The 218,694-nt window shown below is 41.7% G+C and overlaps 7 protein-coding genes and 1 non-coding gene across 42 annotated transcripts; 2 read left to right on the top strand and 6 right to left on the bottom strand.

Annotated features, from left to right (window-relative positions):
- Positions 1 to 17,532: 17,532 nt before the first annotated feature.
- LOC147821411 (uncharacterized) lies at positions 17,533 to 26,519 on the bottom strand. Of its 3 annotated transcripts, none has more exons than XM_087200401.1 (3): positions 26,363 to 26,519; positions 21,393 to 23,485; positions 17,533 to 20,781 (listed from the first exon to the last, which is right to left on the bottom strand). In XM_087200401.1, the coding sequence occupies exon 3, from the start codon at positions 19,969 to 19,971 to the stop codon at positions 18,292 to 18,294; it is 1,680 nt and encodes a 559-aa protein (XP_087056527.1). In that variant the 5' UTR covers positions 19,972 to 20,781; positions 21,393 to 23,485; positions 26,363 to 26,519; the 3' UTR covers positions 17,533 to 18,291. The 3 variants fall into 3 exon arrangements, with proteins under 3 accessions (XP_087056527.1, XP_087056529.1, XP_087056528.1); XM_087200403.1 differs by having other exon boundaries at positions 17,533 to 20,607; XM_087200402.1 differs by lacking the exon at positions 26,363 to 26,519 and adding an exon at positions 25,216 to 25,971 and having other exon boundaries at positions 17,533 to 23,485.
- On the top strand, positions 25,672 to 80,093 carry Flacc1 (flagellum associated containing coiled-coil domains 1). The gene is given in 16 exon segments (XM_021250244.2): positions 25,672 to 25,676; positions 25,967 to 26,068; positions 41,660 to 41,708; positions 42,946 to 43,079; positions 43,233 to 43,310; positions 45,001 to 45,094; positions 46,618 to 46,679; positions 55,682 to 55,822; positions 59,127 to 59,224; positions 60,022 to 60,074; positions 61,589 to 61,688; positions 63,665 to 63,768; positions 66,666 to 66,728; positions 69,644 to 69,753; positions 79,254 to 79,324; positions 79,327 to 80,093. Coding segments are annotated over 13 exon segments (1,218 nt in total). The 5' UTR covers positions 25,672 to 25,676; positions 25,967 to 26,068; positions 41,660 to 41,708; positions 42,946 to 43,020; the 3' UTR covers positions 79,512 to 80,093.
- LOC147821410 (U4 spliceosomal RNA) lies at positions 75,112 to 75,246 on the bottom strand. Its single transcript, XR_015447094.1, has one exon. It is a non-coding gene; the product is annotated as a U4 spliceosomal RNA (small nuclear RNA).
- A 129-nt stretch (positions 80,094 to 80,222) lies between the features above and the next one.
- Positions 80,223 to 103,741, bottom strand: Casp8 (caspase 8). Of its 16 annotated transcripts, none has more exons than XM_087200410.1 (10): positions 103,558 to 103,741; positions 93,820 to 94,155; positions 89,664 to 89,769; positions 88,766 to 88,904; positions 88,626 to 88,670; positions 87,642 to 87,703; positions 86,218 to 86,359; positions 82,352 to 82,539; positions 82,038 to 82,267; positions 80,223 to 80,816 (listed from the first exon to the last, which is right to left on the bottom strand). In XM_087200410.1, the coding sequence occupies exons 2-10, from the start codon at positions 94,122 to 94,124 to the stop codon at positions 80,681 to 80,683; spliced, it is 1,353 nt and encodes a 450-aa protein (XP_087056536.1). In that variant the 5' UTR covers positions 94,125 to 94,155; positions 103,558 to 103,741; the 3' UTR covers positions 80,223 to 80,680. The 16 variants fall into 16 exon arrangements, with proteins under 16 accessions (XP_087056536.1, XP_087056534.1, XP_021105898.2 ...); XM_087200408.1 differs by having other exon boundaries at positions 93,820 to 94,548; positions 103,558 to 103,731; XM_021250239.2 differs by adding an exon at positions 101,525 to 101,653 and having other exon boundaries at positions 82,038 to 82,539; positions 93,820 to 94,150; positions 103,558 to 103,696.
- LOC110347176 (tRNA N6-adenosine threonylcarbamoyltransferase, mitochondrial-like) lies at positions 103,649 to 176,639 on the top strand. 18 transcript variants are annotated; one of them, XR_015447081.1, is made up of 9 exons: positions 103,649 to 103,773; positions 107,880 to 107,922; positions 142,502 to 143,255; positions 143,447 to 150,270; positions 150,957 to 151,087; positions 152,834 to 152,937; positions 155,439 to 159,760; positions 160,886 to 161,034; positions 163,194 to 163,432. XR_015447081.1 is itself a non-coding variant. In XM_087200416.1 (7 exons), the coding sequence occupies exons 3-6, from the start codon at positions 142,703 to 142,705 to the stop codon at positions 152,910 to 152,912; spliced, it is 357 nt and encodes a 118-aa protein (XP_087056542.1). In that variant the 5' UTR covers positions 103,649 to 103,773; positions 107,880 to 107,922; positions 142,502 to 142,702; the 3' UTR covers positions 152,913 to 152,937; positions 155,439 to 160,359. The 18 variants fall into 18 exon arrangements, 1 of the variants encoding a protein (XP_087056542.1); XR_015447076.1 differs by lacking the exon at positions 163,194 to 163,432 and adding an exon at positions 172,330 to 176,639 and having other exon boundaries at positions 155,439 to 161,034; XR_015447083.1 differs by having other exon boundaries at positions 155,439 to 155,641; positions 160,886 to 163,432.
- Ankar (ankyrin and armadillo repeat containing) lies at positions 154,853 to 210,667 on the bottom strand. The gene is given in 24 exon segments (XM_087200398.1): positions 154,853 to 156,429; positions 157,841 to 157,887; positions 160,752 to 160,948; positions 170,416 to 170,522; positions 172,362 to 172,523; positions 172,607 to 172,760; positions 172,906 to 173,147; positions 178,516 to 178,551; positions 178,554 to 178,683; positions 184,154 to 184,284; positions 184,287 to 184,394; positions 185,833 to 185,937; positions 189,002 to 189,086; positions 189,089 to 189,212; positions 190,574 to 190,775; positions 192,206 to 192,241; positions 193,767 to 193,986; positions 195,035 to 195,215; positions 197,563 to 197,666; positions 198,622 to 198,785; positions 200,365 to 200,452; positions 200,454 to 200,518; positions 200,521 to 200,802; positions 206,533 to 210,667. Coding segments are annotated over 24 exon segments (3,819 nt in total). The 5' UTR covers positions 207,134 to 210,667; the 3' UTR covers positions 154,853 to 156,181.
- Positions 210,666 to 214,940, bottom strand: Asnsd1 (asparagine synthetase domain containing 1). The gene is made up of 3 exons (XM_087200400.1): positions 213,486 to 214,940; positions 213,032 to 213,213; positions 210,666 to 211,051 (listed from the first exon to the last, which is right to left on the bottom strand). Exons 1-3 carry the CDS (start codon positions 214,938 to 214,940, stop codon positions 210,688 to 210,690), a joined length of 2,001 nt encoding a protein of 666 aa, XP_087056526.1. The 3' UTR covers positions 210,666 to 210,687.
- Asdurf (ASNSD1 upstream open reading frame) lies at positions 214,845 to 218,489 on the bottom strand. The gene is made up of 4 exons (XM_087200417.1): positions 218,340 to 218,489; positions 216,881 to 216,934; positions 215,560 to 215,635; positions 214,845 to 215,032 (listed from the first exon to the last, which is right to left on the bottom strand). Exons 1-4 carry the CDS (start codon positions 218,487 to 218,489, stop codon positions 214,962 to 214,964), a joined length of 351 nt encoding a protein of 116 aa, XP_087056543.1. The 3' UTR covers positions 214,845 to 214,961.
- Between the last annotated feature and the right edge of the window lie 205 nt (positions 218,490 to 218,694).

Here is a 218,694-nt window from a genome sequence, read left to right as displayed (position 1 = left end):
AATTTCACAAAATTTCATTTTGTCTTCTCAGAAAAATACGTCCTTAAACTGCACGGTTTCCACATCACATTCAAACAGTAATATGGGCTAGGAGTTTTTACTCAGTTTCATGTAGTCCACTGCTGCACACATGGCTGTATTTGTCTTCTCCCACAGCCTGCAGATCTGTCCAGGGCTGTAACAACTCGAGGCCATGTCCCATCTAAGTTTAGTCAGGACTGGTATTACAGAATGCTCTTCCTGTTGATGCAGATGCTACTCCAATGCATGGGTGCCTGTGTAATTGCAAATTAAGAACGGAGCCAGGCGTGGTGGTGCACACCTGTAATCCCAGCACTCAGGAGGCTAAGGTACGATTGCCACAAGTTCAAGGCCAGGCTGAACTACATAGCGAGACCCTGTCTTAAATTAACAGGGATGCTCAGCACCCAGAAATCTCACATCCGTGACTGCCCTCACATGCACCCAGCTCAGCACACAGCTCAGACCTCGTGGCATCTGCACACAGCCCTCTCATTTTGAATGTCAGGGGTGAGGTGTGGAGAAGCGTTCCCGAGGCCTGAGAGCATGTTCAGCGGTGTGGGTCTGCTGGCCAGAGCCGAGCTCTAGGACAAGTGCCCGTGTCTGTGTGGCTCCTGCCAGGGAGTGAGCAGAGCACCCTGAAACCAGATCCCAGCATCCACCAGTGGTCAAAGGGATCGAGCAGGATGAAGACAGTCTCCATCTCTTCAGGAGAATGGTCTTCTCCACAGTGGGACTGGGCAGCACGGTGAATCGGGCTGCGTGTCCAGCTGCTCCTGGCCAACCATGGGCAGCGCCTCAGGAGGCTGCAGCCCCACGCAGTATGATGTCCCTCCCCAGGTGCAGGCTGATTTTGATAGTGTGGCTGTCTGGAAGGAGTCACAGCTCCTCATTTTCTCAGTCTGTGCTGTGTTACACCTTGGGTACTCTGGTCTTCTCCACCTGTGTGCAGATGCTGAGGCATGGTACTTCATGGGAAGAGTCAGCGTGCCAGGGTTACCCTAAATTTAGTGAGAGAAAAGAACAGCTCACCCTGCCCCCTCAAAAGCCTTCATTTCTGTCCTCTTTGCTTCTTTGAAGCTGACAAAGCTGTAGTCATGTCCAAGAGGAGGAAAGAAGGAAAAATTCCAAAGTAATGGAAATCAGTGGCCAAGGCATGTGGCTGGGGTTTTTCATCAGCACCTACTCCTTTCTTTGTTTTCAACTCTTCACTCAACACCCAAATCCTACTTTTTGCAAATCATAAGAAAACAGAAAAAAAAAAATTTTTTTTTAGGGTCTCGCTATGTAGCTTCCTTAGGCTGGCCTTGAATTTGCTATGCAACTCAGGAAGGTCTCAAAGTCACGACTGTCCTCTTGCCTCAGCCTCCTGAGTGCTGGGGTTACAGGTGTGTGTCACCAAGCCCAGCGTAAAAACACTTCTGTTTTTGGTTTGTTTTTGTTGTTTTTTGAGACAGGGTCTTGCTATGAAGTTCAGGCCAGTATTGAACTCACTACATACCCCAGGCTGGCCTTGAACCTGCAGTGATGGGCTTACAGGCATGCGCCACCACGCCTGGCAAGAACACTCTTGTGATGAACTAATGCAAATGTCCAGTCCCAAGATGGAGATGAATTTGGCTAGATGACTGGTCAAATCTACCAGCTCTTTTCTCTGTAATTTCTTTCTTCTTTCTAAGCTTTGAAAGTCTCTCTCCACCTGTCTGTGGTACTTGGTGTCGTGGTAGCCACAATGCAACCAGGAAGCTTTCCTCCGTCCAGCTGAGGTCAGCATCATAAGGACATCTGCCCAACTCTGATTACATTGCCTCCAGACTTTGTACTTCATGAAGTTAATAAACCTCTGACTTAAGCCACTAGTGATCAAGTTTCAGCTCTAAGAACTTTAACCCATGGCACATGTTTTCAGAAATACAAGGGACCCTTGAGTTACCACCTGCCTCACATACAAACAACTTGGGTTATGACCAGAATTTCAATTTTAACTTATGACCAAAGTCTTGAGTTATGACCTGAATGCCAGTCTTTCCTGTGTGGGTTTATTGAGAAATCTTGGATCAGTGTCTAAGTACACTGAGATGTGCGTGGATCAAAGTGTGGCCTAAAATTATACAGGAGAGAGACTTTGAAGACCATGTAGAGGAGCCTGAGCCTTCAACTGACCCTGTGGTTGATGACACTGTCATATAGCAGAGTCCATGGCTTGCAGGTAGACAGTGGTGATGTTGAGGAACTGGTGGAGGAGCACTCAGAGGAATTGTCCACCGAGGAACTTCAGCAGCTTCTGGCTGAGGAGCAGAGAATGGCAGCTGAGGAGCTTTCTGAAGAAGAGGGGGAGCATCAACAATCAGTGCAGCAAAGCTCTTCTTCTGCAATAAAGGAAATCCAGAAAAAATGGACAGAGCTACAAACATTTGTAGAGAAGACCCATCCAGACAGAGAAAAAGCCAATCGTTGCATTCACTTGGTTAATGACAATGTCATGTCATACTGCAGAACAGTGTTAAAGAAAAGATAGAAACAGACCTTAGACCAGTTTTTAAATCTGAAAAGGTTGAGACATAGTGAGGTAGAAGCAGGTCTTAGTGGGCTACAGACTCCCCCAAGGAGAGAAAGGACACAGAGAGCCAGATTCCTAATGTTCGTATGGAAGGGGCTCTCCCTCCAAACAGTAACCAGCTCCCATTACACCCTTCCTGCAGGCCAAAGACATCAGTTTGAGTGCTGAGTACAGTATGAAATTGTTGTTTCTGATAAACCAGGCATACTGTATAACTTTTTGTGAATACACTAGGAAGATTATTGGTGTTTCAGATAAATTATGCACATTATACAACCCTTTTCAGCGTGAAAGGGTTAGTTAAGGGGTGCTTTGGGAGGTTCGGAACACATGGGTATTTCCATTATTTCTTATGGGAAAAACACTTGAGTTACAACTAAACGAATTGAGTTTGTAAGTCAAGGGTCCACTGTATAAACACGTGTTCCCGGGCACAGCTTGTTCTAGGTGCTCTTCTGACACAACACCCTCCCCTGTGTGATCTCACTGCCTTCATTTCCAATATTTTCTGCCCTGAACACAACTACATCTATGTCTAGCCCAGACTCTTCTTTTGAACTTTAGGAGACATCACTACCTGGGTCTCTCCCTGGCACCTCAACTTGTCCAAAACTGAGCTCATGATCTTCCCTTGAGCTTGTCTATGCCCCCAGACTTTCCTGTCTTAGTAAATGGCACCACCACTGACTGAGCCACTGAGCTAGAGACCCAGTGATGCCAGTTGCCTTCACCCTGACACCCCACTGGTCCTGCTGTGTCTTCTCCTGTCCACCCTGGTGCTGCTCTGCAGCTGGGGCCACTGTGAGAGCTAATCTGAGCTCTGCCACAGGCGCCAACCGGCTCCCCTGCACCTTGGCAGGGGCCCTCCAACTGTTCTCTGCCCTCCATCAGAAAGATCCCTGATATACAGATCCTGTCAGCTACCTATCTTTAGATAGGTATTAGATAGGTATTGCTTGACTCCATAGAGGTGCAGCCCTCACTGCAAGCAAGTGAGACTCAACAGGATTCACTGTGCTTTCCTTGGATGAACTCATTGTCTGTTTCCCATCGTCTCAGGCTCTGCTGAGCACAGGAGCTGAGCACCCTCCCTTGCACCTCCCCACAGCTCCTGGTAAGCAGGTTTGTAAAATGGGTTGTGATCCCTGAATCATGAAATTAATCAGTGGATTAGAATTAGCTTTCATTTAGAAAAACAAATACAATATTAACAACAGGGGTATTATACCATGAAACTTAATTAAAAACATATCTTAATCAGTTGCAGTAATAACAAGCAAGCAAGCAACTTTCCTATGGTGAGAAAAAGCAGTTTTATTCAGAAAAAGAAGTTTTGAAACTGTTAGTAACTGCAAAAGCTCCCTACCCTGGGAGACATGTACTTTACTGATTACAAAGCTTTAGATTCAGGAAGTGCCTGCTTCCGAGTTCCTTCACAGCTTCTGCCTGGCAACTGTGGCCATGCGCCAGTTCAACCTAGTAGTGCCGCCTAATTCTATTTGCTCTGAAAATAGATCTGAAACTAATTTTGTCTCACTGCTGCTGATGAAAGTGGAAACCCACTGTGAATCAGTCCCCTGCTGTTGAGGATGCTCACTTGATCTGTGTCTTAGAGAACTTAACTCGCTGTTTCTCCAACTTTCTCTTTTTAAGAATGGAGTCCCTGAGTTTGGCCTTGTGGTCAGAGGTGGGTGGCTGCACCCTGCTCCATCCGGGCCCCGGCCACTTGCATCTAGGAGACCATGAGGACATCCCCCCCACCGCAGGTCCACCAGCCCCCAGCTTGTAACAACAGGCCCCCCACTCCTGCTCCTGCCTCTTGGCTGTGCAGCTACCTAGTTCCACACTACAGAGGCACAGGGAGACATAAAGGCCATGGTCCTGAGCTGCAGAAGTGAATAACAGAGAGAGGGCCTCTCTCAGGCTCCTTGATGAAAACTGAAGCCCACTGGAAAAGTGAAGAGATTCTCTGCAATAAAGGCACACCAGACCACCATACTTGGTAAGTTGGAGGGATTATCACCTCCCATTTGAACCTGGACTGTTTTCGGGGGAGGGCAGCTGGAACCTGTAGTGGAAACTTGCAGAGTTCAGCCCTGCAGGAGGACAGGGAGCTCAGTTTGGGACTTGCAGCCAGAGGTCTGTCTGGGACTCTCAGGTCTGTGGCTGGCTTACTGAGACTCATTGACTTATAACTGACAGTACCAAAAACAAAAATGAGAAGACATTTAAGCAAGTCACGAACTCAGACCTCTACCCCACAAAGGGCAATTTCTAGGGAAAATAAGGTGGAAAAGTCTGATAATCAACCACCTGGACACCCTGAACTGATAACACAGGAAGTAACAAAACAGATGAATGAGGCTCTAGAAAAATTCAAAGCAGAAATAATCTCCCAGATAACTACAGAGATGGTGAGCAGAGTGAAACACATAATTAGAGGCTCTAGAACAGAAACAGATAAAAAAATAGATGAGCTTAGAAACATGCTGGAAGCCATGAATGTCCAGCATAAGAAAGAAATAGAAACCATGATCACCCAACAAAAGAAAGAAATGGAATCCATGAAACAGATTCAAACAGATATTCAGGAGATTAAAAACTCCATTGAAAGCATGCATACCAGATTAAGGGAATCTGAAGATAGAATATCAGATATAGAAGACAGGATTGTGGTTAGTGACCGTGAAAACAGAGATTTCTTAAAAATAGTAAGGGACCACAAGAAATCAATCCAGCAGCTGCTGGATGATGCAAGGAGGAATAACATAAGACTGACTGATAGGAGTCCACCAAAAATCAGGAGAAAACACAATTGACATAAAAAAAAAAACTGTTCAGAGAAGTAATAGTAGAAAACTTCCCAGACAGAGGTGGAGAATTGGACATACAGATAAGTGAGGCATATAGAACTCCAACTAGCCATGATCAAAAATAAATCTACAGCTAGACACATAATATAATCAAGATCCCAGAAACCCAACAGAAGAACAAACTTCTACAGGCAGTTAGAGAAAAGAAACAAATCACCTACAAAGGAAAGCCCATCAGAATCACAGCAGATTTTTCAACACAAACCCTTAAGTCAAGGAGAGCCTGGAGTAAAGTATTTTAAGCCCTAAGAGAAATTAACTTCCAACCTAAACTGTTGTATCCTGCAAAATTATCTTTCAAAATCAGTGGGGAAATTAGATACTTTCACAACAAAGAACACCTGAGAAATTTCATGAACACCAAACCAGCACTTCAAACAATCCTAAGCAATATCCTAGAAAAAGACAATGAAGGTCACAACTCCATGAGGCCCAACAGAGGGAAGCCACCAGGCAAGGCAAGAAACTAAAGGGAAAAGGGGAAAAATAAAAAATAAATGAGCCAACAACAGTAAAACATCATGACAAGGATGAGTCAATATCTATCAATTATAACTCTCAATGTTAATGGTCTCAATTCACCAATCAAAAGAAATAGACTGACAGAATGGATTAAGAAGCAAAATCCAGCAATATGCTGTAAACAAGAAACACACCTAACTCAAAAAGAAACTCATAGACTGAAAGTAAAAGGATAGAAAACAGTTCTCCATGCCACAGGAACCCAGAAAAAAGCAGGGGTAGCAATTTTTATTTGCAGACAAAGTAGATTTCAAACCAAAACTAATGAAGAGAGACAAAGATGGTTACTGCATCCTTGTGAGGGGAACAGTCCAAGAGGAAGAGATGACAATTATAAATATATATGCTATGAATGCCCCCAACTATACAAAACAAATATTAATGGACATGAAAAACCAAATAAGCAAATACAATTGTAGTGGGGGATCTCAATACCCCATTATCACAATTAGACAGATCATCTAGACAAAAATTTAGCAATGAAATTCTAGAACTGAACCAAGCTATCGAACAAATGGACTTAATAGATGTTTACAGTGTTCCACCCCACAAAATCAGAATATACATTCTTTTCAGCTGCACATGGGCCATTCTCCAAAATAGTCCACATGGTAGCTCACAGAACATGTCTAAGTAAATGTAAAAGAATTAAAGTTACCCCTGTATATTATCAGACCATAGTGCAATAAAATTGGACATCAATGACATAAGAAGATGCAAAACTCCCACAAACACGTGGAAATTAAATAACACCCTCCTGAACAACCAATGGGTCACAGAGAAAATTAAAGAAGAAATAGTTTCTACAAGTAAATGATAATGCCAGTACAACATACAGGAATCTATGAGACCCAATGAAAGCAGTTCTACATGGGAAATTCATAGCAGTGAATGCCCATATTAGGAAAACAGAGAAAACTCAAATAAATAACCTAATGCAGAACCTCAAGCTCCTAGAAAAAGAAGAGCATAACAACCCAAAGCTCATGCAAGAAAGGAAATTTTATGAAGATCAGAACAGAAATCAACGCAATGGAGAATAAGAGAATGATACAAAAAATTAATGAATCAGAGTTGACTTTTCAAAAGAATAAATAAAATCAATAAACCTTTAGCCAAACTTATCCAAAAAAGGAAAGAAAAGGCTCAAATCCATGCAATTAAGAACGAGAAAGGTAGGCTGGGGATTTAGCTCAGTGGTTTTGCTGCCTGCTGTGCAAGTGCAAGGACCCGAGTTCAATCCCCAGTACCAAAAAAAAAAAAAAAAAAAAAAAAAATGAATGAAAAAGGTGAAGTCACAACAGATCCAGCAGAAATCCAGAGGATCATCAATACCTATTTTTGAGAACCTGTACTCTAATAAAATGGAAAACACAGAAGAAATGGACAGATTCCTAGATACACTGAAAACTATAGCACTCTGAAAAAGGACATTGAGGATGATATAAGAAAATGGAAAGACATCCATTGTTCCTGTAGGAAGAACCAATATAGTGAAAATGGCCATACTTCCAAAACTGCTACACAGATTCAATGCAATGCCAATTGAAATTCCAATAGTATATTTCACAGATCTAGAGAAAACAATCCAAAAATTCATTTGGAGCCAGAAGAGACCTAGAATAGCAAAAGAAATTTTAGGCAACAGAGATACGACTGGGGGTATCACAACCCCCAACTTGAAACTATACTACAAAGCTACTGTGATAAAATCAACATGGTACTGGCAAAGAAACAGACCTGAGGATCAGTGGAATAGATTAGAAGATGCAGAAACAACTCCAGACATGCTCAGGCACCTCATCTTTGACAAAGGAGCCAACTACCATCATTGGAGGAAAGATAGCCTATTTAATAAATGATATTGGAAAAACTGGATTTCAACCTGCCAAAGATTAAAACTAGACCCATACCTCTCACCATGTACTAAACTAAGATCGAAGTGGATTAAACATTTAAAAATTAAGACAGAAACACTGAATTTGCTGGAAGATAAGTGAGGTAGAACTCTTAAAGACATTGGTATAGGAAACAATTTTATGAGCAAAACCTCAGAGGCATGGGAACTTGCACAAAGAATCAACAACTGGGGTCTCATCTTATTAAAAAGCTTCTGCACTGCAAGAGAAACCACCAACAGAGCTAAGAGACAACCTACAATGTGGGAAGAAAATTTTAGCAGCTGTACCTCAGACAAAGGTCTACTATCTAGAATATATAAAGAACTGAAAAAAATCAGACCCCCCAAATTCAAAGACCCAGTACAAAAATGGGCATCTGAAATGAACAGACATTTCTCAGAAAAAGAAGTAAAAGCAGCAAATAAATATATGAAAATATGTTCAACATCACTGGTCATTCAAGAGATATAGATGAAGACAGTGCTGAGATTCCACCTCAGCCCAGAAAGAATAGCTGCTATTAAGAAATCAATCAATAATAAATGTTGGCGGGGGTGTATGGAGAAAGGAACCCTCCTCCATTGTTGGTGGGAGTGTAGACTGGTGCAACCACTGTGGAAATCAGTATGGAGATACCTCAAAGAACTAGGACTAGAAGTCCCATTCCAACCAGCTATCCCCCTGCTGGGGATCTTCCCAAAAGAATTAAGACTCATACCACAGTGATATATGTGCACCCATGTTTATAGTGGCACAGTTTGTAATAGCTAAAGCTTGGAAACAGCCCAAATGCCCATCAACTGGAAACTGGATAAAGAAGATGTGGTTTTTTTATAAAATGGAGTACTACTCAGCCATAAAGAATGAGAAACTAGAGACGTTTATAGCTAAATGGATGCATATTGAGGCCATCCTCTTAAGTGAAATAAATAGGACACACATGTGTAAATACTGAATAGTTTCTCTAGTGTGAGAAACTGAAAGTGTAATTAAGGATACACATGGATGAAATTGCCTAATAACATATTTCTCACATTGTGTTTCCATGGAGTGTATATGACTGCATTGAAATTTAAATTAGGGAGAAGCTTGGCTTATGTGGAGTCTTCTAGCTAACTGGAGTTTTTTTCCAGACCACTATTTGTTCAGTGTTGGTTTGGGGGACCTTTCTGAAGCAAATCACATCCTCTGGTGTCTTGTTGGTGCTTGTGATGCTTTTTTAAGTTATATAGAAAAATGTTTAAGTGCTTTTCAGTTTTGTTTTGTTTGAGTTCTACTGTATTTGAATATTATTGTAGTTTTTTTCCCTTGCATTTTTCTTCTCTGAATGGTTTTAATTTTTGTATGTGTGTGTGTTTGATAATAAAATTATTTTAAAAATTTAAAAAAAGAATGGAATCCCCTGAGCCAATGAGGTGCTACCATTCTGTTTCCATAGTGATATAAGAAACAAACCTTCACCCCTGTCTCCCAAGGAGGAACCTTGCAAGTCAGGCTCTACTCTAGGTGAGGGTGAAATTCTCCTCTTGTTTGACTTTCATTGCAACACCAGGAGATGTATTGGATTGTCCTCAGAAGTCCTGTTCACGCCAATTCAGCCTTTGTGGAAGCCTTAGATTAGATTCCATGGAAGTCTGTCTGCACTACTCATAGTGTGGATTTCTGATTTGGTTTCTCCAACACTTAGAATAACTGCTGAAGTTCTGAATTCTGGAACCTCTGAATTTGACCTAAAATGAATTCAGATTTTGTGTTGGTAGGAAATAGTTTCTCTATAACATTTTGGTTTCTTTAAGACACTTGATTTGAGAAGGAACCACATGAGAAAAAGAAGTCTTTGAGCTATCCAAGGTAAGTTCTTTTGAAAAGATGTTTTATTTCTTTTTTTTCTGGTTGTTTATACTAACTAGTGTGTCACCAACTGGCATGTCCAGTCCAGCCCTCTTCAGGCAAATCATCAGGGGAAAATGCAGAAAAGGAAAAGAGGGAGAGAGAATCCTTACACACACACACACACACACACACACACACACACACACACACACACACCCCTATATCCTCCCAGCTATACAATATAACATCAAACCAGCCCAAGTTCAGAAGATCAACCTGTGCTGATATGGAATAGCTATTAGATATCTTGTTACAGAAAAACAGTGTGCAAATTATGCTCTCATTGATGTGAAAATTAAATATGCGCACACACAAATACACAGAACATTTCTGGAATGATGCCTAAAAATACTGTTAACCGGTTTCCTCTTGGCAGGTCCTGGAAGTCAAGGGCTGATGTTTAGCTAGCATGCACAGTTGCTGACAGCCATTGACCATTGTCCCAAACCCCAGATGTTCTTCTTGTCACCTTGGCTGTCCTAAGAACTCATGATTCAGTAATAGGGTGGGCTGGGAGGGAGTGAGGTCCTCCAGTTCCTTGCCAACACCCTGTAGCTCATGTCCATTCCAGTTGTTCAAAAGCCTTGTGTTTCTGGGTGTTCAATGTTTTAAATGTCACCCCCATGGGTATATGAAGGGAGAGAACTTTATAACAGCAAAATTAATAAATACCAGAGTGTTTATTAATAGTGAGAAAAAAAGAAACAATCAAACATTCATCAATAGAAATCTGGTCAAAATATAAATGAAGCCAGGTATGTTGGTGCATGCCTATAAACCCAACACTCTAGGAAGCTGAGGCAGGAGAATCAAAAGTTAAGCCCAGCCTGGACAACTTAGCTAAGTAGCAAGACCTTGTCTCAAAAGAGAGGTGGAGAGGGCTGGGGATTTAGCTCAGTGGCACTGCACCTGCCTCAAAAGCGCAAAATCCTCAGTTCCATCCCTGGTACCAAAAAAAGAGAAAAAGGCAGTGATGTAGCTCAGTGTGAAGGCTTCAATCCTCAGTACTATAAACTATCTGAGTACATTCATAGAATAGGAATTCCCAGACATGGTAACAAATCTCAGTCTAGTTTCAAAGATTTCCTTTAAACTTGATTTATAATAACCCACTTTTGGAGGAGGAGGGTTAGTTAGTTGAATGAGATTATCCACATGTTGATAATTGTTGAAGCTATGGGATGAGTGAGCTCATGGCACTCTGTTCTATTTTGGTACACTTAAATAACTTCTCCATTGTGAAAAAGTTGAAAAAATGATGATATACATAAAAGTAGCTCGTGATATTGTGAAAAAGTTAGTTTTTTCCCATTTTTGGAAACTATATAAATATATTTTTTTAGAGTAATGAATTCCAGAAAGTATTAGCCAAAATATCTTCAGTGGTCATCTCTCAGTGTTGGTATTTTGGGTGTGTTTTTTTTCACTTCCCCAGGCTTTTCTGGTGTGATTTTCTTCACAATGAGCCTTTTAAAAGTGTAGCACACAGCTGGGCATGGGGGCGCAGGCCTGTAATCCCAGCACTTGGGAGGCTGAGGCAGAAGGATTGCTGGGAGTTCAAGGCCAATCTGGGCTACATAGTGAGTTCAAGGCCATCCTGAATTACAGAGCAAGACCCTGTCTCAAAAAACCTTAAAAAAAAATGTAATATACAAATAACCGATCTTCCTAAAGATGTAGAAATAGAAGTTTCTATCTACAATTTCATTGATAGTGCTATCCTTTGCACTGGCTTTTGAGGTTTTACTGTGTGTGAAGTGGTGTCTCAAGAGCTATCCTGATACGGCTTTATTCAACATGCACAGCAACACAATCCAGTGTGGGCCACAGTGTCCTATTTTGCAGATGAGGAAACTGAGACTCAGAAAATAGTAAGTCCTTTTGCAGACTACCCTTGAAGTAAGAAGCCTCTGCACAAAGGCAGGCCCACTTGATTTCAAAGCTCACAAGAAATGCTGCTATGGAACACTTTGGAGAGAAAACTCATAATACTGACATTCTGGGCCAATTTTTATTTTGTAACGTATTGTTTTCTAATTCTTAGCCACATAGGTACATAACTTTACACAATTGTGTCATTGCATACATACCATCATACTATTGTATCTTTTTTTTCTTAAGTACCTCATATTTCAACAGACTTTATTGGGGTTTTCTTGTTGTTGTTTTGTTCATTGGGCTTTTTTTTTCAGTTAGTCACACTCCCACCCTTCCACAGGTCTTAAATGATCTTTTTAAATCTATGGAAATCACCACTGAGTGATTATATCACACATGCAGTTTACTTATGCATTCTGGCTTTTGAACTCTTGTTGCTGGGACAAAATACCCAACACCCACAAGTTAAAGGAGGAAATGTTTATGTTAGCTCATAGCTTGTAAAAGTTTCAGTAAATAGTCACAGGCTCCAAGAGAAGGTGACATGGCAGAGGGCCATAGCAGAGGAGAAACAGTCCATGGCAAGGTAGGCAGGAGGCAGCAATAACAAGCTTCCCTTCCCCTTTTATACCATCCAGGCTATAAGGCTATTGGTTAGTGTCACCCAAACCCAGCGTGGGGCTTCCCATTAACCACACCCTGAACTATGCTAAGCCAATCAGTAGACTAATTTAGTTATCACACACCCTAGTCCATATTCATACACCCTAGATCCAGCCACCTCTGAAAACCCTACCTATCAGGGAATGAGACTTTGGGAGGACATCTAGATAGAAACCATGACAGTTGGAATGATAATCACAACATTTTGGCACTTTTGCCTGTGGATCTCTTTCCTCCTTGTTGAGCTGGTTACTGTGAGATGTGATTGTAAAAATATGGTGAATGTTTAAATAAAAATTTTAAAAATTACAATAAAAGACATAATCACTAGTCCCCCCAAAATACCACCCCTCACTTTGAACACACTTATCCTATTGTTCTGGCTACTTTCTGAAGCAATTCTGGAAGTCCTCTTTCATGAATGTCTCTTCATGACTCCCTTTATGTCCTAAATCAATTCAAAATGTTTACAGCAGCTTCTGTCAAACAAAAAAATTACACTGTGTCCTCATCCACCTTATTCACTGTATCTGGCACTATGTGACCTCTGGCTCTTCCTTAAAGTCAAAGTGACTGAGAGGTAAATGTTTTGAATGAGTTCAGGACAGCCACAACAGTGCACCTAAATGAGAAATGTCTGTATTGAAAACCAGTCACTGACTTAGAAACTGAAATCTGTATGTGTTTGTTTGCTTGAGACAGGGTCTCAAGTTCAGGGTGGCCCTGAACTCACTATCTAGCCTAGACTGGCCTCAAACATGGAGCAATCCTCCTGCCTCAACCTCCTGAGTGCTGGGATTATAGGCATGCCCACCACACTGGGCTAGAAACTAAAGTTAAATCTCTTGTCATGGCTCTTGTTGTGCCCAGATTACGAAGTCCCAAAGACCACCAGGAGGCCGTTTCCGATGTAAGCACACGAGGGTCATTTATTCAAGCTTAAGCAGGGACTCTCAATTGTCACCGACACAGCGGATCAAGATTGAGAGCCCCGAGTTCCAAATTAGCAGGGTTTTTATTGAGATTACAGCAAGCTTCAGTCATTAGCAGCCGTATGATTGGTTAACATTTAGCAAGTATGAAGTGTAGAATTTTGATTGGCTAGGCTCATTGGGGGTTGAAGGGGATTATGTATAGGTTTTTACAAGAAAAATGGGGACAAAGGTTAGTAGTCTACTGTCACTTACTGATGGTCAGCAGACATCTTGACTCATGGTCATGACCACCTTGTGTGGATAGTCAGCAAGTTAACAGATTGTCCTATAGATAGTGGGCCCGGAACACTTGTTTCTAGGGCAAACAGATGGCTGAGTAATGAGTTTAGGAATCTTGAGTTACAGATCATGTCTTTTGTCCCAGATTAAGCACATTTAATCATTAATTTGAAAGAACAAAGGAGACTGCTCCATTTTGGACAAAATGGAGTCATTCTGGTCTCACATTCACAAAATGGAGTCACTTTTGGTCTCACACTCTGTTGGACAATTAATTGACTCTCGTACTATTTTTTGGTGTTTTTATTTTGTATGAATAATCCATTGGTATTTAAATATCAGATAGTGCTAAAATTCACTAAGGAACGGTCACCATTTCGCTCCCACCCTGCATACTTACAGGCTCTCTGTGGGACTATGTGATTCAAAAGTTAATTACTCCCCTAGATTCTGTTGTAAATTTGATGGTTGGAGTGTGTTTGCCTTGGGACAATGGACAATCAGTAATAGGGCGAGGTTACTCAGCCATCTGTTTGCCCTAAATCCAAATGTCCCGGGTCCCAGTATCTATAGGACAATCTGTAAACAGGGTGGTTGTAACTGTCAGTCAGGATGTCTGCTGAACATCAGCATGTGACAATGAGCCACTAACCTTTGTTCTTTTTTTTTCTCTGTGAATCCACATGTTAACCGCCCCCCCCCCCCTTAACCCCTTATAAAACAACCTTGGACTCTGAGCCAGGTGCCTCTCTGAGCTATTTTGCTTCGGGAGTGCCGTCTGGCCAGACTAATAAAGGTCTGTTTCCCAACATGGCCGGTGTGTTCCTTCCCGGGTGTGCTCCACTCCAGCTCCTTGGAGCGTTTGGTAAGGCCTTTGGTCTTACATTCTGGAGGCACCACTGGGATCCCCGGGTGTGCTCCACTTCAGCTCCTCGGAGCGTTTGGTAAGGCCTTTGGTCTTACATTCTGGAGGCACCACTGGGATCCCCGGGTGTGCTCCACTTCAGCTCCTCGGAGCGTTTGGTAAGGCCCTCGGTCTTGCACTCTCCTCTTCAGAATGCTCCTTATGGGAGTGATTTCAACTCCTTTAGCTATTTCTTTCAGACTTTAACCTCCTACTTCTAAATAATTTGCCTTTACTCTGTTAATGTTTTTTGGATGGGTTTGGTTTTTGCAGTGCTCTACCCCTAAGCTGCACTCCCAACCCACTTTGCTAGTTTTTCCATTTTAAACTGCACTGTTGGCCCCTGGAACAGTGGAGGGGATTTAGCTCTTACATACCTCCCTCTGTTTGTCCAGTTCTATCAGTGCAATAGCTTACTATTTGGTTGTATCAACACGAGTGTCTATATTGATACAGAAGCGTGTGTACCTTCATATAATTATACTTTTTCTTGAATAATTTTTCAACCAGAGTAATTACACATTTTATTTCTTAGGTTTCAGTACTCTTATTGCCGATTTTCTCCCTACATTCTCTGACTCATAATTCTCTGTAACAACTGATCACAAATTTAGAAACTTCAAACAGCATCAACTTGTTTTCTTACAGTTCTTAAGGTCAAAGTCGAAAACAACACGGCGCCTCCAGGGCTGGAATGCGGTTGGAGGACCGCGCCCCTCCCAGGGCCCTGGCTCCTTCCAGCTTCTGCAGGCTGCCTGAGGGCCGCGGCCGGCCTTCTTCATCACTGTCCTCAACACCACAGCTGACTGTCCCCCCCCCCCCGCCCCCGCAGTCTCTTCAATCGCAGCTGCGTAAGGTCACAGCTCTGCAGCTCCAGGGTCAGGACAGGGACCAGTTTGAGGTGGGGCTGCCCCAGCATACCTGCCCATGCCAGTGTTGTGCCCAGATTGTGAAGTCTCAGAGACCACCAGGAGGCCGTTTCGGATGTAAGCACACGAGGGTCGTTTATTCAAGCTTAAGCAGGGACTCTCAATTGTCACCGACACAGCGGATCGAGATTGAGAGCCCTGAGTCCCAAACTAGCAGGGTTTTTATTGAGAATACAACAAGCTTTGGTTATTAGTAGCCAGGTGATTGGTTAATACTTAATACATATGAAGTGTAGGGTTTTGGTTGGCTAGGCTTTGGGGGTCGAAGGGGATTACGTATTGGTTTTTGTGAGGGAGAAAGGGGCAAAGATTAACGGCCGATTGTCACATACTGATCGTTAGCAGACCCACTGACTAATGGCCGCATCTATCTTGTGTGGATAGTTAGCTCATTAACTGCTTATCCTATAGATAGTGTGCCTGGAACGCTCTTTCCCCGGGTACACAGGTGGTTGGGTAATAAACTCAGGAATTTCAAGTGGTGAATTCCTAGTTTAAGCACAAATTTGAGAGAACAAAGGAGACGGCTCCAAGATGGAGTCATTTTGGTCCCACATTCCCCCCTTCTCATGATGCTATAGAGGGCCAATCATGGGCCTCTGGGGGTTAATTCTATCAAGTCAGTAGGAATTGGCTGGTATTGGGACCTGAGCACCATTAACTGAACAGCGTTAATTCGTTTTTTGATGAACGAAACTAGTCTATTGAGTATACAAGGTCCAAAGGTCAACAGTAGTAACACGATAAGCAAGGGGCCTAGCAGGGTAGAGATTAGGGTAGTTAGCCAAGGGGAAGAATTAAACCAAGATTCGAACCAGTTTTGAGATAGTTCTCTTTCTCGCTTACGTTTGGCGATGCCCTCCCTAACTTTAGCCATGGACTCTTTGACCACTCCTGAATGATCTACATAGAAGCAACATTCTTCACCTAAGGCAACGCAGAGTTCTCCCTGTTGAAGGAAAATTAAATCTAGCCCCCTTCGGTTTTGGAGGACTACTTCTGCCAGTGAGGTTAAAGACTCTTGGAGGTGGGAGATGGAGCTTTCTAGTCTTTCAATATCTATATCTATGGCTGCCCTTAAGTCATTGTAATGTTTATTGTGTAGTATTAGCAATGAAACTCCCGTTCCTGCCCCAGTTAGCCCCAAACCTAGGAGAACGGTCAGAGTAACGGCCGTTACAGGTTCTCGTTTAACTCTGATTTGGGTTTCAGCCAGGCGGCTGGAGATGTCCCTTTCTGAGTGATATAACAGCCGGGGGACCAATTGTACAAGTACACAGAAATCTCTAGTCTGTTTTAGCACTAGTCCATGTACACAAGGGGTGAGTCCAGAGGAGCAGGCCCACCACCCGTCATAAGGGGGAATGAGATATTTAGGTCTAGGCCGAAGAATGGTTTTGTTACAAAGGTGTTGGTGGGAGGCCAGGACACTGCCAACACAAGTTCCTTGTCCAGTTACCGACTGTAGGGTCAGCCTAGCTGTCCCTTTTTGTTGCCATCTACACTGAGTCGGACTGTCTGATTTAGTGAAATTGTCTAGATAAGCTATTGCCTCGTAGTATGGGGGCTTGGTATCATAACATAGCCAGCAGGACTGAGTGAGGTCTGGCCTAGATGCATTTAGGGCCTTAAAGGTGTGGACCATCAGTTCCCAAAGGGGGTCTTGGTCCTGGCTATGATCGACTTTTTCTGTCTGGGTGATCATTTGAACCAAGGGCAGGAATGTGGAAGCGGAGGTTAAGTTTGATGGCTGTATGGAGGTATTTGTTTTTGGTGGCATGGGTGAGCTCTTCGGGGGAGGGGGCTTAGTAGGTCTGAAAGGGGCTATTGGGGCTAGTGCCAAATTTGGCCCTATCAATTGGGGAGGCCCTATTGCGAGCGGGTCCATTTTTAGTTTTATAGTAAAAAGTAATCCATTATCATATCCACTTTCATATAATTGCAACCCCCAACTGTGGCCTGTTTCCCAATTTGTGAACTGTTTGCCTGGGTCCGTAAAAGTAATACGGATGGGGTTACACAGAAATTGGGCACAGCGGCCAAAGAGAGGATTGTGTGCCAACTTCTGTTGGGGAATCTTGTCGACCGAAATAAAATCAGTTGTAATGGAGGGTTTCCAAGCTATGGCCCCCGTTGACTCACAACCCAATTTTTGCAAAAGAACTGTTCAGCACCCCCACAAGTTACAATTTGACTTCTAGTACGCCCCCCCCCCCGGACAGACGTAGAAGGGGGTGTCTCGTAATATTGCCCTGCGAATTACATGGTTGCAACCCGGTGTTCGTGAATCGACCGGGGGGAGGGTACACCCTTTTTTTTTGTTTCCCCACATTCAGGCCTTCCCCGTGACTCTAGGCTCCAGTGTCCGATATCCCAGCTGCCAGTGGCTAGCCAACAGAGATCAAACTCTAGAGCAGGCCACCAGGTTAATGGTGGGCTCATTTTGGACGAGCTGTTAATAATGTCACCTGTGGCGGTACTGATGATCATCCAAGTTAAATTTAGGGGAGCATGTGGGTTCTGTCCTCCTAATATCGGTGTCAAAAGTACAGTTACCACAATCATGACCGTCGACGACGCAGCTTGAGTTTGAGGGGATTGTCTTGGTCTTTGGACACCTGCCATGATGGAACGAAGTCCTCTAGGACAGCGTGAGGATCTGTAGGGCGAACGTGGGTGTAGTGCACCCATGAGGCAACCCCGTCAACCTTGAGAGCAGTGGGCGTGGTCAGGACTGTGACGTAGGGTCCTTTCCAACGGGGCTCAAGGTCCTTTTGTCGGTGTCTCCGGACAAAGACCCAGTCTCCTGGTCGATAGCTATGGGGCTCAGGAGGTGGTCCAGTTTGGTATAAGGCTTCTAATTTAGGCCAGATGTCCTCGTGCACACTTTGGAGGCTTGGCAGGATGTCTTCTAGCAGTTTCTTAGTCACACTTCACGCTGTTTCATGTTTGGTAGGAAATGCTTCTGTCCATCCTGAAAAAGTGTCTACAAAAACTAACAGGTACTTGTAACCATACCTTCCAGGTTTTACCTTGGTGAAGTCCAATTCCCAATAGGCTCCAGGTCGGCTTTCCCTCAGCCTATTTCCTGGGTTGGCCCTATGGTGGGTGGCATTTGTCAATTGACAGGCTTTGCAAGTAGCAACAATATGTTCAATGTTAGAATTAGCATCACGGATCTTAATTTCAGCATGTCTCAGGAGATCTTGCATTTTTCGAGTGCCCATGTGGGTGGTCCGGTGCATCTTGGAGAGAACTTGTTCTCCCAGCGCTTTAGGCAGGATGACTTTACAATCAGAAGATTTCCACCACCCGTTGAGGCACTGAGGCATAGGTAATTGTTTTATCCAATTTAAATCTTCTTCAGTGTACTGGGGTTTTTCTGGTAGGGCTGCACTTCCCGGATCGGGCAGCTGAGTGGCCAGTGTCAGATTAATCTTTAAGGCTATTTTTCGGGCTGTCTGGTCAGCTAAATTATTTCCTCTGGCAATTGGAGTGTCGCCTTTTTGGTGTCCTGGGCAATGGATAATGGCTAATTTTTTAGGTAGCCAGAGGGCTGTTAAGAGGGCAAGGATCTCCTCTTTGTTTTTAATAGTCTTTCCTTCAGCTGCCAGGAGTCCCCTTTCTTTGTAGATGGCCCCATGGACGTGTGCAGTGGCAAAGGCATACCGGCTATCTGTGTATATATTTAACTTTTGGCCCTGTCCTAGAGTCAATGCCTTGGTCAGAGCTATGGGCTCCGCCCATTGTGCTGAGGTCCCGGTGGGCAATGGTTCTGCCCAAATGACCTCAGTCTCTGTCACCACTGCTGCTCCTGCATACCTGCGGCCATCACGAACAAAGCTGCTCCCATCAGTGTACCAGGTATCATCTGCATCTGGCCATGGTTGGTCGCTCAGATCTGCTCGAATTCCATGTACCTGGGCTAGGATGTCTGTGCAGTCGTGAAGCGGAGCCTCCAAGCTCGGGTCTGGCAACAGTGTGGCTGGGTTTAAAGCAGCCGGGGCCTGAAAGACAACTCGGGTTGGATTTAGGAGTAAGCTCTGGTAGTGGGTCAGGCGAGCATTACTGAGCCATCGATCCGGAGGCTGTTTTAGGACTCCCTCAATAGTGTGAGGGGTGATCACGCACAGTTCTTGGCCTAATGTCAACTTGTCAGCATCTTTGACCATTAGAGCCACTGCTGCAATCATTCTTAGACACGGGGGCCATCCTGATGCAACTGGATCAAGTCTTTTTGATAGGTACGCCACTGGGCGGCGCCATGGCCCTAGATGCTGGACCAGGACGCCCTTAGCGACTCCTTTGTTTTCATCAATGTAAAGGTGGAATGGCTTAGTAATATCGGGCAAGCCCAAGGCTGGTGCCGTCAGCAAGGCTGTTTTAATTTGATCGAAAGATTTTTGTAGCTTTTCTGTCCATTGAAAAGCCTGATTGTCTTTGGTTGCCTCGTAAAGGGGCCTTGCGAACTCTGCGAACCCCGGTATCCATAGGCGGCAGAAGCCCGCCGATCCCAAGAACTCTCTGACTTTCCGAGGAGAATCTGGTGTGGGTATCTTAAGAACTGTCTCTTTTCTAGCATCCGACAGCCATCTCTGCCCTTCCCTAAGCATGTACCCCAAGTAGCTTACCTCAGGTTTGCAGATCTGGGCCTTTTTGGCGGACGCCCGGTACCCCAGTTCTCCTATGACTATCAAGAGTCTCTTGGTTCCACTTAGGCAGTCTTCCCGCGTTTCAGCTGCTATGAGGAGGTCATCTTCCGCCGTGTTGAAGTCCCAGTTGGGTCGGGACAGAGGAAAAGAAGTGTTGATAGTGTCAGCATTGGTGGTGGGTTGACCATTGTCACCAGGAACCAATTTCCTGGCCTCATTCTGGATCCTCTCTCGTTCCTCAGTGGTGAACAGGACCTGCAGAAGCTGTTGACAGTCATCCCAAGTGGGCTGATGGGTAAACAAAACAGTTTCTAACAGGTTAATCAAATCTCTAGGGTTATCAGAGAAATTGGCATGTTGTCAGCGCCAATTATAAAGATCACTTGTAGCAAAGGGCCAGTAATGGTGAGGCTGGTTCCCATGCTCATCAGGGGGCCCTATCACTCGCAGCGGACAAACAGTAGAGTCTGCTGGTCCTGCCGGCGAGGCGGTGCGCCGGTGACGAGTATTTTGGGTGGGACCATCACGGTTGCCAGCACCCGGGGCGGGCTCTTGCTCCCTAGCCCTGGCTGGGACTGGGTCATTTCTTTCAGCCTGCTGTTGCGGAAGAGAGGGGAGAGAGTAAGGGGGAGGGAAAATAAGATCTTCTTCGGTCCCTCCCTGGAGGACAGGGTAGAGTGGCGCGGTCGGCTTGGTTTCGGTCTGCTTCTCGTCATCGCGCCCTCTAGGAGTCTTCTTACTTGCTGTCAGGATTAACTCTGGCTGCTGTTGCTGTGAAGGCAAAAAAAGCTTAACCCATGGGGGTGGGTTAGAGATCAGAAATTCCCAAATGGCAATGTAGGGTACCTGGTCGGGATGAAGGATGGCTTTACGAACTCTGCATATAATTTGCAAATCAAAAGTTCCCTCGGGGGGCCATCCTACCCCAAGGGTGGGCCACTCCGAGCTACAGAGGGTGATGAACTTAGCCTTTTTAATTTTTAAACTTAGGTTACGAGCGCTCTCCCTAACTTCCTTGAAATGATCTTTCATGAGGGAAAGAGGGGTAGTCACAGTCTGTCCCATCGTCTCAGTCCAAGTCAGCACAACAAACAGACAAATAAACGCAACAGAAAAACACAAGGTGAGACAAAACCGTCCTCCGCCCGATCGGAGGCAATGCAAATGGGACGACGGCCTCGTGCCGTGCCGCAGGAGCAACCCGCACCGTCCCTCCAGGAGTCTCACTGACTCGTACTCTTGGGGCACTCCGTCCCCACCAGCGGAATCCGGAACGTCTTCCAGGATCCCGGGTCGGCGGCCCTTGCAGCGCGTCCACCTAGACCGTCTGCCGACCTTCCCAGAAAATAGGCCCAGACTTTACAAACACAAAAAACACTCACCAGCCGGCGTTGACCCTCTGGTACGGGAGTCCTGAAGGTCTTGGGATCCCGGACGAGCCCCCAAATGTTGTGCCCAGATTGTGAAGTCCCAGAGACCACCAGGAGGCCGTTTCCGATGTAAGCACACGAGGGTCGTTTATTCAAGCTTAAGCAGGGACTCTCAATTGTCACCGACACAGCGGATCGAGATTGAGAGCCCTGAGTCCCAAACTAGCAGGGTTTTTATTGAGAATACAACAAGCTTTGGTTATTAGTAGCCAGGTGATTGGTTAATACTTAATACATATGAAGTGTAGGGTTTTGGTTGGCTAGGCTTTGGGGGTCGAAGGGGATTACGTATTGGTTTTTGTGAGGGAGAAAGGGGCAAAGATTAACGGCCGATTGTCACATACTGATCGTTAGCAGACCCACTGACTAATGGCCGCATCTATCTTGTGTGGATAGTTAGCTCATTAACTGCTTATCCTATAGATAGTGTGCCTGGAACGCTCTTTTCCCGGGTACACAGGTGGTTGGGTAATAAACTCAGGAATTTCAAGTGGTGAATTCCTAGTTTAAGCACAAATTTGAGAGAACAAAGGAGATGGCTCCAAGATGGAGTCATTTTGGTCCCACACCAGCAGCTCACCAGATACCCACAGGCTCGAGTCTGGGGCCTTTGCCAGCACAGAGGCCATGTGCACCACATGAGGCCCTGGTGCTGTGAGACCAAAGTGACTCCATTTTGCTAAAATCTACCATTCTCCTAGCCTCTCAAATTAATGGTTAAAATGTGTTTGCTCTGGGACAGAAGATACAATCTGTAACAAACCAAAGTTCTTAAGTTAATTGCTCAACCATCTGTTTGCCCAGGAAATAAACGTTCCAGGACCCCTATTTGTAAAACAATCTGTTAATGTACCGACCATCAGTACATAGTGGTTGTGACCATTAGCCATTGTGTCTACTGACTGCCAGTACTTGACAGTGGGCCACTAACCTTTGTCCCTCTTTTCCCTCATAAAACCTATATGTAATCACCCCTCAACCCCCAATGGGCCTAGCCAATCAGAAGTATACACTTCATGCTTGCTAAATGCCAACCAATCATGTGATTGCTAAATGGAAAATCCCCAAACCTTGCTGTAACTTTAGTAAAAACCCCGCTAACTTGAAATGCGGGGCTCTCAATCTTGACCCGCTGTGTCGGTGACAGTTGAGAGTCCCTGCTCGAGCTTGAATAAACAACCCTCGTTTGCTTGCATCGAAAACGGCTTCCTGGTGGTCTTTGGGACTTCGCAATCTAGGCACAACAGTGCCAGCTGTGCTCCCATTTCTTGTGTGGTGGAGAGAGCTCTCTCGGTCCTGCACCCTCATTTCAGTGGAGTTCTGGAAGAGGGCAAATATAAACAGTGTGGGCAGGCCTTCCCACCTCCATCTGGCACTGACTTTCATGCCAGCCTTCACCACAGGCCTGGTGTGCAGAGAGCTGGGAAGCCTCTTCCTGTAACCTGGGCAGGAGACCAGGATGTTTGCTTGGGCTGCATTGTGAGCCACAGAGCTAATGTTCCGGGAGCTGTGTGCAGAGCTGGCTCGGCTTCAGGGAGTGCCCATGTGGCCCGAAGGAAGGGGAGGGTGCAGGAGCCAGGGAGGCTGTGCGTTCCTCTCTGCAGCTCTGCCCTGTGAACTTTCCAAGATTCCTTGTCTGTGAAATGGAGACACCAACAACTGAGCACTCAGCACCGAATCTCTGATGAAAGGAGACAAGGTCTCACATTCATTTTTTCTCCAAAAGATGCAGTAGGGCTTATCTTCAGGGGACTTTTTTATGTACAACAATCTACACTTATTCAATTAATAGTCATGTCATTTTCTTCTGGAGCATTGTCAGACTCTCCAAACTCCAAATTCCGGCCTGAATTTCTTGCGACTCCATTTCCTGCAGAACCATTGGCTGCAGTCTCTCGTGGCCAGCAACAGGGCTCCCCTTAGATGTGCACTGCTAGTCCATGTAGGCTGTTTGACGTGCATTGGCAACACAGCTGTCAGCGACTTTACCCCATGAATTCTTCACCCAAGTCTCCACCTCTTCCCGGCTGGGCTTCACAGAGTTTCTGTTAAATCAAGTGTTAATTGAAGAATTACGGGACAGGCGTGGCAAAAAAAATGATGACAGTTAAGAATGATGGTCCACACAAGAGCAACAAAAAATTGTCCACCCCGAAATTCAGAAAACGTTTCTTTATTTTACACAGATAAGTTAAGTACATTCGTTACAACATCCGACTTACTGAACTATGAAGAATCATATTAGACACAGCCATGTCCACCTCCAAGTGTGCGTGTTATTCGGGCATTGTGTCTGTCTGTACTTCAATTGGTTATTCAGCCATAAGTCTCAAGTTCGTCTGTTTGCACAGAGGCCAGGGAGAGCAAAACTTTTAGAGCTTTCAGTGATACAAGTAGCCTGCTGTGGCACAGAAACATAGGATCACCACCACTGACGTAGGTGTTACCTCTCGTCCAAAGGCACCCATTTGGGTATTTATAAATACTTAATTATAACTTATATTATCATTTATTTTAAGTATTAATATCATAATATTTATTTGTATTTAACTATATATTAATATTATTTTATAATTCAATACATCTGTCCTGTGTTGCAATGGACATATTAAATGTGTCCATCTGGCTGATGATCTTAAATGTGGCTTATTTCGGGGGTAGGGTTTATATTACAAGCATCCTGAAAAATCGTGGTAGGGCTTATTTTCCCTTTAGGTCTTACTTTCAGGGAAATACAGTACATACCTGTCTCACAGTAGGAATTCAGTTTGGAAATTTTTTAACTGGTTCTGTGAGACCAAAGTGACTCCATTTTGCTTATGTGAAACCAGAATGACTCCACTTTTGCCCAAAATGGAGTAGTCTCCTTTGTCCTCTCACATTAATGATTAAAATGTGCTTGATCTAGGACAAAAGATACAATCTGTAACAAACCAAAGTCCCTAAGTTAATTACTCAGCCATCTGTTTACCCAGGAAATGAACATCCTGGGCCCACTATCTGTAGGAACAATCTGTTAATGTGCTGACCGTCAATGCTGGGTGGTCGTGACCATTAGTCACCGTGTCTGCTGACCATCAATACGTGACAGTTGCCCACTAACCTTTGTCCTTCTTTTCTTTTGTAAAACCTATACGTAATCACCCCTTACCCCTGATGAGTTCACCCAATCAAAAATGTACACTTCATGCATGTTAAATGCTGACCAATCATTGTAACTGATAGGTCTCCCACCACCTCAGCAGCTATTATGTATCATAGCTGCCCTCTTCCTATGGTGCCTTGCCCCCTCCCCTGTGTGACATCATGCCAAGATGGTTGCTCCCACCAAAGAACAAACCCTTCTTCCCAGCATGCCCCTGTTCCCACCTAGAGAGTAACCTAATACTCGCTCACCTCCTACCACCTAGTGACATCACCGGCTCCTCCATTCCCTAGTCACTACCTCACTCAACCCCACCTCAGCCCCTACAAGCCCCACCCCAGTCTCTATAAAAGACTCTCCCTGCCCCAGCCATATTGCTTTTGTCTCTCCTTTGTTCAGAGACAGCCCGGCAGATCTATTCCCCTAATAAAGGCTTGCTGTGGCCTGGTCTGGTCTTGGTCTTCGGCCCTTTTACCTGACAGTAACTAAGTAGAAAATCTCCAAACCTTGCTGTAACCTCTATAAAAACCCCGCTAATTTGGAACTCGGGGCTCTCAATCTCGATCCGCTGTGTTGGTGACAATTGAGAGTTCCTGCTTAAGCTTGAATAAATGACCCTCGTGCGCTTACATCGGAAACGGCCTCCTGGTGGTCTTTGGGACCTCACAATCTGGGCACAACAGTTCCAAGTGCAGTCCGCTGGGTATCAATGAGTGGGGTTTTCTTCTGTCGCCAAGGCCCTACCCCAGGTCCACAGCTGCCACTGGTCCTGGGGCCTTGCCTTGGCCCTCCCCAGCTTCTTGCTGAACATTCTTGCCTTGGTTCTAGGTGAGCCGTAACTCTCTGCTGCTGTTTTCCTGTTTCAGTGAGAGCCAAGTCGTGCCCGACCTGGCCATGTACCACAACCCTCTTGTCTACTGCACCTGCTGGGACCCCCGGGGCCTGGGGCCGAGGAAGCTTATCAAAACCCCTCAGCCACTGAGCAAGGCCTCCTGGAGGAGGGCCAAGTAAGGACCTGGGCCCGGCTGGGCGGGACCAGAGCCCGCGGGCCTGGGCCTCACCGGTTGCCTTCTCCGTCTCTCGAGAGCAAGGTGGGTGGTGCTCGTGCACCTTCCCCGCCCGCCTGGGCTGTCCCAGCCTGGCTCTCCTGCCGAGCTCGTGTTTAAACGAGGGATTCTCAGCCCGCAGAGCTTCCAACAAAGTGCTGCTGTGGCCGCCGTCCGCTCCTGTGGGATGAGAGCCAGTGCCCCGGCCTGAGGTCTTAAAGCCTCGGACCTCCAAGGCCCAGTTGTCCAACATAGACTTCAATTCGGGGTCCCCTTGGGGGTGCTCTTGGTAGGGAGTGTGGAAATGGCTTTTTAATTTCGTGTTCTCTTTTTAGTTACATATTTTTCACTTTCGGGCTAACTCCTCTGCTACCAGTTTCAAAAGAACACAATTACCTGCAGCCCCCACCAGCAACAAAGCCTACTCTTGCCCCAGAGTAAGTATTGAGGTCCAGAGGCAGGAATGGTTGGAGCATGTGGGTGAAATGATCTCCCCCTCGACCTTCTCACCCTGCCTGAGGTAAGTTAGTCTGCTGCCAGGGAGCCTGGGCATTGCCAGGACCTCCAGGTCCCTGACCTCAGGCCTGGCACACAGATCCCGGGTCCTCTGTGCCTGCGGCTCTCAGCCCTGGAGACCCTCGGCATTCACAGCAGCCCCTCCCCTCCCACGGTCACCTTCCTGTGTCAGATTGGAAAGGCGAGGTTTCAGTTTCGTTGATAAAGTTCCTTACCGCTAGTCCGAGAGGGTGGAAGGCACACCAGGAGCCTCAGAGACAAAGAAAAGCTTTATTTCCGCCAGCGGGCCCGCCTGCGTTCACACGCGGGAGACTGGCCCTGTCCAACGCTTGAACAAAGTAGGTACACACTTGGGGAGGGGGCCTTACAAGGGAGGTACTCTCGTGTACGTTCATTGGTTACAGAATTTGGTTATGCATTAACAGGCAGAATCAAACATGGCATTGGCTCACATGTAATACTGGCAGCAGGTTCATTGGGTAATTCAAAACATGGGGCTTAATACCTCATCTGTATCTGGGCAGAAAGACAAAACTACTTTAGAGACGAAGACATCCCTGAGACGTGGAAGTTGGCTCGGGCATGTCCAGGCATGTGAGGTGGGACAGGCCTGGACCTTTTGAACAAAGAAAATTTAAAGTAGGGAATTTCCCATAGTAAGTCTTGCTTGAACTAGGGAGGCAAAATTCCCCTTTCAAAACATTTTCCACAGGTTACATTGGTTTTCATCACAAATGACAAGTTTTACTCACATTTGCCAAGCTTAGAAGTATAATTAGGCTTTAGGTCTCTGCAAGAGTCTTTGTATTCGATTTATTTGGAAACTATTTATTGAGCATCAGTTGCTTGTCAGGCTCTGTGTCATGGCTGGGGAAACAGCAGTGAGGATAACAAGGCCAGGAAAGCATCTGCTGCCCTGGAGTCTGCTCCTAACGGGGCTGTGACACATGACTGCAGCATAGTGACACCCACTCTGGCCTCAGCCTTGGAGGGCTCAGGCAGGGGTTCCCCGCTGCCCCAGGGCTCTCCAAGAAGGTAGAGCGACTGAGCTAGAGAGCAGGGTTCAGGTGATGGTGATGTCAAGGCTCCTCAGCTTTGGAGGGAAGTCCCAGACAGGGTCCCTAAAGGCCCCCACAGCAAGAGGGGACCCTGGACTCACCCCACCATGGGCAGGTTGCAGGATTGCTGACTCCCATCACCAAAGAGAGGCCAGGATGTGCCTGAAGAGGTGTGAAGAGGATCATCAGGCAGAATTCGAGTACGCTCAAAGAGACAGCATGGCCTGAGGAGAGGGCAGGAGACAGCAGCAGCTTGGGGCGGCTGTGTCTGTGGGACTCAGGAGTGGAAATCTGCAGAGCTGAGAGTCTGTGGGCAGAGGGGTCGCTTACAGATGGAAGGCGGCAGCTCACCTGCAGGAGTGTACATCCGGAAGGAGTGCACACCATGCCGCGCTAGGCCACACTGTAACGTCCAGGCATGCACAGCAAGCCACTCTGCTGGCACACTCAGCGATGCCCTAAACCCAGCGACAGTACAGAACTAAAGAAGCAGTTTAAAATAAGAGAAGACAATTTATTTGAAGATGGGTAAGGATGAAAAGATGACAGAAAGCTACTCTGGACGAGTAGGGAGAATTCGATGCTCATGGATCTCTTGTCTGAAGCTCCTTTTATTGAGATCTTTGTCCCATGAAGGCTCCAGGAATCTGCTTGGCTACTTACCTTGTCTTTCATCCTAACTTGGATTTCTTCCCCCATGTGATCTTTCCCTGACCTGTGCTGGAGGTTAGGGTTATGGGTAGAGACCTTAAGAACAGGTAGTTTAGGCTAAAGGATTAAGTGAAGGGGAAGTTTGCAGATTTTTTTTTTGTACCTGGGATCGAACTCAGGACCTTGTGCTTGCGAGGCAGGTGCCAGAACCACTGAGCTAAATCCCCGGCCCTGCAGATTTTTTTTGAAGCAAAACCTTTATTGGTACATTTTAGATATACATAATGATAGCATTCATGATAGGCCTTTTGTACCTGTACCTGATATATCTTGCTTCTTTTTTTCCCATCCAGCCCTTCTTCCTCTCCTTATTTACAAAAGCTTTGTTTCCATTTTTACCTTCTACTCTCTTTGTTGTTGTCCCTTCTCCCCCTCCTCCCTCCGTTGTTCCCCTTCTCATCTGAACATTTTCTTCCCATTTCCCAGTCTCTGTTATACATTTTGGTCTGTATTTACACTTTTGGTTTCTCACACCAGAAAAACAATGCGGTATTTAAACATGTGTGTCCTATTTATTTCACTTAAGAGTGTGGTCTCAAGGGCCAGGGATTTAGCTCAGTGGTTCTGGTGCCTGCCTCACAAGCGCAAGGTCCCAAATTCAATCCCTGGTACCAAAAAAAAAGAGTATGGTCTCAAGGTCCTTCCATTTAGTTAGAAAGTTTGTTCTTCTTTATGACAGAGTAGTACTCCATTGCATTAAAAAATACATCTTTATTCATTTGTCAGTTGATGGGCATTTGGGCAGTTTCCAAGATTTAGCTATTTCAAACTATGCCGCTATAAATATGAGTGTGCATATGTTGCTGTGGTATGATGCTTTTAATTGTTTCAGGAAGATACAAGGAAGGGGAATAGCTGGGTCGAATGGAACTTTAGTTTATTGAGAAATCTCCACACTGATTTCCACAGTGGTTGCACCAGTCTACACTCCCACCAACAATGGAGGAGGGTTCCTCCCCTCCGCCAGCATTTGTTATTGGTTGATTTCTTGATAGCAGCCATTCTTTCTGGGGTGAGGTGGAATCTCAGCATTGTTTTCATCTGCATCTCTCCAATGACCAGTGATGTTGAACATGTTTTCATATGTTTATTTGCTGCTTTTACTTCTTTGTCTGAGAAGTGTCTGTTCATTTCAGATGCCCATTTTTTAAATAGGTCTTTGAATTTGAGGGGTCTGACTTTTTTCAATTCTTTATATATTCTAGATAGTAGTCCTTTTTCTGAGGTACAGCTGGTAAAATTTTTTTCCCACATTGTAGGTTGCCTCTTAGCTCTGTTGGTAGTTTCTCTTGCAGTGCAGAAGCTTTTTAATAAGATGAGATCCCAGTTGTTGATTCTTTGTGCTAGTTCCCATGCTACTGAGGTTTTGTTCATAAAGTCTTTTCCTATGCCAATGTCTTCAAGAGTTCTACCTAATTTATCTTCCAGCAAGTTTAGTGTTTCTATCTTACTATTTAGATCTTTAATCCACTTCAATCTTAGTTTCTTGCATGGTGATAGATAGGGGTCTAGTTTTAATCTTTGGCAGGTTGAAATCCAGTTTTTCCAACATCATTTATTAAATAGGCTATCTTTCCTCCAATGAGGGTGGTTGGCTCCTTTGTCAAAGATGAGGTGGCTGAGTATGTCTGGAGTTGTTTCCCCATCTTCTAATCTATTCCACTCATCCTTGGGTCTGTTTCTTTGCCAGTACCATGCTGTTTTCATCACAGTAGCTTTGTAGTATAATTTCAAGTTGGGGATTGTGATACCCCCAGCCATGTCTCTGTTGTCTAGAATTGCTTTTGCTATTCTAGGTCTCTTCTGATTCCAAATGAATTTTTGGATTGCTTTCTCTAGTTCTGTGAAGTACATTGTTGGAATTTCAATTGGCATTGCATTAAATCTGTATAGTAGTTTTGGAAGTATGGCCATTTTCACTATATTGGTTCTTCCTACAGGAACAATGGTTGTCTTTCCATTTTCTTATATCCTCCTTGATCTCCTTTTTCAGAGTGCTGTAGTTTTCAGTGTAGAGGTCTTTTGCTTCCTTTATTAGGTTGATTCCTAGATATTTCATTTTTTTGGATGCTATTGTAAAAGGAATTGTTTCCCGAATTTCTCTCTCAGTGAGTCTGCTATTTGTGTATAAGAAGGCTATTGTTTTCTGAGTGTTGACCTTATATCCAGCTACTCTACTAAAACTGTCAATTAGGTCTAGAAGTCTTTTGGCAGAGTATTTTGGGTCTTTTATCATCAGCAAATAATGACAGTTTAACTTCTTCCTTTCCTATCTTTATTCCTGTTATTTCTTTCTCTTTTCTAATTGCTGTGCCTAATGTTTCCAGAACTATATTGAACAGGAGTGGTGATAGTGGGTATCCTTGTCTTGTTCCTCATTTTATAAATGCGTGAAAGTTTTCAGTTTTTGATCATTTAGTATGATGTTGGCTGTTGGTTTTTCATAGATAGTCTTAATCAGGTTAAGATAAAGACCTTCTATTCCAATTTTCTGTAGCGTTTTTATCATGAATGGGTGTTGGATTTTGTCATCAAATGCCTTTTCTGTATCTATTGAGATGATTATATGGTTTTTGTCCTTGACCCTGTTAATATAGTGTATTACATTTATTGATTTACGAATGTTGAATCATCCTTGCATCCCTAGGATAAATCTGACTTGGTTAGGGTGTGTGATCTTCTTGATGACCCTCTGTATTCTGTTTGGCAATATCTTGTTGAGGATTTTTGCTTCTGTGTTCATTAGGGAGACTGGTCTGTAGTTCTCTTTTTGGGTTGTGTCTTTCCCTGGTTTTGGAATCAAAGTAATACTTGCTTCCAGAGTGAATATGGAAGCTTTGCTTCCCTTTCAATTTCCTTGATGAGTTTAAAGAGATATGGTGACAGTTCTTCTTTAAATGTCTTGTAGAATTCAGCAGCAAAGCCATCAGGACCTGTCTTTTCTTTGTTGGTAAATATTTTATTATGTTTTCAATTTCACTCATTGTAATTGGGGTGTTAAGAATTTATATATCTTCTTCATTTAACTTTGTTAATTTGTAGGTATCTAGGAATCTGTCTGTTTCTTCTGTGTTTCCATTTCATTAGAGTACAGGTTCTCAAAGTGGTATTGATGATCCTCTGGATTTCTGCCGGATCTGTCATGACTTCACCTTTTTCATTCTTAATTGCATGGATTTGAGCCTTTTCTTTGCTTTTTTTTTGATAAGGTTGGCTAAAGGTTTATCAATTTTATTTATTCTTTCATAAAACCAACTCTTTAATTCATTAATTTTTTTGTACCATTCTCTTAGTCTCCATTACATTGATTTCTGCCCTAATCTTTATAATTTCCTTTCTTGTACAAGCTTTAGGTTTGTTATGCTCCTCTTTTTCCAGGAGCTTGAGGTTCTGCATTAGGTTATTTATCTGAGTTCTCTCTGTTTTCCTAATATGGGCATTCACTGCTATGAATTTCCCATGTAGAACTGCTTTCATTGGGTCTCATAGATTCCTGTATGTTGTACTGGGATTATCATTTACTTGTAGAAACTGTCTAATTTCTTCTTTAATTTCCTCTGTGACCCATTGGTTGTTCAAGACGGTGTTATTCAATTTCCATGTGTTTGTGTGAGTTTTGCATTTTCTTATGTTATTGACCTCCAATTTTATTGCACTATGGTCTGATAATATACAGGGAGTAAAATCAATTATTTTACATTTACTTAGACATGTCCTGTGAGCTAGCATGTGGTCTATTTTGGAGAATAACCCGTGTGCAGCCGAAATGAATGTGTATTCCAATTTTGTGGGGTGGAACACTCTGTAAACATCTATTAAGTCCATTTGTTCAATAGCTTGGTTCAGTTCTAAAATTTCCTTGTTAACTTTTTGTCTAGATGTTCTATTTGTGACAGTGGGGTATTGAGTTCCCCCACTACAATTGTATTAGTGCTTATTTGGTTTTTCATGTCCATTAATATTTGTTTTGTATAGTTGGGGACATTTGTTTTTGGTGCATATATATTTAGGATTGTCATCTCTTCCTCTTGGATTGTTCCCTTCACAAGGATGTAGTGACCATCTTTGTCTCTCTTAATTAGTTTTGGTTTGAAATGTACTTTGTCTGCAAATAAGATTGCTACCCCTGCTTTTTTCTGGGTTCCTGTGGCATGGAGAACTGTTTTCTATCCTTTTACTTTCAGTCTATGAATTTCTTTTTGAGTTAGGTGTGTTTCTTGTTTACAGCATATTGTTGGATTTTGTTTCTTAATCCATTCTGTGAGTCTGTTTCTTTTGATTGGTGAATTGAGGCCATTAACATTGAGAGTTAAAATTGATAGATATTGACTCATCCTTGTCATGATGTTTTGCTATTGTTGGCTCTTTTATTTCTTATTTTTCCCCCCTTTCCCTTTAGTCTCTTACCTTGCCTGGTGGCTTCCCTCTGTTGGGTCTCATGGAGTTGTGACCTTCATTGTCTTTTTCTAGGATATTGCTTAGAATTGTTTGAAGTGCTGGTTTGGTGTTCATGAAATTTCTCAGGTGTTCTTTGTTGTGAAAGTATCTAATTTCCCCACTGATTTTGAAAGATAATTTTGCAGGATACAACAGTCTAGGTTCTTTAAGGGCTTGAAATACTTCACTCCAGGTTCTCCTTGATTTGAGGGTTTGTGTTGAGAAGTCTTCTGTGATTCTGATGGGCTTTCCTTTGTAGGTGATTTGTTTCTTTTCTCTAACTGCCTGTAGAAGTTTGTTCTTCTGTTGGGTTTCTGGGATCTTGACTATTATATGTCTATATAGTGTAGTTTTTTTTTTATCATGGCCAGTTAGAGTTCTATATGCCTCACTTATCTGTGTGTCAAATTCTCGACCTATGTCTGGGAAGTTTTCCACTATTACTTCTGTGAACAGATTTTTTAATGTCAATTTTACTTTCTCCTGTTTTTTTGTGGACTCTTATCAGTCTTATGTTATTCTTCTTTGCGTCATCTAGCAGCTGCTGGATTGATTTCTTGTGGTCCCTTACTATTTTGAAGAGATCTCTGTTTTCATGGTCACTAACCACAATCCTGTCTTCTATATCTGATATTCTATCTTCACATTCACTCAATCTGCTGTGAATACTTTCAGTGGAGTTTTTAATCTCCTAGATATCTGTTTGAATCTGTTTCATGGATTCCATTTCTTTCCTATGTTGGGTGATCATGGTTTCCATTTCTTTCTTATGCTGAACATTCATGGCTTCCTGCATGATTCTGAGCTCATATTTTTTTTAATCTGTTTCTGTTCTAGAGCCTCTAATCATGTCTTTCACTCTACTCACCATCTCTGTAGTTATCTGGGAAATTATTTCTGTTTTGAATTTTTCTAGAGCTTCATTCATCTGTTTTGTTACTTCCTGTGCTATCAGTTCAGGGTGTCCAGGTGGTTGATATCAGACTTTTCCACCTCATTTTCCCCAGAATTTCCCTTTTGTGGGGTGGAAACCTGAGTTTGTGCCTTACTTAAATAAATGTCTTCTCATTTTTGTTTTTGGTACTGTCCTTGGTTTAATCCCTGGGTTGATATTTTGAATTTGTTCATTGTAAATATCTTTGTTGATATATTTAGAACACTCATGGAATGATTGCTTCTTAGAGGTGTGTTCCAGATATAGCTGGTCATTAGGTTTTGAGTCTCTAATGGCTCTGAGCTGTCTCATTTTCATTATACCGGGAAGGACAACTGATTCGATCAGTCACAACACCTTAGCCCATGTGATACAATCAGCAACACGATAGCATCAAATACCTCCTAGACAATGACAGTTTGTGGTAGTTATTAATCTATCACCTTTAACTGTGTGAATTAAATCAAAATTGAGGACCAACCGAACATATGTTTATAGTGAATAAACTCTTCAATAGAGCAACTTTACCCTTCAGGATATGGAATTAGGAGGAGTTGGGGAGGGAGGGATAAGTAGGTAGAAGGATAGGGGAAGGTTAGCAGCAAGGCCTGAAGGCATAGGCAAGAGAAGAAAAGAAAGATAAAGAAGAAATATGAATTCAGGCCAGAACAGGAACACAAAGGGAGATGAAGAACAATGTGGGACAGCAAGGGAGCAAGGCAGAGAGAGAAAGAAAGAAAAGAGAAAAGAAAGAAAAAAGAAAAATAAAAATTTTTAAAGAGTAGCAAAGAAGAAAAAAATTAAAAATAAGAGCAAAAAAGGTGGTAATTTAAAAAATAACAAATAAAAGATAAAAATGAAGGGCCTCCTTCAGGGTATGTCTCTGCTGTCACAATAGACAACATGGTCAGCAGTGTGCAGATATAAGTCAATGAGTCTCAGTAAGCCAGTCACAGACTCATGAGATTCAGGCAGATTTCTAGCTGCAAGTCCCAAGTTGAGCTCCCTGTCCTCCTGCAGGGTTGAACTCTGCAAGTTTCTGCTGCAGGTTCCAGCTGCCTTTCCCCTGAAGATAGTCCAGGTTCCGATGGGAGGTGGTGATCCCTCCAACTTACCAAGCACGGTAGTCTGGTGTGCCTTTATTGCAGAGATTCTCTTCACTTTTCCAGTGGGCTTCAGTCTTCATCATGGAGCCTGAGAGAGGCCCTCTCTCTGTTGTTCACTTTTGCAGCTCAGGGCAATGCCCTTTGTGCTCCCCTGTGCCTCTGTAGTGTGGATCCAAGTAGCTGTACAGCCAAGAGGCCCGGTGTGTGTGGGGGACTGTTGTTGCAGGCGCCCGTGCGGCCAAGCTGGAGGCTGGTTGGCGAGCCCAGGGGTCCTCACCAGCTAGGTCTCTGGCTAGGTCTCCTGGTCAAAAGTCCTTTGATCTATTTTGATTTTAGTTTAGCACATTGTGAAAGAATGGGTCTAGTTTTAATCTTCAGAATGTGGCAGAATGTGTTTAGAGTTGTTTCTGCATCTTCTAATCTGTTCCATTGATCCTTGGGTCAGTTTGTTTTCCCCAGTACTATGTTATTTTTATCACAGTAACTTTGTAGTGTAATTTCAAGTCAGGGATCGTGGTTCCTACTGCCTTGTCCTTATTGCCCAAAATTGCTTTTGCTATTCTGGGTCTCTTCTGGTTCCAAATGAATTTTAGGATTGTTTTTTCTAATTCTGTGAGATATGCTGTTGGAATTTTGATTGGGATTGCATTAAATCTGTATAATAATTTTGGAAGTTTGGCCATTTTCACTGTACTGGTTCTTCCTACCCAAGAACAAGGGATATCTTTCCATTTTCTGATAATTGTCTTCGATCTCCTTTTTCAGAGTACTGTAGCCTTCCATGTAAAGGTCTTTTACTTCCTTTGTTAGATTGATTCCTAAGTATTTCATTTTTTTGGATGCTATTGTGGAAGGTGCTATTTCTCTAATTTCTCTCTCACTGAATTTGTTATTTGTGTATAGGAAGGCTATTGATTTTTGAGTATTGACTTTGTTTCCAGTTATGCTACTGAATTTGTTTATTAAATCTAGAAGTCTTTTGGTAGAGTTTTTGGGGTCTTCTATATAGAGTATCATTTCATCCACAAATAAAGATAATTTACCTTCTTCCTTTACTATCCTTATTCCTTTTATTTTTCTTTTGTTTGAATGCTCTGGCCAATGTTTCCAGAACTATATTGAATAAGAGTGGTGACAGTGGACATCCTTGTCTTGTCCCTGACTTTAGAGTGAAAGCTTGCAGTTTTTGTCCATTTAGTAGGATGTTAGCTGTTGGTTTGTCATGGATGGCACTTATCAGATTGAAATAAAGACTATCTATTCCAATTTTCTGTAGGGTTTTTATCATGAATGGGTGTTGGACTTTGTCAAGTGCTTTTTCTGGATCTATTGAGATGATCATGTGGTTTTTGTCTTTGGCTCTATTAATATAGTGTATTATATTCATTAGTTTGTGTATGTTGAACCATCCCTGCATTCTTGAAATGAATCCTGCTTGGTCATGGTGTATAATCTTTTTGATCATTTGCTGGATTCTGTTGGCCAGTAACTTATTGAGAATTTTTGTGTTTATATTCATTAGGAAGATGGTCTGTAGTTTTGTTTGTTCGTTTTTGTTTGGTCTTTCTCTGTTTTTGATATCAGGGTAATGCTTGCTTCCAGGAATGAATTTGGAAGTATTGCATCCCTTTCAATTTCATTAAAAAGTTTGAGAATAGTGGCATTAGGTCTTCTCTAAATTTCTTTTAGAATTCAGCAGTGAATCCCTGAGGGCCTGGGTTTTTCTTTGTTGGTAGGTTTTTAATTACATCCTCAATTTCATTGAGTGATATTGGTTTATTTAGAATTTTTATATCATCTTGATTCAGCTTTGGTAATTCGCATGTAAACAGGAATCTATCCATTTCTTCTATGTTTTCCATCTTATTAGAATAAATGTTTTTGAAGTAGGTACTGATGATCTTCTGGATTTCTGTAGAATCTGTTGCAATTTTACCCTTTTCGTTCCTAATTTCATGGATTAGTGTCTTTTCTTTCCTTTTTTTGATAAGGTTGGCTAAGGGTCTGTCAGTTTTATTTAATCTTTCAAAGAACCAACTCTTCAATTCATTGATTCCTGGTATTGTTCTCTATGTCTCTATTACATTAATCTCTTCCCTTATCTTTATAATTTCCTCCCTCATATGAGTTTTGGGCTTGACTTGCTCTTCTTTTTCTAGAAGTTTGAGTTTCAACATTAAGTTGTTTATTTTAGCTGGCTCTGTTTTTTCTGATATGGCAATTCATCACTATAAATTTCTTATAGGACTGCTTTCATTGTGTCCCATAAGTTTTGGTATGCTGTATTGGCATTATAGTTTAATCCTAGAAACTATCTAATTTCTTCTTTAATTTCATCTGTGACCCATTGGCTGTTCAGGAGGGTGTTAATTTCTCTTGTTTATGAAATTCTTGTGGTTTCTTTTCATGTTGATTTCCAATTTCATTGCACTATGGTCTGATAATATGTGTGGGATAATTTCAATTCCTTTGCATTTACTTAAGCATGTTCTATGAGCTAGTTTGTGGTCTATTTTGGAAAATGTCCCATGTGCACCTGAGAAAAATGTGCGTTCTGATGTTGTTGGGTAGACAGCTACTAAGTCCATTTGTTCAGAATTTTGGTTCAGTTCTGATATTTCTTTGTTCATTTTTTAAACTAGTAGATCTGTCTATTTGTGAAAGTAGGGTATGGAGTTCCCCCATTACAATTGTATTAGGGCTTAATTGATTTTTCATCTCCCTTAATATTTCTTTTATATAGTTTGGTGTGCTGGTATTTGTTACATATATTTATGATTCTTATCTCCTCCTCTTGGATTGTTCCCTTTACAAGGATGTAGTGACCTTCTTTGACTCTTCTATTTAGTCTTGGCTTGAAATTCACTTTGTCTGCAAATAGAATTGTTACCCCTGCTTTTTTCTGGCTTCTGTCAAATGGAGTATTATTTTCTGTCCTTTGACTTTCAGTATATGAATTTCTTTTTTAATTAAATGTGTTTCTTGTATGCCACATATTGTTGGATCTTGCTTCTTGATCCATTCTGACAATCTGTTTCTTTTGATTGGTGAATTGAGACCATGTACACTGATGGTTATAACTGATATGTATTGGCTTATCCTTGTCATATTGTCCTGTTGTCGCTTCACTGTCTTTCCCATCTATTTAACTGCTTGCCTTGCCCGGTGGCTTCTTTCTACTGGTATTATTGGAATGATGGTCTTTGTTATCTCTTTCTAAAATATTCTTCAGAGCATTTTGTAGAGCTGGTTTGGTGGTCATGAATTTCTTCTGGTGTTCTTTGTCATAGAAGTACCTTATTTCTCCATGATTTTGAAAGATTGTTTTGCAAGGTACATCAATCTGGGTTGGAGGCTGTTTTCTTTTAGGATTTGAAATACTTCACTCCAAGCTTGCTTTGCCTTAAGGGTTTGCATTGAGAAGCCTGCTATGATTCTGATGAAGTTCCCTTTATAGGTGATTTGTTTCTTTTCTCTAACAGCTTTTAATATTCTCTTCTTGTGTTGAATTTCTGGAATCTTGACTATAATATGTCTATTATATGCCTTGGTGTAAATTTATTTTTAATCATGGCTAATTGAAGTTTTCTGTGACTCACTTACCTGTATGTCAAATTCTTTTTCCCTGCTTGGGAATTTTTCTGCCATTACTTCTGTGAACAGGTTTTAAAAAATGTCATTTGCACTATTTCCTGCTTTTTCACTGACTATGCTCAATTCCCGCCCCCCCCCCCATACTGGGAACTGAACTCAGGACCTTGTGCTTGCCAGGCAGGTGCAGTGCCACTGAGCCACACCCCTGGCCCTCAATTTTATGTTATTCTTCTTTGCATCATCTAGCAGCTATTGGATTGATTTTTCATGGTCCCTTGCCATTTTTAAGAAATCTTTCTTTTCATGACTGCTAACCACAATCCTGTCTTCTATATCTGATATTCTGTCCTCACATGGGCTCATTCTGTTAGGTATATTTTGGATGGAATTTTTAATCTCCTGGATATCTGTTTGAATCTGTTTCATGGATTCCATTTCTTTCCTATGTTGGGCATTCATGGTTTCCATTATTTTCCTAAGTTCCTCTATTTTTTAAAAAATCTGTATCTGCTCTAGAGTCACTAATTATGTCTTTCTTTATGGTCACCATCTCTGTAGTTATCTGTGAAAATTGAGAAACTATTTTTGATTTGATTTTTTCTAGAAACTCATTCATCTGCTTTGTACTTCCTTGGGTGGGTTTCAAATTGTTCCACTTCATTGCCCCTTGGGTTTGCCTTTGGTGAGCTGGAAATTTGAGAATGCATCATGCTTAAGTGTCCTGTCATTTTTTTTTTTAGTTTAATTCCTGGGATGATGCTTATAAATTGCCTATGGCAAGTGGTTTTATTACTGGTATTTAGAAGCCTTAGAAAATGACTATTACTCAGAGATGTCTTTCAGGTATAACTGGATTTGGGGTTTTGAGTCTGTTGCAAGATCCTACCTCTTCAATTTATTGGGGATAAGAGGTTGCTACCTATTTGGGCTATCACCTGGTTCTTTGGCACTGGCCTGTAGAATTGTTTATAATCCTTAGGCAATCTCAGTCTTGGCATACAGGAAGAACAACTGATTAGAACAATTATACCACCTTGGCCAAAGTAGTACAATCAGCAATAACAATAGCATCAAATGTAGCCTAGAAAATGACAAACCATGGTAACTATTAATTTGCCACCTTTAACTGTATGAACTATATTTGTGGTTATGTAACAAAATCTAAAACAAACCAGGAAATTGTATTCAGTAAATATCCCCTTAGTATGGTGATTTTACCCACAGAGGAGAAAATTTAAAGGGGGCTTGAGGGGAAAAAAATAGAGAAATAGAAGAAGAGAAAGAGATTAGAAGCAAGGCTGGAGGACAAAGGAAGATTATACAAACTTTTGGAAACTGGTAAAAACGAGGGAAAGAGAGAAGGAAGAAATAAAACCAACAGAATAGAACAACAATAACAAAAAACTAGAAACAATGCTCACACATATAAGAACAAGAAAAAACAATTGAGAAAAAACAAAACAAAAATAAAAGAAAAAATTTAAAAGTCCATTCAAGGTGTGTCTCTGCACTCACTGGTAGACAAGTTGGACACACAGAGCCCAGATCCATGTTGATTAATCCCAGCAAGCCAGCCATAGATTTACAGGGGTGTGGTGGATAATACCAGCAAGACTGCACCTTTAGTTCTGAAGCTCAGGCTGATTTCTGGCTATGAGGCTAAAACTCAATTTTTTCAGCCTGCAACACCCCATGTGCCTCCTGCTGGCTTGAATTTGGCTCCCTGCTGGCTTGAACTTGGCTTCTTGATCTCCTGCCAATTTGAACTTTGTTCTGCCTCACCTGAACAATGGAAGCCACTAGATGGAGCCTGCCCAACACTGCTCTGAGTTCCAAGCTCAGTTGGCCCCTCTCCAAGATAGCTATGAGCAAATCACCCTCTCCTGGGGACATCTGAACCCAAATAACTCAACAGGCACTGCAGTCCACTGCGTCCACTGCTCCATTCCACTGGTACATTTCCCCATGGAGGTCTCTGAGGTCACCAGTAGTCACCATGTGTCTGCAGGTTCAAGTCACCCTTCCCACATAGTGAGTCAGTCCTTGCTACCTCTTTCTTCTTCATTAGAGTCTCTCTTCACTCTCCCTGTGCACTTCAATTCTTGCTGTGTCCTGGGAACCCACTTCCCTCCTTTTCTTCTCCACATTGCTATATTCCAGCATCTGGACACCAAACTTGCTGTTCATCACTCTGCCATCTTCCCAGAAGTGCAATTCTTATGTTAATCGAGCTACCTAGGAACTTTCTGGCCCTGAGTTCTGACTTTGTCTTCCTAATTGCTTAAGTTTAGCTGCCTTTGTCTTTTTGTTTTGTTTTTTTTTTGGTACCAGAGATCGAACTCGGGTCCTTGCGCTTGCAAGGCAGGCGGCAGAACCACTGAGCTAAATCCCTAGCCCCTGCCTTTGTCTTTTTAATTCCTCAGAGTCTAGCTGCCTTTGCCCTTCTAATTGCTGTAGTCTGACTGCAGCAGTCAAAACTGCCTTATTTTTAATAAAGCTCAATGAAGCCTTCATACTATCTTTTCCCTACCTATAGTGCTTCCTGTCCCTACAACAGGAGGATAATGGCCCACAAATAGGTGACAGGGCTGAGCTCAGCCCATGTAGAGGAAAGGTCAAAAGGTTCCGTCTGTCAGGCATGGTGGCACATGCCTGTAATCCCAGCACTCTGGAGGCTGAGGCAGGAGAATAGCGGTGAGTTCGAGGCCAGCCTGGGCTACATAGTGAGTTCAAGGCCAGCCTGGACTACATAGCAAGACCTTGGCTCAAAAAACAACAAACAAACAAAGAGGTCCTTTCTAGTCACAGGTGGAAAAGGCCCATTCACAGGAAAGTGAGTGGTCTGGGAGGGACCTTAGGGTTTTTGGACTGGGTTTGTGTCCTAAACCTGCAGTTTTGCTGCAAGTACAATTTTGCAGTTGAGCCTTTCCTTGTCTCCTTTCCCTCTCCCATTGTCCTGTCCTGCCTCATCCTGCCGCTCTGGGTGCTCTTGGTACGGGGAAGAGATGCAACTCCCAAACCTGTTAGGTATCCAAAGTGAGAGTTCACGCTCTCTAATATCGAAGAATGAATTCTAGGAACAACGGAGGTTAATGGAAAAATTTGAGAGAAAGATAGCCTCTGTCTAAGAGAGATAGAAGGGGGACTGGAAAGTGGGTTGCCCACTCAACCAACTTCTCAAAGGTGGTTTATGGACAAAGTCACGAAGTGAGGCGGGTTTGAGGTGGGACAAAACTATAGCCAACTAGTAAGATCACAAGTACAGTCGCTTAGGTAATATTGATCCAATGAGAAATCACAAGGTGGGCAAAACTATGAACGACCAATAAGATTATGACAAGTATAGTTGCTTAGACAATATTGATTAAATGGGGAGCCAGTGAGGAAATGAGTCATGTAGGAAGCGTACAAGGAATGAGCAAGGAATTTTGGTGATAAGGAGTGGGTCAGGGGTCTTCCTTGGAAGATCTTGGTCCCCCACCCAAGTGGTTGATACCTTTTAGAATATCAATCACTGCTATTTATCCTACTCTCCTTTTACAATGCTGGCCTTCTGTGAATGTGTCTTCACTCTCCTCCACATTGGCTCCTTGAGAACCAGCCCTGTCTAACTGCCTACAAGATATCTAATTAACTTACCTACAATACTCTGAGCTTGTCCTTGTCTTGCAGAGTGAGCATCCATCCCGGGAGGCTGGAAGACTGCCATAAGTCACCTCAAGTGAGTAAACTGGGCGGGGTGGAGGGAAAATGTCTGCCCCGCACCTGCCCATGGCCCGGGTCCTGGCCACAGGTGGTGCAACCACCACTGACCCCGCAGGGGCTTTAGCCATGCTCTGCCTGTGTGGAGTGTGAATCTGGGACTGCCAGGCACTGAGGGATCTGGAGAAATGGGGACCAGCCCAGGGCTTTGGTGCTGCTGGGGAGGCCGGATCTGACATGGCATAGGACCAGGTTGAGTTTTACATAGTAGAGATGCATCCTCTGGAAGGAATCATGGGAACTGTGGACCAGGGACAAAACAGTGGGCAGCCTTAAGGACTCCTAGGAAGGGGACAATGAACCTAGAGAGCCAGGCTTAGGTAGGGCAGCCAGCTGGGGCTCAGGGGAGCCCAGGGTGAGCTGACTGTGACCTTGTGACTGTGACCTGTCCTTGGGTGGAGAGGGAGGGTGAGGCAGAGTTCACGTAAGAGGAAAAGCTGCCCACACCTGGCCACCCTGCTGGGATTCTGACTTGAAGCCCAGTGAGAGAAGAAGGGGAAACAGATCAGTAAGCACCTCATGTTATTTTGTTTATTCCTCACAAAAGCCCTTTACACCGAGGCATGGTGGCCCACATCTGTAATCCCAGCAGTCTGAGAGGCTGAGGCAGAAGGATCACCACAAGTTTGAGGCCTGCCCAGGCAACTTAGTGACTCAGCAAGACCCAGTCTCCAAATAAGTGTTGAAAGAAGGGCTGGAGATGCAGCTCAGTGAGAAGCCCTAGGTTTCAGCCCCACTACCAAGTGGGGAAAGTCTTTGCAGAAGAGTTGCTATCCCTGTTTTCTTTCTTTTGTACTGGGGATCAAACTCAGTCCTTTCTCTTGCGAGGCAGGCAGCAGAACCACTGAGCTAAATCCCCGGCCCTATCCCCATTTTCTGATGAGGAAACTGAGACACTAAGTAGCTGTGGGTTGGTGGCAATGCCAAGATTTGGACTCAGGCCAGCGGTTCCAGCTCCTGAGCAGTTTCTGCATGGCCACTGCCTCCTGTCTCTGGTGAGTGGAGGAGGAGCTGTCCTGCAGAGCGGGTGCAGGCAGGGACTGGACCTCAGAGAAGTTCAGCTCGAACCGCTGAGGGTGCAGAAGGGGCCAGGCTGGGAGCCCCACTCCATGGCTCTGTTCCTCAGGTGAGCCGGGCCATGGCAGAGTCCAGCACGCCATACCTGCAGCTCCACTTTACTTTCACTTGGTGCCCAGGAGGTGATCCGGGTGTCACCTGGCTACCAACTGGCTCGGAATCGGGAGCAAATTTCTGTCACCGTGAGGGATGAGATGTTCAGTGGGGAAAAGCAGTTGGAACTTGAGATCGCAGACAGAGCCAACATTTCCAGGTAATGTGTTTGGACCCGCACCCAGCTCCTGCTGGTCTGGCCTGGGTGGCCTCAGGCTTTTCATGCAAGACTGGGTCCCCTGCCCAGAACGTGCTTTAAGTTCACTCCTGCCCCCTCCCAAAGCCGAGCCTGCTTTGCTCTGATCCTGCTCAGGAGCTGTTCTCGGGGGCAGGATGGAGAAGAGGTCATGCAATGCAAACTGAGGAGCACGTGCCCCTGGGTGAGGAGAAGGTGAGGCCATCACAAAATCACCTCAGTTTGGTGCGCAGACAGTGTCCAGTGGGGCCTCTGGGAAGCTGGAACCTTGCAGAAGCCCAAAATGCTGCTCGATTCCTACCCTGGAGATCCAGTGTGGAAAGCTCTGGCCCACCCTTCCCTGTGGAGCGCACAGCCACCCTCCCAGCACTGAGCTCAACCCGTCTCTGTCCTCCGAGCCATGCCAAGGATGACCCTGTGCCCTTTACTCTGCTTCCTAAATTCCATGTTCCTATCTTCTCCTCTCCCACCTTCTACCCAAATTCAGGCATCGCACCCCTCACCTGCTCTGTGGGATGGTTCTCAGCGTCTCCTCCTTCAGGCTCTAATTCACTATGAGAACTGTTTTTCCAAGACAGCAATCTATAGGCCAACAGTAACAGAAAACGTACGTGAACACACACATGCCACCGCCACCACCACCACAGGCCCATCTATTGGTGTCTAGAAAGGATACAACCAACTACAAGCAGTGGTGACCTCTGAGGAGGGATTCAGATTGGGGACCAGGCCATGCCTTAGGGCTGCCCTGATCCCACCTGGCCCAGGGAAGCAAGACCCAAGTCCCTCCTTCCACCTGCTGGGGACACTCGGCCCATTTCTCTTTTCCTGTTCATCTTCTGCAGGAAGAGAAGAGGTTGTGTGCTTACAATCAGGCTGGCATCCACAGCCACCTGTTGGCCTCATAAGAAAGTTGTCAGTGGGTGTGGTGGTGCTCACCTGTAATCCCAGCACGCTGGGCACTCTGGGGGGCTGAGGCAGGAGAACACCAAGTTCAAGCCCAGCCTGGACAAATTAGTGACCTAGCAGGACCCTGTCTTGGAATAAAATATTAAAAGGTGGGGGACAGACATGTTGGGGAAATAACTCAGCATGAAGGCCCTGGATTAAATCCCGAGTAGCTCCAAGAAAAGAAAGAAAGTTGTCACCAGTTACCACATAGTAGAACATGATAGCCCATACCTGTTCATTCCGCCAAGCTATGAATGTTGTTTGTACTACAGGTCATGTTCCAAAGACATTATTAGGCTTTCTCACACCTTGGCAACCTCTCTCCCATATCGTCTTGCTCCTCTCCTAGCCACTCCATGTCCAATCGGATGTGGAACACGATTGGCCAAGGGGCCAAAGCTTTTTGAATCGAGGGTGTCCCCTCAGCTTCACTACACATATGTACCTGCCACCGTCTGTACTGCAGCATAGTCAGACAAGGCTGATGACCTACAGCTATCGTGGTGGCCCCAGACCAGAAACAGAAAACTGTTACTGCTCTGAAACACTCTCTCCGACTGCAGCCCGTTCCCTGCCACCATCAATCCAGTTGCCACCTTCTCACTTCCCAGTCCTCTGCTTCTACTACTCCCATTTTGACTCATTACTAAGCCAAGGTCGAACTCTAATAAATGTCGATATCTTCCCACTTCTCCTTAGTAGCACTCCAAACTACCCTGCTCTCTTCTGGCTAATGCTGGGTTGAGTTTTCATCACCCTGTTGCAAAACACATCCTCCAAGACCACCCGTCCATCCTGTCACCCCATGCTGTAATGGTGGAGCTGGTGCAGAACATGGCTGAGTTCCCACCAGACCAGAATCATTTGTCTTAGGGACCTGACTGGCATCGCATGGTAAACTCTGTGAATGACAGAAGAATTGCTTATGCTACAGGGCCAATATCATTTGTGACCTTGAAGAGCAGATCTCAGAACTGACCATAATAATAGAACAAATGAACAGAGACCACCAGGCTGCCCGGAAATTGGTGAGTGATCCTTGTGTTGGTGAACATCTTTACTGGCAGGATAAGATTCATGTGTGCTAGGCAAGAGGCCAATCTCCTTCTGTGAACCATGCTGTCCAGGTGGCAGGACCATGCACCCAGGGGTATTTTATGACTCCGTTCTCATTCATGACTGCAGTTCTCATAACTTGGCATTCTCCAGATGTCTTGGGGTGGGGAGTAACACTGTCTTCTCCACACTAGGGGGTGCCAGTCACTCCCTGTTGGGCCCTTGTGATGAGATAACCCTCAGAGGTTGCCTGGCTCTTACTAATTTCTCCAGTGTGGAGTTTGCTTCCAGTGTGGCTCAAAATCTTCCTTTTACTGTTAAGTGTCAACACCTTCTTCAGAAGGTTCTGAATGTCATTGACACTGTGTGCTTTCAAGGGATACTTCTTGCGATTTTATCGTGTGTTCCAGCAGGGTTCCTCCTTCCCCACTCAAGCAGATCCACCTGGTGGCTGGGTTGGAGCCATACTCAGAATCACCCTCTCTGGTGCTACTGAAACCCAGCAGGTGGCCCGTTGCCCTCTGGTATGGCTCAGGAATATCTGACTCCTATGGGGACCCAGCTTAGAACTCAGGCTAAATCTTCTCCCACTCCTGATTAATTATCTTACTTACCTGAAAGCCTTGCAAAGTTGAGTTCTATTGAAAGGAAATCACACCAGTGCATTAGATCACTCGGCTCAATAGAATGGGTCATTAGGCAAAATACACATTTTGACTCAGGAACATGGGCCCTATGGAAGATATATTTAGAGACTGTTTCCATGGAGAGACCCTAGATGTGGTCTTCAAAACCCTCCCACATGTGCACACCTCACTTATGGTGTGACCTGTAGAATGGAAGGATACTGGCTACCAATGCCTGTAGGGCTGGTGCTGAGCCTTTGGTTGTGTCAGGAGTCCCTTGCTCCTCCCCCGTTGTCAGAGAGGGACAAGGACAAGCCCTGATCCTTTGTCTTAGCTGACAGTTGGCAGTGACTGGCTTTGAGGAGTTGGTTCCTCCTGAGACAGTGGCCAGGGGACCCACTGTGTTAGAATGAAGGGTTACCAAAGGCAAGCAAGTCCTGTCTGCTAGAACCAACATGCTGTCCACAGGGGTTGGTTAACACTGGGCTCTAAGTTTCTTGAAGGTAAATTTGAGTGTTAGTCCTCTTTGACTCTCCCAGGTCAAGCCTTTTATCCAATAAAAGATTGGTTAATGGGATTGTGTATCCAAGTACCCAAAGTTCACAATCTCACAGAGATGGCAGTCTAGCACCGGAGACCAGACCAGCCACAAAAACCAAAAAGATGGTTTCTATGCTCCAGCATTATGAACTGATTAAGTTCAAAACCACAAAGAGCGAGGTAAGACTTGTTCCACTCCCTTAGTAATAACATCTCTCTGACACTCAGAACCCAGATGGGAGAGGTGTAGGGAGGGAGCCTGTGATGAAGAGGCTCCTTGGGATGAGCAGCACCAAGGCCCTCAATCCTGAGTTTTGCCTCATTTCCAGCTCTGCAATGAAATGGAACGCCGCTGTGATGAGATGAAGCAGAACTTTGAAGACAAGACAAGGTATGTGCTCTGACTTGCACACCATGTGCTGAGGACCCTGAGGTGGTGCTTCTCAGGGATGGGGGTTAAGGGAGGTGACACCAGAGTCCTTGTGAACAGGATGGCTTCCCTGGAGGCCACTAAAATGGAGCCGAGGAAAGGTTACTCCTGCTTTTGTATTCTACCACCCATTTTTTTTTCATTTCAATATAATCTTCTTTTGTTGTTGTTGGTTCCTGAGAAGAGCCTGGTCTGGGTAAAATTTCTTTCACCTTTTTTTTTTTTCTTTCCAGTCCTGGGGATCAAACTCAGGACCTTGTGCTTGCCAGGCAGGCACCGTGCCTGAGCTAAATCCCCGGCCCCTAAAATTTCAAGTACTATATTAAATAGGAGTGATGAGAGTAGACACCCTTGTTGTTGTTTTTTTTCACACCCATGTTTTTTTCCTGATTTTAGGGGTGGATGCTTTCAGTTTTTCCCTTTTAGTATCATGCTGTCAGTGGGTTTGCCATAAATGGCTTTCATTCATTTAAATTTCTTTTTAAAATCATAAATGGATGTTGGATTTTGTCAAAGGCTTTTTCTGTATCTGTTGAAATGATCATGTGATTTTTATCCTTACTTCTGGTTGTGTGGTGTATTGCATTTATTGATTGATGTATGTTGAACCATCCTTGCATTCCTGGGATACAGCCAACTTTGTCTTTCAAATGATTTGTTGCATTCTGTTTGCAAGTACAGCCAACCCTTGACTTATGAACTCAATTCATTCCTGAGAGTTTATTGTAACTCAGCTTGGTCAATTGCCTTCAATATCTCTTTCCTGTATAATTTTAGGCCACATTTTCATCCAGGCAGATCTCAGTGACTTACAGAAACATTGGCCCAGGATTTCAATTAACCCCACATAGGAAAGGATGTTGTAATGTTCCTTCCAGAAATCTTTAAGGGTTAAATCTGTATCAGAGACCACCTGGAAGCCCAAGTGGCTGGCATTTCAGAGGTAACTTAACTTTAGTCATAAGTTAAAACTAAAATTCTGGTTGTAACACAAGTTGTTTGTATGTCAGGCCAGTTGTAATTTGAAGATCCACTGCATCTTGTTGAGGAGTTTTGCATCTGTATTCATTAAGAAGAATCCCTGTAGTTTTCTTTTTCTTGTCCTTTCTTTTCTTTCATTCCTGCTGAGTCCTTGTCCAGTTTTGGTATCAGGGTAATGTCTGCTTCAAGGAATGAGTCTTGCAGTGTTTCTTCTCTTTCAATTTTATGGAAGGGCTTGAAGAGTATTGACATTAGCTCTTCCCTGAGGTTCTGGTAAAATTCTGCAGTAAGCCAGTTATGGTGGTGCACACCTGTAACCCCAGATAGAAGTGTCACCACAAGTGTGAGGACAGCCTGGGCTACATAGTGAGACCTTGTCTCAAAAAAACAAGTGAACAAAAATTAGTGGTGAATCCATTGAGTCTTGGGATTTTATTAGTTGATAGAGTTTTTCTTATTGACTCTGTTTCATTGCCTATTATTAAGGGTTTTAACATCTCTTTTGTTCAGTTTTGAGAATTAAATATGTCTGGGAATTTATCCATTTCTTCTAGATTCTCCTGTTTACTGGAATAGAAGTTTTCAAAATAGTCCCTTATAATCCTCTGGATTTCAGCAGCATCTATTGTGATTTTATCTTTTTAATTTCCAATTACATTGATATGAGTCTTCTCTTTCCTTTTTTCATAAGTTTGGCTGGGTTTATCAATCTTGTTTATCCTTTCAAAAAACCAACTCTGGTTCCCTTAATGTTTTTCTCTAACAGCTTCTGGTATTCTCTCTTTGTGGTGAATTTGTGAGATTTTTTTACTATGATGTGTCATGAAGAAGTATTTTGTAGCTATGGTATTTAGGGTTCCATATGCATAATTTACCTGAAAGTTGAATTGTTTCCCTAGATTTGGAAATTTTTCTGCTATGGTTTTGGTGAATAAATTCTTATACTTTTTGTGTCATCTTCTAATCTTGCCTTAACTCCTATAATTCTTTTTTTTTTTTTGTACCAGGGATTGAACTCAGGTCCTGCTTATGTTTACTTCTATAATTCTTAAGGTTGGGTTTTTCTGTGAACAGTTTTTTTTATGTCATCTGCACTCTCTCTTGTTTCTTCATTGACTCCAGTCAGTCTTATATTATTCTTCTTTGCATTGTCTAGCAGCTTCTGGATTGATTTCTTGTGGTCCCTTACTATTTTAAAGAAATTTTTCTTTTCTTGGTCACTGATTGCAACCTTATCTTCTATATCTGAAATTCTGTCCTCACATTGTCTCATTCTGCTGCATAAACTTTCAGTGGAGTTTTTAATCTCTTGGAAATCTTTTTGCACATGTTTTATGGATTCCATTTGTTTCCTATGTTGGGATTCCATCATGTTCCTCAGCTCCTCTATTTTTTTATCTGTGTCTGCTCTAGATTTATTAATCATGTCTTGCACTATGGGCACAATCTCTGCTGTTATCTGAGAAATTATTTCTGATTTCATTTTTTCCAGATCTTTTGTTGCCAGTTCAGGGAGTCCAGGTAGTTGAGTATAAGGTTTTCCCATCTTGTTTCCCTTTGGGGTTGCTTTAGGTGATCTGGGAGTCTGGTTTTGAGACTTGTTTATGTTTCTTCTCATTTCAATGGGAGGGGATGCTGCTGGTGCCCACATGGCTCACCTCCTTGGCATTGCAGGGGACTCTGCTCCTTGGCACTCAGGGCAGTAGTATGGTGGCCCAGAAGGCTCAGCTCCTCGGCCTTGGCGGGGTGTGGCGGCCCTGCTCCTCTACCTCTATCTTGGGCTTTGGGGTTCCTTGGGCAACCTGGATTTTTCTTTTTTTTTTTCTTTTCTTTCTTTTTGATTATTTTGTCATCTAGCAGCTGTTTGGTCCAGTTTCCATGATGTCTTGTTCTTTTTTTTAAGGTTTCACTAAGTACATGATCTATTACATCAACTTTGTCATAGTTTTGAAACCCTGTTCTCACATTGGTCATTTCTGCTGCCCATACTTTCAGTATAATTTTTATAGCCTGGATTTCTACTTGATTTCTTTTCATATTTTCTAATATGTTACTAAAATAGTCATTCATATCTTGTATGGTCTTGTTTAATTCATCAATGTTTTGTTTTTGTCTTAAGCTTATTGAACATTTTATTAATTAAATCCTTCATTTGTTTGTTTATTTATATCCTTTTATCTCATTGGATATCTTGTGGATTTGTTTCTTCTTTGATCTCTTCAAACATTTTAACTATTTGGTTTTTGAATTCTTTACCTGTGACTTGCTTCACTTCACTGTCCATAAGGTCAGTTTTGGGGGAGTTGAGAGTTTGGGGAAGAATCTGATGAGGATTGGGGATCAGTTAGAGTAGAAAAACCCTGTGGAGATCTCATTAGTTGGTGTATGTTTCCCTGTGATGTGACCTTGGCTTTGGTTATAGTCTGTTATTTATACACTTCTTCAGCCTACTCAATATAAGAAGTAAACCATTATTGGTTATATCAGCATCTACAGAGCCAATCACATATCAATCAATTAACTTCAAATTTTTAACACTTTCACCCTCTGTCAATAACCAAAAAAGATTGTGATTGTAGTACTGATGACAAGTAGCTTGGGACATAGAAGATGAGGGAAAGAAAAAAATGAAGAGAATAGTTCAGAAAGAAGGGGTGGAGACAAAATAACAAATGAAAGAAAAGAGATATGACTGTTGATCATTGACTGTTGATACTATTTTTATATCTGGAGTGGAGGCCTTGTGGAGAGGGATTTGAGAGGTTAATTATAAGGGTGAGAAAAAGGAAAAAGAGGGAGGAAAGTACAGTTGGAGATTGAAGGAAGCTGTGAGAAGGTCAAAACCAATTAATATGCTGATAGGAAGCTGTGTTTGAATCCCTACATGAAATATTTGGTGAGGGCTAACCTGACATGTTAACCATGAAAGATACTAAAGCACAAATTAATTCATATTCTTCTTTTCACATTATAAACACCTCCCATATGTATATCAATGAAAGGAGAAAAAGAAAGAAACAACCACACACATACAAAAACACAAAAGTAGAGTCCTTTTGGTCCTATTGTACTGCAGTCAGAATTCAACCAATGTGCTCTTTCTTCCTTTTGTTTTCACAAATGAAGAAACTCTGACACATAGCAGTTTGGGAACGGGGAGAAGCTGAAGTCCAGGAAGTTTTGTCCAGGGGAATGTGATGAGTTCAGGTGTTGGGTGAGTCTACTCATGCTCGAGCTGGTTCTCCTCCTATGATCTGTTCTCTTGCCTGCCAGTGACTGAAGGAGCTTGGGAGTCCAGATGGCCCAGAGAGCCTGCTCCTTGTTCCTTCTTCAGACTGTTCTCCACTTAGTTTTATTGTGCTCCTATGGGTATGGCTTACTGAAGGTTTTTTGCTCTGTCTTATGATTGGATACCTTCATTTGTGTCAGGGTGTCAGTGTGGCTGGTCAAGTGTAGCCTTCCACTGATTTTCAAGGGGCCTCTTGTTCTCTGCCCCCCCATAATAATCCCTGCAGCTGCTTCTGTCTGCTCTTTTTATACTATCCTAGGTCAGTGCACCATGCAACTCCCTCTGGCTATGCTGTTCCTCTCTGGCTTTCCACCTGCCCTAAACTCTGCCCACTTCACAGAGTCACTCCCCAGCCCTTGAACTCAGTGATGCCTGAGGCTCACAGCTCAGCAGCTCTGGTCTGGTGGTGGCAGCACTAAGTCCTGCTGCATCTGTGTGGTGTCTGTGAGCAGATATCTCTTAGACACTGAACTCACCAGAGCTTGAGGGAGCAGGGGGAGTCTGGCACTACTTGAGTGTCTTTTCTCCTCCCCCATCATGCTGGTTGCAACCCCTGCCCACCCATGCAACTCCCTGAGCTATGGCCCTCTCTAGGACCCAACTAGAGCCTAACTGGGCCCTGGGTCCCAAGCTAGCCCATGCTCTTGTTTCTTTCTTTCCAGGGAGCCCACCAGTCCTAACTCAGTCACTGCCCTCCAAATGATTCTCTGGCTTTCAGTTTCTGTGGTGCCCTGATCTGCATATGTCGCACTTGGTGGACTCCCTGTCCTAGGAAGCCTCTCCCAGTACAGAATGGTCACTGGAAGTGGATATAAGCAGAGCCAGGATCAAGGGGCAGCCCACTGTCCCTCTCACACACCCTGAGTACTGGACTGCATCTGGTGGGCTTCTTCAGATTGTCTTCCTGTGTTTGGGTCTTTGTTCGCCTTCCCCCATTTCTGAATACCTGCATTTCCAGCATGTCTTCCAAGCATCCTGTGAGCAGAACTGCCCCTACTCAGCCGTGATGGATTCCCATACTTTATCATTTAGAGCAGTTTTAATTTTATAGCAAAACTGACATGCAAATTCTGAAAGTTCCCATGTATCTGCTCTGCCTTCACCCCCAAAGAGTTCCTTTTGTCCAATCTCACCAGAGTGGCACATTGTCACAGTTGATGAACCTACATTGACACAACAGTGTCATGCACCATCCTTAGTTTAAGGTACAATTTTGGTATTGAACATTCTCTCGGATTTTTAATGTATGAACTCATGGATCTACTACCATAATTCCATCCACTGTGCTCTGCCTGCTCATCCCCTAACTGCTGGCAACCACTGACCTGCCACTCTCTCATTTGTGTCTTTTCCAGACCATCACATGGTTGGAATCATCCAGGAGCTCGACATTGCATATTGGCTCTTTTTTGCTTAGCAATCAGCATCTGACTTCTTTTCATCCTTTCCTGTGGCTTGATGGCTCAGCTAGACTTTCACTTTAATACTCATCTTAATCCTTGCAACATTAGCCTCCTAGATGGAGGTAGAGAGAACCTGGGTTCTGAAAGTTATCCTGGGTGCTACTGTAGCTCAGTTTCTCTAGAGAGCTCTAAGCAAAGGCTGTGCTAGTGATACTGGAGATGAAATATGAAAATATATCACCCAACCTGTTAGATATCTGATGTGCTGAGCTCTCATTCTTTCAAAAATCAAAGAATGAATTCTAGGAACAACAGAGGTTAAGAGTAGGAAGATATTTATTGATAGGATAGTTCCTGAGAGGCAGGAGGAATCCTGAATGGGTAGCCAGGGACCCCACTTTACAGTGCAGTTTTATAGGGGAAAACCCACATGGGTACAACATGGGCCACAACCATGATCAACAATAAGGTTACAAGTACAGTTAATAGTGGTCCAATTGGGAAATAAGTCACATAACAAGTGTAGATGGAAAGAACAAAGACTTCTAGGAAATTATGGGTCCAGAGGTCTCTAGTCACTCACTGGGGTGACTGATGTCTGTCTAGACTTCATTAGGCCCAGTGTTTGTCCTTTCAAGAAGTATGCAGGCCTGGTCATCTTGTCTTTATCATGAGGCCTGATCTCCAGCATATGTGTCTTTAGCCACAGTTGTGATATGTTTCACCTTTTTCCTGTCTCTCTTGAGGGCCTAACTCTATCTGCCTGCCTGCAATATTTCTATCTGACTTAGCTATGTATAATACTCCTCCTTCTGAAGAGGTCTTCCAAAGTACCATGAGAGGGCAAGGAGCAATGACCATTCTGGCTACTTCAGGCTGAAGGGGGTTATGGGTGTGATCAGCAGTCAGAGATACCCTCCAGAGGGTCTATCTAAAGACCCTCAGTAGGCATCAGGCATTCTAGTTGTGGACAGGTTTATAGCTTTAAGTCTGGAAGAAACAAGGCCAAAGAGACAGTTAAATATACATAGGCTGAACAGTAAGATCAACAAGACTATTATGAATATACCCAACAAATTTTCCATCAGGAAGGGCCAGTAATAGCCTTCCATAAAAAGGGTATTTTCCATAAAGAGGTCCAGGGATTTTCAGAATCTGACATAGCCTTAACTTGTTGTTTAATATCTTGAACTGCCAACAGCCATCGAGATATTAGCAGAAGTATCAGAAATGTATACACAATATTCAGCTTTTACAATTGCACAAGTACCTCCTTGTGCTGCTGTAGTCTAATGCCATCCAACTTTGGAGGGTGGCTTGCCTTGTTAACTTTACTTCTTCATTTAGGAGAAAGAGGCCAATTGAGATGTTAAGGCCCATTGAGCATAGTTAATTAAGGCCTTGATGTGTTGCACGACATCCTCTAATCCTAGGGAAGGGACAAAGATAGAAGCCAAATAATCATACCAGTGAAATACAGGGATGTTACTAATGCCTGTAGAGAGGCTTCAGTGGGATTTTTAGAAAATATTCAATTATGTCCAGGATCATTAAGGGTGAAATGTATAGGCCACTCAGTTAACTTGTAATGGTGGGCTAAGCTATGAACCATGGAATTTTTTTTGTGTCTCATCAATGTAGTCTTGTAGCTTATTCTAATAATTCCTTGAAGTGGGGATACCCATCAAGGAAGTCCTGATATACTTGACAAGGGGAGCAGGCCACATATCCAGCAAGATGTTTGTTGTAATGACTGTACATATCCCTGTGCCCATACTAGGAAAGAATTGCACTCTCCTTTAAGTGGTAAAATAATTAGTAGAAGTGCCAAGAATAACATCTTAGGTTACTTATCTAAAGACAGCCTTTTTCTTGAATAAGAACTTTAAGTCTTCTGGGTTCACAGGAGTATTTGGATGGTTGCTCACACTCAGTGACAGTCTCTGGTTCCCAGGGCTTGAGTCGGGTGTGATGTATCCAGGAGTCCAGGCCTGCTACCTTTGATAGCTGATGGAGTTGACAGAATCATGGTGTATGGTCCTTCCCAAGTTGGTCCTAGGGAAGGAGGTCATGAGGGAAGAAACTTTACCAGTACTAAATCTCTGGGTTGTAATAGGAGATTTCTTTTTTTTTAGGCTGAGCTTCCATTAGTTGTTGAGTCTGTTGGAATTTAGCCAGTGAAGTGACATCTTTTAGTAAGGCATCTGTTTCTCTGTCAAAGAGAAAATCTCTAGTGAGAAAAAGACATCCATAAAGCATCTCAAATAGACTGAGACCTAGAAGTTGAAGTGTATTTCTTATTTTGATAAGAGATAAAGGTAATAAGTGAGGCCATTGTAGGTGAGTTTCTTGAGTCATTTTGCAAAGATGTCTCTTTAGGATCGCATTCATTTTTTTCTACCTTTCCCTATGATTGTAGTCTCCAGGCACAATGGAGGTGATAGAGAATGCCCAGTGTCTGAGAGACACCCTGTGTGACTGTTGCTTTAAAAGGCCCATTATCACCCTCTAAGCTATTAGGAAGTCCAAATCTGGGGGTGATTTCTGACTACTTTTTCTTTTTTTTTGGTACCAGGGATCAAACTTGGGTCTTGTTTGATCTGCTTGAGATCACTAAGAGGAAGGGACACATGGACATGAGCATGTCTGAACGTGCTGTTTACTTCTTGGAAGGGATATTGTCCTTGAGGGGCTTCAACAAAGTTAGCTACAAGTGGATATAGTCCCACAGAGGCTCTAATTATAGCTGGTTTAGAAGCCTCACTCTTTGACTCTAAAGGTAAGGGGGAAGGACCTCAGACTCCAAAGGGCAAGTAAGAGTGGATGGGGCTTTGATTAGGGTTACCTTGGAAACCTTATCCTCAGGGTCCAAAGGATAGGGTGGGAAACCTCAGACTCAATAAGGACCAGAGGTGTCTGGTTTTTCTGTGGTTTACATTTACATTTCAAACACAAATCAGGATTATCTCTTAATGCAAAGAATATTTGAACATAAGGCATTTGTGACCATTTTCCCTCTTTTTTTAACAGTACAATTCTAGTTATGAAACAGCATCATAATCAATACTTGCCTCTGTATTCCATTTTGGCTCTAGAGGATAGGCATGCCATGCATGGGTGTACAAGAATATTATGCTGTTTTTCCTCAAAATGTGGGGTTTGAAACTGCACCAGTGTTTTAAAAATGCATTCCAAAGGAGTAAGGGATTTTGGCATTGAGGACCCTATTTGTGAAACAAGAGAAAGAATTGGCATTCCTTTAATTTGTACTTGATTTCTATATTCTCAAGGCATCCCCCAAGTTCATTCAGCTCCAGGGCAGGTGCCCGCCATATGGAGAGAACCCAGAAGATAAACCGGACTGGACTAGCCATCCTTTCACTTTACATCACACAATCTTATCTTCCCAGGGAACTCGTGTTCTTACTCCCGTAAGTATTTTTTAAAGTACAAGTTACAATTGATTTCAGCCATAAGGATCATGTTCTAAAGAAGGAAGCATTGCTAGCCAAACTGATAATCAAGGATCTAACTATTGCTTTCTAATTCTTTGAGAAAGAATAGGGCAGATAGATCAAAGGACCGCACCTTTCATCTGCAGAAGAGATCACATCTACAGATAGGCAGAGACAAACAAATGGCTCAGAGGAATTGTCCCATGAAGAAGCCTCCAGGGCACCTGTTATCTACCCAGTCACCTAGGCAACCTTCCTCAGTAGCAAGACAAGGCTACACATCGTTCAAAGTCCATTCTAAGACTCTGAAGGCCACAAGTTAAACTTATACCTGTCACCTAGCAACCACAGGCACACTTACCAGGTTTCTACGTGTGCATGGAGGAGGAGAAAGGCTGGTTGAAGCTCTTTCTACTCTTAGTTAGCAAAGCACAAATGCAAGTCACTTCTCTGCTATCTGTTCTGTGAAAGACAAGCAATTTGTTACAGGCTCTTTCTGCCTGAGGCCTTCTAGAAGGGTGCAATCTAAGGTAAGGTATCAGAGGAGTTCTAAAGTTAACTCCCAACAAGTTGGAGAAAAGCTTAGAGGGACTTTATAGCCTCCCACAGATTTATTAAAACTTCTAGAGAGCTGCTGTTTTTATTTGTGCCTGGCTCCATAGGGGTCTACCTTACTAGCAGAGAGAGAACAGTTCAAACCTGTAGCTCAGTTCTTAAAGGAGGCTTGAGAATGGGTCTTATCAGCATTCTTTTGGGTCATTCTGAGATAGAGAATACCTGATGATCATTGAAAGAGTAACCTTTCGATTCATTGAGGAATGCAGGCAAGAACAATAGATATCTCGAGATTTTTTTTGCTGATTACCAGTCAGGACCTAGCTTCCACTGGGGGACTTTTGGGTATCTGCCAGAAAGTAGCCCTGGCCATAACTCCTCAGTTGTCACCTCGGTTTTCACAGCTTCCATGCAATCGAGACCTGGAAAGAGATCCAGTTGCCCATCTGATCAACATTCCATTAGCCATTGGCTTCATTGGGGATGAGGATTCACTAGAGGGTATTTGAAAAACACTCTCCTCTGCTTTCAAGAAAGGGGTAGCAGCCCTAAAGGTGATTACTAGCTGGCAGAGTAACCACTGTTTGTCTTAGCGTTCTGTAAGAGACAGATAAAAGCCTGAGCTGTCTTTATCCAAGATGATTTCATAAAAGACCCATTTTACAGCATTTTAAAAATTTACTTATAGCTACTGTTAAAGTCCAGTAGGTGGTGCTCTAATGTTACTTTTCCTTAGTGCTGGCTAAAGTAACAAATTAGTCAAGCAATTAATATAAAACAGAAACATAAGGGCTGGGGATGAGCTCAGTGGTGCCACACCTGCCTGGCAAGTGCTAGGTCTTGAGTTCAATCCCTGGTACAGAAAAAAAAGTAAAAACATAAGATCTTGTCTGCAAAAGTAAAATATCCCTTTGAAGAAACTTCGTAATCATTTTAACAAAAGGCAGTGTATAAGAAGTCAAGGAATAAAGCAGTTTGAAAAGGCAGGACATAAAATTCAAGGACAACAATTTCAATTACCTTAGCCGGATACAATCCAGAATATATTAAACAAAAGCAAACTCTTACCTCTTGTTAATTATTTATCTCAGTGAGCCTCCAATAATGATACAGGAAATGATACTGGAGATGAAATGTGAAAATACTGTATCTCCCAACCTGTTAGATATCTGATGCACCAAGCCCGTGCTCTCTACAAGATGAAGAATGAATTCTAGGAACAACGGAGGTTAAGAGTCGGAAGATATTTATTGATAGTGTGGGACTGCATAACCTTTGCCCCTTTTTCTCCAGCCCCATTGTGATTAAAATGTGAGTTAATGGATGGAGATGTTTGTTAGTCTAGAGATGCTAGATAGGGATCTGTAACCGACCTAGGGTCCCAGAGTAAACTACTCAACTCTTTGTTTATCTGGAACTGATATTCCAGGCACCACAATTGTTAGAACAAGCTGCAGATGTCTGCTAACCATCAATATGTGACAGTCCACCGCTAACCTTTGTCCCCTTTTCTTTGATATGTTAACTTCCCCCTCAACCCCCTATAAAAACAGCCTCGGATTCTGAGCCAGTTGCCTCTCTAAGCTGTTTTGCTTCGGGAGTGGAGTGCCGTCTGGCCAGACTAATAAAGGTCTGTTTCCCAACTTGGCCGGTGTGTTCCTTCCCAGGTGGTCTTCACCTTCCCGGGTGGTCTTCGCTGTAGTCAGCTCCTTGGAGCGTTTGGTAAGGCTCTTGGTCTTACATTCTGAAGGCACCGCTGGGATTCCTGGGTATGCTTCACTAGTCAGCTCCTCGGAGCATTTGGTAAGGCTCTCAGTCTTACATTCTGAAGGCACCACTGGGATTCCTGGGTGTGCTTCACTATAGTCAGCTCCTCGGAGCGTTTGGTAAGGCCCTCGGTCTTACAATAGGATGGCTCCTGGGAGGCAGGAGGGGTCCCAAATGGGTATCTGGTGACTCCAGTTTACAACGGAGTTATACAGAGCAAAACCCCCTGGGTACAACGTGGGCCACAGCCACAATCAACCAGTAAGGTGACAAGAACAGTCGCTTCATTAATAGTGATCCAGCGGGGAAACAAGTGTGGGGGTGGAAGAACAAAGACTTCTTCTAGGTCTAAGGCCGAGTTGTGAGGAGCCCAAGGGGAACTAGGCACTTCGGTACAGAGGGCATGGGGTGAGGGTGTTGCCAGGGTAGGTTCAGGGAGCCCCTGGCTGTGGGTGGGGGCAGAGCTGTGGTAGGGACAGTGATGGAGGGGAAGACTGGAAGAGGAAGGGCCGCACCCCTGGGGCCTGCTATCTTCCCAGGATGACAGATAACGGGTCCAGAGGACTCTGGTCACCCACCGGGGTGACTGATGGCTGTCCAGACTTCATTAGGCTCGGTGTTTGTCCTCTGAGGAAGTATGCAGGTCTGGTCTCCAACAGATGTGTCTCTAGCCGCGGTTATGATGTGTTTCACCTTTGTCCTGATTCTCTTGAGGGCCTAACTATCAGACTGCCTGCAGTGTTTCTATCTTAGCTGTCTATAATCCTAGTAGAGAGGGGGTCCATATTCCTGCCAGCTCCATTCAAAACAGTGCTCTAGAAAATCAGGGTCCTCCCACCCTGTCTGGAGAGAAGCCAGGATAGTGCTCAGTAAGGAGGGCCCAAGGAGGGAACAGGCCGGACACCAGCTCAGCCCCGGGCTTCCTTCCACTGATGGCTGTGGCTTCTGGGTCCCACAGGGCACTCACAATGGCTCACAAGGCGGAGCTCACTGAGTTAGAGAACAACTACAGAGAAGCCCTGAAGGCTGAGAAGTCAGCAGCCCACGGGAAGCTAGGTACTTCGGGGCCATGGAGCAGTGGTGGGAACGGGTGGCTGTGGGTGGCTGGGGCAGGCTGTGCTTTCCTCCTGGAGCTGGGGTGGGGCTGTGATGGAGGAGGAAGCTGAAGGGGGAGGACTCTCTCCTCCCAGGAGCCTGAGCAAGCCCCTCAGTTTGAGCTCCTCTCCCCATCTGCAAGTCTGCCCTCTCCCGTGTTCTACAGTATATTTTAAAGTTTACAAATAATCACAACTCTTAATTAGACTTTGATAATTTTTCACTTTCTAAAGAGAAAATGTGTTGTTTACACAGTCACTGTAAACCAGGAAATGTACTAGAAAGAGAAGTCAATGCCCAGAGGGTTGGCTCTGGAGGGAGCTTTATGCCCCCTGGCCTGCGCTGTGCAGGTTTGGGGTGCAGCACAGGCATTTGGGTGTTTGCAGGGTGTTGTTTATTGCTTTAGTCTTCTGCTCCTGGGGTTGCATTGTGGGTTTGGACACAAGTTCTTACCAAGTAGCTGGGCTGGACTTGAACCTGTGCTTGTCCTGCCTCAGCCTCCTAAGAGCTGGGACTGATGACTGCCACGTCTGAGAGCACACGGTTCCAATAAGCCTTCAGAGTGATTTCTGGGGCAGCCAGAGGTTCCACAGCCTAGGCAGCGATGACGTACCTTTCAGAGCTGTCAATGACGCAAATAGCCCGCCGCTGGCCTAGGGAAAGGTTGGCGTGGGAGGCGAGTGGGCAGCTCACATTTAAATTTAAAAGTGCAGGTCAGATGAATGAGGATGACCCCATTGTCATTTTCTTTTTTCCAGAGGAGATGCAGAAGGAATATAAGTATTTGAAGAACATGTTTCATCTGTACCAGGTGAGTCAGAGCAGTGCAGTGGCTCCGAGAGTGAGAGGCAGGCTCACTCCTGGCCAGGGGCAGAGGTGGCCAGAGCTCCTGCCCGTCCAGTGGCATGCGGGACCCAGTGTCTCTGGAGTCAATGGCCATGAGGCACTAATGCACACAGGGAGAAGCTGGACCTCAGGGGCCACTAGCCCTAAGAGGCCAGCTGAAGAATATACCTGTGCTGATGAAAGCAATAGAAGCTCATTGACTTTCATAGACAGAAATAACCAACAACAAGAAGAAAGGAATTCTTTGCCCCAAGACAACCTCTGTGAATGTTTGTACTTTGTGAAAATGAGCTGAGATCCTGTGCAGTGGACTCTGTGGTTGGTTTTGTGGTTGTTCTGCAGTCCTGAGGATTGAATTTAGGGCCTTTGGATGGAGCTATAGCCCCAGCTATTTTTATTTTTGATTTTGAGGCAAGTTCTCACTAAGCTGCAGCACCCAGACCTGGGCCTTCCCTTCTTGGGTTCAGGACATCTGAGACACCAACGGGAGTGGCACTGGCTTCATGTTATTTAACCTCAACCACAAAAAAGTCACATTCCTGTGATCTCAACACTCTGGGAGGCTGAGGCAGGAGGATTACAAATTTGAGTTCAGCCTGGGCAACTGAGTGAGACCTTGCCTCAAATCTAAAAAAAATAAAAAGTAAAAAAAGAGCTGGGAGTATAGCTCAGTACAAAGTCAATGGATTCAACCTGAATATGAAGAGAAAGAAAAAAAAGAGGGAAAGGGAGAGGGAAGAGAAAGATTTGGTGAGAAAAAAATGGTCCCTCTACAAAATGTGTCATTGTTGTCTGAGAGTTGTAGACTGTGCCCATCAATCTACTCATTAAAATAGGCTTTTTGTTGTAAGGAAAAGTTTATTCCAGTTAAGAGGGACTAAAATCAGGGGATTCTAGCAGTGAGCGGGGAAAAGCCGAGTTTATCACATCTGTGTGTGGATGGGCTGACATTGGGAGAGAGAAAGCAGCAGCTGGCTGGGAGAGATTTCATCTGTGAGTTGGATGGGCTAACACCAGGAGAGAATGGTATTGGCAACTGGCGGGAAAGGAATTAGGCTTCTATAGGTATTGAAGGGCTAAGGAATCTGGGCTGAAATGTTTACGAGTTGGATGCCCAAGGATGGTTTGCTCAGGTATGTAGACAATCACTGGACTTCTCAGCGCCAGGGAGTTTATACTTCATTTTGAGTCCATTTGCCTTATTTACTGAGAAGCAGCTGTTGTTTGTTGAAAGCAGCCTGTTTGCTTTGTCCTGTTGGTTTAGGGCACTGAGTGTGGACGGTTAGCTCCAGGGATTTTCCTCCTTCCCTCAGTGCTGTGGAAGAGGATCTGCAATGGGGAGCTGTGGGTGGCCCTCAGCCCCAGCTGGGAGCTTCCCTCAGGAGTTACTGGAGGGGCCTCATGGGGCAGCTGCTGTGTGGGAGGGGAGCTGCCAGCCCCCAGCCCCTTTCTGACCCTTTCCATATGGCTGCTCTGCAGGACACCATTCACGAGGAGATGGAAGACAAGTGGTCCAAGCGAAAGGCAGAGTGGGAGGAGGGCGAGAAGATGGAGCGGGAGAAGATCCTGCTGCAACAGAGTAGGTACTGGAGACTCCCAGCTTTCCATAACCAGGGCTCCAGGCTCCTCAGGGAAGCTGAGCAGCGCCTTGAAATCGCCAGGGTAGAGGTCCCTGTGCTGGATCTAGGATGGGAGGTGCCTGGAGTTATCCCAAAACAAGTGATGGCTGTGGGGCAGGGGTTGGGTTTTGTTTCTTGATTTTTGTTTTTTTGAGACAGGGTTTCACTATGTAGTTTAGGCTGGCCTTGGACTTAATATGTAGCCCAGGTTAACCTCGAACTCACAATGATCCTCCTGCCTCAGCCTCTGAGTGCTGAGATTACAGGCATGTGTCACCAGGCCTGGCCAAGGGGTTGGGTTGTTTTGAAATCCAGGGCTGGAGATTTAGCTCAGTGGTTCTGGCCCCTGCCTTGCAAGCACAAGGTCCCAAGTTCAATCCCATGTACCAAAACAAAAAAGAAAAGAATTAAGGAGAACGACACCTGCAGCAAGGGATCTAAGCCTGAGCCTTCCAAACCCCCCAGTTCCAAGTTTGCCTGTCATGGGCTAGACCAAGAGTTATTAAATTAGATTTTGTCATATTTACTGGTGGGGTGGGGGATCGCAAACCTTTGTACTTGGAGCCTCTGCTCCCCTACACTCCCCAAAGGGAGCCATGTTGATGCATATTTTAATATTTCCCATGCATGACTCAGAGCTTGGATTATCCAAAGGGCCCACAGGTGCCTCCCCTCCTGGGTGAGTGGAGGGAGGGGAATGGTCTTGGTGCCAGCAAGCAGCTGAGGCGGGAGTGGAGCAGCTGAGGCGGGAGTGGCCCTTCGCAGACCCACTCCGCCTCCCACAGCACCTCATCCCTCTTATGTTTAGTTGGTTAAAACCAAGTTACTCATTTGACAGCAGGGACATCTGGGAAAGTCAGGGACTCTCAGCCCTAGGATTAAGGAGGTGGAGCTCCTTGAACTAACAGCCTCACCTAGAGTCTTGGTGTCCCAGAACTGTCAGGTAAAAGGGCTGAAGACCAAGACCAGACCAGGCCACAACAAGCCTTTATTAGGGGAATAGATCTGCCGGGCTGTCTCTGAACAAAGGAGAGACAAAAGCAATATGGCTGGGGCAGGGAGAGTCTTTTATAGAGACTGGGGTGGGGTTTGTAGGGGCTGAGGCGGGGTTGAGTGAGGTAGTGACTAGGGAATGGAGGAGCCGGTGATGTCACTAGGTGGTAGGAGGTGAGCGAGTATTAGGTTACTCTCTAGGTGGGAACAGGGGCATGCTGGGAAGAAGGGTTTGTTCTTTGGTGGGAGCAACCATCTTGGCATGACGTCACACAGGGGAAGGGGCAAGGCACCATAGGAAGAGGGCAGCAACTATACATAATAGCTGCTGAGGTGGTGGGAGACCTATCAAGAACCAGGTCACCTCCTGACTGCTAGCTGTGCATACACTGTGTCTCCTGTCGCCAAAGTCTAAGTCAGGATGCAGCCTCTGGTGCTGAAAGGCAGAGCTTAGCTGCTTGCCAGGAGGAGTTCTGTGGGCCCTCCTGCTCGCTGGCCCCTCTGCTGCCTGCTCAGCAGGACTTGCTTGCTTCCGGGCTCCGTCTTGGGAGTTCAGTGTTAGCCGACCTACACTCCAGCCCTGGGGCCAGAATGCATTTTATCCCTGGAAGAATTGGGTAGGTGAGAGCTTCATTTTAAGAAAAAAGTGTCCAAGAAAGCACAGTGTTTACTTCAGGAGAGGGAACAGGTAAAATAATAAGCAACAGATCCAAAAGAGACTAGAGCCAAAGGGACAAGAGTGTTGTCAGCAAGTCCCCCGTGGCAGGGGTGGGAGGACTGCACCACCCTGCCCTGCTGAGCTTCTCAGGGCAACTGTCCCCACCCCAGGCTGCCAGGACCTTGGGATCCCTTGGGAGTGGCTTTTCCTCAGATATTTGAGTTTCTCTCCACTCCAGCTTCCCCACGTTTACACACAGATATGCTTTTCTTATCCCCTCCACAGAATACAAGATGACAAAAAAGTTTGAGTTAGAGTCTGAAGAGGAGAAGAGGGGAATGAGTGAATCCTACAGTGTTACCTTCGAGAGCTTCATGCATGAGAAGGAGGTAACAGCACACGAATAGCTGAGGATGTCATGCAGAACCCAGCTGTGCCCACAATGAGGGGCTCTTTGGGCTTTGGGGGGCATTGGCTCCGTCCCCAGTTTCCCTGGAATATATGCAAGCAGGTTGACCATCTCGCTGCCCTCGAGCCAGACCATCTCACCACTGTATTCACAGAGTGGGAACTGTAAAGAACAGGAAGTGACAGAATGCTTAGCATCCAGAGCCTGCAGCTCCCTGCTTTGCCAGCACCCCATCTCTGAATGTCAGCCTCATCCCTGGCTGTAGGTGAGGTGTTGATGCAAACTAAACTGAGAACATTTGGTCATGTGCAGCTCTTAGTAAATAAGAGTAGCTCACTGAGAAGTCGGGTCGGCTGATGGCTAGCACGTCTTCCTGCCAGTCCCCAAACCTTTCTCCTGAGACTAGGTGGTAAGAAAGTAGGTCGCAGACCAAACTTCACCAAACATATGGACATTTACAAAGCAGAGATGCATTAGCAAGTAGGTTTCAAACTTTCATACTGCCACATCTCTGAGCTTCTAGGCATGCAGAAGGCTGGCTGGCGGCAGGTAGGATGGTGCTACAGAGGCAGGACTCTGCCGTCATCCTAGCAGACGGGCAGCCAGTGCCGCTGAGATCAGGTCTGCCCCACCACCCCTCAGGGCACAGGGAACAGGCTCTGTTGGATTCTTGTGCTCCTCGCAAAAAATGGAGAATGACTTTACAATGTTTTCTATAATCTGAATATTTCATCTATGTGCCCATTTGTAACCACCATGCTAATTTAAAAGCCACTAATTTCACCAATGAAAGTCTACTTCTGATATTCACTTATAACTTACTGCGCAAAATAATAATGTAGAATTGGAGCGTGTTATGCAGCAGGGTCCAGAGAGCTTGGTTGTGTGGTGAGAAGTAGCAGCTCTTTCATAGGAGACAGGGTCTGCATGTACCCCTTCCTTCCTCCTTCCTCTTATGTTCTTGGTGACTCTGAACACAGGGTCCCTCTCAATGAGGTATAATATACTTAGCAAAGTCTTATGTGTGGAGTTTGAACAGGTTGACACATGCATACACCTGTGTAACCAGCACTCAGCCCCAGAGCTTCTTACAACCCAGAGAACCCTTGGGTTGTTTTCCGGTTGAGCTGCATCTCCCCAGCCTCCCTCAGATGGTTCTACCGCCATAGATTGGCTCTGCCCGTTTCTACACTTCATATAAATGGAGTCTTATTGTTACGCTCTTTTGTGTATAGCTTTTTCCTATCAACAAAATGTCTATAAAATGTATCCACTTGTTTTTCATATCTGTAATTTCTTCGTTTGTTATTGCTCAGTAGTTTTTTTTGTAGAAATGTTTTTACCATTTTTCTGGTTTTGGAGATTTTGGTTGTCTCCATTTATTGGCTTTTATAAATAAAGCTTCTATAAACATTATTGTACAACCATTTTTGTAAAAATATATGATTTCTTTTGGGTTTGTACCTAGGGATGGTATTACTAGACTCTAGAGTAGCTACAGGTTTCACTTTATAAGAAATTGATGAACTATTTTCCAAAATAGTTACATAATTTTACTCTTGCACCTTAAATATGTAAAGTCTGGTTGTCCCACATCCTCCAAAACAATTACTATTGCCAATCTTCTAATTTTGGTCATCCCAGTGGATATGAAGTGTACTTTGTTATGGTTTTAGTTTTCATGATGACTAATTACACTGGATAATTTTTCATATGCTTGTATGTCTTTTCTGTGAAGTGTCTGCTCAAGTCTTTTATAATTAGAAAACTGTAAGATGCGACATAGAAGAGTACGTCATACCCTGTGGGTACAGAGTCTTTGATATGCATGTTACAGAGTGGCTTCCAGCCCGTGGCTGGCCTTTTCACTTTGCTAATAGTATCTTTCAAAGTGCAGAAGGTTTTAGTTTTGATGAAAGGCAAATTATCAATCTTCTCTTTTTACGGTTAAAGTTTTTTGTACTTTCTTTGCCTATTTCAAGGCCATGAAGGTATTTTATTTTTTAGAAGCTTTATAATTTTACTTTTTCTGGTTCTGTAATCCATTTGAATCATTTTTATGTGTGGAGAGAGACAGAGCTCATGAATCACCTTTCCGCATATGAATATCCTGTGTTCTGGCACCATTTTTTGAAAACCTTTCCTTTCCCCCACTGCGGTGCCTAGGCATCTTTAGAAGTGAGAACAAGACTCTCCCTTCTGGTCCATTGCGCTATTTGTCCACACTTTGTCCAAGAACACATTGCCTTAACTACTGTAACTTGAAACAGAGTAGTGAAGATCATCTAACTTTGCTATTGTTCCTCAAGATTATTTTACCACTCCTATATCCTTTGTATTGTCATATAAACTTTAGAACTAGTTTATCAAGTTTGAAGTACTTGTCAAGAAAGTCCTGGTACTCCTGGCGTGAGGTGCACATTGGTAATCCCAGCACTTGGGAGCCTGAGGCAGGAGGATCACCGTGAATTTGAGGCCAGCCTGGGCTACATAGTGAGTTCAAGGCCAGCCTCAATTAGAGAGTGAGACCTTGTAAAAAAAATAGTACTGATATTTTGACGTGGATTACATGGCAAAAAAGATCAATCTGTGCAGAATTGAATTCTTCGCAGTATTGAATCTGTACAATGGTTTAAGAAAAGCTTTTGATGAAAATATAATTTCTTTTAACATTTGTCAGTGTGATAAGTTTGAAAATGGGATTTTCATTATTTAACTTCAAAATGTCATATATTTGTTGATAATATGTGTGTTATAATACCAATGTCTAAGCTTTTGTAAATATTATATTTGTGAATCCTCTACTAGTTTTCTTAATTCTCTCAAAGAAAATCCAGAACCACAGTGCTGACTTTGTCCAAATAAAAATGTTTTTAGGAGCTATTGAAATAACATGAAAGGGACACAATGCAATTACAAGAGATGAGGAAGACCAAAGAGGTAAGTTGTTCATCCTTCCCTGTGAAAAAGGTATTTTACAAAGATCAGTAAAATGATACACTCTCAGAAAAGTGGAATCTATGATAATTTTCCCAAACCCAACTTAAAAATGGAAGACCTAAGGCTAAATATGCTAGATTTAACAACTTGGAGAGGATTTTAGAACTGTCTGTAAAGCAAAAACAATACTGCCTTTCTGAGAGCCGGCTTTGAACTCTGTATCACCAATATACTGCATCATCATCAATGTTGGATAACTTGTATTCCAGCCACACTTAAACCACAGAAGCATCTTAGATTAGAAAATGCTCGCCCTTCCCTTTAAAGCTTCCCTTGCCTGTCTCCAGTCTCTGATGAACCTCACACATGACAACTTCTGCACGGGACTCTGTTCTGCTGCAACACACGGGGCACTTTGCGAGGACATCTAAAGAGAAGCAGTTCAAACCTACAGAGTGTTCTGTGGTCCTTTCTTCACTGAGAATTTAATCTGGATCCAAAATGGATGTGTTTGGGAAGGAAGTACCCATTGTGAAGGGTGATGAGGAAGGACATCTTAGAGCCAGTGTGGGGCAGCGTTATTGAGAGGCAAATGGACCACAGTGTCCTACAAGGTAAAGGAGCTGGCTTTGGAGTTAGGTAGACCCATCCTAGTAACTGCTTTAATGAGCTTGTCATGTTTTAATGAGTATGATACTAATTCTATCACTTGTATCATTTTAGGGTCTATGAGTTGATTTTTTGCCCTCATTTATGGTCATATTTTCTTATTTGTAATTTTTATTGGATACCAGCCATTGTGGACTTTTCCTTGCTAGGTGCTGAATATTTTTATATTTCTTTAAATATTCCTGAGCTTTGTTCTGGAATACAGTTAAGTTACTTGGGAACAGATTGATCCTTTCCAGCCTTACTTTTAAGCTTTACTAGTCAGAATTAAAGCTTCCTACTGTAGTGCTAGGTTTTCCCGACAGCTTCATTCAGCTTCATTCCCACAACTTCCCACATCCTCCTCTCAGGGGCTCCTTGCTTTCCTTTGAAATCTGGGTGGAAGCCTCCCTGACCCTATAACTCTTGTATTCTGTATGTCTGAACGGCCAGCATCACGTGGATGCCACAATGGTTGGCTGCCATGGCCTGGGAGTGCCTGGATGGCTGAGGACAATAAATCCTGGGAACCAATTTCCTGGTAGACATTTCTTGAGGAAGTGACTCAGGAGCTCTTCTTAAATGAAAGGTTTATATTTTTTACACCCTTGAACCAGCAAAGGTTGGGATCTTGCTGATTCTTGAGAGGCCCTAAAGGCACCTTTCTTCTTGTTCCAATTCAATGTCTTTGGTTTTTTTCTTGTTGGTACCAGGGATAGTGCTCAGGACCTTGCACTTGCAAGGCAGGTGTGGCACCACTGAGCTAAATCCCCAGCCCTCCTTGGTTTCTTTTTAAATAGTGTTAATCTCTTCAGCAACCACACCTCCTTTGTCCAACTTGACAGGTGGTTCTTTCTGGACCGAAATTTAAGTTTTTAAAAATACTTCTGCTAGCCGGGGATTTAGCTCAGTGGGTTTGCCTCCTGCTGCACAAGCTCAAGGACCAGAGTTCAATTCCTGCTACCAAAAAAAAAAAAACTTCTGCTCTGCTTTTTGCTCCCAATTCTTACTATATATCTGGCTAAAAACAGGCAGCAGTCCCCAAGCCACAACCTGAACATTGGGGTGCCTTGGAATTTCTCCTATCAGATGGTTACAATATGGCATTTGGGTTTGCTCAGAAGATATGGGACAGGGAACCCAGCCTTCCAAGAATCTCAGAACAGTTCTCACAGTGGCTCTGGCCCAGTCCCCCACAGTCCCACAAGAAGCAGTTTAGGTAAAGGAAATGAGACTGTCTTCTGAAACACATCCACGGGAGACTTCTACACCATGCCCAAGAGTGTGTTTATTTCCTCCTAGGCCAGAGGCAGCACATGGATCTGGAAGCAGTGCACTCCAACCCATGTTGCCCTGTCATGTGATTGGTGTCCCACTGTTGTCATAGTTCATAGGGCAGGAAGAATAGAGAGTTCTCATATCTCCCCCTCACACATTCACCTGCCCCATAGTTTCCCCTGTTATTAACATCTTACATAGGGTTAAGTTATATAACCCTTAGAGTGATACATTGGTACAGTTAACAGCCAATACTGATGCATATTATTGACTACAGTCCAGAATTTACATTCATTTTCACTGTTGTGCACTGTGTACAATGGGCTCTGCCTAATACACCATCTTACCCGCCACTCTGTGTCACGGGAATTTCACTGCCCTAAAAGTGCCCTATGCTCCATCCACCTGTCATCCCTCACTTCCCCTCTTAACTTCTGGAAATCACTTATTTATTTATTTATTTATTGGTCCCAGGAAATTCACCTTTTCTGGGGTGTCAGATAGTTGGAATGAGTAGTAGGCACTTAGTAAAGACATTCAGTGAAGGGATGGCCATTGTGACGTCTGCTGCAGCTCTGAGGAGAGGTGGCTTTGCAGCGATGACAGTGAGCTGAAGGGAAGGGACAGGCAGGAGAGATGGAGAGGGCTGGTGCCTGGGTGCCTGGGCATGGTACAGGAGAAGGAGGAGCTAAGTTGGCGAGCTGCATTCTCATCCAGGTGTCCAGGAAAAGAGAATAAACAGGCAGATGTCTGCATGATGTCCTGAAGATTTTCTTTTGTGCAGATCATAGAGGAAGAGTTGCATGCACAAGCCCTTATTCTGGAGTCACTCAACACAAACCTTTACCAAACCCAGCTGGAACTCCAGAGAGAGGTGACTCCTGGTGGGGTGAGGCAGGGCTGGAGGATGCAAAGTATCTTGCTCTGCTGTCTGGTGACTACCCTGGGTGTCCCTGGGGAAGGCAGCTACCAAAACATATGTCTTTCAGAAAGCTGCAGTGGGAAACTTAGAGAAAACGTTGCAGAGCAAGCTTGCTGAGCTTGAAGACAAGTACAAGTGCACCATACAGAATCTTACGGAAGAGAACATTCACCTAAGGTGCGGATGCTGCTGCCTGGATGGCTGAGCCATCCCAGGAGTGGGAGGTGTTTGAGAGAGGAGTGGGTGGGGAAGGTAAACCAGGTGCTCTTCGGGGAGGTCCACCTCACTGAGCGGGCCACGTGTCTCCTGCAGAGCTCATGCTGCTCACTGGGGATGGGCTGGGCTTCTCCCCCTTACTGTGCCTCTTTTTGTCTTCAAAATGACACAGGAAGCTCACCTGTAATTTCTGAGATTATTTATTCTCTGTCTGAGTGTTGCTTTTTAGGTCTACCTTTCCTGAGGGTTTGGTGGTTTCCAAGTTAGTGATTTACCCTTAGATGCAGCTGCTTCTGGCTCCTATGAGCCAACTTCCGATGTACTGTTACCTGAAGATACATCTGAAATCAAAGAAATTTTGGCCAATACTTTACTATAGGAAGCTTATTCATTGATTCAGTAGAAAATTTTTCACAGGGGAATGTAGAGTAATATAGTCACTATGTAAATCAGTATTGCAGTTCTTCAGAAAACTAAAAAAAGAGGTACTGTCTCATTCAGTTATACCGCTCCTTGGAATATTCTCAAAAGAAGTCAAATCAGAATACTGTAGAAATACCTGCACACTCATGTTTACTGTGGCTTACTTCACAATCACTAAGCTATGGAATCAGCCTAGTGCCTGTCAATAGATGAATGGGTAAAGAAGAATGTGTTATAAACATATACTATGGACTATTACACTGCCATAAAGAAGAATAAGAGGCTCAAGATGGCAGATTAGAAACGAGCAGTAGACCAAGCCTCTCTGGGACCTGGAACCAAAACATCTGGAGAATTACTTAGTGAGGAGAAAGAACTCCAGAAATCAAGAAAAAGCCAAGAGGAAAGCTAAACATCATAGAGAAGAGGAGAAGCAGTTTGGAATGCTAACCCCCGCTCCCAGGGTGGGGAGACCACGCTGCAGAAATAGGTGAGTGGGGACAGGGCCGGCAGCCCCAGAAATAATGGATTGGCAGCACTGGGCCCAGGAAAAGCTCGTGGTTACCTCAGGCTGCAAGTTCAGCCTGGGTCTTACTGTACCGACAGTGCGGTCGCCGTCGCAGACATCGGAGAGGGGTCTGCGGTCCAAGACTGAGCTACCTGGAATGGAAGCCACAGACCAGCCGCTCCCAGGGCCTGCGGCTCGCAGGGAGCAGCGGCATCGGCCTCTTGCTGCTCGGCCAGTGCAGGACCCAGCGAGCTCTTGCTTCCCCACCCACCCCGGGCCTCTGTGTGGACGCCTGCCGCACCGGGGGTTCGGACAGGGCGTCCGAGCAAGGGGGAACCTCTTGAGCCCACAGGAGAGAGCTCGGGTGCGCAGCAGGACGCGAACCCCGAGACCCTGGGGCCAGGCCTGGAGCCGGCAGCGGGGCGGTCGGGACTCAGTGTCCCTGGGCACAGCGGGTGGACGCACACCTTTGGGTCTCGTTTCTCGTGGGACTTTCTTCTTATTTTTCTCGTGTGTTCGTTTTTTTGTCACTTTCACCTAATTCTAGTTATTTTTTATTCTTTCATTGGATTTTTAATTTTTACATTTTCTCTTCTTTCTCATCTTTTACAAAAATTTACTTCTTCCATTTTTTTCTTTTCCCCGCCTCTCCATTTATTATTGTTACTACTTTTAATCTTTATTAATTTTTAGCCTGGTTTATTTTTTTCTATTACAAATCGTGACATAATTGTTGCTTTTATTTGTTTCTGCTCTGTGTCAATACCTGGTGTGTCCTTGTGTCACCATCACTGCTGTGGGTTTTTTCTTTTCTCTGAGTGGTGCTGAAGATCAAGCATGTAAAAGAAGGCTGAACACTAAGCAGACTCTCAATAAAAGTGTAGGAGATATCCGTCCCAACAGAAGCACAAATCTCAATATAGAAGCACAAGAAGTATGAAAAACAAGACAACAGGACTCCACCAATGTCCAAAATTCATCAGTAATTGAATACAAAGATATCAACATGGATAAAATTCTAGACAAGGAATTAAAAAAGGTGATTGATAAATGATTAATGACTTCAAAGAGGATACAAAAAAAATCCAGCTGAATGAATTAAGAAAGACAATGAAGGATAGGAAAGAGCAATTCAATAAAGGGCGAGATTTTGAAGAAGAGCTAAACAGACTTGGAAGTGCAAAGCACAATAGGTCAAATGAAAAACACAATGGAAAAAACCTCTCCAATAGACAAAATCAAGCAGAATACAGAATTTCAAGGGTCAAAGATAAGGTTGAGGAATTATTACATTCAGACACTAATAAAAAAAGCAAGAAATTATAAACAAAACACTCAAGAATTCTGGACCATAGTTAAAACACCAAACTTATGAATTTTGAGTGTAGAAAAAGAGTACTGAGGTTCAGAGTAAGGGCATAGAAATTTCATTTAATAAAATAATAACAGAAAACTTCCAAGTCTTGTAAAATATATAGATATCTGGATACAGGAGGCACTTAGAACCCCAAATAGTCATGACCAGAAAAGAACCTCCCCATGTCACCTTACAATTAAAATGCCAAGAGTACAGAACAAGAAGAGAATATTGAAAGCTGCAAGAGGAAAGCACAAAGGCCCTTATAGAGGCAGATCCATCCAAGTAACTGCAGACTCCTCTGCAGAAACCCTAAAGACCATGAGAGGATGGAATGATGTATTTCCAGTTCTGAAAGAAAATAACTGCCAACCTTGATTACTGTATCCAGCAAAGCTATTCTTCAAAACTGAAGGAGAAACGTTCCAGGATAAGCATGCACCACAGAAATTGATGACGAGTGAGCCAACATTGCAGAAGCTATAGAAAGGAATCCTACATGCAGAAGGAGAGTAAATAAAGTATTGAGAATTAGGAAAGAATCAAATATTAAGAAAAAAACCCCCCAAATGACAGGGATTAGTACATATGCTTCTATAATAACCCTAAATGTAAATAAGTTTTCCAATTAAGACAGCTAATTTTCCAATTAAGACAAAGACTGGCAGAATGGAGTAAAAAACAAGACCCCACTCTGCTGCTCGCTGGAAAGAAAAACAAAGAAACTGAAAAGAAAAGAAAACTAGCATTTCACTAGCAAAGAAAAACAGAAACTGAAAGTGAAATGATGGAAAACAATATTTCATACAAGTGGAATCCAAAAGCGTGCACTCACAAGGCAGACTATAAGACATGACAAACAAGGCCACTACATAGTGGTAAAGGGAACAATCCAGCAAGCAGTGTAACAATTGTAAATATATATGCACCAAATATTGGTGCCCTAATTTCATAAAGCAAATACTACTTGACAGAAAAGACACATAAATCTCAATACAATAATAGTGGGTGGCTTTGATACTCCACTCTCACTTATAAGTTATCCAGATTAAAAATCAACAAAGCAACATCAGAAGTAAACTATCTTGTAGACCAAATGGACTTAACAGATGTCTACAGAACATTACATCCAACTCCACAATACACAGTCTTCTCAGTGGTTCATGGAATGTTCTCCAAAATAGGTATTTTAGGCCATAAAACAAACTTTAACAAATACAAAAAATTGAAATAATTTATTCCACTTATCTGATCATAATGGAATGAAACTAGAAATCAGCAAGAGAAACTAGACAGACACATACAGATTGAACAATTCACTTCTTTTGGTACCAGGAATCAAACTTGGGACCTTGCACCTGCGAGGCAGGCAGCGGAACCACTGAGCTAAATCCCTGGCCCTGAACAATTCACTTTTAAATGAACAGTGAGTCACTGATGAAATCAGGGAAGAAATTTAAGAATTTCTAGAATCAAATGAAAATTAAAATATAATACACAGTAGTGCCTCAGTTCATGATCACTTTTGTTTGCAAACAGTTTGGTTCACAAACAAGTGTTTGGTAAAGTTTTGTTTTTGTTTGCAAAACATGCATCCGGTGACAAACACCACCACAACCATCTTTCTAACTTGAACACAAACAAGGCCACATTAGCCCAGAACTGTGGAATGAATTAAGTTCATGAACCGAGATACCACTGTACCAGCAACTGGGATACAGAAAAGGCACTTCTAAGAAGAAAATTTAATAGCTATAACTATCTACATTTAAAAAATCAGAGAGATCTTAAACAACCTAATGATATACCTCAAGATCTTAGAAAAACAAGAACAAACCAAAATAAAAACCAACAGAAGGAAAGAAATAACACTTATCAGAGTTGAAATTAATGAGATAGAGACTAAAAGAACAATACAATAAAATAAAGAATTGGTTCTTCAAAAAGGTAAAACAAGATTGATTAAACCCTTAGCCAAACTAACCAAAAGAGCAAGAACACCCAAATCATACAATTAGGGATGAAAAAGAAGATGTTATAACAGACACCACTATTTTGAAAACCTATCTTCTAATAAATTGGAGAATCTGGAAAACATTACTAAATTTCTAGACGTATATAACCTACCAACACTGATCCAAGAAGATATGAAAAACCTAATCAGATCAATTTTAAGCAATGAAATTGAAGATGTAACAAGAAGTCTCTGAATAAAGAAAAGCCCAGAGCCAGAAGGTTCACTACTCAATCTTACCAGAGCTCTAAGAACCTTGTGCCAATGCTCCTCAGACTATTCTGTGAAACAGACAGGGAAGGGATGCTTCCAAACTCGTTCTGCAAGGGCAATATAACCCTAACACCAAATGCAAAATATTATAGGCCAATATCCTTGATGAACATAGATGCAAAAATCCTTAATACTCACAAACCAAATTCAACAACACATTCAAAAAATCATGTACCATGACTAAGTTGCTTTTATTCCAGAGTTGCAAGGATAGGCCAACGTACACAAATCAACAAACCTAACACACCACATAAATAGAATCAAGGATAAAAAAAATTATCTCAATTGATGTAGAAAAGGTCTTAGACAAAATTCGACCTCCCTTCATGATAAAAGTCCTGAAGAAACTAGGTATTAAAAGATCATATTTCAATATAGTACAGGCCAAAACCCACAGCCAGCATTTTCTGAATGGGGAAAAACTGAAAGCATTTTCTCTAAATCAAGAATAAGGCAAGGATGAACACTCTCACGACTCCTAGCCAATATAGCACTTGAAATTTTAGCTAAAACAATTAGACAAGAGAAATAAATAAATGGATGCATATAGGAAAGGAAGCAGTCAAATTACCCTTGTCTGCAGACAGTATGATCTTCCTACTTAGAAGACTCCATCAAAAGACTTTTACAGGGGCCAGGGATTTAGCTCAGTGGTTCCACCGCCTGCCTCTCAACCACAAGGGCTTGAGTTCCATCCCCGGTACCAAAAAAAAAAAAAAAAAAGACTTTTACAGTTAATAAATTCAGCAAAGTAGCAGGATACAAAATCAACATTAAAAAAATCAGTTGCTTTTTCTATACACCAATAATGTTTTCAATTAGCAATAATTATACCTTAGATAAACTTCATTGGCTATAATACTGCCCCTGAGCAAAACTTCTATACACCAATAATGGACCAGCCAAGAAAAAAAATCAAGAAAACAATTACATTCACAATAGCTTCAAAAAATGAAAGACCTAGGGATCAATATAATCGAGTAGGTAAAAGACCACTCTACAATGAAAGTTTCAGAACACTAAAGAAATAAAGAAGACAATAGGAGATGGAGCGCCAGGGATGTGGCTCAGTGGTGCTGCGCCTGCCTCGCAAGCACGAGGTCCTGAGTTCGATCCCCAGTACCAAAAAAAAAAAAAAAAAAAGATAGGAAAGACCTCCTATGTTCATGCATTAGAAGAATTAATACTGTTAAAATGGCCACATTACCAAAAATGATCCACAGATTCAATCCAATCCCAATCAGAATACCAATGACATTCTTCACAGGCCAGAAAAAATAAATCCTAGAATTCACATAGAAACAATAAAGACCCAGAATAGTCAAAGCAATCCTTAGTATAAAGAATGGATGGCCAGCACAATACTTCAAATGAGAGCTGGGCCCAGTGGTACACACCTGTAATCCCAGCACTTGGGAGGCTGAGGCAGGAGGATCACTGTGAGTTCAAGGCCAGCCTGGGCTACATATTGAGACCCTTTCTCAAACAAAAAACCCCCAGTAAAACAAGTTATAGTACAAAGCCATCATAATAAAAACAGCATGGTGCTGGCACAAAAATAGACCCATAGACCAGTGGAGCAGAGTAGCTATTAGAGAACCACAGCCTTGAAACTAGCCATCTGACTCTGCTCAAGGGTGCCGAAAATGTATGCTGGAGAAAAGACTGCATCCTTAACAAATGCTGCTGGGAAACTGGATAGCCACTGGTGGAAGGCTAACAGATCCTATCTCCTACCCTGTAAAAAATCAATTAAAAATGGATAAAAGACTTAGACATAAGACCTGAAACTTTGAAACTGCTAAAAGAAAAGACAGGGGAAACACTTGAAGCCACAGACACAGGCAAAGACTTCCTGAATAAGACTGCAACAGCACGGGAAATATCAAGAATCAACAAATGGGACTACATGGAATTAAAAACTTTCTGTACAGCAAGGCAAACAACTAATAGAGTGAAGAGGCAGTCTACAGAATGGGAGAAAATCTTTGCCGGCTATTCTTCTGACAAAGGATTAATACCTAGAATATATGAAGAACTCAAATGCTTAACACCAAAAAACCAAATACTCCAATAAATAAATGGGCACATGGACTGAATAGAACCATCTCAAAAGAAGTACAAATGGCCAAAAAGTCTATGAAAAAATATGCAACATCTTTAGACATTAGGGAAATGCAAATCAAACTACTTGAGAGTCCCTCCCACCCCCATCAGTATGGCTATCATCAAGAATATAAAAAGGCATTAAATCCTGATAGGAATGTAAACTAGTATATAGCCACTGTGGAAATCCGAATAGATGTTCCTCAAAAAACTAAACAGAGCTACCATTTGATTCAACTATACCACTCCTCGGTATGCATTAGAGAGAATTAAAGTCAATGTACCATAGGGACACCTCCATGTCCACGTTTATTGTAGCACAATTTGTAATAAATACCCAAGACAGGGAACCATCCTGGGTGCCCATGAACAGATGAATGGATAAAGAAAATGTGTATATATACAATGGTATATTATTTCACCATAAAGAAGAATGAAACTTCGACATTTTAAAGGAAATGGATGGATCCGCAGACCATCATGTTGAGCGAAATAAGCCAGACTCAGAAAGACAAATGTTGCACATTCTCCCTGTCGTGGATTCTAAGGATGACATGAAAGCATAAGACAAACTATTAATAGATAAGAGGAAGGGAGCAAGGTGGAAGGAAAGAGGTGTGGAGCAAGGAATAGGGAAACTCATTGAAACCCAATATTTTGTAAAATTAATAGACACTAATAATAAAATGAAAAATGCTAACAATCATATTAAACACAAAAGACAAGAAGAATGGAATCATCATATGCACAAACATGGATGGAATTGGAGATCATCGTGTTAAGCAAAATCAGCCCAGCTCAGAAAGACACGTGTGGCATGTTTTCCATTGCATGTTTTCTCTAAGGGGGGCATGAAGGCAGAGGGGTGCCCAGTAGAGAGGGGGAGGAACCAAGAAGGAAGGGGAGGCACAGACAGGTGTTACAGGGGCAGAAATGATCAAAGTCTGTTACTTGCATGTCCAAATCTGCCAAAATAAAATCCATTCATCTGTGTAACTAATATTCACCAATGCAAATTTTTTTTAATTAAATTCTTTTATTGGTACATTTTAGGTAAACAACACAATTACATTTCTCATTGGGATTGTACCTTTACATAATGCATCTTGGTTCTTATTTTTTCCCCATTCCTAGCCCTCCCTTCACCCCCTCCACCCTTCCCTATTTACAAAGACTTTATTTCCATTTTTTCCATTTCTCAGCATTTTTCCTTTCCCTTCTTTCCTTTCCCCTGCCCCTCCCACTACCCCTACCCCTTTGAGATTAAAAGTAGACCTGTATCTCTCACCATGCACTAAACTGAAATCAAAATGGATTAAAGATCTAAATATTAAAATAGAAACTCTGAATCAGTTGGAACAGAGGTTAGGTAGAACCCTTGAAGACATCAGTGTAGGAAAAGATTTTATGAACAAAACCTCAGTTGCCCGTGAACTAGCACAAACAATCAACAAGTGGGATCTCTTCTTATTAAAAGGCTTCTGCACAGCAAGAGAAACCACCAGCAGTGTGAAGAGACAACCCACAATGTGGGGAAAAAATCTTCACTTGCTCTTCCTCAGACAAAGGTCTACTATCTCAAATCTATAAAGAACTTAAAAAGCTCAGACCTCCCAAATTTAAAGACCCAATCCGAAAATGGGCATCTGAAATGAACAGACATTTCTCAGACAAAGAAGTAGAAATAGCAAATAAATACATGAAAAAATGTTCAACAGCACTGGTCATTCGAGAGATGCAAATGAAAACAATGCTGAGATTCCACCTCACTCCAGAAAGAATGGCTGCTATCATGAAATCAACCAATAAGAAATGCTGGCGGGGCTGTGGGGAAAGAGGAACCCTGCTCCACTACTGGTGGGAGTGTAGACTGGTGCAACCACTGTGGAAACGAGTATGGAGATACCTCAAAGAACTAGGACTGGAAGTCCCATTTGACCCCGCTATTCCACTGCTGGGGATCTTCCCCAAAGAATTAAAAGAATCATACCACAGTGATATATGTGCACCCATGTTCATAGCAGCACAGTTTGTGATAGCTAAAACTTGGAAACAGCCCAAATGCCCATCAACTGGAGAATGGATAAAGAAAATTGGGTTTTTAAAAAATAAAATGGAGTACTACTCAGCCATCAAAAATGAGAAATTAGAGACATTTATAGCTAAGTGGATGCACATTGAGGCGATACTCTTAAGTTAAATAAATAGGACACACATGTATAAATACCAAATAGTTTCTCTGGTGTGAGAAACTGAAAGTGTTAATAAGGACTAAATGTATAATAGGGAATGTGAAATAGGAAGAAAAGGGGCAAAGGCGAAGGAAGTGGGAGGGCTAGGGGAAAGGATAGAAGGGAATGGGATTAATATGAGAAAAGGGAAAAATAGGAACAAAATCTTTGTAAATAGGGAGGACTGGAGGGGTTGAAGGGAGGGCTGGGCAAGGGTGAAAAATAAGAACCAAGAGAGACTATGTAAAGGTGCAAATTTCCAATGATGAATGTCATTATATTGTATACCTAAAATGTACCAATGATTAGAATGAATAATCGATAACTCAAAATAGGAAGAAAAGGTGCAAATTCTTATTTGAAAAGAAAATTCCTTAAATGGGAGTTTGGTCGTCCAACTGGCACCGCTCAGCAGATCTGAAACCATTACAAGTAATGAGTGCGATGCGCCCTCCGGAAGGAAGGAAGCCACACTCTTCTCCCCTGCCAGGTACCCCATGCCCTCCTCACCCTGCTCCATCGTGATACATCTTTCTGCTCTGTTTGCAGCCAAAAGATAATTGCCAAGAATGAAGAGAGTTATGAGAGAACATCTGAGAAGTCCACCTCTGTTACTGTTCGTGTGACTCAGGCGTGTTAGAAGACGGTAGTGACAAAAGAGGAGAATCTTTAAAAAAGCTTTGTTCTCCACAGCCAAGGAAGTGGGAGCCAGCCCTGCAGGCCGGCTCAGGGAATGCCCGGGGGGCTTTCTTGAGAAAAGCTCTTGATGAGTTGAGTTCTCCGTGGCTCAATATTTGTCACAGTTAGCTTTCTTCCGAGAGGCTGGCAGTGTTTGAACTCTCATCTCGATTGCATGTCTTCTGTCACTCTTTGGAAAGTGATGCTCTCTCTCTCTGCCTGGAAGCTTTCTCTGGGCTGGGTACTATTTTCTCTTCCACTTTTGCCTATTTGACTAGAAAGAGACTATAGTAATTTGAGAACCTTCTTCCTCCTGAACACTGACTTTATTGCAGGTTATAATTTGTCCTCCTGGAGTATTTTGCTAACAAGACAGACAGTGGATTGATATAATCCCAGAACTTTTCCCTGGAAACTGTGCCCACACCCTACCTCCCTCGTGTCCTTGTGCCTGTGATTCAGGAGGAGGAATCTGATGATCCTAGCTATGTTTCCTGAGCCATCATGAGAATCCCAGTGCCCACACAGTGGGGCAGACGTAAGGAAGGAAGACAATCGCAGAACACAGGGATGGGTGGCCACCAACAGCAGCCTGACCAGTCAGACGTTGCCATTCTGCTGCATAAGGTCACTGTTGTCAAGCCGTCTGATTTGTCAGAAGAAAACATTCTGGTTTTAATGTAATATCTTTAAATTTTGTGAGTGTTCACACAGATGTTAAAAACACAACAGTAGAAGCCAGTGTTGGGTGGCTCAAGTAGAACAGGTCAGGGGCCCAAGTGTTTTCCACTTGTAAAATGCATTGGAAAGAAGAAAACAGACAAAAGAATCTATGAGAAACAGGATTTTAGGTGGGATTTTATTCTGTTTTTCTAAAAAGCTTTTGGCACCCGCAGATAGCTGCGCAAAGCTTAGCGAGAGGACGAACGTGCACCGAGGGCAGCAGGCAGAGGGCGCGGGGCTGAGGACGGTGCCGCCTGTGGAACAGCTTGGTTTTGAAAGCTTTTATGTGAAGAATCAGTGCCTTCAAACCTAACACTCTCAAATGTCCTAACAGCAGTGCGGGGTTCCACTTGGCACACAGGAAGCTCTGGTTCAGCTCCAGCGAAGTAGGAAAAAAAGTAGTGTAGAGGATGGCTTGGAAGGAGCAGCATGCTGATGTTCTGCAGGAGTTAGCTACTGATGTGCACTTCTTCGCCATATCACAGCACGCAACTCCGTTCTCCTTTGCCACCATCCAAAATAAGTGCACACAGCACTCTTTAGAGAAACCCAGCGTTCCACACTGGCCCTCAGCATCAGTCAATGGGGAAGAACAGCTTTTTCCTTAGGCTGAAGGTCGGCTGGGGCATCTGTTTCCCCATGTTCTTCGGGTTAATCTTTTTGCCCACTTCAAAGTTCACTTCTGTCAGGATGGTGAGGACATCATCACCTCTGCAAAACAGAGAGTAACGTGTGATCATCGCGGGGAAGAAAGCTGCCCGCTGTCATGGCCTTGGGGTTCCTCCTCTCAAGCACCATGCACTGGACGCCGCAGCTGCCTATCTGAGACCTACCTGCCTTTGCTTCATTCAGAACCTTTCCCGACCATCAGAAACCCCATCACCGTGCTAGATCCGATTCTTTCCCTCCCATCCTCTGGAACCTCACTCTGCCCCGTCTGCTATGTCACTTGGCCCCCCAAGCACCTCCTTACTCCCCAATACTCTGTGTCACACCAACACTGCTCTGTGCGTGCATCTGCAGTGCAATCCAACTTTAGGCAAGTGAAGGCCATGTACCATCTGCAGCCACCTCCACCCCGCAGCATCAGGCTGTCTTAACAACTTTGTCAAGCACTCTCGTCCTCTATACAGCTCACCCCAGAAGGGTGCGGGATCCATGCCCAAGTTACAAGATGAACATTCACACTGCCATTAGGGTTCACTCTTTACAAGTCGTGCGAAATTCCTCCTCTTCACACACTCAAAACATAAGGGGCAATCCAGCTAGAAGGAACCAGCTGGAAGGATTCCTGCCATTTATCTGTTGGCTGTGTGTGCCTGTTAATGCACTGTGACATTTAAATCCCAACTTAACTAAAGGAAGCCTGTGATTTGGAAATCAGAGAGGGACGTTTCCCACATTCCGAGCCTTCCAAGCTGTCTGCTTAGGGTAAGCATCAGGGGTTGCTACTCCTTGCTCCCCAGGCCTCACAGTGCACCAAGGTGATCTGAAATTGGCAGCCCGGCACAGGGCGGCTGGCAGAGGGGAGGTGTGAGGCACTAACATGGGCTCCTGCCTTCCCGGAGATCCTACGCCTCTGCCTGAGGCCCCAAGCGGGGCTCCAGCAGGCGTATCCTCCCCTCCCCGGCTGTGCTGGCCGCTGTCCTTGGAGGTGCTGAATAAAGGAAGGGCCCTCAGTAAGTGTGTCTGCTTTCCATCCAAGGCCTAAACCCACGAACACGTCCACATCCCCCACTTCACACCCAACCTGGGGAGCGACACAGCCAGACGCTGAGACAAGTGGAAACCACTGCCCTCGGGCTGTCTCTGATCGGGTGAGTGGCCTCGGCCAGGAGACAATTCCCAGCGGGCTCAGAACATGATGCCTGGCAGAGGTGACAGGGAAGGGAGGAGAGAGTCTGCACTGAGAGGGCGGGAGGCAGAACTCACTGCGGACATCTTCTTCGCAGGCTTTTGCACAGCGTCTGGATGTACCAGGTCCCCTTCGTAGGGTCTCGGTAGGAAACACAGCTGTCCACAGTGGCCATTCCCAGCAGAAAGTCAGCCTCATCCGGGATGGCCTTACACGGAAACGCCAAGTCCTCGTGTAGATAGGCTTCGTTCTCGTCTGAGTCACTCTCCACACATACAGCTTTCTGGCACTTCTCCCCTTGACAAGCCTGAATAAAAAACACTTTGGGTTTCCCCGCAAGGGAAGGGCATTTGGAACCAGTGAAGTAAGAGGTTAACTCAGAGATGGGCACCTCCTGGCCATCCGTGCCATAGACGATGCCGCTGTTTCCGTGGGAGAGGACACAGCAGATGAAGCAGTCTCTGTCCCCGTGGTCCACGCCTTGGTAGTGCTGCAGCATGTCACAGATCGTCTGTGCTGTGAAGTTCCGGCAAGGAACCGTCTCAAAGTGAAGCTCAGTGAAGGTCCCCTCCAAAGTCTCTGAAAAGCGAAAGAAATAAGAAAGGTCCTATTGCACCACCGTAATTCCCACACCACCGTGGACAGCTGGAGAGAACAGGATGGACAGTGGCAGATGAGAACGCAGACCAGAGCTTGAAGAAGGAGACGTTCTAAGTCAGGAGCTGGATTGTGGACACACCTGCTGTTTATTGTTACCAGCTGAAAACATTCTCCAGCCCTGATTCAAATGGGAAAGGGGAGGGCCGGGGGTTTAGTTCAGTGGTTCCACCGCCTGCCTTGCAAACGCAAGGTGGTCCCGAGTTCAAGCCCCAGTACCAAAAACCAAAACAAAACAGCAAAAAAAACAAATGGGAAAGGAGAGCATGTTATTGTTGCCCTGGGCCTTGTCTGGACTTCTCACAAGATGCATGAGCTATTATTTAGGGTTAATACCCAGCCAATTCAAAAGTTGGCTGTATTTCTTATATAATCAGAAAAAACCAAGTAATTTTTGAATACAATTCTATGTTTATGATGAAACCTTTCAAATTAGCTGTATTTATCAAAATAAAAGATACCAATAAAAATTAAAACTAAAAGACCTATTAGAAAACCTCTTCTCTCTGTGTGCCTCTATTACCCAGTCATGTCCCATAACAGAAACCGCTTGCAGCTTAACTGCTCTTTTTCTTGGTTCCATTTTGTAGCAAAGCTGGGTACACTGCTACTTACTCATTTACAAATTTGAGACTTTTGGCTTGAGTTTTTATGGAGGCTGAGCACTTACTCCTTCCACACTATTATTTATAATTTTGAGTTGAATCCAGGATAAAACTTATGTTACTGGAACTATGTAAATATAGTATTCTTTATATTTCCTTTCTTGTTAAGCTTTGTGTCTTTCTTGGAATTTGCAATTATATGTGTTCAAAGTTTGCTTCACATTGTTTTCTCTTCAAATGTTCAAATAGATCTGGTCAAAGTCTTCCAACCCCTTTGGGCTGCTTGTCCTGCTCATTTTTGCTCTTCCTGGAGAACCTCCCATGAGAGAACCACTCCTGTGCACACACCCACCCTGACAGATTCCCCCTCCCGGGACACCTCTCATCCTTTCCTAGCAGGGCCCCTGTTTCCCAAAGGACGACTTCCTTCTTTCCTGGGTCACTGGCTTGTTTTGCTAGACCCCACCCAGTTGTGCAGGGGGAGTAAACCTTTGAGCCCATGCTTGAGTTTTTACTTCTACTTTCTTTTTCATTTGGTAGCGGGGATTGAACTCCGGAACCTTGTGCTTGTGAGGCAGATGGTGGTGCCACTGAGCTACATCCCTGGCCCCTTTACTTCTACTTTCGTACTTGGAATGCTATTTCCAAAAGTACTTCTTCCTCGGAAATTTGAAGGTGGCCAGGCACGGTGGTGCACACCTGTAATCCCAGCTTGGGGGAGGCTGAGGCAGGAAGATCGCCAAGAGTTAGAGGCCAGCCTGGGCTCCATAGTAAGTTCAATACTGGTCTGATTTACATAGTGAGATGCTATCTCAAAAAACAAAACAAAACAAAATAAATAAAAGAAATTTGGAGGTATTACCGAGTCTTTTAGATTCCAGTGTTGTTACTGAGGCCAGTGACTTTTTGATTCCTGATACTTGATATATTTGACATATTTTAAATATTCAAGTATCCTTTCTTGTTCTATCTTGTTTTCATAACATCCTGTTCTTTTATGAGTCTTTTACTATCTTTCTAAAAATACTAAATACAGTTTCCTTCCCCTCGACATTGCTCTGTTTTGTGCATATCCCACTTCATTCTCTCCGTGCTGTATTGCTGCTTCTCTGGGAGACAAGCTCTTCCTGTGCCTATGACCCGGCTGTCCATCCACAGTGTGACTAATGCACCTCCTGAAGAGTTGACTGAAAACCCTGTGTGACTTGTCCACCGGTAGACTCATGGTGGAATGGTTAGTAGGGACCTGGCCCTTTTATGAAGAGGCCCTCAGATGTCATTATCTGTAGAAGGAAAATTCATCTCTGCTGCTCTGTTCTTGGACAAAAGTTGGGTTAGGTATCTGACTCCATGCCACCAGAGCTTGGGTCTTCTTTAACTGCCGTCGTTGGCAAGATGCTTGCGTTGCCTGGCCAGGCGTCCTCAGGCCCAGCCGTCTGCTCAGTATGAGGAGAGAATATGCTTCCTGCACCTCTTCATGTTGGAAGAGGAAGAGCTGCTGGCTCTGTGGGGTGAGTCAGGAGGCCACTGTGTGTTACACAGACTTTCAGAGAATCTTCCTGTTTTCCGCTCATTGCCTCAACAATAATTTGGACTGCCAATTACTGAAATTTTCCAGGGTGCTGTAGGGTAAACAGGTTTGTCTCTTTTCTGGGTTTCTTTCTGTAATCACTTAGGTTGCAGCTCTGTTGTATTGCATCTATTACCTCTCCTCCTTTATTTCATATTCCAAAATGTGTTTGAAACCTTACATTAGCTGCCGTCTCCATTCCTGCTCTCTCAGCCCTTGTTAGAGTATCCATGCTAATTCCTCTCTAGCATTTTGTGTCCCTGTTAGTACATCAGACCAAAATATAAATCATCGGCCAAGAGCCAGTCTAGCACTAGGAGTGGAGAAAGAGAGCTTTGAAAGGCAATGGACCCGCATGGGTTTAGAAGAACTCTGGGGAAACTAACAGTGCCTGGTTCTGGGGGACATTCTGACTCTTGGAATTGGACGTGATGAAGAAAACGACCGCAGAGCAGAGGGAACTGCTCAGGAGACAAGGCCCACGAGGCAGGGCCTCCGACTTCCTCTGCATGTGGAGCAGACAGCGGGATGTGCAGACTCGAACCCCGACTGACAGACTCTCCTCGTGGGCTGGATATGAGAAGAATGGACTCTAGAAATCAAGTCAACTTTACAGGAATTTCAAAATATTAACTGAAGGCATAAAAGCCCTGCCAAGTGCATGGTAACAACTGCTGTAGTCAGTGCCCTCAATTCTGGGGCTAGAGCCTTAGACTGGCTTTGCTCAAATGAGTACATCAAATGGTACAGGGACCACTGCAATGTCCTGATGGTTATAATCCGTTTACATTGATTTTCTAGCATCATTCAGTTCTTTAAATACCATTTGAAAAAGTTCTTTTATCTAACCAAAACTGTTAGCACCTCGAAGGCTGGGTTGGGTGACTTCTGTTATTACTTTAGTTCCTGTCACTTTTACATTCCCACACCACAGTTACTTTCTCATCTGCTCTGTAATTCCTGGTCTTATTTTAGATAGGCTGAATGGAAGATCTTGATTGGTTAACACTTGAAAATGCCACTTTTGTTAAGAGGCCACAATCTGCGTGACATGCAAGCACAACTTCACACACACAACCTGCAATGCCTGTGCGCATGACACCAGCACCCGATACCAAGGCACTTCCTCCTCATGGCCCTGCTGGTCGCTGTGCATTGGCAGAGTTAAGATTAAAGTTCACTGCCACTCTTCCTGTAAGCCTTTTAGTACAATTTGATATTCTATCACTACATTGTTTTGATTTTAAAATTAATTTGAAACAAAAACAGAACACTAACAAATATGTAAGAAGGTTCTGCACCTCCACAAGGAAATACATTCAAATCCATTTTCTTGAAACATGCACCCTTTTGATACAGCTTTTTTCTCCTCCTTTTGATAAAACAGATATAAGAAATATTTCACTTCTCTGGGATCTACTATACCTGCGTCGAAATCTGTTCCTTTCCTGTCCTTCATTTTGCCAAGCTGGGGGATATTCTTCCGTGCCTCACTAAAATCATAATTATTGAAGATCAAACAGTACCCCCGAGGCTTGTTTTTCATTTGGTAAACTTGGTCCAAGGTCTGGAAAATAAAAACCACATCAGGAGCTAACTCTGCCGGTGCAGCACTATGGGTGTGGACAGAACTCTCCCCGGAAGGGGCTGGCATTGCTGCAGAGATGCTGCCCACGCTGTGTCATCGTCACACTGCAGGCCATTGTCCCCAGTCTGCTTCCCTCACTCACAAAGGGTCTTCGAGCCAGATGAGGGCTCAGCCAGAAACGACCCCACAATACAGCCCGGTCCCAGGCCAGGTAAAGTTCCTGACTTCGTGCCATTCCCTGGCCCACGGTGGGTCACAGGATGCAGACTGCAGGACTGACAGCACATGTGTCCTGCTGGTTTTCCAGGCGCTGCCTCATTGCCGGACCCAGCATTTGGCTGGAAGCTTGTGTAGCCCCGTGAAACGGAGAAACGGACTCCAGGACAGGAAGCCAGGTCCTGCTTCTGTGCCCTCCTCACCTGAAGACTGGGCAGATTACCGAAGCCTTCGCGTCTCGCTATGCCTACTAAGGCATCAAGCGCTTCAGTAAGAACTGGGAATATACCCGCTCCTAACTGCGCCTTGGAGTTATTTACCAGGACCCTGCAGTACTGAGGTTGGCTGAGAGGTCAAGACCGGTCTTTAGCCAATGGTGGGACAGCGCTGATACAACAGCGCTATTGCCTCAGGTGCTGTGTCACTCTGGTTCACCGGGATTTGAGAGGAAGGGAGGCCTGGCGATTTTCTCAGGTGTCTAAATCAGCAAATGGCATCTCAAGCCTAATTCAGATGCCCCGGCCCTTCACTCCCTGCCACCACAGGGAGGGGATTGACTGATGACCAGACTGTCCCTGCTGAGTTCCGGAGGGTGCGTCTGGAAAGGAAGTGTTTCCACTGACTCATGAGACAAGAGCAGCAACGACTAGATTACGTTTATTGCTTACAGCCCATCTCAAAGGAGAAGGAATTTTAAACATCAAGCTAAGAGGGCAAAAGGCCCTGCCTGTCCATGCCACTGGACTCTCCCTGGGGTCCTCACCACTGTGGGTGACACAGGAGGCTCCCCTGCTGTTGTCTCTGGCTTCACAATAAAAACGTAACACACAGAAGCCCAGAGAGTCACATTTTAAAAATGAAGTCATCTTTTTAGCTTGCCCTTTTGTAGGTTTTTTTTCTACAGTTTTTTTCTACAGTTCTCAAATTTCTGCTGTTTATTGGCTTTTCTGGAAGCTAAAAAAAGAAAAGAAAAGAAAAATCTAACAAATACAAGAAGCAGAATCTACACTGCACAAGGAGGGAGGACTTGGAGGCATTTCTGTACCTGTGACTTCTCCTGTCCTCCCAGGAAGTCCAGCATGCCTGGCGTCGGGAAGGACTCCTCCTCTGCAAGCAAGAAGTCAGCTATAGTGAGGCACAGCAGCAGCGACACTGGGGAGGCGGCATGACTCGGGCTTCCGGAGACCCAGGGCCAGTCTCAGCACCAGGGCCAGGAAAGGTCCTGACTTTGTATTCGTCCACGTTGCCAAGTCAAGTTTTGCGGCATTTGTGAGGTACTCATAGTGGACCCTAGTGCAGGGTGAATTACTGATTCAAAAGCGCCAAAATGCCCTTTCATCCTTGAAAGGACTCGGTCCGCAACGTGTTGCACACAGCCAGGTGAAGCTAACACATTAACAATGTAATATTTCCTGGGTGATGACATTGGTGGGATTTTAAATTTCTCTCTGACTTTGTAATCATTCTCATGAGTATGTATAATTTTATAACCAGAAAGAAGTGATTAATCAAAGTTTTCCAGGAGGTCTTCAGAGCTCCTTCCACAGGGACCCCAGGGGGACAGGGACAGGGACAGGGACTGGCCCAATTCCACTCTGGGATAAGAAGAATACTTTGGCTGCAGTATACGAAGGCTGAGGCAGGCAGGTCCTGGGGCTGGGCGGGGACAGAGGGACTTCTCGAACTCAGCAAGGGGCCTCTGACCAGGAGAAGGGAGAACTTTGTTTTTGAAAGAGAAAGCGACTTAATCATGGAAGTTCTGAAAAATGATTCGAATGTGGCAGCACACCTCAAAGGGAGGGGAAGAAACCACAAGAGAAAAGACTTATTACCGACCAGCTCTGCACTTATTTCTAATGTGCCTGTCCAGGGCCGCAGGGCTGAAACTCGGCAACTTTTTCGTCCTTCTAGAGAAGGGCAACTACAAGTCCCCAGTGACTCTCATCCTGCTACTGGGCTGCTACTGAAGGTTGCAGGAAGGACGCGGAGGGTGTCAGAGCAGGGTGTATCTTGAGAATCCAAGCATTACCATTTGAAGATGCATCTGGACTTTGTCCGAGCCTCATTCTTTCTTCTGAATTAAAAAGAGAAAAATCCAACCCGTGAGGAGAACAGCGTGGCCCTGCCAGCTGAATTCCATGCTGCCGGGGCCTGGCCGCGCAACCCCACCTCCATGCAGTGTCTCGTAGTCGCTGATCTTCAGCAGCAGGCTCCTGTTGACTTGCTCACAGATGCTTTTCAGGGTGTCCAACTTCTCCTTCCCAAGGATGACCCTCTTCTCCATCTCTATGAAGATGTCCAGCAGGCTCTGGGGAGGAGACACAGTGGGAAGCCCGGGTTGGGCCACATTTGCTTTTAGGGGAGATGTTTTCACTTCCTTTCCCCACCCAAGGCCCCACTTTATTTCCCAAGAGACCCCAGCCTCAGTGGCTTCTTGGGGCAGAGGAAGTGGGGGAGGCAACTGGGTGCCTCCCGGCCCCAAAGAAGTGCTTGGATGGAGAAGCCACCTCAGGAGTCACCGTCGGTCCCCAAGCCCGCACTCAGGCTATCTGCGAACACCTCACACATGCACCGGCCTGCGTGCATGACGGAGTCATCGTGGAAACTCCCCAGGACTGCCTTACACCCCAACACGGCCTCTGACACCCAGTCCACTTCCAGACCTGAATTCACTCACACACAGAAACACTGACACACAGGTGCAGATACCTATACCACACAGACTCTACCACACATACACACAAGACACACAGACAACACCTCACACAGACAGACACACAAACCACACACAAGCTGACCCAGAAACGCACACAGAGACACATACTGCATGGACACAGAGCTGCCTCCCAGGCCACCTCCCAGTGCCCAAGTCCCACACAGCTGAGCTGCTGTCACTTCCTGCCGAGCCTCATCCGCCCTCCCTTGGGCGAGGGCCTGGCCTGCAGCACTGCTGCCCCTGAAGATGTGAGCACCCAGGGGCTTTCTCCAGAACACCCCTCCCTTTGGTCTCAAGAGCCCCGAGCTGACCAGCCCTCAGGGCCCCATCATGAGTGATGAAGGGCCTCACCATGCTGTCATCCAGCTTACACTTGGGGATCTCCCTGTGCAGCAGAAACTTAAAATTCTTCAGCTCTTGGCTGGTTACATCTTCTGCAATCTGAAGCAGCATGACCCTGTGTGGAGAAGGAGGGGCTCTAGGACACTCGGGTCGGCTCCCGTCGGCTGCCTGAGCGCAGTGGTGCTAGTCCCGGCCTCCCTTCTCGGCAGAGCCAGTTAGAGGGGAGACTGAGGCAGGGGGCTCCTGGAAAGAGACCAGCAGAGAGGTGCTGAAGGCCACAGCCTCGTACCCAAGGGGCCCACCTTGAACAAGTTAAATTCCACCCAGTTTTTCAGTTAATTTCAGTGTAAAATCAAGATCTTACAGCAACAAAAAAGCTCTGGCTTTTGGAAATTGTGCTTTCCACAGTGCAGGCTGGATCATCACCTCCCTCAGCAAACTGGCCGGTGCTCTCCGAGGAAGGCGGGACACGCTCAGCCTCGGCACCAAGCCCCAATGCTCCTCACGTACCTGGCCTCGGCGGTCACTCAGCGTCCCCTGGGCCGCCGGGCCGCATCCCCACAGTGCCTTCTCTGTGTCTCTCTGCAAAGACAGCTCCCGGGCTGTAATCATCTGTGCATGAAGCTGTCCAGGTCTCCTGCTGGCCGGGACCGGGCCCTGCCTGCCCTCCTGAGCCCCGAGGGCTGAGGTGTGCAGGAGCACAGGGGACCAAGGCCACTGGTGCTGGGCTTTGTCCCAACACCTCTGAGATGTGTGGCCTTAGCCCTGTTATGCCTTTCCCCTCATCTGTTGATGGGAGGTAATTACATGGCTCCCTCACAGGAGGCAGGTGTCAAGCATTCCATGGAGAAGTTTCTATGAAGTAGTTACTTAATGGTGGCGATACATTCTGAGAATGTGTTGTGAGGCCATTTCTTCTTTTTGCAAACATAACATGTCCTTGCACAAACCAAGACTGCTCTCATGGTGGCACATGGAATTCCAGCACTTGGGAGGCTGAGACAGGATTGCCATGAGTTTGAGGCCAGTGTAGGCTACACAGTGAGTTCAAGGCCAGCATGAATTACAGTGCGAAACTCTGTCTGAAAAAAAAAAAGTCTGCTCTGGGCCAGGGATTTAGCTCAGTGGCACCATACCTACCTTGCAAGTGCAAGGTCCCAAGTTTGATCCCAGATACCAAAAAAAAAAAGTCTGCTCTGATGTCACCAGACAATATGTCTATGGGACCACACCCTAAACTGACTGACTCATGAAGAAGCACCCAACTGTACCTAATCTAATCCCAGGCAACACACTCAGTGTTTTATAAGTAATAGGTGTTATTACTTACTGCCCTATTCCTGGCATATTTAGGCTCTTGGAATATGCTTGCTGAGTGGATGAACAAAGTAATGGTTTATAAGTCAGCAAACATTTTAATACTATGGTATAAAGGAAGATAACTTTGATACAAAAACACACTGACTTTAAAATTAAATTTAAAAATTAAAATTCTGGACCAGGCGTGGTGGCACATGCCTGTAATCCCAGCACTCGGGAGGCTGAGGCAGGAGAATTCCCATGAGTTCAAGGCCAGCCTGGGGCTACATAGTGAGTTCAAGGCCAGCCTAAACAATAAAGCGAGACCCTGTATCAAAACAAATTCTGAAAATAAAAATAGATAGAAACAGAAGGTATTCAATATAATCATCTGCCACGTCTGTCTCCTCAAAAATGTCTATCCTAGAATATTTCTCTAAAACTTCCTCAGTTTGGCACAAGGTTAAATCCAACCAAATGCTATTATAACTCTTAACTTTATTAAGGTATTCTACTTTCTTCATTATGAAAGCCTACAGGCTTTCTTGTCCCATAATAAACCTGGGTAGTCTATAAAATATTTATTTTATAAGCAGCAATTATCATTTGAAAGTAAAATATCTAATGTTTTCTTATACTGGTAAGTGGACACCCTAGCATATTTTTTGTCACCTGGCTAACATTCAACAACAGTGATCAAGCAGTAGATGGTGACTGTGCTGATCCTTTTAAACATTTTTACTAGTCCATGCTTGCAGCACATAATGCCTGCGCCCCTTGGAGCTGGTGCACGCACATGACACTTCTTCATTCTTTTCATGTCCCCTTCCCTCTCTTCTCTCCCCCTCCCTCCATCTTTAGGTCCACTTCCCATTTGCAAAAGATTTATGTCTCTGTTTCCTATCATCTATCTTTTATTTTGCTCTTTAATTTATTTATACTTCGAGTTTCCCATATAAGAGAAACCATGCAGTATTTAAGTTTGTGTGCCTGATTTATTTCACTCAACATTATGATTTCAAGGTGCATCCATTTTCCTACGAATGACTCGAGTTTATCCTGTTTAGCAGAGCAGTGCTCCATTGTATGTAAGGACCACACTTTCTTTACTCATTCATCTGTTGAAGGGCATGTGTGCTGCTTCCAAGATTTAGCTTTTATGAGTTGGGCTGCTCATGGGTGTGCATGAATCACTGTAATGGGATGTCTTCAACTCTCAGGAAAATACGTCTGAGGGGAACACCTGGGTCAAATGGGATGTCTAGTTTTTTGGGTTTGGGGGGGGGTACTGGGGATTGAACTCAGGACCTTGCACCTGCAAGGCAGGCGGTGGAACCACTGAGCTAAATCCCTGGCCCAGGATGTCTAGTTTAGCTTCTTGATCTCCATGCTGGTTTCCACAGTGATTGTCCTAGTTTTCAGTCCCACTGACAGTGTAGCAGGGGTCCTTTCCCCCCACAGCCTCACCTGTGCCTATCCTTTTGTCTCCAGGCCAAGTGGTGAGTTTAGCAAATAGGCCTGGTCCTGCTAGGGGACCCTGTCCCTGCCAGCATGGTAGTTTACCTCAGCCCAGCTCACACAGAAGGAGTGGAGTCTTTGTGATGAGAGTCCCCATCTCCAAGCTTTCCTACTTCTGGGGCTATTGTTTTTCAGGATGAAGTGGGGTCTTAATGAATAAGCACCTCTTAATGACTTCATACTTCTCGGAAGCCAAAGCCCAAAGCTCTCCAGAACCTGGTCGGCTGGTGTCCTCTCTCACAAGGAGTCAAGCCTACCCTGAACCTGTGGTTGTGATGTATTTGGGAAAAGTCTTTGCAGATAAAATTTCATCAAGCCACTCTTTTATTTTATTTTTTTTGGTACTGGGGATCAAACCACTGAGCCAAATCCCCAGCCCCTACATCAAGCCACTCTTGAATAGGGTGGGCCCCAGGCCAATGCCTGGCCTCACAGGAGAGGGTCATTCAGACAGACGTGGAAGGGAAGCCGAGGCTGGAGGACGGGTCCAGGAGCACCACAGCCTGCAGCCAGGAGTGAGCATGAGCGGACCCCTCCCAAGCTTCCCCAGAGTGCTGGTACCGCCTGTCTGAACTTAAACCCCAGAGCTCTGGGAGAATGAACTTCCTCTACTGCTTCAGGCCACTCAGTGTGTAGCAGCCCTAGGAAACCAACGCCCCAGGATACTCGTCATGTAAGTCCACACACAGCGAGGCCATGCCAGAGCCTCGGTTTCACTGGGACAGGAGCCTGTAAGTGGGGGTCAGAGGACAGCAGCTGTCCATCCTGTGGTGAGGCCCCTCGTGGCACTGCCACCGTGACCATGATGAGGCCAGGGCTGAGGCTGAGGAAAGCTCTTCTGAAACGTAAAAATAAAAATTTCTTTGAGCAGAGTCTGAAAATGGGATGTTAAAGAGAGAAGTAACTGGCTTGTCACAGACCATGAACTCGTCACTGCCGTGGCTTCTTATCACATCCCACCATGCCCACAGTGCCCACGCTGCCAGGGCGGGGAGAAGCTGAGTTCTGCAGCCCTTGGAGGGTGGCTAAGCACTGCTATCCTCTGGAGGCAGCCCGAGGCCTCCCTGGGGAGCTAAGCAGGCCCTGTGCATCCCCTCTGCAGAAACAGCAGCATCTGAGGCTCTAAGCGAGGACCAAGATTTCCAAGGCTTCTACAGTGGGTTGGGGCTCTGGGTAAGTAATGTTCCACTTTGAAAAATAAATTTTATCTTATGGGTCTAGCATTTTTCTCTGGATTATACATAAAGCCCTACATTTCCTCACCTGGCCCACAGACAGCCCTGCTGGGCCAGGCTGCAAGCTGTGTCCATCCGGCCTGCAGCTCTGGCCCCGAGGAGCCATTACTCACCTGTAGGTGGAGATCTGGGCCTTGCCAGGGGTCCCGAGCTGCTGCTCCATCTCCTCCCTGCTAGTGCTCAGACAGGCAGCCAGCAGGTCCAGCCTGCTGATCCGGAAAAGCAGCTCCTTGAGGAAGGACAGGTTGCCTTCCTCCAGCACCCTGTTCTCCTGGAGCCTCTGGAACAACATCCAGGCGTCTGTGATGGACTCCTGCTTCCGCTGTGGGATGTGCTCCAGGCTCAGGAACTTGAGGGAGGCCAGCTCGTCACTGTCCAGTTGCTCCCCGATATTGTAAAGGCATGTGCTGAAATCCATGCTTCTCAAGAGGTAGTGGAACAGTTCTGATCTAGGCCAAAACACAGTGCTGTGTTCAGGTGAGGAAGGTGAGTACCGTCCACTGGCTTGTCCTTTAGCAAATGGGCCTGGCTCTGCCATGTGCTGTGGACACAGGAAGGAGAGGAGCAGACAAAGCCGGGCGATCTCCTGCTCACAAAAGAGACATTCAGGGAGGCAGGCATGCAAAGACCACCGTCAGAGTCAGCACCAGGGACAGAGAGCCAGGGCGGTGGCTCAGCCAGGACAGGGCAGGGTCCTGGGCCAGGAGACAGTGCTCCAAGGAAAAACTTCTGCAGAAGATGCAGGCATGGTGATACATGCTTGTAATCCCAGCACTCAGGAGGCTGAGGCAGGAGGAGTTCGAGGAGAAGTTTGAGGCCAGCTTGAGCTACATAGTGAGACCCTGTCTCCGAAAACCAAAAAAATTAAAAAGATGGAGGTGAGAACTTTGTGGACAATTCAGACAGACACCAGGCATTCAGAGCACTAAGCACAAAGGGTCTGGGTTGGAGAGTGGGGACCAATCACAGGGCCTCATGGTGTGGGGCGGGGCTCCAGCTCTCTCCCAGAGGCGGTGGGGAACAGAGAGAGGATGTACAAGTGCAAACCATGCTGTGGCTTTGGGACTAACATTTAAAGTTGGAGGACAGCTCAGAAGAGCTGCAGGCAGGGAACCTCCAGGACTTACACGCGAGTGGCGTGCAGTGGTGGAGTCAGACTGGAGCCACGGTGCTGGGAGGCCCAGCCGTGCCTTCCACGAAGGCCTCAGGACCTCTGCTGGTCAGGAAGCCCAGGCGGAAAATGAACCAGAAACCCTGACGGCCCTCCCGGCCTCCTGGTCTCTAAGGCAGGACAGGGGTGCTTTATATGCACCCATGTTTAAATAGGAGAGAGTCATGTGGCAGGAACCCCGACTTCAAGCATCAGCCCTGATCCTGAGCCCTCAGGCTTCTCTTCCACCCTCCCGTGCTGCCCGCCGTGCCCACAGTGGATGGAGCTGAGTTTGTACGGCACCCTAGAGGACAGGAGGCTGGCTCCATGCCTGGGCAGCTCGTGACCCCAGACCCTCAGCTTCCCCTCTGTAAAGTGAGTCAGAAGAACACCCGTCTCTCAGTTGCTGTGGGTCCACAAAATGCCTGTTGTGCTGAATCTAGAATAACTTCCCCAGCTGCTGAGTGCCTGCTGAGGCCAGAGCATTGGCCCAGCACACCTCTCCCGCTCCCACCATCCCAGGGCCCTGCCTGTCCTCAAGAGGTGACCCAGGGACTGCGCCCATGGGAGGACTTTGAACCAGAAAACCTCCCAACTCCACCATTTCTGAAGGACCCAGCACCTGCCTCCTTGTTCAGACTTGCTTTCTGGGCAGGGGAAACTGGTCAGCACACATCGTCTTTGGCCCCCGGCTTAGTCCTAAACAATCTTAGCCTTGGGCCTGCTTCTAGTCTGCACCATGGTGGGTGGTGCCCACATCTTCAAGCCCCTGCGTTCTCAAACATTCAGGGATGAAAACACCAACCGTGACCCTATTGCTCAGGCCGTGACAAAGTGATCCAGGATCCACGTGCTTTCTACATCGGTGGTAAAAAAAATACCTTTCATTTGCACCTTAGAATAAGCGTTAATATTTTTAAGTGGCCCCAAACAGTTTGAAAATTTTATTTTTCCCTTTCAAAAATACCTTTTCTCGGCACCTGCCTCACAAGCGCAAGGATCCGAGTTCAATCCCCGGTACCAAAAAACCCCAAAGAACCAAAAAACAAAAAATGCCTTTTCTCCTTCTTGGTTACAGTAGCAGTTATTTTTGTGTAAAAATTGAAAACACCATGCCCTGGAAAACGGACACAGTTAACCATTATCACATACACAGCCAGTAACCCTAACTGATACCAAGCTGGAATACAGCTGCCTGTACACCTGTTGGGATTTTCCACTTAGTATTGATAATGAACATTTAACCCCACCAGGAAATATTGTTCCGTGGCACATCTTTAAGTTTCTTGATTTATACATGCAAATATCAAAGCTTATTGAAACCAATCTTCTATGATTTTACCATTAAAAATAATATTGCAGACAGGGATTTACCTCAGTGGTTCTGCCACCTGCCTCAGAAGTGCAAGGACCTGAGTTCAATCTCTGGTACCAAAAATAATAATAATAATAATAATAATAATAATATTAATAATACAGGGCCAAGGATTTAGCTCAGTGGCACCATGCCTGCCTCGAAAATAAATAAATACATAATAATAATAATAATTAATAATATTGCAGTGCACATAGCCCAAATTATTTTCTTAAAGTAAATTGCTAGGATTGGGATCATGAGGCAAAACTCTTTCACTCTGAGCTTACGTTATTGTTTAGACAAGCTTTCTTATTTAGGAAGCTGAGAGGAACAACGTTTTGGAGGCTACACATCTCCCTAGGTGCACAAAGTCTGCAGGACCTACACCCTCCTCGGCAGAAGCAATTGATTATTTGAAAACTGGCATTTGAAATACATGGCCAGCGCGTGTTCGAAGTACAACGACAAAGGCAGCCCACAAGGGAGCAGCTGGTCATCTGGCGCCTGAAGTGCTCGGTGCATCTGTGGAGCCTCAGAGTGAAGCGCGTGGCTCGGAACAGCCAGCTGCACCCGGAAAGGAGTGGCCAGATGCAGACCCCTGAGAGGAGAAACCGCTCCGTTTCTCACACAGAAGTGGGTGGACATCCAAGACCAACCAACGTTGAGAGAAACAGCTTACCTCGTAACAAAACTCACACACCCACCTTAAAAAAATTCAAAACGATACAAAGACTACCAGAGGCCACAGATACACATGCACATGCAGAAAATAAAAATTACAGAGGCACTGCCAGTCTCGATGTCGCCCTGGGGCATGGAAGAGACCCGGACTTGGGGTGAAGGAGCGGAGCCTGCCTTTCCTGTCCAGGTCGGAGGGAGAGCACCGAAGGTCCCGGCTAGCAGAGCAAAGTGCTGGCCAGGCGTGTAGTCACGTGGGGCGGACGTGGACTCCCGGCGGGCACGGGAGCCCCAGCCAGGTGAGGAGGCAGAGGGCAGGGGAGGCACCATCGCCTGTGTTCTCATTAAAGCCTATGTCCTTAAGAACTGAAAATTGTTCTTCCCAAAAATACCAGAAACTTTCACACCTCCCTCAAACACCCGAACCTCTAGTAGCCTGAACAGAAGGAAGGGCAACGGGACTGTGAGCGTCGCTGTCAACAGATCCGACCCAGCACAGGGGCTCTCGCGAGAGCACGCACAGGCTTCGCAAGCTCGCGTGAACTAACCACAGATCAACCGCAAAGAAAACCTGCACGGATTTCCCAAAGGCAGAAATTACACGACCCACGTTCTGCGCCTAGAAGGCAATGACTTTAGTCATTAACTGTGAAGAGCGGGCCCAAACAAGCAGGCTACAGAAACAGCTCGCCCTGAGGAGACTCCTCCACACAAGTGCTGGAACAACCGGCCAACTCTTCCAACAAACTCAAACCGCTCCTAACAGCATCTACATCAAGAGACTGCGGACGGAGCAAAGATCTGAACCTTTAAGAAGTACCAAGAAAAAACATAAGACAGTTTTTCAGGTACTCTAGCAGTGGTGAAAACTGTAAATACAACAAAGTCCGAAAGGCATTAAAATATTGACAATGTCCTTACACCTCAAGTAAGATTTTCTGCAAAAATATCCCAGACAGTTTTAAAAATAAATGAGATTTGTAGTGGGAAAAAACCAGCGATATATATGATTTTTAAAGGGGAAGGGGTTATTTTTCTTAAAATAAACTTCCCATAGTCAGTTAAAAAAAGAGTAGAGAAAGACTAGCAACCCAATGTATAAACAGGGGAGACCACAAGCAGACAGTTCAGAGAAAAGTATCTCTGGCTTTGTGTTTGCAGAACAATCATTTTAAACATTTGAAAAGACCCTTAATTTCATTTACAAGAAGAAAAAAAGAAAACTAGAATTATAACAAAGGACCATTATTAACTGCCAAATTGGTAAAGTACAAAAATTAAAATACAGTGTTGTGAGGTAGTGGACATAAAGACAGGTCGGCTGGTAGTTTGGCCATCTCTCTCCTCGAAATATAAGATGAACTTGGACTCCACATTCCAATTTCCAGGGGTTTTTCCTACATTCACTTAAAAGGAAGTATAATCAAAATATGTAGAAAAACATTCATGGCACACTGCTTGGAATGGAAAAAGAGCAGAAACACCTGTTTATCAGGACAAGGAGAGCTAATGAGCTGTCCATCGCATTTGCTGGAGCCCATCAGCTCTGAGAAAGGACTGGGAGGTGCCTGTGACTGGCGTGAGTGTGTCCTGTGCAATGAACTGACTGGAGTCGTCACGATATTTGTGGATCTCTGTATTCGTGACTCACAGGAAGCTGCCAAGGTGGGACCCAGGATGGCAGCACTGTGGGCCTGGCTAGATTTGAGGAGGTGGGGAAGTGAAAGTGGCCTGCTGCACATTCTCAACCTTTGCACACTTCTGTCTAGCTGCCATTTTGACCATGTGGCTGTATTACTTGTTCTAAATGCACATATACCTAAATTAAAATCTCTAAGATTAATTTTCATTTATATGCAGTACAGAGAAGGATCTAAACTAGTTCCAGTCCTGTTTGGTTGCATTAGGTCAACCACTCTTAAAATTTTAGATCAGTTTTAGCCTCTGTTAGTCTTGTTTCACAAAATAAAATCCACCAAAGAATTGAATGAAAGCAAAACCTCCTTTATTCCCTCCATGATTATTTCCTCATGGTAGCAAGTAACATATTCATTTTAGAACATAACAGAAATAATATAAAGGAAAGTAGATTTACGTATGATTCTATCATCCAAAGACAAACACCTAGTAATATTTTAATCTTTCCTATCAAATATTTTATGGGTATATATTTTCCCCTGTATTTGAACACATCATATTTCTGTAGTATAAGTGGATTTTCCACTAATATTGTAAGTACATCTTGATGCCTTTAGTTTTTCTCCTACAGCCTGGATTTTAATACCTAGAAATCATTCACTATATGAATAAACCATAATCTACATAGGAAGTTTCTTATCACACTTAGGATGATCCTAAAATGCAAATCTCTAAGTTTATCTCTGATTATTTTCTTAGAATAATTTCCCGGAAGTAACAGTACAACTTCGTTTCGGACAGAACACACCAGTTCCACATCAGGCCAGGACGCCTGCGCTTGAGCTGTTGGTGGCAGCTCAAGGTGTTACCTTGCAATAATGTGAGGTGCTTCTGAAGTGATTTCCCATGAAATCACAGCCACCCTTAGAAGGGAAGATATGAGTGTGGCTTCTTTTCTAGCCCAGAGAGGAAGCTGGTTCTTCAGGCCACGCCACAAGTGTGATAGTCTGTCTTTTGGTTTTCATTTTTTGTCTAGGTCACACATCTCTCAAGTCACAGCACCCAGGGAACAGTCACTTGCACGGGATTTCTGACACTGCGAAAAGCAGGCACACTGTAGGCCACCGGGCCAGCAGGGACGCCACCAAGTCCTCGTTTGATGGGACCTAGATTCAGTGCTCGAACTCATAGGGTACAAGTTTTGGTGGTGCACACCTGTAATCCCAGATATTCAGGCGGCTGGGGCAGGAGTATCACGAGCTTTAGGTCAGTCTGGGTCACTTGGAGAGACCTGCTCTCAAAATAGTTTTTAAAGGGCTGGGGATGTAGCTCAGGGGTAATGTGCTTACCCATGTGTGTGAGGCCCTAGGTTTAATTCCCTAGTACCCAAAAATAATAAATTTTTTGAAATAACATCTGTTGTTATATTTTATTGCTCCTAAAAATAGTAAAAGTAACATTTGTTCTACAAAGAAAGTGCAAAAAAGTATGAAAGGAAAAAGAAAAATCACTCCTAAATCTTGTTGTTCAGAAGTAATTCTCGGTCATATTTGGTGTTTTATCCCCAAATTTATTCACACCCACATAGAAAAATGAAAGCAGAAAACAAAGAATTAAATATTTTGACACATGATGCATACATATTCTATAACATCTAGGTAAATATATTTGCATTACATAATGTACATTTGATATTTTTATGCACCAAATATTTAGATACACATAAATGAAGGCTGATGCGCACGCCTGGTTATCCGCATAAACATAAGACAGTTCTTCCTCATTTTACTTACGAGCCTGGGGGAACTGCTGCAAGAACTGCCCGCAGGCCGTGACCGCGCTGCCTCCAGCCGGAGCTCAGCCCAGAGACTGCCCGGCGGGGTTTGGACTCAAGTCCGACGACAGTGGGACAGTGGGACAGGGCGAGAAAAATCGACGAAGAAGGAATCCCAGTGCGTTTACTGGTTAAAGTTACAGAAAAAGGAAACCCACCCGAACCAGGAGCTCTGAGCTCTGCAGCAGGGGCCGGGCCGGCGTGGGGCGGGGGCGGGGACGGGCTGGGTCTGGATCCCGCCCGGAGCCATCTAGACCTCCGGGCCGCAGCTGGCCCCGCAGCTGGCCCTCGCCTCGCCCTCCAGGCGGGAGCCCCGGGGCTTGAGCGTGGCCGCCCCATGGCTTCTCCCAGGGCCGTGAAGGGAGCCCCCAGCCCGGGCACCGCCGGTGCAGCGGCCGCGGAAGAGCGGCCCACAGGTCCCCCGAAGGACGCACAGCGGGGGGAACCCGGGCGCTGCACCCCACGAGTGGACCTCTGTGCTCTCCTTACACCATCCTCTGCACTGTTTCCTGTCTTCTAACCCTAAAGGAAATAACTAGACCGAGCTGTTAAGACTGTGCATGTGCTGGTGTGTGTACAGGGGAGCTGTAGCAGCCAATCTGTTGAGATTTACTGTTGCCCTCTACTCTGACCAGTAGGGCAGAGACAGGGAGAGGCCTTGGGCAGAGCTGAAAGGCTGCACAGCCCCTCCTAGTTGTGTGGGGGTGGCTCGTCCTGAGGGATGTGAACCTCACAACTCGGCTGGCAGCCTCCTCACCACACCCAGGCACAGGGCCGTCCAGGCCATGCGGCTTCCAGACCTCTGGGCTCCTGGAGCGTTCTAGAACCAGAGGCCCAGCAGACCTTACCAGAGACAAATCCCAGAGCCCTCACCCGCCGACTCCCTTCTTTCTCTTGGGGGGGGGGAGGGGGGGAGGAGGGGGAGGGGGAGGAAGAAGAAGAAGAAAAGGAAAAGCAGCACAAAAAACTGAGAGCCTCATATACTTCCTGCTTTCGAAACTCCTGAGTCTCACACAGGAAGAGGAGGGCTGGCCTCAAAAGGCTGGGGGAGCACTGGCTCCTTCCCGGCGCCAAAAAGACGTCGGGCAGGAGGAGTGAGGCCCAAGGGGCGCAGCTTGGCGCCGGGTGCAGGGCGGGGTCCTGGCCCCTGGCTCTGCCTACCTGACTTTGGATGAATCATTTTTCCTTGCAGGCCTCACTTCCTCCTCCAAGTGAGAATTCTGGACTGGACGACAACCAAGAATGCTTTCTTCTTGGGCCGGGGATTTAGCTCAGTGGTTCCCGCCGCTGCTGCACAAGCGCAAGGACGGGAGTTCGATCCCCAGTACCAAAAAAAAAAAAAAAGAAAAAAAGAATGCTTTCTTCTCATATTCCAGGGTTGCAAAGATCTGGGGTGTTAACCAGCACGGGGACTGAGTTTTCCTTCAGGGGCTGCTGCCTGAGCTCTCCAAGAGGTCCTCCTGCTGCCAGGGCGTCTGCCCCGGCACGGATCTCATCCTCACCCTTCACACCCACAGCACCGACGTCAAAGGCCTCCCCCGCCATCTGTCCTGGCCCTCGCCAGGTGGGCCGTGGAGCACAACTGAGAGCACACTCACACGCACGCGTGCACGTGCACGATGTTAACAGTAGGGAAAGGAAATCAAGCCCCCCTGGCTCTTTGAAGCTGCCTTTCCTGTTTCCCTGTACAGGATGTCAGCTTTCAGAGGCCAGGGCCCACCTCAGAGTGAGGGGCTGATGAGCTGTGAGAAGGCCCCTTACCCAGGAGGGCACGGCAGAGGCCACCGCACAGCACCAGGCCTTCGCTAGCACTTGCCTCCACCCGGAGTGTTGGACCAGCACCACAGAGCAGAATGAAATCCAGTTCGTGCTAAGCCCGCCTCAGGAAGTGTTTTCTGACTTCCTGCCGCCTCCACTCCACTTGGCCGTTTGCTTTGTGACAACTTCCTGTCCCAGGCCGTGAGCTTCCTGTGGGCAGTGATGCAGTTTTCACGGCTGCATCCACGGGCCCACCTGTGACAGGTAACGTCAGACTGCAAAGACTGCCTGCCAGTGTCTCGGAAAGGGGCTCTGCAGAGGGCTGGGCATGTCACAGAGTTCCCTGACTGGATTCTCAAATAGCATAGTCCACTCAAGCGTGTCTGTGCCCTGGAACTGCAAAATAAACTCGAGATACTCACTTTAGCCCTACTGGGTTCTCAAAGACTTTCAAGTTGGACCAGGCAGGCTCAGGAAGATCCATACGAGCCATGACCAGCAACCCTTGGGCTCCACGCACAGCCAAGACCTTCACTGTCTGTCCTGAGAAGGATTTGTCAGAGACGAAGCACCTGGGACCTGATGTGATCATTACACACACACATTCCTGGAATCCTCACACTGTACCTAGAATGACACCCAGTGACTACATATCCATCAAAAGTAAATCTAAAAGAATAAACCATGCATCATGTACCATGATGTCCTGGTTTGAAACTAGGACCTGACCAGGTAAATCAAATTTAAAGAGTCGAGTGTTTATAATTTTTAAAAGTGAGAAACCTAATGAGCAACATATAATAAAACTGGAGTTACCAAGTGAGAATAATTGCTAACAACTATTATCCTGGTTACTCAGCAGGGCCAGTCGCTGTTGAGAGTAGTTTCCAGGATTATCTCCACGGTCCTCAGCAGGCCTGAGGAGGAATCATTAATCCCACCGAACAAGGGGAACAGAGGTGCAGAGAACCACTTCCCTGGGTCACAGGCTTCAAAATAGTGTAGGCACAACACTCAGAGCCGTTTACAGACACACAAGCCCCGGGGCAGCTGTCCTTGAGGAGGGTTCGGTGGGGCAGAGGGACAGAAGGGCAGAAGCCTGTTCGGGGCAGTGGGCGACACCGGGCTGAGGACTGCCGAGGAGACCTCACGGAATAATTAACTCAGCCCTTGCCCAGGGCCAAAAGAAAAAGGCACCAAACAAATGCGGGCAGACAAATGAAGCTTCCTGACTCCGGAGTCCGTCCCGGCCCAGAGCCAATCTGAGCCGGGACCTAGCGGATAAGAGACCCAGGGTGCAGCCTGACCGTGCGGCCAGGGCTGGTGGGGTTCAGAGAGGCCAAGGCAGAGTCCCCGCTGCTTCGGGCGACCGGGAAGGAGGGCGTCTGGGTGTCCCAAGGTCCCGGCAGAGGCTTCTGTCGGCGCCAGCCACTCACCTTCAGCAGCCTCTCCCGGCGCCCCGGCAGGAGCTGCTCCGCTGCCTCAGGTGATCAGGTGTCAGGCCGGTCGATCCGGGAGAAAATCTCCGACCAGGGAGGCTGGAGGCTGCAGAAGGCGCTGCCTTTCACTTTTCACCCCAGGCGGTCAGGGCTCTTCTGCGTCCCTCAGCGCCTCACTTCCTGGTTCTAGGCTCTCCACCCGAGGATCTCCTGGTGAGTCCCGCAGGGCTACTAGGGTCTCGGGAGGGAGCCTGGGAAAACATTTCCCACCACGGAGAAGAAAGAACCAGTCTTTCCTGGATCGGAGGGCAGAGCTGACTCACTCCAAGAAATCCCACGTTTAAAGGAACTCAGGCCTGCTTTCCAGCGGCTAGGAGGGGGCAGGTGAAGGATGATTCACCAGGATGCAAAAAGCAGTTAGTGTGGACTGTGTCCTGGCCCAGTTATCAGCTCTGAGGTCCCGGGCCAGCCCTTCTCCGAGATCACGCTCTGGCTCTTCCTCCAGGAAGAGCCTGCCCCTCAAATGTGGGAAAATTGCACCCCGAAAGGTAGCAAGGGGTCTTCCCCGCCCTGCGCAGAGTCTACACCCCCACCTTCCCCCGGAAAGCAGTAGCCACAACTGCTCAGGAAAGTGGCTACGGGTACAGCTCCACAGAGCCGAGCAACAGTGCTGGGCGAGCTGTGACCCGGGGACACCGCAGGCCTGGCCGAGCTCGATCCCCAGGCTCCGCGAGGCTGAGCCTAGACTGGCCCGGCGCGAACCCTTGACACCCCCCTCCCCTCCCCCCGCCAGCCTGTGTCCTGTTTGAATTTTTCAAAGCTTTTCTGCCCTACTGTTTTGCACCAGTGGGCAGCTGTGTGCTGTGTCCCTTCGTGCAGCACTTGTCATTCTCTGCACTGCAGGGTTTGTCCTCTCAGGTCACCAGCAGGCACAGGCTCAGATCATGGACTCTAGCTCCACCCAAGGCTGGATTTTCCCACTTTGGCCTCCCCAGCACTTAGGGTTTGGGATGAACCTGGTGGATGGAAGAGCAGAAATTTAAACTAAGACAGAGTGGTCTATGCACGAAGGCACTGGCCAGTGGTGGTCCAGACCCCTCATCAAGCCGCTGGTATGTGTCACACACAGTCGCTTGAGCTCATTAAGTAACTCATCTCAGGCTTTGGACCATTCCCAGGGTGGAGGCCACTTTTGCCCCACACTGAGGCTTGGAGAGGTTGGGGACTTGGTCAAGCGGGTTCTGCCTGCCCAGAATGAGGTGAGTGCATTTCTGAGATCCTGCATGATCCATCAATGCCTCAACCTTAACGCACAGCCGTGACTCTCCCCCTGACGGACCCCAATTAACACGCGGTCCCTGGGGTCCAGCTTTAGGCTTCCTGCAAGGGCAAAGCATGGGAGATGAGGCAGACTGAGCACTGCGGACAGTGCCCGGCCTTGGTTGTTTCGGTGTTTACTGCCATCCTTCTTTATGCTCACAATGTCTGTGAGAAGTCTGCAAATTCTCAGGCAATGCACAAATGAGAGCGCTCAGCTCAGCTGATGAGCAGCGGGGCAGTGCACAAGCCCAGGGGTGTTGGCAGTCACTACCCCACTCCCCACTTATATGACACCAACTGTTTTTTACTTTTTAAAATTTTATTCTTTTATTGGCACATTTTAGGTATACAATACGTTTACATTTATCACTGGGTGCTTGTACCTGTACATGATATATCTTGGTTCTTATTTTTTCTCCATTTCCTGTGTGCCTTTCACCCCCTCCACTCTTCCTTATTTACATAAATTTTATTTCCATTTCTTTTTTCGTTTCTCATAATTTTTCCTTTCCCTTCTTCCCTTTTCCCTTCCCCTCCTGCCACCCCTACCCCTTTGAACATTTGCCTATTTCAAATTATCAATTATTCATTTTCAACCTTATTTACACTTTCAGTTTCTCACACTAGAGAAACTATTCAGTATTTGCACATGTGTGTCCTATTTATTTCACTTAAGAGTATGGCCTCAATGTGCATCCATTTAGCTATAAATGACTCCAGTTTCTCATTCTTTATGGCTGCGTAATACTCCATTTTATAGAAAAACCCATCTTCTTTATCCAGTTTCCAGTTGATGGGCACTTGTGCTGTTTCCAAGCTTTAGCTGTTACAAACTGTACCGCTATAAACATGGGTACACATATGTCGCTGTGGTATGATTCTTTTAATTCATTGGGGAAGATACCCAGCAGGGGAATAGCTGGGTCAAATGGGACCTCTAGTCCTAGTTCTTTGAGGTATCTCCATACTGATTTCCACAGTGGTTGCACCAGTCTGCACTCCCACCAACAATGGAGAAGGGTTCCTTTCTCCTGACACCCCCGCCAGCATTTGTTATTGGTTGATTTCTTGATAGCAGCCATTCTTTGTGGGGTGAAGTGGAATCTCAGTGTTGTTTTCATCGGCATCTCTCAAATGACCAGTGATGTTGAACATTTTTTCATATATTTATTTGCTGCTTTTACTTCTTTATCTGAGAAATGTCTATTCATTTCAGATGCCCATTTTTGAACTGGGTCTTTGAATTTGGGCAGTCTGATTTTTATAAATTCCTTATATATTCTAGATAGTAGACCTTTGTCTGAAGTATAGCTGCTAAAAATTTTTTTTCCCACATTGTAGGTTGTCTCTTAGCTATGTTGGTGGTTTCTCTTGCTGTGCAGAAGCTTTTTAATAACATGAGATCCCAGTTGTTGATTCTTTGTGCTAGTTTACCAGCAACTGAGGTTTTGTTCATGAAGTCTTTTCCTATGCCAATGTCTTCAAGAGTTCTACCTAACTTACTTCCAGCAAGTTTAGTGTTTCTGTCTTAATATATAGATCTTTAATCCACTTTGATCTTAGTTTAGTGCATGGTGATAGGTATGGGTCTAGTTTTAATCTTTGGCAGGTTGAAATCCAATTTTTCCAGCACCATTTATTAAAGAGACTATCTTTCCTCCAGTGAGGGTGATTGGCTCCTTTATCAAAGATGAGGTGGCTGAGCATGTCTGGGGTTGATTCTGCATCTTCTAATCTATTCCACTGATCCTCAGGTCTGTTCCTTTGTCAGTACCATGCTGATTTTATCACAGTAGCTTTGTAGTATAGTTTCAAGTTGGGGATTGTGATACCCCCAGCCATGTCTCTGTTGCCTAGAATTGCTTTTGGTATTCTAGGTCTCTTCTGTTTCCAAATGAATTTTCGGATTGTTTTCTCTAGTTCTGGGAAGTATATTGTTGGAATTTTAATTGGCATTGCATTGAATCTATATAGTGGTTTTGGAAGTATGGCCATTTTCACTATATTGGTTCTTCCTACCCAGGAGCAAGGGATGTCTTTCCATTTTCTTACATCCTCCTCAATCTCCTTTTTCAGAGTGCTGTAGTTTTCAGCGTAGAGGTCTCTTGCATCCTTTGTTAGGTTGATTCCTAGACATTTCATTTTTTTGGATGCTATTGCAAAAGGAACTGTTTCTTGAATTTCTCTCTCAATGAGTCTGCTATTTGTGTATAAGAAGGCTATTGTTTTTTGAGTGTTGACCTTATATCCAGCTACTCTACTGAATCTGTCAATTAGGTCTAGAAGACTTTTGACCAAGTCTTTTGAGTCTTCTATGTAAAGTATCATATCATCAGCAAATAATGACAGTTTAACTTCTTCCTTTCCTCTCTTTATTCCTTTTATTTCTTTCTCTTTTCTAATTGCTCTGCCTAATGTTCCCAGAACTGTATTGAACAGGAGTGGTAATGGAGGGCATCCTTGTGTTGCTCCTGATTTTAGCATGAAAGTTTTCAGTTTTTGACCATTTAATATGATGTTGGCTGTTGGTTTTTCATAGATAGCCTTAATCAGGTTGAGATAAAGACCTTCTATTCCAATTTTCTGTAGCGTTTTTATCATGAATGGCTGTTGGATTTTGTCAAATGCCTTTTCTGCCTTCTATTGAGATGATCATATGGCTTTTGTCCTTGACTCTGTTAATATGGTGTATTACATTTATTGATTTACAAGTGTTGAACCATCCTTGCATCCCTGAGATAAATCTGACTTGGTCAGGGTGTATGATCTTCTTGATGACCCTTTGTATTCTGTTTGCCAGTATCTTTTTGAGGATTTTCACATCTATGTTCATTAGGGAGACTGGTCTGTAGTTCTCTTTTTTGGTTGGGTCTTTCCCTGGTTTTGGAATCAAAGTGACACTTGTTTCCAGGAATGAATTTGGAAGCCTTGCTTCCCTTTCAATTTCCTTGATGAGTTTAAAGAGTAATGACGATAGTTCTTCTTTAAATGTCTTGTAGAATTCAGCAGTGAAGCCATCAGGACCTGGGCTTTTCTTTGTTGGTAAGTTTTTTATTACATTTTCAATTTCACTCACTGCAATTGGAATGTTTAGAATTTCTATATCTTCTTCATTTAACTTTGGTAATTCATATGTATCTAGGAATCTGTCCATTTCTTCTGTGTTTTCCATTTTATTAGAGTACAGGTTCTCAAAGTAGGTATTGATGATCCTCTGGATTTCTGTTGGATCTGTTGTGACTTCACCTTTTTCATTCTTAATTGCATTCATTTGTGCCTTTTCTTTCCTTTTTTTGATAAGGTTGGCTAAAGGTTTATCAATTTTATTTATTCTTTCAAAAAACCAACTCTTTGATTCATTGATTTTTTTTGTATCGTTCTCTTAGTCTCTATTGCATTGATTTCTGCTCTGATGTTTATAATTTCCTTTCTTGTATGAGCTTTGGGTTTGTTATGCTCTTTTTTCCCTAGGAGCTTGAGGTTCTGCATTAGGTTATTTAACTGAGTTCTCTCTGTTTTCCTAATATGGGCATTCACTGCTATAGAACTGCTTTCATTGTGTCCCATAGATTCCTGTATGTTGTACTGGCATTATCATTTTTGTGTAGAAACTGTCTAATTTCTTCTTTAATTTCCTCTGTGACCCATTGGTTGTTCAGGACGGTGTTATTCAATTTTCATGTGTTTGTGGGAGTTTTGCAGTTTCTTATGTTATTGACCTCCAATTTTATTGCACTATGGTCTGATAATATACAGGGGATAACTTCAGTTCTTTTACATTTACTTAGACATGTCCTCTGAGCTAGCATGTGGTCTATTTTGGAGAATGACCCGTGTATAGCTGAAAAGAATGTGTATTCCAATTTTGTGGGGTGGAACACTCTGTAAACATCTATTAAGTCTATTTGTTCAATAGCTTGGTTCAGTTCTAGAATTTTATTGTTAATTTTTTGTCTAGATGATCTGTCTATTTGTGATAGTGGAGTATTGAGGTCCCTGACTATAATTGTATTTGTGCTTATTAGGTTTTTCATGTCTATTAATATTTGTTTTGTATTGTTGGGGGCATTTGTGTTTGGTGCATATATATTTAGGATTGTCATCTCTTCCTCTTGGATTGTTCCCTTCACAAGGATGTAGTGACCATCTTTGTCTCTCTTAATTAGTTTTGGTTTGAAATCTACTTTGTCTGCGAGTAAGATTGCTACCCCTGCTTTCTTCTGGGTTCCTGTGGCATGGAGAACTGTTTTCCATCCTTTTACTTTCAGTCTATGGATTTTCTTTTGAGTTAGGTGTGTTTCTTGTATATAGCATATTGCTGGATTTTGCTTCTTAATCCATTCTGTCAGTCTATTTCTTTTGATTGGTGAATTGAGATCATTAACATTGAGAGTTATAATTGATAGATATTGATTTATCCTTGCCATGATCTTTTACTATTGTTGGCTCTTTTATTTCATATTTCTCCCGTTTCCCTTTAGTGTCTTACCTTGCCTGATGGCTTCCCTCTGTTGGGCCTCATAGAGTTGTGACCTTCATTGTCTTTTTCTAGGATATTGCTTAGAATTGTTTGGAGTGCTGGTTTGGTTTGGTGTTCGTGAAATTTCTCAGGTATTCTTTGTCATGGAAATATCTAATTTCCCCATCAATTTTGAAAGATAATTTTGCAGGATACAACAGTCTAGGTTGGAAGTTATTTTCTCTTAAGGCTTGAAATACTTCACACCAGGCTCTCCTTGACTTGAGGGTTTGTGTTGAGAAGTCTGCTGTGATTCTGATGGGCTTCCCTTTGTAGGTGATTTGTTTCTTTTCTCTAACTGCCTGTAGCATTTTGTCCTTCTGTTGGGTTTCTGGGATCTTGACTATTATATGTCTAGGTGTAGTTTTTTTTTTTTATAATGGCTAGTTGGAGTTCTATATCCCTCACTTATCTGTTTGTCCAGTTCTCCACCTCTGTCTGGGACGTTTTCTATTATTACTTCTGAGAACAGGGTTTTTTGAATGTCATTTGTACTTTCTCCTGCTTTTTCGTGGACTCCTATCAGTCTTATGTTATTATTCTTTACATCATCTAGCAGCTGCTGGATTGATTGCTAACCCTAACCCCAACCCTAACCCTAACCCTAACTCTAACTCTGCAAGTTTCATCTGCAGGTTCCAGCTGCCTTTCCCCTGAAGATAGTCAAGGTTCTGATGGGAGGTGGTGATCCCTCCAACTTACCAAGTACTATGGTCTGGTGAGCCTTTATTGCAGAGATTCTCTTCACTTTTCCATTGGGCTTCAGTTTTCATCAAGGAGCCTGAGAGAGGCCCTCTTTCTGTTGTTCACTTCTGCACTATCTTCTGGAGCTCAGGACAATGGCCATTATGCACCCCCATACCTCTGTAGTGTGGAACCAGGTACTGGCACAGCTAGAAGGCCCAAGGTGGGGGTGGGGGTGTTCAGCTAAGCTGGTCACTGTGGGGTGGGGCATGAGTGGGACAGAGCCCCACTCCAAAAAACTATGTTCATTGGTTTAAGGTGGTGGGAAGAGACATTGATCCTGGAGCTCAGGGCAGAGAGGTTTCACAAACTCATCCAATGGATGCCGACTCCTGAGATGCCTCCATCCTGCCACTAGCTCCCTCCTTCTTCCTCTGGCTGTGTGTGGGTCACTGAGAGGGCTGGCAGCATGCATCCTGCCCTGCCCCCACTACCAAAAGGGTGTTAATTTTGCCCCATGTCTTTTCTGCCTCTACTGAAGATAATCATGTGATTTTCATTCTTCCTTCCATTATTGTGGTGTTTAAAAATCACTGACTGTGTATGCTGAACTATCTTTGCATCCAGTGGATAAACTCTATTTGATTATGTTGCATGACCCATCAGTGTGCTATTGAATTTGGTTTGTTAGCATTTCGTAGCTTTTGCATTTGTATTTTTCAGGGTTACTGGCCTGAGATTTGCTTGTGGTGTTTTTCTTTGGCTTTGGTGTCAGTGTAATGCTGGCCACATAAAACAAAATGCAGTGTTCCCTCCTCTTCAGTTTCTTAAAAGAGCTTGAGAAGAACATTAATTCTTTAAATGTTGGAAGAACTTATCAATGAACCCATTTGGTCCAGACTTTTCTTTGTTGGGAGGTTTTCGAGTATTGCTTCCATATCACCTACAGCTCTGCTCAGACTTCCTGTTTCTTCTTGATTCAGGCTCGGTGGTGGGCTGTTTCTAAGAATTTATCCACTTCTTCTAGGCATACAGTTTTTTGGTGTATAACTATTTAAAGTAGTCTCGTGATCATTCTGTTTTCTGTGCATCAACTGTAATGTCTCTCTTTGTCACTGATTTTATGTTTGCTTCTCTTTTCTCTCTCATAGGTAATTTAGCTAAAAGTTTTTTCAGTTTTGGTTATATTTTCAAAAACCAACTCAGTTTTATCAATTTTGTCTATCGTTTTTTATTTTCTGTTTCATTTATGTGTGCTCTGATCTTTAGTATTTCCTTCCCTCAACTAACTCTGTGCTTACTTTTCTCTTCTTTCTCCTCTTCTTCCTCGTTATTCTCTTCTTTCTCCTCATTTTCTTCCTTCCTCTTTCCTTTCTCTTCCTCCTCCTCTCCTCTTTCTCTTCTCTTCTCCTTGAGGTGTAAAGTTAGGTTGCTTATTTGAGCTTTTTTTTTCCAGTACCAGGGATCGAACTCAGGACCTTGCACCTATAAGGCAGGTGTGGTGCCACTGAGCTAAATCCTCAGCCCTGAGCTTTTTTTTAAGATATGGAAGTTTATCACAAACTTTCCTCTTATTATTATTTCTGCTACATTCTTTTTTTTTTTTTGTACCAGGGATTGAACTCCGGACCTTGTGCTTGTGAGGCAGGCAGCTACATTCTATGTTTCTGTATATTGTGTTTTTACTTTTGTTTATCTCAGGAGTTTTCTAATTTTCTTCTTAATTTTACTTTTTTTGTACAGGGATCTAACTCAGGACCTTGCACTTTTGAGGCAAGTGGCAGAACCACTAAGCTAAATCCCTGGCCCCCTAATTTTCTTCTTTATTTTTCTTGGATCTAATTGTTGTTGTTCAAGAGTGTGTTCTTTAGCCAGGCGTGGTGGCACATGCCTGTAATCCTAGCACTTGGGAAGCTGAGGCAGGAGGATCACCTTGAGTTTGAGGCCAGGCTAGGCTACATAGTGAGTTCAGGGCCAGCCTGAACTACAAAGGAAGATTCTGCCTCAAAAAGAAAAAAAGAAAAGAGTGTGTTCTTCAATTCCCACATATTTGTGAATGTTATGGCTTATATCTAGATGTACCTTCAAAGCCTCATGTGGTCATAGGTGAGGCTTTTCAGAGGTGGTTGGTTCTAGGGTATGTGATGCTGGGATTAATAGTGCAATACTAGGATTAAGGGTACCCTACCCTGGGTGTGAGTGCTACTCATCTTAAGGGCATGTAGCCTGGATAGAATATAAGAGACAGAAAGAGGGCTGCTGCCATTGCTTGCTGCTTCTTGCTTTGCTGCCTCCTGCCCACCATGGACTGTTTCTCCTCTGCCTTGACCCCTGCCTTGGCACTAGCCAACTATGGACTGAAACCTCTACAGAATATGAGCTGGAATAAACTTTTCCTCTTTTAACTTTAGTTGCTGGGTACTTTGTCTCAGCAACAAGAAAAGTAACTAAGATAGTAAATTTTACAGTTTTCTTCTATTGATTTCTAGTTTCATTCCAATGTACCCAAAAAAGATATTTGGCATGGTTTCAGTGTCTTAAATGTGTTACAATTTGTTCTGTGATCTATCTTGGAGAAGTTCCACATTCACTTGAGAAGAATTTGTTTTCTGCTGCTGTTGTGTGGGATGTATTGAATATTTTTGTTAGGTTTGTTTTGTCTAGAGTGTTGTTGAAGTCTTCCATTTTGTTATTGATCTTCTGTTTAAATGTTCTATCTGTTATTTAAAGCAGAGCTTAAATCGAAGTGGCCTGCTATTATTGTACTATCTTTTTCTGCACTTTTGTCAATACCTGTCATGTGTTTAGGTGCTCTGATGTTAGTGCATATATATTTATAATTTTTATATCTTCATGGTAGATTAATTCTTTTATCATTATGTAATAACCTTGTATTAGTCAGTTTTCCTGTTGCTGTACAAAATATGAAACACTTACAACTTAAAAGAGATGTTCATGTGGATCATGGTTTCAGTCCATATTTGATTGGCTCCAAGACAGGAATATCGTGGTAGAAAAGCAAAGCCACTTGCTTCATGGTATCGAGGAAGCAGAACACAGGGGAAGAGCACCAGAGAGTGTACCCTGCAGAGGCAGCCCGTAGTGACCACCTCCAGAGGAGCCCCACCTGCTAACACAGCACATCACCTGTGAATCACCAGTGGACTAATCCACTAGTGAGAAGAACACCCCATGATCCAAGAACCTCCTAGGAGTTTCTCAAGCCAATCAAGTTGCCAATCAGGATTAAATGATGTAAGCCCCGCCTTGTCAACTTGACACCTAATCACATCTCCTTAAATCATATTTAATCGGCCATACCAAGGTTGCGAGTAGCACAGAACATGCCAAATCAGCCTGGGCCCCAGCAATAAATCCACTGGACCCCCCCCCCCACTCCTCTGGCCTCTTCTCTGTACAGCCACCTGATTCCACACTACAAAGACACAGAAGATACTGGACCACCAGGCCACTGTACTGGGTAAGTTGGAGTCATCTTCACCTCTCATCAGGACCGGGACTATCTTCTGGGGAAGGGCAGCTGGAACTTGCAATACAACTCTGCAGAGTTCAACCCTACAGGAGGACAGGGTTCTTAACTTGGGACTTGCAGCCAGAAATCTGTCTGAGTCTCATGGGTCTGAGACTGGCTTGCTGAGACTCACTGACTTATATCTGCACACTGCTACCCACATTGTCTATTGTGACAGCAGAAACATACCCTGAAAGAGGCCCTTCATCTTCATTGTTATTTTTTATTCCCAAAATTAGTATTATTAGTTTGGTTTTTTTTCTCTTTTCTTTTCTTTTTCTCCTCTTATCTTTAATTTTTTTTCCTACTCTTTGCAAATATTTCTTTTTCTCTCCTTTTTTTTCTTTTCTTTTCTTATTTCTTTTCTCTTTCCTTTCTCTCTCTCTTACACTCACTCTGTTGCTCTCCCACATTGTTCATCTTCCCTTTTTGTCCCTGTTTTGGTTCTCATTCAGAGTTCTTTATTTTCCTATTATTCTCTTTTTCCTTCTCACCTGTGTCCTCTGGCCACACTTCTAACCTTCCCCTATCCATCTTCCTATCTGTCCCTCCCTCCCCAGCCCCATCTAACTCCTCATCCCAAAGGGTAAAGTTGTCATATTGAAGAGTTTATCCACTATATGTTGGGTTGGTCCTCGATCTTGATTTAATTCACTCAGCTAAAGGTGATAGATTAATAACTACTACAAAATGTCATTTTTGAAGATGTACTTGATGCAGTGGTGTTGCTGATTGTATCACTTGGGCTAAGGTGTTGTTATTGATCTAGTCAATGAACCTTCCTAGTATAAGGAAAATGAGATAGCCTTAGAGTCATTAGAGACTCAAAACTTAGAGACCAGCTATATCTGGAAGACACTTCTGAGAGGCAATCATTCCATAAGGGTTCTAATTACAAGCAACAAAGATACCTACAATAAGCAATTTCAAACTATCAACCCAGGAGTTAAACCAAGGACAGTACCAAAAACAAAAATGAGAAGACATTTAAGCAAGGCACAAACTCAGACTTCCACCCCACCAAGGGTAAATCCTGAGGGAAATGAGATGGAAAAGTCCCATAACCAACCATCTGGATACCCTGAACTGATAGCACAGGAAGTAACAAAACAGATGAATGAGGCTCTAGAAAAATTTAAAGCAGAAATAATCTCCCAGATATCTACAGAGATGGTGAGCCAAGTGAAAGACATGATTAGAGGATCTAGAACAGAAACAGATAAAAAAAATAGATGAGCTCAGAAACATACTGGAAGCCATGAATACCCAGCATAAGAAAGAAATGGAAACTATGATCATCCAACATAAGAATGAAATGGAATCCATGAAACAGATTCAAACAGATATTCAGGAGACCAAAACTCCTTTGAAACTATCCACAGCAGATTAAGAGAATTTGAAGATAGAATATCAGATATAGAAGACAGGATCATGGTTAGAGACCATGAAAATCAAGATTTCTTAAAAATAGTAAGGGACCATGAGAAATCAATCCAACAACTGCTAGGTGAGGCAAAGAAGAATAACATAAGACTGATAGGAGTCCATGAGAAAACAGGAGAAAGCACAATTGACATAAAAAAACTGTTCACAGAAATAATAGTGGAAAACTTCCCAGACAGAGGTAAAGAATTGGACATACAGATAAGTGAGGCATAGAGAACTCCAACTAGCCATGATCAAAAAAAAATCTACATCTAGACATATAATAGTCAAGATCCCAGAAACCCAACAGAAAAACAAAATCCTACAAAGCAGTTAGAGAAAAGAAACAAATCACCTACAAAGGAAAGCCCATCAGAATCACAGCAGACTTCTCAACACAAACCCTCAAGTCAAGGAGAGCCTGGAGTGAAGTATTTCAAGCCCTAAAAGAAAGTAGCTTCCAACCTAGACTGTTGTATCCTACAAAATTATCTTTCAAAATTGATGGGGAAATTAGATACTTCCACGACAAAGAACACCTAAGAAATTTCATGAACACCAAACCAGCACTACAAGCAATTCTAAACAATATCCTAGAAAAAAACAATGAAGGTCACAACTCCATGAGGCCCAACAGAGGGAAGCCACCAGGCAAGGTAAGACACTAAAGAGAAAGGGGGGAAAAATAAGAAATAAAGAGCCAACAAAAGTAAAACATCACGGCAAGGATAAGTCGATATCTATCAATTATAACTCTCAATGTTAATGGTCTCAATTCACCAATCAAAAGAAATAAACTGGCAGAATGGATTCAAAAGGAAAATGCAACAATATGCTGTATACAAGAAACACACCTAACTCAAAAAGAAACTCATAGATTGAAAGTAAAAGGATGGAAAACAGTTCTCCATGCCACAGGAACCCAGAAGAAAGCAGGGGTAGCAATCTTACTCGCAGACAAAGTAGATTTCAAACCAAAACTAATTAAGAGAGACAAAGATGGTCACTACATCCTTGTGAAGGGAACAATCCAAGAGGAAGAGATGACAATCCTAAATATATATGCACCAAATGCAAATTCCCTCAACTATACAAAACAAATATTAATAGACATGAAAAACCAAATAAACACTAACACAATTGTAGTAGGGGACCTCAGTACCCCACTATCACAAATAGACAGATCATCTAGACAAAAAATTAACAATGAAATTCTAGAACTGAACCAAGCTATTGAACAAATAGACTTAATAGATGTTTACAGAGTGTTCCACCCCACAAAATTGGAATACACATTCTTTTCAGCTACACATAGGTCATTCTCCAAAATAGACCACATGCTAGCTCAGAGGACATGTCTAAGTAAATGTAAAGGAATTGAAGTTATCCCCTCTATATTATCAGACCATAGTGCAGTAAAATTGGAGGTCAATAACATAAGAAACTGCAAAACTCCCACAAACACATGGAAATTGAATAATACCATCCTGAACAACCAATGGGTCACAGAGGAAATTAAAGAAGAAATTAGACAGTTTCTACACAAAAATGTTAATGCCAGTACAACATACAGGAATCTATGGGACACAATGAAAGCAGTTCTATGAGGGAAATTCATAGCAGTGAATGCCCATATTAGGAAAACAGAGATAGCTCAAATAAACAACTTAATGCAAAACCTCAAGCTCCTAGAAAAAGAAGAGCATAACGAATCCAAAGCTCATACAAGAGAGGAAATTATAAAGATCAGGGCAGAAATCAATGCAATGGAGACTAAGAACAATACAAAAAAAAAAATCAATGAATCAAAGAGTTGGTTTTTTGAAAGAATAAATAAAATTGATAAACCTTTAGCCAACCTTATCAAAAAAAGGAAAGAAAAGGCACAAATGCATGCAATTAAGAATGAAAAAGGTGAAGTCACAACAGGTCCAACAGAAATCCAGAGGATCATCAATACCTACTTCGAGAACCTCTACTCCAATAAAATGGAATACACAGAAGAAATGGGCAAATTCCTTGATACATATGAATTACCAAAGTTAAATGAAGAAGATATAGAAATTCTAAACACCCCAATTACAATGAGTGAAATTGAAAATGTAATAAAATATTTACCAGCAAAGAAAAGCCCAGGTCCAGATGGCTTCACTGCTGAATTTTACAAGACATTTAAAGAAGAACTAATGTCATTACTCTTTAAATTCATCAAGGAAATTGAAAGGGAAGCAATACTTCCAAATTCATTCCTGGAAACAAGTGTCACTTTGATTCCAAAACCAGGGAAAGACCCAACCCAAGAAGAGAACTACAGACCAGTTTCCCTAATGAACATAGATGTGAAAATCCTCAACAAGATACTGGTAAACAGAATACAGAGGGTCATCAAGAAGATCATACACCCTGACCAAGTCGGATTTATCCCAGGGATGCAAGGATGGTTCAACATCTGTAAACCAATAAATGTAATACACCATATTAACAGAGTCAAGGACAAAAACCATATAATCATCTCAATAGATGCAGAAAAAGCATGTGACAAAATCCAACAGCCATTCATGATAAAAACGCTACAGAAAATTGGAATAGAAGGTCTTTATCTCAACCTGATTAAGGCTATCTATGAAAGACCAACAGCCAACATCATACTAAATGGTCAAAACCTGAAAACTTTCATGCTAAAATCAGGAACAAGACAAGGATGCCCACTATCACCACTCCTGTTCAGTATAGTTCTGGAAACATAAGGCACAGCAATTAGACAAGAGAAAGAAATAAAAGGAATAAAGATAGGAAAAGAAGAAGTTAAACTGTCATTATTTGCTGACAATATGATACGTTACATTGAAGACCTAAAAAACTCCACCAGAAGACTTCTAGACCTAATTGACAGATTCAGTAGAGTAGCTGGATACAAGGTCAACACTCAAAAAACAATAGCCTTCTTGTACACAAATAGACTCACTGAGAGAGAAATTAGGGAAACAATTTCTTTTACAATAGCATCCAAAAAAATGAAATATCTAGGAATCAATCTAACAAAGGAAGCAAAAGACCTCTACACTGAAAACTACAGCACTCTGAAAAAAGAGATCAAAGAGGATACAAGAAAATGGAAAGACATCCCTTGTTCCTGGGTAGGAAGAACCAATATAGTGAAAATGGCCATACTTCCAAAACCACTATATAGATTCAATGCAATGCCAATTAAAATTCCAACAATATACTTCCCAGAACTAGAGAAAACAATCCAAAAATTCATTTGGAAACAGAAGAGACCTAGAATAGCTAAAGCAATTCTAGGCAACAGAGACATGGCTGGGGGTATCACAATCCCCAACTTGAAATTATACTACAAAGCTACTGTGATAAAATCAGCATGGTACTGGCAAAGGAACAGACCTGAGGATCAGTGGAATAGATTAAAAGACACAGAAACAACAACAGACATGCTCAGCCACCTCATCTTTGACAAAGGAGCCAACCACCATCATTGGAGGAAAGATAGCCTATTCAATAAATGGTGTTGGAAAAACTGGATTTCAACCTGCCAAAGATTAAAACTAGACCCATACCTATCACCATGCACTAAACTAAGATTGAAGTGGATTAAAGATAGAAATATTAAGACAGAAACACTAAACTTGCTGGAAGATAAATTAGGTAGAACTCTTGAAGACATTGGCATAGGAAAAGACTTCATGAACAAAACCTCAGTAGCACAGGAACTAGCAGAAAGAATCAACAACTGGGATCTCATCTTATTAAAAAGCTTCTGCACTGCAAAAAAAAACCACCAACAGAGCTAACAGACAACCTACAATATGGGAAAAATTTTTTAGCAGCTGTACCTCAGACAAAGGACTACTATCTAGAATATATAAAGAATTGAAAAAAATCAGACCCCCCCAAATTCAAAGACCCAACTCAAAAATGGGCATCTGAAGTGAACAGACATTTCTCAGACAAAGAAGTAAAAGCAGCAAACAAATATATGAAAAAACGTTCAACATCACCGGTCATTCGAGAGATGCAGCTGAAAACAACGCTGAGATCCCACCTCACCCCAGAAAGAATGGCTGCTATCAAGAAATCAACCAATAACAAATGTTGGCGGGGTTGTGGGGAGAAAGGAACCCTTCTCCATTGTTGGTGGGAGTGCAGACTGGTGCAACCATTGTGGAAATCAGTATGGAGATACCTCAAAGAACTAGGACTAGAGGTCCCATTTGACCCAGCTATTCCCCTGCTGGGTGTCTTCCCAAAAGAATTAAAAGAATCATACTACAATGATATATGTGCATCCATGTTCATAGCGGCACAGTTTGTAATAGCTAAAGCTTGGAAGCAGCCCAAGTGCCCATCAACTGGAAACTGAATAAAGAAAATGTGGTTTTTTTAAATAAAATGGAGTACTACTCAGCCATAAAGAATGAAAAACTAGAGTCATTTATAGCTAAATGGATGCATATTGAGGCTAACCCTAAGTGAAATAAATAGGACACACATGTGTAAATACTGAATAGTTTCTCTAGTGTGAGAAACTGATAGTGTAAACAAGGGTTAAAATGATTAAAATGAATAGTTGATAATTTGAAATAGGAAAAAAGGTCCAAAGACAAAGGAGTGAAGGGAGGGGAAGGGGAAAGAAAAAGAGGGAAAGGAAAAATTATGAGAAAAGTAAAAAAATGGAAATGAAATCTATGTAAATGGGGAAGGGCAGAGGGGGTGAAGGGCGCACAGGTAATGGGGAAAAAAATAAGAATGAAGATATATCATGTACAGGTACAAACACTCAATGATAAATGTAAACGAATTGTATTCCTAAAATGTACCAATAAAAGAACTAAAAAAAATCATATTTAATCTCCAAATAAAGACAAGTTTATAATTCTGCCTTACATGAATACAACTATTCTGCATCAAACTGGAAAAGAAATAATCCCTTCCTGAAAGTCTCAATAGCTCTGTCATTTCTCAAAAGTCCAAGCTAAGAATCTTCTCAAACTCAAGGCAAACTCATAGCTGCAAACCTCTGTAAAACTTAAAAGGCGAGTTACTTAATTTTGAAATACAATGGAACAGGATAAACATTCCCATTCTGAAAGAGAGAAATAAGGGATAGGAAAGAATAGGATCAAAGCAAAAGTGAAACCCAACAGGGCAAACACTAAGTCCTGGAGCTCAGGCATACAGTGGTACAATGTGAGCTCCAAAGGGCTTGGACAACAGTGTCTCTGTATCCTTGCTAGTTGCAGCCCACGTGCCCTCCCTTGGGCTGGCTGCACTCACTGCTTGCAGCTTTCCTCAATAGGTATTCCATGTTCCTGGCATCTTCAACTTCCTTGGGTCTCAACTGCACCTTCAGCTTTATTCTCATAGTTTCACACACTGCCCAGTCAGGGGCACAGTGCCTAGCCTCCAGGCCTTCCTTTAAAATCTAGGAGGAAGCCTCTTTGACCCCATCATTCTTGCATTCTTCATGCCTGTAAAACCATCATCAGATGGCAAGACCAAAGTTGACTACTAGCTCAAGTGAGAGCCCGCCCCCTTGGATCATGACTGCAGAAGCCTCTGAGCACTTTAATAGCTGAGCACAGTGAAATGAATGCCAGGGAACCAATTCCCTAGATGCCTCTTCTCTTACAGAGATCCCAGGAATTCTCTTATCAAACCAAAAGTTTACACTTTTGCACTTTTGAGCCTGCAATGGGTGGGGTCTTGATTTCTGAGATGCTTTGAAGTCATCTTTCTTCTTGTCCCATTTCAGTATTTCCCTTGAATAGTGGTAATTTCATTTTAATGCTGCTAATCTCTTTAGCAGCCATATTTCCTTTTCCCCAACTTTACACTTGGTTCCTTTCAGGTCAAAATTTAAATTTCTCAAATACTTCTGCTCTTATTTTTGCTCCTTGTCATTACAGGATGCTGGGGCTAAAGCTTTATCTTACCCCATCCATCCATTGTAATTTTATTTTTTTAATATTGTATTAGTACATATTTTCAGTACATAATGCTTACATTCATCTTAGAGGGTAGGTACATGTAGTTAAGATATCTTCATTCTTTTTATTTCCCTTCCTCTCCCTTCCTTACCCCCTCCCTCCATCTCTGGATCCTCTTCCATTCGCAAAAGATCTATTTCTCTCTTTCCTGTTGCCTATCTTTTATTTTTAAAATTATTTATATTTTGAGCATTTCATACAAAAGAAGCGATGTAATATTTAAGGTTGTGTGTCTCATTTATTTCAGGTAGCATTATGGTCTAAAGGTGCATGTATTTCCTACAAAAGACTCAAATTTATCCTTTATGGCAGACTAATACTCTATTATATATAAATATCACATTTTTAATCCATTTATGTTGATGGACATACAGACCACTTCCAAGATTTAGCAATTATGAGTTTTGCTGCTATAAATATGGATATGTATGGATCATTGTAACTCTATATCTTTAAATCTTTTGGGAAGATTCCAAGAAGGGAAATAGCTGAGTTGAATGGAATTTCTAGTTTTAGTTTTCTGAGGACTCTTCATACTGCTTTCCATACTGGTTGTACTTTATAGTCCCATCAACAATAATAAAAGCTGTCTTTTTCCCTGCAGTCTTTTGATTTCTTGGTGATTGCCATTCTTTCTGGAGTAAGATAGAATCTTGATGTTGTTTTAATCTACTTTTCTTTGATGGCCAGAGATATTGAACATTTTTCATGTATTTATTGAACATTTGTACTTCTGAGAAGTGTCTATTCATTTCAGTTGTCCATTTTTTGATTAAGTCTTTCACTTTTGGGGAGGTCTGATTTTTTAAAATTCTTTGTAGATTCTAGATATTATACCTCTGCAAGAGGCATAGCTGGAAAAATTCTTTTTTCCATTTGTAGGTCATCTCTTCCTTCTCTTGGTTGTTTTGTTTGCTGTGCAGAAGATTTTTCACTTAATGTTATCCCATTTGTTCATTTTTATGCTATTTCTTTGCAATTGGGGTTGGATTCTATTTAGAAACTTCTTTCCTATCCCTATGTCTTCAAGAGTTTGTCTATTTTATCTTCCACAAATTAATTGTATCTATTTTAATATCTATGTCTTTGATCTATAGTGTTTCTTCAGTTCACAAGCTTGATGCTTTCCATGATTCTGGTCACAAACCAAACTGGATGAGAACCAAATTAAATTTCCCTATAAGGTCAACATTGAACCCAACCACTGAATTTGATTCAGTTCTCGTCCAACTTGGTTTGTGACCAGAATCATGGAAAGAATCAAGTCTGTCAACCAAATACGACTATAAATATGGGCCTAGATTCAATCTTCTCCATGTGCGTAACCAATTTTTTTTTTTTTTTGGTACCTGGGATTGAACTCAGGTCCTCGCGCTTGTGTAGCAGGTGGTGAAACCACTGAATTAAATCTCCGGTCCCTGTAACCAATTTTTATCGGGAGCAATGCTACATAATTTTAGGGAAAAATCATTTGATTAGGCCTAGTTCTCCTGCCTACAGGCCAGCTATGGAATTCCGAGACATAATTCCGTTTTGGCCTTCAGTCACAACTGAGACCTCAATGATCCCTTGATGCTGTGATGCTCCAGGGCAAGACCACACCTGTGGGAGACATTCTGGGAGGAACCAAATCTTCATTTGCATAGTTCCTCATTGATCTAGGAATTCTGCCACTCCCCAAACATCTGTTACATTTGTTTCTCCCCATGTACTGAATAAAAGGTGCAGTAAGCTGGGGGCTTTTGTCTTTGCTGCTCAGAGCAGCACTGATCAGACTCAAGGCTCAGCTTCTTCTCAGTCTCATTTTTTCTACCTTTTCTGTATAATAAGTTAATTCGCCTTGTGCTGTCATGGCTCACAGGAGACTAGGACTTACTGCAGAGATTCTAGTAACGTTCCCTACAAATTTTTCCAGCACCATTTGTGAAAGAGGCTGTTTTTCCTCCAGCATATGTTTTGTGTCCCTTTGCCAAAGATCAGATGGTTTAATGTACCTAGGGTTGTTTCTTTGTCTTCTATTTTGTTTCATTGATCCACATATCCATTTTTGTACCAGTACCATGCTGTTTTTATCACTGTAGCTTTGTATATAACTTGAAATATAGAATGTGACCCCTCTGGCTTTGTTTTTTTTGCCCAGGATTGCTTTTGCTATTCTGGGTCTCTTCTGGTTCCATATAAATCTTAAGATAGTTCTGCGAAGAATGCTGTTGATATTTTGATTGAGATTGCATTACATGTGCATAACAGTTTTGGAAGTGTGGCTATTTTGACACTATTTGTTCTGCCTAGTTAGGAACAGGGGATATATTTCCTTTTTCTGATGCCCTCTTTGATCTCCTTTTTCAGAGTACAGTGGCACCTCAGTTTACAAGCTTAATTTGTTTTACAATTTGGGGGAAGATGGCTGCATTTGTGTTTGTGTGTGGAAGATGGCTGTGGTCATGTTTGTCACCTGCTGCAGAATTTGTGAATGGAAGCAAAATTTTGCCAAATACTTTGGTTTGCAAACCAAATTGTTTGCAAATAGAAGCATTCATGAACCAAGGTATTACTGTACTATAGTTTTTATTGTAGAAGTCTTTCACTTTCTTGGTTAGATTAATTCCTAAGTACTTAACTTTTCTTGATGCTATTTTGAATGGTATATTTTTCCTAATTTTTTTCTTGGTGAGTTAATTATTGGTATACAGGAATGCTATTGATTTTTTTGTGTTGATTTTGTATCCTACTACATTGCTGAATTTGATTATTAGTTCTAGCCTTCTTTGATGGAATTTTTTTGTGTCTTCTGTGTAAAGCATCATGTCATCTGAAAATAAGGATAATTTTACTTCTTCTGTTCTTGTGTGTATCTCTTTTATTTCTTTCTCTTTCCTGATTGCTCTAGCTAATGTTTCAAGTACTACACTGAATAGCAGTGGTGAGAGTGCACATTCTTATCTTGTGCCTGATTTTAGAGGAAAAGCTTTCAACTTTTCCTCTATTAATATGGTGTTGCCTAAGAGTTTGTCATAAATGGCTTTTACCAGTGTCTGTGTGATTTTGCATTTTTCATTTCTAATTGCATTGATATGAATCTTTTCTTTCCTTCTTTTGGTAAGTTTGGCTAAGTGTTTGTCTATTTTATTTTTTCAAAGAAACAACTCTTCAATTCTTTGCATCAGTTTTTTTAGTCTCAATTTCATTATTTTTGCTCTGGTTTTTAGATTTCCTTCTTTCTACAGGTTTGGTTTTAGGCTGTTCTTGTTTTTCTGGGATCTTGAGGTGCATCATAAGGTTGTTAAATTGAGCTTGTTCTGTTTTTCTTTCTTTTTTTTTTTCTTTTCAGTACCAGGGATCAAACTCAGGACCTTGTGCTTGCAAGGCAAGTGTGGCACCACTGAGCTAAATCCCTGGCCCCTTGTTCTGTTTTTCTAATGTGAGCATTCACAGCAATAAACTTCTCTTAGGACTGCTCTCATTGTGTCCCGTAGGTTCTGGTGTGTTGTACTGGCATTATCCTTTGATTCTAGGAATTGTTTAATTTCTTCCTGAATTTTTTTGTGAGCCATCGAGTATTCAGAAATGTGTTATTTAATGTCTAGATGTTTGTGAAATGTCTGTGGGTTTTTTTTGTGATTGATATCTAGTTTCATTGCACTATGGTCTGATAGTATATATGGAATGATTTTGATACCTTTATATTTATTTGAGCAAACATTATGAACTATAAGTGGTTTATTTTGAAAAAAGTTTCACAGGCTGCTGAGAAGAATGTATATTCTGTTGTAGTAGGTAGAATACTCTGTACATATCCATTAAGACATTTGTTCAAATGTGTGGTTCAGCTCTGATTTTCATTTTTAATGTTTTGATTAGTTTATCTGTCTATTTGTGAAAGTGGAGTTTTGAGGTTTCCCACTATAATTATGTTTGTGCTTATTTGATATTTTATGTCTAGTAGTGTTTGTTTTATGAAGTTGAGTGCACTAGTATTTGATGTGTATATATTTATAATTCTTATCTCTTCCAATTGAATTGTTCCCCAAAATAATATGTAGTGACCTTCTTTGCCTCTTTTTATTAGTTTTAACTTAAAGTCCACTTTGACTGAGAATAAAATTATTACTTTTGTTTGCTTTCAGGGTCCTGGTGCATGGAATATTGTTTTCCATCTTTTAATTTTTAGTCTATGAATTTCTTTTTAATTAAATGAGTCTCTTATATGCATCAAGAGTTTGGTTTTTGTTTTACGATCCAGTCTAACAATCTGTGTCTTTTAATTGGGGATTGAGGCTATTTGCATTCAAAGTTTTTACTATGCATGCATTATTTTTCTGATGTTGACTTCTTGCTTTCCCTCTTTTTGTTTAGCTTTTGATGTATACATTGCATTAGACTTTTTGGCTTTTTGGATTTCTAGGTATCATTGTCTCTATTTAGAATATTCTTGAGTAATTTTTGGTGTGCTGATTTGGTATTCATGAATTTCTTAATCACTTAACAGTTTACCTCAAGCATCACTTGGGCAGCTCATTTGTTTATGTACTGACTGTCCTGAGCATTGCTCGGGCAGGTGTCATTTCAACTAGTCGATTCTTCTTTGTACAAGATAACACTTATATGTCTGTTTGTTTTATACTGACTATTTTTTACGTAATTTTTTTTGGAATGTTGTATTCACCTTTGATGTTTGTTTCTAGTGAAATCTAGTAATAAGTTCTGGTTATTTCCTTTTATTAATTTGTGTTTATTTCATTTGTGAAAAATAACATAATTTTGTGCTACAATCTATAAAAACTTATCATAAGTGCATTAGATATAATTTTTATACTTCTTCAGAACTCAGTGATACTCTTTTACAATACAAAATGGACATATTTGAGACACTGAGACTGAATAGGAAGGAAGTACCAAAACAAAAAACTGAGAAAAGGAGACAAGTTAGCATATCAGAGAGAAAAAGTCTGTGTTGTGAAATGGAAAGAAAAAAAAAAAAATGTCTCTTTATTGTTAACTATTCATAATCCAGAAATTGAAATAAGAAATGAAACTAAAATATTTCCAATGTGGTCAGTGATTATAATTCTATGAGTGGTGTCAACAGAATTGATCAACATCTAACAAGCTATCATGTAATCAAAAAGCAAGGAAAAAAATATTAGTATAAAATATTCATACACCTTTTGGACCAAACAATATGGAACTTGTTTGTTATTTATTCAAAACAAAGGACTCAAAAACATTTACAATTTAGATTAGGTCTAACAGACCAAGTAATTGAAAAATACGGGATAGTAAAATGCCAACCAGGACATCCATCATCACCATCTTCACCATTACGTTTAGTGGGTAGATTATTGAAATTATACCACTCACAGAAAGAAAGGAAACGCCAACACCTGTCCGGGACCCCACCTCCAGTCTGAGATTGTCAGTTAGAGCCCGGTGGTAGACACCACTTGCACTCACACCCTTCTGTGGTCCAGAAGAATGGAGTGAGGAGCTCCCTGAGCTGGGTCCAGAGTTTTCCTCGGGGCCCTCTGGAACTACTGAAGACCTCTGAAGTTAGGCTCCAGTGCTCTGCCCAGTATACGACACAGGTCTGAGAAAAAAATACACTTAAAGACAGAACTAGGAGAGAAAGCGGGGGCCAGGACAACCAATGCTGGTGCAACTGACAAAGGCCCTGGCCAGGCCCAGGCATGGACTTTTATTGGCAATTGGGATAAAAGCGACATGTCATTTCTCTGGAAATTAATGTAAACAAGGCACATAGAGGACAAGACAAAGCATTCTCGAATCAGGAACAGAATAAACAAAATATATGGTTGCAATTAGAACACTGTCCTTCTAGTCTGAAGGTTTTAGTTGTGGGAACGGAACTTGGGTGCAAGTCACTCTGACCCCGGCACGTAGGCTTCAGCTGGACTCACTGCTATAAACAAGCCAATCGTGGGGTTAACGCTTCACAGCCTGCCCTGGGCATAATCAATATTACAGTCCTCTCCATGGAACCACTATTGGTTCTATAGGGGCTATAGCCAGCTGGGGAACTCTACTTGGGGCAGTAAAGAGCTCATCTTCAGTGAGGTCTGATTCTGTTCTCCTTGGTTCTAAGGGCACATGGACGTAACAGATTTTACAAGATCCACATGATTTGGGATCTTGATACCAGGTCATAGAAAACTGGAATATGGAACTTCTATTTTTCTTTCTTCCTTCAAAATAAATCAAGTTAGAGTATTGTATTAAAATTTAAAGCCCCATTTGGAGGCCATGTCCATCCACTTTTTATAGAGTCCAAGCTGAGTTGCAAAAGTTTTTTAGGCATGCAGAACACAAGAGTTGTGAGGTCAGGGAGGCGTCCACTCAGATTCAGAGGAAGGCCTAGGAGGCCAGGAATGTGCCTCTGAGTGAGGCACGGAGCTGTGAGAGTGAAACTGAAGGTGCAGTGGCGACACCATGAAGTTGGAGAGGCCTGAAACACAGATCATCTGCTGAGGGAGGCCACAGGCAGTAAGCAGAGCCTGCCCAGGAGAAGTGAGGTTGGAGCGGCCAGCACAGCATGGTGCAGGAGCACCCAGGCACTTTGGAGCTCACATCTCACCACGACCTGCTCTGACAGGAAAGTGACTAATATTCCTGAGAAAAGCCCTTGAGAAACCCTTGAAGTGAAACCCTTGGTGTGGAGAAGAAAAGGAAGTGAAAAATGGTGTTTAAAATTCCAAATGATTCATCATGCTAGAGGTTCTTGACAGTGCATTATTCATGTCACCAACATTTAGAGAGCCGACATCAGCCATCTTCTGGCTTTCTATTTTTACTCCTGGAACTTGCCAGATTTTGTAATAAAAATCAGGAAGAAAAAAAAAAGAACATACTGGAGAAAAGAAACTGAGACACCAGAAAGACCCTAAATGGCTATGAATGCAATGGAAAAAGTCAGACTATGAAGATGCAACAGGGAAGGGGTAGAAATGACCTGACATTGTTTCCAGCTAAATTTATTCTTCAACTGAAAAATTACATCACACACTGTTGTTTGTTCATTGTTGATTCATTTTGCACCGTTTTCCTATTTTAGCTCAGAGGGAAGGGTGCACCTCCCATGTCCCTCACTTCTGCCCCACACTTCTCCCTTCACTTCCTGGTGGACAGAGCTCTTTCTCATTCCTTTGCTGTGTGAAGAAAAGTGTAGAGTTTTGAAAAGTGTTAAAAAAAAGTCAAGACTACAGAGTGCTTGAGGCTATTTGTTTCCATTTGTCAAACAAGTATATAATTCAAAAGTGTCTGGGTTGACTACAATCTTAAGTGAAATAAATCAGACATAGATGTTTAAATATCTCATTGTTTCCCTGGTGAGAGAAACTGAAAGTGGAAATAAGGACCAAAATGTATAACAGAGATTGGGAAATGGAAGAAAATGTTCAAGTGAGAAGGGGAACAAGGAAGGGGGAGGGAGAAAGGAAAGAAGGGACACAAAAAGACAAGGAAAAACTGGAAACAAAGCTTTTGTAAATAAGAGGGGAAGAGGGATTGAAGAGAGGTGAGGGGAATGGGAAAAAGAAGAAACAAGATATATCATGTACAGGTACAAATTCTCTATGATGAATGTGATCATTATGTATATCTAAAATGTATCAATAAATGTTTTGCTTTAAAAAATATTTTAGTGAGTTACATATAAATTATCAAGTTGAACGAAGAAGATATAAAAATTATAAACACCCCAATTTCAATCAGTGAAATTGAAAACATAATTAAAAATTTACCAACAAAGAAAAGCCCAGTTCCTGATGGCTTCATTGCTGAATTATACAAAAAATTTAGGGAAGAGCTAATGCAACTGCTTCTCAAACTCTTTAATGAAATTGAAAGGGGAAGCAATACTCCCAAATTCATTCCTGGAGGGCCAGGGATTTAGCTCAGTGGTACCGCTGCCTGTCCCACAAGCGCAAGGACCCAAGTTCGATCCCTGGTACCAAAAAAAAAAACAACCAAATTCATTCCTGGAAGCAAGCATTACTTTGATTCCAAAAGCAGAAAAAGACCCAGCCAAAAAAGAGAACTACAGGCCAATCTCCCTAATGAACATAGATGCAAAAATAAAATACTGGCAAACAGAATACAGAGGATCATCAAGAAGATCATACACCCTGACCAACTGGGATTCATCCCAGGGATGCAAGGATGGTTCAACATACGTAAATCAATAAATGTAATACACTGTATTAACAGAGTCAAGGACAAAAACCACATGATCACCTCAGTAGATGCAGAAAAAGTGTTTAACAAAATCCAACACCCATTCATGATAAAACCCTACTGAAAATTGGAATAAATGGTCTTTATCTCAACCTGATTAAGTTATCTATGAAAAACCAACAGCCAACATCATACTAAATGGTCAAAAACTGAAATTTTTCATGCTAAAATCAGGAAAAAGACAAGGATGCCGACTATCTCCACTCCTGTTCAATATATTTCTAGAAGCATTAGTCACGGTAGTCAGAAAAGAGAAAGAAATAAAAGGAATAAAGATAGGAAAAGAAGAAGTTAAATTGTCATTTGCTAATGACATGATACTCTACATAGAACACCCAAAAAACTCTGCTAAGAGACTTCTAGACTTAATTGACAGATACAGTAGAGTAGCTGGATACAAGGTCAACATTCAAAAATCAGTAGCCTTCTTGTACACAAATAACAAACTGAGAGAGAAATTGGGAAAACAATCCCTTTCACAATAGCATCCCCCCAAAAAAGAAATATCTAAGAATCAATCTAATGAAAGCCAAAGACCTCTACCTTGAGAACTAAAGCACTCTGAAAAAAGGGGTTGAAGAAGATATAAGAAAATGCAAAGACATCCCTTGTTCCTGAATAGGAAGAACCAATATAGTGAAAATGGCCACACTCCCAAAATTGCTATATAGATTCAATGCAATCCTGATTGAAATCCCAACAGTATATATCACAGAACAGAGAAAACAATCCAAAAATTCATTTGGAACCAGAAGAGACCCAGAATAGCAAAGGCAATTCTAGGCAATAAAGACATGATAGGGGGTATCATGGTCTCCATCTTGAAACTATACTACAAAGCTACTGTGATAAAAACAGCATGGTACTGGCAAAGAAACAGACCCAAGGATCAATGGAATAGATTACAAGATGCAGACACAACTACAGACATACTCAGCCACCTCATCTTTGATCAAGGAGCCAACCACTCTCACTGGAGGAAAGGTAGCCTGTTCAATAAATGGTGTTGGAAAAACTGGATTTCAACCTGCCAAAGATTAAAACTTGACCCATATCTTTCACCATGGACTAAACTAAAATCAAAGTGGATCAAAGACCTAAATATTAAAACAGAAAAACTAAACTTGCTGGAAGATAATTTAGGTAGAACTCTCAAAGATATTGGCATAAGAAAAGACTTTATGAACAAATCCTCAGTAACATGAAAACTAGCACAAAGAATCAACAACTGGGATCTCATCTTATTAAAAAGCTTCTGCACTGCAAGAGAAACCACCCACAGAGCTAAGAGACAACCTACAATGTGGGAAAAAAATTTTACCAGCTGCTCCTCGGACAAAGGACTACTACCTAGAATATATAAAGAACCAAAAAAAAAAAAATCAGATCACCCAAATTCAAAGACCCAACTCAAAAATGGGCATCTGAAATGAACAGACATTTCTCAGACAAAGAAGTAAAAGCAGCAAATAAACATATGAAAAAATGTTCAACATCACCGGTCATTCGAGAGATGCAAATGAAAACAACACTGAGATCCCACCTCACTCCAGAAAGAATGGCTGTTATCAAGAAATCAACCAAAAAATGCTGATGGGGTTGTGGGGAGAAAGGAACCCTTCTCCATTGCTGGTGGGAGTGCAGACTGGTGCAACCACTGTGGAAATCAGTATGGAGATACCTCAAAAAACTAGGATTAGAGGTCCCATTTGACCCAGCTATTCCCCTGCTGGGTATCTTCCCAAAAGAATTAAAAGCATCATACCACAATGATATATGTGCACCCTTGTTTATAGTGGCACAGTTTGTAATAGCTAAAGCTTGGAAACAGCCCAAGTGCCCATCAACTGGAAACTGGATAAAGAAGATGTGGTTTTCTTAATAAAATGGAGTACTACTCAGCCATAAAGAACGAGAAACTAGAGACATTTATAGCTAAGTGGATGCACATCGAGGCGATACTCTTAAGTGAAATAAATAGGACACGCGTGTATAAATACCAAATAATTTCTTTGGTATGAGAAACTGAAAGTGTAAATAAGGATCAAAATGTATAATAGATAATGTGAAATAGGAAGAAAAGGTCTAAAGGAGTAGGGGAAGTGGGAGGGGTGGGGAAAGGAATAAGTATGAGAAAAGGAAAAAATGGAAAAGTCTTTGTAAATAGGGAGGGGTGGAGGGAGTGAAGGGAGGGTAGGGGAAGAGGGAAAAATAAGAACCAATATTGCCACTGCCCAGGTGGCTAAAGGGTTCACTAAGTGAGAAATGATGGTGAGAGATTAAGAAACTTAAAGAATAAGACAAAGAAGACAAATTCACAGTTAAATTTACAAAGCTGAGCCCAGGTGGAAACGCCTGGTCCTGATGAGACAAAAAGCTTGGCCCTTGTCCTCAGCACCTTTATTTATAGTGTAGATAAGGAAACCGGAAGAGGAGGCCTGATTGGAGCAGGGAGAGTGGCTCTGGCCTGCAGGAGACAGTGCTTGATGTTTCTCTGGCTTCTGTGGCCACGCCCTCTTCCCCCCATGCCCTCCGAGGGAGGAGGCCAGTCCGTAGTGATCTACAGCACATCGCTCCCAGCACGAGACATTTCTTGTAAAGGTACAGATTCCCAATGATGAATGTCATTGTATTGTATACCTAAAATGTACACACACAAAGAACCAAAAGGGGCACTTTTCTGATTGGCCCGAGTCTAGGAACTGCAGAGTCACCCTGGAGTGCGTGTTCTGCGCGTGCGTCTTGGGTCTCCATGGCTGGCAGGCGCTTACCAGATTTGCCCCGCTCGGATCTCCTGCCTCACCTGGACACTCCTGGCCGCGGTGTCTACACTTCTGTCCTCCCAGGCTCGCCTTGCCTTCCCAAGGTTTCCGTGCAGGCTCGCAGCCGCTCCGGGGGGCAGGGAAGGGCGTTGAGTGGGAGTGGAAGCCCTAGTCTGCACCCTGGGGCCTCCCTCACCTGTCTGGAGAAGAGACCGAGGCTGTCAGCAGCCACCGGCTCCGCCTGCCCCAAGCAGCGGGGTGGAAACGGGACTGAGTACCGGCTTTGCCTCCAGAGCCTCCATCTGACAGGGTTGCTCTGGGCAGAGGGCGGCGGGGGGGGGGGGGGGGCTCTCATGCTGACGTCCCTCACCTTACAGGGAGCAGGAGCTCCAGAAACGCCTGCCCCCAGCCACCTTCTGAAGCTGCTGGGACGGGGCAGGCAGGCGAGAAGCTCAGCCCAGGCGCAGAAAGGACTGGAAACCAGCAGCTCAGGGCTGGTGACTCACGCTCCTCCAGCCCTGCCCCACCCTCTGACGCCCCTTGCCTCAGCCTCCACACGCGCATCCGTCACTTAGCCAGCAGCCTTTCCTTCTGCCTGGCACTGTGCTGGCATTTGTTAATTATTTCAGTTTATTCTCTGAAAAGTACCTCCCAAAGCCTACCTGCAAATATTAAAATAAAATAAAATGAGCAGCGGTTTAGAACTGAGTTTGTTTGTTGAGGTTACGGTTTTAAAAAGTGAAGCCTCTCCCTGGGTCTCCCCAGTGCTTCCCTGGGGTGACAACTGCTAACATTTTGATTCTCTCAGGCTTTTTTCTATGGCTCCCAGGTCTTAATTCTTGCTCTGCCACTTACTAGCTGTGTGATTGCTACTTAGCACCTCACCGATTTTGTTTTCCTGTTCATAGAGATAATACTGATTTGAGAGTAATTAGGAGAATCAAATCTGTTAGTGTATACAAAATCCCTAAAACAGTCCCTCCCTCAGCATAAAGGATTAAACATAATAAGTGTGAATAAACTTTGTTGAAACAGATGTGCAGTGTAGGCTTGGTGGTTCACGCCTGTAATCCCAGCCCTCAGGAGGCTGAGTCAGGGGGTGGAGTTAGAGGCCAACCTGGGCTGCACAGTGCGACCTTGACTCCTAAAATCCAAATAAATGGTACATGGAATATATGTGGGCAGGGGTGTTCTAGTCGTTTTCTCATCACTGGAACAAAATATCCAACACAAGAACTGAAAGAAAGAGGTTTATTTGGGCCCATGGCTGCAGTCCCTGGTCGGCCAGCTCCGAGGCAGGAAGGGCATGCTGGAAGGGCCTGCTGGAGGACAGCTGCTCTTGGCCCACAGCAGCCAAGAAGCAGAGAGTGCAGGGCAGAGCTGGGAGGGAGCTGCCCCATTCCAGGCCAGGCCCCATGGTCCCTCTAACTAGACACTGTCCCAGCAATGCACTCAGGCTGAACTCATGCGTGGATGAAGCCACTGATACGTGCAGCCTCTGGGATCCAACCAATTTCCAAAAGTCCCACCTCCCAGGACCGGAAAGTTTTGGGAGACGTTTAGATCTAAACCATAATGTTCTGCCCCAAAGACTCTGCCAGTCCAAGCAGTGGCCAGGTCTCAGAACTGCAAAGGATTCTGAGTGTCTGCGAGCTGAGCCCTGAAAGAAGCCAAGGAAGCCAATGTCCTAGGCAGCCCTTCTCCCAAAGGGGGCCTTGGGGCTCTCTGCTCAAATGAAAGCTTTAGGGTCTTGCTGCTTCTTGAGTTCCCTTAAGGTGTCGGTGTCTTTCCTATGACCCCAGGTAAAGTACTCGGTGTCCTTTTAATGCCAATCTTTTCAGCACCTGTGTTCCCCTTTGCCCCAGTTTTGAAGGCACTTTCCTTGTGGGGAAACTCCAGACTTTTCAAATGGGCTTCTTGCTCCTGATTCTCATGATAGACACAGATAGACATGGCTAAAAGCACCCAACAGTACCCATGCCACAGCCTGAACGTTACACTGCCTCGAAATTTCCTCTGCCAGATTAATTGATCTGCCACTCTTAATCTCAGCACCCTCACATCTCAGGACATCGGAAAAATTTCTGCCAGAGTGCGACACACATGGGCTCCAGTCCAGCTGCCAGTGGAGTCCTTGCTCCCTACTGAAACCTCCTGAGCCTGACCTTTACCATCTGCATTTCTATCAGCACTCTGGTCTTCCGAGCTCTCATGAGCCTTGTCCTGTAGCGTTCCAGGGCTTCTCTAGCCGACATCTCCAAACCTCTCCAAACTCCTCCCACAAGCCAGGTCCAGAGACTCCTGACCCACATGGTCAGGTACAATCAAGACAATGACCCCACTCCTGGTTTGTTAGGAAAAAGGAAAGCAACAGAGGTATGAGCTCAACAGGACAAGCTTATTTCAGAACAAACCTGAGAGGGAATGCTCTGGCACTGAGACCTGGCTAGGGGCTGCTGTACAGGCTGTGAGGTCTTTTACAGGATCCTGAGCACAAAAAGGGGGAGGAGGGCTGTGCCGGGAAAAGCCCGAGAGAAGGGGTTGTGGCTCTCGGCTAGAGATAAGGCTTGAGAAATGCAGGGTGTGGTGGTTCTCTGCCAGGAAGAGGGCTGAAGGATGTGACGGAGTTATGGGCGTAGCCATGGTTACAGAGCCTTATTAACTCGTGATTATACATCTTAGCAGATGCGAAAGCACAGTGGGGTGGAAGAGGCTTAAAGTGGCCTCTGGTCAGGCTAGAGGGGGAGGTTGGATTCCTTCAGTGTCAAAATCTGTCCTAGGTTTCTCCAGAGAAACAGAATCAATATAAAATATATATGTATATATATATAATTGTACAAAGGGATTTATTAGGTAAGGTTGCAAGATCAGATACAGAAGAGGCTGTAGCTGTCTGCAAGAATCCAACAAGCCGTCTGCATGCTGCAGAGCTGGAGGACTTGGTAGCAGTCACAACTCAAGGCCTGGGAGCTCAGTGCAATCACAAGTGCAAGTCTGCACCACAAGGCTGAAGGGACTGGCGACCGATGTCCACGAGCAACGGCAAAGACTTGAGCTCCTCCAGAAAAGGGAAGCATTTCCTTCTTTCCCTTTTTACTCCAACCAAATAACAAGCCTATTGGTTGGTGCCACTGGTGCCCAGAGTGGATCTTCCCACCCCCAATTTGCTGGGCTACATGTCAATCATCCACAGACACACCCAGCACTTACTGCTCTGTTAGGCTGTTCTTACTCAAGTTAAATTGACATATCACAATTAATGATCACAGCAAGTGTGTGTGTGTGTGTGTGTGTGTGTGTGTGTTCATATCACATATATTTTGGTTATTAAAAACAAGGTCAGTATACCTTGCCAGTATCCATCAATACATTGCCTCTCAGCTACAAATCCACTGTTCTTTGTCCTGTTTGGTGACCCTGTAGCTATATCACATAAAGGGATCCCCTTTGCCAACTGACACAATTTTGCGCTGCCCATAGATGCTGTGGGTGCTGCTGTGCACAGCATGGCTGCAGGTGGAGTTTCTCTCCCTTTCTTCCTGCTCCTCTGGCGTGACAGCTAATGGCTTGAAGAAGACCCAGTGCTCCACATGCTGAGAAGATGTGAGCATCTTTCTGCTCAGCCCCACTTGTCAACTGCAGAGAAGCTCTGGCCATGATTCCCAGTCAGCTCCCCCATGGTCAATGAGCCAGCCATATCCTCTTCCTCCAGTTCTGACTCCAGTTGGGGTAACCAGGGGAGTCTTCCCAACCTGAGCCTTCCTTGGGTACTCGGCTGTGCAATTAAATATACGAAAGATGTGAAGGGTCTTTTCCTCCCTAACAAGTCATGTTAGTTTATACTTCCAACAACATTAGATAAAAGTGCCGACTATGCCCAGCCTTGATCCATCTGTTTTCCTTCTTTCCTTTTCTTTCTTTCTTTCTTTCTTTCTTTCTTTCTTTCTTTCTTTCTTTCTTTCTTTCTTTCTTTCTTTCTTTCTCTCTCTCTTCCTTCCTTCCTTCCTTTCTTCCTTCCTTCCTTTCTTTCTTTCTTTCTTTCTTTCTTTCTTTCTTTCTTTCTTTCTTTCTTTCTTTCTTTCTTTCTTTCTTTCTTTCTTTTTCTTTTTCTCTTTTTCTTCTGGTACTAGTGATTGAACCCAGGGCTTTCACATTGAGCTACCTCCTCACCCCTTTTTTTTGTTTTTTTATTTTGAGACAGGGTCTTCCTAAGTCCCTACATTTGGGGTTTAACTTGCAGTCCTCCTGCCTCAGCATCCCACAGAACTGAGATTACAGGTATGCACCACCATACCCAAATTTTGATCTGTTCTTCTTTAACACTTACTAAACTTTGGGGTATTACCTTGTTATAGCTTGTATCTAGATGTACCCCCAAAGCCTCATGCAGTAATAGGTGGAGCTTTTTAGAGATGGCTGGATCTAGGGTGTATGATGTTAGGAGTAAGTGTATGATTAGTAAATTAGTCCACTGATTTGTTTGGCATATAGTTCTAGGTGTGGATAATGAGAAAGCCCATCCTAGGTGTGTGTGCTACCCACCCTAAGGGCATGTCACCTGGATAGGATATAAGGGACAGAAAGAGGGTTGCTCCTCAGTTGCTGCTTGCTGCTTTTCTGCCTTCTGCCTGCCATGTACTGTTTCTCCTCTGTGATGTCCCTCTGCTGTGCCACCCTGACTTGGAGCCAGCCAACTAAGGACTGAAACCTCTACACACTGTGATCTACAATAAACCTTTCCTCCTTTAACTTTGGATGTTGGGTATTTTGTCTCTGCAACAAGAAAAGTAACTAAGACATACCTCATCATTTTAGTTTGTTATGTGCAGTTACTAAGGAAATTGAACATCTTTCCATAAAACGTCATTGTCCATTTGTATTTTACTCTGTGAAATACACATTTGTATCATTTAATTCACTTTTCAGATGAACTTTCATTAGTGCATGTTTGTAATACAGAAGTGATGCATAAAGTATACCTTGACCAATTCAATTTTTCTTTTGATAACAGGGATAGAACTCAGGACCTTGTGCTTGCGAGGCGAGTGGTGGAACCACTGAGCCAAAGCCCGGCCCTCATTTTCAATTCTTTTACTCACCTCTCCCTTTCCTTCTCCTCTCCTAGCCCCTTTACTATCTCCAAAATTCTGCCTTCCAGTATCCCTCTCATTAATTTCATTCATTTATTTATTTATATTTTAGGTTTCTCATATATCAGAAAATTTCTCCAATATTTAACTTTCCAAGTCCGCTTATAAGATATGATTAAAATATACAGTGAATATTTAAATTAAAAAATGTATTACAGTAAAAGACACATTGTCATTAATTGTAGCAGACACCCCTGTCCAGTACTAGTGAGCTATGAGTGGCAAATGCTTCTTGCCTTCCCTAATTTGACTAATTATTTTATATCAGGAGTCAGATCAAAGCCCTACATGACTCAAATGGCCATGTCAGATAACAGAGTTGGGCTAGCATTGCTCCTTTGCTATGGCTGTCACCAAGGCCTAAGTTCTGGTCTGAGAAGTGTTAGGGCTCTGCTGAGTTAAGCGCAGCTGAGGTCAGCAAGTTCCCAATTAAAATGCTTTTCCCTGACATGGCTTCTCACTGACCCAATGGGTTGCTTGCTAATTGTTCCTGGTCCCAGTGCCAGTTTGTTTCTTCCAAGAAAGATAAGCAGTGCTTACACCTTAACAGCCCTGCCTGGCACCATCATGTCAGGTGTTCAGCAGTATTTCTTTTCTTTTCTTTTCTTTTGTACCGGGATCGAATGTCAGGACCTTGCGCTTGCGAGGCAGGCACCAGAACCACTGAGCTAAATCCCTGGACCCATTCAGCAGTATTTCACTAGATGTCTTCAAAGCATACCTTGCTTCCTATTCCTTCCTATGATTGTATTCAATAATACTGCATGCTCTTGGGGGTCTTTGTCTTTGTTGCCCAGATCAGCATTACTCAGATCCCAAGACCCAGCTTCTCTCTAAGTTTCATTTCCTGTCTCTATTCTTTAGCCTTGTGCTGTAGTGGCTCACAAGAGGCCAAGACCCTCTGCAGAGGCTCTGACAACATCCCTTTCCCCATTTCCTATAATTAATCTCCCTCAAAATCTTCCCCCTCACTTTCAACACTCTTCGCCCATTACTTTTGCCACTTTCTGAAGCAGTTCCAGATATCTGTTTTCATGAGTGTCTTTATTTGCACTAGCATGGCTGCCTCACTGTCCTTACCTGATTCAAAATGTTTATTTTTATGGTCTTTTTTTTTTTGGTACCAGGGATCAAACTCAAGACCTTGTGCTTGCCAGACAAGTGTGGTGCCACTGAGCTAAATCCCCAGCCCTATGGTCATTTTGACTTTGGAGAAGAGCCAGAAATGGCACAGCACCAGACCAGTGACTAAAGTGGATGAGGACACATCAGTTTTCTTGAGCCTGCCTTTCCATTGAGTGGCACTTGGCAGCAGCATTCAGTATTTTTTTAAATCACAACCTGTACATACACTCATGAAAAAGTGTTACCAGAAGGACAGTCCAATAGGGCTACTTTCCAGTTTCTTTGTGACCCAAATAAGGAATTGGACAAGATACACAGAAAAGCCAAGAATGTGCACAGTAATTGAAGGTAGAAAAGAGTTGTATTCTGCAGCCCCAAAGTTATGAGAAAAAGGGTTCTTCGTATCCAAAATTCCAGGTTATCTCCTTCTCATGCAAATAAGGCATTGGGACAGTTGTCTTATCAAACACACTCTTGTTAAGCCAGTATAAACTGTCCTATCAGAAAGCTCACTTGGCTTCTGTCATATGTAAACAAAAGATCAGGAACAGTGTCTTTTTTTTTCTTTTTGGTACCGGGGATCGAACTCAGGACCTTGTGCTTGCAAGGCAGGCAGTGGAACCACTGAGGTAAATCTCCAGCCCAGGATCAGTGTCTTTTCATTGGCTGTTCCTATATGCAAATTAAAGAGTGAAAAGAGCAGGCCGGGGATTTAACTCAGTGGTGCCATTGCCTGCCTTGCAAGTGCAAGGTCCTGAGTTCAATCCCCAGTACAAAAAAAAAAAAGATTGAAAAAAGCATCTTCTCATTGCTCCTGCAAACAGTGCCAGACTCGAATGAAGGACTGAAAGTTGAAAATAGCACTTTCCTGATTGATTCTATGTACAGTGATGATGGCATCACCATATCGAGAGTATCTCTTTCCATCTTAGGATCTGCTTAAGATCTCTCTCCATCTGCCCCATCTTAAGAGGACTTCCAGAACTGCCTCACAAAGTGGCAAGGATGATGGCAAAAGTGTGTTTGAAGTATGCTGGGGAGGTGTATTTCAAGGGGATTAATGGCAATACATCTTTTGCTGCAATATTTTTAAAAATTTAAACATTGATCACATATTTATATCACAGCTCACCTCATATTTCAATTAGGATAATGGTTTCAACTTCTGTTTTCCTACAAATGACATGATTTCATTCTTTTTATGGCTGAATAATAATACACTGTGTATATATACTACATTTTCTTTATCCATTCATATGTTAAAGGGCATCTAGGCTGTTTCCACAGCTTAGCTATTTTGAAGTGAGCTGCTATAAATGTAGGCATGCATGTATCACTATAGTATGATGTCTTTCATTCTTTCTGGAATGTACCCAAGACAGGCATACCTGAGTGTGGTGGTTAAGCTTGATTGGGCCAATCTGATTGGCTTGGGAACTTCTCAGAGATTAAAGCACGCTTCCAGGTGTGTCTTTCTGGGTCATGGAGGCATGACCTTGGGATCCATATCGGTACCCTTGCCCTTTCTTCTCTGGCACTATTCCCCTGCTCTGCTTCCCTGATGCCATGAGCTAAGCATCTTTGTTCTTGTCTGCCCGTCCACCAGGATGTTTCTGCCTTGGAGCCAGCTAACCATGGACTGAATCCCCTGAAACTGTGAGCCAAATTAAACCTCTGCTCCTTTAAGTTGTGGCCATCAGGTATAGTGTCTCAGTAGGAAGAAAACTGACTGACATTCTGGGCCAAATGGCATTTCTATTTATAGTTCTGTGAGGAATTTCCATAGTGATTTCCATAGTTCCTGTACTAGTTTACATTCCCACCAACAATATAAGAGTGTTCCTTTTCCCCTGCTTTCTCACCAGCATTTATTGTTGTTTGTGTTCTTGATAATAGTCATTCTGATTGGGATAAGATGGAATCTCAAAGATGTTTTGATTTGCATTTCCCTAATTGCTAAAACAAACATTTTTTTCTTATACTTACCATTTTTACTTCTTTAAAAAAATTTTTTTTTTCTGTACTGGGGATCAAACTCAGGACCTTGCACCTTCAAGACAGGTGCAGCTCCATTGAGCTAAATCCCTAGCCCTACTTCTTCTTTTGAGAAGTTTCTATTCCATTTATTTTTGCTCATTTTTTGATTGGGTCACTTGTTTGGGGGCAGTTAATTTTTTGAATCCTTTATATATTCTAGATATTAGTCCTCTATCAGAAGAATACCTAGCAAAGATTTTCTCCCATTATGTAGGTTTTCTCTTGAAGCTTTTCAATTTGATATAGTCCCATTTGTTGAATATTGAAATTATTTCCTGTGTTATTGGGTTCTGTTCAGGAAGTCCCTGCCCTACAGCTGCATATGTTTTCCCTATGTTATCTTCCAGCAACTTCAAAGTCTGTTTTTATATTTAAGTCTCTGATCCATTTTGATTTGGTCTTAGCACAGGATGAGATTCCCAGAACCATTTGCTAAAGAGACTGTCTTTTCTACAGCATATATTTTTGGCCATTTTGTCAAAAATCAGATAGCGGTAGGTACATGTTGATTGTTTCTATGTCTTCTATCTTGACCCATTGAACTATATGTTTGTTTTTGTACCAGTATCGTGCTGTTTTTGTTACCATAGCTTTGTCATATAACTTGAAATCCAATGTTGTGACCCCTCCAGCTTTGTTCCTTTTGTCCAGGGTTGCTTTGGCTAATTTGGGTCTTTTCAGATTCCATGTGAATTTGAGGATTGCTTTTTCTAGTTCTGCCAATAGTTTTATTAGTATTTTAATAGAGATTGCATTAAGTCTGTATGTCACCTTTGGTAATATTGCCATTTTTATATTGGTTCTTCTGACCCAAGAATAAGGGATATCCATTTTCTAATTCCATTTTCTAATGTCCCCTTCAACTCCTTTCTTCAGAGAGCTGTAATTTTTATTACTGAACTCTTTAACCTCCTTGGTTATGTTGACTCCTAGCTATTTAAAGTTTTTGGAGCCATTCTGAATAGAACTACTTTTTTGATTTCTTTCTTGGTGGGTTCCTTATTGGTGTACAGGAATGCAGATAAACTTTCTGTCACTTTTTCCTGATTCATACAAACTCTTTGTTGGTTCATTCCTAAAAGTATGTTTAGCTTTACAGATGTATTAGAGACATTCGTTCTTAGTTTTATATATTACATATTTCCTTCTGAATCCTTGTGTGTCTTTTTTTATTACTGTAGAATTTACACAACAGAAAACATACGTTTGCACCAAGGTATGGTTCAGTGGTGTCAATGCAGTGACACCGTTGTGCCACCACTGCCAGGATCCAGCTCCAAGACAGCTCCTCTTCCCAGCATCGCTGCACACTTTGTGTCACAGAGCATCAGAAGTTTTGTCATGCTGGTGACTGAACCCAGGGCCTTTGCACTGAGCTACATCCCCAGCCCTCTTCCCTTTTTTTTTAACTTTTGAGATAGGGTCTCACTAAGTTGCTGAGTTCCCAGGTTGGACTCAACCTTGTGATTCTCCTGCCTCAGCCTTCCAGACTGCTGAGATTACACGCATGTGCCACCAGGCCTAGCTAGAAGTTTTATATTTTTACATAGTCAAATTTTCCAAGCTTTTTCTTTATGACTTCTGAATTTTACGTCTTGGTCAGGGAAATTTTTGGACTTTTGTTTCGTATATTTGCTTTTAATACCTTCCCAGTTTTAACATATATACTTTTAAACCATTTGGTATTTTCTATGTGTGTGCATGATCTGGAATAATCATCTAAGTACTTTCTTGTAGGTAGAAAGCCAATTGTCCTAATACCTCTTTTAAAAACCCATCCTTGGGCCACGGATTTAGCTCAGTGGTTCTGCCACCTGCCTCACAAGCGCCAGGTCTCCAGTTCGATCCCCGGTACAAAAAAAAAAAAAATCCATCCTTTACTGATTATTTTGTCCTGTTACCTTTGCCAAAAATTATCTATCTCTTCTCCTTAATCTGATTATAATTTCCTAGAGGAGAGGGACATTTCTTGCATTCATATGAACTGTGATTTAAAAAAAAAACACCACGGAGGATATTTAAAACTTTTTTTTAAGTAAAAGACAAACTGTCATTAACTGTCATTAATTTTCCTCAAAATCCTTCCCCTCACTTCTAAAACACTTATTCCATTGTTCTTGCACTTTCCAAAGCAGTTCTCAGTTGCGCTGTCCTGGCTGCCTGGATGTCCTGAATTGATTCAAAACGTTTCCCTTTCGTGGCCGTTTTGACTGGGGAAGAGAGGGAAGTCGCACGGTGCCAGTTCCGGTGAATAAGATGAAAACTGACACGCGCTGGTGTTTTTATGAGCCCGCCTTTCTGCTGGACGGCAGTCGACAGCAGCATACGTCAGAATGTTTATCCCAACTCACGAACACTCACCGAAGAGGATTTCCAGAACGGCTTCGGAAAGTGACGAAAACAATGGGGTAAGTGGCGGGGAACTGGGGCCGTAATGGCCATGTGTCTTTTACTTTCATGATTGTTTCAATCTAAAGGTTTACATGTTTTTGGTGAAGCAAAGAAGCAGGTTTCAGAAGTCAGAATAAAGCAAAGCTCCCTTCAGGTCACGGAGCGACGTCAGTGTTTTCGGCACTGAGCGATGCCGCCCACCCCACTGTGCAGACCACGGGGTCGGAGCAGGGCACAGGCGCCTCGGCCCCAGAGGCTGCGGTCCATCCGTGACTGGTTTCTGCACCGTGGAGCTCTGCTGGGCCCGTGGGGCAGGCAATGTGTGGTTCTGGAGTGGAGCAGTCTCCAAGATGCACCAAGTGAGCCAACAGGGGCACAGCCTGTTGCTGGCGGCCGTGGGGTGGCCAGGCAGAGGACGAGGACACACGTGCACGCACAAGCAGCAGCGTCTCTGGAAGGACAGCACTGGAAGCACCTCTCGGTGGGGAACTGAAGGTCAGGGGGTGGCGGCGAATTTTCCCTGTGAGTCCCCTCTCTCTCTCTCCCTCCCTCCCTCCCTCCCTCCCTCCCTCCCTCCCTCCCTCCCTCCCTCTCTCTCACCCCAGGAGAGCACCACAAGGGTGAACAGCGGTGAGAGGCTGGATGCATGCTGAGTGCAGAAGTCTCAGCTCCAGCTTCCAATGCAGGGCAGTGTGGTAGCAGCCAGGTTTCCGTCACTTCCGGCTGCTGTGAGGGTCCACGTGGATGAAGAGCAGAAGCTGGGAAGCGCTGTCCTGTGCAGGAGGACGGATGTGAGCAGAGGCGGCTGTGCCCAGGGAGCTGTGGGGAATCTGAGATCCGCTCAGAGTCTGCTCAGAGCTTGGTGCGTTCTCTCCTTGCCCTGAATTAGTCTCATTGTCCTCCCTAGAGACCACCAACTCCTGCCGGACACAAGAACAAAAGCGGAAGTTGGTCGAGTGGATTTGTCCTGAGCAGGGACCCCAACCCCAGGCCCAGCCTAGTCCATGCCCAGCCCCTGGCATGATGACTCGCTGTGCTCTGCAACCTCAGTCGGTTTCTTGCAGGCCTCAAAGTACAGCTGCACCGGCCACTCTCTGGCCCTCAGGAAATATTCACACCCGAGCACGGGGTGCAGAAAGACAGGTCCTGGACTTACAGGTCAGCCTTGCAGAGGTCAGGCCTGGTTCTTCCTGTTTCCAGCAGCAGGGCTTGAGTATTCCTGAGTCCCACCAAGCCTTGGTTTCCTGGCCTGTAGGATGGGAACAGTAACAGCTCTCAGTCGCTCTCGCTGTCAGGGACTTAGCAGCAAAGGGTGGCTCTTCTGACTGCAGCAAGGAGCCCCAGGCCAAAACTGGCTCGTCCCCTTGGTGCGGCCAGAGGACTCGGGCGGGCCCAGGAGCAGGGGAGGTTTCCCACTCGGCCAAACCCGAGTCCTCGGAGTTTTCAGGGTCTTCAGGATTTTTCAAACGATGGGGTAGCGGGGCGGCCGCGTGCTCTGGGATGGGGCGCGGGTGTCTGGGGTGAGGAGGCGGAGCCACGGCGAGACCTGGGCTCCCTGACCGACCCGGAAGAGTTAGGGCCTTCAGGGCCAGCACTCGGGAGAAATGGATTCTGCCCCACACACGAGGGTCAAACCCCGGCACATTCAACCCACCTGGCTGAGCAACCAGCCTATCTGGTGGCAAATTAGGCCAACCAGGCGCAACACACAGAGTGAGAAAGAAAACCCCACAGCCGGCGCTCAGCTGAAGAAACACCACCCCTGCATCTGCGGCCCCATAACCACTCCGCACCGCGTGGCAGACTCCCCAGATCCCAGGCCTTCGCAGGCAGCGGCCACTGAATCCTCATTCCCCGCCCATGGCCTGGGCACCTATAACGTCCTCATGAGCTCACAGGCACCAGCAGGACTCATGTGCGTGCTCTTGACATTGTATAACTCATACTTCACACGTACGTCTTCTTTTATTTGATCAGCTTTGTGTTCCTGAACCAGATGGAACTTCTAATTTTAGAATATATAGCTCTAGAATGGCAATTTCGTGTGGTTCATCCCAATAATTCTAGTTTATTTTCTCTAGTAGGATTCTTTTACATGAATATACCACAATTTATCTAAAGTTGCTTCCCTTTTTTAAAAAAACAGTGCTGCTCTGAAAACTCTCCTCCGTGTCTTGCACGTACAATTGCAAGAGATTGTTTAGGAATGTAGGTATAAAGCTAGAATGGCTAGACAAACTATGCGAATGTTCGAAGTTTATAGACATTGCCAGCTGCTCTCTAAGTAGTTGCGCCAGCTTACACTTCTCTCAGCAGTGTAACGGAGCCCTCCGTCCACCAGTCCTCACCTGTGCATGGTGCTGACTTTTTCAGTGTTGTCAGTATGAGCAATATTGTGAGACCAAAGTGACTCCATTTTGCTAAAATGCACTAGTCTCTATTGTCCTCTCAAATTAATGGTTAAAATGTGTTTGCTCTGGGACAGAAGATACAATCTGTAACTAACCAAAGTTCCTAAGTTAATTACTCAGCCATCTGTTTGCCTGGAACTGATGTTCCGGGCACCACAATTTTTAGAACAAGCTGCAAATGTCTGCTGACCATCAGACCTTTGTCCCTCTTTTCCCTGGTAAAACCTACATATAGCCACCCCTCAACCCCCGATGTACCTAGCCAATCAGAAATGTACACTTCATGCTTGCTAATTGTCAACCAATCATGTAACTGCTAAGTAGAAAATCTCCAAACCTTGCTGTAACGTCTATAAAAACCCTGCTAATTTGAAATTCGGGGCTCTCAGTTCTGATCCGCTGCGTCGGTGCGGTGACGGTTGAGAGCCCCTGCTCGAGCTTGAATAAACGACCATCATGTGCTTGCATCGGGAACAGCTTCCTGGTGGTCTTTGGGACTTCGCAATCTAGGCACAACAAATATGAAGGGACAGTTCACTCCGGCTTTGCTTCTGCCTCGCTGTTCACTGAAGAGATGTTTTCATGTGTCTGTTGGTCATTTGTATTTTCTTTTCTTTCAATTATTGGTTCATATTTTTTGCCCAGCTAACTTGATTGATTTTTATGGGTTTATAGATGATACTTGCATCTGTTGTGTGTGGCTATAGATACGGATATGGGTACAAATACAGAGATATGGACAGAAAGAGACAGAGTTAGAGATGTCCTTTGTCAGTTATATGGTATAGCAGGCACCATTTCCCAGTTTGTGTTTTTCAGTTTTTAATGTTGTTTTTTATGTTTTAAAGTAGATGAGAAGAGAAAGTGAGTACTGAAATAAATTCACAAATGGCAGGCCCATAGTGGGTCACCGAGGGGCAGGCTGTGGGCAGGAACCTGCTCTCCACACCACAGAAATGCCAGCTCTGTCCGGGCAGCAGCTGGAGGGCAGAACACATCGCATGTAACAGTGACTTCATATTTGCTTCTACGTATGTGGTTTATGGGCCTCAGCGGGGGACACTGTCAGCGCTGATGCAACCCCTCTCCTCCACCCATCCTGCCGGCCAGGAGTTGCTGCTCCTGAAACTCAGCTGGGTCTCTGTGTGAGCAGCTGAGAGGCGCTGCTGCAGACACAGAAAGGTCCCTCCGAAGGGTGGGAGTGTGTGCGCTGTGACAGCAGCAGAGTGGGGACTTCTCACTGCAGGGTGCAGGTCCCCCCTGCCGCACAAGAATCCCCCCTGGGGGGCTGCTTTGAGCACGGGGCAGGGGACAGGCATGGGGGTTCTGTTCTGAAGAGAGAAGTCACAGTCGGCTTTTACGGCATGGGAGGGGCTGCAGGCAGGGGACGGGCTGCCAGGGGCTTCCTGTGACCTCCTGTGTGGCGGCTGCTGGGGAGGTACCCTTAGTGAGGAGCGAGGCCAGTAGAGGAAAGTGAGCAGAGCAGACAGTGCCGTCCCGGAAGACGAGAGAAGGTGGAGTGAGGACAGAACCAGGGACCTGGCACGGGGTGCCTGGGCCATGGAGGTCTATTTGGGGTTCGAAGGGGCCCAGTCTGAATGAGCGTTTGGGCACAGCCACCTCCAGGAACGGCCACGCAGGCCAAGGGGTCTCCGCCCGCCAGGGCTGAGGGAGGCCGGCAGTTTGCTGGAGACTTGAGCCCCCGAGGCCGGGTGGAAAGGTGACCTCCAGAGGCCCGGAAGATCGCTGGAGAAGGGACAGTAGAAGGGAAGTGAGACCCTGGGGCTGGCGACCCAGAGGCCTGGCGGTGCTTCCTGGGTGCACGAGGGAGGGAGACTGGAGAATTAGACTGGTCGGGGCAGGCGCAGAGTGCACGATGGGAAACACTTTGCCAAACTGGACTTGTAAAGAACACAGCTCCTCGTGTGCTCCTGGGTTTCCCAAATATTCCTCTTGACCACACACAGCTATGTGCTCAGGGGAAAGTCACTAAATAAAATCAAGGACATTACTTGAAGGTAAAAAGGAAAAAATCTTTATTTACTAATAAATCAATTTCCACCATTTGCAATACCCAGACCACAAAGCTCAAAAAGCTGCCCCATCTGAATTGTGCCAGTATTTCCCAAACATCTTCCAGGATCACATAAAATGAGATGGAGTAGGAAATACGAACTTCACAGCATACATGTTTTTTCTTAATAAATACTTGTTTTAAACACACACTTGCATTTCTATTTGCTGTCTTTGCATTTCAAAACCCTGGCATGATCTATAGCATGAGCAAGTGGGAGGACCAGGTCAGTAGAGACAGCATTTTCAATACCTTTCCACATCTTCTTATCTTGTAACAATGTAAAGACATCCTTACTCAAAATTCATTTTAAAAAGAAAAAGTTATACAATTTAAATTTTTCAATAGAAAATCTTTCAAATTTTTGGGCCCGGGATTTAGCCCAGCAGCACAGTGCCTGCCTGGCAAGCGTGAGATCCTGAGTTTGATCCCCGATTCAAAAAAAAAAAATTCAAATTTTCAAAAGCTATGGTAAGAAATGCCAAATCTCCCCCCTCCTGGACCTGGGGATTTGGGATGAGGCTGCCCTTCAGCGCTGAGCTACATCGGCGGTCCTTTTTTAAATTTTACTTTGAGATAGGGTTCCAATAAGTTGCCAAAGAGACTCAGATCTGCAATCTGCCAGCCTCACCGAGTTACTCTAAACAGAGAAATTCCTCTGTTACTTTTTAAAAGGGTTCCGTTATTTTTTTTAAAGTTTTAAATTAAATTCAAAAGTTTAGCTTCTGCAAATAGAAAGAAGACCTAAAAAACTCGGCCAAAAGACTTCTAGACTTGATTGACAGATTCAGTAGAGTAGCTGGATACAAGGTCAACATACATAAATCAATAGCCTTCTTGTACACAAATAACAAACTCACTGAGAGAGAAATTGGGGAAACAATCCCTTTCACAATAGCATCCCCGAAAAGAGAAATATCTAAGAATCAATCTAATGAAGAAAGCAAAAGACCTCTACATTGAGAACTACAGTACTCTGAAAATAGAGATTGAAGAGGATACAAGAAAATGCAAAGACATCCCTTGTTCCTGGATAGGATGAACCAATATAGTGAAAATGGCCATACTTCCAAAACTACTATATAGGTTTAATGCAATCCTGATTGAAATCCCAACAGTATATTTCACAGAACAGAGAAAACAATCCAAAAATTCATTTGGAAACAGAAGAGACCTAGAATAGCAAAAGCAATTCTAAGCAACAGAGACATAGCTGGGGGTATCACAATCCCCAACTTGAAACTATACTACAAAGCTACTGTGATAAAAACAGCATGGTACTGGCAAAGAAACAGACCCGAGGATCAGTGGACTAGATTAGAAGATGCAGAAACAACTCCAGACATGCTCAGCCACCTCATCTTTGACAAAGGAGTGAACCACCCTCACTGGAGGAAAGATAGCCTATTTAATAAATAGTGTTGGAAAAACTGGATTTCAATCTGCCAAAGATTAAAACTAGACCCCTATATTTCACCATGCACTAAACTAAGATGGAAGTGGATTAAAGATCTAAATATTAAAGCAGAAACACTAAAATTGCTGGAAGAGAGGTTAGGTAGAGCTCTTGAAGACACTGGCATAGGAAAAGACTTTATGAACAAAACCTCAGTAGCACAGGAACTAGCAGAAAGAATCAACAACTGGGATCTCATCTTATTAAAAAGCTTCTGCTCTGCAAGAGAAACCACCAACAGAGCTAAGAGACAACCTACAATGTGGGAAAAATATTTTTACCAGCTATTCTTCAAAAATATACCATCTAGATTATATAAAGAACTCAAAAAAATCAGACCCCCCGAATTTAAGACCCAGTTCAGAAATGGGCATCTGAAATGAACAGACATTTCTCAGACAAGAAAGTAAAAGCAGCAAATAAACATATGAAAAAATGTTCAACATCACTGGTGATACGAGAAATGCAGATGAAAACAATGCTGAGATTCTACCTCACCCCAGAAAGAATGGCTGTTACCAAGAAATCAACCAATAACAAATGCTGGCAGGGTGTGGGGAACCCTTCTTCATTGTTAGTGAGAGTGCAGACTCATGCAACCACTGTGGAAATCAGTATGGAGATTCCTCAAAGAACTAGGACTAGAGGTCCCATTTGACCCAGCTATTCCCCTGCTGGGGATCATCCCAAAAGAATTAAAAGAATCATACCGCAGTGATATATGCTCACCCATGTTCACAGCAGCACAGTTTGTAATAGTTAAAGCTTGGAAACAGCCCAAGTGCCCATCAACTGGAGATTGGATAAAGAAGATGTGGGTTTTTTTTTTTAATAAAATGGAGTACTACTCAGCCATAAAGAACGAGAAACTAGAGACATTTATAGCTAAATGGATGCATATTGAGGCCATACTCTTAAGTGAAGTAAATAGGCCACACATGTGTAAATACCGAATAGTTTCTCTGGTGTGAGAAACTGAAAGTGTAAATAAGGATCAAAATGTATAATAGATAATGTGAAATAGGAAGAAAAAGTCTAAAGGAATAGGGGAAGTAGGGGGTAGGGGAAAGGAAAGAAGGGAAAAGAAAAATATGAGAAAAAGAAAAAATGGAAACAAAGTCTTTCTAAATAGGGAGGGATGGAGGGGGTGAAGGGAGGGCAGGGGAAGGGGAAAAATAAGAACCAAGATGCATCATGTGCAGGTACAAGATCCCAATGATGAATGTCACTGTACTGTATACCTAAAATGTACCAATAAACTTAATGGGGAAAAAAAAGTTTAGCTTCTGCTCAAAGACACAAATGTGTTGTTATACTCTTACCTCATCCATAAGAGCAATCCACTTGCTTTCAACAAACCCCAGACCCTACCAGAGAAAGTTAAATGATTTGATACACGACTTTCCTCACCAGAGAACCTGCCAAACAGTTGCACCTGCTTGGTCTGCTCCAGAGTCTGGGAGAGAACACGAGGCTCCAAATGGGCTCTGGGGAGCCAGGCTGTAACCCAGCAGGGAGAAGAACCATTAAAGCCGTCTGAAAGTGAAACCAGCGGGGAGGCACAGGAGAGTAAGTCCTGGGACAGCGGCAAATCCTCCCCCAAGGGCCGCAGCTCCCTGGGGAGGCGCCTGACACCCGGGCTGGACCTTAGCATCGCCAAGTCCTTTCAAGCCCAAACCCACTTATGGTGTGAGTCCTTCTATGGGAGAGCAGAGATCAGGGAGGGTAAAGCAGGAGTCGCTTGTGGAAATGAGGGCAGACTGAAGCAGGCTGACAAGACAACCTGAGCCCTGTAGTCAGGACCTCCAACCTTGCTGCAGTAAAAAGGTCAAGGCCAAATCCATTCCTTCCTTTGAGCACCAGAAAGAGTGTCAGTGCTCAGAGCTAAAGCAGTCATCCAGAAGAACCAAGATACATATCTATTAACCTTAGAGATTATTCTCAAAAAAGGATTCCAAGCGTTTGGAAAGGAAGAAAGACAGAGAAGTACCATAATGGCAGTTATATTTCAGAAATATTTAGAAAAAGGTTAGAAAAATATAAAATGATAGTAATGATTATATGGTGACAGTAAAATTATTAGTGATTTTTCTCATCTCTAAATTTTATGATACAGGGATATCTCTTCCCCATCACCTACCCCAAAATGTGGTAGTTTTCAATTCTATAAGGCTGATAGGTTCCTTGGGCTTAATTAACAGCTTAGTTTGTACAGGTGTGATAGTTGTTAATTTTTACCTTCTCAATTCTTTCAGGTCGTGTCTGGAGGTGTTGCAAATAACTTTTATATCCAGAGAGTTCTGGAAATTGTCACAAATGCTACGCAGTGCACTTTGTTGTGTCCCCCTCCCAGGCTGTGCACTGATAACGGCATTATGATTGCATGGTAAGCCACAGGATATGTGTTTTGTTCATAGTCATGTAACTAGTAATTACCATTTCATCATTCTAAATCCTTTTCTCTTAAATCTCTGGGCTGTTTGTTTTATTCTGATGACTTTTATTTAGGAATGGCATTGAAAGATTACGTGCTGGCTTGGGCATTTTACACGACGTAGAAGGCATCCGCTATGAACCAAAGTATGTGGTACCATTTATAAACTTTGTGCCAGTTACCTGGTATAAGCCAAAGGCTGAATTTTGCTTTTATAATGTGAGATTTTCATTGACATTCTGATGGTACTCGAAGGAAAGTTGCATGAATTTTTTTCAGGAACTTACTTGAGGTTGACATGTTATAAGAAATATTTTTGCTACAGAACCAAACTATAAAATTTTTGACAAGTCACAAGTGAGTTAGGAACCAGCTCTGGGTAGGAGTGATACATTTCCTTTTTTGGGGGACCAGAATAGAAACTATCTCCATAGCCTGGATTTGTGCAGTGTCAAAAGGCTCTTAGAACTAGCTGGTATGCTGGGGAACTTAAGGAAAACATGCAGAAAGCATTCAGGTATGAGATTGAGTTGTGACTATGGTCTTATAGGGGCAGCTGAGAAGTGCTCAAGCTGCTTCCTGCAATCCTTATTTCCTTTCCCAAATCAAAATTCCAGTAACCTACTTTATTATCAAGTTCTAGTCAGTTAATTCTGGAATACTAAAGGACAATTATGTTTCATAATAACATAATTCTCTTTTGGACTCTTTCATCTGATGTAAAATTTGTCAGCATGGAGCTGGGGATTTAGCTCAGTGGTACCTCCGCCGGCCTCGCAAGTGCAAGGTCCTGAGTTGGATCCCCGGTAACAACAACAAAAAAAATTGTCAGCATGATAGTCTATAATGTGCCAGTTGTTCTATGTGTATTACACACTAATGATGTGATGGTGGATGAGCAGATTTGAGCTAGTGTGACAGAGGCCCTTATGTGGATGGGCCAGCCTGGGCCAGTTGATCTTGTGCCCTCTTGTGGCAGTCTTGAGGTTGGAGATGATGGCTTTTTCTGGGCTGGGGTCAGGTCAAAGTCTTATCTTGAGCAATAAAGAAAAGCAGAAATTTGAGGCTAAAATCACTTATTGAGAAAGAATTTTAAGCAGAGAGTAGGAGGTGAGACTTGTCCTGCCACTAGTGCCAGAGGAAGGTTGTAAAGGGATAAGTCAGCCTTTGGAACCTCAGAGAAGAATACATACACCTAGGGAATTTCTAGAATGTGAGTGTGGGTTTGACTTTATGTGATAGAATGTCTTTAGCATTTTATTTTTTTTAGGTTTTTCTTTTTAGCATTTTAATTTTGTAAAACATTATAAAGCATCTTGTTATTTTTATATTTCATTTTAAAATTTTAAACTTACTAATTTACTGTATTTGAGAGCAGTAAAAATCTTACTCAAAAACATCTCAAAGTGGGGCCAGGGATTTAGCTCAGTGGTTTTGCTGCCTACTGGGTGTGCAAGCACAAGGACCCAAGTTCGATCCCCGGTACCAAAAAAAAAAAATCTCAAAGTTTCTATTTCTTATTAATGAAGTGGTTTTTATTCTAGCTTGAGATTCCACTATGCTTGTATGTATGTAGTACTCATCACCACATACTATGAACTATACGTTAGATACTGCTCATCAGAATTCTGAAACATAGTTTGCAGAACTAGTGATGAAACAAGTATTTGAAATAATATGATTTGCCTCATGATGCAGATGTCCTCTTGGAGTAGATATATCAAAAGAAGTTGGAGAAGCTTCCATAAAAGTACCACAATTGAAAATGAACATTTGATTTTTACTTTTTCAAGTCTCTAAAGGTAATATTTCAACATTAAAGTTAAGTTTTCATGTTTTTGTGTATCAAATTGTAGAAATATATTAATTAGTTATCAAGTGTTTTGTTATTCCCTTCCTTGTATCCTTATTATTGAAATACAATGTCATAGTCTTACAAGAGAGCATAGCTTTTTTATTTACAAAAGCCAATATAAAGTATTTTGTGCAGAAAGGATGTACTGATGTTGGCAGTGGAAAGAAAAGCACTGGAAGAAATTCAGTGATTCTGTTGAAAACCGGCCCCATGTTATACTGCCTAGATCTTTTCTCCCCTTTACCAAATCAGCATATAGAAGCTATTTTTTGGCCTTTACTGAAACATCAGCCTGACTTCTACAGTGAGAAAGTAATTTTAAAAGGCAGTGGCAGCCTGGTCAAAGTTTTTTCTTTTGTTTTGGTTTGATTTTGGTTTTGGTTTTTGTGGTACTAGGGAATTAAACCAAGGGCCTCCACACTGAGCTACATCTCCAGCCCTAGTTGTGTTGTTTTGTTTTGTTTTTTTAGAGACAGGATGTTGCTACATTGCCCAGGGAGGATTCAAACCTGCAGTCCTCCCAAAGTGCTGGGATTACAGGCATGTGTCACTGTGCCTGGGTTTAAAGTTGTTTCTAATCAGAGAATTCCAAATCAAGACAAAAAGCAGATTAACACAATGTGTTATTAGATGTAAAAAGTGCATGTTATTAGATATCCTCTCTGGAATAAGTAAGTTTACTATATGTTTTTTAAAAACCCATCTAAGTGGAGATTTTAAAAATTCAACATGCATGTTCTCTATTAAGTATGTATTGTACTCTAGTTGATCACATATATTTACACCTATTATTTTACAAATTGTATAAATTCAGATGAAAGTAAGTCAGGTGAAAAAGATTTGTTTGGGGGGAATTTCTGTTGAATTTGAAACTTTGTACTGCAGATATCATAAGTTTATTGCATTTTTCCTGCCTAAACTAACTGATTTTACTGTCTTGACTATGAGGACAATATGACTGACTATGTAATGCTCCTTGAGAGATCTGACCAGATTATCCATACTGACTCAAGTTTTTAACTTTCTAATCAGTGACTTGGTTTATTAGGTAATTGTTAAGGACCAAAATCTAGAAACAAATATTTCTTATTTTAACTTTGCTTTAAGTGACTGTACTTTTGGGATATTCCATAAGTAATTCTTTTGTTAGAAAGATGGGTATGACTTTATGATCATCTGTTTTATCCTACAAATAGAAAATTATAAATGAAGGAACATATAGAAATAGTCAATGTTTATAAAGCTTTGCATTTGTTGATACTAAATTGTTATATAAGTATGGTAGAATTGTTTAAGAAATACCTTTTAAAAGTGGGTATTAGTTTGTGAATTCACATTTTACATTTGGATTTGCATTCTGTATCAATGAATCTGAATTCATAGACAAGTGTGATTATTTCTGGCCCGGATGTAGCTCAGTGGTTCTGCCACCTGTCTTGCAAGCACAAGGTCCTGAGTTTGATCCCCAGTACCAAAAAAACCCACACAAACAAAACAAGTATAATTATTTCCTGTGGCTATTACAATCAGAGTTCCTGTATAAATTATGGAAGATTTATCCACATTTCTTCCTACTATCATAAAAAGGGATACCCATAATCTGTGTTTTTAAATTTTCGAAGTTTGAAAATTGTTCCAGGTGCTATAATCCTGCATGTAAAAATTGAGTTTGTGATATGAAAAAAGGTAACTGCTGATAAAGAAAATGAACAAACTCTGGAAGCCTTCTGTAGCTTTAGGCTTTTCAGTACTTAGCTATAAGAAAGGAGAAAGGAAGGAAGAAGAGGAAGAGAGAGGGACACTGAGATAATTTTTATGGGAGTTGGCTGGTTTTTAGGAGAAATTTTTAAAAAATTAAAAAAAAATTTTTTGGTACCGGAGATCGAACTCGGGTCCTTGTGGTTTCAAGGTGGGGGCCAGAACCACTGAGCTAAATCCCCGGCCCTAGGAGAAATATTTTAAGTTGTCAGGTTGGTGGGATTGTCTGGCTAAGCTAAGATACTGAGGAATTACCTGTGGTTATAAAGAAATCTTGCTCTTCAACCTGAAAATGCTCTTAAAATATAGTTTCAAACTGATGATAGTTTCAAAACTCAAAAGGCTCTCTCTAGAGTTTTTTAACATCTAGCATAGCTTAATAGTTCCATTGATATGAATTCTTATCTTTAATTTTGCTGAATAAATAGTTCCTTATTATTTGATTTATTTATTCATTTCTAGTAATAAAACATACCATTTCCCACTTGCATTTCCTGTATTTGTCCATCCATCAGAGAGTTACAACTAATCAACATTATTTGGAATTTAATTTGAAAAGTTAGAGGTCTCTTGGTTTGCAGTGGTTCAGAACCCAGGCTTTGGATTCTGAGAAACTGTCATCGTTGTTATGGTAAGGCCTATGGGGGAAAATAACTACTAATTAATACATACATTTGATGCTTCCTGCAGCCCAGATAAAGAATGGATTATAGCCAGACCATCAGACTGGAGGCAGTGAAGCAAAGTGGACGGAGAAAAGGAGGGGCAGTAAAGAACACAGTGAAGCCCTGCTTGTTGTATCATGTCTGTCTGCTGCTATGAAATGGAAGCAGGCACACACCAAATTGCACCTGTTGGAAGCAGTGCTTCTTGAGTAAAGACAACATGTGGTTGTAAGCCATAAAGAATATAATTCTTTCCAGTTCCAAATCAAAGGCACTGTGTATACCTGGAATATGGTCAACGCTGGTAGCCACATTTTGTAACCATACTTGTGTACCTGATGAACAACCATGTCAGATTTTATTTTTAAGAAAATATTTTTAAAACAGCATATATTTCAGGTCTTAGAAGTCTCATGGGTTTGTAATATTTATCATTAAGGTATTTAAAATGAGTGCTAATGTATGGGATACATTGACTCAAACCTCTAAATCAGTTTAACTTTTGAGAGATATATGTATCAGTTAAAAAACAGTAATAGGTTTATATGCAGGCATTCTATTACAGAAACTCTATTTACTTTTGAAACCATAACTCTGACCTTGTGTGAAATTCCAGTAGAAATGCTAAGGAAAATCTAGTATCAGTATCAACTTCCATTCAAAAAGATTGCTCCATTATGTTATATGTATTTTACTGTAATTTAAAAATTTTTAAAACACTTTTTAAGAAGATTGCTCAGAATCTTTTCATGCTAAGATCCTTTTTTATTAGCCTTCTCCAGGCTCTGGGTTGCCTTTCTGTTCCTGTTTCCCAAGTTGGTTTAAATACACTATTCTTGGTCTTGATACATTTATGATGTCTGATGAAATTGCAGATGAAAAAGAAAAAACATTACGGGAAACTTTGTTCTTTTTTGCCATTTTGAAGAGTCCCATGAAGTTAGTTATAGGCGGTATTAAAGTCAGAGAATCTCTTGGTTGAATTTTAGGTTTTGTTTTTCTTCGATGCTCTTTCCCTAAAAGGAAGAGGACCACAGTTAATTATCTCTTAAACCTAAGGGTCCTAGGTATAGTCTCACTACTTACAGTTTTACATACTTCTGTTTTTCACATAACTGAAACATACTCAGAAAACAGTTCAGTAGTTCCCAGGCCTTTAGGTGTTAGAGACCAAAAATTTGTAGGGATTAGTGTATGATTTGCCAGCTTTTTTATTATGTCAGATTATCCCTAATGAAAAAACAAGGCCAACTACTTTGAACATAATTTAGTAAAATAATGAATGTTTTAACACCAACAGAAAGTGTAAAAGACATTATCTTAAAATGACAGACTTGACATTTTATGAAATTAATTTTATCAGAAATTTCCTATTATTGTCCTTAATTTTTCTTATATTTCTACAAACATATAAGAACTTCACGAGACAATTACTGCTTAATACTGTTGTTAGAAACCAGTATTAATGTGAAGAAAGAGTAGGACTGATTTTATCCTTTTGCATAAATTATTCTTTTATTAAAAAGCTATAGAAAAAATACTCTTCTACCCATGATACTCACAAATACAGCATAGCCACACCTAGCTTCCTGCAAATATTCCCTGAATAAATAAAGTCCCTCCTCCTCTTTACTGTCTCTCCCTAACTGATTTTGACTGAATAGGTCTATCCTTGTGATTGTAGGACAACATAACCAAGTAAAATTGAGTTTGATCCTTTATTTAGCACAGATGAACAAGCATATACATGAACAATATTAATAAGTAATTTATATTTCCTATTAAAAGTCTAATAGGAAGGGATGAGTAATAGGATCTAAACTCTTACTTCCTCAGATGTAGGTCATGCAGCTTTTAACTATACACTAAACTCTATAGAGTATCAGTGGAAAACATGGTCTCTGCTCTTAAGAATTTATAGACAGTTGTACATGAAATAGAACAATAGCAAGATCATTAAGGCATCCACGTTCTTTAATGACATTTCTATGATTGCCTTAAGAAAAAGCAAGGAAAGAGTGGTCTCTGGCAAGTGATAGTAGGGAAGCCCTTATAAGAAATTGTTAATGTGGGCTTAAATATGGAAGGCAAAAGAAAAATTTATAGATAAAAAGGGTTTTTTGGGTTGCCTCTGCATTTCCAATTTTTAGAAATGAAACAAAATTATAAAATGCCACAGCTAGCCAGGCATAATCCCAGCACTTGGAAAACTGAGGAAGGAGGATTGCTGGGAGTGCAAGGCCAGCCTGGGCTACATAGTGAGACCCTGTTGCGAAAAGCAAAACAAAGGCCCAGGGATTTAGCTCAGTGGTTTTGTTGCGGGCTGCGCAAGCGCAAGGACCCGAGTTCAATCCCTGGAACCTACCAAAAAAAAAAAAAAGCAAAACAAAGCCAGGGCTACCTCAAAAATAAAAAAAGAAAAATTACCTTTTTTAAAGACAGGATTTATGGAAGGACCTCCATTCTTCTCCAGACTAAAAGGAAAACATTTTAAATAATAAGATAAATGAAGACATAGTGAAGAAACATATGAAGACTTTTTCCAGGTACCATCTTCTATGCCTAACGGCCTATTTCATACATTTTAGGTAACATGTATGAAATGATATGCATTTGGGTATTTTATCTTCAGGCATTCACTCCTAACAATTGGAACATTAAATGTGCTTGAAGTTATAGGAAGAAGAGACACTTCAGCTTGTGTAACAGTTAAACTGGAAGGTCAGCTGGATTAATTAGTTTGAGAGCCTTCTAGGCAATTAGTAAAGCACACTTCTAGGTGTGTCTGGGTGGGTCATGGAGGCATGACCTTAGGCAGTATATCTGGCCCTCGACCCTTTTTCTCTGACACAGTTTCCCTGCTGTTTCCCGGCTGTCATGGGATAAGCACCTTTCCTCTCCCAGTCCCTTCCGTCATGTTGTTTCTGCCCTGGAGCCAGCAAACCATGGACTGAACCTATTAAAACCATGAGCCAAAATAAACCGCTTGGTCCTTTAAATTGTGTACGTTGGGTACACTGTCTCAGCAATGAAAAAGTCACAAATATAGCTGGGTTTTGAAGAAAACATCTGAGAAAGCAGTACATCTTTGCAATTCCCACAAATTTGCTATTTAGACTAACTGTGGGAATGATTGAAAGTACTACTTATTTATCCTAAAGTAATCTTTTGAACCAAAAAATATTTAACATTGTCAGTTATAGCAATTAAAGTTTACATTTATATTTTGTGGCTTATGTAAAATTTAGCAATCAATACCATGGTTTCTCTTCAGATCGTATAAATCTTTCACCTTTTACTAAAATTTAGCTGTCAATTTTTTATTTTCAGCTTTTCCAAGAATTAAAGTGACTCTGAAGATGTTCTGTAGGTCACTTTCCCATCACTGGGACAAAATACCTGACACCCATAACTTAAAGGGAAAAGGTTTATTTTTGCTCACATTTTTAGAGGGCTCAGTTCATCATTAGCTGGCTCCAAAGCAGAAGCAGCGTGGTGGAATAAAGTTGTGCGACCCATGGCAGCCAGGAAGCAGAAAGAGAAGGAAGAAACTAGGGACAAGAATATACCCCTCCAGGTCACACCCCAATGACCTGCCCCCTCCAAGGCACTGCCTCCTAGCAGCACACATTCAGCTATGAACTCAACAGTGGATTAACGCACTGGTGAGTATAATGCCTCCATGATCCAATCGCCTTCTAGACCCTCCACCTCTGAACATGTGAGACTTTTGGGAGCCATCCTAGATCTAAACCATAACAGATGCACTCCTCTTTCTCTATACTTAAAGTTAATATATATAATCATAATACACTGTTAGAGTCTATTATCATGGTGCTCATAGTATATAAATGATCAAAAATATGGTAAATATTTCACTGAAAAATTTATTATGGTAAAAGACATATGGCCATTAATTCCCCAGAATATCCCCCCTCCCTTTAAACACATCCCATCATTCTTGCCACTTTTTGAAGCAGTTCTAGAAGGCTTTCCTGTCTTTTGAATGCTCTGCTGAGTGCCGTCCAATGGAAAAGCAGGGCCAAAAAAAAATTTCCTTGTGTTTTGTTTTGTTTTTTTTTTGGTACCTGGGATTGAACTCAGATCCTTGCACTTGCCAGGCAGGCAGCAGAACCACTGAGCTAAATCCCCAGCCCTCCTTTGTGTTTTCATCCACTTTATTCACTGAATCTGGCACCATGTGATTTCTGGCTTTTCTCCAAAGTCAAAAGTGACCACGGAAGCTAAAGGTTTTTGAACTGACTCGGCACATCAAGACAGCATGATTAAACAGCATGATTAAAGAAGACTTCCAGAACTGCTTGGAGAAGTGTCAGAAACAAAGGGGTAAGTGTGTCTGAAGTGAGGGAGAGTATTTTGAGGGGAATTAATAGCATGTGTCTTCTACTGTAAAAATTTTAACCACTCACCATATTTTTGATTATACCTCACATCTTACATAGTCCTATTTCTTATATGAATAGCACTACTTGCAGAGAAGACTGATAATTCAGCTACATCTACAGAAGAAGAGAAAATATCCCATAGTAAGGAGATTGGTCTCCCCTCTTCTGCTTTTTCAGGGACTTGAGTTTTCAGAGAAACTACATTGAAGCAAATCCTCTGAGTGAATGCCTGGAAAACTTCACTGTAATTCCAAACATGGGTCTGTTTGAGCTGTTTTTCCAGCTTGGGGATTTGCTTAGCTTTGGATCAAATCCAGAAGATACATATGAGGCTAAAGTCATGGCCGTGCTCCTACTTAACTCAGAATCCTCAAATATATTTCTAGTTTTAATGAAAAACGGAGTCTTGGATCAGACATGGATTCAGTCAGCCTCGCAAGAACTATAAAATGGTCTGGCCAAACAGGGTCCCCAAGATATGGTATTCTTATCTGTACCCACAATTGTGATGCTGAGTTGGAATTAAAGCAGGTTTTGAGATGTGTGTAGTGTGTTGTATCTCGAGTCCCAGCCACTGGGAAGGCTGAGGCAGGAAGATCGCTTCAGCCCAGGAGTTCCAGGTCAATTTGGGAAACACAGCAAGACCTCCTTATAAATAAACAAACAGGCTTTGGCACTGGATATTGATTAACATTTTTGTGTTTTTTTTTGATACCAGGGATCAAACTCGGGTCCTTGTGCTTGCGAGGCAGGCAACGGAACCACTGGGCTAAATCCCCGGCTGGCACTGGATATTGAGAATCAAGTTTATCCTTCAGTATACAAAGGCTATCCTTTGTTCAGTACCTCCCCATATGTGATCTTCCTTGAATTTTCATAAATTCTCCTGTATCAGTAATTCACTATTACAACTTCAGATATAGGCACAATACCTTAAAGAAGGAAGTCCAATCATTTGTTGCATTTGAAATTCCTTTAAAAATGCTGGATTAATACTTGCATCTCTGCTGATATTATTTCTTATACGAAGGAACTGATTAGGTTTATTCCTACATTCTTTTAACAGAATGAGGAAACCATTTGCATTGTAAGTTAAGTATCCAAGAGCACAGGAGCACGCTGTGCAAACCTAAGTGAAGAAGAAACAATTCTTTCTTAACCAGTGAGCTTTATTCTTAAAACACCTAACCAGTTCTCCAATTAACTACTTCATAGGTGAGTTCATAAGTAGGTACAACATGTGTATGTAAACTGATGGCGATTTTTAGTTGGGAGCATAACCACCACATCTTTAGAGAAGACCGTCCGCTGCTATTGATGTGTAATAGTTGGCAATCTTGACTGCATTCTAGAATCATCAAAAGGATTAAACAGGTGTCCACCAGTTAAATCTGAATCAATGCCACAGGTTATTTTTAATGTACAACCAAAGTAAGAACCTTTGAAATTGAAACTAAGAGGCTTTGAGATTTAACCTTTGAAATTTCAGCGTTGGCTGTGCATTAGAGTCACCTGAATAGCTTTGACCATTATGCCTTGGTTCCACCTCTAGAAATTCACTTAATTATTCTGGGGTGCAGCCTGGGCTTCAGGGTTTTTCAAAACTGCTCAGGTGATCACACCAGGCCAAGTCCACTCCCCTCCCTTAGCTTTTCATGGTGGGCTGATCTTGCCAGGGAAACACTCCCCAGAATTGACTGGTTTTCACTAAGCTTTCTGTTGGTTACCACTTTCAGGAAAGCGTTTCTTCTGTAATTACACAGAAACATTGCAAAAGAATAAATAAGTGGGCCAAAATGACCTTAATCACGCTGTTCCAAAGAACAAATCCAAATTTTCCTCCTACACTGGGTACAAAAGGTCATCTGACTTCCAATGGTGAAATGTTAAATTAATGTGTGCCTTTCAACACTGTTTGCTGTCTTATCTACCCCAGATGCTGCGATCTACATTTTTTATTTTACATGACTTTTTGAATTAAAAGATTTATATGGATGTGAAAAAAAAAAAACTGCTCAGGTGATTGTCAAAGGAAACTTAAAGAGATAAAAGGCCCAAAGTAGGCCAAAGCGAGAAAGCACTGTTTTATGCTGAGAAGAACAGAGAAGCTCAAATGTTAGGCCACAGGACTCTAGGAAAAGTATTCATTCTTTAAAAGAAGTACGCTTTCCCTGTGACTTAAGTAATTAGGTTGTTTATATAATGTATACTTCTGGGCAGCTGATAGAGATTTGGATAGCTGGTAGCATAAAAAATTTAATAAAATGAACAAAAATCCAGGCTCATGCATGATACCAGAGTTGACATATTAGCCTAATTGGCATCCAGCTGCTCTATATGCCCATGTATCTTCCACACCTTGAACTTGTGGCTCTGTTTTCATTGTATGGTTCCTGGATCAACACCTTCAGCTGCTGGGAGCTCGTTAGAAATACAATGTCTGGGGTCCACCTCAGATGTATTGAGCCAGGAATTCTGGGAATGGGCCCCAGAAGTCAATGACATAACAGTCTTTCAGGTAATTCTGGTTCACCCTAAAGTTGGAGAAATAACTGCTATAGCCCTTAAGAGAAGAAGGGGGAACACTCAGAAGCAAACCATTGCCATGGCCAACATGGCCTCTTCCACATATCCTCACCTCTAACCCTGCTCAGCGGGTCAAGAAAACTGTCCTGTGGATTCTACTTTCATTAGTTCCAGATCACAGAAAAATATCTTAGTGGGATCACAAAGTAACTAGTTTTTGTGAGATACTTCATAAACACTTCAGTTATAAATTTCTACATCATCAATGTATTTATTCATGGGATGAATCAATTCCAGCATTAAGATGACTCATTTCACAGGGTTTTCCCTGTTTTTTTTGTTTTTTAATTTGGAGACTAATTTCAACAGGTATTTTTAAAAAATCTTTAATTATAGTCATACTGCTTTTATAACTAAAGTCGTATTTAAGTCTTGGAGTTAAAATAAAGGTGCACTATTTGTAGGAATCAGAATGGTGGATGGCCAGTATGACTACTTGGTTCTAGAAAGTCCATCTAATTTTGAGATAACAACATGAACTATATTATATAACAGCCAACCTGAGGAGAAATTTCATAGTGAGAGATGTGAGAAGTCATGGTTATTTTCCCATTGTTTCTTTAAAGGCTACATTGCCGCTGAGTGATTAATGTGAAGTAGAACATTAACTTTCCACCTTGTAAACTATGCACAAAAACTACACATACATCACCTGATAGCTAATCACTTGCCATATCTTAAAGAATACCATTTCTTCCCCCATCTGAATATAATGTCAAAAGTCCCTTTAAAATACAAACATATATAGTTTATTCTGATTCCATGATTTGTTCATTAATTTTACCCAGAAGGACTGTTTCTAACAAAGCCCAGGGCACTGGATCCTGTTGAACAAAACATTACTCGGTCTTCAAACAACACCTGGCTATCCTGACCACCAAGCGACCACGACCTGACTGAAGCGTCCCTGGAATGACGTGAAAATCAAACATAAAGATCTCAGCCTTTCTCCCTGACAGCACCATCCTCTCTCGGTCTTGCCCACTGCTCTCTTGCAGTGGATCAATAAACACTTCACTTTTCTATATTACTAGACTATTGGTAAATTCTTTTTACCACCTGCAACACCAGCCTGTCACATGCTATGCCTTGCCTGGGACAAGAGCCACAATTTTAGTATACTCAGTTTTAAAATTTTGTTTTGACCTCTTCTCTTCCTGAGTACAAGTGGCAGCAGAGTCGTTGGATTGTTCCTAATGTAATAAACGCTTCTGGAATACCAGCTGTAGAGTGAGCCAGGCTAGCTATTAAATTCTCTATGAATTAAACAAGAAAACATGATTGTGTCATTTAAATGATAAGTTGATAATGCTGTACTTTTGTTAATTTGTATATAGCTTTGACCTCTCTGGTAAATGAAGAAATGAGAAAAAGAATACATATGTAAATGAATAAATGTTTCCAAAAATTATGGTTTGGTTTTCTGACACAAACAATAAAAATTAAACAGGCTTTTTTAAGAGTGGGAATTTTTTTAAACCAGAGGCTTTCTTCTTTTAGTGCCTTTAAATATATTTTGTTTGGGGGCTTTAAAAAAATGACAATGAAAGTGATGATTGAATGTCATAAGAAAATTTAGTATGTTCTTCCAGTTCAAATGACTTTAAAACTTTAATAATATTATAGAGTAAAGGAATGTATTGCTTATTTAAATTTAAGATCACTGATGTTTTGACCATAAAAGTGTTTTGGGACTGAAAATGACAAAGTGACTCAGTGATTAAAATAATTGTGTAGCCATCAACAACACAAGTCCATTCATATTTTAAGATATAGATGTGTTTCTACATTTGTGGGTGGGTACTATATTTAGATGCGAACTGAGTTTTTGTTCTCCTGTACTTTTTCCTGGCCTCTAATATAAGGCGAAGAATTCTCCTTTAGTTGGAAAAGGCGGGGATGTATGGAAAGCAAAAGTTGCCAAAAGGTAACCTCTTTGTGAAGTTAGAAAAGATGCCTTTAAAGTTGGGAAGTAGGAGCTGGAAGACACATGAGAGGGGTAGGGAAAGTAGGAAGGACTTAGTTTTATAGTACTCGAAAGAGTAGGAGCAGGAACTTTGGAGAGAAGCCAAAAGATAACACAGGAAAACTCGACACTTGGCAACAGAAATCCCAGTCCCTGCAAAACTTCTGTGTCTTTGGAGCCTCTTCAGGGAATCGTGTCAGCTCGGACACCGAGCACTCAGTTGTCTTACACTGTTCCCGAAGCCTGATTGTCCTGGCCAGCCTGAGATGCCCGGATGTGCTGTGACTGGACATGCATAAGACTGTGGTACCAGAGAGCAGAGAAGGTCCAGAGACTTGAGAGTCAATTCTGCCCAGACAGTGAAGTTAACATCCAAAAGCAGGTGCATATAATACGGCATTTCATGCGCAAAAGGTAAACCCACTGCAGTTGTTTCTCAGAGTCACAGAATTACTATGACACTGAATTAATAATGTTATTTAGATGAAAATCTAATAATTTCTTTTATATGTATTTTCTCTAGCTATTTTCCATCAGAATCTTTTCATTTGCTTAACTTTTTTCCTTGCCATGCAAATACACTCCATAATAATGTAATTTTATGGTACAGGTGGAGTTTCTTTTATTCTCATCAGTGGCCTATTTCAGTTTAGAAAAAAAAAATTTGCTTATTTATTGTTATCAACTGTCATTCTGACACTGTTTTATATTGCTTTGGGAATGATATGTCAAGTCACGTAACCATTATTGATCACCTATTTTGTGTGAGCTGGCCTGGCACAGATAAATTACAGAATTAATATTGTGTCAGGAACTCTGTTGGACCGTTTTGCTTTGCTATGTTGCATGGAACACAGAGAACATTTAAATACTAGCAAAATGTGCACAATTTGTCAAAAGTAAACCAGACAAAAATAATCAGTGCCAGTCTTCTACTACTGGTATAAACCAGTGTGTACATCTTGTTTTTAGTTCATAGTGGAATTCTCACTTTATATCCTGGAAAAAACAATTAGGGGTTTGAAAAGTAATTAGAAAAGCTAAAAAGTCCAGGTTCAGAGTTAACTCTGCTCCTTTTCAGGGAGCAGCGTGGATGTCCACTGTTAGATGTAGACTGGCGCTGGAGTTCCACATCGATTCACATGAGTTCATTTCTCAACTTGTGTGACACAGGACCAGGCTTATTATTTTACTATTGCTCAAATTATAAAAACATTTTGGAAATAGTTTTGTGTGTATACAGTCTGCCCTATTCATGTCTTACCTGCCAGGATAATAGTAGTTTGCTGGTCTGAGTACAGACTATTAACTAAAATAGCCACACCCCTTGCAGACAAAGTAATATGGTTCACATCTGTGATGACTTTAGCTAATACAATAATCTAAAACAAAAAGATGCATAGAGTCATTAGACATTTTCTCCTCAGCTTCTCTAAACTTTTGTCATTTGGTGGGAATTTTTTTTTTTCTCTAGTACCAAGGATCAAACTCAGGACCTTGTGCTTGCCATTCAGGGACAGTGCTGCTGAGCTACATACCTGGCCCGTAATGGGATCCAATAAAAGGAGCAAGTAGTAGCAGGGAGGAGTTAGAGTACTTGCCCCTAACGAGTAAGAGCAATGACCATAATAGGCTTCCTACAGTGTTGTAGATTTTGCATCCTTGAGGTATATTTTCTTAGAAACTACTTCTAAAAGTTATAGGATAGAAAATAAAGAGAAAGAATAAAACTAAGACCCCAAATACATACAGTCATTATAGAGTTGTAGAAAGAATGTGATCAGCTAACAATCTGCCGTTAGAAAACCTGTCTTGGACACTACCGTGTTTCTCTAGTTATTTCCTTACAATACGGGCGATGAGAATAATATCATCTGCTTATCAACCTCACGGGGTTGTTGTAAGCATTAGATGAGGAATAAAGGCAAAAGTGCCCTGTAACTTATAGAATTCCACACGAATGAAGAAATTCTCATAGTGGAGTTTTATGAGGTAGAGGGGGCTAATGTACAAAGTACTAAATTTTTCAAATCAGAAAATATTTTGCTGGTTAATTTTTAATTTTTCACTAAAAATATACTTATGAAATTGATGTGTTAACTTCTTCTTTTATACCTGAAATGCTGCCATTGCCTTCTCTCTTTCAACTGTTGATTCAAGAAAAGGTTCAAAAATAGATATGGTGATTTTTCCACTTTTCAGTATTAAGTATTGTTGAAATCAATTATTGAAGGCAAAAAGGGTTAATGCATAGCCAGCTCTTAAGCAAATATCCTAGAAATAGAAATGTGTATTTTGTTTAACTTATGTCATTTGTCATGTTAATCAAAATAATAGGTTTTTAATTTTTGCCCGTTAAAATATATTTCATTCTTATTCTTGGGAGTAAAATATATTTTTGGGGAAAACAAATAACAGAGTTACCCCAAAGTGTTATGGAACAGATAAAATGAAGTGAACCAGGTTGTAGCAGGAAGAAGAGAAAGCATGTTACTTTTCAAAGAAAATATTAGCCTACTGATTATGCAAATTAATAATCATTTAGTTGAAAAGGAAACAATTTCATCAACCTTCAACTTATTGTTGCAACATACTTTTATTTTCATTTGAAGATTTCAAAATAGTTAATAAAACTTCCCTTGTATAGCATGCTACTATTGCATCTCATGCAATGAGGGATTATGTGGTCTCTTTAAACAAATTCATTTGTAAAATTTTAACATTCTGTATTCTACAGAGGAAGAGGAGAAAAACTATTTACTTTTAAGAACCTCATTTTAACACTTGCAGGATGAGCAAATGGCAATTTCTCCCTTACAGGCACCCTGCTTGCCTGAACTGTACAAGTATCTTATTTTAACATTAAAAATAATTCATATTATAGTAACATTTTGTTTTAATGGTATAGTATAGGACAGAGATGGCTCATCAATTTTAGTGAATTTTTCTTTTGCCACTATCAATCATTATAGTAAGATGCTATTATGTGTATACTGAAATAGAAGTAGGTAGATGCATAGATGAAATAAGGTTGGCTATGACTTGATAATGGCTGACACTGGGTCATGGAATATTTCAGTTTGTTGTAGTATTTTCTCTTTGTATAAAAGAAATATGCTTAGTAATAATTACACACTCACACACACAAAGTAGTGTTGGAGCCACAGGCAAGAGGGAAGGTGTTAGGTGCCAGCAAAGAAATAAGGAACTAGTCTCTGTCATGGACAAAGGATAGGCTAACTGACTGCAGAATAGAACCTTGAGCCAAGTAGGAAAAAATGGGGTAATAAGAAATGAGCCCCAGGCCAGTGATTTAGCTTAGTGGCTCTGGCACCTGCCTTGAAAGTGCAAGGTCCCGAGTTCAATCCCCAGTACCAAAAAAACAAAAATCAATAAAAAAAGAAATGAGCCCAGGGGCCACGCCTTGGTCAGGTACAGGGAGGAGACAGAAGTATTCTAGGACTTGACCCATTTTCACTTCTTTTCCATGTGGGTTTTGCCGCCTTATTCCTGGAAGTCTACAGTAAACAAGGTAGTTTAGTTTATGAGGTGTCTGGTCAGTTATGTTCCAAAGTAAATCCCACAGCTTGGCAGCTCCCACCCTGCCAACCAGTATCAGACATAAGACAGAAAAGAATTGGCTACTGCCAGTCGGGAGGGCTAAAGATTAATCCTCTAGGACATATTTTTCCATACTTTCTTCCTGAATGTCAGCCATCACCACCTTCAACTTCATAAAATTCTTTCATTTACCCGCCTTCCATAGGTGGTTATACCAACTAGTTGCTTATTTTTCCTTTATATCCACTATGATTTCTGAATGGGAGAAGAGTGCCTGTTATTTATGCTTACATCTTTTCAAAATTATATGTATAATTACTTGAGCTATATCTTATAATGAGGAAAATAAGTAACAATAGGACTAATTTTATGTGTCTTGTGAGAATTATTCTCACTTCTTTAACAATTTATTTTAGTTTTATAGTATAAAAATATACTTTAAACCTACAAAATCAGGCTGAGGGTGTAACTCAGTGGTAGAGCACTCGCCTAGCATATGAGGCCCTGGGTCCAATCCCCTACACTGAAAAACAAAACAAAACAAAACAAAAGTTACAAAATCTATTGCATTTCCCTTATAGACAGGGTCAATGTCGCTAGCAGTTTCCGGAATCTGGGATGATTTAATTTTTGTTGCATTCTTAGTCATTGGCCATATAATAACTATTTACTCAGTGGCATATTTAGTTACTGAACATTCCTTCCTCCCCTCTCAATTCCTACAATGTGTCTGTGTAAGTCTCTCACTGTAATTAAGGACCACACTAAGCACTAAGAATACTAATGTGCCCCTATGGGAAGCACTTTGACAGAAATTTACTACAGAGTATAGAATGTACCCTAGAAGATTCTTAGACCTAAACATTTTGACCAAGACCAGATAAATCCTTTGGTTTATCCTTAAATCTTCTAATTTTCTAGGATTCTCTACATCTATAGAACTGAAGTATCTATTAAGACCCAAACAGTGGGTGTCCAGAGAGTGGAGCAGGCAGCTGCAGGCTGGGAGGGAAGGGATCACACTTATGAGTAGCATATATAGTAGAAGAAAGTGGAGAAGACACATGTGCATGAGGAACAGAATAAAACATTAGGAAGAGAGGAGGCCGAAAGGTGGCTTAGAGAATCAGACATGAATTCAGTCTCCTCACCCTATTCCCACATTTTTAGCATTTCTCTAACTTTTTATGTGCTATAGTAGAGTAAAATTTTGTTTTTAGAAAATAACTTCATCTGCTCTACCCTCCTACGTCCTTCTAAAATTTCACGGAACTGAGAGAAAGTGCAACTTTCTTCCTCATTGCAAAATATACTAGACAACAATGGTTCCCAATTCTTCAGAAGAGTGCTATTCAAGCCGTGGGCCCACGACAGTCCACAAAACTGTTGGCAACAGGATAACAGAAACTGAGAATAAATGTTTAAGGGAACAACTCTTCCTTACACTTGAATACCGCTTAGTAAATGTAAGGGAAGAAGAAAAGTTTTTGTTCTTTAAATCACCTTTAGGCGAATGTCACATTAATTTTTGTTGTATCAATGGATGCTGAAATTGGTGAGCAAAAGTGTGATAGAGAACAACATTTGCATAGTTTCAAAGTCTCTCGCCTAAGACACTTGTTAATTACAAAAGGGGAAACAGTAACTTTACAGTGACGTATGAGTGTGGCAGATGACCGCTTTAAGTAATCAAGGTTGTCATTGTCAGTAATAAGACATGTCAGCATCATACACCCTGAGATAGGATGCACTGCGAAGGTGAGTGAACTTCCACGTCATTCTGTGGTATCCTTTCCAAAATGCATAACCTCAACTTAATCGTGAGGAAACATAGAATGAAGTCAAACTGAAGGACAATCTAATAACTGGCTTGGATTGCTCAAAAACTGTCAAAAATACAAAAGACGTGAAATCATGAAAGACACAAAACGAGTAAGGTCACACAAACTGGACACTAAAGAGATGTGACAGCTGGATGGAAAGTGAGAGCCTAGACTGGACCCTGGGTATTGATGAAAAAACTGGCAAAATTTAAGTAAATCTGCAGATTAGTTAATAGTTTTGTATCACTGTTAATTTTTGCTTAATATTAGAATAACTAGATGGAGGGTATACTACTCTGAACTACTTTTGCAAATATTGGAAAGTCTAAAATTGTTTTAAATGTTTAAGTTTTTTTTCTTCTAAAATCATCTTCCCTTAACAGATTGTTAGGAATAATTTATTTCTTCATCACAAATAGTTTGAGAACCATCACTTCAGAGTATTGTGGAAGAGGTAGATAACAGGCTCGAAAGGGCATAAAATTAGGTTTAAGATTTATGGTGGGTAGCAACCTTTTTTGTTTAAAACAAAAGGTTTTAGGTAAACCTTAAAAGATGAAATTTCTATGTTGTGAACTTGCATTAAGATACCAATTATTTTTTAAAATGATATGTATATTACTTTGACTATATTAAAAAAACTTAACCCTTGATATATACCTTAATGGTAGGTGAAGGGTGATCCCTCAGTAGCTGGATAAGTACTGGAAAGGCATTTTCATCCACAATAAATTGTTGACTAATGGGATTGCTTGTGTGGGCTACACCTATAAAAATCTACATGTCAATGAGTTAATTTTTAAAATCTTATAAATGGTGAAGTCAAACACAGTTTTGATACTTGGATTTTCTTAAGGTGATATCATTAATAAATCACAAAAGTAAATGCTACATTGGCACTATTTTGATAGTTCTATATTAATTTTTTAAGAAGCACAGTGACTGAACATGGAGATTTTATTATTAGAATTGTGAATGGCTTTCTAATACAGCAAATAAATGAGAAAAATCCTATATTATCAAGGAATGGTACCATTTATTGAGGTATTTAGAGTTGTTATGTCCCTCAAGAAAGCTTATGGAGGGCCAGGGATTTAGCTCAGTGGTTTCACCGCGTGCTGCACAAGCACAAGGACCCGAGTTCGATCCTGGTACCAAAAAAAAAGCTTATGGACCTCAAAAACTCTGGTTATCTCTTCTTAGTAGATATACTCAAACAATTTTAATTCGGTGTGGGGTTTTTTGCCAGTGAATGTCATAATAAATGTCAAGGTTTATATACTTGAATATAAATATGCCTTGTACCTCGGAGAAGCCGTCCACATACTGTTTTCTGGGGAGGCGTGATGGGACTGGGGAAGAAGGGGAGGTAGAGAACATGTTTATTTCCTTGCTTTCCTCCACCTCCCCCCATAGGGACAGATCTGAAGTGAGCTAATGAGGAGAACTGTGTTTGGGCGTGGGCGTGGGCGTGGGTGAGTGCAAGCATACATGTGTGAGGCAAATTTGTATATATATGTGCATATGTACATGTGTATATACATGTATATAATCAATTTCTAAAATGTTATAAATGCCTATATTTTATACCACAGTCTCTGGCAAAACAAAAAACAAAAAGAGTAAAGGAACACTATCTTATATGGCTGATTGCCTTAGATCAGTGAACATCTAAAAGTCATTTCACAAGCAAGGAGAAGGAAAATGTTAGAGTCGATTCCTATGTTCTTCATTCATCTGGATTATTTGTAAGGAAACATCATTACTTAGAATCAAGAATCTTCTTGTTTGTAAGAAACAGTCTACAATTAGTCCTCTGCATTCATAAAGATTAGAAAAGAACCCAAATATTTATTTTTCATAGGTCAATTTCTGACACTTCCACATTTTTCAGGCACTGAAAAAAATGTCAACTCCTTTCCAAGAAAAATCACTTTATTTTTATTTGGGGGATTCTTCGAGACAGGGGCTCACTCTGTAATTCAGGCTGGCCTTAGACTCACTATATACCTCAGGCTGGCCTGAATCTCTGCTGCAATCCTCCTGCCTCAGCCTCCTGAGTGCTGGGATCACACGTGTGGCAGCCCTGGCCGAAAGCCCACTTTAAAACAAAGAATTATTGGCCTGGGGATTTAGCTCAGTGGTTCTGCCGCCTGCCTCACAAGCGAAAGGACCTGAGTTCGATCCCCAGTACCAAAAAACAAACAAATAAAACAAAGAATTATTATGGAAAGAGATTGGAATTGAAAAATATGCCCCAGTACTGAAACTTTGAGCTCTATAGTCACATATAGTTCTTGAAATCCAAAAGAAAAATATTTTTCTCTTAAAGTTAAAAAAATGAGATTTGTTAAAGTCAATAATGAAGGTGCTTGTCTTCATTTTCCATTCTATCCAGAGTTCAAGAGTAAGACTGATATAAAATCCTTAATTACACTGCTTTTCCTCCCCAAGGTCTTAGAGAAGCTTTTTACACATTTTTTAGAGATTAAATATGGTTAAGTGCTCTGATAGCGGGGATAGAGAAGAGATTAATTTCTATCTCTCTTCCTACGTCCTTTCTTTTTCTTACAGATTTTTGAGAAGTTGAGAATGGGTGCACGAACCGATGCAAATGGACCCCACAGCTCTGATGACGCTGAGAAGTGTGCCTTCCGCGATCTTATTAATTCTCAGTAAGCGAACCAACGGCGCGATTCCATTGCCCTCACATATCTGATTTTGATGCATCCTGCTGTCCTTACTTAGGGCTATGACTGCCTCACCTCCTGGTAAAGAAAAGGAAGAGACAGACGGGATGCCCCTGCGTCCTGATACACTGTGCAGATTTGCGTTTCGAAGAAAAACTCACCAACATACTGCATTTTGGCAGAGGGTGACAAAAGCATGTTTATTATAAAGTTGTATCCGATCTGCTCCGCCATGTACTTCTGCTGTTTCAGAGTTTGTCCTGCCAAAGCCCACAGCGCCGCAGCTCCTTGCTCCTTAATATCTATCTGAAATGCCTGTTCAAAACATTCAATTCACTCAGTGAACATTTATTGGACACTTTAGGGATGCACGTTTCATAAAAGGTTTATCCCATTGCTATTCTAGTCTACTAAGAATTCGAAGTGGAGTACGTCATCTGAGCAATGATAAAACGCATACCTTTAGGAGTTTTAAAAGATATTTAGTTAATGTATTTTCCAGAAACGCCTTCTGTATTGGAGGGTTGTAACTTGCCAGTGATTCCACAGCCACTGCACCTTTCATTTGGACACTAAGATGTTTTCCTTTGAACAGAGCCACCAGGTGGGGAATCGCTCCTTCCTGCGCAATAGCGTCCTGCACTTCCCTATTGCCACGGGCAACCTCAGCAATTGCGGCGGAAGACACAGCCTGCAACACATCTTCCAACGGATTAAAAAAATCACCATTGAAGTTGTTTACCATTAAAACATTTTCCCAATCTTCGGGAGTACCAGTGTTTTCTAAATAGCCATGAATGGATGTACCATATTTCCTTAGCCATTTACATTGTTAAAGTAAATGTTATTTCAGACTTAAGGAGCAATCTTAGCACATGAGATATTTCCTTCCTGTGTATTTTTTTCCCATTAGCATAGTCCTAGGAATTACTCAAATAACTCAGTACATTTTGGCACATTGCTTTTCAAAAATAATAGTAGCATTTTACCCTTCTAGAATCAGAGCTTAAGAATATCAATGTTGGCTGGGGATTTAGCTCAGTGGTTCCACCGCCTGCTCTGCAAGCACAAGGACCCGAATTCAATCCCCGGTACCAAAAAAAAAAAAAAAAATCAATGTTGCTGTGTCTTTTTTAAAGTATGAATATTATCATTAAAAATAAATACATAAATAAACTGCCAGCTTGATAGGCAAAAAATAATAATTCATTTTATTTTGTGTTTTTGGTTGCTGGTAAGTGTAAACATCTTCCTCTATACTTATTAACTGATGCATTTTTTTCTTTTTAAAACTAAAAGACAAGGTTTTTGTTTGTTTTTTGGTTTTTTTGGTACCAGGGATCGAACTCGAGACCTTGCGCTTGCAAGGCAGGCGCTGGAACCACTGAGCTAAATCCCTGGCCCTAAAAGACAAGTTTTTAGAATAAGTCACAGAATTATATACTTTTACCTGTATTTATAAATTTAATATATGCCATATGAATTCTTGTCTGTTTTTACAAGTTAGCTTTCTAAATTTGAGATACACTGTGTCCTTTATCTCTTTAATATTCCAGTTCGTATTTTCTAAGAACAAGATTAATCTGTTATGTAACTACAGAATAAATAACACATGCAGTACTTTTATCTAGTGATATTGTGTCCATTGTCCCAATAATGCCCTTTATCACATTTTTTTTCATCCAGTACAGGATCAAGACCAGGATTGTGTATTGCCTTCAGTTATGTCATTTTCTTTTTTAGTCTTCCTTTATCTTTTATGCCTTAGACTTTTCAATGAATATAGGCCATTTATTTTAGAAAATGTTTATCGGTTTGAGTTTATGTTTCCTCACTATTCAGGCTCTGTATTTCCATGCAAAATATTTTTTAAATGACATTTTGTGTTTCTTGGGGGGCATCTCCCATGTAGCTACATGATATATATGTTTCCTCATTGGTGATGTTGATTTTGACCACCCAGTTTCTCTATGTGTAGTTGCTATTTTCCCTTTGCAACTAATAAGAAGCAGAGCACTTTCAGAAATTAAGAAATTGAGAATAAGCTTATAAACTAATACGAATAGATCCCACAGTTCTGAAAGATCAAATGATGGATTATATATATTTTACTCCTTAACAAATTCACCCCCAATAGCTAGCAACCATTTATTATTTTTGCCTAACCAATCTTTACTATGGTGTTTGCAAAATATTTTCTAAATCTTTCACTCCATTCTCATTTATTAGTTGAGTCTTACTATGAGGAAGAGCCCTCCCTAACTCCCTATTTATTTCTTTGTTTATCCAACTCTTATTAGGATGAGGTCATGGATTTCTATTTTATTCAGTGAATTATAATCCATTAATTTCATTATTTATGTTAATGCTCAAGTTGTCCAAGATTTGGACAGTGGGAGCCCCTTCAAATTGTCCATGTATCCTTAAGACACACTCCCCGCCCTCCTTTTTAAAGCATTTTCTTACTCTACCACAAAATGATGCTCCTGACTCTGCTCCTACCTGGGAATCAACCATCTTTTTCTGAAAGAAGCTGTGGTTCCTTTTTTAAAATTATTATTCATTAAGTTTATTGGTACATTTTATGTATACAATATGATGACATTCATCACTGGGAATTTGTACCTTTACATTATCCATCTTGGTTCTTATTTTTTTCCCCATTCCCACAATACTTATAAACTCAGCTTCAGAATTGTTTTGCCCATTTCAGTATGAAATATAAACCCACTAGGAATTAAAGATGACCTTGAAGTATTACATTCTGTAACACTTAAATAAAGGGTACATATTTAAAGCACTGTGTTTAAAAGTTACTTGTATTCCTTTTTTCTTTCTCAGTCTAGTTATGCAATTTATGTAAAATATAGTTGAGTTTGTTTTCCCCCAGCCTTGTAGATTTATTTTTTAATATATGGAATATCAATCAATATACAATATTTCCAAAAGCAAAATTTTTAAATGGGGCTGGGGATTTAGCTCAGTGATTTCGCTGCCTGCTGCACAAACGCAAGGATCCGAGTTCGATCCCCAGTACCAAAAGAAACAAACAAAAACTTTTAAATGTTGTTTGAATTTGTGCATCCAACAATATCTGCCAGTCACTCTATAACTCATCATTTGTTCATTCATATACAATTTGTATACTTGCTTTGCTTTTTTCTTTCCTCACTGCTGGGGAATGAGCTCAGGGCCTCCGTGCATGGCAGGCAAGGGCTCTACCACTCTGCTACTCTCCCAGCTCTGCATATTCATTTACTATAAATTTATATCAATTATATTCATGCTTTTATTGTGAATATTTTCTTAACTTAATCATTCAATTATTTATTAAGCAAATATTTACTGAGTGGCTGCTATGTGCCAAACACTGTCCTAGGCACTGGGGGCACAGTGACAAACCAACACAACAAGATTCTTAACTTTGTGGAGCAAGATGAAAGATCAGAGTATGAAATAACAATACATTTAATATTACTTGAAAGTAACATAAGGAGGGACAGTGAAAGGAAATGAAGCGAAGGCCATTTGCATTTGAATAGGAAATTTAAGAGGACATATAGGCCATGCTAGAAATCTTAAAGAGTCAGTGAATAATTTAAAGAATGTTAAAACAATAAATTCACAAAATTCACAGAGAATGGGGAAAACCATTCTTTTTTTTACCCAGTATCCATGCATCAGTACAAAAAGTAGAAATTCTGGGCCAGGGATTTAGCTCAGTGGTTCTGGCACCTGCCTCACAAGCGCAAGGTCCTGAGTTCGATCGCCAGTACCAAAAACAAAACAAAACAAAAAGTAGAAATTCTTCTCCTACTTCCACCTCAGAAATATTAAAAATAAAAATTTACCCCTTACTCATTCCTCCCTGAAAAGAATGAATTCCAGTTTCTTAGTTTGAAGAAGGAACCATGGCAAGTGCATGGCTTAGGTTCTTTATAACGCTCTTGCTGTTTTCTCAAAGCAAGTTTTCTAGCATATAAGGTTGATGTTTTTGATCTGATTCCTGGGTCTATTTCTCAGTTGGATCTAAATTCTAAAAGAAGATGGGGAGGTCATTACTTAACTCTTTGATAATCAAAAGTAGTCCTAAAGGTCAGAGGAGAAGCTAGGGATGTGGACAGAGAACTGGGAAGAGCAGATTATAACTAAAGACTTTAGGAATAAGGAGAATATGGTGCATGAATGAAACAACAGGACAAAAAAGAAAGCTTGAGGAATTCAAGTTTAAGAGCTCAGTAGAGGAAGACTAATGGTGAAGGTAGGCTTTATCTAAAATTCTAGGGATCATAATTCCAAAGTTTTCAGATTTTAGAAGGTAATAGTACATATTACATTACCTGCAGTGGGGTGAGAGAGCTGGAGAAAACATATTTCTGCAGTGAAAGGTGTGGAAGAAAGGAAACAGGATCATTTAAAAGTGTTTCTCAGGTGGTTTGGAGTTGAAAAGGGATTTCATGTGCTTCTTTACATACGTTAGTTGTGGTGGTGTTGTCACAGGAACTTTTGTTAATGACACAAGATGAGACAGTTGTGGGCCGTGTGAGATCAGGAGCACTTAGGGGAATGAGGGTGTGTGTGTGTGTGCACAAGTGGTGTGGAACAAACAGCTAAAGATGGGCAAAGCAAAGGCCTAAAACAAAACAATCCTTAGCAAAGATAGACTTGACAAATCCGGAGTTAAAGGTTCAGTTAAGATATTGCCAAGTTCATAGTCTCAATAGAATGCATGTGAGTCTACCGTGGGGCCGTTTTACCTTACTCAGTGCACGAAATTTTAGAATACTTCAGAATAGCTAAGAAGACATGAGAATTAAGAAGTTTCTTTGTGATCCCCTACAATGTAACCCAGTGAATGCCCAAAGGAACATTTGTTACAATGCTGAAGTTAAATAGAAAAAAATGTTTAAAATTTATTTTGAAATTAAGTTCTTCATTTTCCTTGAAGTGAGGGGTGATATAGATTACAGTGCAAGGAAGATTATTTTTACTTGGGTTTTAGATAAAGCAAGAGCCTAAAAAATTATTTCAGTAATTTATTTCCAGAACTTCGTTTTATAAATTCATTTCTCATTTATTCAAATTGCTGCTTTAATTTATGTTTTGTTTCAGCATCTGGGACAGACAGAAAGAAAAAGGAAAGGGAAGATCTACTCCCTTACGACAGAGATCTTAAGGAATTTGTTATGAAGGGAGAGGATTTTCAAATGCTTTCACTACATAATATAGGTTCTTTTCTTTCTTTTTTTTTTTTTTGGTACCGGGAATCAAACTCAGAGCCTTACCCTTACTAGGCAGGCGCTGCACCACTGACCTAATGATATAGGTTCTTTGATATAGGTTCTTAAAAGATGATAGTCACTTAAATTTGAAGCCCTTAAGTAAAGGAAAGACCTCTATAATCTTGATTTATACTTAACTGATGTATTTATTCTATGTTTATTTCTGATGAACTGGAACAGAAAGACAAGTGACAAACTAAAGAGGAAGAAAAAGGGACAAACTTTTATGCCACTTTTTTCCTCCTAGATTTGAAATGTATGCTGCTCTGTGTGATTACCGGAATGTGATTATTCTTACAGAACCTAATAGACCATTTGCAATGGCTGCAGAAACTGCCTCTGCCTGTTGATGATTTTGGTGCGACTGTGCACTTTGGAAACTGATAATCAGACTAAAGCCCCTTGATTACCTTGAATTTTGATACCAGACATATAACAGCAAGTCTGATGTTCTTGTAACTCACACAATAATAGCTACCAGGGATCAATATGTTTATTATTCACACAGTAGACATCTACTCCCCTGAGCATATTATCTGCTTGATTTTCATTATTCATGCCAATATTTCTATTTATAAACATGTTTAATTAAATATTTTAAAAACTACACTTTGGAGAGTCAAATCCTTTTATAAACTCAGTAGTTTAAATGTAAGGGTTCCAGATATTTGAGTTATACCGTGTATTTCTAGATCCATTTAAAGGCAAATCCAAGACAAGCACAGGTCCATGCTTATTTCACTTAATAAATCTAATTCCTTGAAAACAGCACAGATGTAGAGGCTCACCGGAATCAGTACTCAGAAACCTAATAAGGTGTTGGATCCATTGTGGTCTTTCACTGCTCTTTGATTATCTTCATTTCCTATACACAATACCCGTATACAGTTCATTACATTTACTAGCATGTTTTCTATGTCTAACGCCAAGAGATTTATCAGAGCTGGGATTCCATTCTAAAAATAAACAAAGAAATTACTTCAATTTATTCAATATACATACAATGTTTGCTTAGAAACACAAATCTATAATCTTTCTTGCTGTAAATATCTGTTTATATAAGAGAGAAAAGCTGGGTTTGGTGGTACACACCTGTAATCCCAACACTCAGGAGGCTGAAGCAGGAGGATTGCTGCGAATTTGAGGCCAGACTAGACTACATAGTGAGTTCAAGACCAGCCTGAACTACAAAGTGAAACTGTCTCAAAAAACCAAAGAACCAAGAGACCACAATGGTCTGTAAACAAATATGTCTACTGTTATAACATATTAAATAGTAGTTAATAGCATTTTAAACAAATCTTAAGTTTTCATAAAAGGTAAATATTCAATGAATACGCCTGAAAATGGCAACTAAAATATTTTGAGCCTGCAAGTTCATTGTAACATTTAATAAATGTCTAAGAAGTGAAGCAACTGGGTGAGAGAAATTGAATATACTTGTCAATTACTCCATTTGGAAACATTCACCACGTGGACACTGCAATGGTAATTAGTAATTATGTTTGTGCCACACCAAATATTATTTTTAAATGTGAATATAATTTGTTAATTTTTAATGGGATAAAGATGGCATTTGTCCCTACCAACAGAAATAATGCAAGGATATCAAGAATGACTGACAGAAATATGACTCCTTTCTTAATAAAGCTAGAAAATATTGGCAATGTTGAAATATAATGAATGTGTATGAGTTGCCAACAGGCATGAGAGCAATCTCTTATGGCCAATGACCACAGGAACAACTGGTAGAGCACAGTTTTCCAAATATCAGTGACTTGACCTTGAGGGGCAGAAAAAGAAACTCAATTCCCTGTTTGTAATATTTAGGATGGCAGCAGGCTCTTTCCTGGGCCTGTTGAGCATAAAGCTTCAAACTCAGAAAGGAAAGATGAACAAGGAATCATGCTGACAAGATATGTTTGGAAGAAACAGTTTACTGGAGAGGTTAGAAAGGAAGAGACAGACTTTTTACATTGTGGAGGAGATATAATCTATGTTATAATAGATTTTTGCACTACTAATATCTATGGCTAGGAAAAAGTAAAGATGCAAGGATCCATGCATACAACCCTGTGGCATAAGAAATAATTTTGCTAGCCTAGAACTTTGGTTTATGCCCTTTCCCTCATATGCTTCCTGCAAATAGCTGAACCAGAAAGAACTCACCTATAGAAGGCAAGTAATGATCTAAAAAGAATCAGCACAGAATCTGTCCAAATATAGTATAAGAAAAAATAGGGAAAACATACAACGAATGAAGAAGAGTATTATGGTTTGAATGTATGTGTCCCTCCAAACTTCACACATAGGAATTTAAACCCCATTGTGACACTTTTAAGAGGTGGAGGCCTTTAGGTAATTAGAGATCTTATAAAAGGGCAGAAAAGAAGTAGCTAGGTGCTTTTGCCCTTCTTCCTTCTGCCATGTGAGGACACAACAAAGTGCCACCTTGGAAGCAGACAGCTACCCTCACCAGACTCTGAATATGCTGGCACCATGGTCTTAGACTTCCCAGCTTCCAGAATTATCATAAATAAATTTTGTTGTTTATATGTTATCCAGTCTGTGGTGTTTTCTTATAGTGGTAGGTACAGACTAAAACAAATGCTTATCAGAAAAATGTTGCCATGAAGGAGATAAAAATTGTAACAAAATGTATCAGATTGTTATCAATGAAAAATGAAGCAATCGCCATTATAAAATAAGAGTACATAGGAGAGACACCAGAGCTCAGGAAGGAATATATTAGACAAAGGTGGAGAACTGATCAACAAATTTAGTGATTTAATGATCAGCTTTTCAATAGTGGATGTTTGATTTTTCATATTACAACAGTATTTATCATTATTGAGTATACCCTCTTCCTTGAAATACTTTTTTTGCATTGACGGATAGGTCAACAGATTCTTCAGGTTTTCTCCTACCTCACCGGCCATTTCTTCCTAGTCTTCTTTGTTAGTTCCCTGCAACTTTTCTACAAATCCAAGTGGCTCAATTTTTTAAAGATAATACAAAATATCACCACTTCTCATCATTTTCACTGTTACTGTCATGCTCAATATACCATTTTATTTCAACTAAATCACTGCAATTGCTTCTCCTTCTCCTCCTCCTCCCCCACTCCCCTTTCCCCTCCCCCCTCCTCCTCATTCTTCTCTTGCAATTGCTTCTTAATTAGTCTTACTGCACCATCTTTACCTACCTATTTTAACAAACAAAGTAGAGTGATATAAATCTCTTCATGAAACTTTTCAGACCAAAGCCATTCAATGGCTTCCTAACATATTTAGGACATATGCCTATGTGGCCCTACGTGATAATGGCCCACCATTGCCTAACTGAGTGTCTCCTTGTTGTCTTCCCTCATCTACCTTGGCTTTCTTGCTACTCTTTCAAGATGCCAGGGACACTCCTACTTCATTTACTTTGCATTTGTTTCCTCAGCCTAGAATGTCCTTATCAACAGAGAAATGTATGAACAACATTCTGTTCTACTTAGGTCAAAGTCCAGCCTCTTAGTCAGCCCTCTGTGTACCTGGATTCTACATCTGTGGATTCAACCAACCATGAATCAAAAATACTTGGAAAAAAACTTGAACTTGTACTGAAAAGATTGTTGTTATTTCCTACAGCATAGAGCACAACTACTATTTACATTGCATTTAAATTATATCAGGTATTACAAATAATCTAGAGCTTATTTAAATTACACATAAGGATATGCATAAATTATATGAAGATACACATTTTTATATATGAGGGTCTTGAGGATCTGCAGATTTTGATATCTGAGGGTCCTGGAACCAATCCTCCACCAATACAGTCTATATATTTCACCAAGCTTCCTCTCTCCCCTTTCTCTTTTTATTATCCTCCTTATCACTTTTATTATACCATATATTTAACTTATTCATTTATTGTCTTGTTACCCTCAACTAGAATAAAAGTTTCATATAGAAGTTGAGACTACATTTGTTTTTTTCCTTGCCATAACCCTAGGATCTATGATACTATCTACCACATGATAACCTCTCAATAAATATTTGTTCCATGAGTGAGTTGAAGTAATACTAAGATATTTAAAGATATGGATTCAAGAAAACATCTCCCAGATAAAATTATACAAATGGATCAGTTGAAAAGATACACCAAGTACCAGGAAGAATGGTTAATCAACATAGATATGTAAGTCCTGCACTTCAAAGATAAAGAAAACACTGATCAGAACTAAGATAAATATGCATATCAATAAATGTATGTTGAGATAATAAAGAGAGACAAAAGCGAAACCTGCATGAACTGCATAGAAAGGACTCATTTACCGTAACTCTGACTAATTACCAGAACCACTGAACATTATAAGGTGTAAATGGATAAGACTGACTAGCTCTGAGGTAGGCCTGGAGGCTCTATTTCTAATAGATTTTCCAAGCAAATGATAACAAATACAACTTAAATGACTCAGAGAAGTGCAGGAGGATGATAAAATGCAAGCTAAATATAAGATCACAAAGGAAATAGCATAAACACAGTTTTAGATGAGGTGGAATTCAAGACAAAAGTATCAAACTTGATGAAAGTGTAAATTTTATAATGCAAAAGACCCAATCCTCAAGGAAGTAACTGTGCAAAACTGAGGAGAGTCATGTAAAGGAGCTTCACTTGTAAGTGATTCTCAGAAGATCTTAAAACACTACAGATATAATTTTATGGCAGATTGTATAGGAGGAAATACACCATGGCAAAGATTACTTGATGTTCACTAAAATAATTTTCTTGTAAATCCTCCTGGTACACAATTAGACGGCATTTATCAGTCAGAATGGAAATGGCTAGAATGGTACTATTTCTTTCTTCTCTCTTTCTTTTTTCTGTTCTGGTGACTGAACCCAGGGCCTCCACCCTAAGCCACATACCATCCTTTTTAATTTTTATTTTGAGACAGTGTCTCACTAAGTTGCCAAGTGGCCCACATGGGGGTTGAGCTTTCATTCCTCCTGCCTCAGCCTCCAAGAGTGCTGGGATTACAGGAGTGTGCCACCATACCAGCTTGGTGTTATTTCTTGTAATGTCATCTTATAAACAGCAAGAAACAATCAGTATATACTAATATATGAAAAACACTCCCTTTTCTACTTCAGGGATGTACTCCAATGCCTTTTTTTTTCCGGTGGTGGTGGTGCTATGGATAGAACCCAGGGACTATATGTCCATCAACAGATGAATGGATAAAGAAAATGTGGTGTTGACACAGAATGGAGTACTGTTCTGCCATAAAGATAAATTTGAGTCATTTGTAGGAAAATGGCTGCACCTCGAGTCCACAATGTTAAGTGGAATAAATCAGACACACAAGCTTAAATATTACATGGTTTTTCTTATATGAGAAATTCAAATTATAAATCAAGAGCAAAATAAAGGATGGATAATAGAAAGTAGGGAGAGAGATCCTTCTCAAGGGTGTGAGACCAAAAGTGACTCCATTTTGTGAATGTGAGACCAGAATGACTCCATTTTGTCCAAAATGGAGCAGTCTCCTTTGTTCTTTCAAATTAATGATTAAATGTGCTTAATCTGGGACAAAAGACATGATCTGTAACTCAAGATTCCTAAACTCATTACTCAGCCATCTGTTTGCCCTAGAAACAAGTGTCCCGGGCCCACTATCTATAGGACAATCGGTTAACGTGCTGACTATCCACACAGGGTGGTCATGACCATCAGTCAAGATGTCTGCTGACCATCAGTACGTGACAGTAGACCACTAACCTTTGTCCCCATTTTTCTTGTAAAAACCTATACGTAATCCCCTTCAACCCCCAATGAGCCTAGCCAATCAAAATTCTACACTTCATACTTGCTAAATGTTAACCAATCATATGGCTGCTAATGACTGAAGCTTGCTGTAATCTCAATAAAAACCCTGCTAATTTGGAACTCGGGGCTCTCAATCTCGATCCGCTGTGTCGGTGACAATTGAGAGTCCCTGCTTAAGCTTGAATAAATGACCCTCGTGTGCTTACATCGGAAACGGCCTCCTGGTGGTCTTTGGGACTTCGTAATCTGGGCACAACAAGGGGAAGAGGACCAAGGGATGGAGGGAAGGGGCAGGGAAGGAAAGGACTAGGGATGTAAAAAGGAACGAAGATGTGCCATGTGCATGTACCAACTGCACACAAGGAATGTAAACACTATGTGCTGCACACATGTACTAATAAAAAGTAAAAAAGTAAATAAAAAGAACCCAAGGCCTCCGAATACTAGGGCAGTCTCCACCACTACCCAAATGCAGCTTCTTTGTCAATTAATTTTCAGCAGGCTCCCTCTCTCTCCCTTCCTAGTTGATCCTTAAGAGTTTTGGCTCTGGATAATAATACGGGCCTCTTTCCAACTCCTATGTGGGTTTCTGTGAGCAGGACTTACGTATTTGGAGATAATATCCTTGTTTCCATATTGAGCGATGTTGTACAGAATGACAGCGCAGCGAGAGAGCAGTTCAGGTTCGTCAGAAACCAGGAGATTGATCAACGCTGGAATAGCTCCCGCCTCTACCAGGCATGCACAACACTTACGTGGGTTGAGATAGTGCTCAATAGCCCGACAGTTTTGCCCTGCAATTTTATTTTGGGACTTTTTAATAGATTGATTAAGGCAGGAATGGTGCCTGTGTAGACAGGACAAAAATATCATGAATTATTGCAATCATTTGCAGTCAATTCATCATGCCAAGACTTAAATAATGTTTATGGGCATTGTAATATAAATGACTAGCAAGTCATCCTATAAGGTATAAAAATAATCACCAGAAATTATATAAGTATATTTCTTTGTCTAGTCTACACTATAAGCTCTCATTGTTCACACATTTGATTTCACAGCACACAAGCATACACTGTGGCTTGGTAACCTGAAGCCATTTTTAAAACATTGAATTTTGGCTTAACATCTATGATAAATTCTTTGAGTTACCGTGTGGTAGATTTTAGCTTTGGTTATCGCATCTACCTTGGGGCAGTGTTTGTGTAATTATTTAAATATTTTTATTATATTTTTTTTCCTTCTGTTATACCAGCAAGTGAAAAGACAAAGAGCTGAATCTAATAAAATGCACATTACCCTCATTAGTTACAATTGTTTTAAAGACTGAAATCACTGAGCGTATTGAAAACAGAAAATTTGGCTTCAGCTGCATGCTTCTTATACTTACATCAACTCAGTGTGAAATAAAGAGATTGGCATACAACACACAAACTGATAGGAAAGATAATCATATAACTAGGGCTTTATTCATTTATTTGTGTAGCTGGCCGCAATGAAACATCCTTCACGATTTGAATCTTCGGTTCACTCTTTTGACATAATGCTTTCTGTACATGCTTTTCGGGATACATTAGAGGGATGTCTATAATTGATTAAATTTACTTAATCTATTTATTTAACATTATTTATAGAGTATCTCATGTGCCTTTAGTGTCCATATTACAGGAGTATGGACAGAATATTTTCCTCATTTCAGAAAGTTACATTGACGGGTATTGTTCTCAAAACAATCCTCTGAAGTTGAACTATTTATTAAGGAGGAAATTAGGGCGGAGAGGCTAAGTAATTAATTTAACTTGCAAATGAAGGTCTAGCTACAAGTCTGGCCTGCCACTTACTCGCTATTTTTAATTTAGAAAATGAAATTGTGCAAATACAGAATAGGGATGATTTCTAAGTGAAAGTAAATATAAGCGGTGTGTTAAAATAATTTAATAGCAGTGTTTACATTTGTAAGCTTTTAGAGAAATAGAATTTCTCTAAAATTTATTCAGATTTTTGATCCTATACAGCTTCCACATAGAAAATAAGTGATTGACAGAAAAAGGAGGTGATCTTAGAAAAAAGGGAAAGAAACTTAAAATGGACTAAAAAGATTTTTTTACAGTCACAAATGTATCTTAGGGCTGGTTGTAGCGTGCACAGTGTGCATACACAAAGCCCTGAATTCAGTCCCTAGCACCAAACACACACACACACACACACGTAACTGGCCTGAAAAAAATATAGCTCTCTTTAAAATAGCATAGGAAAAATATAGTTAATACATAGATTTGCATTACCTGCATCCAAAATATATTTCCAGTATCGATCATTTGCTAAGCAAATTACTTCTAAGGACATGACAGCCATCATCCTTCTTTTAAAGTTTTCACACTGCAACATTTCTGTTAGCATTCAATAGAAAAATACAAGCTGTAGTTGCCATAACAGGTAATAGAGTGGTTCATTTCGTTTCTGTGCAGGCAAAGTGAAACCAAGGATTGGGATTACTACCATGACCACTGGTTGCATATGTTAAACTCCCCTTTATGGATGCCCCTTGTCTGGCACATGCTGAGCGGACTGTGTATGTGCCATAGCACAGGTCTGGAAGGTCCTCCAAAGGGGCCCATGGTTGATAGGCTTAGTCTCCACATTGATGTCATCAGGAGGTGGCAGAACCCTTAAGAGGTGAGGCCTACCGGGAGGCTGTAGGGCCTGGGGGCATGCCCCTGGAGACTGTGGGACCCTGCTCCTATCCCCAGATTTCTCTTTCCTTCCCACACTCAGTCATGAGGTAAGGGAGTTCCTCTGCCATGGATTCCTGTCACGATGTTGTACCTTGCCACAGGCCAAAAGGCAATGGGAGTACCCAACATGGAATGAAACCTCCAAAACTAGGAGCCAAAACTAAACCCTTCTTCTTCATAAGGAAATAAACCTTCCTCCATATATCTCAGGCATTTGTTACAGTAATGAAATGTTAACCAACACAATATATGCCTGTGATCTTTGAGGCTTATAATGTATATAACTAGTGAAACAAAAGCCTCAAATTCTTTGGTCTAAGTGGCTTTAACAGGCTGGAAACATAGTTGGAATTCACTTGCAAATAACATGTCTCTTGTGTCTGAAATCAGTTTTGAATCAAGTATGAGTATGAGTTTTAAAAGATGGCAAAGTAAACTATATTATTGTTTATAAAGTTTTAGTATTCATTAAATTAGTTAAGAGGCTTATATATTTTCTGGGTATAAAAAATATATTTTTAAAAAATCTCACATGAATTTATACTCCAGACCACAGATAACAAATATGCATGCCTGTAAACAATGACCAGAGTGTAAAAAAAGTCCATGGATTTATCTTTTCTTCATCTCTTCATCAATCCACTCTATTAGCAAATTCATCCTGATCCTACCTTGGCTAAGTTACTCCATGGTGTGCTCTTAAAATTCAGCTTCCACTCCAAGGGCTAATCCTGGAGATGTCTAGTAAACTAATTCTTCTTTTGCCCATAGTGGAAATGGGCACGATGAGGAGGGAGGGCTATTCCAGGGTAAAAGCAAAGAAGTGGGCAGACCTGTTCAAATCATTGTCAGGACTTCCCAACAATGGCTGTAAGAAGCATTGGCTATTGGGTGTTTTTGTGTCATTAAGCTATTATTAGGCTAGACTTTCTATTCTTAAAGTAGGTGTTTACAATGGTTTAAATCTATTAAAAGTAGCACAATGATCCTCTCAGTCACTCCTAAAAAGTCTAAAATATAATGATATATAAGTGAACATTGCAAATATTTTCCTATATCTCTTGAGGCTGATTTACTCAGAATACATTCCCAGCACTCAGCAAGTTCCAAGATTGATACTGAGTCTGTCTTGAAGCCAAATATTTAGACTTCTTGGACCAGTAACATGTGACTGAAAATCTTAAATATATCTTGTCCCATCCTAAATTGAGCAGTTCTCACTCTCCAACTCTTTTCTTCTCTGTTTGCTTTAATTTTTATTTCATTCTCATGGTTCAAGGTTAAATAATAACACAAAGGCCATAGCAACATGTTATGGTTTGTGACCCCACCCTCCTCACTTTTCTGGGTTCATCTCTCCAGACAGAACCACTTTGGATGCCTTTCCCAATATCTTTTGTGATTTATATATTTCTACATATTTATATATGCTGGGGTTTTTTTTTGGTACCGAGGATCGAACTTGGGACCTTGCACTTGTGAGGCAGGCAGTGGAGCCACTGAGCTAAATTCCTGGCCCCCATGCTGTTATATTTTCTTATATTGATCTTAGATGTCATTTATAGATGTATTAAATTTGCTCTTTCATTATCACACTGCCATTTTCTTTTGCTTTCCATTGACCATATTTGGGATTGTTAATTAAATTAATATTCAGTGCTTAATTATGGTACTATTCATGGTGAAGTATTATTATGTAGTGTAACTATATCTCACTTCTCCCTTTTTTCTTTCCTATAGGCAATAATTTCCTTCTTTTATTCCATCTCCTTGAATTGCTTTGTAGTTGCTGACAATTCTTCCTGCCTTTTTCCTCTAGGTTAGGTGCACAGTTACATTCTGGAACTTTCCTTTCTTGTTCTTCTTGAAGTTCCCCCTTGCTTTTCTCTTGGTGAGACTTCTAGTTTCCTAGGTCCCTTTCTCTTCTGTTGGTGAGGGAGGATTCCATCCTCAGTGCCCTTAGATCTTTCTTGGCGAGGCTGAATAGAGCACTCCTGACTGGCCCAGCCATTTCTCAAGCTTTCTGAGGGCTTTATGATGTGAGTCTGAGAATTTCTTTGCTTTTCCATTGTTGGCTTGGAAGGACTTTTCTCTGGACAGCTAAGTCCTAACATTTGCCTATCTGAATCCATTGTGTAAGATTTTGTTGTTACTATATTTTCTCTCATTTTTTCTTTGTATATGGTTGTCTACTGCTACTGGTGTAATTATTATTTAATCTTTATGCAGTTTTAGTGGGGTCTCAGGAAGGAATAAAACTAGATGGATACATTCAGTTACCCAAATAACCTTTACCCTCAAATTTCTAGCTAGATTGAACACAAAATTGGAGTGGGGGGGTCAAACAGAATTTGTCACAAAATATTTATCAGAATATGAAGAATTATTTTGCCAAATTTGTCTCTAAAATTAGGAGATAATAAGTAAGTTAGAGGGAATCTTTTCCACCTAAAATAATGTCCTCCCTTTCCTTTTTTTAAAGTTACTTTTTGATAGTAGAGAGAATGACTTCACTTCTGAGAAAGTTTGAAAAACAAAAATAAGCATACTTGTGTAAAATTATCATAGATTCTTTATTGTAACTCAGAAAAAGCTACTTTTGTACACAAAATATAGTTCTTTATCATTTGTATTTTGGTTTCTGATTTTAACGCACATTTATTTATTTTATGATAATAAAAACATTTATTTACAAAGAAATTGTATGTTCTATACTCACCTACCAAAGTTTTCCAAACTGGGAGTTCAGGAATGTTTAATTCTATTATATGCTTAAGTACCTCTGTACGAAAGGTTGGCACTGACACAAATGAATTATATTGTTTCCTTTAGTGTCTGTTTTTCTCCAGTTAGCCCCAAGAGAAAATAGGTATTGAATAGTGCCCAGAGCTCCTGAAGTGGCCGCAAGTAACAGTGGAGTACACTGGTTCCTAAAAATCAAGGAATGCATTATAATACCACTTGAGTACACACAGAGTGTCAACTTGACTTTTTGTTAAGCCATTCGAAGTACTGTTGTAGGAACTGTGATTGATACCATCACCGCCTCTTCCTTAGGATCACCCTCTGTATTTCACATGTAACACATTCGCCTCCCTTGCCTGGCTGTGTAAGTCCCTCTGCTCCTTTTTGACTTGGTTGTCAAGCCTTTTAATTTCTTTGGAAGTTGATAATGTACAAAACTCTTAGAATATACTGTCCCGACGAATCCTTATCACCACTCTGAATCAAGTAAAAAGCAAGGCAAGTATGAACCCATTTCACAAATGGTGAAACTGGGGCTCAGGTAGCGGTCAAACCTATCCCCTCATACTTCATTTCCAATTTTCAAATCCCAGATTCCTCACTGTTGTAGAAACTAAGAGTTTTTTGAGATACTGAAGATCTTTTGGCATCCAGCCCAATGTTACATTTCCCAATCTCTCTCATAGACAGGTATGGCCACACAACCAAACTTGGCCAGTATGTTAGTGGACATTACATGGGCAACTGCCTAAAGAGAATGGAGAGTTTCAATACTTTCTTTTGCAATCTCCAGTCATGATAATAAAAGGAGGAGTTGCTTTTGTACCATGGTATGGAAGCCATGTTAAGGACTAGCTAGAGAAAGTCAGCATACTGGAACTGTCAAACAATTATACTAGCCCTAGACCACTGAATAATATTTGAAGACATAGAAAAACCTGCAAGAAACTCCACCACAATCAGATTCAGATGTTCAAAAGACTAACATGTGTGCTTTAGATTCCTAGACAAGAATGTACCTTTAAAAGAAGTTATACCTCTACCCCAAAGGTTGGTCCTCACTTAAATTGTGCAATAAAAGATGTTGAGGGAGACTTTCTTATTTCAAAATTTTCTCTTTTTGCATTTCTCTTTCAGATACCATTAGATATTTATTCTGTGATACAAGCCCCATCCACTCTGGACCCCTAGAGCTAACTCATGGCTGTATAGGGTTCAGAGTAGAGCAACTTTCTGTTCCCTAATCTTAGGCTTCTTCCTAGGCACTAAGTAGTTAACCTGACCAACTATCCTGTGGAACCATATTACTGGGACAAGTTTAGGAAAAACTCCCAACAGCTCACTGCTGATTCTTCTAGAAAACAGGCATAGATTGATGGAAGCTTTTGTTTTGATAAGTTCTAAAGTTACGTGGTAGGAAAAGTCAGTAATGAGAAAGGACATCAAGTCACCCATATCAAAAGCTTGTCTGTGTCTTTCAGTGTGAATGTGTAGGGAAAGCCATGAATGTAGAAACTTGTATCCTTATAAATGCCTAATAACTTACTCAGCGGTTGCCTTCGCTTCTAGCAAACTAGGATCCTTCCTGTAGAGAGCAATGATGATGCAGATATTATCCTAGAAAGCAGCAAAGTGGATCGGCATCCAGCCTCTTTTTTCAGAAAGTGTGTAATCAGCTTTGAAAGAAAGTAGGCAGATGGTGCTCTCCAACGAGCAAGCCGGTGTGGCCAGGTGGAGAGGTGTTGGACCTGGGATGGATGGATGATACTTCAGTGGTCAAAGAATTAATGCTCCTAAAAAACCGTACCTTTTTGGCATCCAACCATAGAGCTTAGTGTTATACAATATAAAATCTCTAAGATAAGCACTAAAGTAATGAATTAGGTAATCCTGTATGTCTTGAACTCAGGATGTCTAACCACGAAAATATCATACTTCTTTTAAGTGAATAAATATACATGGAAAATGTTAAATATTTGGAAATTTAAGTGAATACATAAAATAGCTTTGTGATAAAATAAGCTATTCCATATTGAAATTATTTTCCATTTTATTCAAATATTTTGTGGTAGGAGATAAGATTGCTTAAAATTGATAAAAAATATATGTTCACAAAAGGCTTCTCTATCACTAAGTCCAGTGGGCATTTGAGAATTCTCATCTTACTTCTGAACAGTATCTTTATACTGTTGACCACTTGTTCCTATTTCAAATTGTTACTTCTCTTGACTTTTGTCATCTTACGCTCCCTATTTTTCTCCTTTGCAGTCTCCTTAGGGATCTTGTCCTGATGTCTAAATGAACCTTAAAGCTGTCTTAGGCCTTTATCTCTTCTCAGTGGCTTCACTTACCATCTATAAATTGATGACTCCTAGATGACATCTGTTGTCTTCTCTGAGCTCCAGATTTATATCACCCAGAGCTAAGTACCTCCACGCATCACCTCACACTTAATACATTCACAACTGAACTCCTATCTTTCCTTTCAGAGCTGGTTCTCTATCTTTGCTCTCTAAATCAGTGAAAGACATTATGATCCAAGCCAGTTCTACAAAATCAAAACCTGGAATACTCCTTAGCACTCGTCTTCATTTTATCTCTATAATCAATCCATCCCCAAGGTTTAATAATCTCAGAAACCTATCTTTAGGGCCAGAAGCACCCTGATCCAATCATCCCCCAGCTGCTATCTCTACCTTTTTTTTAATGGTCCTTTCCCTACTCATCTTTTTCATAATGTAAATCTGATCTTTTCATTTCCTTGCTTAAAACTCTTCAGTAGTGTCTCACAGCCTTTGGATTCTGAGGAAGAGTGGCAGGATCCACTGGATGACCCTGTCTCGGATCTCACAAACTGATACAGCCTCTAGAAGCCCGAGGATCTACGTTACACCAATTGCTTATTTTTAAAGGTGTAAAAACCATTTGGGGGGGGGTCTGAATTTATAAAAACAAAGGTGGCAGCAAGTTTCAGAGTTTAAAAAAGGAAAAAAAAAAAAACCTCAAGAAGAAAATCATATAACCATGATTGAAAAAAATATACTTCAAACGGAATAGGAAACACCACTATGGGACATCCTCATGTGACAGAACATTTCGCAGACTGTGTGCTCTAAGGAGAGTTGCAATACATGTCACAGCCTTTGGAAACACACCGGATATTTTACTTGCGTCTTACCATTTCTTTCTTTTTTTGTGTCCATTTTGGATGACTCTGTTTTAAAAGGGAACACACATAGAAGCATGATTATTAATATACAGCAGTTTCCTGCATTAATCAGAAGACTCCTATGACTAGAACAAAATGACTGTGTGTAGATACGGATAGCGGGATTACACCTAATAGGCCTGAGTGTGACTTTTGGCCAAGCCATGTGGGCATGCTGTTGTGCCCAGTGCTACAATCAAAGCAGACCTAGAAACTGCCTCTCCAGTGGCTCCTGAAACTCACAGCTGCTATAATTTCATGCTGAGGAAGCAATAATATTACTAGTAGATAGTACTATTAGATACTACTAGATACTAGTAGATACTACTAATAATACTTCAAAATCTACCCAATTATCACCAAGTGGAAAGCCAAGAAGTTAGGATAAACAAGCAATTTTAATTTACCAAAAGTCTTTTCACACTAAAAAAAAAGTTTAAAGATAACACATCTTTAAATAACAGGGTAGCTATTGTATGTGGATTTGACTGAATCATGCATTATTATTATTATTACTTTTTTTGAACTGGAGATTGAACTCTGGACCTTGCAGTTGCGAGGCAGGCGGTGGCACCCCTGAGCTAAATCCCCAGCCCATGCATTATTTTAACTAGGTTCATTCTGTACTGAATACTGCAACTGACAGACAAATCTTAATACTATATAAGACATTTGAATCACAATGATGGAGGTCAGAATTTACTAGTAGTCGGGTTACACCATAACATTTTATTTTGGGTGCAAAAACCACACAGCTTATTAAGGTAGCTGATCTAATTAAAACATAAAACCATTTTTATTGTCGATACCATTGTACCACCCATTCCTGAACATTTATCTTTATTTATCTTGACAATTAATCTCCCCACTTTCATTTATAACTTTATTTTTGTACTTCTCAAATTTATTCCAGTGGATGTAAAATGTGTATATATTTAATAATCAGCAAAAATGGCTATTTAAAGTTTAAACCAGGTTACCCTTGAAGGGGCTATTAATCATAAATAGTATTGTAAAAGAATGTCTTCATTGTTAAATATATGAAGAAACTAGACCTTAGTTTAGAGCAATGAGATAAGGATAAGAATATTCTACCAGGATCTGATGGTCATATTCATCCCTCCTTTCTTTGAATTTCTATAGTACATCATTATATATTAATTGTGCTACTGCTTACCAATTCTATCTCGCATCCATTCATTCAACAAATATTTCATGAGCAACTACTAATGCCAGGCTTTCTTCTGAACACCAGATTATCATGATAAACAAAGCTGACCAAATCCTTGCTCTTATAGAGCTAATATTCAAATGAGGGAGACAAAACAAATATAATACTATATAAACTAGCAACAATTGATACTTAATAAAACTAAAAGGAGCTCTTATTAGACAAATGAAACAAAACCCTCAACTTTGCTTAAGATACCAACACCAAATTTTAACCTTGCTTTAAAATGACATGCATTCTTACTGTGGAATAAGAGATAAGTGTAAGAAAAACTTTCTAGGGTTAAAAGATTTATGGTACCTTGGCTGACAATAACAAAACGTCTCTGGTTGATGTTGAAGTTGGCACCGCACAGGTGACATATGATGGAAATTCTGTTGTGGAGAGCGGCGTGGTGGAAAATAGCGTACCTTGCTTCATCTGAGACATTTATCGTGGAACTTGAGGTTTCAGGGCTAAATGTGTGGAAAACGGCAGATAATCCTCTTTCAACAGCAGACTTCAGACCAAACGGTATACTCTAAAATTATTAAGGAGGTCAGAATTAGTTTCTAAATAGTTAATATAAAATCTACCTAAAATTTGCTTTCAGGAAAAAAGGACCCAAAAATGTGTTAACCAAATCACATGATTGCTGTTCAACTATAGAAAAATTTCCCAAGCTCTAGATGGAAAGTTTCTCATTGGACAATACTTAAAGTTCTCAGAGTTATGTATAAAGAAATACTTAGAACTTTAGAAATACATTTGGGAAGGTTTTTTTTTTTCATTTTTTAAGGGTAAATTTTAGACCTTTCTTCTTTGGATACAAAATTGTAGACAAATACCTTCTGAGACACTTTAAGATCAAACAAAGATCATGGATTCTTTTCTTTAAAAACAACTTAACTTAGATATCTAGAAACTTAAAGTATACAGCTATAGAAATACAGTTTGTCTTCCTTAAGTCTCATAATAGGTAAAAATATCATTGCTTATACATTCTACTAGATATTTGAAAATTAAACTAGCTATTAAAGTTTTAAAACAAATGGAAAGTAAATAGCAGCTTAAACATTGGTGAACTTAATGATCAGTTCCAAAAGTTGTTAGGTCAAGGTTTGTGAAACAGACATACCCATTTCAGTCAGGATTTTAAGTTTGTTCCTTGTGTTCACTCTGAGGACTGAAGCCAGCTTCTGCCATTTATGAATTGTGTTATTTGAGAAAGATTTTAACACTCTACACCTCGAATTTCTCATTTGTATAATAGGACTGCTAATAGAACTAGTGCCTTAAGAGAATTTTTTGATTTATAACAGTGCCTGGCATACAACATAAGCAAATTAATAAATATTAGTCATTATTAAGATTAATCACAATCTAATTCATTAACAGGCTGTTTCATACTATTCCAGAAGTTTATAATCCAGAACTGTGTAGCTTTTAGATAGTGAAATGTGGGATTTTATATTATATTGAAGATTTTATTTAACCTTTTATTAATCCTTAAGATAAAAATTAGAGAAATATACTTATTGATAATATGTAACTTCTTATACTGAATTATGTGATAGTCACTGAAATACCTTGCATTTCATAGCTTTTTTGAAACCAAATTTTTTGTTAAATTGTTCATGTAATTGAGCATCTGTCAGTGGAAGTCTTTTCACCCTCAAAGTGTTCACTATTTCATTTATGGCTCCCCACCACTGTGTCTTATATAGTTGCCGATAGAAAATTTCAAGTTCAAAATAGACCACATAATAGCTACAAAAACATAAAGAAAAAAGGTTTTCAAACTGTGAAATGATCTGCCACTTTTCCCCTATGTTGGAAAAAGTTGATTTTTCCATAATAAATATAGGACTGCCGTTTAAATTGTACTCGATCGTAAATATATTAACGACATAGTTATCAACTTATTAATCAAGTCTTTATATGAAAAGTATCTTCTGCATATTGGCCCTTTGGATTTACTCTGTCCTTCCCATACCAGACATTAGGGGGGCTGTTTTAAAGTCACTAGAAGTCCAAATTCCGGCTCAGGGAGTTCTGGGTTCCTCTTTTAACTATTTTCCCACCTTGTACTCCTATCACTATGCCAATATTTGTTCTGTCAAGGGTTGTTTGCCTTGAGTCTGACTTGGAAGGAGGCTCCGGGTAATGGCTCCTAGATTTTTACTCACTGTAGCCTTGGACTAAGAAACTCACGATCCACCAGATCCCCGGGACATGGGGCAGGGGAGGGGAGCTTACAACTGCCCTGACCCTGGCACTCCGGAGTGGAAGAGTGATTACATTTTGAGTTAGTGTGTTTCCTGGGAGGGCTCATCGTCACAGGTAAAGGAGAATGGTGGCTTTCCTCCGCTTCCCCCTGAGCCGCCTTTCCCTGCGCCCGGGTTTCAGTGGTGAGCACGTCAGCGGCTGACGCCACCTATCGGTGGGAAGCCTCTCAGGGTTTCCTAGGTTTTTCCTCTAAAGACCCTCCTTATTGCTGACAATACAATACTTTTAACAGTGGCTTCACTCTGCCAAGGCTCTTCGCTTTGCTCCTCAGGGACCGTCAGTTTTCCTAGGAGTGCTGAACAATTTGCTCCGTTATACAGTACTAATTTCGGGGGGAAATGATTTCGTGGCTGTATGCTGAGGAAACTCCTTGCCCACTGGCTGAGGGAGAATGACTGGGCCCCGTGGACAAGTTACAGGCAAATTTTAGGAAAACACCGTGTTCTGAAGTAATCAGAGGCTAATACTCTGTTTCAGCTTTACTTCAACTCCAGTTTTTAAGATGTAATAGACCGCATTGCTTTGATAGAGGTGTGTTTTTTTGAGGGATCATTCTTCCTAACCACCACCCCTCCCCACGGAATGAAATCAGACCACAACAATACAAAGTGAAGGCTGTCTTCCCGCAGCCTCCCGCCCCGCGGAGTGGGAGGGCTACACACTTGTCTGTACGTCCTGACTTGTAGAGGTACCACATGGTCTTTGTCTTCAGCTCATTCAATAGAAAAATCCACTTTCATCCATTACCCTGATACTCCCCACGGCTTATTTCTTTTTTGCTCCTCACTATCATGCATCTTGAAAGAAGTTAATAATCTCTACCTTCCCTCACTGTATCCTTCAACTCATGGCAAATAGCCTCCTTTAACCAAGACCCACCAAAAATTTCTTAGCAACTTATAGCCGTCATATTTAGAGGGAGCTCTTCAATCTATTTTTATGTTCTTAAAATTTTCCATATTTACCTTACAGGCTATATTCTCCCATCCTGTATCATTCCCTCTCAGTCTCCTTTGATCCCTTTCTCCTCTCTCTACCTCTCCCTACCCTCTCTAGAAGTCACTATTCTTTTTTTTTTTTTTGGTACCGGGGATCGAACTCGGGTCCTTGCGCTTGTGAGGCAGGCAGTGGAACCACTGAACTAAATCCCCGGTTAGAAGTCACTGTTCTCGAGTTGCAGACTTGGTCCTATCCTCTTAACCTCTTCCATCCCTTCAAAACAAACAAACAAACAAATAAACAAAGTAAACCTTCTTATATGCTTTAAATATCTACCTCTACTCCAAATATTTCCTCTCCATATTCCATATTTCCAAAATTCAGTGTTTTAAGATGTGAAAATACAAGAATACAACATATAAAAGATGCTAGCAATACTGCTTGGAGGAAACGTACTGCTTCAAAAAAATGACAGGCACACCAAGGCTTGGAAGAAGAGGACTTTAAACCGTATTCACCATATTCCTTATGGAAAGAAAGTGGTGTGTGCTGAGTCTGTTGGTCTCAGTTGCCTCACATGATTTAATCCCCATCTCCAGCATGACTTAACCATTGTGTTACTCATAAGAACTCATTTTCAACTCTAAGGATTATTATGCAGAAGGTGTCAATGTGCATGAAGTAAGAACTATAGCGTTTAATACATAATTTGTGGAGTGAATACGTCATTCATCAGGCCATTAGTGTCTCCATCCTACGGTTTTGAGTAGCTTCTAGGATCTCCATGCAAAGGTGTAAGCTGCTGTATTTTGACATGGTCTTGTTTCAAGTTCTCTGCTAACATTCAATAATATGTGGCTAGTGTGAATAATTACTGAAAGTTCCTTACCTTTTCCCATGAAATTCCATGACTGGTATTGAGTAATATTCTTTGTATCCAAAATCTTCTGCAAATGTATTGGCAGCATAATCCCGTAATTTTTCTAAATTGTTCTAAAATATTAATTATGTTATTAAAATATCTTTATACAAATCTAAATAATTATGATTTCTTTTAAATGAAATTTTATACATTTAAGTGAAAATTTTAAATATAATATTCCAGAAAAATTTTGAAAGTAACCGCATGCATGCTATTCCTATTTCCTTTGGAAATAAAGGAAAATCACAAAAGAAAAATAATGTAGACAAGGTACAAAAGCAATGGCAGTTGAAATGTATAATGTTTATAGAAAATTCCAGATGTGTAAATAAGGACTAAAAGGTATGATAGATAATGTGAAATAGGAAGAAAAGGTGCAAAGGGGAAGGGGAAATGGGAAAGGTAGGGGAAAAGAAAAAAGGGAATGGAATTAGTATGAGAAAAAGAAAAAATGGAAACAAAGTCTTTGTAAATAGGTAGAGGTGGAGGGGTTCAAGGGGAAAAAATAAGAACCAAGATGGGTTATGTAAAGGTGCTAATTTCCAATGATGAATGTCATTATATTGTATACCTTAAATGTACCAATATAATTAATAAAAAAAAAAGAAAAAAGAAAATTCCAGATGAAGAATTGTTCTTCTTAAACTCTAGAGGGTTTCTTTTCTAGTGCTAGTCTTTGAGGAGAGTGGAAGGTTTATAGTGAGTGTTCAGTATTTTCTACCACACCCTTTGATTGATGGTTCTAGGACAAATACAACCTATTAGAAGGCTGTAAATTCTGTGAGGATGAGGTATGTACCTAGCTTATTTATCACTTTATCCCTGACATCTAACACAGTTTCTTACATAGAGTTATTCTTAATTCATTTATGTTAAAGTAAAGTATGAAAAAGTTAGTGAGTTGAGAGGACAATTCTCTGGACACCTGCATAGTGCCTATATTGATAGAAGCTCTTTCTGGTTAGAAAATAGGAGAAAAAGAGTTGTGAAACAACAAACCATCTCAGAAACAACAATAATGTAAACCTTAAAATCATCCAAAGCATGCTCAATTGAAGGGGTGGTGATGTCAAATTCAATTCCTCCATGAACATGAAAATATTGATTCTCTTTGTAGTGAAAGTTCTGGCATTTAAAATCTCGTCCATAAATAAACGGAGGCAGTTCTCGCTCTGTCTTGACCTTGTCATCTCCCAAAATGAAAACAAACTTTCATTTAAAAAATGAACAAATATAAATAATCATATTTTGGAGATCTAAATTCTCATTAATGTAAACAAAGTAAAGATATTTCACATGAAATTAAGATCTTATTTACAGTATATAAAATTATTTATGTTCTAAATATATATGATATTTGAACATTAAAATTGTTTATATCAAACACTCCTAGCACTTTCTATAGTGTTTCACAGATATTGTAAAAGTATAGTCAAAACATTATTCTTGGGCTGGGGATTTGGCTCAGTGGCAACGCACCTGCCTTGCAAGTGCAAGGTCCTGAGTTCAATCCCCGGTACCAAAACACAAAAACAAAAACAAAAAAAAAATTATTCTACCTACTGATTTCTATAAATGCACACAAGATTTTTAATATCTTACCTTCAATTATCAGAAAAGACTTGAAATTTTGTGCCTTAGAAAATCTTTGGTTAAATAAAAATCTGAGTTAGCTTAGGTAAAAAGACATACGATAAAGAAATAGGTGGATATTTTGTATATGAAAAAAGTAACTGGCCTATATTTCTGGAAAGTAATGAAACCACACATAAAACATATTTTAAAAATAATTTTGTAAAAGCCTAGTGAGGATTAAGTTTGTTCAATATTTTGACTGGCTAGTAGATGTTTTCATCAATATAAGGCATAAAATGTATTTTGAGAAATATATAAAAGGTACATGAAAGTATAAAGAATAACATCATACCCTAATCTGACAATATAGATTCAATTGTTTATATTTAGTCATGTTTGATTTCAACAGCTTGGGTAAGAAAACATTAGGGATATAGCTAATATCCCATTTATGCAGGCCCTCCAAGTTCCATACACACACACACACACACACACACACACACACACATTTATGGGACAAACACTGTTCTGATTCCATTTTCAAATAATTCATAGATTACAGGGCTAATCATTACCTCTGAATTCTCATGCTATACAGTTTCACTAAATGATTTGCAAAACTTCTACCAAAATTTTGTCATCTGAATAGGAACTTCATTAGAAGAAGGCTACGTGTTTGACAATCAGCGAAGTGCATAAATTGTGTGTTAACCTGGGTAGCATGAAGAGTTTGCAATGAAGTCCTATCAAGTTCCATAAAAGCAAGCCCGTTCCATACAGACAGCTCCTGTTTATTACAGAACCAATATTTCCTCATTTAATTACTATAGTTTTAATATGTTTCAATCTTTTTTTAAGGTGTGCAAAGCCATTCAGTTTGTAAACTTTAGGGAAAAAATATGGTATGGGTTTTGAATAGAAGTGTATTGAATTTATAGAATAATTTAGATGAACAATGCACACTTATTTATTTAGAACTTGGTTTAAGTCTTTCAATAGCTTTTATAATTAGTATAAATATACACAAAATGCTATGTGTATATGCCAAATATTTTTAATTACACTGAAAACATGAAATTTGTTGTTATTCTAAAAGATTAAAGGCCTAAACATACATACTAGAAAAACTTGACATATATATGCATTTACTATATACATATACTACTTTATATTTGATTTTGGCTGATATCCTACCTGAAAAAGGCTAAAGCAGGCTATTTAAATATGGAATTTTCATCTTTTTTTTCAAACTTAGTAAAAATGGAACCAGAAAACATATCAAACTTTAGGTAGCCTATCCCTTTTCTGATTTCTTTTTTCTTCTCAAAGTGTTTTTGAATAACCTTTTTTGAAGATATAATCTTTGCTGTAGTCTCTGATAGGTACAAATATCAAGATAATCCTGAGTATATTTTATAGCATTGGTAAGCCAATAGGCTGCTTCAAATATAAAGACATTTTCACACTGTTGAACTTGTGTGGTGCTGAATGTTAATTTTAGCAGAATATTTTCAGCATATTTCATAAATACAGCTTTTTCTTCAGGGCTATTTGGATCATATGTTGGATCTTCATTCATGTCTTCATCATAGATTCCATTAAAGTCTGGATCCTGTGTAATATCAACCAACCCTTCACAGTAAAAAAGAAAAATTTTAGACAGTGAAAGCTTCATCCTTGACTTTCTTCTGGATAGCAGATTGAACATAGACTGTCATCTTGAAATCCTGCTAGGATTACATTTTTAAAAAACAACAAGACATAATAAAATAGTATAAGATGAAAAGCAGATGGATGAATCGGCTACTCAGCAGAGAGAAGAAAGATAAAAACCAATAGAATTTAAAAAATATATTTCCTCTAATAATCCCTCTAAGAGCTATTCATTTTGGCAGAAAGAAACATAAAACCATGGACACACAATTTTTTTTCCAGTACCAGGGATCAAACTCAGGACTTTGTATTTGTGAGGCAGGCGCAGCACCACTGAGCTAAATCCCCAGCCTCTAAATCCCATTTTTAATCAAGAAAAACATGGAAGAACAACAGGAAAGTGTGGTATCCCCTTAATCAGGGAATCAGCTTTTTCTTTGTATAAAAAAATATATTTTGCTTTTTCAGGCCTAATATGATGAACTTATTCTTTTTTGCTAATAAGGGAAGCTAAACATATATAATAAACTATGAACCTTCTGGTAAACTAATCATGATGAAACAAGAATTAAAACTTTTTCTAAATTTTGAAAAATGACACCTTTCCTATGTTTTATTTTCTTGCCATTTACAATGAAATTAGGATTTTTCTTATCAAATTGTCTCCTAAAGATAGTTATATGTACAATGTTACCCTCAATCTGAACTTGAGAAAGCTATGTGGACTGATAAAATATGACTTTGTAGAAAATGTAGAGTTTGGGACACATGAGCTTTAAAGTGTAAATGAAACATCAACCCCAACCTTTCTTTTTCCTTTTTCTTCTTCAATTTATATAAAAGGCTGAAAGCTCTTGGGTTTTTAAAAAATGGCACTGTAAATTAGTTATCGACATAAAGACATTATAGAGAAATGGAAGCGATTCTGACATCTTAATCTACATATCAGCCAGCGGATTTTTGATACCACCAAAACTTTTTGGTTTGCAGTGGGCGGAGCTAGCAGAGAGGGTACCACAGCACCCCAAGAAGGCTTAGAAATTGCAAGTCTCATAGGGAGCCCAGGAAGGTCACGGTGTAGAATAAAAGCAATGATTTGAAAAAAAAAAAAAAGGACTGGTTCAAAAGCTGAGGAAAGTACAGGTAGACCTCAGGTAGCATAGCCTTGCCCCTGTCCTCACTAAAAGCTGTGAAGCCCCGCTGAGGGCCAGGAGGAGGCCCTTGTGCTGAAAGGAATAGGGAGAGACGGAGTGTTGAATCGGGAGAGCACCGCCTCTTCCATTCTTTTGGCCCCAGATTCATTGCTTCCTTTCAGGAAGGAGCCTGGAGCAAACAGACCAACCGAAGATAAAAGACAGAGATGTACGGAATGTGTGATGGACAAGCTCCCCAGTGACACATCAGGGTTTCCTCTGACCCCCAGCATCCGCTCTGCCTCACAAGGAATGAGAACGGAAGGATCAGCAGGCAGGGAAGCCCCTCGGATGAGAAGGCGCGCCCTCGGATGAGAAGGCGCGCCCTCGGAGAGCTGAACTGGTTCCCCCGAGGTGGGAGGGTGGTGTCAGAAACGACCTCTTGGGAAAAAAGGACCTCGCCTTTCTGTGGACAGGTGCTCCACGTTTCTCTTCGAACGTCTGGTACTGAATTAGTAATACAAATATGGAAAACTTTAGCTACTTCAAAGAATACAGTTCATGTCATGAATAAACACAAAGTTATGGAAGTATGATCATATGTAAATTAGCTGGGGAAAATATGCTAAAAGTCAATAAATAATGAGAGAAGTTTTAACCAAAATTGGATAAAACTTTAGAGGATGCGGGACAGGAAACACAACATCGAAGTATTTAAACTTGGATACTAATTTCTCTTTATCTCATCTCCTGTCCTTGCTTTTGCTGCTGAGCGCTAGCTTGTTTCTAAATGCCTAAAAAATATCTTTACCTGAACGACACAGAATCGCTTCAAACTAAATTCTTGCCCCCACAATCTGCTTTGCCTTTATTCTCTCAGGGTAATGGTTCTATTTACCGATTGTCTCTCAAATTAGAAACTGAAAAGTCTCCTTCAATTTGTTATTAACCATTTAATTTCTACATGTACTGAAAGTTTACTGTGTGCCAGGCACTTAATAAGGTGCCGAGAATTTAAAAACAAAAATGACAATTTTCTCTGCTCTTTAGGAGAAGTTTAAGATCTAGTAAAGAAGATAAAGATGAAGCCAATAATTGCAATATAAGATATGAAGTATTTTCTGTGTCCAAGTACAGTGTGTACAGGTAAGAGTCCTAATAGGCAATGTCTGAATCATGCATCCGGAAGTCAGTAGCAATAACCCAGGGAAGAATGTCAAAGAGCTGGGTGAGGTAGACAGACAGAGGGGCATTCCAGATGGAGGAGAGGAAATGAACAGAGGCATAAAAAATACCCATTCCATGTTACTAGTTTGTGAGATTGAATAAGCACCCCCTCATTTCAATCAAAAGCTCCCTTCCTTCCCTCGTTTTGCTGTCATGAGACTTCGTTCTTTCCATCCATCACCCAAAGCTCCTATAGTGGGTCTAAGAATCCAGGAATTTGTCAGCTGAAGAGCTCTACACTACTTAAAATCCTTTCTCAGAAAACTGGGTAATATGACCAGATTTTTGTTGAGCTCTATTCTCTACTGCTGTTGCCACTATGTATTTTTAAACAAATGACATTGCTGGTGGATTGGTATAATGTAAAGCTGAGAGGCCTTGGCCAAGACTGATTTTCAGTAGTCTGCCCTCCAGGAAAAGCAGTTGGCCCTCTCTAGAAACCCTCTCTAGCACAGTTTAAGGCACCACATGGTCAGTGACAAGGTTTGAACCTGGTTTCCCTGTGATGTCAAGAGAAGAGCTGCTGACTTCCCAAACATGACAGATAACCTGAGCAGGCAGGCTGCATGCTTGCCACCAGATGGCTGCTACCACAGGGCTTTCGTGTCAGCTCCCTGGTCACACCGTTGTAGAAGGGGGTGCATCCTGAGCCTCAAACATCAAGTTTGAAGGGTGCTTCAAGTTCTCAGGAGTAACACTCTGTATCAGATACCTTTTGATCATATCTCACATCCTTTCAGACCACATTTGAAAATTCTTTTTTTTGGTACTGGGGATCGAACTCAGGACCTTGTGCTTGTGAGGCAGGTGAGGTGCCACTGAGCTAAATCCCCAGGCCCTGAAAATTCTAATTGTTGCATCAACTAACTTCACACAAATATAACCTGACTGCACCTTGCCACAGATGTACCATGTGACTCTTATTTTTGTTCCAAGGCTTCTCTGCTTCTACCGTGTTGGAATCCTGATGGGACCCATCAGCCTTTCTGATGCATAAACAGATCTGCAAGCATGAGAGAATCCCCCCAACTCCACGCAGACTTTCATGCATGGGGGACAGGAGGCAGTGGATACACACTCCTGTCTTCCATTCTGCCTTAATCCATTTGGGCTCCTACAACAAAATGGCACAGAATGGATAGCTTTTATACAATGGAAGTTCATTTTATTACAGTTCTGGAGAGTACGAAGCCCAAATAAAGTCAGATTTGGTGTCAAGTGATCTGGGTTCATTTCCTGGTTCATAGATGGTGCATTAAGTGTCACTAACTACTAAAATGATGTCTCATTTACATTTTAAATTACCTGAAATAGCCTTGGAGTTCCTATACTCCTGGCAGTGACAGCACTTCTGGGTGGAATTTGACATATTTTTAAGAGCTTGTCCCTGCCACATTCTCTTCACCAATGCATTATGTGATGGCAAAGCTTCAGTGGCCATGAAAGGGAACTACCGGACCAGTCAAAGGAATGCAGAAAGTAATGGAATTCACTGGATATTACTGGTAATATTTTGTGCTTTTTGACCCTCATCACCCTAATCAAAGGCCCTTCCCCCAAAAACAGGGTTCATGAGATTCCAGTTACAGCTGTAACCCTTTAGAGTTCAGTGACTCTCCAATCCTAGGAGCTTTGTACCCAGCCAGATGGCATTAATGCCTACTCCACCAGCACTGCTTAAGTAGTTCTCTCCCAGGGAAGGGAGAATTTCTTTATTCCTTATATCTATTCAACTTAAAACCTTCTCTAAAGATGAAAGCTAACAGCTATCTAAGCTGTCATTGAGACAAGGAGACACCATCTTCAAGAGACTGAACTGCTTTGAGGTACATCGAGGCTGCAGAACACATTGAAACAACACGTCTGGAAACCCAGCCTACAGCAGGTGAATTAGACTGCATTCCTGTCATCAAATATTATTCTCAAGCATTTGAACTTCATAGCAGGCCAGGCACAAATACAGCCAATAGCACAGGTAGCAAACAAATACTTCTGTATTTCAGGTCCTAACAGATTCAGAGGCGTTCAGCGGTGTGTAGTACTGGAGGTGGGGTTGGGAATGATTACCCAGTTGTAACCATGGTGCCTAAACATCTGCAGACATGGTACCTGGGAATATTCAAAACCTTAAGCATGATCTACAGGAAACTTTAGTTGGCCGCCCCTGTCGTGACACCCTCTAATGTGAAGGTAAGTACCTGTGACAGCCTTGCTGAGGGGCTGCTCCTTAGGTAACAATCATTGAGTCCATCTGGGACACACAAGCTGGGTTTATTCTCCAACCTTACCACTGGTAATGGTAGAAACCCACTAAACATTCGAAATACTCCTTCCTCATGTAATGATTTGTTGATTCAACTCAATTCATTTAATGGAATTTAACAAATTTTTGCTCATGCTCAAATATTACATGTCAGATACTGTGTTAAGTACTAAACTTCTAGGAATAAACAGGCAAGTAAGGGCCCTATTTTCATGGACGTTTTAATAAAGTATTTGTTTACCTGTTTTTTCCCATTTGGACTTATTTTTGTGTTTTAGCAAGAAATAAAAGTTCAACTAATATTTATAAAATGAATAAATCAAGTGGGAGTCCTTTATAAATAAGTAGATGTATAATTTTCGATTTAGCTATCAATGACAGAGAAGGAAAAGAGGTGAGCTAACAACCCCACGAAATGAGCTTACCATATTAATTGTACTACATGTTCTAATGGTTATAATTCTTTGACAGTTTATTGAGAAGCTAAGAAGCAAATTTGCTTTTCAAAATATTTTCTCTAGTACACAGACCTACACTGATAAATTAAAATTTTTTTCCTAATTACATGTCCAATTCAAGTAAAAGTTCATTTCCATGTGATTTACCATTTAAAACCTTATTAGCTCTGGTTAGCCAAGAAAAATCTGGCTGCTTAGGGGAGAGTATTAATCCTTTCTTGCCTCAGTAAATTTATGCAAAAAACTATCCATATTAAGATGATGCATAGAAATGAACTGAAGATTGAAATTATTAGGTAGTTTGGAATCTGATCAGTTCTGCAGAAACTGGAGATTAAAATGAAAGAGGCAAGATGCTTGATTTAAAATGTTTGGTACCTGGGATTGAACTTGGGACCTTGCACTTGCAAGGCAGGTGATGGAACCACTGAGCTAAATCCCCAGCATAAAAAGATTTCTTGAAGTTTAAAGAAAATCTCCTTTTAGAAGTGATGGCTACACTTAGAAATTTTTTTTTTTTTTTTTTACCAAGAAAGATGGCTATATAAATTCAGGCACAGATAAATTACTTATAAAATTAAAAAACAGCTTCTAATAAAAATAACTAAGAAGGGCTAAATTCTCTTACCTGCTGAACTAAACGCTGCAAAAATCTCTTTAATTGTTTGAGGCTTCCCATCTGGATCAATGTCCAAGATGGTACACCACATTTGGGAGAACCTGGTTTGTTTCTCTTTGGGCATGTATGTTCCATGCCACAGTGCTTTCAACATGTAGTCAATATGGATCAGAATCTGCCCAATTCTGGTATCAAAATAAGCTGGAGGTAATTGACAAGAAGAACTCTGATCATAATTAGCTTCTAAACTGATGGAAGGAATTTGATTTAAGCAATAAATTCCAACAGCCAACTCCCTTATGATCTGGTGGATTTCTCTGTAGTCTAAGAGGGCAGTAGGGTCCACCGGCATCAGTAGGATCGCAGTGGAGAAACCGACATTGTTCATTTGACTCATAATTCCACTTGGGAACTCCAGTTGAGAGCACCCATCCTCTTTTGTAGACAACCACCTGGCTAGTGCCGTAGTTAATAACTCTTGTATCCCACTCTGATCATAATTTTCAAAAAAAGCAGAAGCATTTCTCTGTACTGCTAAATTTTCAAGGTAGGTTTGTTCATCTTGAGCTTGATCAACTCTAAGTAATCCTTTTTTGGGCAATCTTAACATTTTCAATTAAATCTAGTGCATCCTTTCTTGAAGTTTCTGCAATGGATAAAAGAAATAAAAGGCAAGTAATAACAATTCACCATATCATGAATCTTCATTTCCCTAGGAATAAATCTACACTTTTCTTTATCTAAGGTCAGTTGACCATTACTTTTTTTCAGTCTCAAACTAGTTGCAGCATAAGCTGAAATCTGAATTAAAATAATTAAAATTGTAAAACCTGTAACATTAATCATGTACTGCTTTTCAAAGAGGCAATAGATACAGAGAAGTACAATTGTATGCTGCAGAACAATAATTCTGTCAGCAGCAGACATTGCCTAGTGATACAGTAACACCTTAGTTTGTGCAAATACATTCTGTGATGTTTACACAATGAAACAGCCTAACATGCTTCTCAGCTTCTCATGTTAAGTAACATGTGACTGTATGTCAAAAAAATGTTAAGTTTATACATGACAAGCAACTACCATATACCTGCAGTATTATTTGTTGGGGAGGTTTTTTGGTGCATATCTCTTCAAAATTTTAAAGAAAATAAAGACCTGATTAAAGGATAGACAGGAAATACTGGTTTAACTTTTTTCTTTCTTTCTTCCTTTTTTGCTTGTGGTGGTGCTAAGGTTCCAGCCTAGGAACATGCTAAGTGAGTGCTTTATCACTGCGTGGTATTTCCCCAACCTTCAGTGTTTGTGTAACTAAGTACTTCTATATTCCTGGAAAAATAGCCATATTACCACTTGAGCATCTACTATTTGCCAGGCACCTTACAGGAAATATTTTGGCTTCTTTCATGTAATTGACCTCCATGATACAGTGGTTCTCAAAATTTAGCCTATATGAAAATCACCTGCTTGTTAAACTGAATCTTGCTGGATTCCACCCCAGTGTCCGATTCAGGCAGCTGGGGTGGAACAGAGAATCTGCGTTTCTGTAAAGTTACGGGTGTGCTGAGCCCAGTCCACCGGGGTAGACACTGTTTCGCCCACTGCGTGGACACAAACGTGGATCGCAGGGCGCGTCTTGCAGAATCAGAACCCAAGGTCACACTCAAGCCCAAGACCATGATCACATCAGCTCGCGTCTGCCACGGACTCGGGGATGGACGAGGAAAGGGGAAGCCTACTTTGAAATGATCATTTTCTTGTCTAGGAGAGGGAAGCTGTGTCCCCTGTGGTCCCCAGGGGCCTGGGACAATCATCGCTCGGAGCGGCCCCTCGCTGCCCCTCGGTGGCCGCTGCTGTGGGCGCGGGTCTGAGCCGTTGGTCCTGGGGGGCCTGGGGCGGGGACCCGCACATGGACTGGGCCAGGCGGGAAGACCGGGTGACCCTGCGCAGCTGACAACCGCTCAGCTCCCGGACTCCTTAGAACCCGTTCAGCCCCAACGTCCCTTCAAGGGCAAGGCTGAGTGACCTCCCATTCCTTCCTTTCTCTAGGCCCCATCTCCTAAAGGCTCCAAAGACACTGTCATCTGGGACCTTCGACACAGGATCCCTTGGGAGACAGGAAAGATCCAAACCCCAACAGGCAGTGTGATGCAGGCAACAGGTACAGGCACAGTCTGTGGAGGGAGAAAATGTTTTCCTTCCCAATGGTGAGAGAGAACGACGACAGCCACAGGGGAGACACACGTTATGGTGTGGGAGACACCAGGGCACGTTCGCGCCCATGTGCACACACACACAAAGGCCACAAGGGGACACACAGAGAAGGGGGCCACCTGCAGCCCAAGGAGAGGGTCAGAAACCAACCCTGCCTGGATCTTGGACTTCCAGCCTCCAGAACTCAGAGAAATATATTTGTCGTTCAAAGAAAAAAGTTCTACATGGTGGCACATGCCTGTAAGCCCAGCACCCTGGGAGGCTGAGGCAGGAGGATCACAAATTGGAGCCCATTCTGGGCAATTTAGACTATATCTCAAAATTTTAAAAATATAAAAAGGGTTGGGGTACAGCTCAGTCCAAAGGCCCTGGGTTCAATCTTCAGTACCAAAAATAAAAAGTTCTTATGGTGGGAAGAGGAAGCAGTTCCCAACCCGACGGCTTTGGTCTCTCTGAAAAAGCCCAAGTCAGGAACTAAGAATGGGACACAGAAGGCTGTAGATTTGTGGGACAGAAGAACGTTTTAAAAAATTTTAAAAGTTCTTGAAGTAGGAAAATGAGCTGTCTAGACAGATGTACTAAGTATTGCCCAGGAGTGTGAGCAAAGTATTTAGCTTCTCAAAACAGTGTTCTGTCTGTCAAACAAAGTCCCGTGTTGACCAAGGTCCCTGATGATAAAAATACCAAATTGAGTTATTTCTGGATGTAGCTACCATGGAGTTAATGTGGGAAACCACTCTGTTTCTCTACACTCTCACACACTTCTGACACCAATCGATTGTCTCTGAACATCACCTGGGTGTTCTACAATTTGATCCAATCTGATTCTCTGCACCTGGAGTTAGTGTCAGATCCCATGAGTTAAGGACTCGGTCCCACAAGACTGCCCTCACTTTAAATGCCAACTTCAAATTGGAGCTTCTGGTACTTCTGACCAACCAGCTATAAACTGGGGTGTTGGGAGCAATGCTACTTAATTTCGGGGAAGTCATTTCATTAGGCCTAGTTCTCCTGCCTACAGGCCAGCTGTGGCATTTCAAGGCATAATTCCATTTTGGCCTCTGGTCACAACTGAGACCTCAATGATCTGGTGATACTGTGATGCTCCAGGACCAGATTACACCAGCTGAAGACATCCTGGTAGGAACATTGTTCTTGGATCCTCCCCCCTCATTTGTTACACTTTTGTTTATCTCATATGTACTGCACTCTCCTGCAAGTCATTTGTTACATGTTTCTCCCGGTAAGCTGGGGGCTTTCATCTTTGCTGCCCAGAGCAGCACTGATCAGGCCCAAAACTCAGCTTCTTCTCCAAGTCTCATTTTTTCTACCTTTCCTGTATCATAAATTAATTCACCTTGTGCTGCTGTGGCTTGCAGGAGACTAGGACTCACTGCAGAGGTTCTATTAACGTCCCCTTTCCCTGTTTCCTACACTGGGGTTCCTGTAACTTTGCTAGATTGGCCTATAGAAACCTGAATTCTGGAAATATTTTAATTTACTGACTTATCATAAAGGATACAGCTCAGGAACAGCTGGATGGAAGACACACAAGGCAAAGTATTTGGGGGGTGGGAGAGCAAAAACAGATTCCATGCACACTCTGGGCAGCAACCCTCCTAGTACATCCACACGTTTAGCAAACTAGGAACTCATCAAATCTTGTAGAAGAGTTTTTACAGATCTTCATTGAGGTTAATCTTCCACCCACCACAAGTCTGTAGATGGGGCTGAAGCTCCAGCCCTCTTAAACACTTGGTTTTTCTGGTCATCAGCCCCATCCTGAGACTGTCTAGGGAATCACACTATAAACTACATTAATCCAAGTGTAATCAAAAGGCATTCACTGTAAGTAATAAGACACTGTTATCATTTAGGAAATTCCAAGAGTTTTAGAAGCTTTGCCACAAGAAAAGTAAAAATTCACCCAATGAACTTTAAAACCACTACAATCTACAATAGCAAAGCAGTGGAATATTTTATTTTTATATAACTGTCATTCAGTAAATACTCTAACACTGTGAAATCATATCGCAATTTAATCTCCCTTTCAAAAGAAAGGTTTTCTAAGGAAATGACTTGGAGTCTTCCACATTTGTCAGATGCCTTTTCCTTATTGTTTTCCATTTTTGCAATTCTAGATCCAAATTGCATGGCCCGGTTCGGCAGAAGGGCAGAGGCTGTAAGACCAAGTTCCACAGCGGTGAGACGTAAAATTAGCTTTTCACCAATTCCACGGGGTAAAGTCAAGTTCACTTTTTCCCAGAGGGGTAGGGAATTTAGAAAGGAAACAACATTTTCATCCAGGAATGGAAATATAAAATAAACAGATAAAATAAGTACTATATGAAAATAAAAATCAACCTGTTAATGGTTATTTACATAATTTTATGAAATCTTATGTAAATATATTAAAAGTGTTTCACAGCATATGACAATATATGTTAGAAAATAATTTAAGAATAAATAAATTAGGTTCATGATGTTGAGAAAAAATTTCAAATTGTTTCACAAGGTATCTTTGGGGATGCCTTGAAAGCAGGTATGACCATAACTACAGAATCTGATGATCTGTGTCTAGTCTTTGTCGTGTCTAAAGAAACTGAACTTCCTTTAGGCATAGGAAATGAATATAGAAGGGCTCCACAATCTTGGGCTTACAAAACACTAACGTGTAGTATCAAAACTGTTTAATTACTCTTTCAAATGCTCAAATGGTGACAAATTGGTGTAACAACAAAACACTAGATTTTTAAAAAACAACTTTCTGCCCTTTTTGCTTCCCTACTTTCTCTCAAAACTCTGTTGTTTTTAAGACTTTAACCCTTTTCTTTCCCCCTGCAATTCTTCAGAATGCAATGCAGTTACATTAGTGTTTCATTACATTTCATTCTGGCTCAAGTAGAAAGACTGGAAAGGGTAAAGGAATTTGTTCTATTGGATATTTTATAAAAATGAAGTACTATAGGGCTGGGGATTTAGCTCAGTTGCGCCGCATCTGCCTCATAAGCGCTAGGTTCTGAGTTCAATCTCTGGTACCAAAAAAAAAAGAAAAAAGAAAAAACGAAGTACTATAATTGTACAAATAAATATTCATCAAGTAGATTACTATTACCAAGATACATAATAAATGATTTAAAGCTAATCATTCACATCAGCTATTTTAAACAATCTTCACATGCACTTTTATCTGAAGGTCACGAAACCTTCATATGGGGCATTGAAAATGAACCGTTTTCACTAGATGAAATAAATTCCCTTCTCTCTGACCTAGCTGAATCATGGACTAAATTTCTTTCATTCTTTCTTTTCCTCCCCTCTTGGGCTTTCTCACATCCTTCACAGTTTTTCCTGTATAGACTTTATAGTGTGTATCTTGTAGGGTATCTATTTATAAAGAAATCTTGAAAACTATGACAGAATACTGACATTAGTAGTTAAAATTTTACATGCATCAAGAAGACTGGCAATAGAATAACAACTGTGTAAAGACAATCATGATTCAATGAAAAAGATGAGAGAGAAAAAGACTTAAGTAGAGACTGAGAACAGCAAAGTCCCAGTGAAAGAGAGCTAAGTGGTTATAATGCCAAGATTCCCGTGAGCTTACTTGGACTCCTTGCACACTTGTACCCTTGTAATAAACTGCCACCTCACAAATTATTGAACAGTTCTCCTCTTTATACACACATCATCCTTCATCCTTAATGTCTAAAAAAAGTTTTATTCAAGTACTTGTTTACTACATCAGAAATATGTTGTAGGCAAAGCATAAACTTCTGAGGTGCCAGAGACTGTAACACTGGAGGAGAAAGCCCGGGCTTATATAGTACTCGTATCAGGAGAAGAGTAAATATTTAAAACAAAACCATACCCTTTAAATACCTTTTCTTGGTATTATCATATTTTTACAGTCTTTTTCATTCACTGTAGTCTTATAAACAATCACACCACTGTATCACATGGGGACATTAATGAAAAGACATTTCTTAGGGGCTGGGGATTTAGCTCAGCAGTTCTGTAACCCGCCTCGAAAGTGCAAGGTCCTGAGTTCGATCTCCGGTACCAAAAAAAAAAAAAGAAAAGACATTTCTTGGAGAATGAGTTCTGGAAAACAACTGCTGCTCTGGCTCCTCCTTCCTATGCTTCTGTGTTTGTAATCATAAAGCCAGAATATTATTGTTGCACCAGTTATTCATGTGAACAGACTCCAAAGCAAAAGGAGCTTAGAAAGTCCTTTTAAAGCCTACTGTTTTTACTAAAATGCCTTAGAAAACACTCAATTAACGAGAATTACCTTGCCTCCTTTCCATGATCAGCAATAACTCTGTCATCATGACCAAGATTTCTGGAAGAAATCCGACACAGTTCCATTGCTATTTCCTCATTCAACGCTTCCAGTCCAAGTGTCTGAAAGCGGACACGATGACGAGAATAACCAGCAAGCTGTTCATCTGCACCAATGCCTGTGAGAATTACCTATAAAAGTTTAAAGAAATCCATATAAAATATGACCTACTATATAATAAAGAAAATAAAACTTAAAATTAAACCCGAATTGTAACATTTTTGGAGAAAAACTGTAAGATCAGAACATAGTAAATTATGCCCATTTAAATAAAGCATATACATTATATTAATAATTTAAATGCAAATAAAATATGCTATATTCTTGGAACTTAAATGCTAACAGCTTGTAGGGTCAAAATTAGGTCTCAGAAGTTTTTCAGAGCAGAAATACTGGGCAATACCTTTGCACTGCTCTGATATGATTTCGTTCCATCCTGGGTTGCTAAGTAACCAGTCCCTCTAGAAGCAAACCAGACTGCACAGCCAATGCTGTCATCCAACACTGTGTCTAAGGGCTGAACCAAGTGATGAATGTGCGTGCTTCTTAGTTTCTGCAGTTCTTCCAGAGAAACATTAATTTCAACAAAATTCCAAACTCGAGAGGGGTTAATAGTTTGCAGTTCCTTTAGTCCGGCTCTTCCTGTGATTCTATCTGGGACATTATCATCACGACTGTCACCATCAACAGCACCAGCACTCTCAGAGAGTTCTTTAGAAGGCATTTTACCATGATCTTTCTGTTCTCGCCTTCTATTAAAGCTAGTTGGCATGGTCTTTTCTTTCATCATGAAAGCTACATTAAGAAGATCAATTGGTTCAGCTGAAGGGATATGACGATCAGCAAGGGCTGCAATCACCATGGAATCAATGCCTCCAGAAAACAGGATTGCAACATCTGCTTTCCTATCACAAGTTTTCAGAACTTCATTTGGTGCCAGGCTTTTGTCCCTAGGTAAATACAAGACACTTCTCTTGGCTGCAATACTCAGGACATCAATGAACCGGTGAACTACTTTCTTCATGTGTCCATCTGTAAGAAAGACCTGAAGTGTCTCTTTTGTAGGTGGAATGCTGGATATTTTTTTGCTGTGAGTTTCCAATGGAGCTTGTGACAACATCATATTTAAAGGAACAATGGGTTTCTCAAGATATAGTTTGGCCTTGTTCACCACCATTGATACAAACGTTGGTAAGTCTGCTGAAATTTGAGTCAGGATATTAACACATTCTTCAGTAATATTCTCCTCAGAAATATGTTTCCAAGGATACAAATGTAAAATCACACATTTGGAATTGGCTGCAGATTTTAGATCAATTCTGAAAATTCCAGCTGCTGGAACTTCCTGCCACTGTTTTGTCCCTCCAGATGTCTGGGTGCCAACTGAAGAGATGCAGAAACTCTTGCTCAAATTACTAAACCTCCAAAGCAGGCTACGGCGACCGAAAAAGTCCCTACCAAACCATAAGTAATGACTACACGCTTGATAATATATAAAAGACCAAGGACCCTGTACTTCTGAGAATAGTGACAAAATATCAGATTCACTCTTACAAGAGGAAAGATAATTAAACATAATTTGAGTATCATTCTCTTCAATTTCAATCTTTACTCCACCAAAGACTTCTCCATTCCATAGGAACACATTGCCTCTTTCATCTTCCACAGGCTGGGTGGTCAAAATGCCTCTCAAGTGAAGGACATGACCAGAAAATAAACACTGGTAGTTACCATCAGATTTTAACAACTGTTTACCACTGTCAGGTCCCCGCTGTTTCAGATTATACAGCAAATCTTCTTTTAAATCTTTCTTAAAATGCTCAACAGAAAAGCTTACAGAACAACAAATGCCACACATTGCTCTAGGAAATCAGGGTGACTATTTCTTGACTTTGGTCTTCTCTAAGTTTTCTATTTCTTGGTATTCTTTTTTCAATTCATCTAAGACATCTGTGGGAGAGAAAGAAAAATTTAAGTAAAATACAGATGCTTGGAGTTTTTCCTATGAATCCACAGGACAACATAGGCTATTTACCAAGATCAAACTGTATTAGTTGACGCACTGTGCTAGTGCCTGTAATAATTTATAATGGGCTACCAACAAAGAATGTTAATCTTTTAGAAAAATAGTTTCTGCTCACTGAGTGCTTATTCTGTCCCAGAATAACCTTCAAGGCCTTAGAATCAAAGTATTTCACTCAGTGCCACAAAGGTAGAAAATAGTATAATGGTTTTTATATTTAGAGCTGTCACTCTTAAGCACATGCTAATAACTATTGGTTTTAACACATCTTATAGGGGTTTTTGCTATCGATTCCTTTTTGGAAGGCTAACGTAAATCACTATTAATCTTTAGATAAACATTTAAACATTCAGAGATACGCAGTTTAACTGAATTTCCACAGAAAGCAGACGAAGGATTTTCTGTGCCTTCCCATATCAAATACTAAAAAAATACCAAAAAAACCCCAACTTACTTTTGCTTTCAGAAAGCATTTCTGTTCGGTCTGCAAGAAAAAATATGTTGCTGTTCTGTTGCTGCCTATATACTTTCTGCAAAATAAATTCAGGCTATTATCAAGATCTGATCTAAAAAGTAGCAGATGTCAAAATTTTCAAACTTCAGAAATACATATTCAGAACAACACTTTAGCAAATACAGATAAATAAAAAGAGAAGTAAAGGTTACCTGTTATCCCGTCACCCAGAAATTGCTACTAGTCACACTGAGTTATAACTCTTTCCCCTCTGCATATACCATTTTTCTTTTAACAAAAAAGGATCCTACCATATCTACACATTTAGTTTTATAACTGAACAACATATTGAGAATACTTTCTTATCAGTAAGTTCTTTTACCACATTACTGAATGGGTAAAGAGGTATAACATATTATGGTTTACTTGGTCAGCCCTCAAATGTTAGACATTTAAAGTGTTACCAACTCTTCACTATTGTAAATCAACCTTGTGATGAACATCTTTGCAACTGAATTTTTGTGCACACTGATCATTATGTCCTGTATATCAATTATTATAAATGGAATTAATTGTTGGCTCAAAGTGTTATACAGTTTTAAGGCTCTGATACATTTTGCCAGTTGGGCCTCCAGAAAGTTTGTATTTGCCTTAACTTTGAATAGTCCGTAAGTGACAATATCAAAATTGTCAGTTATCAAATAATCTTTAAAATGCTTTAAAGTGTTCAAAATCATTTCTTCCAAAATTTTAATATGTGGCTTTTCACAGTACAACTACACATGAAGCAGCAGCTAGTGATTTATGAATAAACTGATGGAAATGGCATTATATAGTCATGTTTAGCATTTAGAAGATTTATCTAAAACTTTTTTAGGGAAAGGGAAGTGATTTATCCTTGTTTTGCTTGACAATTACTCACCATTCATTTAAAGAGGTAGTTTCTTTTCATTTCAATATATTTAAAGTTCATTATTTCAAAAGAAAATATCAAATTCAAGTACAAAGTTATATTATCGATTATAGTTCTAAGATACCAAAGTGCAATTAGTATCATTTGTTCTTCCAAAGATAACATGAATAGTATATGGCAACGAAAAGATATTTTCAAATATGAGATCCACCTATATACACATTACCAAGAAAGAAAAGAAAAGAAAAAAAGGGAGGCAACCAAGCAAACTATGCACTTCATTTTTGCAATTTTAAAAGATGCTGAAATCTTACAAAGTTTAGTGTAAATATAATTCTTAGAACTTTTATGGGTAATACAAGTAACCAAACCTCACACATACTATTCAGAATGCCTTTAATAACTTACCCTATTCTTCTTCAAGTTAGAAAGTTCATCGACAACAATTTTCTGTTCTTTAATCTACTGAAATAAAGGGGGGAGGAGCCTTAAATCAGAGGTTTTCAAAGTATGCTCAATAAAGATTCTTTAATTGTTTCAAAATTAGAGAGCTGGGATAAGGGGCTATTATATACTGACTGTCAATGGACAGCTGTGAGTACATAGATTCTTTTAAACAGCAGTCTGTGTGCAGGGTACTGGCAGAGGAAGCTGGAGGGAAGACTTGTTAGGCAACTGCTGAGTTGAGACTGGGAGGGTTGGTGTTCCTAACCAGCCTTCAGACCAAGGGCCATGGTTACTCAGTATGATTTATACCTTTTATTAAAAATAACATATAGTTACCAAAAGTAATACCAATCTTTCAATTGTTTTACTCTTGTGGTCTACATTTTTTTTCAACTACCAGTGGTTTTCATGATTCACGCACTAAATAACACAGCTAGATATCTGCATCAAGCAAATAGTATTAAATGCTTTACCTGGGGCAGTAAAACCTATCACTTGCCACCTCTGTATCACTCTGTATATTAAAGACTGAGCACAGTGTCTAGCTGTGGAACTAGTATTCCTTTTCATCAGCAGGAGAAAGCCCAGCTAGGTGAAAACTGACTTTTTTAACTCTTCAGTGACTACAGTATTTTGTGAACATGACTAAGTACATAGCATCGGTAGCACCTCTAAAAGGTTTTGTAACTTTGTGCTATTCACACCCTCAGGGCTCTGCCACAGATCAATGTTTAGTGGCTTCCTCTGGTAGTAGTTGGAGTGGGCACCTGCTTTTTGCAAACTCAGCCCCACTTCCGTGAGAGAGCACTCCAGTCGACAGAAGCACAGCAACTGGCCAGATGAGATGGAGTTCTAAGGTCCAATTTGTTTTATTAGTGCACGTCTGCAGCACATACTGTTTAGACGCCTTGTGCGGAGTTGATATATGCATATAATACATCTTCATTCCCTTTTTCAACCTCTTTCCTTCCCCTACCTCCCTTCCTATCTTTTGGACCCCTTTCCTTCTATAAAAGATCCATTTCCCTGTTTCCTATTATCTATCTTTTATTTCACTCTTTATTTATATTTTGGGCTTCTCATATAAGGGAAACCATGCGACATTTAAGCTCGTGTGTCTGATTTATTTCACACAGCATTATGACCTCAAGGTGCATCTGTTTTCCTGTAAATGACAGAGCAGTACAACTCCAAATGGCAAGTACGTGTATACCTAAAGAGAAAGCAAGCAGGCGTCTGGAGCTGTTGTACACTGCTCTGACCCGGAAAAGGATAAACTGGAGTGGCTGTCAAGTCCGTGGATAAGAGAGCCAAAGCCAGGACTGAGCGAGGCCGCGCCACGCCAGGCGCGTGGACCACGTCTGGGGTCCACAGACGCCGGGTCCGAGTCCCATGGCCTCCTCCTCGCGTCCACACGCACCTTGCCGTTGAGCTCCTCCCTGTGCGCAGCGGAGCCGTCCGTGGAGCCCAGCGCAGTAGCGTCCTCAGGGCGCGCCCCACGGACCGGCATCTCCACACGGCGCAGGAGCAGATCGGAGCCCAGCGGCATCGCGTCGCAGACACAGCGCATGCGCGCTCCCTCAGACTCCACCCCCTTCTTCTTCCCAAGAGTCCTAGCGCTCGGTGAACTTGCGTCAGTGCCTGAGCGCGCTTGGAGTAGTTCTGCGCATGCGCTGCTGCTGCTTAGGGCGCGAAAGTACAGTTGGCCCACTCCGAGAGCGTTCCGCGTCGCTTCCTAGCGGATCGGAGTTCGCAACGCTTTTGTGACTTCTTCG

This window comes from Heterocephalus glaber, unplaced genomic scaffold (assembly GCF_053883595.1).
Source record: "Heterocephalus glaber isolate CG9 unplaced genomic scaffold, H.glaber_assembly_v1.0 deba00001743, whole genome shotgun sequence".
NCBI lineage: Eukaryota > Metazoa > Chordata > Mammalia > Rodentia > Bathyergidae > Heterocephalus > Heterocephalus glaber.
Note: the sequence above shows the minus strand (reverse complement) of the source record. Positions and strands in the feature narration are given on the sequence as shown.

Coding starts and splice junctions, on each gene's coding strand:
- Asnsd1 (XM_087200400.1), bottom strand. CDS start 214,940: ATGTGTGGCATTTGTTGTTCTGTAAGCTTTTCTGTTGAGCATTTTAAG. Junction 213,214..213,485: donor CATATCAGAGCAGTGCAAAG/GTATTGCCCAGT, acceptor AAACTTTTATAG/GTAATTCTCACAGGCATTGG. Junction 211,052..213,031: donor GATCATGGAAAGGAGGCAAG/GTAATTCTCGTT, acceptor TGTTTATTTTAT/ATTTCCATTCCTGGATGAAA.
- Asdurf (XM_087200417.1), bottom strand. CDS start 218,489: ATGCGCTGTGTCTGCGACGCGATGCCGCTGGGCTCCGATCTGCTCCTG. Junction 216,935..218,339: donor GGGAGGAGCTCAACGGCAAG/GTGCGTGTGGAC, acceptor TTATTTCAGTAG/ATTAAAGAACAGAAAATTGT. Junction 215,636..216,880: donor CTAACTTGAAGAAGAATAGG/GTAAGTTATTAA, acceptor TTTATTTTGCAG/AAAGTATATAGGCAGCAACA.
- LOC110347176 (XM_087200416.1), top strand. CDS start 142,703: ATGTTTATCCCAACTCACGAACACTCACCGAAGAGGATTTCCAGAACG. Junction 151,088..151,209: donor AACGGCATTATGATTGCATG/GTAAGCCACAGG, acceptor ACTTTTATTTAG/GAATGGCATTGAAAGATTAC. Junction 151,282..152,833: donor GGCATCCGCTATGAACCAAA/GTATGTGGTACC, acceptor CTCATGATGCAG/ATGTCCTCTTGGAGTAGATA.
- Casp8 (XM_021250237.2), bottom strand. CDS start 94,244: ATGGCAGAGCCAGGCCCATTTGCTAAAGGACAAGCCAGTGGACGGTAC. Junction 87,704..88,625: donor TCCAGATGCATCTTCAAATG/GTAATGCTTGGA, acceptor TCTTGCTTGCAG/AGGAGGAGTCCTTCCCGACG. Junction 82,540..86,217: donor AGGAACAGATTTCGACGCAG/GTATAGTAGATC, acceptor TTCGCTTTTCAG/AGACTTTGGAGGGGACCTTC.
- LOC147821411 (XM_087200401.1), bottom strand. CDS start 19,971: ATGCTTAGGGAAGGGCAGAGATGGCTGTCGGATGCTAGAAAAGAGACA.